Source organism: Mesoplodon densirostris, chromosome 14 (genome assembly GCF_025265405.1).
Source record: "Mesoplodon densirostris isolate mMesDen1 chromosome 14, mMesDen1 primary haplotype, whole genome shotgun sequence".
NCBI lineage: Eukaryota > Metazoa > Chordata > Mammalia > Artiodactyla > Ziphiidae > Mesoplodon > Mesoplodon densirostris.
Window position 1 is genome coordinate 29,868,355 of NC_082674.1, and position 254,146 is coordinate 30,122,500.

The following is a 254,146-nucleotide window of genomic DNA, read 5'->3' on the forward strand; positions in this document are numbered from 1 at the left end:
TATTAGAATAAGCATTACTTACATTTTTTTCCAGCCATGTATCAATGTACCGTCAAAGTACATTGATAATTATTACATTTTTCTTTTATTTTGTGACTTTTACTGTTAGTAACAGAAACACTATAAAATACAACTTTAGGGACTTCCCTGGTGGTCCAGTAGGTAAGGCTCCACGCTCACAATACAGGGGGCCCGGGTTTGATCCCTGGTCGGAGAACTAGATCCCGCATGCATGCTGCATCTAAGAGCTTGCATGCTGCAATTAAGAAGCCCACATGCCTTAACTAAGACCCGGCGCAGCCCAAGTAAATAAATAAATAATAATTAAAATAAATAAATAAAATACAATTTTATTTCCAACCACACCGCTACTAAAATTTTTAAAGTCACTTCACACAAATAAAATTTAGTACATTTCCTATATGATACTATAGGGAATTACAAAACATGGCTATTTATAAATATATAAGATTGGATGTTAATGTGTCCTAATTGCCTACTTACTGTGACATCATAGTCATGGCACATTCAATAGGGGTCATCAATTTTCTAATCACATCTTCAGTTAGGAGTTCAGGACAATGTGCAACAAAACTCCTCATTGCTAGAGAAAAATTTTAAAAAGACATATTTGAAACAGCTTTTGTGAGGATGAACAAGTTTATAAAATTATATAAAGGTACCTAAAATTTTTAATTATTACAAAATATAAAGTTCTAAAACAAGGTCAAACCAAAAGAAGAACCAATTGCAACTTTAGAGAAAACTCATTAGAAAAGGCTAGAAGAGTGGACAGCAAAAATGGAGGGAGGGAAGATGTCTGTGAGTGAGATTTCTGTGAGTGAGAATTCAGAAGTCTATGACCCCACATGAATTCAGATAACTACAAAAAAAGCTGTTTCAGAACAGAACCAACAGTGGACATAATGGCCCAGTGAGAGGACATAGCTTTATTGGCTCTTTAGCAGTAGAGCTAAGACTAAAACAGCTCTTAGATGTGTGGGAACAAAACTAACACTTTGCCCTGTGGTGCTTATGGTTAAGTGTACATCTGTCTCCCACAGTTTGAAAAAAGAAGGACTTTTCACCCTCAGATAAAGCAAAAAAGGACAGGGTCACTCTGTGTAATTCTAGTTTTCAAATAAAACAAAACTTGAGCCTTTCCTGTAAGTTGCTGACTCCCAAACAAAAACAACTTTCCTACTTTTTAAAATGCTGGTATCAAAAAGACGTATCAACTTTTGCAGACTTGATGGGAGAAAACAGCTATCTGTCCATTAAGAAAAGACTAACTGTAAACTCAGTAACCTTGGTAATCTTGTTTCTTTTTCCTTTAAGTAGGCACTGGGCTTTTTTACTTGGTGACCCAGTGCTTCTTCAGGTGGAAGAATGCAATAACTGGGAATTAAGATGCCTGGCTTGTTCCAGCTCCTAATTGATCATGAACTCTAACCTCCTTTTCAGAATCTCAGCTTCATTTTTATTACAAATTTAGTAAACTGGTATAGATTACTTATAAAGTTTCTTTCTAAATCCAAAAGTGTACAGATTCATCATTATATATTAAAATAAAAAATTGAAGTAATGATTTTCCTTCACTTCACAAATATTTTAGTAAGAAAATAATATTCTGAAAGTGCAGTCCTTTCAGTTCTTACCACATAAAGCTCCAGCACGACCTTCCAATGTTACCTGCCAGGTAAAAGAATCGCCTCGGGCCTTCTCAGCCTCCAATTCCTTCAATGAACGAGGGAAAACATTTCGCCACAATAACAACATCTTGGGCAGATGGTAACGAACAACAGACGGTCCTGACAGAGAAAATGAGAACACAAAACCGTACACATATATAGCATTACAAACAAAAGTCAAAGAAAAGAGCCCCAAACAAGCTTTAACAATATCTATCATTTCACTGTATCTTTGTCTCTAATATTAACATTTTCAAAATGTTTCTTATTCAGTAAGTAAAATACATATTAAAGCATAATAAAATTCCCCTAAAAACTATCGATATTTTTAGCATCCAACATAAAACAAATCCACAAAAAGTCATCTAAAAGAAATTACCCAAATATATTCAGAATGATGGATTACATTCTATCAATGATAAAACGTATCTGGGACATATTTCATGATACCTTTTCTATAAATATTATATATGTATATAAACATGTACACCCACTCCCAAACACATACATATATTTACTACTCCATTTTAAGGGCAATTTATATGGTTAATTTAGTTCTATGGAGTAGTATATTTAGAACTAGGCACCTATATTTCCATTGCTAAGGAATTCATTTAACATACCACACAACATAAATTTCTAGAAAAAAAAGTTACCACTTTTTATTTTCTTTAGAAAATGAGGTCAAGGTTTAATTTCCAAAAGGTAGATGCATCAAGCAGTGAGTAACTTTGTAGCACACACACGCATACTTTTTATAGTAGAAGCCAAACATGTGGAGTAAAAAGTGGACACACCTTATCACAATGATAAAACATATTTCTGTTCTATGTACAGTGCTAAACTTTGCCTGCGCCTCAGATTTGTCATAGCACTTAGGAAAGTGAAGTGCATAAAGATAACCCCAAGAAAGCAACACCAATGGGAGATGCCGTTTAAGTGTGACTTTATCACTCTGCTAAAATCATGTCACTGGTCTTTACTTTGGGTATGGAATATGCCCCATACTCTCATCTCTTTTCATTAATACTAGGCTAATCATTTAGACCATGGCTATCCTGATGGCAAAGGGGAAACTTTGCTAACACCTTTCTCACTAAATGTACATAAACAGAAATTACCAAAAAGAGAAATCTAATACCAAATGATGAGAAAAACATCATTACCATTTTTTAACTTCATTCAAAGTCTAGAATGTGAAGTTGAATACTTCTAAATTAAAATTTCTTTACAGTCTACTGACAGTTATAGAATAAGACAAAATCCTACTCAAATATTAATTGTACCTAAAGTCATAAGTGCTCCAAGTAAGAGCCATCCAGCTTGGGTGCGCTGTAAAGATAGCCTGCTATTTTGGGCAGCAGTTCGTAAGAGATCTTCAGCAATACTAACTACCATCTGCAAGAGAAGTTTAGAATTGGATTTTAACAAAATCAGCTAAGAAAATACACAGCTAGTATACTTCATTAAGAAAGAAGTTATCCTTTTTTGTTGTTGCTGTTAACATGTTTTTAAAGAGGCAACATCAATACCTAATCAATCCTGATTGCTCTGCTGACTTTGAGAAGACCCATTACAACACAGTGGTTAAGAGTGAGTTCTAGAGCCAGAATGCCTGAGTCCATATCCCAGCTTTGTCATCTCCTAGCTTTCTGACTTAGGATAACTCAATCTCTCTGCCTCAGTTCCCTCACTGCTAAAATAGGAATAACAGGAGTGCCAACCTCACTCTTATGAGGATTAATAAATTAATACAGCAAAGTACTCAGAACAGCGCTGGTCCATGTAATCACACAGTGAATGCTATTATTAGTAGTACTGTTATCCTACGTTTAAAGATTTGTTGAACTCTTATTATACATCTGCCATTAAGCTAATCTTATGGTGCTTATAGTCTTAGAGAGAGAAGACATAGGAAAAATGGGAAGTAACAAGCAGCACATAATCAAATGATAAAATAACAGTACAGATGTAGTGGTCAGCAAAGAGAAAGGCTATCATAGTAACTCTGAAGATAATTCATGGAAGAGACAGAACTTGAATTGGGCCTCTAAAGCAGCTAAGTTTGGTGCAGGTGACCAAGACGAGGGACGAAATTCTAATGTAAGAGATTAGCAAGAGCAAAGACATGGAGGCTGAAAAAAGCACGGAAGGAAAGCAAGATGACTAGTCTGACTAGAGCAGTGAGAAACTACAATGAAAGGGCAGAATAAAGGCAAATTATGAAGGTACCAGTTTAGCAGACAAAGGTGATTATATTTTATTCTCTGATCCCTGGGTAGCTCCTAAGGGTCTCTGAGCAAACATAAAATACGAAAGTGGGGTGGAAGAGATGGGAGAAAAAGATTCCAAGAAGGATAATCAGTGAGGAGGCAAGCACATGACAAAGGGAGATGGAAGCCCAGATTTGAGCAGCAGCTATGGAACTCAGAGAAATGAATGGACATGGGCCTGGTAACCCAGGAAAAAAAAAAAAACAACAGAAAAACAAAAAACAAAAGATCTAGCCCCAATATAAAGTTGCAAATAATATTTATATAAACACTTAATATTCCTAAGAAGAAAATCTTGATAGTAGTATAAGGTATAGGAGAAAGGGAAAAAAAAGTAACTGATTCATGAAAACCATTCAATTTTTATTAAGTATTACCAAAATGCTAACTATAGCAATAGCACATTCTCTTGACATTTTGAATATAGCAATGTGAATTTTTATTTCTAAAACCCCAAAGAAAAGCTCTGATTTCTAAAGAATTACTATAAGGGCTTTTTTTCCCTCTCTCTAAAATAAATTATAAAATGATACTATACCTGGAAAAAACTATTATTCCCGTATCAGGATTAAACATCAAGTTTTAATTAGGGTCTTTCGACTCCATGTTAGCAGAATACTGTATCATTTATTATCACAGTAAAACTGTTTTTGTTTCATCACCCAGTTCAACATCAATCACAGAAGGTGCTCCAATAAAGACTAAAGTCCATGTGACAGCACTTATAATCTTAGGATCTTTGTCATACCTTTCCCTTGGCATGAGGAATGCCCAAAGGACACTGATGAACTCCACCTAACAAAGCAGCCATTGCAAAACTGTATCCACTAACAGCTTCTGGTGAAGTTTTCAGGTTGTTGAGTCGTTCTGCACACCTGTCTAGAAATGGTGCCAGCTGGAAAGGCAGTGCCACAGCCACACAGCGCAGACACCACGCAGCAGCAAGTCGAGCTGCCATGCTTGGGTGAAGAAGCACTGAAGTCACCGTCTCCAAAAGGCCTAAAAAATACTCAAAAAATTACTCTTAATGAAGTCACACAATTTCATGAGTTAAAAGAACTATGTGTAACACAATAATTAAAATCGTAATTGTTATGGTTTTACACAGATACATTTAGAACTGTGCCAAAAAACACATATATCAACCCATAAACAGGAAAGTACTTTAAGGAACATTTTCTACAAAGAACATAGTACCATTACATCCAATAAAATATAAATGTTGGCGTAAAGTACTCAATAAAGTTTAGAAACAAAAACTACCATGACTGTTTTTGATTTGTCTCCCCAAACTTTATTTCAATATTTAATTCAAGATTCACTATTACAGTGAATCCTAAATAAAACCCAACGTTGAACAAATGATCTAAACTGCTAATTACCATGATAAGCAACCAATCAGAAGTTAAATATCAATCACACCTATGACTTCTAAAAATATTGAAAAAAATATTCCAGCATCTGAGTGAATATCATACCTATAGATGCTTCCTGAATAAGAGGGGATGCAGTGGCATTTAGGCTCTGCACCAGGCTCCCAAGCTCCTGCAAGGCGCAAACCATCACATGCTGGCTTGCTGCAATGTCTGCTGCTCCAGATTTGTTTTCACCACTAGTGTCATTCACTACCGCTTCTGGAAACACAAAATTATGCATGAATGTGGGTGAATTAATTTGTGATATAATTTTTTGATCTACACAATTTATGCTTTTAAATTATACCAGCTGATACCTGACTGTTAAGAACTCTGTTTGTATGCTGAACATCTCTAACAGTTAGGGAAATACAAATCAAAACCACAATGATAAAAAGTCAATATAAAGAATTTAGCACAATGCTACCCCCGATATACATTCAGTAAACATTAGCAGCTATTATTCTTACTTTATTATTATCACTGCTATTTTAAGAGCTGTAGTGTGCTGGCAGCATCACTGTCAAATTACTGACCAGAAAGCAGCTCTATAAGGAAAGTGACTTTAGAATTTCTTACTGGGATGTTCCTCAAAATTTCCATTAACTTGCTGGTCCCTGGCCCCACCTTTTAGCTTCCAATAGAATTGAAACATATTTAATCATGAAACAAATAAAAATTCCTTGTCAAATTACTAATTGAGAATATATTCTGGTCCATAAATTCCAGATACATAGCGCTATGTTTAATTCTGCTTTTACCATTTCAAAAATCGAATGGCTTAATGGCTTAAAAATCTGTGACCTTAAGATTAATAACCCTTAAATGACAGTAAAACTTTCTTATTTACATTCATTATGAATTACCAGGCTATAAATTGTAGAATAATAGGATATAATAGATTAATACACTCTGGATTAAAATTAAATGGCTCTTTTCTTCTTAGACATTTCTGGACTTGGAAATGCACAAACTCTCTCTTTTAGGTACTAAGCTCTAAGCTCCCTGAACAGGTGCTATCTACGTGTGGCTCGCTGTTTTACTCCCAATGTTTGGCACAGTGTCTTTGACACTCAAACATTTCTTCAAGGAATAAATGTACAAATATTTATAAAGTTGTGAACCTAGGACAGGTTATTATTTTAACATACCTAAAGAATGATACCTCATTAATTTAAACACCCTTTAATTCACAATTCCTAACTTTCAGTTAGTCCCATGCATTTAAAATATGGTTTGCCTAGTAAGCTATTACAAACAACAAAAACTATAAACTATTTGTGGATTTATTTTTATTAATTTTATAAGATGTTCAATATATTCTCTAAATATAAAGTGCTGGATATTTTCTATGCATTAAATTCTTATTTCTAAAGACCGCTGTTAAGCAATATAATTTTCTTGATTAAAGTTAATGTATATTCCCAAGAGTGATAAAAGTAAATTATCTTACAGTATTTATATTTTACTTTGCATTAGTTCCTTACTTGTATTATTATAAGCTCCAGGAAGGCAGGAACTTTATCTTACTCACTGTTCAAAACCTGAATTACTGCTTTGCAATCTCAAATACTCAATCACTACTTGTTAAACAGAAAAATTTATGAAATTGACACTTCCTAGAAAAGGATTTCTTTTAATTATGAATTACTGAGGTTTCACAGTATATCCTATAGTGGGCTAAAAACCACCTGTAACTGTTTCTCTCTAAATTTTCACATTAAGCCTATTAACGGAGGGGAAAACAACATGTATTTATAAAACAATAGGTTCCAAGAAGAAAAACCACAATAGATTATTCCTCAAAGATTCCTCAATGTGCTGCAGCATACCAGGAGAGTTATAAAATCGGTAGATACTAGATATAAAACAGAAAGCCTAACCTTACAAACACACTATCCAAATACTGAAAAACTCCACTTCACTGTAATTATATGTTGTTTGAATATCAAATAAGAGTACACAATAAAAATGACTATTAAAACACAGTCCAGAAAGATATATGAACTAATCAGATTTATTAGTATTCATTAAGAGTAACAGTAAAGAACTAAATGACTAAAGTAATCAACAATACAGATCATGACATTAATTCTTACCTACTGGGACTTCCCTGGTGGTGCAGTGGTTAAGAATCCGCCTGCCAATGCAGGGGACACGGGTTCTAGCCCTGGTCCGGGAAGATCCCACATGCTGCAAAGCAACTAAGCCCGTGTGCCACAACTACTGAGCCTGCTCTCTAGAGCCCGCAAGCCACAACTACTGAGCCTGTGGGCCACAACTACTGAATCCGTGTGCCACAACTACTGAAGCCCGCACACCTAGAGCCCGTGCCCCAAAAGAGAAGCACCACGATGAGAAGCCTGTGCACTGCAACAAAGAGTAGCCCCTGCTCGCCACAACTAGAGAAAAGCCTGTGCACAGCAATGAAGACCCAATACAGCCAAAAGTAAATAAATAAGTAAATTTATTAAAAAAAAAATTCTTACCTACTGCTTTCATTTGCTTTCCAATCGCTTGGCATATTTCTTTGGCAGCTGCAATCTGGGCTTTTTCACCTAGCAAACTGCCCACAGTAGCTCTTAGGATAAAGGAGACACACCGTCTGGAGTACACAGCCTCTACATGTGTTTGCGTTGCCCGAGGATGGGAAACCAGATCAAGTACATGAGACAAGAATGTGGCAAAGCTACGCTCTAACCACTGACCACCCAATGTTGTTACAAAAACAACATATGCCTGTAAATAGATCAAGATGCTTTAGATAAATTTATATAAATGAAATGAAGTTACAGATAAAGCAACTACGTAAATAACTGATGACAGCATGAAAAATAAATTATCTTTGAGATTAAAATTGAGAAAATTTAAAACTTGAGACCTTTTTAGTACTTCTAGCATGGGAATTACTGGTTGAAGTATCTTTGACTAAAAACAGCTCTCAGGATAATAACTTCAAGAAGAACACAAAGAGAGTATGGTGCAGGAGGGAAGGAAAGGTGAATTCACCCTGGTGATGAAGGTGATTACGTTATAGTAATAAAACCCTAATATGCTAAATAAACGCTGACCTAGAGCTACAAAACATTTGCTTACGACTGTAAGATACAAATGGTTTACTTCCATTTTATGCTTGTTTCTGGAGTAAGGTATAATTGGATGATTTTGACTAAGATCACAAAAAAGCATTTCATCCTATTAGGTGTTAATTATTATTAGGTTATTAACCATAACATCTTATTTGGTATTAATTATTATTTTGAAACTATAATTTCAAGTCAGGTTTAACTGCATAATTGCACTGGTGATTAATCAATGATGATAAATCCAAACTACTAACCAATATTTTTACCTACAAGAGTTGTTGGAAAACATTAAAATCTAAATGCCTCAAGCTACTTGAATACAATTTCAATTAAAACTCAATTACTTTACTTCTGATTTTCCGCGAAGTAAAATTTGGAAAAATTTTGTTAAAGATAGACAGATAGATATAGCAGACATAGGCTTCTTTACACATCAAATACCTACCTTTCCATATAAGATGCAATTTAGATTTGAATGTAATTCATTCATTTAGTAAAAGAAATGTTTTGAAAGACATTTTAAAAATTATTTTAGACAGTATTAAAAATCTCTGTACGTGCTGTTACTTAGTAAGAGTCTTCCATGAAATTTCACACGTGATACCAAGAGAATTCTTTTATACATATATATTACAAACCTGTGTAACTCCAACTCTCACTTCACGATTAACAGACCCTCCAACTTTTAACATTTCTCCACCACTCTTTAAGAAACCTGACCCTCCACGTAGAAATCCTGTGGCCATGAGTTCTAAGACTTCATCAAATGTTGCTCGCTTCACATTCTGGCGCATTACTTTCAGGAAGAAAAATATATTTATAAGCAAATATATTTTGCTATTAGTTAAATAATATTTTCTAATAATCTAGCTTTAAAATTCAAGTAATTGTTTTTAAGGATACTTAAACTATTACAAAGGAGATAGGGTCATTTATTTTCTTATGATCTTAAAATTTACAATATATTTGTAAAATTCAATTCAATTTTGAAGCAAAAAAATGCTAAAAAAAGGAGCTAGAAATTAAAACAATTCAATATATCTATGTCAAAATAGTCTAGCAATTATGTTAGCCTTGGTATGTGTAACACAACAAAAACAACACACATTCACAGCAGATACTGCTAACTGACTGCAGCCCTCACTCCCAGTTGAGATGGACACCATACTTCTTTTTTTTTTTTTTTGGCCACAGCACGTGGCTCGTGGGATCTTAGTTCCCCGACCAGGGATCTAACCTGAGCCCACGGCGGTGAAAGCGCCGAGTCCTAACCACTGGACCGCCAGGGAATTCCCAATTCCCAAGACCACGCTTTCTATACAACAATTACCAATGGATTGAAACGTCACTGGACTGCAACCGACTTGCCATCCTTAGTAAAGAGCTTCCTATTTTATAAAGTCCTTTCATACATAGTAGCAAACATAATCCTCACAAAAATTCTGTAGGAGAGGCATAAAGCTCACAATTAACTATGCAGGCTTTGGAATTTGAATGCCTGGGTTTTAATTTCACTTAATAGAACACTTACTACACCACAAATGACACAACCTCTCTAAGCCTAAATTTTCTTGTTTATAAAATGAGAATAACAACAGTACTTAGGATTCCTAGGGCTTTTGAGAGGATTAAATAAAACAACTCTGTTATATGCTTAATTCAGTGCCTTATACATAGTTAGCACTTAATAATTGTTACCTATCATCATCATCATTATCTAATTCAGACACTGAAGTAATCATGATTAAAGATGAAGAGATCAAAGCTCAAAGGGTTTCACAGCAAATAAACATAAGAGCTAGGACTTGAATCTGTAAGATCTGATTCTCTTTCTACAATACAGAAATGGAATAGGGGTAGGGACAACAGCAGAGCTGGATTCACTCAGCATCTACTCAGAACTGTCCCTGAAGCATCTCTATGGAACTGTGAGGCACAGTAGAAGTCACTGGGAAAATCAATGCTGTCTCTGATTCTGCTTATAATAATGGTCAAGAAAAGAAGAAAAATAATACTATGCTATGAATGGGGATCTACTCATCAGGGACTGAAAGTAGGAAGGCATGTAAAGTGCCAGATTCCAGTCCCTTGAACATGATACAAAACCATTTCATAAATCTTATTTGCTTATATGTCCAACATACTTGATGCATGTAATGCTGCACAGTATCATCATAAAAAATGTCTTGACTGGGACTTCCCTGGTGGTCCAGTGGTTAAGACTCTGTGCTTCCACGGCAGGGGGCGTGGGTCCGATCCCTGGTTGGGGAAGTTCCGCATGCCCCACGGTATGGCAAACAAAAAAAAAAAAAAAAGAAAAAAAGTCCTGACTATATCAAGGAAAATGCCATTTGGGTACTTCTATTTTATGAAAAAGTAGACAAAGATACTAATTTAAAGCCTTTAAAGTGACTTGCCTAGAAGTAATAAGTCATTTAGAAGGAAGCATTCCATATACCTTCAAATACCTGTTACAGTCTAGATCGGGGGCTGGCAAACAATGATACCTGTTGCTTGTTTTGGCATCAATGCTGTAGCCATGACTGTTCCTAAGAGTTTAGACACTGCCACCCGTACCCCATAGTTTGAATTTTCCAAAGCCTTAAAGCAGAGAGTGGCTATATTTTCCAGTTCAGCAGTCCACATGAACACAGCTTCATTCTGTAGTTCTAGGAGACACTGGAATTAAAAAAAAAAAAAAAAGTAAATTAGAACTTCCACTTCCAGAGATGGATAAACAAGAACCAGATTTACTCTCTCTCCTGAAGTAACTAAAAAATTGGACAAAATACATGAAACAAGTTTCAAAGACACTGGACATCAGGCACTGAAGGATGCTAATCCTTAAGAGATGGAAAATGCAAGTTGAACCCTACATTTGTCCCAGCTTACTGCCTTGAGAGAGTTTCCAGCAGTTAGGAGGAAACTGTAACCCTAAACTCCTGTATTAGAAAGAAGAAAGGTCTCTGGAGAGTTCCCTGGTGGCCTAGTGGTTAGGATTCTGGGCATTCACTGCCGTGGCCTGGGTTCAATCCCTGGTCGGGGGAACTGAGATCTCGCAAGCCGTATGGCGTGGCCAGAAAAAAAAAAAAAAAGAAGAAATGTCTCAAATCAACAACCTCAGCTTCTACCTTAAGAAACTAGATGACATAGAGCAAATTCAACACAAAGTAAGCAGGAAAAAAAGGAAGTAATATAGATAAGAGAGGAAATCAGTGAACCAGCAAACTGAAAAACAGAAATGAAGCCAAAAGCTGCTTCTTTGAGACAACCAATACATTTTGATAGAAATTTAGCCAGACAGATGAAGACAAAGAGAGAGAAGACACAAACTACCAAAATTAGGAATGAGAGAAGTCACATCACTACAGATTCAATACATATTAAAAGGACAATATATTTGACAACTTACATGAAACAGACAAGTCACTCAAGAAGAAACAGATAACCTAAATAGCCCAATACCTATTTTAAAAATTGAATGTGTAGTTTAAAATCTTCCCCCAAAGAAAACTGGAGACCCAGAGAGATGTACTGTTGAATTCAACCAAATGTTTAAGTAAGAAATACCAATCCTATAGAAACTCTTCTAGAAAATTGAGAAGGGTACACTTCCCAAATCATCCTATAAGGCCAACATTACCCTGATATTGAAATCTGATAGACACTACAAGAGAAGAAAACTACATGCCAATATCCCTCATGAACACAATGCAAAAATTATACACAAAATTTTAGCAACTCTAATCCAACAATATATAAAATGGATACTATATCACGACCACGTAGGGTTTATCCTAGGAATGAAAGATTGGTCAAAATTCTAAAACTAATCAATGTAATTCATTACATTAGTAAGCTGAAAAAGAAAAGTCATACAATTCATCTCAATAGAGGCTGAAAAAACATTTAACAGAATATACGTAAAACTTGGGAAAACTGAACAAGATCAGTGGATTGTGTCAATGTCAATATTGTATTATACTGCTTGTAATACTGTACTATGCTTTTACAAGATATTACCATTGGGGGGAACTGGGTAAAAGTTTATAAAGATCTCTGTATATTATTTCTCACAAATACAGGAAAACCTACAATTATCCTAAAATAAAAAGCTTAATTTGGGGCTTCCCTGGTGGCGCAGTGGTTGAGAGTCCGCCTGCCGATGCAGGGGACACAGGTTCGTGCCCCGGTCCAGGAGGATCCCACATGCCGCGGAGCTGCTGGGCCCGTGAGCCATGGCCGCTGAGCCTACACGTCCGGAGCCTGTGCTCCGCAATGGGAGAGGCCGCAACGGTGAGAGGCCCGCGTACCGCAAAAAAAAAAAAAAAAAAAATGCTTAATTAGACAGGAATTCCCTGGCTGTCCAGTGGTTAGGACTCAGCGCTTTCATTGCCAGGGGCCTGGGTTCAATCCCTGGTTGGGGAACTAAGATCCCACAAACCGCAGAAAGCAGCCAAAAAAAACCCCCCAAAAAACCTAAAACACTTAATTAGAAAATAGCAACAACAGAAACGACACAAGAAATCAAATTTGACAAAATCCATTCTTGATAAAAACTTCTTGGAAGGCTAGAAATATAAGGGCACTTCCTCAACTTGATAAAGATCATCAAGGAAAACTGACAGTTAACATCATACTTAATGGTGAAGGACTGGATGTTTTCCCCTTAAGGATCAGGAACAAGACAAGGATGTCACCTCTCATGTTTTCTATTCAACATTGCATTGAGGGATCTAACCAGCCAGTGCAGCAAGAAAGAAAAATAAATAAAAAGCATCGAGATTGGAAAAGAAGTAAAACTGTCTATATTCACAGACAACATGATTGTCCACATGATAGGATCTATTAAAAAAGCAAGAGCTTCCCTGGTGGTGCAGTGGTTGAGAGTCCGCCTGCCGATGCAGGGGACACAGGTTCGTGTCCCAGTCCGGGAAGATCCCACATGCCGCGGAGCGGCTGGGCCCGTGAGCCATGGCCACTGAGCCTGCGCCTCCAGAGCCTGTGCCCCGCGACGGGAGAGGCCACAACAGTGAGAGGCCCGTGTACCGCAAAAAAAAAAAAATCTGATAGAACTAGTAAGGCAGTTTAAGAAGGTTGGTGGACACAAGACCAGTGTACAAAAATCAGTTGTATTTCTGTATGTTAGTAATGAACAATTAGAAATTGAAAAAAAAGCTTTTAATCAATACTATTTAAAATAGCATAGAAAATGAAATACTTATGGATAAATCTGACAAAAGAGGTGCAAGATCTGTGCATTTGAAAACCACAAAATGTTGCTAAGAGTAATCAAAGAAGACCTAAATGAATGAGAGGTAGAGATATCGCATTCATGAGTTGGACTTAATAATGTTAAGCTGGCAACTATCCCCAAACTGATCTATAGATTCAATGCAACCTGAATAAAAATCTCAGCATGTTATTTTTGTAGAAATGGACAAGTTAAAATTTATATGGAAATGCAAAGGACCTAGAATAGCCAAAACTATTTTGAAAAAAAAAGAGTTGGAGGGCTAACACTACCTGATTTTAAGACATTATAAAGGTACAGTAATCAAGAAAGTGTTATTGACATCAAGATAGACAAATAGATCAATGAAACAGAATAGAGATTTCAAAACTAGATCCACATTTATAAGGACAACTGATTTTCAACAAAGGTGCAAAGGCAATTTAGTGAAGAAAAGAGTCTTTTCAACATGGTGCTAGAACAAGTGAATATCCATGTGCAAAAAACAAAACAAAAAATCTTTGATTCATACCTCACACTATATACAAAAATTAACTCAAAATGGAACATACATCCAAGTGTAAAACTATAAAACTAGGAAACATAGGAGAAAGTTTGGGCTAGGAAAAGCTTTCTTAGATACAATACAAAAAGCACAATTAATATAAGAAAAACGGATAAATTGGACTTTGACAAAATTCAAAACTTCTCTTCTTAGAAAGGCACTATTTAGGGAATGAAAAGACAGACCACAGAGTAGGAGAAAATATGTGCAAATCACGTATCTGATATAGAAATAAAGAACCTACAAAGTAGACTCAAAACTCTATATGTGCCACATCTTCTTTATCCATTCATCTGGGGTTTTTTGTTTTTTGTTTTTTTTTAAATTTATTTTTTATATATATATTTTTGGCTGTGTTGGGTCTTTGTTGCTGTGCGTGGGCTCTCTCCAGCTGCGGCGAGCGGGGCCACTCTTCGTTGCTGTGTGTGGGCTTCTCATTATGGTGGTTTCTCTCATTGCGGAGCACGGGCTCTAGGTGCACAGGCTTCAGTAGTTGTGGCTCACGGGCTTAACTGCTCCACGGCATGTGGGATCCTCCCAGACCAGGGCTCGAACCCATGTCCCCCGCACTGGCAGGCGGATTCTTAACCACTGCACCACCAGGGAAGCCCCCATTCATCTGCTGATGGACACTTAGGTTGCTTCCATGTCCTGGCTATTGTAAATAGAGGTGCAATGAACATTTTGGTATATGACTCTTTTTGAATTATCGTTTTCTCAGGGTATATGCCCAGTAATGGGATTGCTGGGTCATATGGTAGTTTTATTTTTAGTTTTTTAAGGAACCTCCATACTGTTCTCCATAGTGGCTGTATCAATTTACATTCCCACCAACAGTGCAAGAGGGTTCCCTTTTCTCCACACCCTCTCCAGCATTTATTGTTTGTAGATTTTTTGATGATGGCCATTCTGACTGTGGCACATATATACAATGGAATATTACTCAGCCATAAAAAGAAACGAAATTGAGTTATTTGTAGTGAGGTGGATGGACCTAGAGTCTGTCATACAGAGTGAAGTAAGTCAGAAGGAGAAAAATAATACTATATGCTAACACATATATATGGAATCTAAATAATAAAAAAAAAGGTCATGAAGAACCTAGGGGCAAGACGGGAATAAAGACGCAGACCTACTAGAGAATGGACTTGAGGATATGGGGAGGGGGAAGGGTAAGCTGGGACAAAGTGAGAGAGTGGCATGGACATATATACACTACCAAACATAAAATAGATAGCTAGTGGGAAGCAGCCGCATAGCACAGGGAGATCAGCTCGGTGCTTTGTGACCACCTAGAGGGGTGGGATAGGGAGGGTGGGAGGGAGGGAGACGCAAGAGGAAAGAGATATGGCTACGTATGTATATGTATAACTGATTCACTTTGTTATAAAGCAGAAACTAACATACCATTGTAAAGCAATTACACTCTAATAAAGATGTAAAAAAAAACCTCTATAATAAGAAAACAAGTAACTCAATAAAACAATGCACAAAAATTTTGAATGGACTCTTCATCAAAGAAGATATGGATGGTAAATAAGCACCTAAAAATATGATCATTAGTCTGGAAATGCGAATTAAAGCCACAATGAGATACCTATACATATCTATAAGAATGGCTAAAATTAAAAAGACTGGCAATACCAAATGTTGGTGAGCCATGGAGAATGAGGAAATCTCATAGTACTTTGGAAAACAGCGGCAATTTCTCCAAAAATTAAATGTAAATCTAAAATATGATCCAGCCATTCCACTCCTAGGTATTTACCCAAGTGAAAGGAAAGCATGTGTCGATAACAAAAACTAGTACACAGATGTTCACAGCTGCTTTTTTTGTAATATCCAAAACTGGAAGCAACACAAATGTCCATAATAGGCGACGGAATCCACCAATTGTGGCATAGCCATACAACGAAATACTACTCAGCAATAAAAAGGAATGAACTATTGATACATGTAACAACACTGAGAAATCTCAAAATAATTATGCCATTGTGAAAGAGGCCAGGCAAAAAGAAAAAAAAAAGCACATACCACCTGATTCCATTTTATATATAATTCTAGAAAATGAAATGAAACTAATCCATGGGAACCAAAATCATGCCATCTTATTTTGAAACTTTCAAAGAAAAAAAAATCACTGACTGTTTCAGAGCAAGCAGGATAAGGAGCAACATTATAAACAGCCGAGTACTAACCTTGGCAACTGCACATCGAACAGCCATTGACCTGTCAGTTAAGAGAGACCTCGCATTCTTATAAATATCACGATGACAGGAAGCTGCTGCACCACCCAGTCCATTTAGAACTTTCTGTAGACTCATTAAGATTTCACTTCGCCCTTGAGACTAGATAAGAACATAAAGCAAATTCTACGTTTAAATAAGAACATACCAAAAGACAAAAGTTCTCTGGGCCTAATGGTCTTACCTCTAAACGTAAATAGTAAGTAATGAAAAATAAAGTATTTTAGAACGTACCTGAAAGGTAAAAATAATTATTAACTTCAACAAAATAATTATTTGAGAAATTAGGTTACAATAAGTAAACATATTCTTATGTTTCCATGATCTATTGAAGTGCAAATAATGAGAACATGACAAATTCAAAAGCTTCAATATAATACCTCAAGGATCCAAGCTTTCAGAATGTGAAAAGTAAAGAGTACTTAAGAATATAAACCATCTAAAAGAGGAAGAAAACATCCAACACATTTTAAAAACTTCTCACAGATATATTCTAAACTATCAACTTCTTGAGACTAGTTTGAACTCTAGTTTTTATACTCTTATTGTGCTTGATTCATATTTCTGATAGTATACTTATTCAAACATAGATTTCTTTCACTAGACTGTAAACTCTTTGAGGTCGGGGAGTAGATCTTATTCATCTTTATATGCCTAATGCCTGAGAATATGTCCTCAATTCTTGCTTAATAAATTAATAGACAAAGAGTTCCCAGAAGAGGTGTTGTCCAAGAAATCTTTAGCTTTCCTAGACAAAGAATTAGACTATGAGACCAGTGCTTGGTCTATTCTTAGTTAACCCCAAATGAACAAGGAATTTTCAGAAGTAACACCAAACTGACGTGACAAAACAGAACTATTTTTACTTCATATTAGTTGCTGTGGATTGAATACTGTCCTGCCAAAAGATGAGTTCAAGTCTTATGCCCTGTTACCTGTGAACATGACTTTATTTGAAAATAAGGTCTTTGCAGATGAAATCAAGTAAAGATGAGGTCATACTATATTAGGGTGGACCCTAATCCTTATAATAGAAGAATTTGGTATCCTTATAATAGACCGGTATCCTTATAATAGAAGAATTTGGACACAAAACACAGATGCATAGGGAGTACACCATATGACAATGGAGACAGAAATTGGAGAGATACATCTGCAAACCAAGGAATACCACCAAAGCCAAGGATGGTCAGCAACAACCAGAAGCTAAGAAGCCTTGGAAGGACTATTCCCAAGAGCTATCAGAGGAAGCACGGCCCTGCTGATACCTTGATTTCAGACTTCTAGCTTCCAGAATTGTGAGACAATAAATTTCTGTTATTTTAAGCCACCCAGTCTGTGGTAATTTATTATGGCAGCCATAGGAAACTAATACATTAGCTATGGCACAAAAAATAATATGGCAGTACAAAAATATCCCTAGGGCTAAATAATACATAAACCCATTCTTTGTCAAGGTAAAGCATTCTTTCCCTTCTCCCTGAAATATGAGGTAATGTACATTAAAACAAGGGGCAAGTAATATTTTTTGCAAATAATAATTTTAAATTACCCTCTTGCTAAGCAATATAAGTACTACACTGACAGAAAAAAGGCAACATATATTTTTAACTAACATCTAACTCCCACCACAAGCAAAACATGTAAATAATATTTGTTGTAAAACTTACCTCCGCACTTTTCAGGGATTTCAAAAGATTATTTACTGTTTCTGGAAATGCACTGCCTAACATTCTCCCCATTTTTTCATAAAATGCTCCAACACAAGCCACTGCAGCCCTGTAAGAAGTGACATTTTCACCAGTCACTGTTCAGATTAATAATTTTATAATATTTTACTTATTTTCAGAAATCAATTTGTATTTGTGCAGGACACTTTTGGCCACAAATCCTTAATTTTCAACTTTCAAGAACACCTTGTTGATTCTTGGCTATCCTCAAAAAGTCTACAAATAATAAATGCTGGAGATGGTGTGGAGAAAAGGGAACCGTCCTACACTGTTGGTGGGAATGTAAACTGGTATAGCCACTATGGAAAACAGTATGGAGGTTCCTTAAAAAACTAAAAATATAGCTACCATATGATCCAGCAATCCCACTCCTGGGCATATATCCTGAAAAGATGAAAACTATAACTCGAAAAGACAGAGGCACCCAATGTTCGTAGCAGCACTATTTATAATGGCCAAGACATGGAAACAACCTAAGTGCCCAGCAACAGATGACTGGTTTAAGAAGATGTGGTGTAAATATACAATGGAATACTACTCATCCATAAAAAAGAATGCAATATTGCCATTTGCAATAACATGGATGAACCTGTCAGAGAATATCATACTAAGTGAAGTAAGTCAGACAAAGATAAATATTATATGATATTACTTTTATATGGAATCTAAAAAATAATACAAACGAACCCAATAGACAAAACAGAAACAGACTCACAGACACAGAAAACAAACTTATGGTTACCAAAGGGAGAAAAGGGGGGAGGGATAAATTAGAAGTATGGGATTAGCAGATACAAACTGCTATACATAAAATAGATAAGCAACAAGGATTTACTGTACAGCACAGGGAACTATATTCAATACCTTGTAATAACCTATAATGGAAGATAATCTGAAAACTATATATACATATAAAACTGACTCACTTTGCTGTATACCTGAAACTAACACAATATCATTAATCAACTATATTTCAATTAAAAATTTTTTTTTTTTTTTGCGGTACGCGGGCCTCTCACTGTTGTGGCCTCTCCCGTTGCGGAGCACAGGCTCCGGACGCGCAGGCTCAGCCGCCATGGCTCACGGGCCCAGCCGCTCCGCGGCATGTGGGATCTTCCTGGACCGGGGCACGAACCCTTGTCCCCTGCATCGGCAGGCGGACTCTCAACCACTGCGCCACCAGGGAAGCCCAATTAAAAAAATTTTTAAAAGAATACCTTGTTTATTCTGTATAATTGTAATAGATACTATGGATAATCAAATTGCATTTTTGTTAGGAAAATAAGAGAATAAACATGTATTTACATAACAAATCATACCCATCCTTTGGAAAGAAACCCAACCTTTCCTTTTGAGGACTTTCCAAATTATGTCCATCCACAATGATCCCTCTCTTCTCTCATTATACGTAAAATGTCAACCACTCATTCTGACAAAATTATATCGTTTCCTGTGTTGCAACTTGACCATTTTATATGTCTATATCTTATCCTGCCCTGCCAATGGAAATGTAAAGTCCAGAAACAGAGAAGGTTATACATTTTTGTATTGCTCACAGTGTCTGCCTCTTAATATATAAATAATAATAAGCAATTACTTGTAAAATTTAATCTAAATGGGTTTAACAGAACACCTGACTACATAGAAGAAGAAATGTATGTAACAGCAGCCCATCTCTTCCCATGGTAGGGAAATCACCCTACCATCACTCATGTAAACAGTAAATAAGTGAATAGCTCTGAGCTTAGCTTAGAGGCAGGAGCTGGGGATAAAGGTGTATCCTCTGGAGTCTGGCAGATCTGTACCTAAATCCTAGAACCTGTCACACAATAGCTATGTGTCCTGAGCAAGTTACTCTGAGGCTGAGAGAGATTAAATATAGTTTATTATCGTACAAGCAATTAACAGTAGAATCAGGGAATCGACCTGCACTTCTCTGACTCCAAATCCCATGCTTTTTTCAATACTCTATAGGCTGATAACAAAGCTAAAAATGACTGAGGTCACATGCCAGAACATATTAGTGGATTCCTAAATAGAACCCATGAATCCACTGGAAATATGTATGAATAATACATAATATGTAATAAAGTCTACTTAGCCAGAACTATAAAATTACGTGTGGATTTGCCAAGTGGAAGAGAACTAAATCACAAAACTATTAACATAGCTTCAGACTCCAAAATAAACTGGAAAACACTAATACACTCTAATCTCTTCTAAAACTTTTGAGAGCTACATCTATCCCAAACAATACAAAACTTAATCACAACATATCTGTGAAGTTGAAAACAGACCTAAAAATCAATGTCTGGGTTCAGAATAATTTCTTCATTTCCCCTAAGCTATTATACTGGCCCTGGCTCCTTGAATGTTGGTGTTCTAAAGTTGTATCCTTGCTATCTTCTCTTCTCACACAGTATTATAATACTCTTCCTAGGTAACTTTATCCATACTAAAGGGTTCAGCCTACTCTAAAATCTTCATTCTCTACTCACCAAAATGACCTTCTCAGCTCAGGTCTCTGAAATCCAGACCAGGATTTCCAACTGCTTACTACACACTGTCACTTGGATATTCCCACTTGGACTCCAGATTCAGCATGCCCAGAATTGGACTCATCATTTTCCCCTCAACTTACTCCCCCCACTATTTTGTATCTTTCTGTAAGCACTGTAAATAAGCTATAAATAAGCCACTTGTTTCCAATTATCAGTTTCCTTTGTCTAGAAAATAGGTTAGCAAACCACATCCTGCAGACCAAATGTGGCCCATCATCCAGCCTGCCACCTGTTGTCGTAAAGTTTTATTGGTACACAGATGTACTCATTTATTTACATACCATCTATGGCAGAGTTGAGTAGTTGCAACAGAGATGATACCCCACAAAGCCAAAACTATTTACTATCTGGCCCTTTCCATAAAATTTGCCAGTCCATGACCTGTCACATCCATCTTCCCCTTTTCCCATCTTAACCCCTTACTTGACTCATTTCCATATTTCCTTCCCGGATGGTTGATCTTCTTTGGCTGATGCTTCTTGGAGAAGGCTTTGTTGACACTGCTCTCCCATCACACCACAGCTAAGTTTACTCAGGTGTTACTTTCCCACCCACAACACTCCTCACTGTACTATAATAACTCCTGATTTTCTTATTTGACTTTTTCACAGGATGCATCCCTACACCATTATCCTCAAGACTTGCTCTGAAAATGTCTGCCCTTGACCCAGACCACAGGTATGGGCTTGAAATTGGGTCAAGCCCTTAATTTAGGAGTCAGCAAACTTGCAGGCAAAATGGTCTCTGTCTCAGGTACTCAGTTCTGCCATTTACGCGTGAAAGCAGCCACCGCCTAAATGAAGGAGCATGTCTGTATTCTAATAAACTTTATTTACAAAATAGGTGGCAAGCTGGATTTGGCCTTTGGGCTATAGTTTGCCCATTCCTGCCTCAATCTCATCACCTAGAAAATCTTTACTTTTCTTTCCATCCCAGCCAAGAATATTATCTCCTCCCAAAATTACCAAAAACCCCTGTGCAAATTGCTGACATCATACCAATTCTCTGTAGTTTGCTAAAAGTCCCAGGGGCAATGGAGCATATGTTGAAATAGAACCCCTTTCCCAGACCTACTCAGAGCTTTTACTGTCAGCAGCATGTCTCAGGTTCCATCTACACAGGGGTCTTTATGATCAGCAGGCCCTTATTAAGATAAATTACTCTGAAAAAACAAGTTTCAAGGGTCAATCTCAAAGTAAGTACTTACAATTTTGTTGGTAAGTAGGCTGCAGTGTCATCTTTATTTCTGATAATGTCATTACATTTATCAAGTGTTTGAAAAACAGTGAAAGTATCTCCAATGCTATAAAGGGCTGCAAGATTTTTAGCTAACAATTTTCGCGTAGGTGGTCCAGGTGAACTACTTATTAATCCAGTTAATTGTTCAACAAGTTTTTTCTGTTTTTCCTTTACATCAGTCTGTTATAAAAAAAATAAAGAACATCATCAGTTTTTTTCTTATATATAATTTTGTTACCTTTTAGTGAAAATTTAAAAATACTTAACAGTTAAGGCACTCTAATAATTAAAATCTATATTACATTAGGCATAAAACCATAAATAAGAATTTTCAAGATAAGGAAGAGTTCAGTAAAAAAATGAACCATTCTTTCCTAGATTAAATATTCTCCTCATTCTCCTCCAATTCCACAAAGTTAGCTGCCAATAAAAGTGACTACTCTATATCCAAAAAGTTTCCATGCTGACTTACTAAAAAATAAAACCAACAGTCAGTCAAAGGATGTAAAATATTGGGTGTATGGACAATTGACATCTTAGAACTCAGCTAGGGTCCCCTGTAAAAGCAAAGTCAGTAGTTCATAAAGTTATAGGTCAGTAAAGGAAACCAAAAGAAACTCTGAAGAGCTCTAGGCAACAGAAGAAATATTCAGATCTACGTAATCAATGCTGAGAATTCATCCATCCATTAATGAAATACTTACTGTGCACTTATGTGCCATGCACTATTCTAGGTACTGGGGTGCAAATGCAAGAGTGATTACAATAGACAGTCTCTGCCCTCATGAAGTTTACATTCTAGTGGGGAGAAACAGAGTTTACCAAATACACAAATGAATACTGTGAGTTCTTCCTGTTTTATACAGATTAGTAAGAAAAAGGCATCTCTGAGAAGAAGTGAAGATGTGAGTTATGCAGATATCTGGGAGAAGAACATTCCAGGCAGGGAACAAGTACAAAGGCCTTGAGGTGGGAGCATACTCAGCATGCTTGAGGACAGCAAGAAGCCAGTGTGGCCGGAGCAAAATAAGACAGAGGAAGTAGCAGGAGATGAAGTCAGAATGACAGAAGGGGGCAGGTCATGCAATGCCTCATACACCATTGTAAGAACTTTGTATTTTATTCCCAGTGAGTCTGAGGCAGAGGAGGGACACGATTAAATGCTTTAACAGGGTCTTTCTGACTATTGAGCTGAGGATACTCTACAAGGTACATGGCTGGAAGCACGGTGAGCACTTAAGAAGTTGTGGCAATAATCCGACAAGAAATGAGGGTGGTAACAATGGAAATAATGCGAAGTAACTGAATTCTGGATATATTTAGGGGAGAGAACCAATATGATTTGCTGATAAATATGATGTGGAGTTTGAGAAAAAGAAGGAAGTGAAGAATGGCTCTAAGATTTATGACCTGAGCAACCAGAAGGATTATACGGTCATTTCCTGAGATAGAAAGCACTGGGGAAAGGACAGGTTTGAGACAGTGAAATCAAGAACTTAGTTTTAAATATGTTAACTTTGAGATGCTACTTAGATATTCAAGAGAAAGAGGTGGAGTAGCTAGTTGGATAACTGGGAATCATTACTACATAGATGGCAGTAAAAATCATGAGATTAGATGATATCACTGAAGGAGTAAGATGTGTTTTTTTTTAAAATAAAAATAAAAAAAGAGTGCCCAGGACTGAGAAAGAGCCAGCAAAAGAGAATGAGGAGTAACTAGTGAAGCAGGAGTAGAATTAAAAGCAAATAGTGTCTTGGGAACCACAAATAGGAAAAACTTCACACCAACTGTGCAGCAACAGTAATGATAACAATTTATGTTTTAATTTGGGTGAAGGGCGTACAGGTGTTCATATTATTATGCTTCATAATTTGGATATACTTTTTATATACTCTTTTGTATATTTCAATTTCACAACAAAAAAAGATATTTTGTGCCTAAGATAGAGGATTAGATATGTGCTTTAAGATAGAGGATCAGATATGTCAAAAGCTGCTGACGGCTCCATTAAAACAGAATACTGACTGTTGGTTTGGGCAATACAAGATCTGTTTCAGTGTAATGGAGGCAACAAATATCCAGCTGGAGTGGGTTTAAGAGAAAACAGAAACTTCTAGTTAAAGACTGGAAATGAATCCATGCATTAACTCTGTCTCTCCAGAAACTAAAAGTATACTAAAGGGCAACCAAAAAAAAAAAAAGCACCAATATAAAAGGGCAAAGAAAACAGAAAAAGAATCAATGCAAAATATAGAAGCCAGGTATCCCCAATATGGAAAGAAGAGCCCCAACTTCCAACAGAGGACCCCTGAAAAGCTCATGTTTGTTCGTTGTTGCTCTTGTTTTGAGGCCCCAAATGCTTACGGAGGAGACAGTAAAGTTTTGCCTAGAAATGGAAGGAATGGTTGAGAATCTACTTAAGAAGCTGTAAGACTCCCGCATCTCTCTCCTCCATCCTGAACTTAGTGAGCTCGGGCACAGCTGTGGGCTGGGAAAACTGCACTGAAAACAGGGGGATTAAGTAAAAGTTTAGACACTGAATGTTGAAGTCCCCAGCCTTCTCCCCCAAATCCTAGAACCTAGGCAGCTAGTCATATACCCTAGGACACTAGAGTAAAAAAGTCTCTTATAGGGAATGACTAGCTCAGAAAAACCTAAAGAGGTTCCTCAAAGAATTGGACTAGTCTATGGCGAAGCACACTTCACCCTGACCAGAAAACTTTTACTACTCACTCTAAAATTTGAGCAGACAGCCAAATTTTCCTCAGATGTTTGAGGAAAGCACCTAATTTTAAAGACAGCATCTAATTTTTTTTTGCGGTACGCGGGCCTCACACTGCTGTGGCCTCTCCCGTTGCGGAGCACAGGCTCCGGACGCGCAGGCTCAGCGGCCATGGCTCACAGGCCCAGCCGCTCCGCGGCACGTGGGATCCTCCCGGACCGGGGCACGAACCCGCGTCCCCTGCATCGGCAGGCGGACTCTCAACCACTGCGCCACCAGGGAAGCCCCCAAGCATCTAATTTTAAAGACAGAAAATAAACACACAAATAATGAAAAGTAACTTGGGTGAAAAGATTGTGAAGGAAGAAGGAAAAAGAAAGAAAAGCCTATTATTAACTCTTCAGACAGACAAGTGAAGGTATTGGAATTGCTACACAGCACTGAGGGACCACTTGATGTTGTAGATAATGAATTTAAAGTGACAGCAGTCGGGGCTTCCCTGGTGGCACAGTGGTGAAGAATCTGCCTGCCAATGCAGGGGACACAGGTTCAAGCCCTGGTCCGGGAAGATCCCACATGCCACGGAGCAACCAAGCCCGTGCACCACAACTACTGAGCCTGTGCTCTAGAGCCCGCGAGCCACAACTACTGAGCCCGAGTGCCACAACTACTGAGCCTGAGCTCTAAAGCTCGCATGTCACAACTACTGAAGCCCGTGCACCTAGAGCCTGTGCTCTGCAACAAGAAAAGAAGTGACAGCAATCATATAATCATGTTTTTCTCCACTCACATTCAGATGTCCAGGTAGAAACATGAAGTCTCTATCCAGGCAATAAGCTGGATTTAAACGAGGTTTGGGCTTTGCCACAGGATAGAAAAGGACAGACAAATTCTAACTACAGTACAGTGTAATATTGTCAAGTTCCACAAATGACCCACAACCTCCAAAACATAATGTGTTTGCTTACAAATCAGGTACACATAATAGTCTTTATATATGTTAACCCAGCTAGAAAAAAAGTAATACCATACCTTGTTGGCAGCAACCACGACTTTATCAAGAAATCGCAACCATTCAAAGATAAAAACTGGTCTCTTCGCTTCAGTGATTTGAGCCAAAGCTTCTTCATTCAGCAATAAACTGTGGGCTAACTCCATTACTGAAGTTTTAATTTCACACCTTAAATAAACAATTTTAAAATACTTGTAAGAACTTGTTAATATTAAAAGTTAAACAACAAATGTAATCACTAAGAAATGAAAAATAAGGCTTTACTTCTCATTTCATTTGGAGGAAACTTACATAACTTCCTTGAGGCAAAACCTGAGAACCTAATTTTAAAGGATAAGGGTGCAAACAAAAACAAAGGAAAGTCATGCTTGGTGAGGAAGAATGAATAATGGGTTCAAAGGAAAATTAAAATAAATATTGCAAATAAGGCATTATTCCAGAAGGAAAATGCCTAGCAAAATACGTCATTAACCCATTCCATAAACGGGAAAACCGAAGCACCGAAATCAAACACCAGCGGAGCCTGACAACCCATCCTCCTTTTTCCTCTTCGACTGCTCGGTGCACAGCGCCCTTCCGCTTCCCCTGCTGCACCTGCCCCAGGAGGAGATCAAAACGTCCCAGCAGACAGATCCCACACTGGAAGGCTCCGAGAGTCTTCCTACGGGGGTGAGGTGGCGGCGGGAGGTCAGGTCCCCGCGGTCGAAGCTTCAGCGACAACGCCGGGCGGTCCAGGAACGCAGCTGGCAGAGGCCGCGCGCGCTGCAGGTCCGGGTAAACCCGGCTATTTGGAGGAAAGCAGCGCAGCGCCGGGCCCGAGGCCGACTCAGGCCTCGACCGGGTCACCCGGGCTGTCAACCCCAGGAGGCGGCGACTCGGAACCAAGTCCGGCGCCTGAAAAGGGCAAATGTTCATTACGAACTCGAATTCCGTCCCCAGACCTCTGACAACCTAGTGGGGGCCTTGGGGTGTGTGTGTGTGTGTGTGCGTGTGTGTGTTTGTGTGTGCGTGTGTGTGTCGACGTGCGCGCTACGGCGGCGGACGGGTCGGCCTCACCTCCTAGTCCGGCACGGGTAGACGAGCTGAGCTCCGCGGCTAGAAGCAGCAGCCAAAGGACTCGGATGCCCCGCCTCCCGCACTTCTGCCAGCCGGAAGCGCGAGGAGAGCGCGTGCGCGGAAGGCTGATCCTGCGCAAGCGCACTTAACCACGTCCGCCTGGCCCCGCCTGCCTCCTGTTTCCAATTGACACTGGCCGCGGAAACTCAGGTGGGAGCGAAGGCCCAGAGGTCCTGCGCAGGTTGGTGAGCGTCTGCGCAGCGCTAGCTTCCGCGAGCTGGCCTGGGGAGAGTAGAGCTGCCAGGTAAGGAGATGTGGGCGCCTGGTGGAATGATGAAGGGCGGTGATCTGTGCACTGGCTGTGACTACCCATCACACCATCACCAATGTTCCCACCCGTGAGTGGTCGCGTCTGTGGCACGCTTGCACCTGGGAGGGGCGCGACAGGGAAGGGATCAGCGGCCCCTGAGAGGAGTGTTTGGGTCTGACACGCTTCTTGTCACCTTTCTACTGCACATCCAACTACTTAGTCCGTCTCTCCACTTGGATGTGTAATGGGACTCTCAGTACATGTGAGGCAGCACTCTTATTGCCACCTCCCTGCCCACTATCTGCCAAAAAACAAAACAAAAACAAAACCTGATGCTACAGTCTAACCGCTCTCAAAAACTGGTAACTCCATTCTTCCAGGTATTCAGACCAAAAGCCTTGAAGTAATCCTTGACATCCATCTTTCCCACACCACCGCCAATCCAGCAGCAAATCCCGTTACCTCTATCTTCAGAATATACCCAGAATCTGATCATTTCTCACCACTTACACTGCTGTCACTGTGATCCAAGCCACCGTCATTCTGCTAGGATTATCGCCTTGTGAAGTTTATCCTTATCCTTATGGGAACAGATGATGCTAAAGTATAGAGTACCCATAAAAAGGGGGTTTAAAAAACCTGTAACCCCTCTGCATAGCACTTTAGAGCTAAGTAGCTCCCTTAAAAATAATCGAATCCTATTTGCAGTAGAAAGAGCTCTGAGACGTAGATTTTTTGTGGTGTTGAGCAAGTCATTTAGCCATACTGAGTCTTAATTAAAGCAGGACTAACTGTCCGTACCTTACAGAGTTGTTAATGGTAATTAAATGGGACAAAAATGTTTGATACACTCGGTAGGTGCTAGATCATTATGTATAAAAATACTATTATTACAAATGAAGAATCTGAGGTTTAGAGACAGTGGGTGAATTACCACAAGTGCTGGATATAATCTTACATACTTTTAACTTATTGTATTATAATAAAAGGAAAATTAGGCAAAACTAAGCTGTAATGTTTAAGGATGCATGTGTGGATGATGAAACCATAAGGAAAAGGAAGTGACTGGAAGGGGTGCGATAGGGTAGGGGACAGGGAGGGCTTCTGGGGGGCTGACAGGGTTCTATCTGCTGATATGGGTGATGATTTCTATTATCTTTTGCTGTAGAACAAATTATTCTAAAGTTTAGCAGCTTGAAATAACTATAATCATTTATTATCTCAGTTTCTGTGGGTCAGGAGTTTGTTAGTGGTTTAACTTAGCTTGGAATTTAAGAAATTGTAATGGGGACTTCCCCTGGTGGTCCAGTGGTTATGACTCCGTGCTTCCAGTGCAGGGGGCGTGGGTTCGATCCCTGCTCGGGGAACTAAGCTCCCACATGCCGCACCACGTGGCCAAAAAATAATAAATAATCAAAAAATAAAAATTAAAAAAAGAAGTTGTAAGGAAGATGCCAGCCCACAGTGAGCATCTGAAGGCTTGACTGGGGCTGGAGGATCCATTTCCAAGGTGACTCACTCATGTCACTCCCAGGTTTGTGCTGGTTGTCAACAGGAGGCCTCTGTTCTTCCTGTGTGGACTTCTCCATAGATCTGCTTAAATATCCTTACTATATAACAGCTGATTTCCTTCAGAGGGAGTGATCTAACTAACTTCAGAGTTAGAGTGATCTAAGAGCTGTAGTGTCTTTTATGACCAAGAAGTCACACTCCACCATTTCTACAATATTCTGTTGGTTACATAAGTCAACCCATTCATTGTGGAAGGATGTTGAAAACCAAGAGGTAAAAATCACTGGGGGCCATCTTGGAGGCTACCACATGGTTACAAGAGTGTCTGCCTCGGGCCTCCCTGGTGGCGCAAGTGGTTGAGAGTCCGCCTGCCGATGCAGGGGATACGGGTTCGTGCCCCGGTCTGGGAGGATCCCATATGCCGCGGAGCGGCTGGGCCCGTGAGCCATGGCCGCTGAGCCTGCGCGTCCGGAGCCTGTGCTCCGCAACGGGGGAGGCCACAACAGTGAGAGGCCCGCATACCGCAAAAAAAAAAAAAAAAAAAAAGAGTGTCTGCCTCATAAAAATGCGCTAAGCTACACGTTTATTTTATGCAGTTTTCTGTATTGATAGATTTACAAGAAGATTTAAAAAAAATAAGACATGGCGACACAGGAAGAAAGTATTCCGTTACTACAAAATAAGAAATATAATTAAAGACCCTTCTTATCCTCATCATAGCTAAACACTGAGGATTTATGATGTTTGGGACACAGTGGTAGGCAGTGGGTATACAGGGGACTTATCTTTATGGTTTACAGCCTAGTTGGGAAGATATATATTAAAAATATAAAAACCACTACAGTAATACTGTTTTCATCCAGTGTAATTGTCCAGACTCTTGGTTATAGTTGACAGAACCCCTGTTCAAACAAGGTTAAATAATGAGGAAACTTATCAGCCTATGTAGCTGGGAAGAATGGTAGGTCATAGCATTAAAGAAAGAGCTGCAGGAATCAGGGCCTTGGAACTAGGGTTGGAGACTCATTGCCTTTAGGCCTGTCTCTATCTGCCTTCTTTCTGCAGAACAGGATCTCTTCGAATGGCCAAGAAGATGGCCATCCACAGCCCAGCTTCACATACTTCCAGTTTAGAAACCCCAACAAAGAGAGCTTCTTTTCCCTGCGATCCATATATTCGTATCATTAGGGAAAGAGATGCTTACTTGCCCTGTTTAGGTCATCCCCTCGCCTTTGCTAGGACATAAGATACTATAACTGGCCATCTTGTGCCCAAGAGAGTATATGGTACTAAGATTGCCACCCTCTACTAGAACCACAAGGAGGGCAGAGGGCCGGGTTTCCAAAGGGAAGGATGGTGAGCAGGCCAAAACAGCATATGTGCACTGCAACAGGTGACTCCGCTTTTGTATCCAGCAACTGGACCAGCAGCATTGACAGCACCTGGGCGCCTGTTAGACATGCAGGACCTCAAGCTCCAGCTCAGAATCAGACTCTGCATTTAAAGAAGATCCCAGGGCAATGCATATACACAGTAAAGTTTGATGTGTACTTTATAATTACATGATCTTAACTACTTTGGATAGAAACTGTCCTCAAAAGTGTTTCCACATAAGTGAAGTGTTAACTTTATCAAGTTACAAATGAACAGCGTGAACATAAAGTGCTGTGGAGAGAGGCCTGAAGTGGTCAGGACGGGCTTTTGTGAAGGAGGATAGCCTAGGCCTAGGAGGAGGGAACTGTCTGGTGTGTTCAGAGGGCAATGAGAGAGACCGTGTGGTGTGACTAATGAGTCCTAGAGGAGAGTCAGAGGTCAGATTAGGAAGGATCTCTCTGGCTACCATGTGAAAATGGTGGTTCCTCCCCTGCCCACAGGGTAACGTTTACGGAAGGGTTTGAAACTGGCAAGTAACATGGCCTGACTTATGTTTTTAAAAAACCACTCTGGAGAGGTTCTAGAGGATGGGTTGGAGGAGGAGAGGCCAAAGGCAATGAGACCAATTAGGAAGCAGTTGTAATAGTTCAGGTGAGAAAAAAATGCCTGAACGAAAGCAGTGGTCACGACTATAGGAAAAAATGCCTATGGGGGATAATACGGAGGAAGAGTTGACAGGTTTATCAGAGGTCAGGAAGGGGGAGATGGTGGTGACGTTAATTTGGAAATACAGGGATGAAGGAGGTCTTGGGAGGGGGAAGAGAATGAGTTGTTTGGATCGTTGAGTTTGAGAGCTCCACCCAGAAGGGTGTCAGAAGGACACTTGAATATGGAGTAGTCTCTAGAGAAAGGTCACGGCTGGGGATGCATACAGGTTGATTTCCATTTTGGTAAACTGAAAATTAGTAATCGTTACTTTATCCTATTTGATTTGTAGATGGTTTTGCCATATGAAGCGGAACATGGCAGAAGAAGAGGACTATATGTCTGATTCCTTCATTAATGTCCAGTAAGTAAATGTGCACACCCCATGAAATGATATGTGTAAGACATTAGTGGAGATTTTTCAGCAATGCCATTGATTTTATATATTTTTATTTTTTATAAATCTATTTATTTTATTTATTTATTTTTGGCTGCGTTGGGTCTTCGCTGCTGCGCAGCCCCCTTCCAGCTACAGTAAGGAGGGGCCACTACTCGCCGCAGTTTGTGGGCCTCTCATTGCCGTGGCCTCTCCCGTTTCGGAGCACGGGCTCCAGGTGAGCGGGGTTCAGTAGTTGTGGCATGCAAGCTCCAGAGCGTAGGCCCAGCAGCTGTGGTGCACAGGCCCAGTTGTTCCGTGGCATGTGGGATCCTACCGGACCAGGGCTCAAACCCATGTCCCCTGCATTGGCAGGCGGACTCCCAACCACTGCGCCACCAGGGAAGCCCTAAGCAATGCCACTGATTTTAAAGGTGAGGTTGGAAGTTAGTCTTATTGCTTCATGGAAATACTTCCTACATGTCTATAGTACAAAGATACTAGAAATCTCTTCTTCCTTTTTAATGCTATGTGTTTTTTTCCTGCCCTTGATTCTTTTAATTCCCCTCTTCCAAGGATATTTACTGTTTTACTTCATTTCATCTCATCGCCTCTTAATACCTGCTGTCCAGCTTTGCTTTTTATTATAGCCAACCTCTTAGAAAAATGAGTCTGAACCTACTAATTTCTTCAACTCTGTACTTTTAGTTTCTTACAATATGGTACCAGCCTTCATCATTTTAACTAACACAGCCATTCTCAAAGGACATTGGTTATGTTCTAACAGTGGTGACAACAAAGATGCTCCTAGAGGTAGCACTGAAATATTAAGTAGTGTCAAGTGAGTAACTGGCACAGCTATGAGAAACTTTCATGTACTGGTCCAAAATAACCTTTTCCCTCATTCTTCAGAGAAGATGTCAGACCAGGCTTGCCAATGCTGAGGCAAATCCGAGAAGCCCGTCGAAAAGAAGAAAAGCAACAGGAAGCTAATTTGAAAAGTAAGCAGAAGAGTTTAAAAGAAGAAGAACAAGAGAGACGTGACATTGGATTGAAGAACGCACTAGGCTGTGAAAACAAAGGGTTTGCTTTGCTCCAGAAGATGGGATATAAAAGTGGTCAGGCGCTCGGCAAAAGTGGTGAGTCACAGCCAGAAATAAACAGCTGTAATTTATTGATGAGTATCAGTGATGACTCTTGAATCTCTGTCCCTCTACACAGAAATTGAAACAACTTAAGCTTCCTAGGCTCTTATGTTGCTGGCAAGCTTATGGAGAACTTCGATCCTCCCACATCCACTTTAGACATGTGCCATCAAGAGCTGCTTATCTGCCCAGCTCAGCCTCAAAGGCGCTAACAAGTGGGATGGACGAGGCTTACAATGGAGGCAGCAGCTAAGAATGGTGACAAGAGAAGGGTTAAGAAGTACAGTGGCCCAGAGGACAGTGAAGCAACATCGGAGATGATGGCAGGACTCTGCCCTGCTTGCTCTGTACCTGTGGCAGCTGCCTGAGTGACCAGTCAGCTGGAGAAGCCCAGTTCTCACCTCTCTTTTAGGAATGAGATTGCTTATTAAGAGATAGAGGCCATATACGTATAGTAGCTTCCGTAAGCTGTTTTTCTCCTCTCCTCTCCTTTATTGTCATTGCTTTGACCTTCACCTCGCAAGGCTTTGCTCTCTCTTGTGGCTCCCACCCTCCTGGATATATATAAGTGTTTTCACTTCTTAAAATCCTTCTGATGTTCAGTTTCAGTTCTGTGTATCATTGAAACTGAAGGGGATAAGTATAGAACATTATAAAGTTGCATACTGCACCTACCTGTAGTTTGAGGAAGAATTTCTAAAGTAGTTTGTGTTTTGTTCTCTTTTTTTCTTTTTAGGAGACGGTATTGTTGAACCAATTCCTCTCAATGTCAAAACAGGTATGTAATTATTTTTGAGGCTATTTACCAGTAATAACAACTTACATTTAAATTTAGCACATATATTTGCTTAATAAATACCTTTTTATGGTGGTACTATTACAGTTCTTATCATAAGACACCCTCAGTAAAATGTTTCTTAGTTAAACTTCTAGACCTTTTAAACTAAAAATAAAAGTTTTAGTCAGTATAAAATAAAATTTTAATCATAAAAATACAGGGGAAAAAGTGTTGTAATCATTAAAAACACAAAGCTATTTTTGTCCACTGAGTGTCTTAAAAGTATCCTGAGATAGATGTATCCATTAAATGTTTTTCTTAATACTTTGGACAAATTAAAGAGAAAAAAATATATACTTTATTTGTTCATCATATTTATATGTAAGTATGACAGTTGATACTGTTTTCCCAATTTGAAAAAATGTGTATAGTATTACCATCTTATTAGATCAGATCAATGATCTTTGTAAAAATCAAATTATGTGTTTGGGTTAAAAAAAAATCTCTAGTGTTTTCTCCCATCCTTATCAAATTATTTTGAGTGATTGTACTCAAATTAGTATTGCATTTAATCTGTAAGTATTTAGGGAATTCCCTGGCAGTCCAACGGTTAGGACTTGGCACTTTCACTGCCTAGGGCTCGGGTTCAGTCTCTGATTGGGGAACTAGGATCCCACAAGCTACAAGGTGTGGCCAGAAAAAGAAATTTTAAGTTGTCATGTTTTGAAATATAAAGCCAGTACATTTCTCATCAGTGTGTCCTGTTTGAGCAGGAAAAAGTGGCATTGGTCATGAGGCATTACTAAAACGGAAAGCAGAGGAAAAATTGGAAAGCTACAGAAGAAAGATTCACATGAAAAAAGAAGTTGAAGAAAGAGCTGCAGAACAGTTTCGGTATTTTAGCTGTTTATAGTTTCACCTTTTCTTTATTGTGGTATGTTTTCTGGTACTTGGACATATAAAATGGATAAAGAGAGCACAGACCTCTAGTGTACTATTTTTTTCTTTGAATCAGAATGCGACTTAAAAATAAGCAAGATGAAATGAAGCTAGAAGGAGATCTTAGAAGAAGCCAGAGAGCCTGTCAACAATTGGATACTCAGAAGGTAAGCCTTTTTACCTGCTTTCAGTTTGGTAAAGTGTTTTGGCACCCAGTGTGATTTGCTGTGTATTTTTATTGTTAAAAAGAGAGAGAGAAAGAGAGAACTCCAAGCCTGGTGTACCTACCCACTAAAGCTTTCATTTAAGATGCACTATTGATCTATGATAACTGATACTCATAATAATGACTTGTTTACTGCAGGAACCTGAGTAGTCTGAATTATCCTCTAAGGGTAAAATACCATTTTTACACTTAACTGTTCTCCACTTATTTGAATATTGATTACTCAGGACTATTATGTGTGGAAATTCTGTTCACCAGGATGTTTGGTTAACCAGAATAGCCTATTTTCAGTCCATATCCAATACCATATGTGTCTCTAACTAGTAAAATCATGGTAGACTACTATGTATTTCAGATTTGAATGGTTCTTAAAATTCAGTTTTTGATTGGATTTAATTTCTTTTTTATTTTGATGGTTCAATTACCATCAAAATAAAATAACTTCATTTAAAGTCTCAAAAATGGGGGGCTTCGGACTTCCCTGGTGGTGCAGTAGTTAAGAATCCGCCTGCCAATGCAGGGGACACAGGTTCGAGCCCTGGTCCGGGAAGATCCCACATGCCGCAGAGCAACTAAGCCCGTGCGCCACAACTACTGAGCCTGTGCTCTAGAGCCCGTGAGCCACAACCACTGAGCCTGTGTGCTACAACTACCGAAGCCCGCGCACTCTAGGGCCCGTGCTCCACAACAAAGAGAAGCTACCACAATGAGAAGCCCACGCACCACAATGAAGAGTAGCCCTGCTCACCGCAACTAGAGAAAGCCCACCTGCAGCAACAAAGACCCAACACAGCCATAAATAAATAAATAGATAGATAGATAGATAGATAAAAGTGGGGGGCTTCCCTGGTGGCACAGTGGTTAAGAATCCACCTGCCAATGCAGGGGACATGGGTTCGAGCCCTGGTCTGGGAAGACCCACATGCCGCAGAGCAACTAAGCCTGTGCGCTGCAACTACTGAGCCTGCGCTCTGCAGCCTGCAAGCCACAATTACTGAGCCCACATGCCACAACTACTGAAGCCCGTGTGCCTAGAGTCCGTGCTCCTCAACAAGAGAAGCCACTGCAATGAGAAGCCCGCGCACCACAGTGAAGAGTAGCCCCGCTCGCCGCAACTAGAGAAAGCCCGCCCGCAGCAACGAAGACCCAACGCAGCCAAAAATAAATTTATTTATTTATTTATTTTAAAAATAAATAAATAAAATAAAGTCTCAAAAATGGGGACTTCCCTGGTGGTGCAATGATTAAGAATCTGCCTGCCATTGCAGGGGACATGGGTTCAATCCCTGGTCCAGGAAGATTCCACATGCTGTGGAGCAACTAAGCCCGTGCGCCACAATTACTAAGCCTGTGCTCTAGAGCCCGCAAGCCACAACTACTGAAGCCCGCGTGCCTAGAGCCCGTGCTCCTCAACAAGAGAAGCCACTGCAGTGAGAAGCCTTCGCACTGCAATGAAGAGAGCCCCCGCTCACCGCAACTAGAGAAAGCCCACTCGCAGCAACGAAGACCCAATGCAGCCAAAAAAATAAATAAAATAAAATTTAAAAAAAAGAATAAAAAAGTTTCCTTCAATTAAAAAAAAAGTCTCAAAAATGTTTGTAAAATTTCCTTCATATGTAAATAGATTGCTGGAAGTGATCTCTCTTTTCTCTATTTCCATAGCACATTGTTTTGAATATGTGTCGTGATACTTAAGATTTCCTCGCTGATATGTATCATTTTATACCCATTAAGCTACTTATACCCATAGCTTCTTTTCCCTACTAGATTGTCAGCAACTGGGAGGCAGTATTCTAACTGGGTTTTGCATCCCCATAGTTCATAGTACTTTACTCTTAAAGCAGCACTCAGTGAATATTTAATTGAGAGAATGAATTCATGTTGACAGGAACATACTTGTGACAGAATTATGTTTAGCTATGTTTAATTGGGAATAATTCTACATTTTCAGAATATTCAGTTTCCCAGGGAGGCATGGTACTGGTTGAGGCTTGAAGAGGAAACTGAAGAAGAGGAAGAGGAAGAAAAAGAACAAGATGAAGATGAATATGAGAGTGAAGACTTAAGTGTATGTGTTGGCACCAGTTCTGTAAGCCGGCTGTCTCAGCCTTGACACGATTAACATTTTGAACTGGGCAGTTGTTTGTTGTCGGGCCGGGGCGTGGGGGGGGGCGTTCTGTGCATTGTGAGATATCTGGGAGCATCTGTGGCCTCCACCCACCAGATGTCCATTGCACTTCCCCCTTGTGAGAACGGAAAATGTCTTCAGACGTTACTACATTTTCCCCAGAGGGGAAAAAATCACCCCTTGAGAACCACTGCGTTACAGGTTTATTTCATGAACCCCAAAGCAAAACTTAATATAATTTTCCCCTTTAGCTTCAGTCTACCCTCTCAGTTTTAGTTTGGATGACGGATTAGCTGCAAGTGTAACTTATGTTAATTTCTACCTTGTTTCCTGCTGAACTCCTGGAAGTGATTCTGAGTACCTCCCTCCCCCACCCACAAACAAAACAAAGCAAAAAAACACAATTCAAAGGAAGTAGAGGGCTTCCCTGGTGGCGCAGTGGTTGAGAGTCCGCCTGCCGATGCAGGGGACACGGGTTCGTGCCCCGATCCCGGAAGATCCCACATGCCGCGGAGCGGCTGGGCCCGCGAGCCATGGCCGCGGAGCCTGTGTGTCCGGAGCCTGTGCTCCGCAACGGGAGAGGCCACAGCAGTGAGAGGCCCGCGTACAACAACAACAACAACAACAAAAAAAAGATTTAAAAAAAAAGGAAGTAGAGATTATTCAAGAAAAGAAAACACATTTCTATGGTTACTTTGTATAAAAGAGTATGTAGGAGATGTTCACAATTTGAAAACCATGTGTTCCACTTAACTGGGAGACCATCAATGAGAACTTTAGTGGTAGAGAGAGAGTTTCACCCAGATTTGTTGAAAGTAGAAGGGGTCTTTAAAGGATGCTGATTCTAATAGAGCCAGCCAAGATCTATTGTTGAAATGTTAACAAGGGGTCTCTGTTGTGTCTGACAGATGTGAAAATAGGGTAACTGGTAAACTGGGACATGTTCTAATATATTCTGCCCTTGACACCTCTCCTAACTGGTTGAGTGTGTAGTAGAAGATTTAGGGCCTTAGGGTAATTCAGCATGATCTAAGAGACCTGAAAACCAAGGTTCTGTTCAATGTGAACTATTAATATGCTTGTATCCTATATCTAGGTACTGGAAAAATTACAAATATTGACTAGTTATTTAAGAGAAGAACATCTGTATTGTATTTGGTGTGGAACAGCCTATGAAGGTAAGAAGATACTTCATACTTTTTAAAAATATTGAATACAAACACTCTTTGATTTTAGCTTTGAATTTTTATGAAAGTCACATTTCCCATAGACAATGGAAATTTTTTTATTCTATCCAAATGGCCATGTTGGATGAATGCTTTAAAGAAATAGTGGACAGAGAAATAATTGAGGGTTGATTAAAGGTGCTTTTAACTTTTCAGAAACTGAATGTGCAGAAGGGAATTTTTCAGTCTTCTATTTCAAAAGAAATAGTGTTTTTAATCACTTGAGGATGTTGAATTTTTTTCATGCTTTATTTTTCATGACTCTTCAGCTACCTGAAAAATATAGTAAATTTTTAGAACTAATTTTTTTGTATTTAGGTAGAATACTATCCCTGAACCATAAAAATCAGAATGTTGAAATCCACTCCATTGTTTTTTCATTGTAAGGAAAGAAATGGTTTAAAATGTGTCAGATGTCTTAACAGATACAAGTGCTTTCTCTTCTAACACACTTGCCCAAGTCAGCTTTGCTAACTTGAATTTAAGGACTTTGTACATGAGAGGTGAAGAATTTTGGGTTATTGTTGTATCTTTTCCTGGTTTGTTTAGCAGAGTAAGAAGCAAACACAGCTACAAAATACATGTCATGCTGAAATAATTTTCTAGACTAGTATACTATGCAATTTGTATTAATTGTTCCTTTTCCTCACATAAATTACAGATAAAGAAGACCTGTCTTCAAATTGCCCGGGACCAACTTCTGCAGATCATGACTAAGATTATTCTCAATAAAGTAGAAGCTTGGCAAATGTTACTGTTTCCTAAAGATAGACAGTTGAGCAGTTAGAATTTCCAAATTTTTGATACCAGTAAAGAAAGAGAGCCTTTATATGTTTCATGGTTTTTGTATGTTAGAAGTACTTTGTACTTTATAATTGTTCACTGGCTTCAAAAACATAATGGACGGGCCTCCCTGGTGGCACAGTGGTTGAGAGTCCACCTGCCGATGCAGGGGATACGGGTTCGTGCCCCGGTCTGGGAGGATCCCATATGCCGCGGAGCGGCTGGGCCCGTGAGCCATGGCCGCTGAGCCTGCGCGTCCGGAGCCTGTGCTCCGCAACGGGAGAGGCCACAACAGTGAGAGGCCCGCGTACAGCAAAAAAAAAAAAAAAAAAAAAAAAAAAACATAATGGAAAGCCATTTCAGAGCACAAGTATTATAGACATGGGCAGTTATAATTTATGACTCTTTTGTGACGTTTATGGGATTTAAGGACACCAACTCTCTTATTCCCTTCTTCACTTTGGAGCAAATTGAGAAATAAGACATGGGAGTTAGAGATCAAAATATCAGCTTTATTATCAATGAAATAAAGAGCTAGTTGACTTGTTCTCCAGTCACGCTCCCTGCGAGATCTCCCTGGTTAGAGAACTGCCGACCTCGCCTCCGGAGGGACAGAGCCCACCTTTGCATTAGGAGACCATTAGCTTTCAAGGTGAGAGAACCATCCCCTCAGGGGTGGGGCCATACATGCTCAGTTCCTTTTCCCAAAATCACTCATCAGATGAGACACCTCTCTGTTGAGACGGAATGAATGCAGGTTCACAGAGCTTGTTCCCACACTTCTCTCTTCCACGGAGCAAGAAGAAGTTCCCTTCATGCAAGCATGAGAAGGAGGGGAAAAGTATTCTCCTCAATAAGAGTCATGTCAGGCAAGGTTCCATCAATAGTACTTAATTCTAATCAGTTTTAGAAACAAAGTAGCTATGATATTCCGTAAAATCGTGAGTTTTCATAGCAATGTGTATATCCATTATAAGTGAACAATTGCCCATTTTGGCTAAAGAAACAATAATTAGGGGTAACCTTAAATATCAGGTGATCCAACTTCTTAATCCCTTTGACAACATTCCTAGCAGGTGGTAATCCAACCTCTGCCTTTATTCCTCCAGCCACAGAGAGCTCACTGCCTTAAAATGGACCATTGCATTGCTGGGTAGCTCTAAGTCATTTTTAAAGTTATTTTTCTGTCTTAAGCTGGATTCTGCTTCCCTATAATTTAACCAGATATAGCTAAAGATATACCATGTGGCACACCTCTAGAGAGCTCCATCTAAGTTTGGGCATCAAAATCATTAACTTTTTTAAAGTTCACAAGCTCAGGTGCCACCCTTAGTGACCTGATTCAGCTAGTCTAGGATAGTTTCTGGATATCTATTTATTTTAAAGTTCTAAGAATGTGTCTGATTTTCACCTGTGGATGAGAACTAGTGCTCTAGGTTAAACTAGAGCATGACTGTTCTTTGGATCAAGTTGTGACCTCATCTGTACAGTTTTACAGCTCACCTTTCAGTAGCATTGAGCAAGACATCAGTCTCTTCTTTTTATTATAAACGGCATACCTGACAACATAGCAGAAGCTAACCTACACTTGCCCAAATTAAGATAATCAATAGTACGAGTTGTATTAGCCTCCGACCTAATGTGACCTAGTTCACTTGTTCTCAAGTCTAACTTGGGGAGCTTTAAAAAAAAAATGATATTACAAAGGTCCCACCTCCAGAGATTCTGATGTAATTGGTCACTGTGGCCTGTGTATCACTACCCTTGATTCTAAAATGCAGCAGAGGGACTTCCTCATGGCGCAGTGGATAAGACTCCACGCTCCCAATACGGGGGCCCAGGGTTAGAGCCCTGGACAGGGAACTAGATAACACAGACATGCCGCAACTGAGAGTTCACATGCCACAACTAAGGAGCCTGCCTGCCTCAACTAAGATCCCATGCAATCAAATAAATAAATAAATAAAAATAAAATGCAGCAGAGCTTGAAAACATAGTTAACTTCTGGGCCTCAGTTCTTCATCTAGAAACTGAATTATGATTTTTATGAATATAAATACATATATAAAATATTGGAGCTTATATAGTTGGATAAAACTGTTTGATAGTTACTTTTTTCATTAAAAAAATCGTAACATTGTATTAACAGATAAAACAAAGTATATCTTCTTCTTGGAATTATAGTCACATCCTTTCCTGTCATTTCAGCCAACAAACCAACATTCATTTGGACAGACCCAACGCCATGTGGATAATTTCAGACAGAATGGAGTTAGGAACTGGCTTCCTTTTCTCCTCTTACTGACTGTAGGGCAACCTGCCCAGTGGCCTAGAGTATTTTGAATATGTCTGTGAACAAATATGCTGTGAATGTAGGAATAACTTTGATGGAACCCATAAGTCCACCAGAGTTGTGGTCTGCATTTCCAGGCCAGAGGCCAGAAGTTTACTTGTTGTCATTTACTTTTGTTTATATTGTACTATGTTTATTTTCAGAGTCCTATCTAGAATTTCTAAAATGTTTCATTTTCCTACTTATAAACCCAAAATACTGGAGCTTTTAAAATTCAAAATAAATAGACTTTAATATACTGAATTGGTTTACCATACCCACCTTTACTTTAAGTGTTATTTATCAACATTTAATTGTTGAAATTTTACAGTGAACATTATTATTTAGTATTAGATACATTTTGCAGGATCAAGTATATGAAATTCTTAACACTTTTATTCCCTACTAATTCAAAAGCACTTATAGAGTTCCTGCTTAAATGCAGGGTAATACACTTGCTGCCTTGGGGCAAATCAAAATGAGAGAGCCTGTCTCTGCTTTCCAGAAATTTACAAGGAGGGAAACACCCATGCAGGAATAACTGAGCTCCAAAGCAAACTGGTAGGTACAATACTGAAGAACTAAATAACTGATGTATTAGGGAGAAGTTTTATTCCAAGTGGGAGATGGTAGAACACTATGGTAGCAGCACTGAATTTGGGCTTTGAACATAGCTTTGATACGCAGTTATGAGGAAGGAGTTACAATATGACCCAGCATTTCCACTCTTAAGTTATACCCAAGAGAAATGGAACTGTGTCCAGATAAAACTCATACACCAATATTCATTGCAACATTATTCATACTAGCCAGAAAGTAGAAACCCAAATGTCCATGAGCTGATGAATAGGTGAATAAAATGTGATATATCCATATAATTGAATATCATTTGGCAATAAAAGGGAAAGGAATTTCCATCCATGCTATACCACAGAAGAAAACATACTAAGTGAAAAAGACCACATACTGTATGATTCCATTTAAACAAAATGTCCAGAATAGGCAAGTCTATGGAGATAGAAAGTAGATTAGTGGTTGCCGAGAGTTGGAGGAAGATGAGGAATGGCTGCTAATGGGTACAGGGTTTCTTTTGGGGGTGACAAAAATGTTTTAAAATTGATTGTGGTGATGGTTGCACAACTCTGAATATACTAAACACCATTGGATCAAATCAAGTTTCTAGATCTAACTAGACACCATGGGGATACCATCAGCCAAATCCTAAGTGAAGGAAATTCTGTAGGATATATGACCTATTCCTTCCTCAAATAAATGGCAAGAGGAAAGAAATTAAAAACGAGGTGAATGTTATAGAGTAAAAGAGACACACCAACTAAATTAAATGTTGGATCCTGATTTAAACAATCTACAGAAAGACATTTTTGAGATAGGAAAACTCAATACAGGCTGATTATTACATGATAGTTAAGAAAATCTTACTCATTTTGTTGAGTGACAATGATATCGTGGTTTGGTTAAAATTTAAAAGATCTAATCTGTTAGAAAGACATCTTTAAGTATTTACAAGTGAAATGATACAATGCCTGAAATTTAAAATCCTCCAGCAAAAGACATTTTTTAATTTTTTATTTTATTTTATTTTTGTGGTACGCGGGCCTCTCACTGTTGTGGCCTCTCCCGTTGCGGAGCACAGGCTCCGGACGCGCAGGCTCAGCAGCCATGGCTCACGGGCCCAGCCGCTCCACGGCATGTGGGATCTTCCCAGACCGGGGCACGAACCCGTGTCCCCTGCATCGGCAGGCGGACTCTCAACCACTGCGCCACCAGGGAAGCCAAAAGACATTTTTTAAAAGGAAGGGGTAAATGAAACAGGAAAGACAGAATATTGATAGCTGTTGAAGCTGGATAATGAGTACATAGAATTCCATTATTCTAATCTCTGTTTTTGTGTATGTTTTACCATAAAAACGTATTAAAATATGAATAATATTGAAATTATTCCATATTCATAATGAAAAAGTGAGCATGCCAAGAACCGCAAGCTATGCTGAACACTCAAGTGGGAAATAGATGCTATGAGTGTCTCTCTCAGGTAGGTACACTGGATGATGGAGTCTGGGAAAAGCTTGCTTTTAAGACTTCTAAACATTTCATACATAGGTGTGCATGTATGTATACATGGTGTATACACGTGTATGTACACGCAAGTCTGACTTCATCGACACGCAACCTGTGTGGTTGCGTAAGGCCCCATGTTAATTTTTTTTTTTTTTTTTTTTTTTTTTTTCTGTACGCGGGCCTCTCACTGTTGTGGCCGCTCCCGTTGCGGAGCACAGGCTCCGGACGCGCAGGCTCAGCGGCCATGGCTCACGGGCCCAGCTGCTCCGTGGCATGTGGGATCTTCCCGGACCGGGGCACGAGCCCGCGTCCCCTGCATTGGCAGGCGGACTCTCAACCACTGCGCCACCAGGGAAGCCCCCATGTTAATTTTTGAACAAGGGCCTCACATTTTCATTTTGCATTGGGTCCCACAAATTATATAGCTGGCCATACACACAAACACACACACTTATAAATGTGTATGTGTATTTATACTAAATATACCTAACACAAATAACATACATGCTCTGAGTAAGTTACATATATATATGTACTTATGTTAAATACGTGCACATTTAATAAAAAATATATGTGTGCTTAGTAATAAAAATTTCCTGTAAGTTCTTTTTCTAGGGAAGCAGCTAGGTCACAATAGCTCTTCAAAATCTCTGCATGGGGCTTCCCTGGTGGCGCAGTGGTTGAGAGTCTGCCTGCAGATGCAGGGGACACAGGTTTGTGCCCCGGTCCAGGAGGATCCCACATGCTGTGGAGCGGCTGGGTTCGTGAGCCATGGCCGCTGAGCCTGTGCGTCCGGAGCCTGTACTCTGCAACGTGAGAGGCCACAACAGTGAGAGGCCCGTGTCCCGCAAAAAAAAAAAAAAAAAAAATCTCTGCATGTATGTATGTTTTAATTAGCAAATAAGGTCCCTGGCCTTTGCCCCTCTCCTCCTCTGATAAGAGGGTACTTTTTTTTTTTTAACTTATTTAATTTTGGCCGCGTTGGGTCTTTGTTGCTGTGTGCAAGCTTTCTCTAGTTGCAGCGAGCAGGGGATACTCTTCATAGCGGTGTGCAGGCTTCTCATTGTGGTGGCTTCTCTTGTTGAGGAGCTTGGGCTCTAGGCACGTGGGCTTCAGTAGTTATGGCACACGGGCTCAGTAGTTGTGGCTCACAGGCTCTAAAGCACAGGCTCAGTAGTTGTGGTGCATGGGCTTACTTGCTCCACAGCATGTGGGATCTTCCCGGACCAGGGCTTGAACCCGTGTCCCCTTCATTGGCAGGCAGATTCTTAACCACTGCGCCACCAGGGAAGCCTGAGGATACTTTTTATTTACTATAGTTTTGAGGCTGAGAAAACATATACTCAAATAAATAAAAGCATCAAGGGATGCTTTATTTACTTCATAGTAGTAGAAATATTAAAGTGAGAGAAGGATATATAAAAGTATTCAATCACTATGTTGTACACTTGAAACTAATACAATATTGCAAATCAACTATACTTAAATTTAAAAAATGAAAGAAGGTAAAAATAAGGCCACATTCACACTAATTTGTCACATTCATTGGTTTTTCTTTTGAGTTTAGCCTTATTCATCAAATCCAGATAATATTAGTTTCTTAAAAAAGATTTCTCTCCACCCAGAAAAATTTCAAACCTACAGAAAAGCTCCAAGAATAATACAAGAAACACTTCTATATTGTCCACCTAGATTTATCAATTTTTCAATTGTTAACATTTTGCCACATTTCCTCTCTTTCTATATATATATGTACTATATATATTATCTTTCTGTATACATATGTATTATCATTGATTTTTGCTGAACATTTGGAAGTTGCATATGTCATGCCACTTCACCCCTAAATATTTCTGCATGCATTGCCTAGGAATAAGACATTTTCTGGCATGACCATAATATCATTATCACACCTAAGAAAATTATCAATTATTCTATAACATCATTTAATATGCAGTCTATATTCAAATGTTCTCAACTACCTGAAAAATGTCTTATAGCTATTTTCTGGGTTTTTCTTTCTTTCTTTTATTAATATCCAGTATACAATCAAGATTCAAGCATTGCATTTGGTCATTGCATTTGGTCATTATATGTCTCTAGTCTCTTTGTGTTTAGAAGAATTCCCCTACTTTTTTTTTTTTCATGATACTGACTTTCTGAGAAATCCAAGTTAATTACCTCATCGAATGACTTCTTTCAGGATTTATCTAATCATTTCCTCATGATTAAATTCCAGTTAAACACTTTGGGCAAGAAAACTAAATAGGTGATAGTGTATAATTCTTATATCACATCAGGAGGGTCATGATGTTAGGTTCTTCCACTTTCGGTGATGCTAAATTTAATTACTTTATTATTGTGGTGATAAGATCTTTCCATTTTAAAGATATATTTTCCCCTTTGTAATATCATCTGTCGGACTATATTTAAATCCTTTTGAGGCTCCTGTTTCCCAACGCCTTTTCAACCAATAATTTTAGTATCCATTGATGACCCTTGCCTTAATCAAATACTGCATGGGAGTTGAAGACCATATTAAATGCTTTTAGTAACACTTTTTAGAAATTGCTATAAGCCTTCACAAAAATATTATTACTATGATTTTTCTGCTAAGCCTAAATTTGGCTCATTTTTAAAATTGTAAAATTATATGACAATTCTAGAACGGCAGTTGGATGCTATAAAGCTTAAAGTAACCCTCAGCTTCTTCCAAGATACAGCTCATATTATTTTCCGGCCTTCCCTACAGCAATTCAGGGAAACAAACTAGTATACCCAATGTTCCTCAAATCTATCTTTTCCAGAACGCATGCCATGCCCCTTGCCCATACTGCCCAAATGTTCTCCTCTCTATTCATCTAAATCCTTCACCTACTTGGAAGTCTCACTGGAGTGTCACTTCTAAGCCCTGTGCCATGGTTCCTCAGCACAGAGTGATCTCACCCCTCCAGACTGATTGTTTTCTATGCTCAGCTACTGTCTTACAGCATAGTTATCATCTCTTTAAAGTGTCTGTTATAATAGGTACAAAATGTATTTAAGAGAAATAGAATAATTATGCAGTAGACACTAGTGGACTCAACAGCCAGTGTAAGAAAAGAAAGTTAACTGTTACTTCGGAAGTCCATTTCTCCAATCACATCACTCCCATCCCTCCTCAGAGACAATCACTATCAGAATCTAATAATAGTTCTCAATCCTTTCCTTCCCTTTATTGTTTTACCACATTTGCTTGAACACCTAAGCACACATTTCACTTAGCATGTTCTTGAACTTTATACAGTATTTTCTGCAATCTGCTTTGTTTGCTTAATATTATGTTCCTGACAGATGTGGCACGTTAGTGCATTTAGCTGTAATTCCTTCATTTTCACTATAAGACACTATATAGTATTCCAGTGTGTGAATACAATTTATGTATCCATTCTTCTTCTGGTGCACATTAGCGCTGTTTCCTGTTCCTTTGACTATAATAAATGGCATTTCTATGAACATTCCTGTGCACATGTATGTAGCAATGGAATTGATGGCTTTTCAGGAATGGCAATATACATTTAACTTTGCTAGATGATACCAAATTGCTTTCCAAAGTGATTATACTTATCTTTTCATGGTTACCATATTTCTCCAGCTGGATTGTTAGCTATTTTGGACAGAGATAGATCTTATATCTCTCTGGCCTAGAAACAGCAGGCATTTAATAAATAGTCATTCATTAATTGATTAACTAATTGGTATTAAAAAGAAAATTTGAGGCATTTTCCCTCCATCTTCATAATAAGGAGATGAGCAAGGGGAAGGCAAATGTAAGAATGTTTTTGAAGTAAGAAAAAATGCAAACCTTTCTGCAAATGTGGCAAAAAATTAAGGGAGAAAGGAAAATAGAAGATAAATACCATTAATATACCCAAGCAGACTTTAGACAGTTATAGGAAAATGGAGTATCAGAAGAAGGATACTTTTTAAGTATCTAACATGTATTTCGTTCCTTTTTCTCTGCAATATTATTCCACTCCTTCAAAGTCTTCAGTATTTCCAATGTGTTAGGTCGTTTCTTGGGATCATTTGAGAGTAATTTCTGGAGAAGATTTTTCTGTAATGATAGTAAGAGTCAATACTAGGAAATAAAACATTGCAATAAATAAAATTCCGATTATTTTTAAGTGCTTACTTCTTTGTTGTCAAATACACCTGAGAAGATGCCATCCCTTAGATTTTCAAAAAGCTAAAAATTAAACATATATATTCATTAGTAAATTATTCACTTTGGAGAAAAAACAAACTTAGGAAGCACTAAAGCTGGGGATACTCTAAATCTGGGATATTTCTAGATCTTTGGAAAATCTCTTTAGCCAAGAAGCAAGCAGGAATCCTCTCCTCCACCCACCCCATGTTATAACCATCCTGAACATTACAGCATGTTGAAGTGTTAAGAGCGTCATATGAATTATCACCCTTCATCCTTTTTGGAACCCTATGCAATAGGTATTTTCATTATCCCTGTTTTACAGAGAAGAAGGCTGTCGAATCCAGGTGAGTCCCTTTTACTGAGCTTCAGACTAGGATATCCAGTTGCATGCAGTCTTCAGTGGCTCCCTGCTGCCTCCACAAGAAAGTCCATATTCTTGCCTTAATTTAGCCCCAATATATCTTTCCAGTACCATCAACCACTACTTCCTTGACTTATATACTCCAATAAAAATGACACCGGCCAGCTATTCCCAAACACACTTTTCACATTCCTGTCTCCACATGGCCTTCTTTCCAATCTGGACTATTAGAAGTCAACCAGTCCTTCAGAGCTCAATTTAAATGTCTCCATGAAACCTAAATTCCTACAGCTGGCAAGACCTCCCTCCTAGTTGTTTCCATTAGACTTCATGCCTTCTCCTAAAACATTTACAGCATTGTCTTATGTTACCTTTCCTCCTAGAATATAAGCTCCCTGAGAACAAGGCTTATTTATTTTCATAACCCTTGGAGCACGTAGCACAGGGTCTTATGCAAAGCAGGCAATCAAAACAATTTTACAGAGTGACTCAATTAGGAAGAAACAGCTACAGTTTTATGAGATGTACACACCTTCCAAAGAAGACCAAAGTCTTTGATCTTTAACAAAAAGTACTGGTTGCCCAAACATGAAAGGGATAAAAATTCATATTTCATTTGCAGTCAGCACTAATATGCTCCAGCCCATCCTCATGTGAAGGCAATAACTGTCTGCAAAAGCACTTTGGACATGACGGCCAATAATATTTGTTGCTTAATTCTTTCTGTGAGATTATTTACCTTCACTGTTTCTGTCAAAGTGGAACATATGTGAAGAAGTTCTGCAAGAATTAGCCCCAAAGCAAAGATGTCCACTTCATTTCCATAGTCTTCCACAGAAGAAATCTGAAGAAGCAAAAGTATATTTACAATTGTGACTCATCTGATATAAACATCCAAGCCTTCTAAAGCCAAAAAAGTTATCTGACCAAAATGTATCACACAACAATGTATGTTTATTAGCAAGATGTGTGGAGTCTGACTGCCCAGGTTCAAATCTCTGTCACTAAATAGTTGAATCACCATCAATGTGGGAATAATCTCAACCATAAAATGGAGATAACAATAGTTTTAACCTCGTAGCTTAACTGCAGGGTTAGACGAGACGAGCAGGTGAAGCGTTTAAAATCGTGCCCAGTAAATCAGCTGTATGCAAATGTTCATAGCAGATTTATTCATAATATTCCACAACTGGTAGCAATCCAAATGTCTATCAACAGAAGAATGGATGAACAAATTGTGGTATATTCATACAACAGAATAGTATTCAGCCACAAAAAAGAATCTGCTGATATAAGCAACAACTAAAGGTTCTCCAACAGACATTACTTTCAGTGAAATAATCAAATACAAAAGAGTACATACTGGGGCTTCCCTGGTGGCACAGTGGTTGAGAGTCCGCCTGCCGATGCAGGGGACATGGGTTCGTGCCCCGGTCCGGGAAGATCCCACATGCCGCAAAGCGGCTGGGCCCATGAGCCATGGCCACTGAGCCTGCGCGTCCAGAGCCTGTGCTCCGCAACGGGAGAGGCCACAACAGTGAGAGGCCCGCGAACCACAAAAAAAAAAAAAAAAAAAAAAAAAAAAGTACATACTATATGATTCCGTTCTTATGAAGCTCAAGAACAGGGAAGACTAATCTATGGTGATAGAAGTCAGAGCACTGGTTGCCTCTGGGCAGTGGAGAGGAGTGACTGACTGGAAAGGGGTCTAAGGGAATACTCTAGGGTGAGGAAAATGTTCTACATTTTCATAGGCTTGTAGGTTTCACAGGTCTATGCCTTTGTCAAAACTAAAAAAAAATGTGCATTTAATATCTGTGCATTTTATGGTGTATAAATTATTCCTCAATAAAATGTGACAATATAGGATGCAGGAGGTATTTAAGAGAGTGGGAGTTAAAAGGGAGCTGTTATTCCCCTACTGTCTTCTACCTTCACACTTTGCAAAAAACTTATGTTTTTATGCTGAATAGTCCCCAAAGGAAGAGGTGTGTTCCTTCTTCATTCTAGACTCTCAAACCATCAGATGGCTCAGTGTATTTTTTCTTAGATGACAAAATAGTAGGGGTATTTTGAAAGATATATTACCTTTCAGTAAAAAATCATCTTTAAAGGGCATTTATATAAAAAAAAAAAAGATAGGACAAACAACCCCAAAAGATGAAAATAGACAGTAAGCAATCAACCAAAAAAACAAACAAAACAAAACAAAACAAACCCACCTACTAGAGTAATAAGTCTATATATAAGCCAAACATTCATGAATTGATAGCTGTACAACCATATTCATAGCAGCAATACAGTGATACTCAAAGTAGCTAAAAGGTAGAAGCAACCCTAATATCCATCGATGCGACAGATTAACATAGTGTGGTATGTCCATACAATGGAATACTATTCAGCCTTAAAAAGGAAGGAAATTCTGACATACGCTACAACATAGATGAATCTTGAGGATATTATGCCGAGTGAAATAACTCAGAAAAGGACCAACACTGTGTGATTCCACTTATAAGAGGTCCTTAGAGTATCCAGATTCATAGAGAAAGTAGAATGGTGGCTGCCTGGGGCTGGGGAAGAGGGGAATGGAGAGCTATTCAATGGGTCCAGAGTTTCAGTTTGGCAAGGTGAAAAGTTCTGTGGATGGATGGTAGTAATGGTAGCACAACAGTGTGAATGTACTTAATGCCACTGAATTGGACACTTAAAACTGGTAAAGATGGTAAATTTTATGTTATGTGTATTTTACCACAATTAAAAATAAATATATTTTAAAAATCAACAGCCTCATTAATAACCAATAAGATACAAGGAATCCCATTTTAATAGCAAGACACGATACCTATCCAGGGAAAAGCTTTAAAAATATGAGCAATCTTCACAAAGAAAAAACAAATTTTCATTGAATATTTTCATTGAAGAATAGAAAAGTGGCCTTGAGGTAGAATATATTATTGCTCCCAATTGTGCACTGGCCTCCCAGAGAGAGCATGACATTTCCCCACCATGTGTTTGTCTTGAGCTGGCCAATTTGCTCTGGGCAATGACTTTTAGTGATGTATGCCACTGAGGAGCAGAATCTTAGAAGCCATCACAAGGTTCTGACACTGCTTTCTGCAGTGAGGACAGCAATACCCAGATAGGGTTCTTCCTTCAGCCTGGGTTCTAGAATGAAGGAGACACGTGGGGCAAAACTGGGCCAAGACTGCAGCCATCACACCACGTGAGCAAGAAATAAACCTCTGGTGTTGTGTATGCCACTAGGAAATCAGTGTCATTTGTTACCATAGCATAGCCTGGCAAAAGCTGACTGAGGAGAATTTGAATAATGGGAGAAATATACCAATTTCTTACAGACTTCTTGGAGAAGAAGTCTCAAATATATAAAGATGTCAATTCCCCTCAATTGAATCCTTAAATATAATGCAATTGCTATCAAAACATCAACACCAGTTGTGGAACATGACAAACTGGTTCTACAGTTTATTTGGAATAGTAAATGTGAACACTAAGAACATTTTTTTCTTCCAGTTTCATTGAGATATAATTGACCTACAGGACTGTATAAGCTTAAGGTAGAACATTTTTTAATTGAAGAATAATGTCCTGATATCTATCAGGACATTATATAATGTTATAATAATTTTATAATGCTAAAATATAAAATATTTTTTAATGCTATAATAATCAAACAGGATGATATTAAAGAGGAAAAACATTAAATAAATCAACTGGACAGAATAGAGTCCGGAAACAGATCCATAAGTGTGTGGGAATTTCATGTATGATAAAACAGCATATTTATATTGTGTTAAATATATATATAAAATTTACCGTTTTAACCATTTCCATTTGTACAATTTAGTGGCATTGCCTTCACAATGTTGCATAATCATCACCACTATCTATCTCCAGAAATTTTTTCATCATCCCAAACAGAAAATGTACCCATTAAACAACAACTTCCCATTCCTCTCTCCCCTCAGCCCCTAGTAACCTCTGTTCTACTTCTTGTCTCTACAAATTTTCCTTAAAAGAATATTTTAGATCATTAACAATTTGATACATGGTGATGGGGCAGTTTCATACCCACATGGGGAAAATCAAGTTATACTCCTTCATATATATACAAAAATTAATTCAGCTAAGGTGTCAATAAAAACACGAAATATTTTTATAATCTTGTGGTAGGAAGGACCTCCAAATTAAAAACGATTAACCTAGAAGCCATAAAGAAAGTATTGAGGGACTTCCCTGGTGGCACAGTGGTTAAGAATCCGCCTGCCAATGCAGGGGACACAGGTTTGATCCCTGGTCCAGGAAGATCCCACATGCCATGGAGCAATGAAGCCCGTGCGCCACAACTACTGAGCCTGAGCTCTAGAGCCCGCGAGCCACAACTACTGAGCCCGTGTATCACAACTACTGAATCCCACGTGCCTAGAGCCCATGCTCCGCAACGAGAAGCCACCGCAATGAGAAGCCCACGCACCACAATGAAGAGCAGCCCCCGCTCGCCGCAACTAGAGAAAGCCCGCGCGCAGCAACGAAGACCCAACGCAGCCAAAAAAAAAAAAAAAAAAAAAGATCAAGCTACACCTCATTCATCTCAGTGACCAAAACTGCAGTCTGATAATTCCATAGTCTGACTGAGAGTGTGAGGGAGGAGGCAGCATTCTCGTACACATTAGTAGGAGAACATACTAGTCACCTGTTTTGAATGACAATTTCACAGCATGTATCAAGTTTTTTTGAATTTTTGTATTTTATCTATTTTTTATACAGAAGGTTCTTATTAGTTATCTATTTTATACATATTACTATATACACGTCAATCCCAATCTCCCAGTTCATCCCACCCCCGCCACTTTCCCCCCTTGGTGTCCATACGTTTGTTCTCTACATCGGTGTCTCTATTTCTGCCCTGCAAACTGGTTCATCTGTACCATTTTTCCAGGTTCCACATATATGCGTTAATAGTATGTATCAACTTAGAACTGCACCTGTCATTCTAGTCAACAATTTCACTTCAAAGAATCTATCATGGATTATTATCAAAATATTTGTTTTTAGACTCAAAGATAAGGAGGAAGACACATAACAAGTCTATAAATGTAAAAAGTTGGAAACAACCTAAATAAATGCCCATCAATAAGGCAATAGTTAAATGAGTGCCGCTACATCTATACTTTGGCATACAATACACTTGTTAAAAATAATGTGTCAAATCTATTTGTACAGCTATGGAAAGATTATGATACACTGTTGAGTAAAAGAAAATTAAGTCACAAAGTAACATTATAGTATCTTGTAAAATGTATTTATGTATGTTTTTGTGTAAAAAGTCTCTGTAAATATATATTTGTATCTGTATATTTTTTATAATGATCTAAAAGGATAAACCACAAACTCTAGTGAGAAGAGTAGAAAGGAAGGGTAAGGAGAGTTTTCCATTTTTATTCTATTTACTTCTGTACTGTTTTAATTTTATGAGAGGTGCCTATTATTATTATAGTTAAAAAAATGAAAGAGATAAAAATATATATCAACAGAAAGGAAGGGGAACTCACCTGTTCTGGGCTCATGTATCGCTTAGTTCCCTGTTTACTTGTCCGCGCTTCATCATTTTTCAGGTATGTTACAAGTCCAAAGTCTCCAATCTTTATTTTGTTCATACCTACTAAAAATATATTACTTGGCTACAGAAAAAAAATTGTAACATGTAAGTACCAATTTGACAGACTTTTATCACACATCCAAATCATATTTAGTAACAGCTATTTTTATATTTACTTATAAGGCATTTACTCTTACATAGGTAAGCCCAAAACAGGAAATTTATTATTATCAGTCTTTAAAATGCTAGCTGAGGAAGTAAGGACTTTTTGGCTGAGAGCAGAGAAGGCTTGGGGCATAGCTGCCTTCAAATATCTGAAGATAAGTGGAAGGTGGATTCACTCTGCCTGGTCCCAGGGGACAGATCCAGGACTAGAGGATGAAAACAACCACAAGATTTGCCTTAATATATCCTGATATACTAATCGTGTGGTCCAAAGAATGGGAGTTAGAAAGTTCCCTATCCTACAAAGTATTCAAGACACTGCTGGACGCCCTCTTGGTGGAAACGTTGTAAATATGAGTCCAGAATTTGATGGGGATTGAAGTAGACACCCTTAAGATCCTTTCTAATTTTGAGATTCTCAGAATGAGTTCATTCCCAATAATGCTGCAGAATATCATATGCAGAATTTCCCCTGGGGGCTTCCATTACGTCTATTTCTCTAGGCGTCTGACAACTTCTTCACAAACATAGCCCATCTTTTTTTTTTTTTTAAATATCTTTGAATTGATACAGCCACTATGGAGAACAGTATGCAGGTTCCCCCTCTATCTTTGAAGGCATATCAAGTTAACTGGAAGCTAATGACTAGCACTGAAATATTCTTTTTCCACGTAATTCTTTAAGCAGAATGAAAAAAAAAAAAAAAGGAATGGAAGAACCGAATGACAATCCACAGCTTTGTAGAAGGTATTGACCAATATTCTAAAGACCATGAAAACATGAAGGTTGTTGATGAGGAAATTAATATTTTGCCATTTTTGAGAAAGCTACTTTCAATGCAATGTTGGGCTATCCACACACACACACAGACTCAAGGAGACAACACTTAGGAGAGGGCCTAGTAAAGAAACTGAAAGAGAAGAGACCATAAGCCCAAGCAGGTTGAAAGAGCAGCTTCCAAGAACCAGCCTGAAAAGGCCCATGCAGAAATCAGCAGTTAGATTAGAACAATTAATGGTTAGATTGGAACCTACCACCAGTAACACGGACGGAAACCTGTAGACGTGTGGGGATGTAGAGAGAAAATGTGCCTCTGCTGTATTCAAGTTACAGTGTAGGAAGATGTTGGGTTTGCAAGTACAACTGCTGGTCCCACACAAGGCTACAGCCTGGCTCTGAGAAATAGGAGGTTGCATTTACGAAACTGTCTAAATATATAAGCTGGATGGGACTGTCTAGTAAAAATATTAGATTGCTTGTTTATAGTTCATTAAAAAGAAAAAAAAATGATGCCACATTTTGTCTAATCAATTACGGTATGACTAGGCAAAATGTTGGATGGTAGAACATAAAAAAGGGTGCGAAAAGAAAAAAGGGTGCCAACTGGGAATTCCCTGGTGTTCAGTGGTTAGGGCTCTGAGCTTCCACTGCAGGAGGCCCAGTTTAGATCCCTTGTTGGGGAACTAAGATCCCACAAGCCGCAAGGTGTGGCAAAAAAAAAAAAAAAAAAAAGGAGCAAACTTTATCCAGGAGGTACAGGAATAAGGGCTGAGGCTGACCGAGGGGCCTGGGCCGATTTGGGGACTGAACTCCTCAGGCCGTAAGCCCTCACTCCAGAAACCTCTGTGTCCATCACCAGCATTTTTGGTCTGGTTCTTAAGGTAAATGCTGGTTGACTTTATAGAATAGGGGCTTTATTGGGTACAGACCGTTCTCTGGCAAAGCCACCAGTAGCAGGTATTTTGCAAAGCATCACAAAATAAGTTACACGCCTTTGTTTATATCTTCTCTCAGATATGAGAAAACAGTAACTGTAGCAGTGAAGCTAGGAAGTTGAAGAAGATGAAAGAAGGCTCAGTAGTATTAAAATTTGACCTTTGAGCACCTGCTGACATAGAGCAAACATTCTCTGCAGACACAAGAAAAGGTCACCCCCCGACACGGAGCACAAGCAGTGCGGAATACAGGAGGGAACTGGCAGACCAGGTGGTGGGAGAAGGGAGCACCCATCAGAATTTCACTAACTCATCCTGACAAGGGTCTGGGAGGTAACACCCAAACTGCTGAGTAGAGGAAATGACTGTGTAAGTAGATAATTTATTTGCAAATGATTATATAAATAGATAATTATGTTTAATTTCTTATTTAACTCTATGATTTATTTCGAAGTGTAGGTATAGCCATTCTAAATGTATCCTTTTGAACAGAGTCATTATATCATTCCAACTTCAAAGAACACCTTCAGATACTGTTCAAAAAAGATACTGGAACCAGGTAGACTCCTACATGAAGGTATCAGACATCCAGCCCCTGGGCAGACCAAGGATGCAATACCTCTTAAGGGCCATCTTTTTCTACCTAGGCCAAACAAACAACTATGTACATGGTTGCTTATTTTTCTCAAGGCACTTTTTGCTTTGTTTCTCATTCCTGGCTGTTTGAGACAGGTGGGGTAAGCAAAGAGCCAAGGTCCACATAGACAAGGTGCTTCTGCCTGATCCAGAGTGACTGGGAAAGGCTCATAAAGGAATTGGGACCAAAGGGGACAGGCAGAGAGTGTCCAATGCAAGAACAGGAGCAAAGATTCGGTGACAGGATTCAGCATGGCCCGTTTGTGATAAGCGTAGGCCAATCACAGGGAGTAGAGTATGGAGGAGAGGCTGAAAGCTCTTCTGTCTCTCTTCTTTCATTTTTGAGAAGGAAATGGGAAAACTGCTCAACTAGACCATAAAAGAAGCTAGGAAGCCAGAAGAAAATGAAAATACAAAGATATGCTACATGCTCCAAGGTTTGGATTACTGCAGTTTTCCAATCATGGGGCACAGATGTCTAACCAAATGCCAAGAAAATTCTAGACTCTGGACCTAGTGGCTGTGACTGCCCTCAAGAGTAATGACTGAAAGGTTAAGAGAACCATGTTCCCAAAGCCAGTTACCAGAGTCCCTTCTGCCTCTCAGACAAGCCTGAGAAGCAGCAGAGGCAGGGACAGAGCAGCCAGCTGGCTGTGCCAGTCACAATAATTATTTGCACCAATGTTCGGTATACTAAAGCTCTTAGTGTTTACAACTGGGGTGTGACTATCAGCCAGGATGACAAATAGAACCAGAAGTGAATGTGCTTCTTCCTGTGGAGCTCAGTGTCTCCATAAGTTTACAGCCCTGGAGACCTTCTGCGTGGTTCTATAGATTGGTATTTGGGGCAAGTGCTAGATCCATTCTAACTTTAGAGAATCAGAGATGTTATCTCCTCATGACTGTCAATCGATTCTAAAACTAAGGAAGATAGACTTTTAAATTAATAAATTATGTTTATCATTTCCTAACAAAGTACTTTTTCCACTTACCTTAAGGTCTCTATGAATTAACTGTTTTGAATGTATGTAATGCACTCCTTTTGTTATTTGTTCAAAGAATACCAAAGACAAACATTTGTCTTGTTCCTTGCCTCTTCTACTGTCAATCCATTGCTCCAATGTCCCTTTATCACAGTATTCCATTTGGATGAAAAGGCACCTAGTCTTTGATCTGGGTATAAAATTCACAGTATGTTAGAAGTAGCAATAAAATAAATTTATAAAAAAATACACTTAAAATTCCATTTAAAAAATTGCACCTTCTTAAAAATGCCAAAATATGTCTCAAAACAGAAAACTAAATATAACAAATTTGAATCAAAACATAATAACCCAGTCTTTATTTAAATCATAAATTCCCAGATATCCAAAGCTTTGTTTAGCTAAGTTATAAAGTAGCAGCCTGCCCATTCTTTGATGCTGAAGGTCCTTGATTATCTTTGCTAATAGATAGGAATAGAAGCATAAATACAATGGAATTGCAGAAAACCAAATTTCATTAATATATACAGTAATTTTGAAACATTTTAATTCACCATTGCTCTACTGAGCATCTATTTTGTGAAAGGCACAGAACAGGCATCTAAAGATAAGAAAGTGAGTTAGACACTATCCTTGCTGTCATGAGGATTATAGTTTAATAGGACAGAGATAAAGGAAAAACAAACCTAAAATAATAGTACATGGGTAAGAATTCTAAGAAAAGTGCCAACAAATTGCTATGAGGTGTAGCAGGGAGGACTGATTTTGCTAACGATGGTTTTTTGTTTTGGTTTGGTTTTTGGGTTTTTTTCTGAACTAAGTTGGCCTCAATACTAATTTAAATTCTTTGAGCATATGTTGGCTAGAAAATAGAAAAAGGTAGCCAGGGATTTGCTGAAAGCTGAAGGCTGTATGCTGATGGTACTTCTGAAACCGATGATAAGGTTCTCAATTACATGGTGTGGAGATGGTGAATGAACAGGCCCACAGTGGCCTCAGGATTGTACTGAAAGGACTGTCTCCAAGAAACACTGGGTGACTTTCCAAGGGAGGCGCCAGCTCTTTAAAACCCTTCAGTCCCTTTGCAGTGGCTTATTTGAGACAAAACGTCAGTAATGCAAGGTTTGAGGGGAGGGTGCCCCCATCACAGCTCAGGGTCTTGGAATTATTTTCACTGCCCACCACCTGACCATAAGTGGTATAACTGCATTCAGAAGAGGCCCCTTGACTGCACCCTGCCAACCAGGTGAGAGGGACAGAAGAGGGCTGGCAGTGGAGGAAGGAGGGGAGCCTCCAAATGCAGCATCTACAGCAAGTTCAAACCTTCTTCACAAGACTCCGTTTATGGCCTGGACTGAAGTCAGGGCACGTGAGCAAGCCTGTACCTTAAACAACAGAGTCAGGAAAGCTAAACCTGAGATTTCAAAAATCACAGAGGACAATTAAAAAAAGGTTTTTTAAAGCAAGTTTGGAGCAAGAAAAAGACTATTCACTGTCTCCTTACTTGTAGAATGGAGGCATAACAGTGTCTCAGTGTTTCTGGCTGTGACTATTAAATGTAATAATTAATGGCCTTACCCAGTGGCCCACACATAGTAAATGACTGTTTCCTCCATCCCATTATGACTATGGGAATTTCCTTTGAGTTACCTTGAAGAATTTATGCTTTGCTCAGGATCGTAATCAAGCCCGGCCCAACAACCGTGGTAGTGAACAATATTTGCATGATCAAGCACTGCCAAAGCTTTCACTTCACGCTCTACCTTCCTAGTTAAAAGAAACAGGGAACACAAAAGCGTCAGTATCCATCCCTGATAACAACAAAACACGTCGAGCACCAGGAGACAACTACCTATATTCCCTTATTAAACAGTCGCCATGGTTCCCACACTGAGTTTTAGAATGGAAGCCAGCGGTGCTCAAAAGGAAAGAGCGAACACACAGAAAAAACACAGCTGTTCTCACTCTCAACATAAGAGAAAAAACAGTGACTTAATTATTCTAAACATCACAGTTTAAAAGTCATACGTAGTAGTCTGTGAACTGCCAGTGATGGAATTTTTTTTTTCTGGGGGGGAGCTAAAAAAAATCATCCACTATGTTTTATTTAGACTTGTGTTAAAATCACTTTGGATTTCATAAGCAAACCCCATTTGGGCAGCAGTGGTAGGTAACACAAGCAGCGTGAAGAACCTAATTCAGAATTTTCAGTGTGTGGCAAAAGTACACAAAGGGGGTGATCTATGCAGAGAGACTGAAATTTCATTGCACAATGTGGAAGCTTTACAGGGATGTGTAGTCAAGAGCTATGGCAATTTTATGCCAAATGGAATAAATAAACTTGAGATTTCAAGGATGAGAAAATAAGCAAACATTTTATAATTTCTTTTTTTAATTTGAAAAGTTCTATAGGATGTAAAATTTATAAAAATAAAGAAAAAAATTACTCATATGTCAACACAATTCTAACATAATCATTTATTATTTTAGATTATTTCTTATAGTCTTTCTTCATATACATGTTTACATATTTGTAATTATAGGGTATATTTTTATACTATTTTTTCCATATAAGGTATTAGCTTTAAAATTTTCCTGATTATTATACAATCTGTATAACCATCACGTATAAAGTTTTTAATGTAAGATTTCAAAAGTATAAAAAAGTAGAGCAAATAGTAGAATGAGCCCCTACCTGGCCATCACTGTTTCATCAGATAAAACAGTTATTAACTCCTGGCTAATCTTGTTTCATTTATACTCTTACCTACTTCCTCATCTTCCCCCTGGATTATTCTAAAGCAACTTCCAGCATCATACTATTTCATGTATAATATTTACAGTATATAACCCTCACTGCAAAATAGCCATTGATCAGGGGAGAGAACAAAACATACTTAATCATTTCTTCATTGCTGAACATTTTGTTTGCTCTAAATTCTCACTGCTATAAATGACATTGTGATTGTGATTTTTATCTTCTTGAATAGGTTTTCCCATAATCTGGGTAATATCCTTGGAATACGTTCCCAGATAGGAAATACATGGGTCAAAGCATATAAACATTTTTATGGCTCTAAATTAATATCTCCAAGTGTATTTTTCACTGTGTTTTACCAATTTATGAAGCCACTAGAAATGTCCATGACGTTGCACCCTTATCATAATTAAGTATTACCATTAAAAAAGATGTTAGGGGAGAGAAGGAACACCGTATTTCATTTCTGTTAAGCAAAACGATGAAGAAGGAAAAAGCCTTGTTTTGATGCCGAGTACGTATGAAGATATTTCAACTGCAAGGCATTGTGCATGGGACAGAAAGTAGGTTGGTTTAACTGGATGAAGAGCACCTGGGACACCATGCCTGCTTCTCCTTTGCTCATGTCATTTTCCTTCACCCATATCCCTTTTCCATCTCCTTCTCTAGTCCTTGTGGGATCAGTCTGGCCAAGTTACAAATAGTTAACAACTGCCAGAAAACAACAAGACTGGTGAACATGTGATTTAAGACCTGCTTCCTCTGTGTTTTCCTTCCTGAAGGAGTCCTGCTATCCAGTAATTGGAGTGGGGTGGGGCTTGGGAAGGGCACAGATAATACGTAAGACAAACATGGGAAGCACTGGTATATAGTGGGAACACCTCAGATTGGTATTCCAGAGGATGAGCTCTAAATCTCCACCCTGTTACCACAGGAGATACTGTCCAATATGGTCATCATGAATTCCTTCTCTCCACATACTTGCATCCACTCCTTAGATTAAGAGGGAGCCAATTTGCCCTCCCCGCGAGCTGCTCTTAGTGACTTTGTTTAACCAATATAATGTGGAACTTCCAAGACTGCTCCCTCCTGGGATGAGTTGCTCTGGGACAGTCCTTCTTAGAACCCAACAGCTAAGTTGTGAAAAGCCAAGACCACATAAAGGGGCCATGTGGAGGCGCTCTGGTTAACAAGTGCCAGCGGAACTTGTAGCCACAACCAGCATCACTGCTAGCCATGTGAGAGAGCCATCTCCGACGTCCAGCCTTGTCGAACTTTCAGATGACTCCTGACCGCAAATGCATGAAGAATGGCCCAGATGAGCACAGTCAACTCATAGGACCACTAGAGACAGTAATAACTAGGTGTTTTTAAGCCACTACACTTTGGAGTGGTGGATTATGCAATGATAGACAACGAGCACCCACTAGCTTTTACGTTTGTCAAATCAGTTCATATCTTTGGATCTCAGTCCCCTCATCTGTAAGATAAGGAGATGAAACTAGAAAATCTCGAAGGTCATCTTAAGCTAAATGATTTTATAACTTTAGTTTTCATCAAGACAGACTCAAAAGGATGATCAGTGGTATATCCATTTTTTAATTGAAGTAACCACGGTTAAGTGAGATCATTTCAGAGTAAGCCAAGTTCCTCATGGTAGAATGACATTTTTAAGGAGGACAAAAAAAAAAAAAAAAAAAAAGCTAGTGCAGAAGAGAGATACATAAAAAAGAACAGTTGCAGGTTCAAAACACCTTCCCATTCAGAAAAGTAAAATATTACTACTTACTCGTTATTATATTTAACACATTTAATAACATAAGTCTTCTCATCAATTCTGTGTTTGGCTTTGAAAACTTGGCCAAATCCACCTGCGTCAATTAGTGTTACTTCTGTAAAATCTCTGATAAACCTTGAAAGATGAACGTTACTGTTATTCTGAGGTTCAGGGTTCGCTGCTCCCCACTCCCACCCTCCCACTTTCCCTTAACAGCACTGGTGAAATGGACTGTCTAATAGGCAGGACTCTCCTAAATAAGAAGGATCGACCTCACAGAAATTCTTGAATTGCGAAGGATAGGTCTTCCCTCTTCCCATCCCAACATAACAGATCACCCCTGAGAGTCAGTCACCTTCTGGTTAAACAAAAGCCATGGTAAAGAATCTTATCCCAAGTATAAAACTTTAGAAAACAGTGCCACACTGTGTTCCCCGGCTACCACCAAGCTGTTACAGGAGAAATGAGCACATGCTCTGAGCCTGCCTACGTTGGCAATTCCTTGGGTTTCCCCTCTCCCTCATGCCTAACATTCCATCATTAACCCTGCCAATTCCCCTTCTAAGACACATCTGCTGGTGTCTGCCCACCTTTCCCCATCAGTCCAAACTTCCATCAGACTCCCGCAGAACTTTGTTCACTGGACACTCCACTTCCTCTCCTTCCTCCACTCCAATCCGTGATCCACAAAGCCACCAGTGTGATAAACACTAAGTCTGATCACGTCTGTTTATTGCCTAAACCCTCCCATAGCCTGCCCCTGCATTCAGCAAAGCCCAGAAAGCCCTTACATGGGCTACAAGGGACCACCTGTTTGGCCCTGCCTCCCTCTCCAGCTGGTCTCCTGGCCCCGGGCCCTTGCTCACTACCCTCCCAGCACACAGCCTTGTCTCCGCTCCTCTGATGTTCACATCACCTTTCCCACCTTCACCTTCCCACATGCTCTTCTGCAGAAGCTCAGGGCCTCCCCACAAATATGACCCCAGAGAAAGCCTTGCCTCACCCCTCACTCTACTTCCAAGGGTTCTGCTTTCATTTCTAACCATGTCACGGCTTTTCCTTCAGACCTCTGACCACGGTTTGTAATTACAGACTTTTTCATGTAATCATCATCCCCTCAAAACTCCAGGAGGGCAGGAGCTGTTTCTATTTGTTCCTGCTATAAATCCAATGTCCAGCACAGTGCCAGGTATATATTAGGTACTTACTAAGTATTTGGTGATTCTTTATTATTTTTTAAGCTCGTATTCAATGTCCCCCTGTTGCAAATAGGCCTCCTTTGTTTTAGATACTTTATTTAAGCCCAAACACATGATCTACCACAAAAGCAACCCCTTTTCAAAGTGAAATCTGCTATGGAGCTGGAAAATGGAAAACAGATCCAAGTGGATCTATTCTGATTCCTGCAGGAGTACTTTTGTTGAAAAAAAAAATCACTGGTTTATAGAAATATGTTTTCAATACTAAAACCTTCCATAGATGTCAGAGAAATCCACCTGAGAATCACACAGATCTACACTTACCACATTCCATTTGAATTCATCTAAATTGTGTTCCTCCAAGAGACAATGATCCTTTGTGGGCCTGATTGTGCTAAAACAATTAAACAGTTCAGGTAGAAATATAATTTAACCTGCCTGATGTTCAACAGTCCCTTAAGAAACTTTTGTCAGAGGAGGAAATGTATCCTTAAACAAATTCTTTTTCACAGTTTTCCCTCTTACCTGGAGTCCACTGTATACCTGTTTTCTTCCCCCTTCACAGGAGAGTCAAATGTAGGTGCCAAAGATCTAAAAGTTAAGAGAAGCCCGTAAACTCAAAACTGAAATCAAATGTAACTTGTTTATATTAGTAGGTTTCATGTCATGCACTAGGCTTTTTATATATATATATATATTTTTTTTTTCCGGTACGCGGGCCTCTCACTGTTGTGGCCTCTCCCATTGTGGAGCACAGGCTCCGGACGCGCAGGCTCAGCAGCCATGGCTCACGGGCCCAGCCGCTCTGCGGCATGTGGGATCCTCCCGGACCCGGGAACGAACCCGTGTTCCCTGCATCGGCAGGCGGACTCTCAACCACTGCGCCAGCAGGGAAGCCCCGGCTTTTTATATTTTGAGTCAACTATTAGAATAATGAGGTAGCAAATACTAACCTTTTTCTTTAGAAACAATATGGTTCTCTGTCCTCTATTTTTCGCTCCTTTCTTGGTTCCTCCTTTGGCCTTAACACATTCATGGCCAGCATGCTGCTGGCCTCTCTCTTTCTCCCTCTAGACTCAAAACCTCAGCAAATATATCTCTTTGAACTCTCATCCTGGTTGTGCTTCCTTTGACCCTTATTCCTTGCTGGTGGTAAGCCTCCTACAACTGGAAGTTCAAATACCACCTAAAACTAAACAAATACAAATTGCTATCTCTCCCCTAAGCCGTCAAGTCTTCAACTCCCTTAACATCATCAGTGCCATGACTCTTGTCAGCATCTCATCCACAAGGAACAACCTTTGTATCCTTTTTCCTTTGCATCTTCTTCACCCAGTTCTGTAACCAGTTCCCTCAAGTCATGTCTACTCTTCCTTTACAGTCTGTCTCACAAACGCTCCTCCTCCCTCCTCCCTGACACTAGAACCACGACTGACAGCCTGAGCATCTCACACACAGACCTCTCCCATCTTCATTCAAATACCCGCATCAGGCATCATCTCTCTGCAAACATCACCTGCCGTTTGGAATGTACTGGTGCCTTATAATGGCTCCTGCTGCCATCTCACTCTCACTGCTGACTGTACTGACATCCTTGCTTTTCTTTTTGGTTCAAGAAACCAAGTCACCATAAGTTACATAACATTTGGTCTTTTTTTTTCTTCCCCAAGTTATGATACCATTTCTACTCTACCTGCTTATCTGCAAAATAATGCACTTCTCTTTTGTGTGTGTGTGTATGTGTGTGTGTGTGTGCGTGTGCGTGTGTGTTTTGGCCGTGCCACACAGCTGTGGGATCTTAGTTCCCCCACCAGAGATTGAACCTAGGCTCCCACAGTGAACGTACAGAGTCTTAACCACTGGACCACCAGGGAATTCCCATTATGCACTTCTCGTGAAAACATCTCTCCAAACCCACTTCCTCTGTCAGCCTCATCCAAAATAATGCCCTTAACCAATTACTTGACCAATAGCCCCATAGGCCTTTATGTCTACAGTGTAGTGTGTGCATATGTTCAAAGATTTCTCTACGTATTTAAAAGTATTGTTTGTAGATTTCAAGATTTCAGTGAGCCTTAATTATGCTTTCTACTCTGAAACTCCACTCAAATAAGGGCACATAATACTCTACAAATACTGAAGACTTAATAAATAAGGCTAATAAACTAAGTCTGAAATAAAACTACATTTCAAAACATGATCAATGCATAATGATACTCACCTCTTCACATTTCTGGGATTATTTCTGGAACTGTTCTATAACAAAAGAAAATGGAGAATATCAACAGTTTTGGATGATTAAATTAAGTATCTTGCTTTTTCTTGCCATCCTTTCTCCTGTATGTCTAGATGGTTCTTTGATCACATTTCTTTGTCCTTAGATTAACAACCTCATCAATTTGTATGCTCTCACTAAGCCCTGCTTTCACTGCACTTGGCTATATCAAAGTTCTCACCGATTTTAGCAACCAGACAGATATGGCAGGAAGATCAAAAAAGACAAATTGCAGGACATGTTCTGCAGAAGCACTGATTCTCCAGGTATAGAACATGGCCTCCTAGGTGATCCTCTGGCCAGCAGATCTTAGCAAGAAGGTGTGCATCACAATCACTCACAGTGCTAGTAAAGACACAAGTGTGGCCCAGGGATCTAGTTTAAAATATTTTCATTTTTAGGACAAATTAATAATTTAATTTTAACATTTAGCCAAAAAAGGAGTCTTTGATATATCTCTCAAAAATTAATATCATATAGCTCTTCTTCACTCATATTCACTTTCATTCTGTTAGGTTTTGTGGGTTTTTACCAATTTTAATATGCTGACACAGACTGCGAATACCCAACTAAGATTTCTTGAGCTCATATCACCTGCCAGCCTCAGTTTTGCACAGTGACTACATTATGATAAATTCAGACATTCTGTTCATGGACAATACTGTTTCCAATATCTTCTATTACAAACAATTTTGCAAAGAACACGCTTATACATGTTTCTATGTGCACACGTACCCATGTTTCTCTAGAAGACGTACCTAGGAACAGAACTGTTTGGTGGTACAGCTGGCACACCCTCAAGTCTACCACATATTGCCAAATTGCTCTCTAAGAGGGCGGTACCAATTTATACATCCACCAGCAGCATATAATAGTTATAACAGCAACAGAGCTGTGCTAACACTTAGTATAGCCAGACTCAAATGGATGGGTTTAAAATGGTATCTAACTGTTGTTTTGATTTGCATTTTCCTGATTATTATGAAATAAAGCACCTTTTCATACTTTGTCTGTTGCCCATTTGGGTATTGCTTCTCTGAACTGTCTGTTCAGCTCTTTTGTACATTTTTTTACTGAGTTGCTTGTCTTTTTCTTATTGATTTGCTTGTAGTTCTTTATAAATAGGATAACTTTGATAAACACTAATCAGCACCACAAAAACTATCTGATTTTTTTTTTTGTTTTTTTGTTTTTTTGTTTTTTTTGCGTTATGTGGGCCTCTCCCGTTGCGGAGCACAGGCTCCAGACGCGCAGGCTCAGCGGCCATGGCTCACGGGCCCAGCCGCTCCACGGCATGTGGGATCTTCCCAGACCGGGGCACGAACCCGTGTCCCCTGCATTGGCAGGCAGACTCTTAACCATTGCGCCACCAGGGAAGCCCCAAACTATCTGATTTTTAAGTTTAGTTTTTAAGTTTAGTTCTAGTTTTTTAAAACAGAAGCAGAACTCTATTCATAAAACTTTTAAGTACTATCCAATTGATAGAAGAGCTGAAGCCCGATCATAGAAAATATATGAAAATACAAAGGTGAGTAGGGGGAGAAAGATGGGAGTGAAGAATAGAAGAATTTTGCATGTGAAGAATGGGAGTTAAAGAAAGGAGAGAGTGAAAAGGCTGCAAAATATTTTGATTTAGTAAGAACACATGAGAAAAAAATTGAAAAATTATGGTTGGGTACTGGAGGTCATTTTTTTTTTTTTTTTTCTTTTTGCGGTATGTGGGCCTCTCACTGTTGTGGCCTCTCCCGTTGCGGAGCACAGGCTCCGGACGCGCAGGCCCAGCGGCCATGGCTCACGGGCCCAGCCGCTCCGCGGCATATGGGATCCTCCCAGACCGGGGCACGAACCCGTATCCCCTGCATCGGCAGGCGGACTCTCAACCACTGCGCCACCAGGGAGGCCCTGGAGGTCATTTTTAGATGGGGAAACACAAAGGAAAATAAGATTAACTAGGAAGCATAGAGATTAATACTATACCCCTGGAGATTGGAAAGACTTGTCTAATGTGTCACTGTTATCATTGCTTTCTGCTTCATTTGTTGAGAAGTCATTTTCAGATGGTGACTCAGAAGCACTAGAAGAAAAGGGGACAACTATTAGTTTATGAATTTTGCCTATTTTTTGTTGATCAGTAATTGCTTTTTCTAAATTCTCCTTAAACATTAAACATTTTCATAAAAATTTGCTCTTTCAGGCCACAATTTGAATCTGTTAAATAACACAACCGTTTCTCCACACTTACAATGTGCTTGTTGCTGAAGAGTTGCTTTGGACATCACCACACGCAGTATTGAAACAACCAGAGGATGCGTCAGCTTTCTGGAAGATTTAAGTGCAACTAAATTACTTCTCCATAGTGACTCAGTCTCTGGGAACCAACTACCACATTTATTTCCCCACATTTACCAAACTCACAGCCATAAAGAATTATGGGGTTAATACATTTTTTATGGATGTTTGACCTGGATTTAAAAAAACAACCTTGAGTTGTCAACAGAACCGTGATCCCTCTGGGGCCTCATGGTCCCATGGTTCATGGCTCATTTTCGGGACACAAAATGGAGGAATCCTTTTGCTATGTGATTGGCTGTCTTGGCATCATCTAAACATCATCTAACCTCAAATCAACTTCAGAGAGAATTTTAAAATATAAAAATTAAATCCAAAGGCAGTACATACCATTAAATTTTCTGACTGTATCTTTTCATAAGCCAGTTTAGCAGCCAATTGTTTTGCCTCCTGTTTAGTGGAACCTTTACCAATACCATATTCATTCTCTCCAACTTTGCATTTATAATGAAATCTAGGAGAAATGATAAACAGTATTAAGCCAAATACCAAAAAACAGTAAATCTAACTCATGATTCAGAAAAAAAAAACACACATTAACAAAGGCCTAATATAACACTAATTTAATAGGTGGCTTCATAGTTCATTTCTTCTTTAATTTAAACCTTCAATGAGATGGCTGACCAGTTTGCCAGAATAACCAGGATTGGCTAACATCTCAGCTTGCATTTTCCAGGCAACTTCTAACTCTTTGTTGCTTCATTGAAAGATCTGGCATTAAGGTACCAAGTGGTGATTTTTTTTTTTTAATTCCCCAAAAGTCAAAAGACATGGAGGCAGAGAAGGAAGACAGATCCAATGAATTTTTCAGAGATGTTCAACTGGAAAGAAAAAGCCAGTAGAGGAAGTGGGGCTTCTACAGGAGAAATAATAAGGTTAGAGTGTTTTTGTAGGAGACGGGCAAAGCATCCCTAACTTCAGCTCTAACTTTAGCATTTTCTGCCCCCTGCTCATGTGCACAAAAACCTAAGAAAATCCTCACAGTGCAAAAGCCCCATGCTGAAGTCACCCCCTCCCCATATGAGCTGTAAGGATGCTTGTGGTTAGGCAAGGATCCTTGGACAATTATGTAAGAACTATATTTAAGGTGGCAAAGCAATGGACATGGCAATTTATATCATGGAGTTACCATGCAGCACTACAGAATTATTCCAGTATGATTTGTCACAGAGGGAAACACACCCTGCCAGGGTGAGTCTTCCCCACTAGGCTCTGAAGGGAAAGTTAGGGAGCTGGGCTGAGTGACTGGATCATTTCTAGGGCTCCTATTTTTCTCCAGCACTCCCTAAATAGAATTCTCTCTTTCAGCGATCAAATGTTAAAGCCCTTAATTCAAAGAAACCAAACAAGTGAGCTACGGGAAAATAAAACAGCCTCTTAATTTATTGAGATTGACTCACAGAATTCACTTTTGAATATTTCACTCCAATGAATCCTATCACATTTTTCTCTTCCTGGTTCTGGCCTAAAATCCATCAGGGTGAAAAGTAAAACATCCATAGCTGAGTCAACTCCGAGGACAGTATCCTAAAGTGGTTGTTTGGACTATTTGCCATTTAGATATTTTTTCCTTCTCCCTCATTTAACTGGTGGGTTGTAGCTGAGAAACAATCTCCGTCATGCTCATTTGCTTTCTGCTTTTCCCAGTTCAAATCAATTCTTCTTCCTCACGTCCAAAGTCTTAGCTCACTGGTGACGTTCTCAATATCTCTGACTGACGCTCTCATCTGTCCCCCTCAACACATCCCTCAAATCCTGGTCTCCGCACAGTCCAGGGTGAAAGCCCGTTCCTTCTAATACATGGTATTTGTTTAGAGAGTGACACCACTAAATCAAATCTGAAGGGCGAACACCTGGACAAACAGCTCTACTCTGACAAGGGTGGAAAGAGAGTCATTCCACACGTGTGGCAGAGATGTTTTCACACAGCGACTGCCACCGTGACCTCAGGGATGGGAAGATTTTCACAACCCTGCAGCAGGGGCACCCCACCCTCTCTTAGGCTTCCTGCAGACTAAACCATCCAGATATACCTCAGAAATAAAGGATTCCTCAGATTTGATCAATTATGGGATATGGGTCCCAAGTCTTCAGCAATTAAGCATTTCAACATTTTAATTACAAAGATGTCCCATTGCTTGTAAGTCACATAAAACCTTTTCTGCAGAACGTACCAAAAAGGACAGATATTTCCAGAAAATTAGACATGAAAATAAGCCTGCTCTGTTGCTTAGATACAATGAAACAGAAGGAAAAGCACGACATCTCACTTTTCGGGCCCACCGTCCCTCGATTCACATGCTTCATAAAATACAGATAGGTTTTTCTTCTGGGCAATCCTATTAAGACGGCCTATGTAATTCTCAATGGGTGGCACTTCTGAAGGACTTCCTGTCTGCAGTGATGAAGGACTAGCGGCCTAAAAGAAAGAAATGTTTTGTTTAATACAGATGATCATCAAAATTTATTTTGTCTAATAAAATTACTACTTTTGTCTAATAAAATTACTAAATGAATAATTTGAAAGACAACTTCAAGTTTATGGATTTCCCTACTATAAAACTTTAATAAAAGTATAAGTATATATCTTCCTCTGCCAGAAAAAACCCACAAGGATAAATTTTAACAGGAGAAAAGAAATCAGCCATTTTCCTTTTTATAGTTTCATAAAGAAAAACAAAATAGTCAATTTTCTTGTTTATCTGGTAAAACTCTATAACATTTTCTGGTTTGCTGTGCCCTTTGTAAATCTCAAAGAACAAGACAACAAATACCAAAGTAAAGCTATATCCTGGATCACAACTTCATAGGAAACATGAACACAATAGCATTACTCCTTCCATTGTTATCTGTCCCTTTTAAAATTCTTAATTTGACAAAATCTTGTCCAAAGTTTTTCTACTTTGTTAACTTTGTCAAAGAACTTTTGGTTTTACTTATCTTCTTTATTATTTCTTTGGGTTTTTTCACATTAATTTCTGCCCTTATTGTTATCACTGTCTTTCTTATGCTTTTTTTGTGGGGAAAGGTATTCTACTGTTCCTTTTCTAACTTCTTGACTTGGTTTTCTGGCTCTTTAACAATTTATGAGTTTGTGGGTTTTGCCTGATTTATTTTTCTCAGTTTTGATTAGAAGGGTGACATCTTTAAGTTAGATTTTTTTTTTAATTAAAAAAAAATTTTTTTTTCTTTTCTTTTTGGCTGCAGCACATGGCATGAGGGATGGTAGTTCTCAGACCAGGGATTGAGCCTGTGCCCCCTGCTGTGGAAGCATGGAGTCTTAACCACTGGACCGCCAGGGAAGTCCCTTCAAGTAAGATTTTTCAAGAAAATATCTTGAATACTAAAATTTTTCAAGATTTTCAAAATCTGAGAATGATCCACTTTTGTCCCACATGTAAAATGACTTCTTGTCTCATTTTACAGCTACTGCTCCAATGTCTCTTAGTTTTTAATGGTGCTGTGAACAGCATGATATGTTTTTTTCATTTTTACATTTTTTTTTTTTTTTTTGCTGTACGTGGGCCTCTCACTGTTGTGGCCTCTCCCGTTGCGGAGCACAGGCTCCGGACGCGCAGGCTCAGCAGCCATGGCTCACGGGCCCAGCCATTCCACAGCATGTGGGATCTTCCCGGACCGGGGCATGAACCCGTGTCCCCTGCATCGGCAGGTGGACTCTCAACCACTGCGCCACCAGGGAAGCCCTCATTTTTACATTTTATATAATTTTTTCTGCCTAGATGCTCATAGGTTTCTTTCTTCATCCCTGGAGCTCAGTACTTTCACAAGGGCTGATGTTGTTCTTGGTGGTTCTGTATTTTTCTGTATTTGTTTAGTTGCTGGGTTGTTTTAATCTGCAGCCAGGTCTTTCTTTATTTCAGAAATGTTTTCTACTGAAGTCTCTTCAGATAGCTTTTTCTGTACTAGTTACTCTGTTCTCATCTTCAGGGATACTAATTATACGTATGTTGGTTTTTCATCATCCGCCCTCCATATAGATCATTCTCCTCATGGTCACTTCTATCTCTGTCCTTTTTCGCTGCATTCCCTCAATTAGGTGGAGGAGCTCCTTCCAGAACCTGTTAGCTCATTTCTCACTGTTTCCTTAGAGTATGTCACTGCTGCTGGCACTCTAAATAGTATTGTCCCGTTTTGCCCACTCTTCCCTAGGTGTACCTCTCATTCAGGGTTCTACAGAAATGGGGCCAGGAAAAAGACTGAACTAAACTTTGAAAGCAAAAGAAGTTGTAAATTGCTTTATTCTGCATGTGAGTATTTTCTCACAGAGAAAAATACCATAAATATTTCTGAGTTCCCTTTCACTAGGAAAAAAAAGGTAATTACTCACCTTCTGTTCTTTACTAATTATTTCAAAAGCTAATTTGGCGGCAGCATTTTTGGCTTCCTTCTTTGATCTACCTTCAGCCTTTGGAAATTCTCTGCCATCTATTATAACTTGATAGGTAAACCTAATTACAAAGAAAAATTCACAAAATATTATAAAATTCACACACTATCTAACAACAAGTGTTCTGATCACCACTGCTTCCTATGACCACCTTTGAAAATTTTAACCTATGTTCCACACAGAATTCAAGCAGTCACCCCAAACAGCATAAGAGCATATCATCTTGAAGCATGGAAAGGCTTAAACCCTCTTTTTTCTCTGGAGTCCTCTGAAGTTACCACTTTACATCAAGAAGACAGTACTCTCTGGCAACGTTGCTCTCAAGCTAAAGAATTGACTTCAAAATTGTGCCAGAGCTGGCATTCTCCCAGTTTATATTTTCTAGGGATATACCCTTTTTTATAGCAACTTACGTTAAGTTATGTGGAGGTCCTGTCTTAGACAGTTCACGATACTTAAGTACTGCACTGTTCTTTTGTTGGTACTGATTAAGTTCTTCTATATAGAAACATGGTGAACGACCACTGGCCATTTTTTCCTACAGTAACCTACAATAAAAGAGAGGTTTCAAAGAGGTGATACACTCAGAACATAGTTAATCTAATTATCCCAGTCTAGTTTAAGAGACAAAACAGGATAAGATGACTCTCCTTTATACAACTCATCTCAGTCCCACCTAAGCCCAGAGAAAACGTGTCACAAAATCTTTCTTTCTCTCTCAAGGACTACACCATCAAGCTAATTTCTCCAAGATTTTCTACTTTCAAAACTCAACGGGCCAAAAAAAGGCTGGAGGTCCTTCTCTGTAACTTTTCTTTCTGCTTCCACTGAGTGTCCAGTGCAAGTCTGTCCACCTGCTTGAGAAGTTAAAAGCCTGCAGGAGTAGAATTATAATTATTTATGTTGAGAAGAAAAAGGTTGAGAGTATATACAAAGTTTATGAAATCATGAAAGATTTAGCTGTATGGACATTTATTCTCCTATGAAATCCCCAAAAATCCCCCCTTTGAAATTGTCAGAAGTCAGTTTTAGGACAATTTACTCAGCAGGCAAATTATGCCCCTGTTTATGGTTCTCACTGGACCAAGATAGTAGCAATGATTTAGGTTACAAACAAAATCTAAAGAATATAGAATCTAAATATAAGAGCCAAAGCTATAAAACTTTAGAAGGAAACATAAGGGTGAATCTTCACAACCTTAGATTTGGCAATGGAATCTTAGATATGACAGCAAAAGCACAGCAACAAAAGAATACATAGATAAATTGGGCCTAAACAAAATTAAAAATGTTAATATATCAGAGGCTACTATGAAGAAAATGAAAAGACAATCTACAGAAAGGGATTTTTATAAATAATATAATTGATAAAGACCTAGGATCCAGAATATATAAAGAACTTTTACAGCTCAACAACAAAGAGTTAAAAAATTAAAAATAGGCAAAGGACTTGAACAGACATTTCTCCAAAGAAGATATACAAATGGCCAGATAAACAAATGGCCAAGAAGCACATGAAAAGATGTTCAATATCATTACTTATTAGACAAATGCAAATCAAAACCACAACTAGATACTACTTCACACCCACTAGGCTGGTAATAATAATAATAATAATACAGAAAATAAATGTGTTGGTGAGGGTATAGAGAAATTGGAAACCTCATACATTGCTGACGGGAATGTAAAGTAGTGCAGCCTCTATGGAAAGGAATTTGGTGGTTCCTCAAAAAGTTAAACTTAGAATTACCATATGACCCATCAATTTCACCCCTTTGGTGTATACCCAAACAATTGAAAAACAGGTTTTGAAATACTTATGCAGGCATATTCATAGCAGCACTATTCACAATAGCCCAGAAGTGGAAACAAATCAAATATCTATCAACTGATGAAGGGTAAACAAAGTGCTCTATATCCACACATGGGATCTTATTCAGCCATAAAAAGAATAAAGTATTGAAACATGCTACAACAGAGCTACATGTCAAAAACATGCTAAATGAAAGAAGTCAGACATAAAAGGTCACATAGTGTATGATTCCATTTATGTGGAACATCCAGAATAGGTAAATCCATAGGCAGAAAGCGGACCCTGTTGACCTCTCGTTTCTTATTAGAAAGCTCTTTTGATTTTCCTTCTTTCATGGTCACTCTTTCTAACACTCCTTAATCTTCACAGCCTTTAAATGCTGGAGTTTCCCCAAGGCTTGGTCCAAAGACGCTATTCTCTTCACTCTATACTTTCTCCTCAAGGTAATTTCTCTCATGCCCATGATTTCAAAGATCATCTATTTGTCATTAACTCTAAAGTTTATACATAATTTATGAACCTCTTTCTGTGTTTCAGATCTCTCCATCCAACCTCTCCACTTGGACAACTTGAATGACTTTTAAACTCAAAAGATCCAAAATTGCATTTTTAATCTTCCCTCAAGCTGGTTTGGAGTTTCCTTTCTCAGAAAATGCCTCCACTGTGCATCCATGTCTGAAAGCCATGAACCTGGGAGGCACCCTTGACATGTCCTTTCCCTACCTTCTGATCTATACCTAAGTCCTGTCCTCCAAATCCTTCTACTTCTCAATGACATCTATAGCCACCATCCTGGTTCAAGCCATCACCATCTCACTCCTGGACTGCTACAAGAACGTCAGAACCAATTCCTCACAGCCACTGCAATACCTTCTCTACACTGCAGCCATCATGATTTCTTTAAGCTTTTTTTTCATTGTTGTAAAATATACATAACATGAAGTTTACCCTTTTTACCATTTTTAAGTGCACAATTCATGGGCAAAAAGCATTTTCACAATGTTGTAAGGCCACCATCGCCATCCATCTCCGAAACTCTCTACATCTCCCCAAACAGAAAGTCTATACCCATTAAACAATAAACATTTCCCTTCCCCCTCAGCCCCTGGTAATCACCATTCTATTTTCTATGCCTATGAATTTGCCTATTCTAGGTACCTCATATAAGTGGCATCATACAAAATTTGTCCTTCTGTGTCTGGTTATTTCACTTAGCTAATGTCTTCAAGGTTCATTCATGTTGTAGCACGTATCAGAATTTCCTTCCTTTTTAAGGCTGAATAATATTCCACTGTATGAATATCCCACATTTTGTTTATCCAGTCATCTATTGATGAACACTTGAGTTATTCCAACCTTTTGGCTATTGTGTGTAATACTGATATGAACATTGTTGTACAAATATCTGTTCAAATCCCTACTTTCAAATCTTTTGAGTATATACCTAGAAGTGCAATTGCTGAATCAGATGGTAATTCTATGTTTAACTTTATGAGGAATTGCCTAATTATTTTCCACAGTGGCTGCACCATTTTGTATTTCCACCAGAAGTGCACAAGGGTTCCAATTTCTCCACATCCTCACCAACAGCTGTTATTTTCCATTTTTAAAAGAGTCATATCATAATCTTTTTAAAACATCAATTCAATCATGCAGCCCCCACAAACCACCAAAACTGTTCTTGTCAAGGTTACCGATGGCTTCTCCATCTCTAAAATTAGTAGCCAGTAGTCAATTCTCAGCCCGTCTACTTGACACATAACCAGCATGTGACATGGCTGCTCATTCCTTTCTCCCTCCTTATCCCTTTGCTTGGACACCCAAGACACCACCCTCTCCTGGTTTCTCTCCTTCCTCACAAGCTATTCCTTCTCTGTCTCCTTTCCTTGTTCCTCTTCATCATCCTTTCTTTTAAATATTGTAGTGTCTCAGGGTCCAGGTCTCAGATCTCTCTGATCTACTTACACTCATTCCCCTGATGATCCCCTTGAGGCTTGTGGCTTTAAATTCCACCTACACAGAGATAGTTCTCAAAAGAATGCCTCCCCCACTGACTCTTTCGGGCTCCCAACTGCTTCTGTCCAATACGCTCCCTCCTGAAGTGCTCTGGAGTCTACCCGTTATGCTGCTTTGCCTGGTTAACTCCTGCTTCCTATAGATCTCAGCTCAAATGTTACTTCCCAGACACCCTAGAAGAGGTCCTGGTTTGATGCTCTATCATAGCCCTTGTCTCCTTTATTACAATTGCTAATTTAACCCACTGTCTTCCAAAAGAGACCATGAGCTATAAGAGGGGACAGGCTTATAATGGGTGCTTAATAGTGAATAAATGAATACCGAAATATCTGCAGATCTCCCTTACCTCCATGACTTGTAACATGCTTTTCTCTCTGTTTGGAACGCAATAGCTGCATCCTCTATCTACCAGGAAATTCCCACTCATCTGTGAGGATCAATACATCCTTCTTTGATGCTGAGAGAGCAGCTAGTACCCCTCCACGGGTCTGCCACCCACCTTGCCCAGCTCCCATCATAGTCGTGACTGCTTTTTTTTTTTTTTTTTTTTTTTTTTTTGCGGTACGCAGGCCTCTCACTGCCGTGGCCTCTCCCATTGAGGAGCACAGGCTCCGGACACGCAGGCCCAGTGGCCATGGCTCACGGGCCCAGCCACTCCGCAGCATGTGGGATCCTCCCGGACAAGGGCACGAACCCATGTCCCCTGCATCGGCAGGAGGACTCTCAACCACTGTGCCACCAGGGAAGCCCGTGACTGCTTTTTAAACCAGTTAGTGAGCTCTCTGGGGAGCTAGTTCTATGTCTTACTCATCTTTGTATAACTGACACCCCGTGACAAGTGGTAAATGATGAACACTTGGACAGTATATAGGTAAATGACAGAATGATTCATTAAAATTAAGTACTCCACTTTAAACCTCCTCACCGTCTCCCTTTTCTTCATCTGCTCTTTTCTTTGCATCCTTTCTTCGTTCATTCGGTAAATGCTTAGTAAGTGTTAGGCACTGTTCTGATGCTGGGTATACAGATGTGTACAAGACAAATCAAGCCCCTACCTGCATTCCACCGAAGAAAGAAAGAAGATGACCAAGTCCAGAAACAAATAACAGGAGGGGATAACAGGTGGCTGGAAGTGCTACAATGAAATGAAATAGGGCTATGAGATAGAAGGGTGTTAATAGGTGGGGGCAGAGAAACGGGGGAGCTGGTTTTGATACAGTGGTCAGGGAAGACCCCTCTTAGGAGGCAATATTTAAATCAAGCCTGGGTGATGAGAAAGTCCACCGTACTTAGATATGGGGGAAGAGCATCTCAGGCAGAGGAAGCCTGGAGGCAGGCAAAAAGGTCAAGGAGATTGCTGCACAGGGAAACGGTGGGAAATGAGTCTGAGAGGTAGGCAGGTGCCACAGCACATAGACCTTGAAGGCCAAGGTCAGGATTGTGGAAGTTATTCTAATTGCAGTGGGAAGCTATTGGAGGGTTCTCAGCAGAGGGGTGATGTGGTTGGATTTATGTTTTTAATGATTACTCTAATGTTATGTAAAGAACAGAGTATGAGGGGTGGGTGTAGAAAAGATGAGTGGAGCATAAGTAGAAGTCAGGAGACCAAGTTGGGGCTGCCACAGTGGTTCGGGTGAGCAATGCTGGTGGCTGGAAGGGCTTAGATATGAGCAAAGGTGTTGTCTTCACATCACAGCTTAGTGTTGTGGAGAGGGCTATGCTTTAAAGCCACATAGATCTGGGCGAGGCACCTCTTTGAACCTTTGATTCATGACCCGAAAACAGAAATGAAAACACCTGATTCACAGGTTGTTGTGAGGAGTAAATCAGACAAAAAGCATCCAGCAGGGTCTCCCACACCACTGGCCCTCAATAAACAATGCTTCTGGTCTACAATTCCAAAATCCAAAAGCACTGAAAACTGAGGTTTACTTTGTTTTCATTTGTTTTGTTTTTGGTGGGTGTGTAGCCCCCCATCTAGACCTGAACTGACATGAGCTATTTAGAGTCTTAATTGTACTCTGTTGTCGATTTATATATTTCACTGCAGAAATATGTTTTATGATAGAGTGTTGCCCCCAAACCCTACAGAGAACATTACAAATAGATAGGATTTATACTGCCTTGCCTTTCTAAAATCCAATAATCTCTGAGTACCACAACATACCTGGCCCAAGGGTTTCAGATAAGGATCTGTAGCGGTACCGTTATCTTCAGGAACCAAAGTGTCATTTAGTTTAGTCACGAGTATGAGACCATACATCCGACTGAAGGAGGTCATAGATCTCAGAACAGTAGTTATGGAAGAGTCCTTAGCAATTATTTAACCTGAAGTCCTATCAAAATACCCTAAATCCTCAACACTTTTAACTTTAAGTAACTGCTGATCTTCAGAATGACAAGCCAGTTTGAATTTAAGTGAAATACATGTGTAAACAAATAAGGTGTTAAATTGGCATTTTTGAAAAAGTACTTATAAGTTTGGAAAAAAAGAAACAGGTGTCTCTTTTCAACTGTTTTTAATAAATCTTATTTTAATACTATGTTACCATCTTCCTAAAAGAAATCTCCATCATAATCACTAATAAATATTATGTGTCCATCTTTCTCATGCCCAGAAGTTACTTTGGCTGTGCCTTGATACCCTTAGGGCAGACTGTAAGCCCCTGTGGACCTAGCCCCCTCAAAGGGCCTGTGCAAAGCTTGGCAAACAACGTGCATTCAACTAATAACTGATGAACTGAATGAATAAACTATAGATCCAGTGTTAAGGATCTTCAGGTTCAAATAAACAAACAGAAGAACAAGAGCATAAACTGCCCAAGATTCTAAGTTCCTAAGTGACAGCAGGGAGTCTGTCTTTTAGCTTTCTGGCAAGGCATTTTTAGTACTAAAGAAATCACAGACAAAGCGAGAGAGGCATGGACATATATACACTACCAAACGTAAGGTAGATAGCTAGTGGGAAGCAGCCGCATAGCACAGGGAGATCAGCTCGGTGCTTTGTGACCGCCTGGAGGGGTGGGATAGGGAGGGTGGGAGGGAGGGAGGCACAAAAGGGAAGCGATATGGGAACATATGTATATGTATAACTGATTCACTTTGTTATAAAGCAGAAACTAACACACCATTGTAAAGCAATTATACTCCAATAAAGATGTAAAAAAAAAAAATCACAGGCAATAGGAAGTCTCATATTCTGTAATTCAAAAGAGAATTTATGAATCAAAAACAAAGATTTAATGAATACCTATTACATACTGGGTTATACTGGAGAACAAAACCCTACTCTTGTGAACTTACTAGTGGAGGAAAATGGACAAACCCATAAAAAATGTCACAAGGTGATAAGTACTACGTTGAAAACGAAAGCAGAGTAGGGGGGACAGCAAGGGAAGAGTGGGGTTTCTTACATGCAGGTTGTTCAGGGAAGGCTGCTCTGATACAGTGACATTGTATCTGGGGGAAGAGCTTTCCAGGAAAAAACAGGCAGTGCAAAGGCCCAGAGGCAGCGACAGTGCTTGGCTCTGCCCCAAGAACAGCCATGAGGCCTGTGTGGTCAGAACGCAGGGAGCAGGTGGCCTTGTCTGTAGGCCAATAACCTTTTATAGGATTCTGATGAAGCTACTGGGGAGAGGGTTTGGGGGGTGTCCTGTTCTGCCTTAAAGGGCCTCGGGCGTCTACGGTGTTGAGAAGAAGTGGGGGGTGCGGGGGACAGAGTTGGGGCGGGGTCTAAAGATGGGCAATTGGGGAACAATTGTAACGACCCAGGCAAGAGATTTTTGGCTGGGGATTTTTTTAGCCAATGTTTTGGGCAATTCAGGACTCCGTATTTCCCATCTATCTGTCAAGCCATAGGGCTTTTCCGTTTTCCACTAGTTGCTCCCGTCCCGGACCAGGGCTAGTAGTCACTTGCTCGGTTAAGAATTGTTCGCGGGAAGAAAATGACTTTCAGCGCCCACCGCGCCCAGCGCGCTGCACGCTCCTTTCCCCGGATCCAGCAAGGGCTCCGCACCTCTGCTGAGGGCCTCGGACAGCGTTATCGAGGCGGCGGCCCAGGGGTCAGGGGCATCTTACCAGAGTCCAGTCCCGGGCTGGGGATGCGGGCTGCTCGCGCCTCGGTGGCTGCCGGCTGCCCCTCGCCGCTCACCCGCGCCGCTGCTGTCCGCAGAATCTTGGCGGGCTCTGGGTAGGTCGCTCTCGGTTTCGTTTTCCCCGCAGACTCCGCCTTCCTTCCTCTCCATCTTCCTCCCGCCCTCCCGCACGGGTCCGTACGGGTCCGTACGGGTCCGCACACGTCCTCACGGGTCCGCACACGTCCTCACGGGTCCGCACACGTCCGCACAGGCTCAGCGATAGCGGGAAACTGGCGCCTCCACCCCGAGTCCGCGTTGGGGGTACCGCGGGGAGGACCGGGCACGTCCAAGACCCTGCAGCCCCACCCCGGCTTCTGGGGCTGTTCTCGGCCCCCTTGCGGGCAGGGTACTCCGGGAGGGGCAGGACATCGAGGTCTCCGAGGCCCGCGACGTGGCAGGCGCTCTGTGATCAACGCTCCAGTTTCCTCTTCAACACAAATATTTGGGATGGGGTTGGGGGGCTGGATATCATCAGCTCCATTTTATTAATGGAAGAAAACTGAGTAAATTAACTCTCCCAGTGCAAAGCCAGGATTCCTTTTCCCACAACCACCATTCCTTTGCCCTCCTCCTTCTCCTCACGTTAACCAGGCTGGGGATGAAGAGGCCTGGGGGCATAATTTCCCTTTCTATCTGTTTCCACCCATCCATCCATTCATTCAACAGGTACTTGCCAGCTGCTGTATCAAGTACCAGCCAATCCAGCAGTTAGGAGAGCTACCTGCTGCCTTCGGGACCTCCTGGAGTTTACCACCAAAGTCCTTACCAGTAGTCCCAGATTTATAAGAAGTCCTACTCACCTAAGGGACTATGACACACTCCCAGAGTAATACTGGCACCTTGACACAGTGACTGAGGAGTGCTGAAGAGTTAACCTCACAACAATACTTCAAGGTAGGTACCATTTAACAGATGAGAAAACTGAGGCCTGAGGCACAGAGAAGTAACAGCTGGTGAGCAGGGGAGCTAGAATTAGAACCAGGATCCTGTACCTCAACATCCTAGTGAGGGTGAGGGAGAGAGGCAGTTCCAAGATGGACTTCATGTACACATTACGTATTGACCATTGGCTCCAGGCATCCTTTCCCACGTCTCTTCTGCACACACACCCCCCACCCCCGTATTGCAGGTTATCAATGGCTAAACACTATATTTTCCTTGATTGAAGTTCCCCAAATATGAAGCACCGGTGGGAGGTTTAGAAGGCAGATAGGAGGCAGAGACATCTTTCTGTGGCCCTTTGAGATGACAAGAAATCTCCAACTGTAGTGGCCATTTGCAGGAGTCCATTTTCCAGCTTCGTGGGTGTGGGGTGGTTGTTTCAGAGGCAATGGCAGTAGCAATGACATGTTTTCTGACTTTTTGAAGCCCCTGAACTGTCCAAAAGAGCTTAAAGAAAGAAAGCTCTGACAAGCTCAAGCATGGTCAGAGGACACAAGCTTTTATGACTGCCTCAGAAGATCCTCTTACTTCATGTAGTCTCAGGGCTGATGGAGCAGAAATTAGCTACAGAGTCCAGTGCTGCAGGTAGCCGAATTTCTATATAACTTTAATTTGCAGCCTCACCAGGTCTCTTCTAGGAACATTGAGGCTATTGACTGGGAAAGAATGAGGACCTGGGAATTTGGGTGGATTTGAATGAGTCCATTGCCCTCCCAAATTCTGCTGAGTCACCACAGTCCTTCCATCCTTGTTGGATAAGTCTGGTACAGCCAAGCTTGAAGAGCCTGAATTAGTCACCTTGCAAGGATGTGCTGAAATTTCCAAACACCCCATTCCTCCCTCTTGTCTTCATTCCTAGAACTAGAATCAGATGCTAGAATGCCGCAAGAGGATACAGACAAGATCTGATCCAGAGGATATAGTTTACATAATGAAAGAATTATAAGATTTCGCTAATTTTTATCAGCAGAAACCCAAGAAAAGTGCATGGATATGCTTCTAAAGGTGACATGAAAAACGGAACATAGTTTAGATGATGTACTCAGTGTGCTGGCTCCAGCAGCTGGGAATGGTTCTAAGAGTTTGTTTAGTTGGCTTACTATAAGCTGGGCTCAGTGGTGGCCCACATTAAATGAAATTGTGATGCCAAGTAATACAGATGAAGAAATCAAAAATACTTAAGGAGTCAGGAATATTAGAGTAGATTAATCATATGCAACCTATTCCTTCACTTTCTAACCATGCCCCCCAAGAATATCCAAAGGACCCTCCTTCACCAGGCATTCAGAAATATAGTTTCATCTTTGAAAAGCTCTGTATTGGCTGCCCACTGTGCCTGGGGAATGTCAATGGGAGATGTTGCCATTGAAAAACTACCTGATTTCAATGGGGATTATGGCTCCCAGAGTGGCAACGTCCATGTGGCAACACTTAACTCCACCCGCCCCTCCAAAACAAAGGGCAGCAGGGTCAGAGCAGTAGTCAGAAAGGTTTGCTCACCAGAGATCTTTAGTGGTGGTAAACTGGTCCTGGAGTTTCTAGTACTGAAATAGATGGCAGCCCACAGGTGTATTACATGAGCAGATATGTGAGACCCCCATGGCACTCACTCCCACTCTATCAACCCACATCCCTGATCTCATGGGGAGTTCCTTGTGAACAGGTGACTTAGAAAGAAAAATTCAGTTGAAGCACAATACACTGGCATTAATTGGAAGTAGACTGATATATTCCGACAGCTCTTCAGGGAGGTAGCCCTAAAAGATACTGGGAAAAAGGAAAATCTTCCCAGTGGGTGGAACTTTGAGCAGGTGGAACTATATTTAGTTGCCACTTGGAAGGAGAAAAAGCTAGTGGCCTGGACAGTACCAGTAGTTAGCAATTTACCTGGATATTCAGAGATTTGGAAAGAGCAAGATCAGAGGGTTGATGATAAGGAGGTCTGGGGAAAAGGATGCGGGTGATCACTTGGAATGGACAAAGAGTATGAGTGTAATGGGTCCCCTTGTGAATATTCATCAAAGGTACCCCCTGCTGAGGAGACTTGAGAAGCAGGTGTGCAAGAAAACTTCTGTAGATGTCAGTCGGGCTTTTCCCCAGCTAGCCCAGCGCTTGCTTGTTCAACACAAATGAAGAGCCTTCAGCAGTAGGCATGGATGATATGTGTGACTTCATCAACATGGAGTTCTTGTCAAGGTTGATCTGGCTGCTGAGCACCCAGCCTTCCAACAGCAAAGACCAACACTGAGCTCCCAGCGCAAGTACCCAGTACACCGAAGGAGACCAGCCTGCCACTTGGTGGCGGATGGGTTACATGGAGCCCTTCCATCATGGAGTGGCGAGGGATTTGCGCTCTGTGGAGTAAGCATTTATTCCAGGTATGGGATTGCTTTTTCTTCCTCCAGTGCTTCTGCCAGCACCATTATTGTTGGCCTTTCCAAATACCTTGTTTACCATAATGATATCTGTCAGTAAGGAGCCCATTTTTTTTCACATCTTTATTGGAGTATAATTGCTTGACAATGGTGTGTTAGTTTCTGCTGTATAACAAAGTGAATCAGCTATACATATACATTTATCCCCATTTCTCCTCTTTCTTGCGTCTCCCTCCCACCCTCCCTATCCCACCCCTCTGGGTGGACACAAAGCACCGAGCTGATCTCCATGTGCTATGCGGCTGCTTCCCACTAGCTATCTCTTTTACATTTAGAGGTGTATATATGTCCATGCCACTCTCTCACTTCATCCCGGCTACCTTTCCCCCTCCCCGTGTCCTTGAGTCCATTCTCTACATCTGCGTCTTTATTCCTGTCCTGCCCCTAGGTTCTTCAGAACCTTTTTTTTTTTTTTTTAGATTCCATATATATGTGTTAGCATACAGTATTTGTTTTTCTCTTTCTGACTTACTTCACTCTGTGTGACAGACTCTAGGTCCATCCACGTCATTACAAAAACTCAATTTCGTTTCTTTTTATGGCTGAATAATACTCCATTGTATATACGTGCCACATCTTCATCTGTTGATGGACACTTAGGTTGCTTCCATGTCCTGGCTATTGTAAATAGTGCTGCATTGAACATTGTGGTACATGACTCTTTTTGAATTATGGTTTCCTCAAGGTATATGCCCAGTAGTGGGATTGCTGGGTCATATGGCAGTTCTATTTTTAGTTTTTTAAGGAACCTCAATACTGTTCTCCATAGTGGCTGTATCAATTTACATTCCCACCAAGAGTGCAAGAGGGTTCCCTTTTCTCCATACCCTCTCGAGCATTTATTGTTTGTAGATTTTTTGATGATGGCCATTCTGATTGGTGTGAGGTGATACCTCATTGTAGTTTTGACTTGCATTTCTCTAATGATGAGTGGTGTTGAGCATCCTTTCATGTGTTTGTTGGCAACCTGTATATCTTCTTTGGAGAAATGTCTATTTAGGTCTTCTGCCCATTTTTGGATTGGGTTGTTTGTTTTTTTGGTATTGAACTGCATGAGCTGCTTCTATATTTTGGAGATTAATCCTTTGCCAGTTGCTTCGTTTGCATATATTATCTCCCATTCTGAGGGTTGTCTTTCAGTCTTGTTTATGGTTTCCTTTGCAGTGCAAAAGCTTTAAGTTTCATTAGGTCCCATTTGTTTATTCTTGTCTTTATTCCCCTTTCTCTAGGAGGTGGGTCAAAAAGGATCTTGCTGTGATTTATGTCATAGAGTGTTCTGCCTGTGTTTTCCTCTAAGAGTTTGATAGTGTCTGGTCTTACATTTAGGTCTTTAATCCATTTTGAGTTTATTTTTGTCTATGGTGTTAGGAAGTGTTCTAATTTCATTCTTTTACATGTACCTGTCCAGTTTTCCCAGCACCACTTATTGAAGAGGCTGTCTTTTCTCCATTGTATATTCTTGCCTCCTTTATCAAAGATAAGGGGACCCTATGTACGTGGCTTTATCTCTGGGCTTTCTATCCTGTTCCATTGATCTATTTTTCTGTTTTTGTGCCACTACCATACTGTTTTGATTACTGTAGCTTTGTAATATAGTCTGAAATCCAGGAGCCTGATTCCTCCAGCTCCATTTATCTTTCTCAAGATTGCTTTGGGTGGGGTCTTTTGTATTTCCATACAAATTGTGCAATTTTTTGTTCTAGTTCTGTGAAAAATACTATTGCTAGTTTGATAGGAATTGCACTGAATCTGTAGATTGCTTTGGATACTTTAGTCATTTTCACAATGCTGATTCTTCCAATCCAAGAACATGGTATATCTCTCCACCTGTTTGTATCATCTTTAATTTCTTTCATCAGGGTCTTATAGTTTTCTGCATACAGGTCTTTTGTCTCCTTAGGTAGGTTTATTCCTAGGTATTTTATTCTTTTTGTTGCAGTGGTAAATGGGAGTGTTTCCTTAATTTCTCTTTCAGATTTTTCATCATTAGTGTATAGGAATGCAAGAGATTTCTGTGCATTAAGTTTGTATCCTGCTACTTTATCAAATTCATTGATTAGCTCTAGTAGTTTTCTGGTAGCATCTTTAGGATTCTGTATGTATGGTTGCTGTGATTGCTGTGGCTAAAACTTCTAAAACTATGTTGAATAATAGTGGTGAGAGTGGGCAACCTTTTCTTGTTTCTGATCGTAGTGGAAATGGTTTCAGTTTTTCACCATTGAGAATGATGTTGGCCGTGGGTTTGTCATATATGGCCTTTATTATGTTGAGGTAGGTTCCCTCTATGCCTACTTTCTGGGGGGTTTTATCATAAATGGGTGTTGAATTTTGTCAAAAGCTTTTTCTGCACCTATTGAGATGATCATATGGTTTTTCTCCTTCAATTTGTTAATGTGGTGTGTCACATTGATTTGCGTATATTGAAGAATCCTTGCATTCCTGGGATAAACCCCACTTGATCATGGTGTATGATCCTTTTAATGTTCTGTTGGATTCTGTTTGCTAGTATTTTGTTGAGGAGTTTTGCATCTATGTTCATCAGTGATATTGGCCTATAGTTTTCTTTTTTTGTGGCATCTTTGTCTGGTTTTGGTATCACGGTGGTGGTGGCCTCGTAGAATGAGTTCGGGAGTGTTCCTCCCTCTGCTATATTTTGGAAGAGTTTGAGAAGGATGGGTGTTAGCTTTTCTCTAAATGTTTGATAGAATTCTCCTATGAAGCCATCTGGTCCTGGGCTTTTGTTTGTTGGCAGATTTTTAATCACAGTTTCAATTTCAATGCTTGTGATTGGTCAGTTTATATTTTCTATTTCTTCCTGGTCCAGTCTCGGAAGATTGTGCTTTTCTAACAATTTGTCTGTTTCTTCCGGTTGTCCATTTTATTGGCATAGAGTTGCTTGTAGTAATCTCTCATGATCCTTTGTATTTCTGCAGTGTCAGTTGTTACTTCTCCCTTTTCATTTCTAATTCTATTGATTTGAGTCTTGTCCCTTTTTATCTTGATGTTTCTGGCTAATGGTTTACCAATTCTGTTTTATCTTCTCAAAGAACCATCTTTTAGTTTTACTGATCTTTACTATCATTTCCTTCATTTATTTTTCATTTATTTCTGATCTGATCTTTATGATTTCTTTCCCTCTACGAACTTTGGGGTTTTTTGTTCTTCCTTCTCTAATTGCTTTAGGTGTAAGATTAGGTTGTTTGAGAGTTTTCTTGTTTCTTGAGATAGGATTTTATTTCTACAAACTTCCTTCTTAGAACTGCTTTTGCTGCATGCCATAGGCTTTGGGTTGTCGTGTTTTCATTGTCATTTGTTTCTAGGTATTTTTTGATTTCCTCTTTGATTTCTTCATTGATCTCTTGGTTATTTAGTAGCGTATTGTTTAGCCTCCATGTGTTTTTATTTTTTACAGTTTTTTTCCTGTAATTGATATCTAGTCTCATAGTGTTGTGGTCAGAAAAGATGCTTGATACGATTTCAGTTTTCTTAAATTTACCAAGGCTTGATTTGTTACCCAAGATATGATCTGTCCTGGAGAATGTTCCATGAGCACTTGAGAAGAAAGTGTATTCTGTTGTTTTTGGATGAAATGTCCTATAAATATCAATTAAGTCCATCTTGTTTAGTGTATCCTTTAAAGCTTGTGTTTCCTTATTTATTTTCATTTTGGATGATCTGTCCACTGGTGAAAGTGGGGTGTTTAAGTCCCCTACTATTACTGTGTCACTGTTGATTTCCCTTTTTATGGTTGTTAGCATTTGCCTTATATATTGAGGTGCTCCTATGTTGGGTGCATAAATATTTACAATTGTTATATCTTCTTCGATTGATCCCTTGATCGTTATATAGTGTCTCTGTCTCTTGTAATAGTCTTTATTTTAAAGTCTATTTTGTCTGAGAATTGTTACTCCAGCTTTCTTTTGATTTCCATTTGCATGGAATATCTTTTTCCATCCCCTCACTTTCAGTCTGTATGTGTCCCTAGGTCTGAAGTGGGTCTCTTGTAGATAGCATGTATATGGGTCTTGTTTTTGTATCCATTCAGCCAGTCTTTGTCTTTTGGTTGGAGCATTTACTCCATTTACATTTAAGGTAGTTATCAATATGTATGTTCCTATTACCATTTTCTTAATTGTTTTGGGTTTGTTATTGTAAGTCTTTTCCTTCTCTTGTGTTTCCTGCCTAGAGAAGTTCCTTTAGCATTTGTTGTAAAGCTGGTTTGATGGTGCTGAATTCTCTTAACTTTTGCTTGTCTGTAAAGGTTTTAATTTCTCTGTTGAATCTGAATGAAATTCTTGATGGGTAGTGTAACCTTGGTTGTAGGTTTTTCCCTTTCATCACTTTAAATATGTCCTGCAGCTCCCTTCTGGCTTGCAGAGTTTCTGCTGAAAGATCAGCTGTTAACCTTATGGGGATTCCCTTGTATGTTAATTGTTGCTTTTCCTTTGCTGCTTTTAATATTTTTTCTTTGTATTTAATTTTTGATAGTTTGATTAATATGTGTCTTGGCGTGTTTCTCCTTGAATTTATCCTGTATAGGACTCTCTGAGCTTCCTGGACTTGATTTACTATTTCCTTACACATATTAGGGAAGTTTTCAACTATAATGTCTTCAAATATTTTCTCAGTTTTCTCTTCTTCTTCTGGGACCCCTATAATTTTGATGATGGAGCATTTAATGTTGTCCCAGAGGTCTCTGAGACTGTCCTCAATTGTTTTCATTCTTTTTTCTTTATCCTGCTCTGCAGTAATTATGTCCAATATTTTATCTTCCAGGTCACTTATCTGTTCTTCTACCTCAGTTATTCTGCTATTGATTCCCTCTAGAGAATTTTTAATTTAATTTATTGTGTTTTCATCTTTGTTTGTTTACTCTTTAGTTCTTCTAGTTCTTTGTTAAACGTTTCTTATATTTTCTCATTCTATTTCCAAGATTTTGGATCATCTTTACTATCATTACTCTGAATTCTTTTTCAAGTAGACTGCCTATTTCCTCTTCATTTGTTTGTCTGGTGGGTTTTTACCTTGCTTCTTCATCTGCTGTGTATTTCTCTGTCTTCTCATTTTGTGTAACTTACTGTGTTTAGGGTCTCCTTTTCGCAGGCTGCAGGTTCGTAGTTCCCATTGTTTTTGGTGTCTGCTCCCAGTGGGTAAGGTTGGTTCAGTGGGTTGTGTAGGCATCCTGGTGGAGCGGACTGGTGCCTGTGTTCTGGTGGATGAGGCTGGATCTTGTCTTTCTGGTGGGCAGGACCGTGTCTAGTGGTGTGTTTTGGGGTGTCTGGGAACTTACTATGATTTTAAGCAGCCTCTCTGCTAATGGGTGGGGTTGTGTTCCTCTCTTGCTAGTTGTTTGGCATTGGGTGTCCAGCACTGTAGCTTGCTGGTCGTTGAGTGGCGCTGGGTCTTAGCATTGAGATGGAGATCTCTGGGGGAGCTTTCGCCATTTGATATTACATGGGGCCAGTAGATCTCTAGTGACCAATGTCCTGATCTCGGCTCTCCCACCTCAGAGGCTCAGGCCGACACCTGGCCAGAGCACCAAGACCCTGTCAGCCACATGACTCAGAAGAAAAGGGAGAAAAAAAAAGGAAAGAAATAAATTAAAAATAAATTTTAAAAAATAAAATAAAATAATTAAAATGGAAAAATTATTAAAAGTAAAAAAAATTAAAAAGCAATTTAAAAAAAGAAAGAGAGAAAGAAAGAAGAGAGCAACCAAACCAAAAAATAAATCCACTGATGATAACAAGTGCTAAAAACTATACTAAAACAAAACAAAACAAAACAAAACAAAAGGACAGTCAGAACTCTAGGACAAATGGCAAAAGCAAAGCTATACAGACAAAAATCACACAAAGAAGTATACATATACACACTCACAAAAAGAGGAAAAGGAAAAAAAATATATACAAGGAAGACAGCAACCAAATCAATAAACAAACCTACCAATGATAATAAGCTCTAAATACTAAACTAAAATAAACATAAAACCAGAAACAAATTAGATGCAGAAAGCAAACCCCAAGTCTACAGTTGCTCCAAAAGTCCACCACTTCAATTTTGGGATGATATGTTGTCTATTCAGGTATTCCAGAGATACAGGGTACATGAAGTTGACTGTGAGATTTAATCCACTGCTCCTGAGGCTGCTGGGAGAGATTTCTCTTTCTCTTCTTTGTTCGCACAGCTCCTGGGGTTCCACCTCTGCGTGTAGGTCGCCTGAGGACGTCTGTTCTGTGTCCAGACAGGATGGAGTTAAAGGAGCCGCTGATTGAGGGGCTGTGTCTCACTCAGGCCAGGGTGGGGGAGGGGTACAGAATGCGGGGTGAGCCTGCGGAGGCAGAGGTCAGCATAACATTGCAACAGCCTGAGGCGCGCCACGTGTTTTCCCGGGGAAGTTGTCCCTGGATCACGGGACCCTGGCAGTGGCGGGCTTTACAGGCTCCCGGGAGGGAGGTGTGGATAGTGACCTGTGCTTGCACACAGGCTTCTTGGTGGCGGCAGCAGCAGCTTTAGAATTTCATGCCCGTCTCTGGTGTCCGTGCTGATAGCCGTGGCTCATGCCCGTCTCTGGAGCTCATTTAGGCAGTGCTCTGGATCCCCTCTCCTCGCGCACCCCAAAACAATGGTCTCTTGCCTCTTAGCCAGGTCCAGACTTTTTCCCGGACTCCTTCCCGGCCAGCTGTGGCGCACTAGCCCCCTTCAGGCTGTGTTCACACAGCCAACCCCAGTCTTCTCCCTGGGATCTGACCTCTGAAGCCGTAGCCTCAGCTCCCAGCCCCCGCCCGCCCCAGTGGGTGAGCAGACAAGCCTCTCAGGCTGGTGAGTGCTGGTCAGCACCGATCCTCTGTGTAGGAATCTCTCCGCTTTGCCCTCTGCACCCCTGTTGCTGCACTCTCCTCCGTGGCTCTAAAGCTTCCCCCCTGCCCACCCCCCGTCTCCATCAGTGAAGGGGCTTCCTTGGAAACTTTTCCTCCTTTACAGCTCCCTCCCAGAGGTGCAGGTCCTGTCCCTATTCTTTTGTCTCTGTTTTTCCTTTTTTCTTTTGCCCTACCCAGGTATGTGGGGAGTTTCTTGCCTTTTGGGAAGTCTGAGGTCTTCTGCCAGCGTTCAGTAGGTGTTCTGTAGGAGTTGTTCCACATGTAGATGTATTTTTGATGTATTTGTGGGGAGGAAGGTGATCTCCACGCCTTACTCCTCCGCCATGTTGAAGGCACCCCTATATCTTTTTTTTAAACCAACAAAACTCCATGCATTTAAATATCCTAACAGAACCTGAAAATGCAGTCACTTAAATATCTGAGAAATATTTTATGAGAGAAATTCTTGTCAGTATAAGAACTCTGTGTTTGATTCTTTTTTTTGTAATGTACTTCTACTGATAATTTAAAAAATGAAGCTACCTGTTGAATCTGCCAGGGTGATGGCTTTTATCTTAAAATCAGACCTTTAGTATGTGTTATGTGAGTGGGGAGAGCTAAGGCTTTGTTTATTTCCATGCTTGTAGGAGTCATTCACTGCTCGGTCACATTATTTCAAGCAATGAAATGATATTTAGACATTTATAGCCAATTGTTCTGTGAAAAGTTAGTAGAGATCCCAACTCAAGCAAGAGGGCAAAGAATGACTTAAAATTTTTTTATTTTAATCAATGATATGGGTCCAAGTGATGATTAGTAGTCATAATACTTGATTTATATCAAATTACACTTTTCAGTTTTGGAAGTGCTTTTACATTCATTCACAGCAATCCTCTCAGGTAGATATTGTAATGCCCATTTTAGAGATTAACAAGAGGCTTTGAGGTTTTAAGTGCTTTGTGCAAAAATCACACAGATGGTAATTTTCTGATTAAGTGATAGAGTGCCATTTCCACTAAACTGCATGGCGAAAAGTCACTTAAAGACATGAGAGAAATCTTAGAGTTCCTAAAAAGATTAGAAACATATCCAGGGGGAAAATGGATTAATTGTAATAAAACTAGATAAATGTATGATAAACGTAGATATGTTCATGAACATATGTGATATAGCCAAGCTGTAAGCAACGTAAAGACAAGATATAGATATATCTTAAGAAAAAATATATATAGTTTAGGAAAATTTTCTGTAAAGTGAATTACTGTTAAATGAAGGTTATCTTCTCACTCGTTTCATTTTAAAATAAAAGGCACATTGCATAGAAAAGTATCTTTGTGTATGGTGAAGTAACAATTAAAATGCAAAAAGTACTTTTAACAATACCCAAAGAGAAAAATAAACATTTCTGATAAATTATAGGTATCAAAAGACTTCAAAACCCAAAATACTACACTGAGTTAAAACATTTTCCAGAAACACTGGAGCTAGAATCATGTCTCACTCACCTTGTAGAACAATTTAATGCTAATTTAGATGGTTCTAGAAGACTTCCTTAGTTTGAAAGATCATCTGGATCTTTTTACTAAAGCTGGGAATTACCTTAACAGGAAGTGCAACTTTTTATTTCATATTAGAGCTAAAATTTATAATGCAAGTACCTGAATACAGAAGCAGTGCTTCGTTTTATCTTCACACTGAAGTACATGGTGAAACAGGAAGAAACATGGGCATGGAACAGGAACACCAGGTTTCCCATGAGGTGAAAGAGTGGTTCCGAGAGTATTGGGTGCTTAAACTCAGAGTCAAGTCTTGGCATATCAAAATCTTAATAAAGATTTGTCAAATTAATAAAATTAGAAATGAAAAAGGAGAAGTTACAACTGACACCACAGAGCTACAAAGGATCATAGGAGACTACTACAAGCAGCTATATGCCAATAAAATGGACGACCTGGAAGAAATGGAAAAATTCTTAGAAAGGTACAAACTTCCAAGACTGAAACAGGAAGAAATAGAAAATGTGAACAGACTGATCACAAGTAATGAAATTGAAACTGTGATTAAAAATCTTCCAACAAAAGTCCAGGACCAGATGGCTTCACAGGTGAATTCTGTCAAACATTTAGAGACGAGCTAACACCTGTCTTTCTCAAACTCTCCCAAAATATTGCAGAGGAAGGAACACTCCCAAGCTCATTCTACAAGGCCACCATCACTCTGATACCCAAACCAGACAAAGATATCCCAGAAAAAGAAAATTACAGGCCAGTATTACTGATGAACATAGATGCAGAAATCCTCAACAAAGTACTGGCAGACAGAATCCACCAACATATTAAAAGGATCATACAGCACGCTCAAGTGGGATTTATCCCAGCGATGCAAGGAGTCTTCAATATATGCAAATCAATCAATGTGATACACCATATTAACAAATTGAAGAATAAAAACCATATGATCATCTTAATAGATGCAGAAAAAGCTTTTGACAAACTTTAACATCCATTTACGATAAAAACTCTCCAGAAAGTGGGCATAGAGGGAAGCTACCTCAACATAATAAAGGCCATATATGACAAATCCACAGCAAACATCATTCTCAATGGTGAAAAACTGAAACCATTTCCTGTAAGACCAGGAACAAGACAAGGATGTCCACTCTTGCCACTATTGTTCAATATAGTTTTGGAAGTCCTAGCCATGACAATCAGAGAAGAAAAAGAAATGAAAGGAATCCAAATTGGGAAAGAAGTAAAACTATCACTGTTTGCAGATGACATGATACTATACATAGAAAATCCTAAAGATGCTACCAAAAAACTACTAGATCTCATCAATGAATCTGGTAAAGTTGCAGGATAAAAAATTAATGCACAGAAATCTCTTGCATTCCTATACACCAACAATGAAAGATCAGAAAGAGAAATTAAGGAAACAATCTCATTTACCATCACAACAAAAAGAATAAAATACCTAGGAATAAACCTACCTAAGGAGGCAAAAGACCTGTACTCAGAACACTGTAAGATACTGATGAAAGAAATCAAAGATGACACAGATAGAGAGACATACCATGTTCTTGGATTGGAAGAATCAATATTGTGAAAATGACTATACTACCCAAAACAATCTACAGATTCAGTGCAATTGCTATCAAATTGCCAGTGTCATTTTTTACAGAATTAGAACAAAAAATTTCACAATTTGTATGGAAACACAAAAGACCCCGAATAGCCAAAGCAATCTTGAGGAAGAAAAACGGAGCTGGAGGAATCAGGCTCCCTGACTTCAGACTATACTACAAAGCTACATTAATCAAGACAATATGGTAGTGGCACCAAAACAGAAATATAGGTCAATGGAACAGGATAGAAAGCCCAGAGATAAACCCACGCACATATGGTCAACTAATCTATGACAAAGGAGGCAAGGATATACAATGGAGAAAAGACAGTCTCTTCAATAAGTGATGCTGGGAAAACCAGACAGCTACATGTAAAAGAATAAAATTAGAACACTCCCTAACACCATACACAAAAATAAACTCAATGAATTAAAGACCTAAATGTAAGGCCAGACACTATATAACTCTTAGAGGAAAATACAGGCAGAACACTCTTTGACATGAATTGCAGCAAGATCTTTTTTGATCCACCTCATAGAGTAATGAAAATTATAACAAAAATAAACAAATAGGATATAATTAAACTTAAAAGCTTTTGCACAGCAAGGGAAACAATAAAGAAAACAAAAAGACAACCCTAAGAATGGGAGAAAATATTTGCAAACGAAGCAATCGACAAGGGATTAATCTCCAAAATATACAAACAGCTCATGCAGGTCAATATCAAAAAAACAAAGAACCCAATCAAAAAATGGGCAGAAGATCTAAATAGACATTTTTATAAAGAAGACATATAGATGACCAAAAAGCACATGAAAAAATGCTCAACATCACTAATTATTAGAGAGATGCAAATCAAAACTGCAATGAGGTATCACCTCACACCAGTCAGAATGGCCATCATCAAAAAATCTACAAACAGGGCCTCCCTGGTGGCGCAGTGGTTGAGAGTCCGCCTGCCGATGCAGGGGATACGGGTTCGTGCCCCGGTCTGGGAGGATCCCATATGCCGCGGAGCGGCTGGGCCCGTGAGCCATGGCCGCTGGGCCTGCGCGTCCGGAGCCTGTGCTCCGCAACGGGAGAGGCCACAACAGTGAGAGGCCCGCATACCGCAAAAAAAAAAAAAAAAAAAAAAAAAATCTACAAACAGTAAATGCTGGAGAGGGTGTGGAGAAAAGGGAACCCTCATATACTGTTGGTGGAAAACCATAATTCAAAATGATACATGCACCCCAGTGTTCATTGCAGCACTCTTTACAGTAGCCAGGACATGGAAGCAACCTAAATGTCCATCAATGGAAGAATGGATGAAGAAGATGTGATACATATATAGAATGGAATATTACTCAACCATAAAAAGAACAAAATAATGCCATTTGCAGCAACATGGATGGACCTAGAGATTGTTATACTGAGTGAAGTAAGTCAGACACAGAAAGATAAATATCATATGATATAGCTTAATTGTGGAATCTAAAAAACAGGGTATAAATGAACTTATTTACAAAACAGAGTTAGAGTCACGGATGTAGAAAACAAACTTATGGTTATTAGGGGATAAGGGCAGGGAGAGGGATAAATTGGGAGATTGGGACTGACATATACACACTACTATATATAATATAGATAACTAATAAGTGTTAGCACAGGGAACTCTACTCAATACTCTGTAATGCTTATATGGGAAAAGAATAAAAAAAAAAAGAATGGATATATGTACATGTATAACTGATTCACTTTGCTGTACACCTGAAACTAATACAACATTTTAAATCAACTATACTCCAATAAAAATTGAAAAAAAATCTTAATCACGAATAAATTCTTCCTAGTGTCAGTAAGCAATATCCCGGGAGGTTCCCTACTTACAAAAGGTTTGTGTTACAAAGGTTTGTTTGGGAATTAAAATGGTGAAACAATCATATAAACAACGTAAAAATGTATAAGCCAGCATTCCCAACCCTATTTCAATCATAAGAGAAGCCTATTTATCTCTGATAGGTAACAGCACAGGCGAATAAAATAATAGTGATTATATTGGTAAGGTGAGTAATAACAGGTAAGATAACCTGTGATCCACAGTGTAATACTTTTTTTTTTTTTTTTTTTTTTGCGGTATGCGGGCCTCTCACTCTTGTGGCCTCTCCCATTGCGGAGCACAGGCTCCGGACGTGCAGGCCCAGCGGCCATGGCTCACGGGCCCAGCTGTTCCGCTGCATGTGGGATCTTCCCAGGCTGGCGCATGAACCCATGTCCCCTGCATCGGCAGGCAGACTCTCACCCACTGCGCCACCAGGGAAGCCCTGTAAAACATTTTTAAAAGAGAAATTGGAAAGCTGCATAAATATTAGCACCATTTTTAAAGGTGATGGTAAACACGCTCTTTAGAGAAGTTACCCAGTGGCCTGAGTAGCAGAAATCAATGAGGCTTTTCATTGGCCTGTCCGTTTCTTACCTAGGAAAACACTTCTTAAAACTCCTGTCCACTCATCCTGAGCTGGTCCTGACTGAGCCCACTCCTGCTGGGCTTATGACTCTCCAGGCCCTGATGCCTCCTGGGGTTGCAGCCAACCAGATACAGGAGTCAGCATTTACCTCCCCACCCCACTCCCAAGTCCCTGAACACCTCATTTACAATATATTTTTCTGTTACTTCGGCCCAATCCATGGAGATGAGTTTCCTTCCACTTAGGATCCAACTTTTAAGTTTGTATTTGTTATCATGGCAAGTGTCTCCATCTCTTTCCAGATACTGTTTCCTAACCCCCTAAGGACTTTATTTTTAATACATAACAGTTCTTCTGTCTGCCTGTTGGGAGTCTTGGTGGTGAGCACTTCTGAAAGTTCTGCTGAGACTGTAGTTCCCCCTTGGATACAGTCTTCCCTTCCCAAATGTGTTTCTGGTATGTCTAAGTGTGGAGTGGGGATGGTCCTCCTCTCACCTGTTCTGTCCAGGCACTAAAATCCTGAGGCAGACCCTCCCTCCCGCTCTTGTCTTCCCTGGCAGGGAGCACAACATCCTGTCTCACACCCAGGCTCTAGTTAGTTTCATTGATAAGGTGAATAAGGACATGCAGTAAGGCAAGTAATAACAGCTAGGATGACCTGTTATACCCTTCACACACACACTCTAATAGTTTAATCATTTGTAAAATGGTGATAAGGTTATTTTGCAATGAAATGAGATAATTCCTGAAAAGTGCTGGGGTTATATGATAAGCACATAATAAATTGCAATAATTATTAGTGTTGTGTTTTCTTTTACTTTTTTTTTTCCTTTTTTTTGAGGTTTATTCTTTTATTTGTTACAGGAGTGGGTTTTGGGAAGTTTTTTTTGACACTTTTATTATTTAATACTGAGTCTGTTGAACATGACTTTTTTAAAATTTATTTTTTATTGAAGTATAGTTGAAGATGTTGTATTTTCTGAGCTCAAAACTAAAAAAATTCCCCAAATGAAAACAATCTTTCTATGATAATTTGCTATAAGTTTAAAGGTTCTTTTGTACCAACCTGATATTTTTCTGGGTTCCCATATTCAAGAACTGGGACTTCTGGATATTCATACTTTATTTTTTTAGAATCAGCAAAGATTAATTCACTAATGATGTGGAGAACCTATAAGAAACCTATAGGTTTGGAACCTATAAGAAAAACCAGAGAATCAAAGCTCATTAAGGGGGCTTCCCTGTTGGTGCAGTGGTTAAGAATCCACCTGCCAATGCAGGGGACATGGGTTCAAGCCCTGTTCTGGGAATATCCCACATGCCGCGAAGCAACTAAGCCCAGGCACCACAACTACTGAGCCTGCACTCTAGACCCCGCGAGCCATGACTACCGAGCCTGTGTGCCACAACTACTGAAGCCCGCACATCTAGAGCCTGTGCTCCGCAACAAAAGAAGCCACTGCAATGAGAAGCCTGCACACCGCAACGAAGAGTATCCCGTGTTCGCTGCAACTACAGAAATACCACGCGCAGCAACGAAGACCCAACGAAGCCAAAAATAAATAAATAATATATATATATATATATAAAAATAGAACATTCAAAACACATTAAGGAGTCTTGATATAACAAAGGCATGTTACTTTAACATACATATCATAAAAATTAAAATCTACAGCAATTCCCTGATATGTACAATTGATTCTTCTGCGTTCAGAATAACCCGGGCTGTGGAAAGAAGCAGAGTTTTATGGAAAATAGCATTTACTTATATTGGTATAAAAATCAAATTATCTTATTTCTCAATTTTCTCCTTTAACAAGAGGCAGTGCTTCTTTTCAAATCTAGACTATTTTCCTTACAGAACAATGTTATACTATAGAAATGATTGTTCATTGTATGTCACATATTTTACCTTAAATTAATGAATATTTTCTACAGGAGCATATAATTTTGATTTTTATAAAAACCCAGCATCAATTAAGAAAAAGAAAATATGAAATGGAGTTGGCTTAAACAGAGATGAAATAGTAGTTTAAAACTATCAAAAGTAGACTGTGTAAAATAGAGTAATTTAGTTTCTTAACATCTTATCCTCCACTGTTGAAGGACCATTGTAAAACTGGTTTGAGAAACTGGAAGATTGGTGTTTGATCCTGAAAAATAAACCACTACATGGAGGGCATAGAAGTCTATAGATGTGGGCATGCTTGTCTTCAGTCAAATATCAAGATTTGGCGGTACGCGGGCCTCTCACGTTGCGGAGCACAGGCTCCGGACGCGCAGGCTCAGCGGCCATGGCTCACGGGCCCAGCCGCTCCGCGGCACGTGGGATCCTCCCGGACCGGGGCACAAACCCGTGTCCCCTGCATCAGCAGGCGGACTCTCAACCACTGCGCCACCAGGGAAGCCCCCAAGATGAAAATCTTGACTACTCTCAGTGCTCCATGGCAACTGGACTTCCCACATCCCTGCTTTTGTTTGCTAACCCCACCATGCAGCTCCTTCTGTACTCCCCACCCATCATGTTCTTTTCACACAGACCTCCTCCCTCAGACACTGGGGTTTCTAAATCTAGCAGTTCTAGTCATGGATTTTACAAGCTCTGTTCTGACCCATCTTGGCCATCCTCCTCTCCAATTTATGGCTTCATGCAGAGATGAACTGCCCTCCTCCCACCTTCTCCTTGCACTTTCCCCACCTACTCACTATGAAAAAGTGCCCTTGTAGAAAAGGATTTGTTAGTTACCACGCTTTGGATAAGATGCTAGCACTATGTCATCGCTTCTGGCTTCAGAGGTTTCCAAGGCTTGGAAAGCCTCTGAGGTGCACATGATGATTGGGTAAGGAGACCCCTGATAGGTGAAAAACAGGTGTGACAGTGCAGTTTCTTTTGATTTTTCCAAAGCTTCATCAATGTAGTCAATAAATTTGGAATTAGCAGTCATGCTGGCTCCCTGCTAAAGAACCTGCTCTTTGATTGTCCAGGGACAGTGGTAGCTTTTAGTGGGGTTTTTCAGGAGGCGGAATAAAGGGCTCCTCCCATTCACATGAGAGAGAAATAACTTAATTCTCATCCACCCCCACCCCCAGCTTTCTGCATACCCACCTCTGACGAAAGGCACACTGCAGGTGCAAAACAGGCTGAGGATCAGGGAATATTACCCCAAGGGTTGATTATATTACCATTATAGGCAACCCTCCCAAGGAAAGTAAGAGTAGAATCTCTTAATAGACGATAATAGATACTAAATATCTAACACATAGAACACATAGTTATTTAATTGAATCAGGTATAAAATATTCCTATTAGCAAAAAGCAATTTATGGATGAAACCTCTCTCCTTGGTTGATAGCTTTGAACATACATCCTCCATGGTGTGATGCAGGGGTGGAAAATTTTTCCTTTCTTCTAGGTTTTTTGGATCGTCTAATAATGAAATTGATATAAGATAGATCAACAGGAGAAAAAAAACAAAATTACGTACTTAATGGGGGTTCCATTATAATATGCAGACTCAAAAGGCCATCATGTAATTGAAGCTTGTATAACATCCTGAGTTTAGGAATGGGTAGGGGTTTGGGGATACAAAGGGGAGGAAAGCCACTCACACAAGGTAGAGGAGATGTTTGGAGAACTAGGGTTGCCCTGTTTTGCAGATAAGTTTTTTAGGTAAAAATATATCCCTGGTAATATGTCTCTTCCTGTACAGCCCTTCTTTCCAATGTAAACTTAGGTAATTGAGGGGGCAAGTAAAGAGCTTTTCCTGAATCTGCTGGATTTTTTAATTGCCTTTGGCTCAAAATAATCCTCATGCCAAAGTGGCATGTTTTGGGGTGGCAAAACCTGGTCTCCTTCAGTAGTGACAAGGAAGTGATGGAATTGCTTGGTAATTTAGTGGGGTGGAAAAGAGGCAGTCCTAGGCACCAGTCTCCGATCTGTCATTTCCTGCCTCAATAGACTTAGAAGTCTGCAGACCCGAGTGTGAATCTCGGCTCTACCACTTACTAGTTGTGTTTTTTTTTGTTAGTTTGTTTTATTGAAGTAGAGTTGATGTACAATGTTGTGTTAGTTTCAGGTATACAGCAAAGTGATTCAGGTTTTTTTCAGATTCTTTTCCATTATAGGTTATTACAAGATACTGAATATAGTTCCCTGTACTATACAGGGTCCTTGTCATTTATCTATTTGGCATATAGTACTGTTTATCGATTTTATATATAGTAGAGTGTATCTGTTAATCCCAAACTCCTAATTTATCCGTCTCTCCCCCCTTTTACCTTTGGTAACCGCAAATTTGTTTTTTTATGTCTGTGAATCTCTTTCTGTTTTGTAAATAAGTTCATTTGTATCATTTTTTTAGATTCCACATATAAGTGATATCATATGATATTTGTCTGTCTCTCTTACTTAGTATGGTAATCTTTAGGTCCATCCATGTTGCTGCAAATGGCAATATCTCATTCTCTTTTATGTCTGAGTAGTATTCCATTGTATATATACCACATCTTCTTTATCCATTCACCTACTGATAGACACTTAGTTTGCTTCCATGTCTTGGCATTGTAAATAGTGCTGCTATGAACATTGAGGTGCGTGCATCTTTTCAAATTAGAGTTTTCATCTTTTCCAGATATGATGTGATGCTTGCAAGACAGACTAGCTAATTCAGAGGAAAACGGCACTTCAGGGGATGGTAGATACAGGAAGTGGTGAGTCACCCTCCCTACATATAACAAACCTCCTGAACTGTGTGTGAAAGAATACAATTATCTATCTTGATGCAGCCACTGGATTTTTTGCAGTCTCCTTGTAACAGCAATTTAGCCTGTATCCTATCTAGTACACTTTCAGGGTCAAAATGTACTCTCTTTGGCTTCTTCTTAAAGTCGAGTTTCCATAAACATCTACTGAGCTTTTTTTCTTCTTTCTCCCATTCTCTTCTCCTCATCATTCTTCTTACTTTTCCTCTATTTTTTTTCACTAACGCTATGAACATAGTTTTTTGAAAACTGTATTTACCTTTCTCTGAAGTAACGCTAACACTGACAAACCCCTAGTTGTGCGTAGTTACCTAGCTGCCACAGTCATTCATATATCATTTAAAATAATACCCAGCATTATTGATCACTTGTATGTAGCAGACATCCTGCCAAGCCTGTAACATTACATGGATGACTTAATGTAGCTTCACAATAGCCCTGTGAAATCGGTGTTACTATTGTTACCATTTTCCAAAGGGGTTAATTGGAGTTTTACCGAGGCAGAGTCAGCCATTTGAGGAGCTGGGGTTGGAATGCAGGCAGTGCAGCCGAGTCACCTGGCAAAAGATAATTACAGCAAGATCCCTCTTAGAGCCCCCAGTGTAGTTGTCAGTATTACTGCATTCTTCGTGCTTCTTTACCTGCTGTGAGAAAGAAGGCCATGAGACTTTTCACTGAAAAAGAAAACACCTTACCTTCTGAGGAGACAGATTTTTATGACAAGTCATAAAATTCCCTGGATTCTAAAACATTTTAATTAATAACAGCATTTTGGGACAAACACTATATTAAATGTATCCATCGATTGTGAGATGCATTCCAATTTCAGAAATGTAAACATACGGAAGCACGTGCATCATAGAACTGAGGAAATTTTACCTGTCAACATAAAGTGTCTTAGTGAGGCAGGTGGTGGATGTGGGAGAGGAAATTTTAATCTCCATTTTACCGAAGGGAAAGAACTGATCCAAGGGGATTCCTAGTTAAGAATGGGTATCTAGGGCCTCCCTGGTGGCGCAAGTGGTTGAGAGTCCGCCTGCCGATGCAGGGGATACGGGTTCGTGCCCCGGTCTGGGAGGATCCCATATGCCGCGGAGCGGCTGGGCCCGTGAGCCATGGCCGCTGAGCCTGCGCGTCCGGAGCCTGCGCGTCCGGAGCCTGTGCTCCGCAATGGGGGAGGCCACAACAGTGAGAGGCCCGCATACCGCAAAAAAAAAAAAAAAAAAAAAAGAATGGGTATCTAGGTTTCATTATATTTGTGATTATTTTTTTAAGGTTTGTAAAATTAAAATATTTGAGTGTCTTGCTGTTTTTCTACTTCCATACAGCACTCTCCCTTGAAGGTCTTATTACATTACATTGTAATAGGATGTTATTCAGTGTAGGTGGGAAGGTTGTGTATTTCAGAATCTCCCTCCCCAAAAAAGAAAAGGTGTAAGACTGGACCCCCTGCCAAGCTGCTTAGTGGGATTGTCCCTTATATTGTAAAGAGTCTGTTTCCCTGGGGAAGGTAGAATTTAAGACATTAATTCAAACAGTGACATTAAAGAGAAACATGGCTGGATCCTGTTCTGACACTAATGCCTGTAATTATAGGAGGATTGGGGGCTGTCTGGAATTGGTAATGTGAGCTCTGATTCTTGTTAGTCTCCCTAGGTTCACAGCAACCTGTCAACCTTACAATTCTGAGTACTTGACTCTTAATTGTCTGGCATGCATGATTGCAAAATAACCCAGGTTGGATCATGCATTTGCACTGGTGAGCCTTTGACTGCAGGTGGGCCTGATGTTCTGCAAAATCCCAGCTTCCCGTTTGGCTCCTGGATCCACCCAGGCCTGAGGTAAGTGGTGGTGGACCTCTCAGATGGTGCTGCCCTGGCTTGGCTCTTGCCTCTGGCGGCAGCAGCCTAGGAAGCTTATTATATTATATTTTATTTATTTATTTTATTTTTGGCTGCGTTGGGTCTTCGTTGCGGTGCGCGGGCTTCTCATTGCGGTGGCTTCTCATTGCGGTGGCTTCTCTTATGGAGCACGGGCTCTAGAGTGCAGGCTCAGTAGATGTGGCACCCGGGCCCAGTTGCTCCGCGGCATGTGGGATCTTCCTGGACCAGGGCTCAAACCCGTGTCCCCTCCATTGGCAGGTGGATTCTTAACCACTGCACCACCAGGGAAGTTCCATGGGAGGCTTCTTTAAAGCTCCTTTACACAGAGGGAGAAGGAGAGGGAGAGAGAGGTGTGTGTGTGGAGAGAGAGCACAAGCACAGGTGAGTTTTAAAAAGTCTAAGGTGATTGAAATCAAGGCTGATTAGTAAAGCAGGGATTATGTAGCAGAGGGCTCCTGCGTGCCGATTGGCCCAAGGCTGGTTTTTAGGGGCAGGTAAACTGGCCCTTCCTGTGCCATCTTCCTCTCTATGTAGTGGGGTGCCCCTTGAGATTAAGTTGTGTTTTGGGGTTTTTTTTCCTCTTCTTTAGCAAGAGAAGTGCTACTTCTCAGTGCAGTTCAGGATTGAAATTTAGCTTGGAATCCAGTATGTAGGGAAAGGGGTATAACCTCTGTATGTGGGGACTTTACTAAAAACTGGTTCCCCTCATCAGAAGTTGACCATGAGGAAGTCAGGAATGGAGTCCATGAAAAGTGGATGCTGGAAACATTCAGGATCCAGAACGGTTTATCTGGTAACACTTTGGTCTCCTAGACTGAGGGTGATGGAGAACCACACCACTCCAGAGGCCGGCAGCCGGCAGAGCCGGGGTCCTGCTCCCACCGCCCCTGCTTCGGGGACAGTGCCCCAGAGGCCACAGCTTTCCACTGCTCTGTGTCCTGGACCATCTGAAGGGAAGGCTAGGCCAACCCCAAGTTCCTGGGCCCCTCTTGTCCAGTAGGTGCCCTGTAGCAACCAGCAGCAATGGGTTATCTAGAGTAAAATTTCCTAGGTACTTGGTTTTTATTTTTTTGTTTGTTTGTTTTTAATTGAAGTATTTATTTACAATGTTGTGTTAGTTTCAGGTGTGCAGCAAAGTGATTCAGTTATATGTACACATATATCTATTTTTTTTCAGATTCTTTTCCCTTATAGGTTATTACAAAATATTGAGTCTAGTTCCCTGTGCTATACAGTAGGTCCTTGTTGGTTATCTATTTTATATATAGTAGTGTGTATATGTTAATTCCAAACTCCTAATTTATTCTTGTTAACGTGGAGATCCCTGCTGCCCTTGCATTTGCGACCATTACAGCAGACTGGAACTTTAGCCAGCTTCTGTGCCTCAGGCATGATGCAGCAAGGAGGGCTTTTTCCTGCCCACTTGCATCCCTCTGCTAGAGTTAGCAAATCAGGACCACAGTGGGAATGTGGACCCTTTGGGATGGGTGCTGGAGACTTGGAGGAGGATGGCCGGGACTTCTGAATGGGAGAGCTTGAGTATTTGTATTCTGGGGTTAGGGCTGGGGCAGGTTAGTTACCTTCTCACCCGGATTATGTAGAGGCACAGCCCTTATACCTGCTACTTGTGAGTCCCTGCACTTGACGCTTGTGAGAATCAGTGCCACTTTGGGAACCTGCCACCAGAGTCTTTCCCACCTCCCCCAACATCCTCTGCCTTCTACTCCAATTCAGTGATCGAATCAGCTTGGTAAGAGTCTCCACTAGAGTCTAATCTAGTTGTCAATTAACAACCTCCATTAATTAGTTTATATACATTCCCCAGTGGAAGTGATTGAGTTTCTGTGCAATTATTTTAGTCTTTGTTATCAAGCTTTTTGATTTTCTTTCATTTTTCTGTCTGAACCATTCCAGTTACCTTCCTAATTTGTTTTGTCATCCTGGTTCCTTTAACACTGAGGCTCTAATATTTCAAACCAACATAGCCTGGCAGCTCAAGGCATTGAGTAGTGCCTTAAGTGATATATACCAATATCTGTGTATCTCTATGTTAAACAAGTTGCTGGAAGTCATAGAGGTTGCTCTTAAAATGAGAAATATTTATTGTGGATGAGTCTTTGAATGGGAATGAATCTCTAAAGATTGTGCATGTCCTGGTTGGAGGGGAAAGCGAACCTCAACAGAGCAGGTAATGCCTGCGGGGTGGAGGTCTGAAAAGTTTTGAGAAAAATAGGTTACGACAGCAAAAACAATAACAGACAAAATAAAAAGCATCTTAGTACTAAAAGAGATCTTAGGAAAGCTTGAGAGAAAGTCAGACACAAAATGCTAATAAAATGGAGGTTCAAGCGAGAGACAGTTTCTATAGAGCAGATAGAAGAGATCAAAAGATTGTACAAAGCCCAGACGTTAAGAGGATACCAGTAGCGGGAGGGATGGTTTGGGGCTCTGGATCTGCGTAGCCCTGGGTGACTTTGACTAATAATGACATGCTTTAAGCTAATATAACTTACGCACCCATATTTCTCACATGTATCTATCACATTTATGGTTGTTCAGTTGTGCCAATGAACCATATCAGGTGACTGTGGGGCTGACCACACACTGGGTCTCTTCTTGGTGGGTGTCAGACCAAAAGACACAATCAAGCCAAAGATCGGGAGAAGGAAGGACTTATTACTTGCAGTGAGGAGAACACCGGGGACCTTTCCCAAAGCAGTGTCTCCCTGAACAGCAAGACTGGGAAGTTTTAAGCTAAGGGAGTACATGCATATTCATGAAGGGGTTTGGGTGGTATATGCATATTCATGAAGGGGCTTGAACAGAGAATTCAGCATAGAATTGGGGCACAGGTTGAGAGAATCCAAACTTTAGCTGATTGAAGTCACAAGCGTCAGAAAAGGTCAACTCATCTTCTTTAGGTTCCAGTTGATCTGGTGGTTGAGTGGGTTTTGAATTCTGCAAAACAGCTCAAGAAGGTGCTTCAGGCTAACCTTTACCATTGAAACAGAACTGGGAGTCTTTACAACCTGATTTATTATCTTGCTATTGTTCCTTCTCTTGCCCCATAAGAGTTCTTTTGTTCCCTTAAGATTATTAATTACTGAGACCTATTCAAGGGCAAGCATTGTGTCCAGGCTTGGATCACAAAATGGCTTAGGCCAAAAATGGCTTCTCTTATGTCAAGAAAGCCATGCCTGCTTCTCTTTCTCCAGGGATCCCATACCCTATCTGCTCACAGGGGTTGGGTAAGAAAATTGAGGCAATCACAGAAAGCTCCTCAGGGGCATTTCTTTTACCTGGCATTAACAAAGCTCCAACTATCCACCTTCATGGATCCCTCAAATCAGAACAAGACCCTAATCACTGTGTACTCTTCATTAGTTATTTGTGGATATATTTTACCCCCAATTAGACTATAACTTCAGTGAAGGTAGATCTGTGTCTAACTGTTTCAGGTATTTCAGGCTTTGTCATGCACATGTGTACAGTCAGCATTCAAGATGGCTGCTCTCTTGCTCTCTACATCCCCTGCTTGACCAGTCCCTGCTTCACTCACATGACTATCCAATCCTCTTAGTTATAGAGCTTAATTAGTAACTGCCTACTTGCTTGTGCCCGGCCCCAGCTGCTGGTTTCCCTGATGGGCCAACCTGATGTCAGTTCCACCTGTAAGTGGTAGCCTCCTTCACCCCCTCCCTTCCAAAGTAGCGAAGATTGCTGCCATGTTCTGTCCACTCTCTGCCACACACGGTGGGGTGTTGTTCCAGGACCTTGCTTCAGATGTGTAGGATCTGCTGTCCGTAATCTATTGATGTCTCCGTTGCTGTCTCCAGACTGTTTCTTCGGTTTCCAGGCTGGCAACTACAAAGCTTGCAGGCCTGTGGGGTGTAGCCCAACCACATGGAACCTTCATAGACCTTTATATTCCTTTTCTCCTCCTCCTCCCCTTTCCCCTTTTCATTCCCCGCTTTTCCTCCTCTTATTTAGTAGGCAGTACAGGCAGTGACTCTCAAATTTTGATTTACGAACGAATTGTTTAGGGATCTGGCTAAAATGTAGACTGACTCAGTACGTCTGCAGTTCTAACAAGCTCCCAAGTGATGCCAATGTTGCTGATGCCACTTTGGGTTGAAGGGTGTAGAAAAATGATTGAGTACAGGCTTTCCAGTCAGTGCCCTGGGTTCAAATCCAAGTTCTGGCTCTCACTAGCTGTTTAATTGTGGGCAGGGTTAAACTCTCACCTCCTCTGTAAAATGAGATACTCATAGCACCTATCATGACACAAAGTTGTTGGGAGGATTAAATAAAACAATGTAAGCAGCCTGCAGTCAGGGTAGGCTTTTAGTAAGAGAACAGTAACGGGTGATTACGGTGTGGGGCGGGGCGGGCCCAACCCGGGAGGGGCGGGGCTCTGCCAGCCCTGGAGCATGCGCAGCCCGGCGAGTACGCGCCTCAGGTAAGGCACGCGTGCGGGTCTCTCTCGCTCAGTTGCCTCCCTTGGCAGGTCTTCAGAGCGGGGAGCAGAGCAGGCTTTTGGGGGGACCTCGGCAGAGTTCTGGGGCTATACGAAGAACACTCGGTGTCACTGTATCCGTCCGCCGGAGGGGCGCCGGCCCGGCCCGAATGTTTCCGGGTCGCTCAATGACCTTGGCGCGGCACCCGGGCAGTGCTGCTTGCGTTGCGCGTGTGTCGGTGCCTGGCTGGGAGCCCGGGTGGCGGGGAGAAGCCGGGTGTGTGGGGGTACCGGGGGAGCTGGGGAGCTGGCTGGAGCCGGGGCACCGGAGATGCGGAGGCCGCGCGGGGCTTAGGAGCGCGGGTAGTCGGCCCGAGGCCACTCTCGGAGGCGTCGGTGGTTGCTTGGCGCTTGACCGTGGGAACCTGGAAAAAGTGCCCTTGTTAATTGAACCCGGGTCGTAGCAGGGAGACCTTGTCCCACATCTGGAGTGTGAGGAAAGACCTTGCTGTTTGAAAGCCTGGAGAGGCTGAGCCGCGTCGATCTCCAGCTTTGGTGCATAGACGAGGGGTTTTCGGACGCAACATTGCACATTTGTCTTAAGCTTGTGCACCCTAAGTCAGCTTCTCAGCCCAGTGTGATGTAACCTCATGACACACAGCCCTGCTTTTCTTCGAGCCCATCAGAGGACTGCTTTATTTTAAACTTCACCTGAGTTCCATCTTTCTCCAAAATCTTGTCTAGTCTTACTCCGCCTCTGCCCGTTAGTAACCTAACTGTCGTGGATGGCTATGCGTTTGGTGGTCTTTATCAAATGGGTTTTATCAGTCATTATAACCTTTTCTGAAGTTGAGGGACTTGGAATGTAAAATGTATGTATATCCGTTTTTAAGAAAGGTAAATGCTTTACTATACAGTTATTTGGACTTTGTTTTTTGAACCCTTAGCCTCTCTCCCTGCCAACAAAACAAAACAAAATTCTACTTGGAGTCCTTGCACTGTGGATCTGGCTGCAGGCAGGCTTTGTTTTGTTTTGTGTTTCACCCTTTGAACACTAAAGATAACCCCAGGAGAGCTCCCTGTACTGATCATGGCTTATTTCCTGTCAGTTGTGTACAGCATAGTAGTAGACAAAGCAAAACAAGTCTCCCACTCCCTCACTGCCTCTTGGTTATGTGTAAGTTCTTTTTTAACTCCGTCCACTTCACTTCTCTTAGGTAAGAATAATAAAGTTTGAATCTTTTAGTCCCCAGGGTGATCACATTATCAAAATGAGAGAAGGGAATCTGGGGGCTGGGTCGGGGGGAGGGACACCTGGTTACAATATTAGTAGGATAGTCCTACCAAAGTAAGGTATTTAATTACGCCCATCCTCAGACATTGCAAAAAGGAGTTAAAATTGAATGGAATGAGTGGGAGAGCTGGGGCTGTAGAGTATTAGAGAGGAGGTGCCACCTCACACGGAGAACGGAAGAGTGTTACAGAGCATACACAGGACAGTGTTGAAATCCTGAGTTTAAAAACCACTGGTTCGGGCTTCCCTGGTGGCGCAGTGGTTGGGAGTCTGCCTGCCAATGCAGGGGACACGGGTTCGAGCCCTGGTCTGGGAGGATCCCACATGCCGCGGAGCAACTGGGCCCGTGAGCCACAATTACTGAGCCTGCGCGTCTGGAGCCTGTGCTCCTCAACAAGAGGGGCCAGAATAGTGAGAGGCCCGCGCACCGCAATGAAGAGTGGCCCCCGCTTGCCACAACTAGAGAAGGCCCTTGCACAGAAACGAGGACCCAACACAGCCATAAATAAATTAATTAAATAAATTAAAAAAAAAAAAAAGGTACAGAGATATCTTACATTCTCTTTAAAAAAAAAAAAAAAAAAAAACCACTGGTTCTCCTATCCTTCCTGACTTTGAGGCACAGTAAAAACTTGGGTTTAGCTGCTTCCCTGGTGGTCTAGTGGTTGAGACTCCGCACTTCCACTACAGGGGGCACGGGTTCAATCCCTGGTTGGGGAACTAAGATCCCCATATACCACTGGGCACAGCCAAAAGAAAAAAAAAAAAAAAAAACTTGGGTTTACATTTCATATATTCAGTAAGTCATATATGCTATTTTCTTCACTTGTTATATAGCACTTTCCTTGTTGGCTTTTGCTTTAGTGAAAGAGAATAAAGACTTAAGCCCTTCCTTCTGACTGGCTTTTATTTTAATTATAGGAAGAGAATCAAGATTTGAAGTCTAGTTTTGCCACTTACTGGGTGATGGTGGTCAGTGTTCCCCTCATGTGGTCCAGAGGCCTCTCGTATAAAAGTCACTTGGAGTTGCCTGCAAAAGGGCAGATTACTGGGCACCAACCCTAGAGTTGCTGAATCAGAACCTGGGGATTGGGGAATTGCTCTCTGAGGCCCAAGAATGTGCATTTCTAACAAGCCCTTTGGGTGACGTAATTAGTTTGAAAAAACTTAGAATAGCAGCTCCTCAGGAACAAGAACCAGTTTATTGCTCAACTTTATATAAAATGCCCAGAACTGTGGCACATAGTTCAGTATGTTGTATAAATAAATGAAAACTTCTAGCTATAAAACATGTACAACGACTTGCAGAATAACCTTACTTTTGTAGGGTACTTCATAAAGAACTTCACATATTGTGCCCATTAGATCATATCTTACTTAATTCCTAGTTCAGCTAAAAAAAGTTTTACCCTAACTCCCACCATTCTATATTCTTAGGCAATTTAAAAATCTCAGTTCCATAAACTGTTAGTTCCTTTCACAATGCCTTCCACTTTGTCTCCGCGCTGTGCTTTCTCCAGTCATGTCTTTGGTTCACTTGTGCCCCTTAGGCATGGAGGCTGAAAACTAGGAAAGTGAGACATGTCTAATACAACTAAGGATATGGTAACTTTAGGTTTTTTTTTTAAATTAATTAATTTATTTATGGCTGTGTTGGGTCCTCGTTTCTGTGCGAGGGCTTTCTCTAGTTGCGGCAAGTGGGGGCCGCTCACTATCGCGGCCTCTCCCGTTGCGGAGCACAGGCTCTAGACGCGCAGGCTCAGTAATTGTGGCTCACGGGGCCAGCCGCTCCGCGGCACGCGGGATCCTCCCAGACCAGGGCTCGAACCCATGTCCCCTGCATCAGCAGGCAGACTCCCAACCACTGCACCACCAGGGAAGCCCAACTTTAGGGTTTTATTCCTATATAATCATTCAAAGTATGGGAATGAATTGCAGTTATTTTTATAGAAGTGGTACTAAGTTTATATATGCTTATTCAGGTTTACATTTATTTGTTATTGTTAACTTAGGATGGCCCGTACTATGGATCCACTGGCAAAGAAGATCTTTAAAGGAGTTTTAGTAGCTGAACTTGTGGGCGTTTTTGGAGCATATTTTTTGTTTAAAAAGATGAACACAAGCCAAGGTAATCATAATTCAGAAATTAGTAGGGGGATGTACAGTTTGCTAATGCATTTTAGGTTCAATGGCTTCTTTAGAGAAACTGCCTTTTCAGATTCAGTGTATTGATATTAGCCATTTTATGGGCACAAGGGGAAGAAGCTAGGTGTTAATTATTATAGAATAAATGACTCTTCTCCCTAAAAAAAAAAAAATGTTTGTAGACTAGGGAAAATGTTTCATACTTCCATGGATTTTACTAATGGGGGGCATAGAGCAGTGTCCTGGTCTGGCTTAGTTTGGGAGCACAGATGGAAAAAATCCAGCCTGCCCATTACACCTCATTGTTTGGTAAGACTGAAAAAGCAAGAGGTAGCATAGCTGAATTGTCAAGTAACCAGTTTCTCAAGCTAGGAGAGTGTTTCCTCTGCATCAATACTAGCCACTAAAAGCCTTTCCCATGCCACTGGCCATCACCAAAAGTGCTTTGTCATTTTGTGGGGGAAATTTTATATTAGCGCCCTCAACTTTTAAAATCAGGAGGTGCTACTTTCTCTTTCCCTAAAGCAGGGAATAGTAGTCCTGGGGTGGTGGCCATCTTTGAAACTTGTCATTTGCCTTCTTAAAGGATGGAAGAGTATAAAAGAAAACATCCAAATGGTATTTAAAAGCAAAGTAAAGTTTAAGATCACTTCAAAAATTGGGTGAAGTCTTATGTATAATTCTCTAACAAGGTAAAATGGCATCCATAAAAACAATTTATAAAATTACACAAGGGAATTTCACATTAACACTGAAAATTTGCTTTTAAATACCGTTTCAAAATAAATTACATCATATATATAGGCCAAGTTTTAAAAACTCCAAAATAACTAGGGAAGGCTACATATAAGGTTTAAGTGCAATTTACACCCTATTTAAAAAGATAGTTCCTGGATTACCAAGGACTTTAACACAAATTTCAAATTTATAGGATTCCTATCTTATAGACCCTAAAGCTAGCACTAAAGTATGGCTCCATGTGTTAAAACAATGAATTTCTAATCATGCCTAATTTTAAGACTTTTCTTTAGATTTCAGGCAAACAATGAGCAAGAAATTCCCATTCATCTTGGAAGGTATGTTTTTCCTTAAGTGAAATTAAGAGTACAAAACTTCTTCAGGTAACCTTTATAAATTGTTTCTTTATGACCAATTAAGGGCTAAATGACTTTTTAATTTTGTGATGCCAGTTTCTGAAAATACTGTTCATTTCTATTTTCACTCCTGAGAACACAGTGGAGAAAATTCTCATCCCAGTTAGCCAATGGGTTAATCCAGCTAATGGGCCGGATTCTTAATTCTTCCAGTGGGTTAAGAATGTAGACTTTGGGGCTTCCCTGGTGGCGCAGTGGTTGAGAGTCCGCCTGCCGATGCAGGGGACACGGGTTCGTGCCCCGGTTCAGGAAGATCCCACATGCCGCGGAGCGGCTAGGCCCGTGAGTCATGGCTGCTGAGCCTGCGCGTCCGGAGCCTGTGCTCCGCAATGGGAGAGGCCACAACAGTGAGAGGCCTGTGTACCGCAAAAAAAAAAAAAGAATGTAGACTTTGGAATGAGACATATCTGAGTGTGATGGAATCAAATCCACAGCTTAAAACTTAAAACCAATCTCTGTTTTGCGGAACTTCTTGGAGCTTTTTCTTTCTCCGTCAAGTAGAGATAATAATGCCCATCTCGATCAGCTCGGTGCTTTGTGAACGCCTGGAGGGGTGGGATGGGGAGGGTGGGAGGGAGGGAGACTACAGAGGGAGGAGATATGGGAACATGTGTATATGTATGGCTGATTCGCTTTGTTATGAAGCAGAGACTAGCACACCATTGTGTGGCAATTATACTCCAATAAATATGTTAAAAAAAAATAATGCCCATCTCATGAATTGTTGTTAAGGATTAAACAAGATCACATTATGTAATTACTTCACACAGTATCTGGTATAAAGTAATGCTTAGTAAATAGTGTTCATTACAATGATTAGCAGAGATGCTAGAGCTTATATACAACACATGTATCCTATTGTCTTTTTCATTTTACCATGTAGAAATAAGGGGAAAAAAGCTTGACTTTTTTCAATATAGTTTAATTTTAACACTTTTACATGATTTCATAAATGACAGCTATTTCTATTTATAGTTTATTACAAATCCATTGAACACTCTGGAATGTATGGCATCAGAGAGCAAGATCAAGAAAAATGGCTGAACAGCAAAAATTAGGAGTAAGTAGAACTTTAACTTGTAATTTACTTAGAAAACACTCATTTTCTTTGCTTTTTAATTTTTTGAGTGGTTTTTGGCCTCTTTCTAAAATTTTTCTTCCTCTTGATGATGCTTTTCACATCTCTGTTGTGTAACCATTCATCGCGTTCAGCCTCCCACCTAAGCTGTTTGAGACCTTTGAGGAGGGAGAAAAAAGATAAGCACATTGTAGACCCTTGGAGGCCCCACCGAACATCCTAACAGGAACTTCCAGTCTGCCATGACCTACAGTCATTTCCCATCCACTACGCAAACCCCTCCTTGGTTGTTGCTTTCCTTCCATATTTATCATCAAAGATTTACTGTTTACAGCAAAGGAACAAATGCTCTAAAGATTTTATTTCCCCTGAACACTTACTGGTGAAAGAAGAGCAGCCAGTAACTATCAATATCAGAAATAATTAAAATGCCTATAAAGTATTTATAAAGTTACTTAGCAAATTCATACTATATAAAAATAGCCTGCCTCCATAAAAAAAAAAAAAGTAACTTTTGTAGGCTGTATTTTTTTTTCTGTAGTATAAATACTTTTTAATCCCATGTGCTCTGCAGACAGAGGTGAAAAAGCCATTCTTTTCAGGTTGTAAGGAACCATATTTATCCCTTCTTACTATAAAAAGGTCCTCCAGGGCTTCCCTGGTGGCGCAGTGGTTGAGAGTCCGCCTGCCAATGCAGGGGACATGGGTTCGTGCCCCAGTCTGGGAAGATCCCACATGCCGCGGAGCGGCTGGGCCCGTGAACCATGGCTGCTGAGCCTGTGCGTCCGGAGCCTGTGCTCCACAACAGTGAGAGGCCCACGTACCGCAAAAAAAAAAAAAAAAAAAAAAAAAAAGGTCCTCCAAAAATATTCAGATTTTCAGAAATTCTAAGTTAAAGCCTAAGTTAGTTAACCTAATTCGAAGTTAAATAAAAATTCAAGTTACTTACTTGCATTATCTTTGTTAGCCATGGCATTCATGCCAATGTTATCAAACTTGGATCCCATATTTTCATCCAACAGGTGGCCAAACTTTAAAAGAAAAAAAGAGGGGGGGATGCATGTATTAGGAAACTTAAAAAACAATGTATCAATAGAATAGCCAACTGCTTAAAGCAGTACATTAGCATTACCTCTTCAGCAGTTACAAATAGGTTGGAGTCACTGAAATTTCTTTTCTTTTTCTTTCTTGGTCCTTAAAAAAAAGTATAAGTCTAGATTATTAAATTGTAAATCCAATGATTTTGGATAAATATAATCTTCAACATAGTTTTGTTAAAAATATATATATATTTGGGTTAAAACACACAATTACAATTATCTTCTAGTATCATTAGGTAGCTGGCATTTAAAGACAGAAAAATAACTTAAAAGTTAGTATAAAGGTTTTTTTTTAAGTTAATATCCTAATAGGACCGTTCAGATGACAACAGTGTCGTCTTGTCTTTCAGATTTGACCATCGATCAAAGTTTGCCCTATTTCGTAGTATAAGGCAAGATTAAAAGTCCAAAGTTGACATGGATGGATTTTAGACTATTTAAGATTGTGTAAACTCTAATTAAGTCAGAGGTTTTGTTCTTTGGACTGTGAAGAAATTGATGGCAGGTTTGTTTATTATGTGATAAATGGAGTTTTGTTTACTACTCAAAATAAACCTGTTCTTTAAAAAAAACTCCCCTATAATTCTAAACATATAAACCTTTCAAAATAGATAAGATAGTAAAATATCTATTTTTAATATTTATTACATTTTTTCTTTTCCATTATAGTTTATTACAAGACATTGAATGTAGTACCCTGTGCCATACAGTAGGGCCTTGTTTATCCAATTTATCCCCCTCTCCTTTGCCCTTTGGTACCACAAGTTTTTCTTCTATGCCTGTGAGTCTGTTTCTGTTTTCTAAATAAGTTCATTAATGTTTATTACATTTTAACTCACACTAAAACTATATTAACTAAAAATATTGCTTTTATCCATTTTCACTTTACCTGAAACAATACTTAAAACTCTACATCCATGTCTCTACTAGAGCCACTTTGGAATAAAATTCGTCATAAAACATTTATCGTGCTTTCTACATGTTTATCAAAAACTTAATATTGTCACCTGATATAGTACTTTTTTCCTTTTATTAGCACCATAGAAATTACACTAAAAGATATAATCTGTTATCATATACTTTAAAAATTCCTGTTTAATATATTTTTGAGGTTATAATCATTTTGTCATGGCAGCAAAATGGCAGATCTCATTAAAAAAGGAAAATGAAGTTAATAAAGAGCATGGGTTTTTAGATGGGTCAAGTGGGAAGGATAAGAGTTGATAGAGAAAAGGAAAAAGGCAACAGGTGTCTATGGAAAATCCATGGCTTACATATTATTGAATGGTTTAAACATGAATGAAATGATGATCTAGAGCTATTTAAATGAGAGGAGTGAATTTGGGAAGAAAAAATAATTGAAGGTGGATTTGAGAAACAACATTTTTCATATATTAAAAATATGTTTAAGACTTCTTATCCATTAGAAAAGTTAATTTCCCAAAATGATAATGAACAATAGCTTTTGCATGCTCATTGCTTAGGTTTAAAAGAGACTCAATACATTTTCTTACCTTGAAATGACCCAGCAAAGTCAAAATCATCTGCACCTTTTCTCTTGCTTTTCTTACTATTGACTTTGAAGCTGACATCATCATCAAGTTCTGTTACCAAAAAAACCCCCGCTGTTATTAAGCAATTTAAGAAAACAGTAGAACTGCTATAGGGCTATGATGATTAATACTGATTAACTTTTAAAAACTACAAATTACCAACATTTTAAAAAGGCAATATAACAGCTCGACAGGTATAGCACAGATAGCCTCATTGCTGATTAAATAAAAGCCCAAAACAGAAACTCAACTGCTGATAAAACAACAACAAAAAAACCCTTCAGTTTCAAATGAGAGGAGAAAAAAGGTCCTCTTTAAATTTGTCTGATCTGAGTATTAACCTGAATACAGGGTAATATTAAAAAACCTTCAACAGAAAAACTAGCCTATGCTGAGGAAGAAAGCTCCAGTTTGTTTGTCTTATATTTTTAAAAGTTTACCTGGAATGCCCTCATTTTCATCATCTAACACATCCATAAATGTTCCTCCATCTTCCTCAATTTTACTGAATTCTTCATTCATACTTCCTAAGGAAACTTCATCATCATCCAAATTACCAAGGTCCTCATCTTCTGAATCTTCATCTTCTAAGTCATCCTTAGCTCCTTTTACTTTCTTCTTCATGTTGCTGAAGAAAAACAAAAACTTGAAATGTAAAAGAGGACTTTGTTTTCTCAAGTTATGTTTTGGTGACCAGCAGGGCATTAGGCTGTTAACAGAAGTCAAAGGAGAGTTACAGACGGCTCAGAGCCTTTATTTAATATACTAACAGGCATTATAAAGGTCCAAAATGAAAGTACTGTGTCCACTTCCCAAACTTCCTTTAATACCTAATACCTTTCTCCTATACAACACATAGTCCTGTGCTCCACTGTTCCGAGGGACAATAATTTGAGAAATGCTGGGAAGTTAAAGAAAAAAAATTGAAGAAAAGTATTTTACCTAGCAAAGTCAAGGTCATCCTTTCCAGAGGTGAAACAATTATCATCTTCAAACGTGTCTGCCAGAGAACAATATACAAATTGTGAGATGTAGCAAGGAATAACAAAGTTGACATGTTTTATATTTGAATCAATCAACACATCATGATTTGGCTGTTCATGATAAGTAAACAGCAAAATGATATACATTTGACACTGCTGGTGTTTTATTAATCTAAACAATATGCTGACCTTAATTAAATCCCTAAACTAAATGTGTTCCAGTTAATTTTAGCTTCTTTCTACAGTTATTTTATGGAAAGAGGGAAAATATCAAATAAAACAATATTTAGCAATTGCAGACCTTTTTACTCCATTAGAACTATTTATGTGCTTATTTTTAGTAGGTGTAATATGATATGCAACATGTGAGCTCAATGTAAGCTTATCTAATTTCCCATTTTATTTTCAGTCTAAATTCCAATAAAATTTTTCTAACTGGATTATAAAGGTAAACAAATTACCAATCATCTTTTCAAATTCCTCATCATCCACATCTTCTATACTTTCTTCATCTTCATTCCGTTTTTGTTTCACTTTAGCAACTTTTTTATAATACCTAAAATAAAATGCATGTTATATATTTGATAATTTTATCATAGGGTCCATTTTACTATAATCAAAGCACCTATGGCCAGTGTCACAAACAAGTGTAAAAGCTGTTAACTCAGGTGGATATAAATCACTAAAATCTGTATTTATTATAGAAAAAATACTTTTGAATTCAAAACAGTTGAAAACTTTTGAAATGTGAAGTATAGTAAATTTCAATGATTTAGGCTTGGTTCTTCATAAAAACACCTTAACTCATCTTAATTAAATGGCACAGTAAAAGGTTGTTTTAGCATTAGCACGATTGCAATGATACAAGTATTTGAATATTAGAAACTGTGGCTCTAAATGACCTGTAATCACAATATTTTATCAGTTAGACCGTTTCTTCTATCAGGGTACAGTGAAACTTAGCATTTTGCAGATGGGATCATAGCCTCAAAATTCTTTACACAAAAAATTTTTAAAAAAAGCAAACCAGGGGCTTCCCTGGTGGCGCAGTGGTTGAGAGTCCACCTGCCGATGCAGGGGACACGGGTTCGTGCCCCGGTCCAGGATGATCCCACATGCTGTGGAGCGGCTGGGCCCGTGAGCCATGGCCGCTGAGCCTGCGCGTCAGGAGCCTGTGCTCCGCAGCGGGAGAGGCCACAACAGTGAGAGGCCCGCGTACCGCAAAAAAAAGGTTCCTTTACTATTACAAGGTATTAGTTTTAATAGTAGTAGGTTTAGGACTTATCTCCATAGTAGTGCAGTGAATTTTGCTAATTCTATGCAGAGCCATGTTTTGGACAAATAACTCACGAGTTACAGATTTAAGCCTGTAAGAAAATTACTAGAGTAAAAAAGTTTTTTCAAAGTCAAGGTTTTTAAAACAAAATTTATGCTAAATTATTAAAAACAAAACCCTCAAATTTACTTGTTTTAGTTTCATTTAGATATCTTAACATTAGCAAAATGACATTTCTAAACTCCCCTCACAAAAATGGATTGACGTATCGTTCGCCCTTTTCAAGATAGGCCTATGTTAACAAAGCGTTTATGGAATCTAAAAATTTTAAATTTAACAGTTCTCCAAATGAAACAGATTAAATATATTACCTGTAGAAAAACACTTCATCCACTGGTATTTGACTTTCTTCTTTTGCAAGGAACTCCTTACTGTTAACTAGGAAAACAAGTTAAGAATTTTATTTAAGTAATTCTTTTTATGTTATTCAAGCTCTTAAGACAAAATACAGAATACCTATAATTCTTTAGAATCTTAAAGATTCTAAAGTCTCATAATGTGAGGAAGTTGGACAGAAGGCATATTATAAATTTATTTATTTATTGGCTGTGTTGGGTCTTCATTGCTACGCACGGGCTTTCTCTAGATACGATGAGCAGGGGCTACTCTTCGTTACGGCACGTGGGCTTCTCATTGCGGTGGCTTCACTTGTTGCGGAGCACAGGCTCTAGGCACACAGGCTCAGTAGTTGTGGTGCATAGACTTAGTTGCTCTGCGGCATGTGGGATCTTCCCAGACCAGGGCTTGAACCCGTGTCCCCTGCACTGGCAGGCAGATAATCTTAACTACTGCGCCACCAGGGAAGTCCCTGAACAGAAGGCATCTTATAGTGCGAAGGACAACCTCTGGAAAAGTCTGTCTGGAGGAAACCCAACATTTGAAACTTCATCGGCTACGATAGTTTGTAGCCATCAGTGCATCACAGTGAAAGAACAGGGTTCTCTTGTCCTCCAATTGCATCCAGGATCCAAATTTCAAGAGAAACAAAGACTCAGAAGAGTTCTCTTAATAATCACTTTAAACTCATCATTTTTCACCTTGGAAAAATGACAACAATGCCTGCCATTCTGGGAATAGGAAGCAAACACAGAAGTATCCACAATTTAACTTAATACTGAGAAAAACTAAGAAACAAGAATAAGGAACTACAATATATTAGTGTTTCCTCATCAGAATAAAAATTTCAGGCTCATCTTGGCTGAAAGAGTATTTGGCTTCTGATTCCAACTCTAACTTTGGGCAAGTCCTTTTATGTCTCTGGACCTCTGTGATATAAGTCAATTAGAAATTAAATGATTTATAAGTTGTAACTGAACCCTAGACTGTGGGGAAAAAAAGGAGCTGGGATCTAGTATGTAAAGAAATACCTGCTGTGAATACAAAAGCAGAATTAGATCCACAAGATGGGTACTAAATACCTGTTGAAATAAGTTTAAAATGAGGCTCTGTGACAAAATCTGTTGTGGGTATTTCCGCCAAGCCCATTAGAGAGCTTAAAACGGTCTGAGCTGTAAAAGGTAATTATATATGGGGGGTGGCGGGGGTAGTGTCACTGATAAAGCTATAGCTTTACCTATAGATGATACAAGAATGGAAAATGCTGGGCTTCCCTGGTGGCACAGTGGTTGAGAGTCCGCCTGCCGATGCGGGGGACACGGGTTTGTGCCCCGGTCCGGGAGGATCCCACATGCCGTGAAGCGGCTGGGCCCGTGACCCATGTCCACTGAGCCTGCACATCCGGAGCCTGTGCTCCAGGGTGGGAGAGGCCACAGCAGTGAGAGGCCCGTGTGCCGCAAAAAAAAAAAAAGAATGGCAAATGCTAATTGTTGAAGATGGGTGATGGTTATGGGTGGGGTGGGGAGGGTCCATCATATCACTTGTGTATATATGCTTTGGATATATTTGAAATTTTCTGGGAAAAAAAAAGGCCCAATCTCAGTAAACTTGAAAATGCATACCAATCTTGGCAACAAAGATGGATAATATCTCTGGTGCTTATGTTTTATTCTGATAAAGTAGAGCAAAGAATAACACAATTTATATCTTACTGACTTGTACTGTTGTCAGGTTCAACCGTCCAGGCTTTATACTTACCAGCAAGACTACGAATATCCTTCATAAAATGTTTTCTTTTTGGCTGCATCACAACACTGTCTGTGTTTTCTGAAATGTAAAATCAAGACAGTGTAATGTAAAACCTAGTTATATATGCTCATGTTGTTTATTGAATATTAACAGGGAAAACAAAAAAATTCATCAAATAGAAGCGTACCTTTGCCTTTATGTGGCTTTGGATTTCGGTATACAAATCGATCCAAGAATCTCATTAGTGTGAAATCCTGTAGTGGATCCCCTGAATACTCAACATAATTTCCCTGAAAGGTAGGGGGAGGGAATTAAGAAATTATATATATATACATCCAGAGAAAAAACAAGAAGAAAAGCATAAACATCTATTACATTGCTTTGAAGGCACAAATATGCAACAAAAGACCCTTCAAATATCCCTCTCATGCATGTTATTCTTTTCTTGAAGAAATTAAACACACACTCATACATATTCTACAATGCACTGCTGATTTTATGAATAGTCAAATAGTATTATGTAGGTTATCTAACCATTAACCAGGAACCAAACCCCGACTGGCAAACACGACAAAAGGGAAAGGGGAGGGCAATCTTTCTTCAGGAGCAAAGCCAGGATGTAGTAAATAACTCTTGTGGTTTTGTAATATCCTGTATTTCCATTCATCTCAGAGTGGGAAGAATTATCTGCTGCTCTGTATCAAACAAGTCATTGCTCCTTTACAACAGCAGAAAAATGTACACGATTCTATCTAGTAAACACTGACTAATTATTATCTAAAACTGAATTACTTATTTTCTTTAATTTCTTGTCTTCTGAATATTTGAGACTTACCTGAAGGATAGTCTTTGCAAAAAGGGCCACAGAGGGATGAAAATGCTCAGAAAGCTAAAAAGAAAAATGTGAAATAAGGTCAACTCCTACCACAGTTGCAGATTATTTAAGAAAATCCAAAAAACTGAAACTTAAGCCGATACATCAGAAGAGTGATTCAAAATTTTGGTCTCAGGAACACTTTATATACTTAAAAATCAAGGACCTCAAGAGCTTCCGTAATTTAAGTGGGATATGTCTATTGATATTTACCTTATTAGAAATTACAACAGAAAAATTTTAAACACTTATAGTTCATTTAAAATTAACAATAGGGCTTCCCTGGTGGTGCAGTGGTTAAGAATCCGCCTGCCAACCTAGGGGACAGAGGTTCGAGCCCTGATCCAAGAAGATCCCACATGCCGTGGAACAACTAAGCCCGTGAGCTGCAACTACTGCGCCTGCGCTCTACAGCCCACGAGCCACAACTACTGAGCCAGCGTGCTGCAACCACTGAAGCCCGTGCACCTAGAGCCTGTGCTCCACAAGAGAAGCCACCACAATGAGAAGCCTGTGCACCTCAACGAAGAGTAGCCCCTGCTCGCTGCAACTAGAGAAAGCCCATGCACAGCAACAAAGACCCAACACAGCCAAAAATAAATATTAAAAATAAAAAAAAACAATAAACCTATTACATATTAATATAAATAAATAATGTTTAATGAAAAATAACTTTTTCAGAACAAATATTAGTGATAAAAGTAGCATTATTTTACAGTTTTACAAATCTATTTAATGTCTGGTTTAACATGACAGTGGATTCTCATATCTGCTTCTGTATTCCATGTTATTTTAGTTGAAGTATATGAAGAAAATCTGGCTTCACACAGATATATAGTTGGAAAAAAGAGGATTAACCAATAGTCTTTCACATAATTGTGGGGTTTTTTTCTTTGATACTATATCAAAATTGAAGATTAGTTGCAGTGTGGAATGTGAAACCCTATCAATCAGCTTTTGGTACTTGCTACTTAAAATTAACTGGTCTACAGTGAATGGATCTTTTATCCATGCTTGACTTCATAACACTGTGTATTAGTTATATGGAAAATACTGACTTTGTGAGTTATGCAATTCTTCCAAATGCTGGTCACATTTCATTCAATATCACAAAAATCACATTGTTAGTATCACCACTCCTTTCAGTCAGAAAAGGTATTGAGAAACTGTTAAGCTCAAGATGGTGGTTACAGGAGTTCTAAAATTTTAACCTTTGCTTAAAAGCTTGAACTTTGGGCTTCCCTGGTGGCGCAGTGGTTGAGAGTCCGCCTGCCGATGCAGGGGACACGGGTTCGTGCCCCAGTCCGGGGAAATCCCACATGCCATGGAGCGACTGGGCCCGTGAGCCATGGCCGCTGAGCCTGCACGTCCGGAGCCTGTGCTCCGCAACGGGAGAGGCCACAACAGTGAGAGGCCCGCGTACCACAAAAAAAAAAAAAAAGCTTGAACTTTATCATTGACAACACATACTGTCAGCTGTTTTGATTGAAGTAACAGGTTCACGTCATTCATTTTCAAGAAAATATCTCCCAAATACCCAAGTCTGAGTGACCAGCCTGTCAGCCAGACAGCTAGCTGCGTTTCCAACAACTACACAGGCACTTTTCCTTGAGACATGAGACAACCCTCATACTTAGGTCTGCAGCAGAGTGTGTTATGTGTTCTTGTTATATATACACATAGAACATTAAGAAGACATGTATGTACTTTGGAGTCAAGATAATAAAATCAACATTTTTTCCTGCCTCATCATTCTTATGTGATACTGGCTTTTTTCCCCTCTCTCCAAGTATATGGCAATGAAGAATGTAATGCCCATGAGTGCAGCTTGGTACTACTGTCTGTATTTGTTTTAAGGCACCAGCAGTTTTATCCATTTCTTTAATACCATCAGCGCCACTGTCAATAGTGACAAAGGCAAATAATGTCCTGGTATCACTATGAAAGTAGTTGTGACCTTGCAGACTCGCTACAAGGTGTCAGGGACCCACAGGAGTCTGCATGGGTAGACACTTGCTTTAGCAAAAATATCATAGAAAGCTTATTAGAAATATGAGTTCCTCTCACATATTTAAAAAGTAACTTTGCTTGCAAAAAGTTCTATTATCACAAAACCTTTCAGAGATATCTAATGCATAAAGCAAAATTTATCCATTTTACAGAGCCATTATATGCAATAGTGTGCTTACAAAAAGCAAAATTTACTTATAGCCATGTATAACATCCTTCTTTTGCATGCACAATATTTAAGATTTTCTACATGTGAATATAGAAATGTGTAAATTTAATGTTTTTCAGAGGCAACAGAAATATTGGTTATAAGGCATTACAGCCAGGTAACATACTTCAAATTGCTTTCTTCTGCCAATTAATGTCTAAATAACTAAACTCCTATATTTATCACTTACAAGAAAAATGGAAACTTCAAGGTGTTAAATCCATGGGGGCAAATATATAGCACAGTTGAATTAAGAGACAATTTGAAATTATTTTACCTTTTTGAGTTCCCAAAGACTTGTATTTTCAGCTCCACAGAACAAAGGGTTTCTACTGAATGGATCATATGTGTTTAACTGTTTGCCACCTGAGAACAAAAATATAGTGTTTATCAAATGCTCTATTCCTAGCCCAAGAGGTCACTACACCCACCGGGATCAATGCTGTCACTGACAATTATTAAGTATCAGCATTTTTAGTTAGCCAGGCATCCTACCTAGAATAAAAACTCCAAGCCACCAGAATTTATCTTGGTACCTAAGCTAGCATTTGTTATTGAGTAAACCAGGCAGCATATTTATCCCAACTACTAAAAGCTCCCCTTCAAAATTTATCCTCTTTTCAAATAGGTACCCATTTCTCGGTCAATTAGGTCATAAGTGTTAAGATGACAAATGACCTGAAGATGAAACAGGTCTAAATTCTTTTGGAGCTTTAGAGTACACTGAATGTTTGTCATTAAATTATGCCCAGAAGTAAGTCTCACTTGGAACAGGTTTTATATTATCTTCTTCATGTTTTTAGCAACTCTGGATTAGAAAATTTAAAACAAGGAAACTTTAGAACACACAAGGAACTGTCTACTTCACAATGCACATGCTTGTCATCCTTCTAAAGGATTATTCCCAGTTTAGCCTTCAGGGCAACTGATGGATTCTTTTAAAAACTTCCTGGTGGGTACCATATTTCTCTTTTATACTTCACAAGCAAACTACAGTTCAGAGAGATGAAATAATTTGAACAAGAGTCCCACAACAAGTTTGAAGAAATGGGTCTGGCACCTTTCTTGATCCCCAAGGCTAGTGTGCTTTTCTTTATAGCCTCAAATGAAAAGCCTGCATTTCTAAGATTTCTTTTGGCTCTAATAGTCTATTAATAGACTTAATTCAGTTTGTGTGTATGGAAAACATAGTTTCTATATCAAGAATGTTTTCAATCCTAAAACATTACTTTAAGGAAATACAGAGGGTAAACATGATGCTTGAACAAAGTAACCACATGTTCCACACTATTCACAATATGTAACCAAATACCTTTGTTTGTATATCAAACTTTGTGTACACACGTGTTGTTTTCATATATGTTCCATGCAGGGGGCCTTTACATGTACAGATAAAGATCAAGAAACTAAAACTCATTCAAAAGTATAAACTTATTACACTTACAGCTGAAGGAAAAGAGATCTACTGTGCATCTAACATGGCCACAGTTTTCTCACTAAATCTTCACAGCTCCAAAACGTATCTGCTTTAATTTCTAAGATTTAAGTTATTTTAAAAGATGTATTTATTATCTGTAGTACTGTTCATAAGTCAGTGATTCATTATATTAAAAATTTACTTCTAGGATCCTAATTATATCTGTTATGAGAGCTCCCATCTAAAATAAAGCAATATTGAGGACTTCTAAAATGGTATAATATTAATTTCTATTAAGATTAAAGGGGAATCCAGTTCCTCAGTTTAAAAATTCAAGAAAATAATTTAAAGATTTAAGACACTCACCTTTCAAATTATCAAAGTGCACCCAAGAAGCAGACTCTAACTTTTTGGTTTCCACATGACTTTCAGACACAGTTTCTTCCATCTCAACTTTTTTCATGGTATCTGTATCTGTTTCTTTATCTGCATCAGTGAATTTTTCTGTTTCTTCATCATCTCCTATGTCAATAAAATTTTCTTCCTCATCAGACTCCTAAAAAAAAATGGTTTAATGAATCTGGGTTAATCAACGGGAAGAGTACTCAATTACGTGAAGTAGTTTTAAAGATTTGTTTATTGCAATTCTGATGAAATGTGAAAGTTCCATCAATGGAACTTAGAGTGAGAGTAGGCCACATTCTTATTCCTAAATGTAACAGAGTTAAGTTTTGAGCCAAGAATCCCTGAGACTTTGAAAGCATTCAGCCCTCAAATGAATTTTTGAGTTGTTGTAAATAACCCTACGAGGTAGGTGCTATTATGTCCATTTCACAACTGAGGAGATAGGCTTAAGTGATCTATTAGCTCTGTAACTATCTCATATAATCACATTTTAGGGTAGTTTGTTACGTGTAAAGGGGTGAAGCAACATGCCCACCTAGTAAACTGTACACCTCGGACTAAAATCCAGGTCAGTCTAATTCCAGGACTCACACTCTGCTCCAGAGAACTAAGTAAGTTATTGTCACTGAAGGAAAGAAGAAAAATACCAAATATATTGCAGAACCCACTCGATTTAAAGAGCAATTGTAAAATATACCGGAGGATCATCTAGTTGACTTCTTAAACCTGGTTTTGCTTTAAGGATCTCAGACACGAGATATAAAGCTCCACATATGAATGGCGGCATCTGTTCACATGTAACTTGAAGTAACCTCTTCACAAAAGCCTTCACCCTCCGCAACACGATGTCAGCTTTCAGAGACTTGTAGACAAGGTTAAGAAACATGGCTTGCTTAGAACACAACATTAACCCCGGATCCAGCATCTTCCTGCAAAAGAGAAACGAGATTGCGTTTATTCATAAAACATCCCCATACCCAGCAACTACTAGAGGCAACTACTAACCTCATCTTAGTCAGGAATAACCTTGCTGCTTATTTTAGAACAAGAGACCATTTCTGCCCTAAGATGTAAGATGGAAGTCAATGACCAGAATAGAAAGAGTGATGAGTACCAGGGGGAAGAAAAGCCACAGGAGCACGACTTTCTTTTTAGTGTGTGGCTTCTTTTCTCTTTTCCAAGTGGTTTTCTATTCTCTAGACCAACAGGGCACAGCCCTAACAGTATAATTTTTCATATAGATAAAGAACTGCCCATGGAAGGCTAATCCAAAACCAAACAGTGAAAACTGACCTATGAAAGCAGTCAACTAGACCAGGGTTCTTATCCTTGCATCACTACCTACTAGCTGGGTGACCAGAGGCTGCCTCCACATGGCTCTAGTGAAGACTGTACATGTATAGTAGAAAACTGAATTGTGAGAATCTCTTGTTCAATGTACTACCTGTGTAAATCCTTCCTATACACTGTTCTGTGCCCAGAATGCTATTCTCCAACTGTCTGCACATCCATAGGTTCCTCCATTATTCTCTATCTCAGTCCCACGTTTATCTTCTTTATAGTTTAACACCTTTTGTTTCCTTTCTCTATTTTTCCCCCAAAGTCCAACAGAACAGGGACTGTGCCTGTGTTATTCACTGTTGTAACCCCAGTGCCTGGCACTTAATAAGCACTCAATATCTGTTGAATGAGTAAGTGGTTCATTCCATGGCAAGTGCTTGTTCACTATCTCTCGTGACTGAGGATTGCTCACTCTCACTCTAGGAGCACAATCCAATTTTGGACAACTCATTTTTGCCAGAAAACATCTTCTTTATCCACAGCTGAAATCTGCTCCTGTGTAATTTCCAACCATCAATTTTACTACTGCCTTCTGAAGCAGCATGAGCAACAAGAGCAAAAATAAACAAGTGGGACTACATAAAACTAAAAGCCTTCCGCACAAGGGAAACCATCAACAAAATGAAAAGGCAACATATGGAATGGAAGAAAATATTTGCAAACCATGTATCTGATAAATGGTTAATATAAATATATTAGGAACCTCATACAATAGCAAAAAACTCCCAAATAATCCAATTTAAAAATGGGCAAAGGACCTGAATAGACGTTTTTCCAAAGAAGACACACAAATGGCCAAAAGGTATGTGAAAAGGCTCTCAACACTACTAATCATCAGGGAAATGGAAATCAAAATCATGAACAGATATCAACTCACACCTGTTAGGATGGCTATTATAAAAAAGACAGGAGTTAACAAACACTGACAAGGATGTGGAAAAAATGGAACCCTTGTACACTGTTCGTAGGAATATAAATTGCTACAGCCATTATGGAAAACAGTATGGCAGCTCCTCAACAAATTAAAAATAAAACTATCATATGACCCAGCAATGCCACTTCAGGGCATATATCCAAAGGAAATGAAATCAATATCTCAAAGAGCTATCTGCACTCCCACATTCACTGCATTATTCACAATAGCCAAAGTATGGAAACAACCTATGTGTGTGTCAACAGATGAATGAATCATGAAGATGTGGTATATACACACAATGGATTATTATTCAGCCACAAGAAAGAAGGAAGCCCTTTTTGTGACACGTATGAACCTGGAGGACATTATGCATAGTAAAAAAAGAGAGACAACTACTCTAATGTCATGTATATGTAGAATCTTAAAAAAAAAATTCATGGAAACAGGGAACAGATTGGTAGCAGGTGGGGGAATGGGGAGATGTTGGTCAAAGGGTGTAAGCGTTCAGTTGCATGGTGAATAGTTAATAATAGTTAATAATACTGTAGAGTACTTGAAATTTGCTGAGAATACATCTTAGGCATTCTCAACCCCTCCCCCCAGTAGTAACTATGTATGTGAGGTGATCGATGTGTTAATTAACTTGATTATGGTAATCATCACAATGGATACATGTATCAAATCTTCATGTTGTATGCTTTAAATATATACAATTTTATAGGTTAATAAACTGGTTAAAAAACTCACAACAAAATAATCTAATTATATTTTTACACGACAGCCTTTCAAATACTTGACCATTTACTATAGCTATTATTTGTCCTTCTCTCCCCCAAAGTCTCTCTTCTGCAGGCTGCTGAGATATTATCTCATATGACACTTTTTAAATTCTCTCTTTATCCTGTTTGCTGAATCCCAGAGATGCTCCAAATGGTCTGGACCCCCAGACATTAGGACACCCAGAATTAATGCAATCCTCCAGATAACCACTCCAAAAGTGGAATCAATCCTTTTGTTCTAAGCACTTTAATTTTTGTCTACTAACTCCAGAAATGAAAATATTTAACCTTGTGAGGCATTTTCATATTGCTCACATATCTAGTTTTCCCCATTTGTCAGTTCCACAATTCTAGTACCTATTGGTGATATTCTGAGAAAGTCTATGTTATTCATATAATCTTTGCTACTCCACTTTCTCTCTTCTCATTTGAATTTTCAACATTGCCATCCATTTTGGCACTCATTTTAAATCATAAGTTCCATTATGCATCAAAAGAAAAACTTGAGAATTTAGATGGTTCTTGTCTCCACCATTTGACCCAGAATATGTTCCTGGAGTTTTTGATAAATCACGTTTTTGTAAACCAAATCGCTTCTTCATTTCTTTTATCCCTCAACTAATATCAGGGAATTTTTATTTAAAGGATTTTTAATAAAACGAAGAGAAAATAAATACTTTAAAAAGGCTTAAAAGCCCTTTGAGGGAATCCATCTGTGAGAGCTCTTGACAAACAGTAATTTAAAGAGTTTAGGAATGTACTCCTCAGAGATACTAGACTGTTGTGTTAAACTCTGAGATGTTAAACGGATATTAGAAATATATGTTTTCCAATAGATTCCACACAGTTTCTAAAAATTAGAAATTCTTATGACCCTCAAAAGTTACCAAAAAACCTAACCCTAAAATCTCTACATTTTCAGCCTTGGAAGTCTTTCCAAACTAAAAAAAGTTTTTAAGTATTTATTACTTTATTTTTATTTTTATTTATTTATTTTTTTTGCAGTACGCGGGGCTCTCACTGTTGTGGCCTCTGCCGTTGCAGAGCACAGGCTCCAGATGCGCAGGCTCAGCGGCCATGGCTCATGGGCCTAGCCGCTCCACAGCATGTGGGATCTTCCCGGACCAGGGCACGAACCCGTGTCCCCTGCATCGGCAGGCGGACTCTCAACCACTGCACCACCAGGGAAGCCCTACCAGTATGGTTTTAACGAGGATTAAGTAATTTGTCCAAAGTTACACAGCAAGCTAATGGCTGGTATTCAAATCCAGGTCATGTAGCTTAGGTCCAAGATATTAACCACTATGTTACGTTTCTCACAAGATATATGTATGTAAAATTAGAAAAACGAATTAGAAGGAAATACGTAGCTTGTTGGTGTACTTCAACAGTTCCCAAGTGTACAAACTGTTCAAAATATCAGCCCTCAGTGGGTGCACTGCAGGACAGTTGCAAAATTCAGTAAATCTAGTACCAAAGTCTTAATCCCAATATTAAAAAAAAAATTCCAAAACTGCAACCCCCAACCCTCCTATCTAAAAACATTCTTGTTTACCATTTGTCCTCCCCAATTTGAACGAAAGTGCCTCTAGAGGTGCCAATTTTGTTCACTGTGCTATATCCTGAGTTCTGGAATAGTGCCCAGCACATAGTTGACACTCAAAAAATTCTTGTTGAATGAATGACTAAATGGCTGTGTGAAGGACAGGAGGAAAGAAATACAGGACCGAGGATGGGGACTTCTCAAAATAAAAAATAATAAATGACGTATTCAAAACATGTAATACAGATGCCCAACAGGGAACCAAAGATTAAATGACTCAAAGTTGGTGAATACCAAGTTGCTGAGAGGGGCCAAAAATCCTACTTTCTAAGTCTTTCTATTGCCCCACAGAGGGGCACTGCGTTATATTAGACCACATTACTTCTCATTCACACACTGGAATAGTAGGTACTTACCGATATAATGCTGCATAATATCGATCTGATATCGTCTGCTGAGAATTCATTACTTGGAAGAGCAACATTAAGGCCTGCACACTGGTATTAAAATTCACAATATGCAGCACTTTGAACAGCGTGTCAACCTGCTCCCTCACTTTGTCATCACCAGTCTGGGCATAGGGATATGCCCTATTCACTCCTGTTAAAAGGGCACTGAGCATTTTTGACTCAATATCTTTTTTCTTGATGCAAGTCCGAAAAAAACAAAAATAAAGAGTTATTAGTTTGTTAGCTAATTCGCTTTCTTCGTGGGAGAGGGCCATTTGATTTAAAAAGCAAATTGCATAATACTGGGCTTTGGAGCTGATATTTGAGCGGAAAAGCAGTCTTTCTACTTCACTACACACAACTCCTTTCATATTGGGATGTTTACAAAGCAATGTCTCCAACAGATGGGAGGCTTTGGTGGCTATTCTGTTCTGAGGATCTCCCAGTTTATTTACCACCTGCACAAGAAAGGCCTTTTCTTCCTCAGGTTTGTTACAAAGAAGCTCATGAGCCACTACAAGGGCTCGAATTTTGGTGGTTACTAATGTATCATGACTTAAAGTTTCTAAGACTTGCACAAATTCAGCCACTAAGTGTTTCAGCTGGTGTTCAAAATACCATAAGATGAGTCTTCTATCTCTTGAGTCCTTGTTGCCACTGGACAACTGTTCTAGTTTGTTGAAAGGATGCTGGCTGAAAATCCGTAGCTTTCGGCTGTCTGGCAAAAGGTCTGTAATGAGTAACTCTTTGAAAGTATCCAAAGCCATGAGGCACTGCTGTTTGCTGCCTTTCTTTTTAACAAGGTTCAGGAGAGTTTCTACAAACTGGAGTGTGTGAATAGCATCCTCCTGAATAAGAAGAATCATGGCTGCCATTCTGTCACCTAGCGTCCCTGATGACACAATTGCCTTCATCCAGGTAGAAGAGGCTCCCTTTTGATTATTTGTCTTATTTTTGAATAAGTTGATTTCATGTTCATACAACTTCTGAGCCAAGGTTTTGTACTTAGACACAACATCCCGAGGCTGGGGTCCCAAAGAGTATTCATTGCTATACTCCAGATCATACCATTTGCCTCCAGACTTAAGTAACAATGTCCGTCTCTCAAAAAATTCAAAGATATCCTGTTGCTTATCTCTCTTTGCTTTTGTTGTGGCACTGCTGTTCTCATCAGAATGTTGTTCTGGCCTCTTCTTATTTTTCACCTTACTTTCACTTTCTGCTGTACTTTGCTTTTTATTATCTACTTTAGATACTCTTGCTTCTTTTTTGCTGGCTTCTTGTTTTTTAGCTGGTTGATCTTCTTCAATTAAGAAAGCTTTTGCATACTTGGCCAAACTAAGATTCTGAATAAATGCTTCCAATTCACCCTGCTGAAGATCATCAATTGCTCCTTTTTTGCCTCCATCCACCACTTCCTCATTCTCATCCAAAGCAGTCAGCATAAGGTAATCTTGCTGCATAAAAATATAAGTTAAAAATAAATTACAAATCCAACAGTTTAGTTAAAACCTCAAAAGTTAATTTGATATCTATATCCTTGAAATCAATTATCCATGAAATTGAGTTATCACAGTATTGCCTAGGTTCCCATCTACACCCAAAGTACTTATTTGATAGATCAAAGACTTAAATGTGAAAAATAAAACCATAAATAGGAGAAAGCACAGCATAATTAAAAAAATAATTCCAGGGGCTTCCCTGGTGGTCCAGTGGTTAAGACTTTGCCTTCCAATGCAGGGGGTGTGGGTTCAATCTGCTGGCTGGGGAGCTAAGATCTCACATGCCTTGTGGCCAAAAAAACCGCAAAACATAAAACAGAAGCAATATTGTGACAAATTCGATAAAGACTTTAAAAATGGTCCGCATCAAAAATAACTTTAAAAAATAAAAATAAAAAAAATTTTTAATTAAAAAAAATAATTCCAGAGTAGGGAAAAATCTTTCCAAATTTGACATAAAACTCAGGGTCCAGGGCTTCCCTGGTGGCGCAGTGGTTGGGAGTCCGCCTGCCGATGCAGGGGACATGGGTTCGTGCCCCGGTCCGGGGGGATCCCGCATGCCGCGGAGCGGCTGGGCCCGTGAGCCATGGCCGCTGAGCCTGCGCGTCCGGAGCCTGTGCTCCGCAACGGGAGAGGCCACGGCAGTGAGAGGCCCGCGTACCGCAAAAAAAAAAAAAAAACTCAGGGTCCATAAAGAAAAGAATGGATATATTTATCATTCTCTTACACACAAAACATATACAAAAATTGAAAGGCAAATAATAAGCTGGAAAAAACAACTGGCAACTCATATCAAAGTAATTTGGCTTAATATGTAATATAAAAGTTCCTATACATCAGTTAAGGAAGTGACAAACCAACAGAAAGATGTGCAAAGGATATAAACAAACGGTTCATAGAAAAAAAAGTGGTTCTTTAAAAATGTGAAAAGATGCTCAACCTCACTGACATTTAAAGAAGTCCAAATTAGAACCACAATGATACATCTATTTTTTAATCTGCCAGAGAAGCAAAGATAAAATTAAGACAGGTGGTGTTGGGGAAAGGGTGGAGGAAAAGGCACTTTCCTAAATGGTTGATGGAAGTGTAAACTGGCACAACTTCTATGGAGAGCAATTTGTCAACTTCAGTCAAAATACAAGACACATCCTTTGACCCAGCAGTTCCACTTCTATAAATTTAGGTTATGCATACACTTACAAATGTGGAAAAAGTTATATATATGTTCAAGGTTTTTACTGAAGCATTATTTAAAATAGCAAAAGACTGACAACTTAAATATCCACAATAAATGGCTAGTTAGATAAATTAAGAAAATGATGTTATGGGCATAAAACCAAAGACAGAACTTTATACTGATGTGCAGGGATCTCTAATAAAACAGTAAGAAAAAAAAGATTTAAAATATTATATAGTATGGTACCTTTTGTGTAAAAAATAACAAACATAGGGGTGTGTGTGTGTGTGTGTGTGTGTGTCTGTCTGGAAGATATAGAAGACACAAAAATAATTGCTTCCTGGAAGGGAAACTGCATGGCTGGAGATAAAAGTGGGAAAGACGACTTTTCATCCTGTACCCCCCTCTAAACAAAACAAAACAAAGCAAAAACCAAAACAAACCTTTTCGTAACATGTGCATATATTATGTACTCAAAAATTAAATACAACCCAAGTACAGAGCAAACTGAATCTGCCCCGGTAAGTTGCATTTCTCCTGCCTCTAATTGCTCATCCTCCCCCTCCCCCTCTCCATGTTGCCCAGAAAGTCTAGTCTGAAAACAAAACATTTAATAAAAAGCAAAGCTCTGTCACATATTTGCTACAAATCTTCTAAGGTTTCCCATGAAATTCAGAACATAAGCCCATCCTCTTACCTCTCTGACCTCATTTTTTTTTTAAACATCGTTATTGGAGTATAACTGCTTTACAATGTTGTGTTAGTTTCTGCTGTATGACAAAGTGAATCAGCTATACGTACACATATATCCCCATATCTCCTCCCACTTGCGTCTCCCTCCCATCCTCCCTATCCCACCCCTCTACGTGGTCACAAAGCACCGAGCTATGCAGCTGCTTCCCACTAGCTATCTATTTTACATTTGGTAGTGTACATATGTCAATGCTACTCTCTTACTTCGTCCCAGCTTACCCTTCCCCCTCCCCGTGTCCTCAAGTCCATTCTCTACGTCTGCGTCTTTATTCCTGTCCTGCACCTAGGTTCATCAGAACCTTTTTTTTTTTAGATTCCATATATATGTGTTAGCATATGGTATTTTTATCCTTCTGACTTACTTCACTATGTATGACAGACTCTAGGTCCAACCACATCATTACAAATAACTCAATTTCTTTTTTTCATGGCTGAGTAACATTCCATTGTATATATATGCCACATCTTCTTTATCCATTTATTTGTCGATGGACACTTAGGTTGCTTCCATGTCTGACCTCATTTCTTACTGCTCTCCTCTCACATCACTTGCACTATTTTTATTGTTCCTGGAACAACAAAACCAAAAGGGCTCACTCCCTTCTTTCCTTCAATTTTCTGCTCGAAAACTCGGGTGGATCCCCCGATCACCTCGTTTAAAACTGTAACGCTTCTTCCATTTATTATCCCCCTTCCCCGTTTTAATTTTCTCCACTCAGCGTCTGATATACAATGTATTCCGAAGTTTGGTTACTGTTTCTTTGCCTTAATTAGGATGTAAATTCCAAGAGCGCAGAGAGCTTCTCGGGCGTAAACTGAGCGTGTGGGTGTACTTTGTGAGAATAGAAGTTAAATTCCAATACCAGTGGGGCTCCAAACACTGATACCACGAGGTCAGGACCAAAAAAAAAAGTCAGTCCTCTCCGACCTGATGGAGTGCCAGTTATACTACGTCAATAAAATGAGACGACGCCTACATCCTAAGAAAAGACACGGCATAAAAACGTTCAATTCTAAAGGACTTTTCTCTTGCAAAGAGCAATGGGAAATAAGAAGTGCAGGAAGCGCACCGAGTACATTTCGAAACTGGGATCTGGGTCCACGACGCCCTCCCACTCTGCAGCTCGGGGGCTGCCTCGCCACTTGCTCGCGCCACTCGCGGGACCACTCCACGCGCCTGTGTCTCCCTTCTCCTGGAGTCCAAGGCCATTACCTTGGTGCCTCCAAGGCGTAACACCTCCTGCAGGGAGAACCCATCGTCGGCTTCATCGTTAGCATCCTCGTCGTCCTCGTCCGGATCTTCCACCGCTTCCTCCGGGAGCCAGGGCCGCTTGGCGTGGAACTCCAAAGGTTTCTTAACGGCCGCCATGGTAAGCAAAGCTCACGCGCACGGCCCAAAGCTTCCTTCCGCTTGGCCGGGTGACGTACTTCCTGCAGGGGGCGTGTCCTCCCCCGGAAATTGGAGCACTCCCCCTCTACGGGCGGCTCGCAGCTGCGTGTGGAGTCCGGGATGAGCGTCTTGGCTGCGGCAGGCGCTGGGCGGCTGTGCGCTGGGCGGCTGTTCGCCGTGCGCGCGGGTAAGCAATTGCGGTGCCCGAGCCCCCGTTGCCGCGGAAACCGCCCGGGGCGCCTTCTCCAGTTGAGGGGGTTGCGGGGCACTCTGGGCTGCAGCCTGGAGTCCAGCGTCAGACACGAAACGGCTGTGTGGTCGTGGGCCAAGCGCGTGCCTGCTGCGCCCTTTGGGCGTGCTGAGGGCCCGAGACCGCTTTCCTGGCTTTGGCCGAGGTGAAGGGTTGACGAAGCCGCTTTGAAATCACTCCGGCGGCTGTGCAGATGCCAATACTAAGGTTTCTAATGAATGCCGTTTCATGTGTGTTTTCTACAGTCCTTCCTTGTCTTTGGAGAGGAAAGTACTTCAGCTCCGGGAATGAGCCGGCAGAAAACAACCCGGTGACCCCTATGCTGCGGCATCTTATGTACAAAATCAAGTCTACTGGTCCCATCACCGTGGCCGAGTACATGAAGGAGGTCTTGACCAATCCAGCCAAGGTATGGGTCGGGGAGCCCGGGGACCAGGCCCGCTCTAGCTGCGCTGCGAGGTTTGAATCAGGCGGATATGCTCAGAGAGGACCCCGAAGGTCCTCAGCCCTGGCAGTTGCCTTCCAGGGGAAGAGCCACGCTCTAAGACCTGGGGACAGATAAATGAATCTGTCAGTTGGGCAGGGCTGGGTCAAGTCAGCGGCAGTGGCTTTAAAGAGAGGACAAGTTACAAAGATGTTCAGGGGACGATGTAACCGATTGGATTTATGAGATGAAGGAAGGATGACTTCCCTACCTGGGTTTATGGTAGATACTGGAGTCATTTTTCAGGAAGAAGTGAATTCAGGAGGAGGTAGAGGTAGGAACGAGTTCAGTCTGAACTCTTTGAAGTGTTTGTGGGACTCAGGTGGAAATGTCCAATAGGCAACAGGAAATACGAATTTAGTGCCTGGAAAGCTGTGTTGGCATGGCATCAGCAGGCACTGGAAGCGTATTCCATTGAGAATGGAACGTCTGGGCGTTTACGTTCTAGCATTAGGCATTGTCACAGGTTTTTGACCTTCATTTCCTTGTCTGCTCTACAAAGTCACTTGGTGAAAGCCTGTGGTCCTTTTATTTTAGAATGTTTCACCTTTTGTTGGGTTGAAATATGAGATCTGTGGAATCCTGGGGTTCGTTTGGCCTTTTGCTGTTGGATATAGTAGAGTGACTCAGGGTCCAGAGGTTTAGTAATGGAAGAGATCCTTTAGTGCCTGTATGCAGTGTTACAGCGTACCAAAAGTTCAGATAAGGAGAAGCTTTAAAACAAACATCTCTGGGTTAGAGTTGAGATCCACTCATCATTTATCCATTTATTGAGGCGCCATATATGCCAAACACTGTCTCAGGCTCTGGGAATACTGCAGTGGACAGTGGAGCCTGGCGCTTATGTTCTAGTGAGATAATGAACCATAAACAAGGAAACAAATAATTAAACAAGATCATTGTGGATTGTTGTAAGTGCTTCTGAGGGAGGAAAAAACAAACAAACAAACAAAACTGGGTTAATAGGGATTGAAAGCAAATACTGTGCTGGGAATAGGGATTGTAGAAGTTCCTTAGGTAGGTGGTCGGGGAAAGCCAGTATATTTGAGCTGAGGCTTGAAGGATGGGGATGGGCCAGCCAGGCAAAAGTCTGGGAGAAGTGGGTTCCCAGCAGAGGATCCAGAAACACAAGGTTTTTAAGCTGGGAAATGCTTTGGTACACAGAGAAGAGAAGGGCACCAGTGTGGCTGCAGGGCAGTGACTGGCGGGTGGGAGGGTTTGATGGGGAGGAAAGTAGTATGAGATGAGTTTGGAGAGGAGCCAGTTCATGCAGTGCTTTCATGAAATTTAGATTTTTGTGTTAGTGCAATGGGAAACCTTTAGGAGGTGCATTCATTTACATTGTGTTGGCAGTGACATCAGGTGGAGATAGTAAGTGAGCCGTTGGCCATCAGAGTCTGGAGTTCGTGAGAAAGATTGGGCATGCATATATAAATTTGGTCATCATCAGTATATAGATGACGTTAAAATAAAAAGGAACCAGCGAGAGTATACTTAGAGAAGAGAAGGTTATTCAGGAGTAAGCCTTGAGGTAACTCAAATTTAAAGTAGAGGTTCTTAACCTAGGGATCCTTGAATAGAAATCAGGGGGTTTGTAGACGTGGATGGGAATAAAAATTACACTTTTATTTTCATTAACCTCTAACTGAAGTTTAGTGTTTCTCTGATTATGAACATAGGCAACAACCAGTACCATGAGCAGTACTCTGTGATTTTAGCGTCGATGGAAATCACTGACACTGTCATATCACAGCAGAGTGGTCATGATATCTCAAAATACTATTGTACTTCTCTGTACTTCAAAACTTCATTATTTATTAGAACCTCAGCTCAATTTTGCTTTTTAATACACTTATAAAGGTGTATATATATTACTATATCACAAATTTATTTTTAAAATATTTGATAAGTATTTTTCTTTTTTTATAAATTTATTTATTTACTTATTTATTTTTGGCTGTGTTGGGTCTTAGTTGCTGCGCGCGGGCTTTCTCTAGTTGCGGCGAGCGGGGGCCACTCTGTTGCAGTGTGCGGGCTTCTCATTGCGGTGGCTTCTCTTGTTGCGGAGCACGGTCTCTAGGCGCGCGGGCTTCAGTAGTTGTGGCTCGTGGGCACTAGAGCACAGGCTCAGTAGTTGTGGCGCACGGGCTTAGTTGCTCCGCGGCATGTGGGATCTTCCCGAACCAGGGCTCGAACCTGTGTCCCCTGTGTTGACAGGAAGATTCTTAACCACAGCACCACCAGGGAAGCCTGATAAGTATTTTTCAATTGATTTCATATTTAGTCCTGTGTGTTTTAAGTCCTGTGCATTTAAAAACATTCTGTGAAGGGTCTGTAGTGTTTATTAGACTGCCAGAGTGGTTTGCCTCTCTCTCTCTCTCACACACACACACACACACACACACACACACACACACACCCCACCCCTGAAATACTTCCTTACGAAGGGAAAAAGAAAGGCTAGAGGGGAGATGCTGTATGAAGTGAAAAATATTTTTTTAAAGATGGAAGTGACTTAATTAAGTTTCTAATGCTGAGGGGGAAAAGTTGAAGCTGTAAGAGAAAGCTGTGATAGAAAGATCCTGGCCCATGAGGGTTATGTGAGGAATGGTGATTGAGCCAGAGCACAGGGTTAAGTTTGGAAAAGAGCAGAAGCTGTAGGCTTTTCATCCTTTGAGTCCCAAGGAAAGAATGGGAACAGTGGAGGCTGGATGGGGTCAGGAACCTGAGGAAGTCTATTTAATAACATTCTTTAATTCCTGTGTGGGCCAGAGCCCAGGTCACCTGCTGAGAGTAAGCTGGTTTAAGAAGGGGCTTGAAGGGCACAGGGAAATTTTAAACAATTCTTGAGTGTTTCTTGAAGGCTAGACACTATGCTAAAACTTGGTATATGAAGGTAAATAAGACATAGTCCCATCCCCCAGAGCAGATTCAGTCTTACTGAGTAGAAGATTGCCAGGGAGAGATGGGAAAGGAGAACATTTGCGATGGCAAGGATGTATGGCCAGGCAGGGCAAATTAAAAACAAAACAAAACAAAAACAAACAGAAAATCAACTTTTTATTGAGATAGAACATTCACATAGAAAAATGAAAAATCACATTTATACAGCTTGATGAATTTTGACAAAGTGAACACTCCCATGTCACCAGCACCCAGGTCAAGAAGCAGCCTCAAGAGCAGGCAGGGCTGATTTGAAACACAGTGGGAGAGGTTGGGCGAGGGGCTTGCGGGGCAGCCAGGGTCTTCGTGTGGAGGCAGGACAGGGAGGGCAGCTGTGCAGTGTGAAGAGGGGCCCTGCTTGGCTTCTGCCTTTGTAGTCAAGGAGTGATTGTTTTTCTACGAGTTCTGCAAAATGACTGTTACTTTGTAAAATTTAGGTAAAGACGCTGTTTATTTTGCTTATTTAGAAGAGAACTTTCTTATGAAATAACTTGTTTATCTCATTGTATACATTATGTGAGATTTTGGAGGGGTGTTTTAGAAAGCTTATTTGAAAATTAATTTGTTTTCTCCATTTTTTCTTTTTACGTAGGGCTATTATGTGAACCGTGACATGCTAGGAGAAAAAGGAGATTTCATTACTTCACCTGAAATAAGTCAGATCTTTGGGGAGGTAATATCCAACGTAAACTCTAGAAGAAACTAATTATCAAACATTTGAGAGTAGATCAAGTAGTAGTATTCTACAGTAGTGTTTTACAGCTTTGTTTGTGGTGATTCATCAAGTTTTAATTTTTTAGTGGTTTATATACTGAAGGAATAGAGAGTAATAGAGGTATCGAGAACATTTGAAAGGTTTATACTTTACTGTAGAAAAGGATATGTAGAGATACAAAGGACAGAAGGAAAGAAAAAGAAAAGAAATGGAAGAAAAGGTGTTGGAAAAGAGGAGAATCAGATGAAAAAATGAGAATGGAAAAACGAAGAGAGACAACAGGCAAGGTGAATAAGAAGGTTGAGAGTTCTCTCAAGAAGGAAGAGAGAAAAGATAAAAAATACTGAGGAGTTAGTGGAATCAAAATGCACTCTATAGCCTATACCCCTTATTTAGCTGTGTTTACAGAAGTCTCCTTAAGAACTTTGAATTCTTTTCAGGAATTCTAGTTCATTTATTTCCATATGTAACCTTTGATCAATTTAGAAAGAGAAAATAGTATACAAAAGGAAGAAAAATCTAGGCATTAAAGAATATTAATTATGACTTAAAGCCATGTAATTATTGAAATTACATGGATATGAAGAAATGGCAGAATCATATTTCATATGTCTGTTTGCTTTTAAATATTAGTACCTTTCGGTAAGTGATATCCTCTTATCTGTGTCATGGGACCTTTTATAGTAGAGGCTGCCTTTTAACTAGGTGTTTTCTTCTGTTATTAAGCTTCCTAAGTGGTGTCTGTTGTACTGTAGTCCCAGTGAAGTTCCTGTGTGCGTATACATGTATTAACATGTTAAATAACGTGTATGGTTGTTAGGAAACACTTTGCCTTCCGGCGTAAAGTCTATTTACATAGAGTTTTATATTGTGGTATACTTTAATGCTTTATAATGCTTGAGTGTAGTTCTTTCCTGTCACAGCTCCTAGGGATATGGTTCATCAGTGAATGGATAGCCACTGGAAAAAATGCAGCTTTCCAACTGGTGGAACTGGGCCCAGGCAGGGGTACCCTCTTGGGAGATATTTTGAGGGTAAGTAAGAAAAGAGTGTCTTAAAGTCGCATGTACCTGACTCTTGTTACTTTTGACTGAGTTCGAAAACTTTGTTGATTTCCTTGGTTTTCAGTCTTATCTCCTTAATCTCATATTTCTCAGCTAAAATGTAATGTCAAAATAATATAATGAATCATTACTTGTTATCTGTTTCTAATCTTAAAAAATGGGGGTGAGGGGAGAATGTAAAAGCTAAAAGTATAAAACTTTTAGAAGATATGGGAGAATATATTCATCTTCTGAGTAGGGAGTTTTTTACATTATATAAAAAGCAGAAGCCATAAAGGAAAAGATTAATAATTTCAAATACATTAAAATTAAGAACTTTTTTCTTTAAAGAAACTAGGAACGTTTTGTTCTTCAAAGACACCATAAAGTGACAAGACAAAACACAAAGTGGGAGGAGTTATTTGTAACACATGCAACTAACAAAGAACTGGTAGTTAGAATACATAAAGAACTTTTTTTTATATAGAATTATTATTATTTTTTATATTTTGGCTGCATTGGGTCTTCTGTTGCTGTTCACGCTTTCTCTAGTTGCAGCGAGCTGGGGCTACCCTTCGTTGTGGTGCAAAGGCTTCTCATTGCGGTGGCTTCTCTTGTTGCGGAGCACGGGCTCTAGGCTCGCAGGCTCAGTAGTTGTGGCAAACGGGCTTAGTTGCTCTGTGGCATGTGGGATTTTCCTGGACTAGGGCTCGAACCTGTGTCCCCTGCATTGGCATGTGGATTCTTAACCACTGCGCCACCAGGGAAGCCCCGAAGATCTCCTTTAAATCCGTAAGAAGGTGACAGATAACCCAGAAAAGTCAGCCAAAGATGTGAACAGGCCTGTCATAAAAGAGGAAATCCATGTGGCTAATGAAAACAAAAAGATGCTCAAACTCATTGGTAGTCAGGGAAATGAAAATTAAAATCACAGTGAGTAACCACTGTACCCTCAAAATTAGAAAGTCTGACAACACCAAGGTTGTTAGACCTTGGTTGGTGAGGATGGGGAGCAAGGGCAACTCTCATGTACTGCTTGTAAGTATATTTTGGTACAACCCCTATGAATAGCTACTGGGCATTATCTACTAACATCAAAGTTACTTACATTGTATGTTCCAAAATAAATTGTGAGTTTATTTTGTGTGTACCTGACAAATCAGTGTAAAAAAATGCATATTCAATTTAAAGAAATTTAAATTTCTTGGGCTTCCCTGGTGGCGCAATGGTTGAGAGTCCGCCTGCTGATGCAGGGGACACGGGTTCGTGCCCCGGTCCGGGAAGATCCCACATGCCGCAGAGTGGCTGGGCCCGTGAGCCATGGCCGCTGAGCCTGCGCTTCCAGAGCCTGTGCTCCGCAACAGGAGAGGCCACAACAGTGAGAGGCCCGCGTACCGCAAAAAAAAAAAAAAGAGAGAAATTTAAATTTCTTGATGCTATATGATTTCTGCTTGAAATTAAGAATTGAAGGATTTTTTTTTCCAAAGAAAATTTACAAATATCTGACAAATAAGAATCCTTATTATATTGTATGTTTTTGGTGGTGGGGGTAACCCACTGATTTATGTTTCCAGACTCTATTTTGTATCTTTTTAAATTGTCAAAGTCATTTGAATATAAAATATTTAATAAGATTCTCTAACAATATTTTGTTTCAAGAACTTTAAAAATTAAGCCCAAAGCTCTTTTTTTTTCTTAAAAAATTTTTTTAAAATTGAAGTATAGTTGATTTACAGAGTTTCAGGTGTACAGCAAAGTGACTATATATATATTTTCAGATTATTTTCCATTATAGGTTATTATAAGATATTGAATATAGTTCCTTGAGCTATACAGTAGGTCCTTGTTGTTTATTTTATATATGGCAGTGTTTATTTGTTAATCCCAAATTCCTAATCCCTTTCCCCTATAATCCATTCTTTATGCTTGTCTTTTGGAAAGAAAATGCTTGGCTTTATCATTCCCCTGCATAAACATCTTTGGCAGCTACTCTCATCAGTACAAGATGTTCACAACCAGACTTGTTTCTGTGCTCTACCTTGAACTCCGTGCTCCAAACTATATGCACCAAACTATACCCACAGCTCTTAAAATGTCTAAAGGATGCCTCCCTAGATCAAGTCCTGAGAACTCTTAAAAAGCCAAAGAATTTAAAGGAATGTAAAGAAAATAGCCAAAGGTGTAATTACAGACTTTTAATTTTTGATTATATTTCTGAAGGATTTTTCTCTTGGGGAGAAGTTTTTCCATGTATAGTTTCATCTCAAAACTAAATTTGGGGGGCCTCCCTGGTGGCGCAGTGGTTGAGAGTCCGCCTGCCGATGCAGGGGATACGGGTTCGTGCCCCGGTCTGGGAGGATCCCATATGCCGCGGAGCGGCTGGGCCCGTGAGCCATGGCCGCTGGGCCTGCGCATCCGGAGCCTGTGCTCTGCAACGGGAGAGGCCACAACAGTGAGAGGCCCACATAACGCAAAAAGGGAAAAAAAAAAAAAAAAAAAAAAAAAAAAAAAAAAAAAAAAAAAAACTAAATTTGGAAAAGTCGTCTTGTCCTAATCAGTCTGTACCTGCATATTCAGGTCTCAAAAGTAGGAGGCAAATCACCACTGAGTATTAAATTCAAATGAAAAAAATATTGATGTACTTTATGCAATTGGCATTGAATTTTTAGCATTAAAATATTGATAAAACATTAGTATATTCCTTTTTTTTCCTCATGTTTACAGTAGCAAAAAAATGTGTGTGGCTAAGAAGAAATTGAAAATGGGAAAGAATCTCAGAGTTAAACTGTCAAGTAATTAGTGCCATTCAAATCTGATTTCTTGTGGATACAGTCTGATCATCTCAGGGGTGAGACTATTTTGTAGGCATAGCAGTTTTTTCTTTTTCTTCTTTTCTTTCTTTATTTTTTTCAAGCTGTTGCCACAGCCTCCTGCTGCCCAAGGTTTGCTGGCCTAATCACTTGAGATACAGCAGTTTGACTTTCGCATCACTTTCTAGGGCCCTACTTGCTGTATCAGTGGCTAGTCGATGATCTTCTTTGGGATACTGTCTTCATAGCAGCTTTTTATTATTTTTTTTTTAATTTTATTTATTTATTTATTTATTTTTGGCTGTGTTGGGTCTTCGTTTCTGTGCGAGGGCTTTCTCTAGTTGCGGCAAGTGGGGGCCACTTTTCATCGCGGTGCTCGGGCTTCTCACTATCGCGGCCTCTCTTGTTGCGAAGCACAGGCTCCAGACGCGCAGGCTCAGTAGTTGTGGCTCATGGGCCTAGTTGCTGTGTGGCATGTGGGATCTTCCCAGACCAGGGCTCGAACCCGTGTCCCCTGCATTGGCAGGCAAATTCTCAATCACTGCACCACCAGGGAAGCCCCCATAGCAGCTTTTTAAAATCAAGCCTAGCTCTTTACCCATAAACTTGCTGTGTGGCCCCAGGTGTGATGTGTATAATAATTTTCAGGTCTTATAAGTAATAAATCTGTTTTTTCAAAGTTAAAAAAAATCAAGGCTATATACATTTTATTTCTTTGGTCTTTTTTTAGACTCCCTAATCTGAATCATTGTTTTTATTGGATGCTAAAGCTTTTATTTTCATTTGGTAGTCATAATTCTAATTTTTATCAGTAGGAAACCAAATTGTACTGTGTACTGTGTACTGTTCGTTTCTTATATGGACTATGTTTAATAACTCCAGTAGGTTATGATTCTCATAGATTGCTGGAGAGTGACTTGTGTGAGGTTCTCTGAAGCCAATTATTACTTCTGCTGTGACATGAGCAAATTATTGAGGTAAACGGTTAGAAAACCTAAAATCTACTCAACAAGATTTTGCCAATTTCTTCTTCTTTTTATATTTAGGTGTTTAGTCAGCTTGCATCTGTGCTGAAAAACTGTGACATTTCAATACATCTGGTAGAGGTGAGCCAAAAATTAAGTGAGATTCAAGCATTAACTTTGACTGAAGAGAAGGTCCTATTAGAGCGAAATGCTGGATCCCCCGTATATATGAAAGGTGTCACTAAGTCTGGAATTCCAATTTCCTGGTACCGAGATCTGCAAGATGTTCCAAAAGGTAATTATTTTACATTGATTAATGAAAGAATTTTGATCACAACCCCTCACAGTAGTGATAGGTGACCACAACCTTGTAAAGCAATGTAGTAGATTGAGTTAGGGCTGCCAAGTCCCTTACCTATAGAGAACAGCATTGTGTTAGAAAATAACTTCATGTGGTGTTGCAAAAACCAAAGCAAACCAAAACCAAAACATGGATCTCGGTTGTCCTTTTTATTTTTTCCCTCCCCCTCAGATAGTACTGATGATGAAGTAGTCCAAGGCAGTGGGGCCTGAAGGAAGCAGTGTTAGTAGATGAGTTTACTTTAATTATCTCATCTTTTGATCATCCTTACTTGCCTAAAGGCAAGCAAGGGGTGGTAGGAGAATCCCTTCACTCCTCAAGAATGTTATATTGATGAGCCCCAGTTCAAACCTAAAGTGGTGGTCTGACCTTGGCCACGGCACCACAGCCATTCCTGGCCTTAAGCGTCTTGGATGACTTTAGGAAATTCAAATCCTCTTCCAGCTCACAAATTTGAGTTCTGATTTCTTTTGGGCCTGGTGATGAATAAAACATTAAACTGATAACTGGGATATTTCAGCTGTCTGACCCTCTGTAGAAAATGGGAATAGTAATAATTGTTCCTGTGTTCTGCACAGTAGGTTTGCCATGAAGAGGTGGGTGATTCTGTGGAAGTTATAATTATGGAAGTATCACAAGTTCCATTACGAAGAACTATGCATTTTCTTTTTGTTAATGTTCAAAACAACCAATTGATTGCCTTGAAAATGCTGAAATGTTAATGTTTTTCTTCTGTTTTTAAATAGAGTACAGCTTTTATCTTGCACATGAATTTTTCGATGTTCTTCCTGTGCATAAGTTTCAGGTATTGATGGGAAAGAAGTCACATTTATAATTGACTAACAAAGGGCCTTATGTTGTAAGAATAAACATTTATGGTGTTTAATTATTACTTGTTGAAGTTAGCTATATCTGGAAGTTTGATGAATATAAATAATTGAAAGGCAAAAGTGAAATATTAAGAATTATTAATTCTTAGGATATTAAGGATTCTTAATTCTTCTGGGATAAAGATGTATGAGAATGTAAGACAGTAAATGACTATAGTGCAATGAAGGATTATTTTTTAGAAACTTTTTAAATTCCAAAAATTAAAAATTTTCTTCATTCTTTCTGTGAGGAGATTTAAGATTTGGTGGTAATGCACATGTACTGGTAACTTGTAGGGCTAAGAGTATATATTATTATGTAGTAATTTGTTGGCAGAAGCTTCTAATTAGTCCTCCTAAGTCTGTTTTCCATTTTGGGGGCACTTTCCATGTTGCTTATTTCCTCCTGCATTTCTTATCTAAACAGCATTAATAGTTTGCATCTGTCATTCTACATGCATTAAAGTAATGCCTTTACATAATTTAAGTGGTAACGTGCTCTGTAAATGTTAGTTATCTATCTTATATATGATAAGAGGAGAAAAGTTATTTTGGTAGAGGCAGTTTTGAGAACTTGCAAAAATTTGTTTTTATGTGTTATTTTGTGTTTAGAAAACACCACACGGATGGCGAGAAGTACTTATTGACATTGATCCACAGGTTTCTGATAAACTGAGATTTGTTTTGGCGCCTGGTGCCACCCCAGCAGAAGCCTTCATACAAGTAGGAATAATTTTTTTTTCTTAGTTTATTGCCAACCAAATCTTCAGTTTTATTTTCTGAGTTAGTATTTTAGAGTTCCTTGTAACATGAAATGTGCTTTTTATTAATAGTGAAAACGCACAGGATTTAAGAGTCAGGAGACTGGGTTCAAATCATTTCTTAGCTGTGTGACCTTAATGTAATAAGAAAGTAAGTGCTTACTCAGCAAGTCCCTGACTGTCTCTGTTTACCTCAGTTCTCTATCAAATGGTGACAATATTGTCTGCTTGACAGGAAGTTATGTATCTGTGAAAACAATGTACAGTGTAAAGTAACAATAACAACATTTATTGAATATTTTGTATGTATTACTCTTTTTTTTTTCTAGTTTATTTGTGGCTGCACTGGGTCTTCCTTGCTGTGTGCCGGCTTTCTCTAGTTGCAGCGAGCGGGGGCTCCTCTTTGTTGCGGTGCGCAGGCTTCTCATTGCGGTGGCTTCTCTTGTTGCAGAGCACAGGCTCTAGGCGCCTGGGCTTCAGTAGTTGTGGCACACAGGCTCAGTAGTTGTGGCTCGTGGGCTCTAGAGTGCAGGCTCAGTAGTTGTGGCTCGTGGGCTCTAGAGCACAGGCTCAGTAGTTGTGGCGCACAGGCTTAGTTGCTCCGCGGCATGTGGGATCTTCGCGGACCCGGGCTCGAACCCGTGTCCTCTGCATTGGCAGGTGGATTCTTAACCACTGCACCACCAGGGAAGCCCCTATTACTCTATTTTCTCATTTAATTCTCAAAACTATTATTAGGTAAGTTTTATTGTCACTTTCTGGGCTACTGTTAGAGCATGTCTTTTTTCTCATGCTTCCACCCAAATTAAAATTTGATTACCCCTTCTTTCTATTGTCCTCAAGGAATAATTGCAAGAGCCTATGTGTCTTCGGTTTGAGTTTAAACGTTCAAAAAACCTGTATTTCTCAGGAATGTTTGAGCTTTAGATTGCCTGTTTTATTCCTTTTCGAGCTCAGAAAAAGATGATTTCTACTTTCTGGACCATAACTAAGAATTTCTGCCTTAGAAGTTATCGATTTTAAAAGCAGAAGAGCTTTTAAATGTAAACCTATGAATTAAGTTTTCATTGCAAAGCATAAGTTTAAAATATCAGCCTAAGTGCTTGTGAGCATTTCTACTTTTTCATACTGTGGCTAATTTTACCTGAGTGAGAAACAAATTCATAAAGCTACTGAGAGCTAACCCGAGAGTTGATTGTTTTTAGATCTTCATTTGAACAGTGTACACTTATGAGAAAGGGAGTGATGATTTCCCTCTCATTTGGATGGAGCAAGTGGTAATGGAATCTCGTCTTAAAGAGCAGTCTAGGATATTAAGAATGTCAGCATGGAACGCTGAGTTGTGTCACCTTATGCCTGAAGCAGCTGACCCCATGGTTTATATAGTCAAACCACAGTAATTTATTTAATAGCACTGGAGGCTTAGTGGTTTATTATTTCATTTAATTCTCACAATAAGCCTAGTATATGAAATAGACTGTGAAAGGTTAAGTAACTTGTCTCTAGTAAGCAGTAGATGAGGTGAGACTCAAGGGCTGAGTCTGCCTGACTCTGTACCTCTTAGACCTGTTTCATTATAGGCAGAGACATCAGAGCAGGTCAGTACTTCACTTGTAATAGGTGTTAGGAGGGAGCAAAAGTTAATGTACATTTGCACAATGAGGAAAAAAATGTTTTCATTATCACAGGAATTAGTGAAATTTCATATCTGCTAGTCCAGTTGGCAAGAATTACTATTTATTGTCAATACACGTTTTAAGCTAGTATGTACTTCTTGAGGACCCTTAGTTAATAGTTGAACATCTTGGGAAATTAGGGCTTCAGGTACATTGACACTAGTTTATAAGCTGGTATTGCTAGACATAGGGCATATCGTTGGGATACCTTTTCCCGCAAAAGAAGGCAGATATACTTGCTTTAATAGGGTCTGTTTTGTTATATTGGATTTATATCATTTGTTCTACTAGCACAACTTTTTAGTGTCTCTTATGTGTCAGACACTGTTCTAGGCAGACAAAAATTCCTTTTCCATGCTTTCAACCCAGTGGAATATATTTATATGAATTATGATACAGAAGTAAAATCACCATAAATAAAATGATAATGTTCTTAGCCATCTGGAGGGTTGAGAGGGCATATGCCTTTTTATAAAAGGCATTAAAATTAAAATATCTTTGTAAACTGAATGGACAACATCAGAGAACCAAGGAGTTCTGTATAATAGAAAGGATGTCATGTGAAAAGTTGAGTGTAGACAATATATTCATATTGAGAAGGAATTTATTTTTTTTATTTAAAAAAAAATTTTTTTTGGCTGTACTTCATGCGGGACTTTAGTTCCCTGACCAGGGACCGAACACGCGCCCCCTGCAGTGGAAGCATGGTGTTCCAACCACTGGCCCACCAGGGAAGCCCTGAGAAGGAATTTATTTTGATTGTAACTAAGAAATGCTCATTGTAGAAAAACCCTAAGGACACAGGTCTTTTGAATGATGTATTTTGATTCAACTGTTCCCTTACTAGTGTGATGAAACAAGGGATCACGTGGAAGTGTGTCCTGATGCTGGCGTTATTATTCAGGAACTTTCTCAACGCATTTCACTAACTGGAGGTGCTGCCCTGATTGCTGATTATGGTCATGATGGAAATAAAACAGATACCTTCAGAGTATGTATAATTCAGTCACATGATTTATCAGAATTTAACTGGTACAATTTACTTACAGTTGTCATTTGTTAGGTTTGAAGCTCATTGAAGATCTTTATCTTATTTTGGTTTCTACAGTGCACAGTGCTTAGCACTGTTGTACTACATTATTTTATAATTAATCCATGTTATTATAATTACCCTTAACCCTGTATCTTACTGTCCACTTCTCCTTTGACAGGGTCTGGATTGTCTGCATTATTCCTTAAGTTGCAGAACCTAGGTTTGCATAGATCCTAGTAAGCATCTGAATAATTCAAATTGAAAGATTTTCTTAAAAGTTCTTAAAATTTTCCCCTCCTTCATTTAAAAAAACATTGTTACTTTTTATAGATTTGATCTAGCTAGTGTAATCAGACATTTTCTGTCATATTTTCAACACGTTTTTTCCTTTCCAGATGTATTGTTTTATCCTTCCTAAACATCCTTTCTTATGCTCTTGGAACAGGGGTCCCCAACCCCTGGGCCTCAGACCATTAGTGGTCCTTGGCCTGTTAGGGACCAGGCCGCACAGTAGGAGGTGCATGGCAGGCCAGTGAGCGAAGCCTCATCTGCTGCTCCCCGTCGCTCCCATTACCACATGAACCATCCCCAAAATTGTTTTCCACGAAAGCGGTCCCTGGTGCCAAAAAGGTTGGGGACTGCTGTCTTGGAATATGATCAATTCTGTTCAATATACTTTAATTAAAGTATACTGAAATACATTTAACTAGATGTTATTAAGTCATTTTCTAGATTGGTGTTTCTCAATTTCTAACTTTATTCTTTTTTTTTTTTTGTGGTACGCGGGCCTCTCACCGCTGTGGCCTCTCCTGTTGCGGAGCACAGGCGGATGCGTAGGCCCAGCGGCCATGGCTCACGGGCCCAGCTGCTCTGCGGCATGTGGGATCTTCCCGGACCGGGGCACAAACCCGTGTCCCCTGCATTGGCAGGCGGACTCTCAACCACTGTGCCACCAGGGAAGCACTAACTTTATTCTTTTAAAGAAAAACCTGGAGAGGTTTTTTTTCTTTAAGCAGTGATTCTCTAGGCTTATCTCCAGGATTCTGATTTGCTAGGCCTGGGTAGAGTCCAGTAACAGGTTCTCAGGTGATTTTTTTTTTTTAATAATTTTTATTGGAGTATAGTTGCTTTGCTCTCAGGTGATTCTGATGCATATAGTTGATGGATACACTTTGTAAAACACCATCTAGGTTCTGGTAACCTGAATTCATCTGGAGAATTCTCTTATACTTCATCACCATGGGCATTAATGAAAATTTTAAACAACTGTCAAAGGCAGCATCTTCAGGCACTATAACATAGCACTTTTTTTTTTTGCGGTACGCGGGCCTCTCACTGTTGTGGCCTCTCCCGTCGCGGAGCACAGGCTCCGGACACGCAGGCCTGGCGGCCATGGCTCACGGGCCCAGCCGCTCCGCGGCATGCGGGATCCTCCCGTACCGGGGCACGAACCCGTGTCCCCTTCATCGGCAGGCGGACTCTCAACCACTGCGCCACCAGGGAAGCCCTATAACATAGCACTTTATAGTGGGTTTTCCACATAGCATCTCATTTGAAGAAAGGGTGCTATTTGGTAAGAGTTTGTAAACCACTGATTTAGGCTATATTTTCCTTTTTAACAGTTGTTATGAAAAATGTACTAAAATGATAGCATTTCTTTAATCTTGATAATGATAACCATAAAAGTACAAAAACTCATCATTTAAAAAATTATGTTCAAGGGGTTTTGTGGCCACAGGCTTCATGATGTCTTAATTGCCCCGGGAACAGCAGACCTCACAGCTGACGTGGACTTCAGTTACTTGTGCAGAATGTCCCAGGGGAAAGTAGCTTCTCTGGGTCCAATAAAACAGCAAACATTTTTAAGAAATATGGGCATTGATGTCCGGCTGAAGGTAATGATTTATGTTATTTCACTGTTATTAAATATTTTAATTTCATACTATTTCAATAAATATTTTAAGTTCACTTGGCCTTAATGCTCTTGTCATTAGTCAGATCCTTGGTGTTCTAAGTCTTTTCAGTAGTATAGGGTTCAGTGTAACCGGACAGCCTGGGGGTGGAGCAGCCTGGTAAGTTCCATGCATCTCTCTTGAGGTAAAATGAAGACTTCCAAATAATATTCACGTTTGTTAAGAAAACTTGACTGCCTGTATGAGTATGAATTTTACAACTGTTTTGAAGACATCTTAACCCTTCAGTGTAGATCAAACCACCTGGGAATATTTGCTAAACATACAAATCCATAGGTTTGGGTCACAGCAACCTGTGTCTTTAATAAACACCATGATTCTAAGGTAGATGATCAGATATTACATTTTAAGCACTGTTTTATTGAATAGCTAATAGTCATTAGTATTGCTGCAAATGACTAGGAATCCTTTCTCCTGGTTATTTTCACTAAGAAATCTTTTTCTTTTCAGGTTCTTTTAGATAAATCAGATGAGCCATCACTGAGGCGGCAGTTACTTCAGGGCTATGATATGTTAATGAATCCTACGAAGATGGGAGAAAGATTTAACTTTTTTGCCTTGATACCTCATCAGAGACTTCATAGTAGAAATCATCAGATGAATGCATGTCAGTCAAAACCCTCTCCATCACCTGTAGCTGGGTTTGCTGAACTTGCTTGGCAGTGATATTTCAGTTTGGACTTTTTACTCCCAAGTTGGCCTAAGAAACTAGAATAAAGGGAACACGTTTTATATATCACAGGTAAAATAAGTATTAAAGTATTTTATCTCTTCACAGCCAATAAAAATAGCCCATACAGTACAACTGAAAATTGATCTTTTAAGATTGTGTTTGATTCTTGGTACAAATGTGTGTTCTCAATTTAATGAAACTTATTATTGGGTTTCCTCTAATTAATAAAGCTAGTTGCTGTATTTTTATTTTAAAATGTAAACATGAATCCTGATTGGTTTTATAACTGGAAACAACTGGCCATTCACAGGGGACTGATTAAATAGAACTATCCATATATTTTTATTTATTTATTTATTTATTTTTGCTGTGTTGGGTCTTCTTTTCTGTGCGAGGGCTTTCCCTAGCTGTGGCAAGCGGGGGCCACTCTTCATCGCGGTGCGCAGGCCTCTCACCATCGCGGCCTCTCTTGCTGCGGAGCACAGGCTCCAGACACGCAGGCTCAGCAGTTGTGGCTCACGGGCCCAGCCGCGCCGCGGCATGTGGGATCCTCCCAGACCACGGCTCGAACCCGCGTCCCCTGCATTAGCAGACAGACTCTCAACCACTGCGCCACCAGGGAAGCCCCTATCCATATATTTTTAAAATGAGGTAGAGTAGTATGTTCTGACATAGATTGCTAAGATTTAGTAAGTGAAAAAGTAGGGTGCAAAATGTTTTGTAGTTATGATTCCATTTTTGGTGGAGAAAAGCTACATTTAAAGAAATGCTTAGAAGTAATTTCACAGCAATTAAAACACTAAATGCAGACTGGTTGTTTTCTGTTCAGTGATATTTACTTGTATATAAAAAGTAAGGAAAGGATGCCCAATAATCACTAGTTATTAAAGGGACTGTCTTCTCCATTGTATATTCTTTCCTCCTTTGTCGTAGATTAATTGACCATAGGTGCGTGAGTTTATTTCTGGGCTCTCTGTTCTGTTCCATTGATCTGTTTTTGTGCCAATATGCTGTTTTGATAACTGTAGTTTTGTGGTAAAGTCTGAAGTCAGGGAGCATGATACCATCAGCGTTGTTATTTTTTCTCAAGATTGCTTTGGGAATTTGGGTCTTTTGTGGTTCCATATAAATTTTAGGATTATTTGTTCTAGTTGTGTGAAAAATGTCATGGGTATTCTGATGGGGATTGCATTAAATCTGTAGATTGCTTTTGGGTAGTATTGACATTTTAACAATATTAATTCTTCCAACCCAAGAACATAGGATATATTTCCGTTTCTTTGTATCATTTTCAGATTCCTTCCTCAGTGTTTTACAGTTGTCAGAGTATAGGTCTTCCACCTTCTTGGTTGTTTATTCCTAGATATTTTATTCTTTTTGATGCTGATTTTAAATGGGATTGTTTTCTGGCTTTCTCTTTCTGATAGTTCATTATTAGTGTATAGAAAAGCAACAGATTTCTGTGTATTAATCTTGTATCCTGCAACTTTACTGAATTCATTTGTTCTAACAGTTTTTTGGTGGAGACTTTAGGGTTTTCTATGTACAGTATCATGTCATCTGCAAATAGAGACAATTTTATTTTTTCCCTTCCAATTTGGATTTTAGAGGGAAGATTTTCAGCTTTTCCCTATTGAGTGTGGTTAAGTGGCCTTTATTATGTTGAGATATGTTCCCTCTATATCAACTTTGTTGAGAGTTTTTATCATGAACGACTTGAATTTTGTCAGATGCCTCTTGTCTCCTTTGAGATGATCATGTGATTTTTATCCTTCTGTTAATGTAGTGGGTCACACTGATTGATTTGCAAATATTGAACTATCCTTGTGTCCCTGGAATACATCCCACTTGATCATGGTGTGTGATCCTTTTAATATATTGTTGGATTCAGTTTGTTATGAGGATTTTTTGCATCTATATTCATCAGAGATACTGGACTGTAATTTTCTTCTTTTGTAGAGTTCTTATCTGGTTTTGGTACTAGGGTAGGTAATGGTGGTCTTGTAGAATGAATTTGGGAGCATTCCGTTCTCTTAAGTTTTTGGAATAGTTTGAGAAGGATAGGTATTAGCTTTTCTTAGTATGTTTAGAATTCCCCTGTGAAGCCTGAACTTTGGTTTGCTGGGAGGTTTTTTATTAATTACAAATTCCATTTCACTACTAATGACTGGTCTGAACTGTTCAGATTGTCTGTTTCTTAACTCAGTCTTGGCAGGTTGTATGTTTCTAGAAATTTTTCCATTTCTTCTAGGTTGTCTACTTTGTTGGCATATAATTGTTTGTAGTATTCTCTTACGATTTTTTTTTTGTATCTCAGTAGTACAGTTGTTGTTTCTCCTCTTTCTTATTTTTATTTGGGTCCCCTCTTTTTTCTCCTTGATGAGCCTGGCTAAAGGTTTATCAGTTTTGCAAAAAGGTGTATCAATTTTGTTTATCTTTTCAAAAAACCAGCTCTTGGTTTCATTGATGTTTTCTGTTGTTTTTTGGTCTATTTTATTTCCTCTCATAATTATTGTTTCCTTCCATCTACTAACTTTGGGCTTTGTTTGTTCTTCTTTTTCTAATTCCTTTAGACAGTAAGTTAGGTTATTTGAAATTTTTCTTCTTTTTTGAGGTAGGCCTTATATTGCTATGAACTTCAATAATCACTATTAAATTTCCCAATCTGGTTTGAGGGGTGGGAAAAGACTTTTATTTGTCCTCCTTTTTGGTATTTGAATTTTCTACCATATGCTTCTGTGAATTTTATAATTAAAATTAGATTAAAAAATTTTTTAAAGTCACAGTAAAACCAATAAACCTAACAGGTACTTAAAATATGACTTAGAGTAAATCCAGACTGCTTAGGAGGAGTAATTTTCTAAATTGAGTTAATAATTCTCTCTTATTTTCAGATAATTGTCAAGATTTAGTTCCGTAAGTTCTCATTTTTTGGTTCAAAAAACTTTTATTAGTAGCAGACATATGGACTTTCTGAAGAACTGTTATATTAGCAACACAAATTTGTGAAATTAAAGAAAAAAAATACTAGCTATATGTCTTGAATTTATAGCTTAACTATATTGGAAATTCATTGGCAGAGTGATGAATGGTTGTTTCTTATTGCTTCTTTGGCTTCACTGAGAACAGGACTAGCATTCTCTATCTATCTCACGCTAAATTAAAGGAAGATGGAGGCCTTATTTTTCAGATGCTGCTCAACTTTGGGCCATTCCTAGCCACCCTTAAAGACTTGGTTGGAGAATTTTTAGAAGATGAAAATGCCCATAGTTGGCCCTTCCCAATTATTTAATAGTTTTTATGATTAAGGGGAAAGAGGCAATGCTTCTTGAAACCTATACATGTACTTTGGTATTAGGTATTTAACTTAAGTCTTTTGGCAGTTGCAGTAGTGGAATATTTGATGGTAGTTTCTGAAAAACCTAAAATTATTCCAAACTTTCATTCCAAGAAATGAGACCTTGAGGTTACTACCTCAAATTTTGTATAAAATTGTAATAATGAGTTGTTTTTTATTTTAGTCAGATTTAAAAAAAAAATCTGTGTTCTTAAATATAGCATTAGTTTCATTTACAAATACTATTTCCAAAACAGTTCTATTACCAAAGCCTGGGAAAAAAACACAACCAAATAAAATATTCTTTGGATACCTCTACTAGAGATAGGCTTAGGTTTTCACATGGAAAAGTATGGTGATATGGAAATACATTTTATTATCAAGCTTCTTTGAGGATATTTACAAAAAGTGGGATGTAATAAAAAATAAAAATGTACTAAACAGTGTCATTATAGACTACTTTGTACATTATCAAATGTTTCTAACAATTATTTCTTATACAAACACAATGACTTCAAGACAAAAAAAGGTTATGCAGGTTATACAGTAACTGGAGAAATTACTCAACTCCAAATTATCTGACAGTGCCTTTACAATTTTTTTTTTAGAAAACTCCTTAGGCATTCAACAAAAACAAAGAGTGCAATTAATTTCATGGCTTGTAAAGTTTGATTATATAAGTATAGCAAACAAACGTCATTCCAGTTAATTATCATTTTACGCAGTAAAACCACAATAGGGTGCCTAGTGACTCAGAATTACTTCATTTTAGCACACTGATATAAACTCTTACTTTAGAGAAATTTGGGGAAGTTATCCTCTATCACAGGGAAAATACACTTCCCAGAGGTTTTGCAAAATTAATTTGGTTTAATTTTTTAAACTCCTATCTGACAATGAGATACTGAGACATTGTGGAGTGTCTCCTGGAGATATTTAGGGGTAGGCAGTATAGTAAAATGGCTAGGAGGGGTAAGAAGGACTCTGGAGCCACATTGCCTGGGTTCAAACCCACATCCTAACTGTGACCGTCAGCAGCTAGTTACTTAATTTCCCTGTGCCTCAGTTTCCTTATCTGTGAGACAGACTTCATGTGCACTTACCTCATGGCTGTTGTGAGGGTAAAACATGTAAAGAGCACAGAAAACAGGAGCACTGTGTGTTTCCTTCCATTCTCTCAAGGATATTTTTAGTCCTAGATAAGGCAGTAGCTTCAGGATCTCTAAGGGCCCTCTCAGTCTTAGTCTGTTCACAAGAAGAACATTCTTTTCCTTTGCTACCTCAAATTCTGTGGGCAGTGATAGTTAACACATTTATAACGTTTAGCTTATCAACAACTGATCTTCACAACAACACTGTGAGGAAGGTACAGGCAAGAATTATAATCTTTATTCTATAGATTGAGGAACTCAAGGCTCAGACAAAGATTGTCACCTGCCGAGGCCAACATAGGTAATTAAAGAACGGAGCCAGATTTTTTGTCCACGTCTTTTGCTCTTTTTGGAGGGGAAAAAAAGTTTACAATGATTACTGAGGAATCAAAAAACAAAAAGTCCCTAGATGTTTTATAAGTGAATGGTCCCAGCAGATCTTTAACTTTTTTGAGGGAAGACTGTTAGTAACTTTTAAAAAGCTATGAAAAAGTCTGACCTCTTAAATATGATATCTGGGTAGAAAAAAAATGTCTTTGGCTGGCTGCTGAAGCAGCAGTGTTAAAAAAAAACACAACACATTTCATTCTTTCATTTGCTCAGCTGATAAAATAGCCATACTCTTATAAACTGTTTCATGCTCCACCCCATCCACTCCTTCAAACTGCTTAAAATATAATTGGTTTTAAAACATTCTAGATATCTGTAAAGCCTTCCAATAAGCTAAGGGAAGAACAAAAGGATACTGTTATTCTTTCCTGTAGCATTAACTGACTCTGCACTGGCCTACTTTTAGCATATATTTAATTTCCTTCCTCAAATTATTCAACCCTATGTAAAGATAAATTGTGTAATTAGAGTTCAGATCTATACCTATTAAATGTTGGAATCCAATTGTGGCATCACAACGGCGTCAGTGGGAATGTGAATATTTAGCAGCAGAGTTGAGCTGTAAGAAGACATACATAACAACTCAGCACTGAGACCAGCAGTTCCTACTCCTGGTTTTGTACATCAGTTGTCCCGAATGACCTTAGGGGCTGTTGCAACATATCAAAACTTACAAAAGGTGACAACTTAATTTTCATGTTCCAAAGAGCATATTCAGAATTTCAACTCCAAAAGGGTTAGGGATCACTGTTTTGGAGTCTTGACTGACCTAAAAAAGAAAGGTAAAACAGTCCAGCACTCCCTTTCCAGGAGTCTAGGAAAAACCCCTCAATGCCTCTATGGTCGGTTAAACAAATGTTTAAAGTCTATAGGAAATGGCATGCTGGTAGCCTCTCAGTTACCGCATAAATGCACATCTGTTTAGTAGTCAACCTTGTAACTCTTGTATGATTTAGTGAAGCTATGCAATAACTGGACTCTAGCTTGCCTTTTTCTCCTTTTAAAAAAATAATGTTAAGAATAGGAAAGGGAAGATAAATTAAGTGCCACTATTGTACTAAAATGAACGATTAGGAAAAATACAAAAACCAGTTATTGCTTATGCTATAAAAATTTATGAAAAGCTTTATCTTGGGTTCCATTATGTGTTTTTATTACTCAGTTTCCCCTCTTGTACCTACTCAATATGAACTACAGTATTGGTGTCACTGATTCCTTATCATATTTCCTCATGTCTTTGCATCCTTTCAGATGACAACCTACAAAGAACAAGTTATGCAGCAAAATACCAGTCCATAACATGAAATCCTTATTGAAGTTAGCTCAATAATAATTAAGGATCCTCTTCCATGTCATCTGGATTGGGAGCCATAATGAAGTGCTTTGGGTATACAAGGTTGTGTGTATATGCATGTATTTCCCAGCGGGCATCGTCACTTTCGTGTGTAATGTAACGTTCACCAATGCGAGTTTCAAATTCTCTAAGGTCAAGCCAAGTCTGATAGTCCTAGGGAAAAACAAAGATTATGAACCATAAAAGAAACAATACTGTCAACTTTTTTTTGCTCAGCACCCTAGTCATAAAATTGACAACCCCTACCTCCTAAATATTTGCTATACAATAAGTTCATTTGTAATATTTTAAGTTAGCAATGTTAAAGATAAATACATTTTCAAATTTAGAGTCTCTCATGAAGGAAGGAACTAGTTTCTAAAATTAAAAAAGAAAACGTTGCCTCAGGCTTCTGAGGTGGCTAATAATAACCACTAAAATATTTTGTTGGAGAGGCCTACACCTTACTTTTCAAAATAGGGGAAAGTGCTTAGAATCTGTTATCAGGATAATTTAATAACTGCTGAGACTAAATATGATTATATTTGTTTTGAAGTTATTTCTACCCCTCATTCCCTTTAAAATAGTTCTGAAGCTTCTCTCTTTACTCTGAAGTTTGGGGGTATCTTTTGACAAATCTATGCAACAGCTTTTGGGGGGAATTAAGCCAAACATTTTAAATGGCATCTCTGATCTCTTCAATGCAAATATAAACCTTTTAGTGGACATTTTAAAAATAAAATATATTTGACAACGTAATGTGTCAAGCTCACCTTACAAAAAGGTGAAATGAATACTACAAGGCCCTAAGACATGTAGAATCTATTGCTTTTAAGAGTGGTTTCATTAAGACAATCACCATGAACTGCTCAAATGAGAATCGCTGAAGAGAGATACATTTTTTTTTTTGCCAAGAGAGAGAACTTTTTTTTTTTTTTTACCTGCAGCCAGGGATGACTAAGAGATTTGTCCACACTGTAACGTTTTCTCATCTTCACTTGAAGTAGGTTGTTTATCAAATCAATTGCTAAGGGAAAAGACAAAATTAGATACATGAATTTGAGCGTATGGAGCATCCCAAACCTGTGACTCTGCCTGGAAAGCAGTTCAATCCATAGAAATACAAGGTTGAGGATTTTTGCTTCTCAAGGACATGGCCTTTAAGCTAACATGCTGGTGATCCATAAATATTTACTGAATTCACAGTGTATCTGGTTTATTAATATTAAGGAGACAGTATAGAGTACAGGTTAAAAGTACAGACTGGAGCCAGCCTGCTTGAGCTGGCATTGTTACTACGTGTGACATAGGGTGAGTTACTAAAGTAATACTGTGCCTCGGTCAACTGTAAAATGAGGTGGTTGAGAAGATAAAATAAATTTAATACACACGAAGGGCTTAGAATGGTGCTCAGCATATAAATGCTGAGTATTAACTATTATTTTTAAGATGAATAAAACAGACTCTTATTATAGGCTGGGTTTCTTTGTTTCTTTTTTCCCTCCCCAGTGATGCCATGTTTTCTAATCTCGGGCTTGGTCTGGAAAAGTAGCCGAAGCCATTGCCTTGCTTCTACAGATGTGGTTACAGTGAGGTGATAACTTATTACCCAAAGTTCATACTTAACAAGTTTTAGCAAATAAGTTCATGGTATTTTGGTGTATGTGATGAGATCTTGGCATACATATTTTATCCAATTATTTGGAGAAATGGGCCAACTGCAAAACCAAAGCAACCAGGTAACTATACACTGACAACATCCCTATGTAACAATACAGTTGTTAGTAAGGCATGGATCCAGGGATGAGACAAATGAACGACTTATACTATACTATTTCTAGTTCTAAATACCACCAAACTAGCAACGATTTTCCATATTTTTGTTTTTGCCCTAATCAAGTTATTTTTTTCCCATAAGTATTTTAATTATTAATTTCTCTGTATTCTAAATACTTCAAACTTTTATCCATTGTTCCTTAAATGGCGGTCCACTATGTGCATCAGAATCATTCAGTGTATTTATTCCTGGGCATCAATCCAGCTGGTGAGTCTGAATCTCTGGGATAGAGCCAGCAGGGTCTTCTTTTTAATAAATTCACCAAGTGATTCTGATTAAGAGGTCTGCAGACCACACTGTCCAAGGAGCTCGAAGATGACTTTGGCAACATCCCCAAACCCTCATATGTACTTCTTCAGTTAGCTCTGTTCATTACCAAGTAAGCCTACTATTTATATGTTGTTCCTCAAACTTTTCCCAGTTTAATGGGCTGTTAATCCCTATGATTAGGTCTGGCACTTTTGGAAAAACAAAAAAAAAGGCCCCCCTGTTCCAAAGGTTGGCTAAGTTCCCCAGTAGTGGTTCTATCAAATGCTATGGGAATGTTAAATAATGTTTTAAGTGGTATATAAAGAACCTAAGTTACAGGTCTCCATTCAAGGAGATCAGAATCTAGTTCTGAAGATAAGTGGTCGTGAAAAGATAAATACGCCCAACTAGTAGCCTACGTAGATCTTACACAGTTTGGAGGAGGGGTTCAGGGAAGACTTCTCAGATGAGCCACAAGTTAAGGGATCTCTGAAGAACTGGAAGGATTTTGACTGCAAGGAGGAGAGACGGGTAGGCAGGGTAAAAACCTAAGCAAAATACAGCGAATAGTTGAAAGTAGCTTGCGTAGGGCAGTAATGGCGGATGAGGCTAGAAGGCAAACTTGGGCCATATCCCAGAGACCTACAGGTGCAGCCTGGTTAGAGGGAGGCTGAGATAAATGTCCGGGAGCAGCGTAAGATGAAAGTAGTGTTTCCTGAAGAAGGATTTGGCAGTGGTGACTGAGGACAGTTAAGCTACTTGAGTAGTTTCAAAATGAGGCAGTTGGGGCCTGGATTAGTGCCCTGCCTGCGAACTATAAGGAAGATAAGTAAGATAACGTAAAAGGAAGCGTGCTCAAACAGTTGGTAAACAGTTGAATTTGGAAGGTGAAGGGGAAATATTAAAAAGAGAAGTCAGAAGAGACAGGGTGATTTGGGATCACAAATATTTTGACTAAAAGACACAGACCTAAAACTTATTTTTTTTTACCTTCACCAGAAATTTCTCTCCATGGATTTGGTGGGTACATAAATGCAGCATTTTGGATTTGGTCATTTATATCTTCATCTTCATTAAAAGGAAACGTGCCGCTGAGGCTCACATAGACAATAACTCCCACTGACCACATATCTAGAGAACGGTTGTAGCCTTTGCTCCTGAGAACTTCAGGGGCCAAGTATGCAGGAGTTCCTACCACAGATCTCCTGAACGACTTTTCACCAATGATGCGTGCAAAACCAAAGTCACACAGCTTCACCTGGAAATTAAAGGATGATGTTAATTTTATATTATTGACATATGTATCTATCTATATATACATACCTGTCCCTAAATATGATACTGTATCATTTCAACACATTTGCCAACTGTATTATGAATGTCAAAAAATTATAGATAAGGAAATTGTAAAATACCCTTTTCCCAAAATTTAGATACATTTATAACCCTGTGATCCATTACTAACAGTATGAAGAGCTTTGCTAATGCTCCTTTCAAAAAACCACTTTTGAATTCTAGCTTCCAGAATGCCAAATACCAGACTGGTGTTGTAAGTGCTCAGCGTTTTTGATGAAATGGAGGGTGCTGATCTTTTATATCATTTGGCTTTCAGGAGATCACTTTCTATTACCTGTAAGCAGGAAATACATGTTTCACTTTTAAATGCTCAGTGGCCTCACAGTGCCTGGATAGAGGTACTCAAATGTTTGCTGAATGAAAAATAAGTTATGATACTTAAAAACTTACCCTTTATTTTGCTTAATCCTAGAATCTCTCTTCCCAAGGACACTATATATTGGCAAGTAAATGAAATTGAGGTGTATTAAGGATAACTATTAATGTGGCCAGTAGAAGAGTCATATTAGAGATTGTTTGAAAGAGAAAGAGTGTTTTCTATGACTATGGAACAAAATATTGCTAGTTAGATGTTTAGATTTGAAACAAGTTATATCTGGGGGTAGCTGCAGTCACTACCATGCCCCTTTGGGAAGAGAGTTCTGGAAATGTAATGAGATTGGCAGAGCTCAGAATACTTATCTTGCTGCCCATCTTCTACGAGGTTCAAATTTTGGTGATTAATGATACATCCATGCTGAACAAGCAAATGCCAAGTACTGTCCGGGGGAAATGCCCTGATTCACAAAATGTCTTCACTAAAAACTTCAAGATAAATTGAGAGGCCTCTACAAACCAGTGGTACAAACAGTGAGTGGAAAGCAAAGACGGACCTTCATACATGTTTTTATGATATTTGTTCTGTGTCATTACTGAATTCAACTACTTCCTCTGAATATTTGAAGAACAGGATTATTGACCATGAAGAAATAACTTTTTTCATTAAATGCCATATTTCAGCTAACATTTTGATAAAGTAAAGATGACTTGGCAGTTTGGCAACTGAATAAAGAAGAGGGGCCATGGCTAGCACTTGACCAAAAAAAAGAGTATCAAGTAAGTGACATTATTTTCCCTTTGTTCCTAATGGAGGTCAGAAAGCTGGAGTTTTAGCCTTAGCTGTAGGGGTGTACATCCTTTGTCCAGACTCTCTTGAAGATCAAATGAAATAATACATGGAAGCACTTTAAAATATTGCACCAATGCTTACGGAACCTTTTTGACCTCACAAAGGTAGAGGATTACTTTTATTCACATAGGCATTACAAAAGGAATATGATTACTTCCTTAAGAGTTGAATAATTTTTTTAAATACATCTTTTTCTTGAAAGAGAATCTGAGTTGTATTTACCAAGTGAAATAGTCATCTGTTGTCCTTATTCTAGCCACTTGTCTGTGTTTTAAATGTACATAAACAATAATTTGGCAACAGATTATTCTAGCTGATGACAATCATGAGAAATATTCATAGGTACCACCAATATATATTCCTCAGGACAAATGTTTCAAACTTTGGGTTAATAACCATTTTTAGGATATGAAATAAATTTGGATCAAGATCAACACTTTTTAATGAAATGAAATTTAGCCAAGTAAAAAATGAATGCATCACACGCAAGAGAGACACACACATACATATCATAATACATATGTGAGCACTGGCAGTGATGGGAAATGTAAGTCTTCCATAGGTTTTGCTGAAAATGTTTGAAATAATAGTACTCTAAAGAGGAAGAAGTGTTGGCTGCCTGCCTCAACCAAAATCTAGTCTTCTCATTTCAGGATCATCCCTCAGTTTGTTTTATTTCATGGGGAATTTGTCCTGAGCACCAAGCACCAACCAAGGCTGACTCTCCCTACTTCATTCCCAACCCACAGGGAGGGGTGAATTATGCAAAAAGTGCAAAAAAGTTATTCCTTGAGAACTGGTCTAAAAAGTCATTAAGTCTAAAAAGTCTTCATGAAAATAAGCAATATAATTAGTAAAATCTGAATTCAGACTACTCGGGTATAAATCCTCAATAGCAGTTATAAGGTGGAAACTTTTTCTGTAAGATGGTTATGTACTGAATCTACAGCACTGCCTTTCATTACATGGGTACTTCATAATGTTGTCAGACAGATACTTAAAACTGTACTTAAAAAAGGTCCTGGAGAATATCTCACCTGAGGAAATGGCTCTGCTGATGCGAGTAGCACATTTTCTGGCTTTAAATCACAGTGCACAATATTCTTAAAATGTAGATTCCTTAATGCAACAAGTATCTGTTATTGAAGAAAACAGAATTTTTTTCTATTTCTGGAAAAATCACAGCTAAACACTAACTGGACCCCTTGAGTGGTATAATAATTTAAAAAGTCCACTACAGTTCATCAAGATTTAACTAAAAGTGTTATTTTGTTTTTCAAAGTTAATAATTCCCACAATGTTACAATATGTAAAAGCACTACCATTTCTTGTCATTTTTATTATTTTCTAGTTTCAAAAAAAGTTAAAATACCTGCGTGACCATGAATTTAGTTATTCGTTCTGGAAGTCGACTTTTCTCACTGGATAGAATCATTTCCAACATATCTCCATGCAGCTTTTCCATTACTACAAAAACTCGTTCTGGGGTTTCAAACATACATTCCAGGTTTACAATCCCAGGATGGTGCAAATTCTGAAGAGTTGCAGGATATTTATGTGACCAACTTGAGTAAAAGTTTTACTGTGCAAATATTAATATCTAACAATGTGCTGCAATTAATTGTTTGGAATAACGGCACAGAAAGCAAAAAAATAGCTTAGAAAAATAAATAATAGCAAACAAAATAAAAAGGATCATAGATTTTGATTTTCCAAGTTCTGTACTGGAGAGTGGATGCACTGAAGGGAAAGAATGTCCTCCCAGTTTTTCCAGTATAAATGCCCTTGTCCGTTACTACTTCTTTTCCTTCCTTCTCATCTTTTTAATCTTCTGATAGTACTCTAATTTTATGCTGTCCATGAATAGGCACCAACTGCCAATCAAAGTTTGGCCAATTACACAGAGCTTTGGTTCTTTGGGGCTGTTTGTGAGGGTCTTAGCTCAAACAGGTGGTTTTGTCTTTAAGGTAGTTATTTATCTAAGTCTTGATCTCGTTGCATTATACCTTGATCTGGTCTTCCCTCTTTTAGGCTCAGCATTTCTTTACTACCATCACCCCTTTTTCTTAAGCACTACTAGGTTAACAGGGTTGGAGAAATACAAAGCTGAATGTGATACTGTATCTGCTAATAAAAAAGCAATCTATCTTAACTGATATTAAAAAAAGAAACAAAACTTCTTCAAAAGCAATTTGAGAAGTCAGCCATACACAAAAACCATTCAATGGTTCTTTATTTCTGGATATAAATCTAAATTCCTCTGTGTGGATTTTAATATCTTCAGTAGTCTGGTTTCATTCTTCTTATTCAGTCTTAAATATGCTCTTAAATATTGGCCCAAGTGATTAAACTTTTTAATACTTATTAACAGAAATATATTTTTCTTATGCTTTTTTTCCTTACTATGGGTATCTAAGTATGCCAAGAGGGCAAACTTTTTTTCAGCCTGTGTGAAGTTGGGCTCCATCTCTAAAATGTGTTTTGAATACACCATCATGTCTCAGTTCGCACTGTAATGCCTCCAGTTTAGCTCACATTACCTCTCTTCCAGACTACTGCAGTAGTTGCCACTGCACTCTATGCAGCACTGCTTATCCCATGGTACTGTATCACGTGTATATGTATCTTACTCTGTAGCCTAGTGAGTTCTCTGAGAGCAGAGACTGTGTCTTAGTCACTTTTAGCTCAACTTCTGAATCATGGTTGGTGTTTTAAAAATGTTTAGAAAGTGAATAGCAAATGCAAGATAAATACTGTTTACTAATCAGCTTAAAACAAGTTAATGACATGGTGTTCCAGGTAGCAAAATGAAAAGTGACATAATCTTATAGTAGATACATGAATGTGAAATACCCCACAGTGGTGGGGCATGATAATGGCAGTAAGCAGAAGATTCAGAACATCATAACTTTGACCGATTTAGAGTTGGAAGTGTGGTTGGCTGTCCCCTATATTGCAGTTGACTACCTCTTAAGTTTCTTTTTTCCCCCCACCATCCTTGGAAACGCATGCACACACAAAAATAGAAGTATGCTGTAACATAAATTCTTTTAACCACTTCTTCTATTTGTTTAAATGTCCTATTTCCTCTAGAGTCTGTTTTGGTAAATTATACTTTCATAGAGAATCATTTTCTCCAGGTTTTCAAGTTTATCTAACAGAGTTGCACAAGATAGTATCTTAAGATTCCCTAAAATTTTTTCAGTATTTGTGATCGTCTCTCCAAAATGTTGTTATATCTTCTTATACTTTGATTCGGTTGGACACCTATTTTATTGTTATCCACCCCCCCCCCCGCCCGATAATCAGTTTTTGGATTATACTAAATTTATTAATTTCCTTTTTTATCTTTGTTAATTCCTTCTGTTTTCCTCAGGTTGACTGTTCATCCTTCAACTTCTTGAGTTAGACTCTTAATTCATTTATGTTCATTCTTTCTTGGTTAAATATTTGAGGTTACCAAGATTTCTGTGAGCAATAGTCCAAAAGCTCTGATATACAGTATTTCCACAATTATTTTCTAAATACTCCAATCTTGATTTTGCTCTCTGATTCAAGAATTAAGACTCAAAAAAATTTTTTTTCAGGTGGTGGGAGTTTTTGTTTTCTGATTTCGTAATTTATTTCTAGCTTTAGTGCATTAAGACCAAAAAGTACTGTTTATTCTACTGTTTTTTTGAATTAATAGGGTACTTATTTGTTTTTAGGGTACAGTGTTCAACATAAACTGCTTAGATCTACCTTATACTGTTTAGGCCTCCTATGTTCTTACTTAGCTTTGTCTATTTCATCTGTCATGGACTACTAATGTGCTTGTCTGTTCCTCCCTGTATGGTCTCTAGTTTTCCTTTATAGATGTTGTTGATGCCATTTGGTTTAGTGTGATTTGCACTCTTCCACTGTTAGAGTGCCCTACTTCAATTCACTTCGTGTGTTTTCTCTTGAATTAAATCTTATTAGATCATGACTCCCTTGGCTTTCTTCTATTTGAGAGGAACTAAAGAGAGGCTGTCACGATTGTAGAGCTCAGAAAGAGCCAGCAAAACCAAGGGAAACTAACTTATTTATTGTGGTGCCTCTTCCTACATTTGCCTGGTCCATTTCCATTGTTTTTGGAAAAACTTCCACCTATTTTGTAGGGCTGAACTCTTTTCTATTTTTGTTAAAGAGAGAGTATGCTTTTCTGTTTGTCATTTTTCTTGTAGCTTTTGGGTGATTTCCAAGAAGAGAAGGGGAAAATACTGAATTTATACTACAACGGTCAAACTAGAAATTTTGCTCTTAAGTTTCTGAGAATGTTTTCCCCTTTACATAGGGAGCCATGAGAGCGCCTCACCTTTTCTCCCACTACTCTACTACCCTCTTCAGGCAATAGCAAAAGGACATTTGACATTACTACAGCCCTGTGAAATGAAAGTGAAAAATCCCACAGGCAACAATTATTTAATTCTGAAATATTTTCCTTCTGAAAATAACCAGAGGGCTATAATAATAAAGTGTTTACATTGTGTATTATCTGGAAATTCCTAAATTTAGTTATTAAGATTTGCAGTTGATAACATGTGGGAAAAAAGCTTCAGTATTTAGTACAGAGCTGTGTTTGTGATCAAAGTAACAAGGAGAACCTTTACGTGGAATCTAAAATACGACACGAACATATCTATGAAATAGAAACAGACTCACAGACATAGAGAACAGACTTGTGGTTGCCAAGGTGGAGGGCGGGTGGGGGAAGGATGGATTGGGAGCTTGGGATTAGCAGATGCAAACTAATATATATATGATGGATAAAAAACAAGGTCCTACTGTATAGCATAGGGAACTATATTCAATATCTTGTGATAAACCCTAATGGAAAAGAATATGAAGAATATATATATGTATAACTGAGTCACTTTGCTGTAGAGCAGAAATTAACACAACATTGTAAATCAACTATACTTCAATAAAAATTTTTTTAAATGACAAGGAAAAATCAATCCTTATGAATAAATCCTTAATATTTATTTTTTTGCATATTGATTGGATATTGAGAAAGAGTCCAAAATTAGATATGAAAAAAGATCTCTAACAGTGTATTCAAACCCTAATGCAGAGTCTGAATGCTGTTAATATACTATTTTAAAGGTAGTTTTATAGGAGGAGGCAGCCTTGAAGAGACCACAGGTAGCTTGTAGACCACAATCTTTTATCACTCCTCTGAAAAAAAGTGAGGCAAATGTTACTAACAGTGACCAATAATGTAATAAATGTAAAATTAATTACATGTTTATAAGTTTCTTACCTTCTTCTCCAAGGAAGCACAAGTTCAATAGGCTGTGTCTTCTTGAACTTCACCCACAAGCAAATGGGGCTCTGACAGCATTAACTATTATATCACCATGATTTCTTAAATACTACGCAAAAGCTACACAATGAATTAATAAATATTTGCATATTATATGATATTCAGAAAAATAAAGCTAAATTTTACTCTTCTAGATGTCCAAAAGAGATAAAAATGCTAAATAAAAATTAAAACACACAGTAATTTATTTTATGGGATTTAAGTCATTGCCAATATATCTTTAAAAATATACCTTAATGGACTAAACTATTATAATGAAATGTGGTGGTAGAAGTATCAAAGTATTTTGAGCTCATGGAGTGATGAATTAAGAATGAAATTTGAGTTTTTTTAGTTTAAGATTTTCCTTAGGAAAATGTGTTCTAAACAAACTACTACCATAATGGCAGTCCTTGTAACTCCTAGATTATTGTAACCTAATTTTGCCTTAAAAAAAAAAAACTTAGGGAGTTAATTCAGATGCTCACCAGCCTCTCACTGAGCCAAAAGGTCATAAAATGAGAACAAAGAAAAATGAGAAGAAAACAAAAACCAAAATCTTATCAGCACACTAAATAGACTTGGATTTAAAAACTCATAAATCAAAAATTAAAACCAATACAAAGCAACTTTTTGGGGTTTTTTTTACCTGTAAAATAGCCACTTCATTACGGAGCTGACTCTCCTGTTTTGTGGGGAATCTCATCTTATCAATTACTTTAATAGCCACATCCCTTCCAGTCTTTCTGTGTTTTCCTATTTTTAAAAAAAGTACAGAAAAGAAAGAAGACACAAATTGACATCCCACATTCAGTACAAAAGCTTTATCAGGAAGTTATCCACAAACTGAAATTGATATGTATGTATTTTTGTATTTCTTTTTTTCAGCTCATTTTGTTCTTTCTCCATCACTAACCTTTAATTTTAAGAAATAAATTATATTTTCCCTTAGAGTAATTGCCCCTAATAAAGGCTGTTTTATTATTTGAAACAGCAGGAAATATGAATGAACCTGTTTGCTGAAAAATAATCCACTTTATTAAAGAAATGATAGTTAATTAACTATGTGACTTAGTCTTTAGAAATTCTGTCAAGATAGAAACATCATACCAGTTAATTAATTTTATTCTAGGTTCACTGGATCAGCACAGAGTGACTTAACTATACAGCCTTCAGGCAGAAAGGCCAACTAGTCTCAGTAAAGAATGAAAGGGTTTAACATTACTTTCCTTTTATACCTTGTATCATAGCTTATAAAGTACTTTTACATATATTAGGTTTAATGAATATTAAAAATCCTATGAACTATGCAGGTCAGGTTTTATTAGCTCCATTAAACTGATGAAGATACTAAGGCACAGTGAGGTTAAATGACTTTGCCAGTGGAAGTCACAGAGCTGGATAAGATTCCATGTCTTAACCCACAGCCAGCATCGTCCTCAATGGTGAAAAACTGAAACCATTTCCACTAAGATCAGGAACAAGACAAGGTTGCCCACTCTCACCACTCTTATTCAACATAGTTTTGGAAGTTTTAGCCACAGCAATCAGAGAAGAAAAGGAAATAAAAGGAATCCAAATGGGAAAAGAAGAAGTAAAGCTGTCACTGTTTGCAGATGACATGATACTATACATACAGAATCCTAAAGATGCTACCAGAAAACTACTAGAGCTAATCAATGAATTTGGTAAAGTTGCAGGATACAAAATTAATGCACAGAAATCTCTGGCATTCCTATATACTAATGATGAAAAATCTGAAAGTGAAATCAAGGAAACACTCCCATTTACCATTGCAACAAAAAGAATAAAATATCTAGGAATAAACCTACCTAAGGAGACAAAAGACCTGTATGCAGAAAATTATAAGACACTGATGAAAGAAATTAAAGATGATACAAATAGATGGAGAGATGTACCATGTTCTTGGATTGGAAGAATCAACATTGTGAAAATGACTCTACTACCCAAAGCAATCTACAGATTCAATGCAATACCTATCAAACTACCAATGGCATTTTTCACAGAACTAGAACAAAAAATTTCACAATTTGTATGGAAACACAAAAGACCCCGAATAGCCAAAGCAATCTTGAGAACGAAAAATGGAGCTGGAGGAATCAGGCTCCCTGACTTCAGACTATACTACAAAGCTACAGTAATCAAGACAGTATGGTACTGGCACAAAAACAGAAAGATAGATCAATGGAACAGGATAGAAAGCCCAGAGATAAACCCACGGACATATGGTCACCTTATCTTTGATAAAGGAGGCAGGAATGTACAGTGGAGAAAGGACAGTCTCTTCAATAAGTGGTGCTGGGAAAACTGGACAGGGACATGTAAAAGTATGAGATTAGATCACTCCCTAACACCATACACAAAAATTAGCTCAAAATGGATTAAAGACCTAAATGTAAGGCCAGACACTATCAAACTCCTAGAGGAAAACATAGGCAGAACACTCTATGACATAAATCACAGCAAGATCCTTTTTGACCCATCTCCTAGAGAAATGGAAATAAAGACAAAAATAAACACATGGGACCTAATGAAACTTCAAAGCTTTTGCACAGCAAAGGAAACCATAAACAAGACCAAAAGACAACCCTCAGAATGGGAGAAAATATTTGCAAATGAAGCAACTGACAAAGGATTAATCTCCAAAATTTATAAGCAGCTCATGCAGCTCAATAGCAAAAAAACAAACAACCCAATCCAAAAATGGGCAGAAGACCTAAATAGACATTTCTCCACAGAAGATATACAGACAGCCAACAAACACATGAAAGGATGCTCAACATCTTTACTCATTAGAGAAATGCAAATCAAAACTACAATGAGATATCATCTCACACCAGTCAGAATGGCCATCATCAAAAAATCTAGAAACAATAAATGCTGGAGAGGGTGTGGAAAAAAGGGAACACTCTTGCACTGCTGGTGGGAATGTGAATTGGTACAGCCACTATGGAGAACAGTATGGAGGTTCCTTAAAAAACTACAAATAGAACTACCATATGACCCAGCAATCCCACTACTGGGCATATACCCTGAGAAAACCATAATTCAAAAAGAGTCATGTACCAAAATGTTCATAGCAGCCCTATTTACAATAGCCCGGAGATGGAAACAACCTAAGTGTCCATCATCGGATGAATGGATAAAGAAGATGTGGCACATATATACAATGGAATATTACTCAGCCATAAAAAGAAATGAAATTGAGCTATTTGTAATGAGGTGGATGGACCTAGAGTCTGTCATACAGAGTGAAGTAAGTCAGAAAGAGAAAGACAAATACTGTATGCTGACACATATATATGGAATTTAAGAAAAAAATGTCATCAAGAACATAGGGGTAAGACAGGAATAAAGACACAGACCTACTAGAGCATGGACTTGAGGATATGGGGAGGGGGAAGGGTAAGCTGTGACAAAGTGAAAGAGCGGCATGGACATATATACACTACCAAACGTAAGGTAAATAGCTAGTGGGAAGCAGCCGCATAGCACAGGGAGATCAGCTCGGTTCTTTGTGACCGCCTGGAGGGGTGGGATAGGGAGGGTGGGAGGGAGACGCAAAAGGGAGGGGATATGGGAACATATGTATATGTATAACTGATTAAATTTGTAAAATAAAAAAAAAAATAAAAAAAAAATAAAAAAAAAAAAAAAAAAGATTCCATGTCTTCAGACCTGATACCATTCATGCCAACAGTAGACAAATGGTGCCATTTGTGTGGGAAAACCAGTGGGGCATATACTTCAATAAACAAACTTTCATAGTCCAACATAAACTTCAAACCATTTATTTTTCCCAAACATCTTTATGTGTAAGCTACAAGAAAAGATAAAGACTATTGTGAATTTTCTTATTCTTTCTGTTACTTTTTAAAGTTCTTAGTTTAAATTAAGGAATTAATACTCAGTTATAGTGAAAAGGGCTTAGCTAAATGTATGTAGGTTAACCTTTGAGAAAAACACCACTTGAGGAAACTGTGACAAGATGTTAACAGCTGGCAGATGTTTTTAAATTTCATAATTTTTCTATGTTATCTACAATATGCAAAAGGCTGTATTTGCTTACCTCCATAGACGATACCAAATTGGCCTGAACCAAGCACCTCATCTGCAAAGATCTGGTAAACGGTACTGATGTCCTATTTAGGAAAAAGTAAGCAGTGTTATTACCTCTATGAAATAATGTCTACATCTCTGACTCTTTTCATTCAAATACTTAAATACATTTTAGTTTTTATGATTGATGGAACTAATTTTCACAAAATATTTTATGAAATATAGGCTTTCTATGTCCTAAAAAAGCCCAACTTTAATACTATGACTCTTACTGCACAACTATAATGTATTCTGTAAGAAGACCACTGGGAGAAAAATGCTTTGAATTAAAAAATATATTTATTGGGCTTCCCTGGTGGCGCAGTGGTTGAGAATCCACCTGCCAATGCAGGGGACACGGGTTCAAGCCCTGGACCGGGAAGATCTCACATACCGTGGAGCAGCTAAGCCCATATGCCACAACTACTGAGCCTGTGCTCTAGAGCCTGCAAGCCACAACTACTGAGCCCACGAGCCACGACTACTGAAGCCCGTGTGCCTAGAGCCTGTGCTCTGCAACAAGAGAAGCCACCGCAACGAGAAGCCTGCACACTGCAACAAAGAGTAGTCCCTGCTCGCCACAACTAGAGAAAGCGGCACACAGCAATGAAGAACCAAAGCAGCCCCCGCACCAAAAAATATATATATATATATTTATTAAGTAGTGATCTATAAAAAGTAAATTAACATAAAAAATAAAGAACAAAGTTTTATCTACTTTACCATTAAAGAGATTTGCTATCTTTGATTTGAAAGAAAAACTCAAAGGTTCATATGATTGAGATCAGACTAATTTTTTAAGACTGATGAAAAGAGTATGTGTAGCTCAAATCCACTCCTCCATCTCCTCCCCTCCGCCCCTCCCTTTCGTCTTCCTTTTTCTTCGCTAGTGGTTGTCGCTGTCAGAGAGCTCCTGGAAGGCGCTCGGCAACCCTCCTGACAGATCTTCAGTCAAGGTCTGTCTTTTGTTTGGGTATGTGCTACAGTCTCCATGAAGCCAGGGACTACACCTGTCTTGTTCGGTGTTAATTCCCAGACAGTGCGGGTCTCACTGCAGTCATGTGACTGGATAAACCAAGTCTCCTAGGCCTCATTCCCTCATTGGTAAAGTGGATATAATAACATCTATCTCACTGGATTTTTAAGTGAATTAAATGAGAATATATACAAAGTGTCAAATCCAGTGCCTGGCATATAAAAATCAGTAATTCTGGGCTTCCCTGGTGGCGCAGTGGTTGAGAGTCCGCCTGCCGATGCAGGGGACACGGGTACGTGCCCCGGTCCGGGAAGATCCCACATGCCGCGGAGCGGCTGGGCCCGTGAGCCATGGCTGCTAAGCCTGCGCGTCCGGAGCCTGTGCTCCGCAATGGGAGAGGGCACGGTGGTGAGAGGCCCGCGTACCGCCAAAAAAAAAAAAAAAAAAAAAAAATCAGTAGTTCCACAAATCCGAATTTCTGTTTAAATTAGGTAATCGTAAGTAAGCTGAATTATCTGGGACTGGTCTTCTTATCTGTAAAAATAAAATGAGAAAACATCTTTCTCTCCCCAATAATCTGCTACCTATTCTACCTACCACTAGGACAAGAGACACACAGATTAAATCTCACTGAAACCCTCTATCTCCCACAGCACTACTGGATATCAGTCTTCCCTGCGATCTTAGAAAATCCAACAACATTTACATGTTATAGAACAATAACAGCTGGATGCCTCAGTTAAAGAATAAGAGATTTTATCAGAGAAATTTACATAGAGCTAACGAACAGTATTCTGACTTCTTTTTCTAGCCTTTTTCCTTTCTAATGCAAGGGTTGGCACACTACGGCTTGTGAGCCAAATCCAGCCTGCTGCCTCTTTGTACAGCCCCTGAACTAAGGACAGAGTTTTAATTTTTAAATGGTTAAAAAACATCAAAATAATAATGTCTTGTGAAACATGAAATTATATGAAATTCAAATATATGTGACCACAAATAAAGTTTTACTGGAAAACAGCCATGCTTATTCCTTTAAGTATTGCCTACGGCTTTCTCACGACAATGGCCAAGTTGAGTTCATAACTGTATATGGTCTGCAAAGCCTAAAATATTTACTTCTATCCCTTTATAGAAAGTATGCTGATCCCTACTGTAATCCCCCACATGTACCTACATACACCACCTGAAGTGCGTCTTGACTCTTCCTTAAAATCCTGCATTTCCTGCTTCTCTGTACTTGCATGAAATGTTCCCCCATCCATATCCTCTCAGCACTTGTGTCAAAACTCTTTTCCATCCTTTTAGGCATATTTCAAGTTGTACTTCCTTTGGGAAGCTTTCCCGGCTCTGACCCAGAAAGAAGTAGCCTCTCCCTTCTCTTTGAACTAGTCTATCACTTTGTGATATTCTAATGTCACTTATAAAAAGTTAACTTTATTTTCATAATTTAAAAGGAAACTTCCTCAGTTTCCTTCATAAAGCACAACTCCTCAGGGAAGTTATCACCCACAGAGTCTAGCCTAGTGTCTTTAGGCAAACTGCGCAACACTTTGGGCTATAAACTTATTTTCCTAATAAGATTTTCACATTTTATTTTCCTTAATCACCCAATTTGCATATTTTAGCTGTAATTTCACTTACCACATTCTCCTGGATCTGACAATTAGATACAGAGATACTGGTAGACAAATCTTCTGTAAAATATAAGAATGATGTATGAAAAAAAAACTGTTAGTCCATAACTTAGTAATATTAATAGTTACTGATATGTGAATGCTCACAATATATTAAATTTTTAAAACTAGCTAACATACACTTAATATAATTACATTCATTAAAACAAAATTTATCCATATACAATACTAATCCATCAACAGGAAACTGGTTAAATAAAATATGATATGTCCATACAAAAGAATACTATCTAAACATTTAAGGATGTACGGCTATAAGAACTGAGTCAGAAAGCTATTTATGACATTATTAAGTTAAAAAGGTGAGTTGCAGTGTAGTGACATTTGAATCGAAAACAAACAAAATATGATTACTTCTGGTGAGTGAGGGGGGGGGTTGAGGAACAAAGATTTAATCTTTATACACTTTTAGACTGCTTGCATTTTAAAAAATGCATAAAAAGTATGTATTACTGTCATAATAAAAAATAAAAAATTATATAACTCTATATACTGACGTTGAAATATATCTGATATATATTAAATAGTTGATGAAACCAAGTTGTAAAAAGATCACACATCTTTTACGACAAAAATGTATAATACATTTTTGTGTGAAAATAAAATTATAACAATGTAGTATAGACTCCCCTCCCCACAAGCTATCCCCAAATCAAGACATATAAACCAAATTATTAATAATGGTTTTCTGAGGGGGGAGATACATGATTGGGAATAGGGGCATGTGTCACGTGTATAGGGAGGAATTTCTCATATTACATATTTCTATAAAGTTTAAATGTATTACTTTGGTAAACAAAGGAAGAAACTGACAAGAAAAAGGAAAAAGGGAAATTTGGAAAGTAAGCAAGAGACTAGTTGTCAAAAATCTAGAATCTCAGTGACAACTCAAAGATGAAATTTCCTTCATAATCCCAAATATAAAAATGTAAAACTTCATTAAGAAGGAAATATAAGCAACTATACATCAAAAATAAGTAAGATGACTGTGGAAAAACTCCATTTAAAAATATTAGGCCAATTTTAAAATATTTTTTAAAAATCCAAAAATTAAATATTAATGAAACAGACATAAAAGGCACATCATCAACTAAATTAATGAGCCCAGAAGTCTGCTTTTCAGTAGTTCCAGTTTCCTAGTTTAAGTCAATATTTTATTTTCTTTCAAAGGCCTCCACTGTCTACCTTCACCCAGTTTTAATTTCTGTTGCTTCCCAGGAGAACTCTACTCCAGACACATTGTTACAAGGACACCGGCAGCAGCAACACAGTAATAGTTTCACTAATGGGTCAGGAATGGTGCGAAGTGCATCATATGCATTTATTATCATTTCCCTTTCAGATTAGAGAACAGAAGAGGCCACGATCATGAAGCTGGTAAAGCAGCAGAACTGGGCTTTCATTCTCCAGAGTTCTCACTCTTAGTCCTTCCGCAACCTGTTTTTTAGGGACTCTTAACCCAAGGGAAGAGGTCCATGGATGGGCTTGAGAAGGTCTCTAAATCCAATTATATATAAAATTTGTGTGTTATGTGCCCACATTATTTTCTGGGGGAAAAGGTCCATGGTTTTAATTAGAATATCAGACAGTTCTAAGATCCCCTCAAATTTAAGAAGCACTGTGAATATCCATTTATTCACCCTTTAGGAATCAATATTCAACACCAAACATTTTCATGGTCATTACCCTCATCCCTTTGATCACACTTGTCTCCTCAACACCAGTGACACTTCCCCTCCACCCCTCCCAGGTTAGCTCTGCCTGTCCTAACTTACTTGAGATCCAAGGTCAAGGTTCAAATCAGGCTCCGCTATCATGAAGTCTCTGCTTACTCTTCCTATCCATATCTGAGTTCCTCGAGAAATGCACTACTCATTGTTGCACTCTACTGCTTTATGCTACCATCTAACACTTATATACGTTATGTCCTATTTCCCTTAGTAGCTTTAAAATTTTCTGTGTTTCTTTTGTATTCTAGCTCAGGGCCTAGCATAATGCCGAGAACAGGTGTACCAAGTAGCATAGCTGAAATGAAATAAAGAACATTTAGAAACTGGTTGAGGGAACTCCCTGGAGGTCCAGTGGTTAAGACTCAGCGCTTTCACTGCCGGGGCCTGGGTTCAATCCCTGGTTGGGGAACTAAGATCCCACAAGCTGTGCAGCGTGGCCAAAAAAGAAGAAAAAAAGAAAATGGTTGATACCTCTTTCAATTTAAATATTATTTGTCTAATGAATAAATGATGTTTCCTCATAAACGAAATAATGCCAATGGAGGGGAAAGTGACATTTTACTATGGCTTTCTGATTAAGTGTTCACTTGAACCTTTATCAAATTTAGGTTTTACTTTATAAATTTTGTTGGTGCAAAGGACATGTGTTTCAATATTTTTTTAATGTTTCTGAATGTTTTAGTTCAGTTAAAAGAAATACAGCCATTTCTGACTTCACAGATTTCCTGAGTATGTGAACTGTAACACTTTATAGCCTGAAAATCCCATCATGAAGCAAAATACTAATACTAGTAGTTTACTCAACACCTTATGGTTCTCTTTCAATGTTGACAACCCTATAAAGTAGGTACTATTACAGAGAAGGAAAGTACTTGCTAAGATCACATAACAGGTTGGCAAAACCAGAATTTAAATGTAGTGACACTGACTCTGGAACCTAGCTCTGGGGATTGTACCATAACCAACATAATTTTATAAAGGAATTAACTAATGGTATTGGTTACTAAAAATGAAGCTTAAAATGAGCATTAAAAATAAATACAGAAACACAACTACACCCACAAAATGCTTAAGAACCAAAGGGGGAAAAAAGCCATCAACAAGCTTATTGCTTACTGTGATCTTTCCCTTGCCCTGGAGAAGTACAAACACTTGCTTGAGGGGTAACAGGCATGAGAGCTTGGCGAATTGCTTTTTCCCAGCTCTGTGCTACGTCAAGTCCCACTCCAGTGGCAGCAAGAACAGGATTGTGAGAGCTGTCCCCACTGTTCTCGCCAACAAAGTATACCACAGTATCAGTGATGATTTCAAAACAGTGTGGGTTGCTGCCTTGTGAAATGTTCGTGAAATCTTGTGGGGAAGATATGCGAAGAATCTCTGAAAGTGGAATTTCCTGAAGCAAAAATTAAGCATTATAAAATATGAATACATCTTTTTTAAATTTTCAAATACACTAAACAATCAAAGATATGTGTTTCTAATGAATACCATTAAGACAAACACAAGTACGTGACACGTGGAACATACAGTCAAGTCTTAATGATGGTATCTGCTTTGAATGATCTGCATGTCCATCAATGCCAGAGGCAGAGCATGGGGTGTAATAATCAAGCTAGTGATTCAGGCCTGTAGCAGATCATTAGAATGAAAGGAAGGAAAGGATTTAGGAGGGCAATTGCCACTATACCCAACACTTGTCATTTCCCAGTTTTCATTGAATCAACTCAACAGCTACTACTCTACTGGCTGCTATCTGCAAGATACAGCCCCAAAGGAGTACGAAACAGAAATAACAGCAGCAAAAGAAGAAAGTCAGTGCTAAGTTATTCAAGCACTCTATTCTGGTTCTGTCCATAACTGTAACAATCATTTATGTTTAGTCCCCTTCCTAAAGCAAAAACCTTATTTTAAAAAACCTAACCAGCTCAAAGCAATTCATTAGTTTCTATACTTTTTCTTACTGATAACAACTATTACACTGACAATTTTGTTTGGTGTCAGTCTGTGACACGGCAAAATGTGAAGCAAGTCAAGCAAAGAGGACTATACAAAGGAAAAGAAGAGCCAAAAGAAGCATCTAAGAACTGGGGTCTAAGGTAAAATGGAAGATGGGAGAAACGCCGAATACCACATTTGCCTCTTCTGGACCGGCAATGATCATGGGACCTTCTTAACAGTCTAATCTAAATCATAGTATAGTCATCCCTCAGTATGCAAGGGGGATTGGTGCCAGGACTCCCCGTGGGTACCAAAATCCACAGATGCTCAAGTCCATTGTATAAAATGGTTAGGCATCCACAGATATGGAGGACCATTTGGTACCCAGAAGAAAAGCAGCAGCATCCTGACAGGACAAAAACAAACACGCAACAAAAACAACCTTTGGTAGCAGGGCTGTTATGGGGGGTGAAATGGAGGGGTAGAGGACAGTTGCTTCAACAAGGAACTTAACAGTGACTTCTATAAACTACATTAGGCACAGTTGTAATAGGTATAAGCCAATATAACAATTAATAAATATTTGGAAATATAGCTGGAAAACATACAGTATTTTAATGTACATATTTTTTTAAAGATGTGAAATCTTTACCTTATAATACTTGGATCCCGATTCGTTTTGAAACAATGTTAGACATTTGCTGTCCAGTCTCCAATAATGCCTCTTTCTCTATAAAGAGCATAAAACTGTGAGGTTCAAAAGTAATGATTCCTCCAAAGCGCCTGAACTTTCCTTTCCCTTTCATTTCTATCCATAAGTTTGTACTTTTGAATAGGTTTAAAATTCGTGAGGTTCAAAATTCGGAAAATTAAAAGAATATATAGTGAAAAGTATAGTTCCATCATCACTCCTATCTCACTCCCACCCTTACTCCAGGCAAGCAATGTTATTAGGTTTTGGGGATTCCTTTGCAAGAATCTTATGCATGCATACACAAACACATATGTATTGCACACACACAGATATGTAATTTACCTATAGGCTAAATTTCTAAAGGTTGGCTTACTGGGTCAAAAGATACATGCACATGTCATTTTACTTGACAGTGTTAAATTATCTGGCACAAGATTTGATCGAATTTACAGTCTCATCAGCAACATGCCTAACTTGCTCAAACCTTCACTAATGCAGCATGTTACTAGACTTTTTGATCTTTTGCTACACTGATAAATAAGAATTGGTATTTTGGTAAAATTTTAAATTGTATTTTTTATTAAAAATGAGATCAAGATCTTACATTTAAAAGTCATTTGTATTTCCTTGTCTGTGAATGTTCATATTCATTGCCCATTTTTCTATTGTATTCTGGTCTTTTTTTCCACTTGTTTAGAATATGAGTTGAAAATACTTTTTCCAGTTTGTCATTTGTCTTTGCTTTTGTTCTTTGCCATGCAGAATTTTATTTTTAAGTGTGTCTTTAAATCATTTTTTAAAATTAATACTTTACTTTTTTGGAGCAGTTTAAGGTTCACAGCAAATTAAGGGGAAGATACAGAGATTTCCGATATACTCTCTTGTCCCCACGCATGTGTAACCCTCCCCATCATGAACACCCCTCATCAGAGTGGCACATTTGTTACAACTGATAAACCTACACTGACACATCATAATCACAAAAGTCCAGTTTATATTATGGTTCACTCTTGGTATTGCACATTCTATGGGTTTGGACAAATGCATAATGACATGTATCTATCATCATGGTATCATATAGAGTATTCTCACTGCCCTAAAAATTCTGTGTTATGCCTATTCATACTTACAAGTCTCCACCCCTAACTGTGATCTTTTTACTGCCTCCATAGTTTTGCCTTTTCTAGAATGAATATCATATGGTTGGAATCATACAGTATGTAATCTTTTTACATTGGCTTCTTTCACTTAGTAATATACATTAAAGATTCCTCCATGTCTTTTCATGGCTTGATAGCTCATTGCTTTTTAGTGCTAAATAATATTGCATTGTTTGGATGTACCACAGTTTATTTATCCACTTACCTACTGAAGGACATTTATTACTTCCAGGTTTTGGGCAATTATTAATAAAGCTACTATAAATATTCACATGCGGGTTTCTGTATGAACGTAAGTTTTTATCTCCTTTGGGTAAACAGCAAAGAGTACAACATATGGATCACATGGTAAAAGCATTTTAGTTTTGTAAGAAACTGCCAAACTGTCTTCAAAAGTTGGCAATACCATTTTGTGTTCCTACTAGCAGTCAAAGAAAGTTCCCGTTGCTCTAATCTTGCCAGCATTTAGTGTTCTCAGTGTTTAGGTTTTTGGCTATTCTAACAGGTGTGTAGTATGTCACTGTTTTAATTTGCATTTAATTGGCCTGATGACATGATGTGGAACATCTTTTCATATTCTTATTTGCCATCTAAGTATCTTCTATGGTGAGGTACGTGTTAAGGTCTTCGGCACACTTTTTAAGCAGGTTATTTGTTTTCTTACTGTTGAATTTTAAGAGTTTTTTGTATATTTTGGAGAACAGTCTTTTATCAGATGTCTCTTTTGCAAATATTTCCTTCAAGTCTGTGGCTTGTCTTCTCAACCTTTTAACATTGTCTTTTGCCAAGCAGAAGTTTTTAATTGTAATGAATCCAGTGTTATCAATTATTTTTCATAGATTGTGCATTTGGTGTTATACCACCAGACCCGCTTTGAATCTCTACTACTCTACCAGTTTATAAAAATAGTACATTAAATATCCTACCTTTGAAATATTCTTTACAAATGTAATGATAGTTCCAGTACTATGATGTCTTAATATATATCTCATTCTCATTTTGATTTTAAAAATGCACAAAATAAAGCACATAACAAAGTTTCACTACCATAATAAAATGCCTGTGATTACTGACCAGGGTGTCCCTGCTGGTGTAATGGACCATCCACCCTTCCTTCACCATCGTGCTGCTCTTCCTCTTTGTGTGCTTGATGGATTGTACGACCCTCATTAGCGGAATATTATTGCTTGTTGATGGACTAAAAAATATTTTAAATTTATGACAAATATTTACAACTTCAACTTAAAAAATCATAAATACTGTAAGCTCATCAAGCCCTTTTAAAGATAATTAAGCTAAAATTCTTCAAAATATCTTAGGAAGACAAACAATGGCTTAAGAAGAAGAAAATCAATTAATCCTGTTATGATGATACATAGTTAATTTATAAAAGACTAAGATAATACTGTAAGTCATCATTATTTGTCATCACATTTTTTTGGAGGGTCACAAAACATAAGAAAACAATGAGGGACTTCTCTGATGGCGCAGTGGTTAAGAATCCGCCTGCCCATGCAGGGGACATGGGTTCAATCCCTGGTCCGGGAAGATCCCACATGCCGCGGAGCACCTAAGCCCATGCGCTACAATTACTGAGCCTGCGCTCTAGAGCCTGCAAGCCACAACTACTGAGCCCATGCACCACAACTACTGAAGCCCGCAAGCCTAGAGCCCATGCTCCGCAACAAGAGAAGCCACCGCAGTGAGAAGCCTGCATACCGCAATGAAGAGTAGCCCCGGCTCGCCGCAACTAGAGGAAGCCTGCACACAGCAACGAAGACCCAACACAGCCAAAAATAAATAAATTTATTAAAAAAAGAAAAGAAAAGAAAAGAAAACAATGAATAGAGCAGAAAGAATCCTCCCCATTTGGAAAATCTGGAGCCTGGGAGAGGGTCTCATTTGGGATTGCTGTTAGAAATCTTCCTACCCTAGGCAGCATGATAGATTTTATCACAAAGTAGTATATCCTATAGGCTGTATCTATAAAAAACTGAATTTCTATAAACATAGGAAGATATTTAAGTCTTATAATCTGGTGGCATTTTTACAAAGTGCTAACAGTCAGATTAATTGTAATATGAAAACTGTCCCCAAATTCGTCACCATCATCTTTGTGCAACATTCTCAGATATAGATTCTTACTGGTGTTTCCAACATCAGGTAATCTGCCTGTGTGAAGAAATTGGTTGCTTCAACTGATGGTTCAATTTTGGCACTTTGTGGTGGATGCTCTACAGCTAGATATTATATCTAGACTATATTTAAATAAAGCATTTTCCTCTTTAAGAAAACAGGATTCTCATACCTGCCCATCCTGAGTGGATAGCAAGAGTAATATAATTTATTTCAGAAAAATACTGCGGTACATGTAAAAGTATTAGGTAAAATTTAACTGATTTTAAATTACATTTTAGGTCCCACTTAAAGAGATGTGGCTTGTTCTTTCTTAACAGAGCTCCTAGACTGACCCTGCATTTGGAAGTAGCTTGCAATCCTTACACACATGTTACCTGATTGTTTTAACAGCTTCTTCATCTCTTTCCACATCAAGATCAGACGGATCCAGGAAGAACATTTTATCTTCTGGGGGAGATGGTTCCTCTGTGTCATCCAAGCCCCGACTACCATCACTGTTCATGTCACTACTGTCAATATCCATTGGTATATCTGTATCTGTTCCCAGAGTAGAAGGTTCTGTCAAAGTTTTAAATGAATTCAGAATTTTATATAAATGGAATATCAATACACCTAAACAGAGACAGTGTATTAAATGTGAAAAAAAGTTTTTAAATTCTTAAATGAAAATATAGAAAAATATTTTTATGATTCAGGATAAAGAAATATTTCTTAGGACAATATAAAATGTACAAACCATAAGGCAGAAAATTAATTTGATTGCACTACAATTTTAAATTTTGACATGCCGAAAGATACTAGAAGCAAAGTAAAAGATTAGCTAACACTATTACACATCTAGTCAATTGATTTTCTGCAAGGGTCTAAGACAATACAATGAAGAAAGAATAAATAGTCTGTTCAATATATGGTGCTAGGACAACTGGACATCTACATGCAAAAAAAATGAAATTGGAATTCTTGCTTAAACCAATTACAAAAATTAACTTAAAGTGGATCACAGACCTAAATGTAAGAGCTTAATCTATAAAACTCTTAGAAGAAAACACAGGAGTAAATTTTGTGACCTTGAGTTAGGCAAAGCCTTCTTAGATATACCACCAAAAACCTAAATGACAAAAGAAAAAAATAAATAAATTGGACTTCATCAAAATTAAAAACCTCTCTGCTGAAAATGATACCTCAAGAAAGTGAAAAGATAGCACACAGTGTGGGAGAAAGCATTTTCAAATCATATATCAAATAAGGGACTTGTATCCAGAATACTTAAAGAACTCTTACAACTCAATAATAAAAAGATAAGTAACCTAGTTAAATGAGTAAAGGACGAGAATAGATATTTCTCCAAAGCAGATGTAAAAATGACCAGTAAGTATATAAAAATATATGCAATATCTGGGAAATGTAAATCAAAACAACGAGACATCACTCCATACTCACTAGGATGGCAATAATCAAAATGACAGACAGTAACAAGTGGTAGCAAGGATACATAGAAATTAGAATCCTCATACACTGCTGGTGGGAATGTAAAATGGTACAGCTGCTTTGGAAAACAGTTTGGCAGTCTTCAAAATGTTATACACAGGGTTACCACATGACTCAACAATTCCACTACTGGCTATCTACCCAAGTGAAAGGAAAACATACGTACTCATCAGTACTCAAATGTTCATAGAAGCATTGTTCATAATAGCTCCAAAGGAGATACAACTCAAAGGACCATCGACTGACTGGTGAATGGATAAATAAAGTGTAGTCTATTCATGCAGAGGAATATTATTCATCAATAAAAAAAGAATGAAGTATTGATACATGTTACATGGATGAACCTTGAAAACATTATGCTAAATGAAAGAAACCAGTCACAAAAGACTACACATTGTATGATTCTATTTATATGAAATGTCTAGAATAGACAAACCTATAGAGATAAAAGCTGATTTAGGGTTGCCAGGGTTAATGGGGAAAAGTGGATGGGAAGTGACTACTAATAGGTATGGAGTTCTTTTCAGGATGATGAAAATGTTCTAAAATTAGACTGTAGTGATGGCTGCATAACTATGAATAAACTAAATGTGTGAACTGTAAGGTATACAAATCATATCTCAATAAAGCTGACAAAGAATTAGTAGAATATATAGCATATGAACACGTAATTTATAGGGGAAAAACCCAAAATTAACCAGTAAACATCTGAAAGATGCTCAAACTCGTTAATATAAAGACAAACGCACATTAAAATAAATAAAATAGTATTTCATATCCATTTGTCAAAAGGTAGAGAAGTACAAAAATACATGAACTAGATAAATCTAGAAAAGACTTTAATCATTGAAAAACTGCATCAATTCCGAGCAACTGAAATGAGAAAACCAATCATGCTCTGTCAATGGTGTTAAATAGTAACCACAGAAAACATGCCATAAGAGAAAATGTTAAATTCTTAAGGAGTTTGATTTCCACTCCTTATGCTTTTCTTCCTACAGAACTACTTACATTCAATTTTTAGTAGTCATGTAAATGTTACGGAAAAATTATGCTGAAAGTTTAGAGTCATTACTCCTTCCTTCCAAAAAAGGTAATCACTTTCAGTGATATAATCTTGAAAAGAGAAAACAAACAAACGAAACAAAAACAAAAAAAACGGTAAAAAGCAAAAATGTTTTGCTAATGATTATTTGATGGAGAAAGAGAAAGTGAGACAGTACATTAAGTTCTAAAAGACTATGGACTAAGAAACCAGACCATATGGGTTCAAATCCCAATTCTACCACTTATTGGTTGTATTTCTTGGGCAAGTTATTTAATTTAATGTTTTTGTGTCTAAGTTTACTCATCTGTAAGTCCTTATCTCAAAAGGTTGTTCTTAGGTTTAAATGTCAATATATGTAAAGAGTTTAGAACAGTGCCTGGCATACAGTAAGCAGTCAATAAATACTAGAAATATGAAATAGTTCTAAGAACAACAGCAGGGTTATAAAATAAGTATTAAAGTTAAAAGAGGATATGCAGCACCACTGGCCACATTAGACTACAGAGTGGTTAAAGGTAGGTGGTTAAAGGCAAGACGGAAAGGTATAATTAAAAGTATACCATTACTGATCTCCGTATTTTGCTTGATTATTAAATCAGAAAAAAGTCAAAGTTACAAAACAAAGTAAGCAAAATAAAATATGCAAATATAACCTTATACAAAGATAATACACAAAAGAATTGTGATCTTTTCTGGAAATTAAGAAAAGGACTTTTACCTCCATTGAAAGTAACCTCTCCAAGGCAGTCTCTTGGTACTTTTGATGCACATCGTTTATGGCAGTTGAATTTACAATCTAAAATAAAATATTCACCTTATTAATTTATATAAAAATGTCAGGCACTATCAGAGTATGGTTAAAGACTTTCTTTACGCACACACAGAATATTATTAATAATGATGATGAAATAAAGATTTCCTCTACTAAGAACTCAGGCTTTGGATTAAAGGTCTGGTTTCAAATTCTGACACCACCTCTTAAACAGTTGTTTAATCCCTCAGGGCTCAGTTTCTGTATCTGTAAAATGAATACTACTTGTATTTATTCATAGTAAATACTAAGAATACTATTTATTTATTCATAGTAAAATATACTACTTGTATAACACTTCGCCAAAATGTTGCTGCAGCTCCATGTTTCCTTCCCTTACCTCACATTCTTCTTTCCACATACCCCTTAAGAGTTTCTCAGGCTGATTAAATTCCTTTCCAACATATGTCAGGCACTTACTGTCAATTCCTAATTATTAGGACCTGGTGCATATGCAGAAAAGGGATTGCTATTCTACAACCATTTATTAGGAATTAGTAAGGGCTTTCCCATACAACCCTGTAAGGAAGGCCTGAGCTTCTCATGCACAAGGTCTCTTACCTGCATTACAAAATGGCTCTGTTCAGCCTGCAAGAACCTCAGAGCTGACTGCATTGCAGATCAGCGTCAGATCCCAACTGTACCATACTACTGTGTAACTCAGTGGTCCCCGACTGTGGCCATCAGACCAGCAGTAGCAGCATCATTTGAGAACTTGTTAGAAACACATGTTCTTGGGCCTTACCCCTAACATCTGTAACTCTGGGAGTGGGACTGAGAAATGTGTGCTTTAATGACTTCTTTAGTTAATACTAAAATTGAGACCCACTGCTATATAACTACTGTCTAACACAACCTTCGAAATACTTCTACCAACAATAAATGGGTAAAAATAATTTCAAGTCCTGCTTTAGAATAATTCTGTAACCCCTGTGATTCAAGAAAATTCTGGGAATCATGCCAATAGCACAGGGTAAAGGTCATTACAAGAAAAAGCTCCATGAAATTAATATTTTGGTGGAGGATAAAACTTGCATTATATAGTAATGTCTTTAAAAATAAGAGACCCTAAGAAATTCATATATGATATTAATATTAATATCTTGCATACATCTTAAATAATTAGTTTTTTATCTCATGAGGTTTGCAAATTCTGAAAATAACAAGGTTTCCCTTTCCCTTTGAAATGCAGAGTCAAATCTGTGGCCCACCTGCAGCCAAGTATGTAGGTTAATGACAGGCATTTATACTTCTCTATATTCCTACCCATGTTTTTATTAATTAGTTTATGCTTTTATTCTATATATGCTTATATAAGCTGCCTTGAAATTTTAACATAACAAAGTAGAAAATAAACAGATGAATAAATGAACTGCTGTTCTTAGAATTGTGTTTTCTTTTTTTTTTTTTTTTTTTCGAATTGTGTTTTCTTAAACGTTCCAGCATAACTGTTTTATCTTAACTATTTTTTTTCTTAGCTTGACAAGTGAATGAAAATGACTATTTTACTTTTTAAGTATCTTAATTCATATTACAAAAATACAAGGATCCATAAATTAAATTATGATTTTTTCATAGATAACTAAAATACTTAAAGAGAAATATAACCTGATACTTTCTGAACCAATATAAGCATAAAACATTATTCTTTTAGAGCTCTAAGAAGTTAAACTAATAACCCAGTGGTAGAGTTCATTGATTTTATTTCAAAATTCATTAATCTACATATTTATTTTAGTTCCTTTATAAAATACTGTATTTTTTTGCATGTGGTTTTAGAATGTTTCTGTTCTGCTCAGCAGAACGGTGTTATTTACTACCTTTACTAAAATTATCTGCTGGCTAGAATTTGTATATCTGTTCTTAATGTTCTTTCCCAAAACATTCCTTAGTGGCTGCTTGCCAATCCACTTTAGTGTTGATATTTTAAAGTATTAATTTATATATTAACTCATATTCAAAAGTAAGCTGTTGAAATAAAATTTCAAAATTTAATTAAGCCTGCCTGATGGTTATTAAATATTGGCAACAAATGTACAACCTATTCTCTATTTGATATTATCCTATGTAGCCATATATTGCCAAGAAAAGTTTTCTTATATATTTAAGTTAAATTTACATATAATTATTTGATTCAACATTGTAAACAGGATTTATTGTTGCAAAGATCTCAACTCTAATGTTTTACCTAGATAAAACTAGGTAGTTCAATTCCACAAATAGTTCTATATAAAAAGTATAGTATCAAGAACTACTAAAATAATCACATGAAAAATAAGTACATAAGATTATAGACAGATTACTTATATCTTATCCTAGCTCAATGCCTTAAAACATATTTAAACTCTATTTTGGTTTCACATAGTTGTGTAGCACTGTTGAGAAGAAGATATGAGACAAAAAGATAAAAGCATCTTTAAAAAGCATTAAAACATTATGTAACTAGAGAAAAAAATTATTCCATTATTCTATTAAAAACCTAGTTCATTAAGAGATGTTTTTGGAATACTATGATAGTGTTCTGGGTTAGTATCCAAATACAGGTGGTCCCCATTACAATTCCACTGGCTTCTACTATAGTCCGACTATTTCAGTGTGATCACTGTCTGGAATGACAATTTTTGTACAGCTCCTTAGCTACGTAATTAGAACAAACAAAACAAAACAACAAAACACCTGTAATATGTTGGTGTGCGTGTGTGTGTATGAATATTTAATGGCAAGAGGAGGGCATTATTTTATATTTTGGGTAGTGTATGGCTCTGAAATTAGAAAGACTTAAGGTCAAATATTAGCTTATCTGCTTACTAACTGTTCCATATTGGCAAGTGATAAGCAGCCACACCTCAGATCCAAATTCTAGTTTCTGTTTATACTCTAATTTTTCTTTAGCACAGCTCCTGGTACAGAATACACATATTGCAGATACTAGTCGTTGCACGCAGGTGCATGCATATTATCTTTCTTAAGTTAACTATGAGCCCAATTTACAGGTATTTGCTTAATGCTTCTGAAATGAAAAATATTTTAAACCTGTATTTGCTAACAAAAACAAGTATAAATTTTGCTTAAGAAAAACATCCAATCCTACCTTTACACTGCATTCCTTGGCGAAAGAGGCCTTTCAGTAACCGCTTGCAGTACTGACATATTGTGGGACGGGTATAAGAGTGAACAGCAAATGTGTGTGGAACTTTTACCCTGCACATGACCATCTTTTCCATCCAAATCGGGCGACCACTCCAAGAAGGAATTCTCTTACTGGGTTCCTGGTGAACATGTGACTAAAACATAAGTAATTTCTATAAGTGTAAGTCGATATTAAAAACAAAGTATTAAGATCAGGGCTTGACCACAAGTCATTTATTTCAAACATTAAAGCCAAAAACCTAAAAATGCGCATCTCAGCAGTTTCCTCTGGAAGCTTAGCTTACCAACCCTTGAATGAGAAAAGTGAAGAATTTTTTTGCTATTACTTATGCTAGAAAAAAAAAGGATATTTTCATCCTCACATACATATATTCACTGATTAACTATTATTTCCAGGCACATATGACATTTTACAAATAAAAAACAGAACTTAAAATGAATTTATAACATGTTCAAATACCTTCAAAAACCTTACCAAGAAATTAATCACAGGAAAATTAAGTAAATTCAGAAAATGTTAGTGCTGCTCACACTGAGTTAACTGAATACAACGTCTGAAAACATTCTGAAACAAGCCTTAGTTTTTTCTAATTTATTTTAACAAATACTAAAACAAGCATGTGAAAATCTAAGTTTAATTAATGATGATGATACAAACAATGGCGGATAAAAACTAAAACAACTTTACCCTTAGTAATTATGCTTTAGGAAGTTCCTTAATATTTTAAGTATTTTCCAATTATTTGGGTTTTTTCTCTTAGGTGAGCAAAAAGGAAAGTTAAAGGTGGTGTTGGTTAAAATTTTTGTGTAATCTGAGGGATAAATGGATTATTTAACTATGAACCTTTCTATGTATACAAAGGAAATAATCAATTTAAATTATAGGTCAGATGAATATGGTTCATCATATTAATTCAACATTCACTGATTGTAACTGGCCAGGCTCTATATCAGAAATATGAAAATGAATACAGTCTATATTCTCAAGAACAAAATCCAAACACCTAACTACCACCTAGATGTATTACAGATTTTGTTGTAGCTGCTTGCATCTTCACTGCCAGAACTTCCATCCAGAACTGGTCATGTCTGTAACTCAGAGAAGCTGACTCATGGTACATTGATATGTTCAACCACTAGAAGCAAAAGAAGCCAGAAAAGTTAAACAAGAGATAGAGAAGTATACAGGAGAAATGAGGGGAGGAGAAAATAAAAGGCTTTTTTGAAAAAAGTAGGAAGCAGGAAAAAGAAAAGGACTGACCACTGGAGGAGAGCACTGTAAAAGTAACACAGATACAGCCTCTGACGGATAGCGTTTCACTAAAGTGTAGCCAGAAATGTTCTAAAGAAGATTATGAAGCAGTTTAAGAAAAGTACAAAAAGATGGGACTTCCCTGGTGGCACAGTGGTTGAGAATCCGCCTGCCAACACAGGGGACACGGGTTCAAGCCCTGGTCCGGGAAGATCCCACATGCCGTGGAGCAACTAAGCCCGTGTGCCACAACGACTGAGCCTGCGCTCTAGAGCCCACAAGCCACAACTACTGAAGCCTGTGCGCCTAGAGCCCGTGCTCCGCAACAAGAGAAGCCACCGCAATGAGAAGCCCGAGACCTGCAATGAAGAGTAGCCCCTGCTCGCTGCAACTAGAGAAAGGCCGCACACAGCAATGAAGACCCAACACAGCCAAAAATAAATAAAAGAAAGAAAGAAAGAAAAAGAAAAGTACAAAAAGAATGTTAAAACACGAACCAAACTTACATACTTCAGCTAAGGTGTCCTGCTCTAGTGTGGCCCACCCCTCCTCCATTTACACACCGCCTTCAGCAAAAGGAGCACCACAGTGATTCTGCAGAGCTGATAAAGCAGCCAGTGGGAACTAGAAACAGATGCTTTAAGCTTTTGCTCATCCCTGGCCCCCTAGTCTAGTGGTGACTCAACACTGTGCTTCTCTAGCTTCTGGTTCTACCACTTAGTTTGTCTCAAGTTTAAAACATATAACATGGAAAGGCTGATTTAGCCAGGTTTGCCTTTTGTCAGGTCCTGCTGGGATTGGGGTATCAGGGACATGGTACAGAGCATGTTTATAAGGAACTACTCAGGGGACTGTGGTTGTAGGAGCCACCCAATTTTTCATGTCTAGTACAAGTAGTAGTTATTTATGTTATTATCCCTATTTTACATATGAAAAAACAGGCTCAAAGGGATTACTACTACTAAAGCATTAGTATTAAAATCGAAACTTAGACCTGGATCTTCTACATAGCAGTCCAGTGATTCTTTTTTTAATAAATTTATTTATTTTTTTAGTTTTGGCTGTGTTGGGTCTTCGTTGCTGCGTGTGGGCTTTCTCTAGTTGCGGTGAGCAGGGGCTACTCTTCGTTGCAGTGCACAGGCTTCTCATTGCGGTGTCTTCTCTCGTTGTGGAGCACGGGCTCTAGGCGCACGGGCTTCAGTAGTGCGGCACGTAGACTCAGTAGTTGTGGGTCACAGGCTCTAGAGCACAGGCTCAGTAGTTGTGGTGCACGGGCTTAGTTGCTCCACAGCATGTGGGATCTTCCTGGACCAGGAATCGAACCCATGTCCCCTGCATTGGCAGGTGGATTCTCAACCACTGCGCCACCAGGGAAGCCCAGTCCAGTGATTCTTAACCTTTTCCCAATCCCAGCATACCTGGGCATATACTGCAATCTTAACCAGTAACAGTGGTTTACCGTCTATTTAGTGAGGAAGGCAGGAAAGGTACAGCAGACTTAACCAGAATTTGGAGGACAGAGAATGTTGGTAGAATTACCTAGAGCACTTGGTTAAAATGTGAGCACTCAGATGAGAGTAACTAGAATTGAGTGAAAGTTCTTTTCTTACTTTGTTTTAATGTCTCTCTTTACAAATTACTGCTTAGCTTAAATTCTTATTTCTTTCTTATTAATGTATAGCCAGAAATCTTCTAAAAGTAATTATTTCCACAGTGGGGGCTTAAACTAATTTTGGCTGAAGTATTGCTCACAAAAACTTCATAACAATATTGCCAACTCTCAATCATATAAAACAATAAAGGCAATAAAAGCATTTAAAGGGGGCAATTCCCCAATTATATATATTTGAGTTTGGAACATTATTTAATGAAAGAAATATCTCTACTTTTCTCTTTTTTTTTTTTTTTTTTTTTTCTTTTTGCGGTACGCGGGCCTCTCACTGTTGTGGCCTCTCCCGTTGCGGAGCACAGGCTCCGGATGCGCAGGCCCAGCGGCCATGGCTCACGGGCCCAGCCGCTCCGCGGCACATGGGATCCTCCCAGACCGGGGCACGAACCCGCATCCCCTGCATCGGCAGGCGGACTCTTAACCACTGCGCCACCAGGGAGGCCCTCTACTTTTACGTGTACACTTAGGCCCAGGAGTTTCTTTCTACTTTCTGTCCTATCCCCTCAGGAATTTTCCCAAATGGGGAACTCCCTGGTGTCCAGTGGTTAGGACTCTGCGCTTTCACTGCTGAGGGCGTGGGTTTGATCCCTGGTGGAGAACTAAGATACCACAAGCTGTGCGGCACGGCCAAAAAAAAAAAAAACCTTCCCAAATGCACTGCAATGAACATTAATCTCTCTCATCTCCAAACAGCCATCACTCAATTCTGGTTTCTCTAATCTCAGGGGTTCCATTTTAACCAAATTCAATGAACAGTCTATCTTCTGCCTCTCCATCTCTTTACTTGATTCCCTTTAGACTGACTTCAGAAACTAACAGAAGCTGCCTTCTTACGTGTAAACGATGACAACCCCAGAGTCGGATTCAAAGGCTTCTATTCCAACTGGCCTTTTCTTATCTAGTAGTCAATGAAGTTTAATATCTTGACTCCTTAGAAACTTTTCCTCGTGCCTTACGTACGAAATCAGGATAACAGCTATACCTTCCAGGACAGGGGTGAGGTTTACACAGAAAAGCTAAGTGAAGCAGCCAGCGTGAAGACTGGCACCTGAGAAGTGATGAGGCTCTTACTGTGCAGCCACTTAGAGTTAGTTCTTCTCTAAACTTGGTTCAGATTCAGGTTCAGATTGCTCCCATCTCTGCACTGCTATCTCCTTCATTCCTTTAGAGTATACTCTTTTACCACTCTTTCTTCCCTCTGATTTTCCTCCATGAGCTCTCAGCTCTTCCCTTACTGTACCTTATTCATAATTTTGAGACTGCATGCTTGGACTGACAAATGTAACCTTGAGACATTCCTCTCTACAATTTCTACTTGTTCTAAAATACTCTGCACTATCTAACCAATTCAAACAAGTCACTCTACTTCTCATATTTCCCTAAAGAAGTTTCATCTTTGGGATAAAATATAAATGAATGAATAATACATTATTCATCTGCTCTGTCCTGCCATTTCCTAATCTCGCGATACTCAGTGGGTATGGCTGACACACCAGTATCATTTGTGGGGTTCTCAAAACAACGTGCATTCATCCTACAGTTCCCAATCTTAGCTAAGTTTCCTGTGCAGTTTGTGTACAAAATGTATTAACTTTTCTATTACCAATCTTCCCCCAGGCTTTTGTATGTTTGTAATAACTCTTTGCTCTCACCTCCTAATGCTACAACATTCTTCTTCTACTTTAAAAATCTCATAGTAGGGCTACGCAATATGGAAATATGGGATTTTTGTGAAAGAATTTCAGCTTTTACTCCAGTGCCTCGGTTTAGCAAAATCTTGTGACGAGGGTGTCAAGACAACAGCCCAAAGACTTGATTTTGCCATTAATATACAGAAGACCAAAGGGGTTATAGAAATAACTAAATGTTAAGACTGTAATCTATAGATGGAAGTCATTTTAAGTAGTACCAAATGAATAGGTGGTTATTTCTTTCTTCCCTGATCTACTACATTTACCCTTGAGGGGTACAAGATATGAGGAAAAGTCATTGATTTACAAATAGTCAGATCTGGGTTGAATTCTAATACTGCTTACTGATTTGCTCTGTGACTTCAGTCGAGTCACTTGACTGTTCTGAGTCCCAGCGGTCTCATGGTATAGAGATCTACTAATATACCTCACTGGAATATTAAGGATCAGTGATCAGTGGTATCACTCAAACACTCATTCATTTATGAGTGAGTACCCACTAAAGTACAAGGTATGGTGCTGGGCATGATGGGGCAAACAAAGACATGAGTATTGTCCTCTCTAAATAGATAATAAACTCCAAACACTATGATATTAAGGTAGAATGCTATACACACCATTAGGGAGATTTAAAAAGTGCTATGTCATTCAGAAAAGTAACTTCTAGGTAAAGGGGAATCAGGTAAGGTAGCTGCTGAGCTAGGTCTGGAAAAAAGCATGTAGGATAGATACCAAGAAGAGCAAATGTAGCGGGGAAAGGGTGTGTTCAGGGAATGATGAATAGTACAGACTGTCGGAAACATAGAATATATAAAGGTGTCCTAGTGGGAAGTGATCTAATCAGAGTTGTTGTATATTAAGCTGTAGTGAAGTGTGGAGACCAGGAGTCGGGATACTGGTTAGGAGGTTGATCTTGTGGTCCAAGTGATAAGGTTATCACAAAGTATACAAAATGCAATTCATGACTATTGGTAAGCCCTGTCTACAGTAATACATTTTAAGTTTCTTAAGTGTAGGAATGTTACTATTTTTTAGCATATAACTTATGTTTTAAGATGATGTTATGTATCTTGCAGAAACATAAGGAGTAAGTAGTAAAATGCCCTCTATTACCTTAGAATACATACCTCTTCAGTGGGAAGGGCTACATATTCAGTCTGCAGGGGTCTTGGAACTGAGAGGCCAGGTCCTGGCAGGGATACATTTGACAGACGTCTCTTTCTTACACCACTACAGTTATTCGGAATCTTGAAGGCACATCGTTTATGGTAATTTAATCCACAGCCTAAATATATTTTAAAAGGTTAAAAAAAATTTTTAAACTTTACTATATAAGTGTGTACATAAAAAAATAGGTGCTTCTTTTATTTATTTTCTCTGGCAGCAATAGTTATCCCAATGAAGAACCCAGAAGACAAGCTAAGAAGAATAGGAAACGTGTAGAAAGGTTATTTAGAAAGCTTAAGTTGGCTAAAGCAGTGGTTTCTTCAAGTGTGCTCCCCAAGGCAGCACCTGAGAATTTGTTAGAAATCTAAATTACTGGGCTCCACCACAGACCCACTGAATCAAAAACTTTGGGGATGGGGCCTAGCAAAGTATGTTTCAACAAGTCCTCAAGGTGATTCTGATACACGATAAAGTTTGAGAACCTCTGGCTTAAAGAACTTCAGCAAACTGTGGACTGTGTACCAAATTCCTCCTATGACGTGAAAATTATATTAAATTCAAATTCCAGTGTTCATAAATAAGTTTATTGGAACACAGCATGCTCATTTGTTTACAACCTGTCTATGGCTATTTTCATGCTATCAATACAACAGCAAAGTTAAGTCATTGTAAAGAGACCACATGGCCAGCAAAATTTAAAATATGTACTCTCTGGCCCTTTACAGAAAAAGTTTATTGACTAATCAGAAATGTGCACCTGCATCCCACCCCCTGGTAATTCTAATACAGGATAACCATACCTCTCCAATTCTAAACCTTGGGTACTACCTAGTCACTACCAATGATCTTGTTTTTTCATTGATGATTACTGAACGCAAATATGAAATCCTATTTCAAATGAAACAAAAATTTAGAACACATACCTTCACATTTCAGTCCCTGACGTACCAATCCCCAGAGCATCTCACCACAGTAATCACAAAAAGTAGGAGCTTTGTAAGAATGTACATAGAGAGTATGTGGACGAATCTGAAAGTCTTCTACTGTGGCCAAAGCTTTTAAAAAAGAAAAATATTCAAATAAACCCTGTACTTGTAATTGTGATGAGATTAAGAACATTGACCATATTCATTTCTCAAAGTACACAGAATCTTTTTTTTCTGAAAGTTTCATCTGACCATAAAAATAAATTATTTTCAGCAGCTAATATTGTGGTTTTCAAACTCTATTTTAGGAACTTCACCAACTTCAAATAATTTGAGCTCCAAAAGTAGGTCTATAGGTAGGTATTTTGACCTCCAAAAGCATTTTCTTGGAGTGATAACATTGCAAATAATTGTCAAGATTTATTTTAGCTAGTTAAAAACTATTTAACTTATAATGTACTGGGAAATAGAACACTAAAGTTAAAAAAAAAATTGCGGAACTTAACATTAAGTTATAGCAATGTTTCTGTGGGAAACACACTCAGTTCTAATTTAGGATCCCAGGATACACTCTGTCTGTTCTCCAGAGTCCTAGTGGTTAGGATAAAGAGACTCTTCTCCCCTTTGTGGGCAAGTCAACAGCAGCAGACGCAACCACCATCAGACATCCTCTCAACACCACCTGCAAGTCATTAGTGGATTATCCCTGTGGCCTGATGTAGGGTCCAGGGCAAGAGAGGAATAGATGTGAGCATGACCTCCAGGGAGGACTGGGAGTGAAGCCCCTCTGGAGTGAAAAGAAAGACAAGGATTGCAATGTGTATAGAATTTGGGGTTGTGGTAGAGAAGATGAATGGGAAGGATAAGAGACTAATAAGGAAAGGTGATGGTCAGAGAGGATCTCAAGAACAGGCTGCAAATATGAATTTGGGAAGAGGAAAAAAAATGGTGGCAGGACTCTGGACTCTTGACTGGCTTTTCTTCCTTTCTTTCTCTTCCATTTCTTTCCTCTCCTCCCTCCCCTTCTCTCTTCCTCCCTCTTTCCTTTGCTGCCAAACAAGAAGTTTTGCAGGCCTACTATATACATTCTTTGTTCCTTTACACTTCTCACTAACAATCCTGCCCATTTGTTGGATGAGATAATAGCAGGAGCTAAAGAACAATGGATGGCAAGAATGGGTGAGAGAGGAAAGGAAAAAATAAGAAAATGTCCACAGAGAACAAAAGGAGAAGGAGCATTATTTAAGTCATGGAATCAAACAGTATTGCAGTTTCCTCTTCCACATCTTCATTATTTCTCCTTTTTTTCTCATTTTCTTTTCTGAACCCTAATTCTCTTCTATGCTCTTCACAGAAATGGGGAAAGGGACCAGAATTTCAGTGTAATTGTTTTATTTCTTTGACTCAAAAGATGAACATATTCCTCTTCTGGTTCAATTGATAATTCCCTTAGCTTAGTAACACTCAACTAAGTAATTCAGGGCTTATTTTCCTACTTTCTCATCTGTGATATAACCTTCCTGAAAGTAAAAATCACATAGTAACCATTATTATAGATGAAAGAAGTAAGCAACTGTAGTACAAAGTATAATTGAACACAGCATTTAGTTAAATGCAAAAAATAAGGCTCGTTGAAAAGAAAGGCAACAAAATAGACTATTTACTTACCTGAAAGAACAACTTCTACTAGGTCTCCTTCATGTATTTCATCTGCTGAGGTAATCAGCTGCAAAATATTTTCTGAGTTCATGTCATGGCGAAAGAGAAGAATTTTGTCATACATGCCAAAGAATCCACACTCTGGAAACTGCAGGAAAATAGTCCTACATCAGTATACCTACAGCTTTCTATTTTTATAAGTAAATGTCTCAACCTTATAAAATAATTTTAAATGTAGTTTTTAGCCTAACACTATTTGCTAACAATTCTATTAATATCCAAAAAGATCAACCATGTGCTCAAGCATCCTGGTTAATTCTCAAGTTCAAAAATATAAAAGTAAGCAATATAAATAATCGTTGATTATCTTAAAACCTGTGTCTCTTAGAAGTACAGAATTTCTTTATTCAGTTACTGATGGAGAATACAATCTTGAACTTAGTGCTTCTCTTACAAAGCCTAAAAGGTAAGCAGTCTTTCCTGTCTTCTACAACTGAGCTTCCCATACGGTTAGCTACCAGCCACATGCAGTTATTTAAATTTAATTAAAGTTAAATAAAATTAAAAGTTTAGTTCCTCAGTCACTCTAGCCACATTCCATGTGCTCAATCACCACCTTAGCTACTGGCTACCATTTTGGACAGTGGAGATATAGAACACTTCCATCATCACAGTAAATTCTATTGAATAGTGCTGGTAGAAGATCAATAATTCCCAAACTACAGTCACAGGAGTACCAATGCCTACATTTCTGCCAAATGGACCTATAGTTCCTAGCATTTATCTAATATTTTCTTTAATATACTCACTGTAATTACAAATACATGATTCTTTATGGTAGCTTTCTTTTCAAAAAATCTTTGCCCAGAGCAGGAGGACTTACAGATCTGTTGACATATGCTCTTTGTGTAAATATTTCAAGGCTTCTACATTTTGTGACTACATTACTGAGACGCTTTGGGGAGTAGTATACCAAGGACTGAAATATGAAGGTGTGAGTCTAAAATGTTTTATAGTTAATAAAGTTGTTTAAGAGACAACTTTAAGTACTTGCCTTACAAAATAACTTTAATTTTTAAAACAATTTTTAAAAAGACCATTTTCTAAACTATCAGTACCTTGCGAAATGCTGCTCCAGACAGTTCTAATTTCTTTAGTTGATTTCAAAACTGTATACTCTCACTGATTTATTTTGACTCTTCACAGAATATCCTTTAATGAACTATACAGTATGTCACTGTCCTGCACTGAATGGCCTGATATATATCTGTCACACTAAACTGTAAACGCATTTTTGCAGGGATGTTGCTGAGTATGGTTCACCTACTTCATATAGTAGCCCTTCTTTGTGAGGACCCATAAAAGAAATTTCTCTGGTTGGTTTTATAATATCAACAATTCGATCATGTAAATAATCATGGTTTCTTGTTTACTTTGCCCACTGCAAAAGGCCAAGCCTAATTTGTAGCCTAATTCTAACATCAGTCTAGGATCTTATGGCATATGTTTTAGGTGCAGATACCAACCTAGCTTCATCTTATTTTGTGACCTTAATTTTCCCATTAAAAATTCTTACATGTATCTCTAAAAAAGTCTCAATTTGGGGGGAAAAAGTCAAATTTTTAAGAATTGAAAATAATGACTTAATTAGAAATTTTAAAGTTTATTTGCATTTTTAAAAACCTACTGAGTAAATAATGAAGAACTGCAGAAATATTTAGAATTTTTATAATGCTCATTCTCTTTTCAATTATTTGAGTTACCAATATTTATAAAACCTCATAATATGCTTTAAACATATCTCTAACAGCTTAAAAATTTTCCATTAAAAAGAGTAAAAATATAGAATCAAAAATTATTTTCATTAAATTTTAATTTAAAATTGAAATATTATTAAATTTGATTTAGTTATTATTAAATTAGAAAACATCTAATGGGGAATAAAACATCCTCATAACTTAGCTGCAATAATTCTTAAGGATTAATAAAAAGGATTTCACATTCCATCCTTATAAAATCTCTAACAAAATATTTGTATGAATAAAACTCATTTAAAAAATTCACTTTTTAAAAAATTCACGTCCTCTAAGTGTAAGGCCCTATGGTTTGTAAAGGTAAGACAGTCAGTCTTTGCCTTCCAGGGGCTTACAATCTAGTAGAAAGAGAAATAAAACAAATATATAACATGATAAGAGAAATGCCAAGAATAAAAAATAAAATTCTAGAAGAGGGAATAAAAACTTTAACTGGGAATGTAGACAATCACTTCAACAGTGATATTTGAGCAGAATCATAAAAAGAGAAGCAAGGTTTCCATGGGCAGAAAGTGAAAGTGAAAGGGTCATCACTGAGAAAGTACAAGGTAAATGAGAGAAGGTAAGTCAGTGGACCCCTACGATTGGAGAATGAAGGGGGTGGGTAGAAAGAAGGCAAAAAAGTACACAGGAGCCCAACAGGGACCATACAAACAGAGAAGTTTGGAATCAACAGAGCTGGGTTCAAGCTTTGCAACCTACCAACTACAGCACCTTACATAAACTGCTTAACCTCTCAACGATCAACAGGAATATTAACTTTAAATGGTTCTTATCAAAATTAAATTACTTGATGTTTATAAAAAACTCAGCACTATGATCAATAAACACTAGTGGTTTATATTATTCTATATCCAAAGGGGGAGAGACAAGGGGTTCCAGAGCAAGGCAGTAACATGATCAAATCTGTATTTTAAAGGGATAATGCTGACAGCACTGTGTAGCAGGAACTGGAACAAGAAGAGACAGAGCAAGCTCCTAAATAGAAGGCAGAAGCTATCGGTCAGCAAAGAGGTATCAGGGTCTGGATTTTACAGTAAGAAGATGGAAAGCAAGACAACAAGGAACACTTCCCTCTAGAAACTACCTCTGGTAAATTATATGGATCACTTATACTGTTTTGACCAAACTAAAAGTCCCCATAACTAAATAACTAAATAAACACATCAGTGAGAGAGGAAAAATATTAAAATAAAAAATTTATGTCTTAGAAAAAAAATATATAAAATAATCTTGATAAACACATGACCCAATGAAGTCATATTAGCATTATTAAGAGACTAAAGAGCAAACAAAAAGAATTATAGGGAGTATTAAGAATATTTATTTAAAATAAGCATTTGTGTACCAAGCTGGAAAGTCTTCAGTGATGATAAGGAATAAAGTAACTTTCTAGCAAATGTTTACACACAATATTCATCTATATAATTGGGAAATTACAGAATTCCAAGGGGGAGGAAATGTAATAACTAGCCTGTGAAAAAGAGATTTCTGCTATTCATAATTATGATCTACAGGTGTGTTTAGCAGGATATTTAGGAATTCTCTGAAAACAAGGGTCCCCACAAAATGAAGTAAAAGAAAATGTGGCCTGAAGAAAAGCTGGAGAGAATATTAAATATTGTCACTGAACATCAGGAAACACTGTGGCCAACCTTTAAAAATATTATGAATCTTGAGGCATGAGTATATTAAACATTTAAAAAGAAGAAAACAAGGAAATAAAACATAAACACACATTTTAAAAAAACCTAAACAATTGTACTGAGCAAAAAACCCACAAAAAACCGAAAAATAAAAGCCTGTTAATAATTATTTGAATATATAGGGATTGACTGTTCATGATTTTTAAAAATTCACAAATTGGTTTTCAAGCAAGAGAACCATTTCCTAAGACAATGTCTCACCTTTGGTCACACACGGGAATCATCTATGGAGCTTAAAATCACATCTGGTATTTCCACCCTAAGCATCTTTACCATAGACATCTTTGCAGCAAGCATTTTTTGGCCATAAGGCAATTTTGCCATCAAAGATAAAATAACTGGTTGACAGTTTGGTTTCAAAGTTCATTAGCATTTCTTTCTTTTTTTTTTTTTAACACCTTTACTGGAGTATAATTGCTTTACAATGGTGTGTTAGTTTCTGCTTTATAACAAAGTGAATCAGTTATACATATACATATGTTCCCATATCTCTTCCCTCTTGCATCTCCTTCCCTCCCACCCTCCCTATCCCACCCCTCTAGGTGGTCACAACGCACCGAGCTGATCTCCCTGTGCTATGCGGCTGCTTCCCACTAGCTATCTATTTTACGTTTGGTAGTGTATATATGTCCATGCCACTCGCTCACTTTGTCACAGCTTACCTTCCCCCTCCCCATATCCTCAAGTCCATTCTCTAGTAGGTCTGTGTCGTTCTTCCCGTCTTGACCCTAGGTTCTTCATGACCTTTTTTTCCCCCTTTAGATTCCATATATGTGTTAGCATATGGTATTTGTTTTTCTCTTTCTGACTTACTTCACTCTGTATGACAGACTAGCATTTCTTCTAGTTAGCAACATTATTGATTGCCTTATTGAGCTGACGAATGAGGATGATTTGCCCCAAGAGTTGGTTTCTTATTTTAAAATACACTACACATTGGAGGAGAAAGAGGCCGAGGGCCTTAAAGGTGCAGAGTTGATCCCACATTTCTCATACAATTTTGCAATGTCTACCAACAGACATGTGATACAAACAACAACGTAGAAGGCTTTCACAACACAATACAAAGCTCAGTTACAAATATGCATCCTAGTATTTGGAAACTGATACCTCTCTTAATGAAGGAAGAAATTTTAATGAAAAAGTGCAATGCTGAACGAGAAGAGGAATGAATAAGCAAAAAACTGTGTACGGTAGAACAATGTGTGCACTAGGAGTGCTGACCCCTATGCAATCAAAAATCCATGTATAACTTGACAGGTGGCCTCTGTTCTGCAGTTCTGCACCCAGATTCAACTGACCACAATCATGTAGTACTGTAGACTTGAATGTTTGTGACAAAAATGACTGCAGCAAAGATATCTACAGCAAAGATGCTTAGGGAAAGTATCTAGAATGCTTAAAACAAAAGATGCTAAGGCTCTCTTCCCAGGTTTATGGTTAAGCTCTGGGGAACAGGACATGGACATCTGAATTTTAAATTTACTTTTATATTATTCAGTGTATTTATTATATATACTCTTTTAAAAAATAGACTTTTAATAGTTTGAGTTATAGAAGAATTGAGACAATAGTACAGTGAGTTTCCATATACTCCACACCCAACTTCCCTTATTATTAACATTCTCACTATGGTACATTTGTTATACTTAATGAACTAATATTGATACATTATCATTAACTGAAGTCCTTAGTTTTTACCCAATGTCTTTTTCTTGTCCCAGGATCCCATTTAGGATACCACATTTCCTTTAATCGTCGTATCTTCTTAGGCCCCTTTTGGCCGTGACAGTTTCTCTGACTTTGCAGCGTTTTGAGGACCCTGACTGTTTTGAGGAGTACTACTATTTAGGTGTTTCATCAGATGCCTCATTATCGGAATTTTTCACATGTTTTTCTCATTATTAGACTGGAGTTACGGGTTTGGGGGAAGAAGACCTCAGAGGTAAGGTGCCATTCTCAACATATCATCATATCAAGCGTACCTACCGTCAACATCATTTATAACCATTGATGTAGACCTTGATGATCTGGCTGAGGTCATGTTTGTCAGGTTTCTCCACTGGAAAGCTATGTCCCCCTCCCATCAATACCATACTCTTTAGAAGTAAGTCACTATGCACATCCCACACTTAAGAAATGACAATTTATGTTCCCTGTCCTTCAAGGCAGAGTATCTATATAAATTATTTGGAATTCTTCTGTATAGGAGATTTTTCTATTTCTTACCATTTATTTATTCATCCAAATGTAGTTTATATATATATATATGGACTCATGGATAATTATTTTATACTTTGGGATATAATATATACTCTTAGAATATAATTTTATTTATTTTTTAGTATGCAATTTATTCACATGGTTCAAAATTTTAAAAGTACAAGAGTAGAGGGACTTCCCTGGTGCCACATGATTAAGAACCCGCCTGCTAAAGCAGGGGACAAGGGTTTAATCCCTGGTCCGGGAAGATCCCACATGCCACAGAGCAACTAAGCCCGCGCGCCACAACTACTGAGCCTGCGCTCTAGAGCCCGCAAGCCACAACTACTGAAGCCCACGCACCTAGAGACCGTGCTCTCTAACAGGAGAAGCCACAGCAATGAGAAGCCCACGTACTGCAACAAAGAGTAGCCCCCGCTCGCCGCCAACTAGAGGAAGCCCTCATGCAGCAACAAAGACTCAACACAGCCAAAAATAAATAAATAAATTTATTTTTTTCAAAAAGGTACAAGAGTAGAGTTCAAAATCTATGCCCTAGTTGCCCAGTGATCTCTGCCATAGTCAACAATATTGCCAGTTTTCTCAGTATCCTTCTGAACTTATTTTATACCTAGATAGTAGACATGGACATATCTTTTCCTCATTTTACATAAATGGTGGCATACTATAAACAGTGTTGTGTCTTGTTTTCTTTTCCACTTAGCAATATATTTTAGAGATCATTCCATAACAATATACAGAGAATGTTTTTATTCTTTTTTTTTTTTTAACAGCTGCATGGTTTTATTTTACCAGTTCCCTACTGATGGGATATGGGTTAAGGAGTAAAACTAAAGCCAAACAATCTTGAGTTCAAATCCTGATCCATTTCACTTACTAACTACACAACCTTGGCTTATTTTTTTTTTTTTTTTTTTTTTTTTTGCGGTATGCGGGCCTCTCACTGTTGTGGCCTCCCCCGTTGCGGAGCACAGGCTCCGGACGCGCAGGCTCAGCGGCCATGGCTCACGGGCCCAGCCGCTCCGCGGCATATGGGATCCTCCCAGACCGGGGCACGAACCCGTATCCCCTGCATCGGCAGGCGGACTCTCAACCACCTGCGCCACCAGGGAGGCCCAACCTTGGCTTATTTAACTTCAGTTTCTCCATTTGTAAAATAGTACCTACTTTGTAAGGTTGTCATGAAAATTAAATAAGTGAATATATGTAAACAGCTTAGAACTCCTGATATGTTCTGAGTGCCACATGAATTGAAGCTACTATTTTGAATCTTGTTATTACAAACAATACCCACTGTATAATCTTATATACACATTTTTTTCCATCTTTTGGGTATATGAGTAGGATATTTCCTAGAAGCAGATTTGCTAGGTTAAAGAACATGCACATTTGACATTTTTAGACATTGCCCAAATGCTCTTTACAGAGGATATACCAATTTATACCTCCAAAAGTAATATATTAAGAATCCATTTTTTTGTTTGTTTCTCTTTGTGGTTGTTCACTGTTCTTTGTCTCAAGGCATTTTTTTAATTTCCTCTTTGATTTCATCGTTGACCCATTGGTTTTTTAGTAGCATGTTGTTTAGTCTACATGTAATCGTTGAAATGGAGACTAAACAACATGCTACTAAAAAACCAATGGATCAACGATGAAATCAAAGAGGAAATAAAAAAAAATACTTCAAGAAAAACAACAATGGGCTTCCCTGGTGGCGCAGTGGTTGAGAGTCTGCCTGCCGATGCAGGGGACACGGGTTCGTGCCCCGGTCTGGGAAGATCCCACATGCTGCAGAGTGGCTGGGCCCGTGAGCCATGGCCACTGAGCCTGTGTGTCCGGAGCCTGTGCTCTGCAACGGGAGAGGCCACAACAGTGAGAGGCCCACGTACCGCAAAAAAAAAAAAAAAAAAAAAAAACAACAATGAAAACACAACCATATAATATCTATGGGATGCAGCAAAAGCAGAGGGAAGTTCATACCGATACAGGCCTTCCTCAAAGAACAAGAAAAATCCCAATTAACAACCTAGTCTTCCACCTAAAAGAACTAGAAAAAGAAGAACAAAGAAAACCTAAGGTCAGCAGAAGGAAGTAATAAAGATCAGAGGGGCAATAAATAAATAGAGGTTAAAACAAAACAATACAGCAATCAATAAAACGAAGAGCTAGTTTTTTGAAAGGATAACAAAACTGACAAACCTCTGGCCAAGCTCACCAAGAAGAGAGGACCCAAATAAGCAAAATAAGAAATGAAAGAGGAGAAATAACAACCAATACCACAGAAATACAAACTACCATAAGAAAATATTATGGACACTTATATGCCAGAAAAATGGACAACCTATAAGTAATGGACAAGTTTCTAGAATCATACAGCCTGCCAAAACTGAATCAAGAAGAAACATAATTTGAACAAACTGATCACTAGAAGTGAAATGGAATCTATAATTTTAAAAACTCCCTGCAAACAAAAGTCCAGAACCAGATGGCTTCACCAGGGAATTCTACTAAACATACAAAGAAGTTATACCGATCCTTCTCAAACTCTTCCAAAAGACTGAAGACGTGGGAACACTCCCAAAGTCATTCTATGAAGCCATCATCACCCTGATACCAAAACCAGACAAAGACACTACCAAAAAAGAAAATTACAGGCCAATATCTTTGATGAACATAGATGCAAAAATCCTCAACAAAATATTAGCAAACGGAATCCAACAACACAGAAAAAGGATCATACACCATGATCAAGCTGGATTCATTCCAGGGTCACAAGGATGCTTCAAATCTATCAATGTGATACAGCACATCACCAAAGAAGAGACAAAAACCACATGATCATCTCAATAAATGCAGAAAAAGCATCTGATAAAATTCCACATACATTTATGACAAAAACTCTTGCCAAAGTGGGTATAGAGGGAACATATTTCAACAAAATACAAGCCATTTTTGACAAACTCACAGCCAACGTAATACTAAATGATGAAAAGCTGACAGCCTTCTCACTAAAACCTGGAACAAGACAAGGATACCCACTCTCACCACTTCTATTCAACACAGCACTGGAAGTCCTAGCCACAGCAATCAGACAAGAAAAATAAAAGGTACCCAAATCAGAAGGGAAGAGGTAAAACTGTCATTATATGGAGATGACATGATACTTTATATAGAACACCCTAAAGACTCCACACAAAAACTAGTAGAACTGATATGTAAATGCAGCAAGGTAGCAGGATACAAGATTAATATACAGAAATCTGTTATATTTCTTTACACTAACAATGAGGTATCAGAACGCGAAAACAAAACCCCGTTTCAAATTGCATCAAAAAAAAAAAAAAGGCCAGCCATCAAAGCAAAAAAAAAAAACCAAAACCTGCATCAAAACAAACAAACAAACAAAAAACAAAAAACCACCTAGGAATAACCCTAACCAAGGAGGTGAAAGACTTATCTGCTGAGAACTTAAAACTATATGAAACTGAAGTTGATTCAGGGAAATGGAAAAATATCCCATGCTCTTAGATTGGAAGAATTAATATAGTTAAAATGTCCATAATACCCAAAGCAATCTACAGATTTAATGCAACCCCTATCAAATAACCCATGACATTTTTCACAGAACTAGAACAAATAATCTTAAAATTTATATGGAACCGCAAAAGACCCAGAATTGCCAAAGTAATCCTGAGGAGAAAGAACAAAGTTGGAGACATAATCCTTCCAGATTTCAGGCAATAGGACAAAGCTACAGTAATCAAAACAGGATGGTATTGGCACAAAAACAAACACATGAATCAGTGGAACAGAATAGAGAGCCCAGAAATAAACCTATGATCAATTAATCTTTGACAAAGGAGGCAAGAATATACAACGGAGAAGATGACAGCGTCTACAGCAAGTGGTGCTGGGAAAACTGGACAGCGGCATGTAAATCAATACAGTTAGAGCACTCCCTCACACCACACACAAAAATAAACTCAAAACGGCTTAAAGACTTAAATATAAGACATTACACCATAAAAATCCTAGAAGACAGGCAAAACATTCTCTGACATAAATTGTAACGTTTTCTTAAGTCATCTACCAAAGCAATAGAAATAAAAACAAAAAATAGGACCTAATCAAACTTAAAAGCTTTTGCATAGCAAAGGAAACCATCAACAAAACAACAGACCACCTATGAAATGGGAGAAAGTATTTGCAAACGAAGGGACGGACAAGGGCTTAATGTACAAAATATACAAACAGCTCAAACAACTCAATATCAAAAAAACAAACAACCCAATCAAGAAATGGGGAGAAGGGCTTCCCTGGTGGCGCAGTGGTTGAGAGTCTGCCTGCCAACGCAGGGGACACGGGTTCAAGCCCTTGTCTGGGAGGATCCCACATGCCGCGGAGCAACTGGGCCCGTGGGCCACAACTACTGAACCTGTGTGTCTGGAGCCTATGCGCTGCAACAAGAGAGGCCGTGATAGTGAGAGGCCCACGCACCGCGATGAAGAGTGGCCCCCGCTCGCCGCAACTAGAGAAAGCCCTTGCCCAGAAATGAAGACCCAAAACAGCCAAAAATAAATAAATTAAAAAAAAAAAAAAAAGAAATGAGAAGACCTAAATAGACATTTCTTCAAAGCAGACATATAGATGCCCAACAGGTACATGAAAAGATGCTCAACATTGCTAATTATTAGAGCAATGCAAATCAAAACTACAGTGCGGTATCACCTCACACTGGTCAGAATGGCCATCATCAAAAAGTCTACAAATAATAATGCTAGAGAGGGTGTGGAGAAAAGGAACTCTCCTACATTGCTGGTGGGAATGTAAATTGGTGCAGCCACTACGGAGGTTCCTATAAAACTAAAAACAGAGTTACTATATGATCCAGCAACCCCACTCCTGGGCATGTATGTGGAAAAAACAAAGCTCTAATTCAAAAAGATACATGCAGCCCAATGTTCACAGCAGCACTATTTACAACAGCCAAACCTACTGTATAGCACAGGGAACTCTACTCAATATTCTGTAATAACTTATATGAGAAAGAATCTGGAAAAGAATGAATATATATATAGATGTATAACTGAATCACTTTGCTGTACACCTGAAACACAACACTGTAAATCAACTATACTCCAATAAAATTAAAAAAAAAAAAAAGCCAAGACATGGAAGCTACCTAAGTGTCTATCAACAGATGAATGGATAAAGAAGATGTGGTTGGTAGATAGATAGACAGACAGAATGGAATATTAGTCAGCCATAAAAAGGAATGAAATAATACCATTTGCAGCAACATGGATGGACTAACCAAAGAAAGTCAGACAGAGAAAGACAATATATAATCACTTATACGTGGAATCTAAAAAATAATACAAATGAACTTATTTACAAAACAGAAAGACTCACAGACACAGAAAACAAACTTACCGTTCGTTATCAAAGGGGAACGGGGGAGGGATAAATTGGGAGTATGGGATTAACAGATGCACACTACCATATATAAAATAGATGAACAATAGGGATTTACTGTATAGCACAGGGAACTATATTCAATACCTTATAATAAACTACAATGAAAAGAATTTTAAAAAAGAAATATAGATACATACATGTATATGTATAACCAAATCACTATGCTGTATACCTGAAACTAACACAACATTATAAATCAACTATACTAAAAAAAAAGGGGGGGGCTTCCCTGGTGGCACAGTGGTTGAGAGTCCGCCTGCCAATGCAGGGGACATGGGTTTGTGCCCCGGTCTGGGAAGATCCCGCATGCCATGGAGCGGCTAGGCACGTGAGCCATGGCCACTGAGCCTGTGCGTCCAGAGCCTGTGCTCCGCAACGGCAGAGGCCACAACAGTGAGAGGCCCGAGTACCACCCCTCAAAAAAAAAAAAAAAAGTCTGTTTCTTCTACATACTGTTTTACAGTATTGTACTAGTCAGGTCAGGCTGCATAACAAAATACCATAGCTGAGCAGCTTAAAACAGAAATTTATTTTCTTATATTGCTGGAGGCTGGAGTTGAACATCAGGGTACCAGTATGGTCAAATTCTAGTTGAGAGCCCTCTTCCTGGCTTGCAGACAGCAGTCTTCTCACTGTGTGCTCAGATGACCTTTCCTCGGAGTATGCTCATGGAGGGGGAGAGAGATCTCTTTCTCTCTTCCTCTCTTCCTATAAAGCCACCAATCCTACTGGATTAGGACCTCATCCTTACGATCTCATTTAACCTTAACTACCTCCTAAAAGTCCTATTTCCAAATATAGTCACACTGAGGGTTAAGGTTTCAAAATATGAATTGAGAAGGAAGAGGAGCACAGTTCAGTCCACGGCAAGTATATTATCGAACTTGTTGACTTTAGGTAAAAAATGTATTTCAGTATAGTTTTAATAAGAAGTGAAGTTGAGCATTTTTCACATGCTTAAGAGACAGCTATATTTTCTGTAAATTGGCTATTCATATTTGCCTGTTTCATGGACTGATGATCTTTAAAACACCAAATCCAACCATTCCTCAGAATGTTTCTCTTTGTGTGGGAGATCCTTAATAAGGCCTGAACAACATATCAAAAAACACAAACAGGGCTTCCCTGGTGGCGCAGTGGTTGAGAGTCCGCCTGCCGATGCAGGGGACACGGGTTCGTGCCCCGGTCTGGGAGGATCCCACATGCCGCGGAGCGGCTTGGCCCGTGAGCCATGGCCGTTGAGCCTGCGTGTCCGGAGCCTGTGCTCCGCAACGGGAGAGGCCACAGCAGTGAGAGGCCCACATACCGCCAAAAAAAAAACAAAAAACAAAAAAAAACCACAAACAAAATCCCTGTATATTTAGCCGTATATATGTTGAATTTCTCAAAATGATCTGATGCCAGTAAAATACCCTATACAGAAAAAGAGAGCTTTTTCAAGATAATGGCTTGTTTTCCTAAGCCAGCCTCCAGCACAATAAAGAACAAAGGAGAACTTTTTTTCCCCTTTCAGTTGTATAATTTTTTAAGAGGAAGAAATATGCTACCAAACTAACGAAAATCAATTCTTGATTACATTGTGAATTTCTATTTTCAATGGGCTCCTTTCTATTAATCATTCCAGAATACAAGTCTTACCTAATAAAATGGTATAATGCTTTCTAAGTACCCTTTTCTCATGAGAAGGGAAAAAAAGCTGCTTGTAATAGGGACCAAGATTAGAAAAGCAGCAGAGGTGGTAACAAGCTTAGTAACTCTCAGCAATTGTCACTGGCTATTTATTTAGCTTATTCCTCTAGGGCAGTAGTTCTCAATTGGGGTGATTTTGCCCTCCAGAAGATACGTGGCTACGTCTTGAGACACTTCCGGTTGTTACAACTTGTGGTACTGATATCTGGTAGGTACAGGCCAGGGATGCTACTAAACATACTACAATGAACACTACACAGAACAAAGAATTCTCTGGCCCAAAATGTCGACAGTGCTGAAGTTGAGAAGCACTGCTCTGGGGAAAAAAGGGGTCAAGAATATAGAGGGACTGGAAAATGTGGAAGTAAGGTGATAACCTTCTGAAAACTAGACATGCCTATATTTCCTTCCCTAGCCTATTTCAGCCTTGATTAAAAGAAGAGGAAATGAAAGAAACAGTAAAAGAGCTAGCAGGGCAGAAGCAAAAGAGGCCTTTAGTTTGGCCTCTTTCCAAATCCCCCCCCCCATCACTGTGCCAATGACTTCTCTTGACTGTGCAAAATGAAGTCTGTTCCCAGTCCATGTGGGAAAGTAACAGAACTTCATAAGTTATCAAATGCTCACCCCTTCCTTATGCGCTCACTTTGCCCACTTTAGACTCGTCTGTCTTTGCTTTTGCATTAAAGATGGTTTCAAGTATAAAAAACAGATCATCTTATCTTTCTATGACCATTTTGTGGAAGTTACTTTTTATGGTATTAACTTATACTTATCCTAAGTAAAAAGTTCTAATACTTGCAAATAAAATTCCTTCAAGCAACACTATATTTTGAGTTATTTAATGTGAACAGTTTAAAGTTCACGCCATTAAAATTCTGTCAATAAAATATGTTAGATGAGGTAGGAAGTTTCCAACTTTTTAATTCTACTTGGTCAAATACAATTTTTACATATTAACAAAACAGCTTCAGAATTTAACATTATCTGACATATCATTTATCATTATACACTTTTAAAAAAGGAATATGAGTTTTATTCTAAATGCAATGGAAAACCATTGGACTTTTTTTTTTTAATTTATTTTTGGCTGCTTTGGATCTTCGTTGCTGCACTCAGCCTTTCTCTAGTTGTGGCCAGCGGGGGCTACTCTTTGTTGCAGTGTGCGGGCTTCTCATTGCGGTGGCTTCTCTTGTTGCGGAGCACAGGTTCTAGGTGCATGGGATTCAGTAGTTGTGGCACGCAGGCTCAGTAGTTGTGGCTCATGGGCTTAGTTGCTCCAAGGCATGTGGGATCTTCCTGGACCAGGAATCGAACCCTTGTCCCCTGCATTGGCAGGCGGATTCTTAACCACTGTGCCACCAGGGAAGTCCCACCACTGGAGTTTTACTGTACATTTAATTTACTTTAAAAAGCATTTTTAACTGAAGTATAATGAGTAAAGTACACTAATGTTAATTAGAAGACAGATAACTCTACATCCCCTACCCCATGTAAGCACCACGCAGATCAAGATATAGAACATTTCCAGCAGCACAGGTTTTTTTTTATGTTCACTTAATTTGAAAGGTTGAATACTAAAGTCATTTGATGCCAAGTAAATCTTCACAGTAAGTCTTTCTAATAATAAACCAGATCATAGTAAATAACCTCCAAGAAGGCAAGGGCAATCTCTTTTCAATGTTCCCTACTGAATGCCCAGCACCTAGAACTTAGTATCTAACAGGAACTTACTGAAAAAAGTTGTTGCCTACTGAGCAAAGGTAAACTAATTTAACACTAAAGTATTTCTCAGAAACAAATATAAGTATTACTTTAACATCACTTTTTAGTAAAGTATTTAATTGAAGAGAAGAATTTCAAGGACTCTGTTTCTATACACAGATAGAAGGCACTAAAGTCTAGATGAGCCAATGAGAAAATTATTCAATGTGGACTCTGAATCTCATCACTAATCTCCAACAGGATTTTCTGAATATGGCATTCCAGGGGAATTGCTTCATTTAATACCATTTTCTTTGACACAATCCAAAACATTCATTTTATTTTTTCTTTGTTTTTCAGTTAGTTCTGATTATCTTTAAGTCAAACTTCTTGGAACTTTCTATTCTAGTCAAGGTCTTAACCTGAATACCCAGTAGAATCAAAAAAAAAAAAAAAAATCCTTCTTCCAGTTTGAGGCTCCAGATTAGTTAATGGTTGCCTGACGCTGTTTTGCCAAGACAAAAAAATGTAGGGATAGGGTAAAGAGTAGTATGTCACCTAGTGACTGCAACACAGCTGTAGTGGAAAGAACGGGGGGAAAAAAAGAGAATGACAACTGGTTTCTAGAACACAAAAAATACAGCTGGGGCTTTCACTCTATTTTGGCAGGACCTGAAAATTACACCATGTCTGCAGAGACAATGTATTCAGTCAAAGAATAGACCAAAATCCTCCTAAATTAGGATACATAAAGAGCCTTCAGGTCTAGTGTCATGTAAATGGTCAAAACTAAAAACAAATGTTTTAAATCAGTTAAAAGCAAACAGTCAGCTTTAGTTAGAATCATTTCAATTTCAGTAAACATCATTATAGCTTAAAATGAATTGCTGTCTGCCAATTTCCTCTCCTACTCCAATTACATCTACTAACTTCATTCAGCAAAGACAATAGCAGTAGCATTATAGTGGTATTTCTAAGCCTCTTGGCAATGTGAAAGCAAGGTAAGAAGCTAACATTCATTGAGTGTAAAAGTTGCCATGCATCAAGCATTATGCAAAGCACTTGACAGAGGCTATCTCATTTAATTTCCTCAAAATTCCTAAAACAAGTAACCCCACTCCTCTATTAAGTGAATATTTCAACTCTATTTTTAAGTTTGTTATATGCTAAGTACTAAAATCAAAGGGCAAGAGTAAAGCAAAGTTACTGTCACGTGTATAGCATGATGCTATACATGCTTTGGTATTTACTAAAAATTTAAGAACACTACAGGATCAATGATCTTTCCAGATTTCAAGAGATTTTAAAACCATGAATATAACTATTTTGAAGGTATTAATTATGTGCCAGACGATGTATTAAGGGCTTTATATTTTAACATTGAGGTAGGTATTATGACCCTTGAGTTACTAATCAGGATTAGAAGTCAAATGACAGAAGAAAGAATCTATTAAAAAAAAAAAGAAAGGATCTATAATCACAAAAAATAAGAAAGTTACAGAATCAAAATCTTAACCTGCATCTGTCTGATTTGAAAACACTGTTACCTCTCTCTTGGATTACTATTATCTTTTTAAAATACATACCAATAACAAAGAATAACAGAACAGATTTAAATTAAATGCTAATGTAATTTTGACACTGGGAATCCATGCATGAACACTCTCTTCTTAGATGGGCAAGGCATGCTCCCTCAGTTTTGATTTGCTCGTTGTAATCTGACTCTCTGGTAGTGGCCTCCTAGCAGAGATCTGATCAGCCAATTTCTGCTTGGCTCAATCCCACTTCTACCTACTGCTCCGAGTGTCTGCCTTCTTGTTCTCCTGAATGCCAGTTCTACCAGTTCTTTGGATTTCATCAGTATAAAAAACACTCCCTTCAGCTTATAAACTCCTAGAAGGCAGAGATCCCGTGTGTTGTTAAGTTTGCTTTATAAACCAATATGAAGATACAGAAATCTAATATACACAGGTTAAAAACTTCCTTCCATTGTTTAACTATATCCATACTCATAATGGAAACTGTGTAATATTCTTAAAACAAACACACCCAAGCCAAACTGGAAATCTTATTTTAAAGCTCTCAAGCTACAATTCACATCTAGAAGACAATGATTATCACTAATTTACTAAGACCCTACAATATTACTAACAGAAGTTTTCGATTTCTCCAAACTCATAAATTCTATTTCTATATAGTTTAACTCAGGGTTTTTCAACTTCAGCACTACTGGCATTTTGGACCAGATAATTCTTTGCTGGGATGGGGAGTGGGCCGGGCAGGTGGGCTCACCCATGCACTGTAGCAGCCTCCCTGCCCTCTATCCACTAGATGCCAGTAGCACTTCCTCTCCCGCTAGCTGAGACAACAAAAACAAAACGTCTCCAGCCACTGCCCAGTGTTCCCTGGCGAGGGGTGGGGCGTGGGGGGTGGGGTGGGGTGGGACGGTGGTGTCAACCCAGTTGAGACCTACTGTTTTAATTTAATCTTATATGTTAAAATTAGATACTGGGGCTGTAGTATTTGCCAATAAAATTGTCCTAATCTACATTCTGACAAGGAATAAGGATGAAGGTCACTGGTATTCTCCGAGTGAATAAGTTAGAGAATTTCAGAGTCTTCTAGAAGAACCTGGCCTTTTGCACAATTCCAGAAAGAGCTCTAGAAACTAAATATCTGACCATCTAAACTAGTGGGAGCAGGCTGGGCAAAACTAAGGCGCTGATACATGACACAGGATGGAAAAGAATACTGGTGCTTATCCGCTCATTCCTTTTTCTTTGTGGCTCTAACTATACGTTATTTCATCAAAGGAAGTAATGAGCACCACAGATTAATTGCAGTATCATGTTTCTAGCAGTAAAAGCAGGTAGAATGTGTCTTTTAACAAATGTCTACTGAGTATAAGGCAGTTGGAGGGATAGAAGGAGGAGTAAAACAGAACCAACCTCAATGTAACATAAATGTTGGAAGCATTTCAAATTTTCAAAAAAAGGAAGCTAACTTTTTGGCTTAAGCTAAAGACAACAACAACAACAAAAGAAACTCCACCCACTCCACCCTCAGGATGTGTCATGAAACTGGACTGAATTCAAAGAGTGACCACTTTTGGTCACATCCAAGTTTTGTTTTGTTTTGTTTTTTGCGGTACGCGGGCCTCTCACTGTTGTGGCCTCTCCCGTTGCGGAGCACAGGCTCCGGACACGCAGGCTCAGCGGCCATGGCTCACGGGCCCAGCCACTCCGCGGCATGTGGGATCTTCCCGGACCAGGGCACGAACCCGTGTCCCCTGCATCAGCAGGCGGACTCTCAACCACTGTGCCACCAGGGAAGTCCCACATCCAAGTTTAAAGCAAAGTTCAACAATCAATGATTTGCTGGTTACAGAGATATATTCTTTGGGCGGGGGGAAATCTCAGTGTATATGTTTTATATTATCTGTGTTAGTTAGAAATTGATACAGTTTTTAACTTTTATAAGCCTGGAATCATTGATTGTTCTCTATTTCTATGAGGTTTTACCATACCCTGACCTATAATGGAAATACCAATCACACTTTTCCCCTAATTGAGCACATAATACCTAATGTTTATTTATTACTACTACTTTGAACATTTTCCCACAAGCTTGTTTACTAATTTAATATCTTTGTGAAATATATTTTTTATCAATTGACCAAATATTTAGAGACCAGTGTTTTTCTTACAAATATATGAGCTCTTTACAGAATAGATATTAACCTTATATAATACTTGTTGTAGTATTTCCCCCATCTTATTTCTGTTTTTATTATCTTACATATGTAAATATTATACTTGGAATATTCAAATCTGGAAACTGTTCTTTTCCCTTTCGTTTCCTTTTATTGTTTTGAAAGTAAAATACCCACTCTCTATTCTAAGTTTGACAAATATTCAATTCTACTTTATTCTAATTTTCCTTTGATTTGAATGCTCATATGTAACCTTTAAATCCTCTGAAATTTATCTTGGTGTCAGGTATTAAGTGGAGGTCTATGTTTATGGCCCTTCAACTGCTTAATGAGTTTTCTAAACACAAATTTCTGAAAAATGATTCCTCTTTTTTTCTCATGCCTCCCTTGGCATGTACCTAAAATGTACCATGGATCTATTACTGTTTTTAGCAGTATTTGGTTTCAGTTATTGTAGTTTTTCTCTTCCCTTTCTCTCTTATTTTTCAGATTTTTAACTTAATGCTTTTGACTACTTTTTCTCCCAGATAAACTTTAGAAAAACATTGTCAGAGTAAAAAGAATCCCAATAACAGTCTGAATGGAAAAAATAATTTAAATTGGGGAGTAAAAATTATATACTATCAGTCTTCCTTTTCGGGAACATGATACTACATTTATTTCACAAAGCCTTTTTCTTAAATACTTCAGAAAAATTTTTAATTTTATTTGTAGTTGTATTCATTTATTTCTTAAGATAATTATCAATAAATACTTTTAATCACTTTTTCCCTAATGGAAATATTTATGTACTCTTGGTTAGTGTTCATGTCCCTCTTGTGATATCAAAAGATCTTACATAGTTTCAATGAACGTCCTCTCCCTATACCTTTATAGTTGCTCTATAGGCTCTTTCTGGCAGTTCAGTCCTTGGGAATATTCATACAGTAAGGAATATCCCAATTCCATGATATTAGATGTAATAGCCTAAGGGTATAGAAATACAGAAAAAGCATGTTTGCTCACTTACTGCTCAACAATAGTAATGAACTAGTTAAATCAGTTGAACTCAAAATTATATGACTCTGAAATCACATCTGTAATCACATTAATCTAAAGAAACTAATCCCCTGAGGAATATATTACAATATTGAAGACAAAAGTCACAGGTTTTCAGGAACTAAGACTGCACATGCAACTCACACATACAGACCAAGAACAGAAGATTAAATAAACCACAGAAGTGATATATCATTAACCTCCAATTTTCTGCATCAATAAAAAGAAGCATTAGTAGAGCTAATATGAAATTGTAAAGAATTTACCCATACAGATCAAGAAAGGAATCAATTGTCTTATACACAGTAGAAAATAGATTATGACACAAATGTATATTCCATAAAGCAGAAAACCAAAAGTTAACATAAACTTAACTGGTAGTAGCTTTCAGCTATTTCTGGATCACCACTAGTTTCTTATAAGCTCTCAAAAGGGAAAGGATCCCAAAGTACAGTGTGGTTAAAGTTTTGTTTGTTTGCTTGTTTGTTTAGTTTAGAAGCCACGAAGATCAGACTAATAAATAATATTATTGTTAAGCTAACACTTACTGTGTGATTACTATGTGCTAGGTGCTGGACTAAGCGTTTTATAAATATATCATTTAATGTACACATACACACACACACAAAACCATGAAATTAGTACTATTTTTAACCTCATTTTCCAGATAAGAAACCAAGGTTACACAACTAGTAAGTGGTAAAGACAAACCCAAATTTTACTGACCCGCAAACTCATGTTTTTAACTACCATACTATACTGCTTCATATGCATTATTTTCTTTACTTATTCAATTATGAAACATCTTAAAAGCTTTTGCACAGCAAAGGAAACCATAAACAAAACAAAAAGACAACCCTCAAATTGGGAGAAAATATTTGCAAATGAAACAACAGACATTTATTAATTTCCAAAATATACAAACAGCTCATGGAGTTCAATATCAAAAACCAAACAATCCAGTTAAAAAATGGGCGGAAGACCTAAATAGACATTTCACCAAAGAAGACATACAGATGGCCAAGAGGCACATGAAAAGATGTTCAACATCACTAATTATTAGAGAAATGCAAATCAAAACTACAATGAAGTATCACCTCATGCCGGTCAGAATGGCCATTATCAAAAAATCTAGAAACAATAAATGCTGGAAAGGGTGTGGTGAAAAGGGAACCCTCCTGCACTGTTGGTGGGAATGTAAATTGATACAGCCACTATGGAGAACAGTATGGAGGTTTCTTAAAAAACTAAAAATAGAACTACCATATGACCCATTAATCCCACTACTGGGCATATGCCCTGAGAAAACCATAATTCAAAAAGAGTCATGTACCACAGTGTTCACTGCAGCTCTATTTACAATAGCCCGGACATGGAAGCAACCTAAATGTCCATCAACAGATGAATGGATAAAGAAGATGCGGCACATATACACAATGGAATATTACTCAGCCATAAAAAGAAACGAAATTGAGTTATCTGTAGTGAGATGGATGGACCTAGAGTCTGTCATACAGAGTGAAATAAATAAGAAAGAGAAAAACAAATACTGCATGCTAATGCATATATATGGAACCTAAAAAAAAAATGGTACTGATGAACCTAGTTGCAGGGCAGGAATAAAGAGGTAGACATCAAAAATGGACTTGAGGACATGGGGTGGGAAGGGGAAGCTGGGGCGAAGTGACAGTTGCATCGACATACATGCACTACCGAATGTAAAACAGGTGGCTGGTGGGAAGCAGCAGCAGAGCACAGGGAGATCGGCTCAGTGCTTTGCGATGACCTAGAGGGGTGGGATAGGGAGGGTGGGAGGGAGGCTCAAGAGGGGGGGGATATAGGGACACGTATATGCATATGGCTGATTCGCTTTGTTGTGCAACAGAAACTAACACAGTATTGTGAAGCAATTATACTCCAATAAAGATAAAAAAAAAGAAACATCTGTTGAGCACCTGCTATGGATATGATGCCTGACCTTGTAGAGCTCACAGTTTTACGGTGGATACTTTCGAGTAAAAGGACAATTACAATCAATATGATGAAAGTTAAAATACAGATTGTACAGGATTACCAGCACCTAACCCAGACTGAGGAGGTCAGGAAAAGACTTCCTGGAGGTTTAAGCAGAGGATGTGGCAGGGGAAGGGTGTTCCAAGGAAAAGAACAGCAGGCACAAAGGCCTAGTAATAAGACAGAATATGGCACGGTTGGAGCTTAGGAAGGAATCTGGACTAGAGATATGCCTTTGGGAATCATAAGCATATTTTCCTAAGTATTCTTGCAATAATACCTTACAAAAATAATCACATATTTCTGTCACTTGTTCACTGCCAGCAACCCCAAATGTTTGTCTAGTTAATTGCAGGGGAGTGAGGAGAACAGAAATCACCATGAATTCTTGAATAACTAGGTCTAGCTCTTATAAAATTTAGAACACTACTAGGAATCAGAAGCATAAAGCTTTATTCATTTGACTGTGAAATGAATAAAAATAGATAGTTTCTGCTCTCTCATTGACTACTGAGGATGCTAATGTATCTTGTATTCATGCTACAAGCTATCCAAGTAGTGGTGGGGCATTTTACTAGCAACTGGAATTTAGCTCCCTAGGTGAAGGACTACAGTTGGTGATAATGAAAGCAAAAAGTAGGGTTTAAACCAGGCTGTCATAACTCCCCAACAAGATGACAGTTCTTCCTTTGAGTCATTTACCATTTCTGTTGCTTTATTTCAGGACTTATCATGATCTACCTTACATTACAGTAATTTGACATTCGCTCATCATCTCTTTTTTCTAGAGCATAAATCATTAGAGGCAGGGAATTTATCTTTTATCTTGATAGGCTCCATAATATCCAGCACTGTGATTGAACAGAATAACTATACCACAAACATTTGTTTAGTTGCATGAAGTCATAACACATAATGGCACCTAGGAAAGGTGCCATTTAGCTCTCTGCAATCTGCCAAATAGAAGAAATGATATCACTAGCATTTTTTAATATAAAATTTTGAACTGTCATATTAACCTATAATCGGATATAGACCTTGTTGAATTTTTGAATTATAAGATGTCTTAAAAATATATTATTGCATGTGGGAAACAATGATAGCAAGCTCATACAACAAAATATGCAATTTAAATATGTGGAAAAAATATCTTCAGATTATCACTTATCTGGTCATTTATGCTTGTTGATTTCCATTAAAGTAGAGGTTCTTGACTTTGGCTGCTCATTAGAACCATAGTGCTTATACAAACTCTCCACCCCCAGAGAGCATGACTTCACTGGCCTGGGAAAGGGTCTGTTAGGCTCCCTGGTTATTCTCACGTGCAGCCAGAGTTGAAAACCACTGTTACAAAGTAAGTCACATTTAAGTTGCACTTAAGCTTGCAACCACATACATGGACCTTGTAAACATTTAAGAATCTTGATCCTTTACAACATGTGACCTTGTGGTAAAAGATTTTAGAAAATTTAGCCATTTTTGCATAAATATGACAAACTTTGAAAATGCTGATCCTAATTTAAAAAAAAAAATAAAAGCTGGTCATTAGGAAAGGCTCACTGAAGGGTAATCAGGAAATTTTCCTGTGTACTGTTTAAAAGTAGATATAAGTAGACTGGATAAGATTTTGTAGGAAAAAAGATGCAAACACTGAGGTAAAGTCTGCATTTGTCAAAGTATGTGTATTAGCTTGTTCATTTGATTGTAACCAACTGACCAACTTATCAAAAATTATTGAATCATGCAAAACTTTGACAAGGAGCTTGGTTCACACTCCAACCTATTTTGAACAGTAGGCTGGGGGGACTTCCCTGGTGGTCCAGTGGTTAACACTCCATGCTCTCAATGCAGGAGGGCCCGGGTTTGATCCCTAGTCGAGGAACTAACATCCCACACACTGCAATTAAGCCTGCGCTTCAACTACTGAGCCCATGTGCTCTAGAGCCTGTGCCACAACTAGAGAAGCCCGTGCGCTGCAACAAAGACCCAGCACAGCCAAAAATAAATAAATAAATAACATTTAAAAAATAAACTAACTTAAACAAAAAACAGTAGGCTGGGATTGAAAACGGTTTTAAAAATGCAATATTAGCTCAGGTGTGGTCACAGCACAACTTGGAGGCAATTCAAATATAGCTTTCCTATTGCACTGCATATTTCAAATGAAAGTCTGGATTAGATAGAAAGAAGATGAGGAAGAAAGTAAACAAGAGCATGTTTAGGAAAATTTTTAAATGGTGGTAGAAACGACACAGATAAAGACTAAAAGAAGCTTCAAGGAATACAAAAAGTCTCAAAAGTTGAAGAAACTATAATCTCAAGACCAAGCTTAACCCCCAGCAACAAAACAGAAAGAAAACTATAATAAGGCATGTGATTTTCAAATTGCTGAAAACCAAGAAAAGAAAAATCTAAATGAAGACAGAGAAAGGACATATTGCATACAATTCAGATCTAACACAAAGTAATGAAGAGTACTGAAAATGTTAAATAAGTGGATAAATGTAAAAGATCATTTTCTTCAGCTTTAACTTTCTAAAAACATAATTTACTGTTAAAAGCAAGAAGAATAACAATGTGTTAAGTGATCTGTAACCAAGGTCAATCCTCATTATTTGCAGATTCTGTATCTGTGAATGTGCCTACTTGCTAAAATTTATTTGTAACACAAAAACCAATATTCTCTGTGCTTTTTCAGTCATTTGCAGACATGCAGAGAAGGTGAAAAATCTGTCACTCTGTGCATGTTCCCAGCTGAAACTGAACAAGGTGATGCTCTGCCTCTCATAGTATAAAATGCATGTCTTTTTCACAGTCTATTTAGTGCCACGTGTTCTCAATCTGGGGGCTTTTTTTGTGGTGATTTCTCTGCTTAAAATGGCCCCCAAGCATAGTGCTGATGTGCTGTCTAGTGTTCCTAAGTGCGAGAAGGCTATGATGTGCCTTATGGAGACAATATGTGTTAGATAAGCTTCATTCAGGCATGAGTTACAGTGCTTCTGGCCATGAGATCAATGTTAATGAATCAACAATATATATTAAATAAGGTATTTTTAAGCAGAAACACACATAAAACAAGATTATGTATTTACTGATTGACAAAAATGTGCCCTGATGCTCTCAGGAACCTAACCCTTTATTTCCCCTAAGAGCAAGGGTTCAGTATTCACTAATTCGATGTCAGAGGTCAGTTTACAGAACATAAATATCACAAATAATAAGAATCGACTACATGCAGAAATAAAGTGTATGACAACAGTAGTACAAATGACAACAGAAAGAAAACAGAAATATACTATTCCAAGTAATACTATATTACCTACAGAGTGGTATGATATCGTTTAAAGATGGTCTATGATAAGATAAAGATACATACTACATAAACTAGAGCAAGGGTTGGCAAATATTTTCTGTAAAAGGCCAGAGAGTAGTATTTTAGGTTTGGTGACCCATACAGTCTCTGTCACAGCTACTTAACTCTGCTGTTGTTGCATGAAAGCAGCCATAGGCATGATATAAATGAATAAGCATGCTGTGTTCCAATAAAACTCTATTCACAGAAAAAGATGATGCGGTGGATTTGGCCCATAGATGTAGTTTTCTGCCCCTGCACTAGAGCAATTGCTGAAAGAAATTTTTAAGAGCATAATAAACCAATAGTGGAGACAAAATGGAATCATGTAACACAATTCAAAAGAAGGCAGAAAAAAAGGGAGAAAATGACTCAAGACCTGAAGGGAGAAAACAGAAAACAATATTTTTAAACGCATCTATATTAAAACTTGTGTTAAATATAAAGGGTCTAAACACTTAAAAAGCAGAAGTTGACAGATTAAATTTAAAAAGCATGACCCAATGACATGCACTCTACAAAAAACCCTCATTACATATGAAGATACAAGAGAGGTTATAAGCAAAAACATGTAAAAAGAAACCACAATGAAAAAACTAATTAGAAAAACGAAAAGCAGAAATGGTTATATTAATACCAAAGTTGACTTCAGAATAAGATATATAACCAGAGATAAAGAAGAAAAATTATATTTAAAAAGGGATCAATATATCAAAGGCTGTAAAAATCTCAAATGTGCTTGCAAATAACAGAGCTTGAAAAAACATGAAGCAAAAATTGATTAAAACTGAAAGGAGAAACAGACAAATCTAAAATTATAGTGGAGAGATTCCTATACTCCTTTATTAGTAAATGACAGAACAAATAAAAAGAGATTCAGAAAACACTATCAACCAATTGACCTAATGGATATTTATAGAAAACTCCACTATACAAAAGCAGAATACACATTTTTAAAAATTACAAATATAACACACAGAATGTATTGAAGGACAAAGTCCTATATTATAAAACAAATCTCAGTAAATATACAGGTTGAAATTATACAAAGTATATTCCTGAGCCAAAACTGAAATAAAGTTAGAAATCACTATAACAGGAAAATATCTGAAAAATTTCAAATTTCTTCCAAATTAAACAATCGATGGATCAAGGAAGAAATCACAAGAGAAATCAGGAAATGAAGTGAATTGAATGAAAATAAAAATACAACATATCACTGTGGTATGCAGCTAAAGTGGTGGTTAGAGGGAAACTTACAGCACTAGACTTATAGCACTTATATTAATGGAAAAAAAGACTCAAATAAATGACCTAAGCTTCTACCTTAAAAAAATAAAAAGATAAAGCAAGTTAAACCCAAAAGAGGTAGAAAAAAGGGGAGAAAAAAGACAACAAAAGAGAAAAATCAATAAAACCAAGAACTACTTCACTGAAAATAAAGTTGATAAAAACCTCTAGCCAGAAAGAACAAGGGAGTGCGGAGGGGAAGAAATGCAGAAATTATCAATATTAGGAATGAAAATGACACCATCACTAGGGATCCTACAGACTTTAAAGGATGATAAGAGAAAATAATGCACAATTTTTGCCAATTGATTTGATAACTTGAAGTGAAAATTTTCCTTTAAAAACACAAATTACCAAGGTTCACTCACAAAGAAGTAGACAACTTGAATAGCTCTATGTCCATTAAAGAATAGGAACTGGGTTTAAAACCTCCTCATGAAGAAAATTCCAGGCACAAATGGCTTCATTGGTGAATCCTAGCAAACATTTCAGGAAGTAATATCAATTTTACACAAATTTCTTCAAAAAACAGAAGAGGGAGGGAAATAATTCCAAACTCATTTTGTGAGGCCAATATTACCTGGATACCAAGCCACACAAAGATAATAGAAGAAAAAACTGCAGGCCAATATTCCTCATGATCTTACATGAAAAAATTCTTAAGAAAATATAGGTAAATTGAATCAAGCAGAGTATAAAAAGAATAATATATGATGACAAAGAGAGTCTGTCCCAGGAATGCAAGGTTGGTTCAACATTTCAAAGTTAAGTCAACATAACTCATCATATTAACAGACTAAAAGAGAAAAATACATATATGCAGAATAAGTATTTAATAAAATACACAATCGTTCAAGATAAAAAGTTTCAGCCAACTCAGAACAGACAGGAACTTCCTCAACCTGTTGAAAAACATCTAAAAAACTTTACATGATACTTAATGGTGGCAGACTGAATGCTTTTCCTTTTAAGACTGGGAACAAGGCACAGATGCCCACTCTTAGCACTTCTATTCAACATTGTACTAGAGGTTGTAGCCTCAGTACAAAACAAGAAAAAGAAATGAAGTATTGGAAGGCGAGATATAAAGCTATATTTACAAAAGACAAGATCATCTATGTAGAGAATCCTAAAGAAACTTTAAAAGTTACTAGAACTAGTAAGTGAATTTAGCAAGGTTGTAGGACACAGTGTCGATGTACAAAAATCAATTGTATTTCTATACACTAAAATGAAAAACCAGAAATTAGAAAATTTAACAATGTTCACTGCAGCACTGTTTACAATAGCCAGGACATGGAAGCAACCTAAGTGTCCATCGACAGATGAATGGATAAAGATGTGGCACATAGGGGCTTCCCTGGTGGCGCAGTGGTTGAGAGTCCACCTGCTGATGCAGGGGGCACGGGTTCGTGCCCCAGTCCGGGAGGATCCCACGTGCCGCGGAGCGGCTGGGCCTGTGAGCCATGGCCGCTGAGCCTGCGCATCCGGAGCCTGTGCTCCGCAACGGGAGAGGCCACAGCGGTGAGAGGCCCGCGTACCGCAAAAAAAAAAAAAGATGTGGCACATATATACAATGGAATATTACTCAGCCATAAAAAGAAATGAAGTTGAGTTATTTGTAGTGAGGTGGATGGACCTAGAGTCTGTCATAGAGTGAAGTAAGTCAGAAAGAGAAAAACAAATACCGTATGCTAACACATATATATGCAATCTAAAAAAAAAATGGTTCTGATGAACCTAGGGGCAGGAAAGGAATAAAGACACAGATGTAGAGAATGGACTTGAGGAAATGGGGAGGGGGAAGGGTAAGCTGGGATGAAGTAAGACAGTAGCACTGATATACATACACTACCAAATGTAAAATAGATAGATAGTGGGAAGCAGCTACTTGGCACAGGGTCAGCTGGGTGCTCTGCGACTACCTAGAGGGTGGGATAAGGAGGGTGGGAGGGAGACGCAAGAGGGAGGGGATATGGGGATATATGTATGCATATAGCTGATTCACCCTGTTATACAGCAGAAACTAACACAACACTGTAAAGCAATTATACTCCAATAAAGATGTTAAAAAAGTTAGAAAATTTAAAAAACCCATTTAAAACTGCATCAAAAACATGAAACAGATAAAAAATGATATACACAATTCTGGTAGGCTTTTATGTATAAATCACCAAGCTGATTTTAACATTTATGTGGAAATGCAAAGGACGCAGACTGGGATAAATAGTTTCGAAAAAAAGAACAAAGTTGGAGGATTTATGCCCTGACATCGTGTCTTTATAAAACTAAAGAATTCAAGACAATGTGGAATTAGTTTAAGGATACAGACACATAAGTCGATAAAACAAAACAGTGTTCAGAAATGGCCCAAGATATATGTGGTCAACTGATTTACAACCAAGGTACTAAAGTAATTGAGTAAGGGAAGAATAGTCTTTTCAACAAATGGTCCTGGAGAAATCTGATGTCCTATAAAAAGAAATGAAGTTTGATTCTTATCTTACCATATACAAAATTATTTTGAAATGGACTGTTGAATTGTGCCCCTCAAAAAGATGTTCAAGACTTCCCTGGTGGCGCAGTGGTTAAAACTCCGCCTGCCAATGCAGGGGACACAGGTTTGAGCCCTGGTCCGGTAAGATCCCACATGCCATGGAGCGACTAAGCCAGTGCACCACAACTACTGAGCCTGCGCTCTAGAGCCCATGAGCCATAACTACTGAGCCCGCGAGCCACAATTACTGAGCCCACGTGCCAAAACTACTGAAGCCCACGCACCTAGAGCCCATGCTCCACAACAAGAGAAGCCACCGCAATGAGAAGCCCGCGCACTGCAACGGAGAGTAGCCCCTGCTCACCGCAACTAGAGAAAGCCCACGCGCATCAATGAAGACCTGATGTAGCCAAAAACAAACAAACAAACAAATAAATAAATAAACAAAATTTTAAAAAAAGAGGTAGTAGTAGAAGGAAGGAAATAACAAAGATCACAGTGGAAATAAATGAAATAGAGACTAAAAAGACAACAGAAAAGATCAATGAAACTAAGAGCTGGTTTTTAAAAAAGATAAACAAAATCGACAAGCCTTTATACAGACTTAACAAGAAAAAGAGAGAAGACTCATATGAACAAAATTACAAATGAAAGAGAAGACATTACAACTGATACACATAAATACAAAGGATCATAAGAGGCTACTATGAACAATTACACACCAACAAACTGGACACTTAGAGGAAGTAGATAAATTCCTAGAAACATGCAACCTACCAATCCTGAATCATGAAGGAATAGAAAACCTGAATAGATCAATTAATAGTAAGGAGGCTGAATCAGTAATCAGAAACCTCTCAACAAACAAAAGCTCAGAACCAGAGGGCTTTACTGGTAAATTCTACCAAATATTTAAATAAGAATACCAATCCTTCTTAAATTCTTCCAAAAAACAGAAGTGGAAGGAACACGTCCAAACTCATTTTACAAGACCCACGTTACCCTGATAATAAAGCCAGACGAGGACACTACAAGAAAAGAAAATTACAGCCTAATATCCCTGATGAACATATACATCAATATCCTCAACAAAATGTTAGCCAACTGAATTCATTAAAAGGATCGTACACATCAAGTGGCATTTATTCCAGGGATGAAAGGCTGTTTCAACGCACACAAATCAATAAATGTGATACACTACATCAACAATATGAAGGATAAAAATCGTAATGATCTCAATAGTTGCAGAAAGAGCATTTAACCAAATTCAACATCCATTCATGACAAAAACTCTCAACAAAGTGAGTGGAGAAGGGACGTACTTCAAAATAATAAAGACCATACATTAACAAGCCCACAGCTAACATCATACTCAATGGTGAAAAGCTGAAAACTTTTCCTTTAAGATCAGGAACAAGACAGGATGTCCACTCTCACCATCTTTATTCAACATAGTACTGGAAGTCCTAGTCAGAGCAGTTAGACAAGAGAAAGACATAAAAGACATACAAATCAGAAAGGAAGAAGCAAAACTGTATATTTGCAGAAGACATAACACTATATATAGAAAAGCTTAAAGACTCCACCAAAAAAACTGTTAAAATTATTTAAAAATTCAGTAGCTACAGGATACAAAGTCAATATACAAAAATCAATTGCATTTCTATATACTAATAACATACTACTGGAAAGAGAAATTAGAAGCAATCTCAGGACTTCCCTGGTGGTCCAGTGGCAAAGAATCTGCCTTCCAATGCAGGGGATGCAGGTTCCATCCCTGGTCGGGGAACTAAGAGCCCACACGCAACTAAGCCTGTGCACCACAACTACTGAGCTCATGTGCCTCAACGAGAGAGCCTGCATGCCGCAAACTACTGAGCCCATGTGCCCTGGAGCCCGTGAACCACAACTAGAGAGAGAAAAAGCCACACCCCACAACTATAGAGAAGCCCGCACACCACAACTAGAGAAAAGTCTGTGCACCACAACTAGAGAGAGAAAAACCCACACGCCACAACTAGAGAGAAGCCCGCATGCCACAACTAGAGAGAAGTCTGCGCACCACCACTAGAGAGAGAAAAACCCGCATGCCACAAGTAGAGAGAAGCTTGCATGCCACAACTAGAGAGAAGCCCCCACACAGCAACGAAAGATCCCACATGCCTCAACAAAGATCCCACGTGTCTCAACTAAGACCTGACGCAGTCAGAAAAATAAAAGAAACAAACTCATGTGCAGGTGTATCAAAAAGAATAAAATACCTACAAATAAATTTAACCAAGGAGGTGAAAGACCTATACACTGAGAACTGTAAGACAATGATGAAAGAAATTGTAGAAGACACAACTAAATAGAAAGATATTCTATGTTCACAAACTGAAAGAATATTAAGATGTCCATACTACCCAAAATGATCTACTGATTCAATGCAATTCCTATCAAAATTCCAATGGTATTTTTCACAAAAATAGAAAAAACAATCTTAAAATGTGTATGGAACCACAGAAGACCCCAAATAGCCAGAACAGTCTTAAGAAGAACAAAGCTGAAACAATGCCTCTGATTTCAAACTACACTTCAAAGTCACAGTAATCAAACCAATATGGTATTGGCATAAAAATGGACACATTAAATCAATGAAACAGAACAGAGCCCAGAAATAAACCCATGCATACATATTTATTTACAACAAAGGAGCCAAGAATATACAACAGGAAAGGACAGTCTCTAAAATAAATGGTGCTGGGAAAACTGAAGAGCCACATGCAGAAGATTGAAACTGAAGCCCAGTCTTACAATGTACACAAAAATCAGCTGAAAATGGACTACTGACTTGAACATAAGATCTGAAACCATAAAACTCCTAGAACAAAACATAAGAGGGTAAGCTCCTTGACATCGAACCCAGCAATGATTTTTTGGATTTGACATGAACAGCAAAGGCAACAAAAGCAAAAATAAACAAGTATGACTAAAGCAAACTAAAAGCTTCTCTATAGTAAAGGAAACCATTAAAAAAGGAAACCTATGGAATTGGAGAAAATATCTTCAAATCTTATATCTGATAAAGTGTTAATATCCAAAATATATAAAGAACTCATATAACTCAATATCAAAAGAAAACAACACAAAACAACAACAACAAAAAAACCACCTATCAATTAGATTAAAAAATGGGCAGAGGAGGGCTTCCCTGGTAGTGCAGTGGTTAAGAATCTGCTTGCTAATGCAGGGGACATGGGTTTGAGCCCTGGTCTGGGAAAATCCCACATGCCGCAGAGCAACTAAGTCCGTGTGCCACAACTACTAAGCCCACGTGCTACAACTACTGAAGCCTACACACCTAGAGCCCATGGTCTGCAACAAGAGAAGCCACCACAATGAGAAGCCCGCACACTGCAACAGAGTAGCCCCCACTCACCGCAACCAGAGAAAAGCCCACGCGCAGCAACGAAAACCCAATGCAGCCAAAAATAAAATAAATTTATTTTTTTAAAAAGTGGGCAGAGGAACTTAATGAACATTTTTCCAAAAAAGACATACAAATGGCCAACGGGTATATGAAAAAGTTTGCCATCAATAATCATCAGGGAAATGCAAATCAAAACCACAATGAGGGCCTCCCTGGTGGCGCAGTGGTTGAGAGTCCGCCTGCCGATGCAGGGGACGCGGGTTCGTGCCCCGGTCTGGGAGGATCCCACGTGCCGCGGAGCGGCTGGGCCCGTGAGCCATGGCCGTTGGGCCTGCGCGTCCGGAGCCTGTGCTCCGCAAGGGGAGAGGCCACAACAGTGAGAGGCCCACGTACTGCAAAAAAAAAAAAAAAAAAAAAAAAAAACCCACAATGAGGTATCACATCACACCCGTTAGAATGGCTACTGTCAAAAGGATAATAACATATGTTGACAAGGATGTGGAGAAATGGGAACCCTGGTGCACTGTTAATGGGAATGTAAATTGGTGCAGGCACTATGGAACAGCATGGCGGTTCCTCAAAAAATTAAAAATGGAACCACCATGTGATCCAGCAATTCCACTTCTGGGTATACAGTCAAAGGATATGAAATCACTATCTTGAATGAAATCTGCACCCTCATGTTATTGCATCATTATTTACAACAGCCAAGATGTGGAAACAACCTATGTGTCCATCGACAGATGGATAAAGAAAATGTGATACACACACACACACACACACACACACACACACACACACACACATTATTCAATCTTTTTTTTTTATTAGTTTCTGCTTTATAACAAAGTGAATCAGTCATACATATACATCTGTTCCCACATCCCTTCCCTCATGCATCTCCCTCCCTCCCACCCTCCCCATCCCACCCCTCCAGGGGGTCACAAAGCACCGAGCTGATCTCCCTGTGCTCTGCGGCTGCTTCCCACTATCTATCTACCTTACGTTTGGTAGTGTATATATGTCCATGCCTCTCTTTCGCTTTGTCACAGCTTACCCTTCCCCCTCCCCATATCCTCAAGTCCATTCTCAAGTAGGTCTGTGTCTTTATTCCCGTTTTACCCCTAGGTTCTTCATGACATTTTTTTTTTAATTCCGTATATATGTGTTAGCATACGGTATTTGTCTTTCTCTATTCAATCTTAAAAGGAAGGAAATCCTATCATTTGCAACAACATGGATGGACCTTGAGGGCATTATGCTAAGTAAGATAAGTCAAGCAGAGAAAAATAAATATTGTATGATTTCACTTATATGTGGAATCTGGAAAAACCAGAGCTGGTGATTACTAGAGACAAAGGGTAGAAGGTGGGGAAATGGGTGAAAGTGGTCAAAGGGTACTAACTTCTAGTTATAAAATAAGTAAGTTTAGGCAATGTGATGTACAGCATGGTGACTACAGTTAACAATACTTTATATCTGAAAGTTGTTAAGAGAACAGATCTTACAAGTTCTCATCAAAAGAAAAAAAAAGACTTACAGGGCTTCCCTGGTGGCGCAGTGGTTGAGAGTCCGCCTGCCGATGCAGGGGATACGGGTTCGTGCCCCGGTCTGGGAAGATCCCACATGCCGCGGAGCGGCTGGGCCCGTGAGCCATGGCCGCTGGGCCTGTGCGTCCGGAGCCTGTGCTCCGCAATGGGGGAGGCCACAACAGTGAGAGGCCCGCGTACAGAAAAAAAAAAAAAAAAAGACTTACATTAACTATGTGAGATGCACCAAAACTTGTTGCAAGTATTAAGCAGAAAGGGTGGGCGAAGCTCCTGACATACAGTAGGTACTCAATAAACGTTGTCAATTATAATCTTCCTCCTTTCCCCTCCCATATCTTTGCTCATCCTGATTTTTTTGCCTTGGTATGTACTCCTTACCTCCCATATCACTGAAATCTTACTCATTCTTTAAGTATCAGATGAAATGTTACATTTCATATGAAGTCTTTCATATCTTTTATCAACCTGAGAAGAGCACTTTTTATTTTAACTTTACTTTCTACTTCTCATATTTTATTCTGGTAAATGTTTCCCTTACCAGGCTATAAGTTTTTTGAGGGAAGGGACAACATTTGGTTAATCTACTTCTTAAAATTTCACCAGTGCTCTATCTTTAAAAGGTTCAATAAATGTATTTACTAAGAACAGAAATAAGAAAAGCAGGTGTGCCCATCAGAGTCCTGGGAGTTAACCTGGAGCTATGCATGTGTAGGTAATGGAAGTAAGTGATTAGCAAGCAAGAATCTAAGAGAGAATGCAAAAAGAAAAGAACTTCTGACATGGTTTTTCCACCTCCCAGGTGAGTTAGGGATCCATGAAACCTCTCTATCAAACCCCAGAATCTGAGGTGGTTCCCTTAAGATTTCTTTCCAGTTAGGACCTGAGTAGATCATTCCTTGAAATTCATTTCTCCTTTATCTGTCTCTAGAGTGAAGACTTAAATTTAGGTTAAATGATTCAGAATTTCACAGCTGGAATTACACACTAGAAATCATCCCAACTCGGGCTTCCCTGGTGGCACAGTGGTTAAGAATCCGCCTGCCAATGCAGGGGACACGGGTTCGAGCCCTGGTCCAGGAAGATCCCACATGCCATGGAGCAACTAAGCCCATGCGCCACAAGTACTGAGCCTGTGCTCTAGAGCCTGTGAGCCACAACTACTGAGCCTGCGTGCTGCAACTACTGAAGCCTGTGCTCTGCAACGAAGAGTAGCCCCCGCTCGCCGCAACTAGAGAAAGCCCGCGTGCAGTGACAAAGACCCAACACAGCCAAAAATAAAAATAAAATAAAATAAATAATTAAAAAAAAAAGAAATCATCCCAACTCAATCATTTGATAGATGTGGAAATGTAATCCAGAGAAGTCAAATCACACAAAGTTATGCAGTTAATAAACAACAAAGCTGGGAACTCCCTGGCGGTCCAGTGGTTAGGACTCTGTGCTCTCACTGTTGAGGGCCTGGGTTCAATCCCTGGTTGGCGAACTAAGATCCCGCAAGCCGTATGGGACGGCCAAAAACAAACAAAAACCAATACAGCTGACCTAGTTACAAGCTCAATACTCTTTTTCACTACACTTAAACAACAGTTAGAATTCCAACACATGTCAAAAGGAGTGTGTAATACGATTATGTCACATACATGTTTTATATTTTTGCCAAACACATCCCCATATCACTACAATATTGATTCAAATTCAGTTCACCATGATATTCATTTTATGCTGGCTATCTCCATAATCAACAATTCTATTTTATATTTGCATAAAGTTCACCCTGAATTATCTTTTCTTGAGCCATATCTTATTTATTTCCTTGGCTTCACTAGAATTTTTCATAGATTATGATTTTTAATCTAGCTTCCCAAGAACTTGACCCATCTGACCCACTTCTCACATCTATATTAATGAGGAAGTAACATTAGTTCTAAAATGATCCTGTAGAAAATCAGTATGCCTCTGTATAAATATAAGAACTAAGTCAAATTTCCAAAGGTTGAAAACTGAATATAGACTCTACCAAAACATTAGTTATGATTTTCTATGGGCTCAAAAAAAGAGAGACAATAAAGTTACAAATTGTATTTAAGTTAAAATCTTACCATTAAATTAAAACCCTAGTTGCAAAAATATTTATTAAAACATCTGTTACCATCTGATGAAAGGGAAATTAAAAGCAAAGATACTTAAAGACACAAAGATGGTTCTACAGATCTACAAAAGAATACCTAAAATTACTTTAGGCCACATTTAAATAGATAAGTCACTGTTAACACACAGGAGACAAGGGTCATTTTCACAAACCACATAACATTTTTTTGACTGTTAATTACTTCTACATCAGAAGATAATGACAAACCATGTAAAGCATAAGGAACCGAAACAAAAACAGTAAGATGAGGAGCATTATCCAAACACATTAATCTTACTGATAGGATTTTTAAAACATAAAGTATACTAAGTTGTTTGAAACATAGGCTTGGTCCGTTAAAAAGAAAACGTAACCAATTCATACTACTTATATACAGTTTTATGATAAAACACAGAACATACCAGCTCATGCATCAAATCAAGATTATTAAAGAAATTTAGCTAAGATTCCTAAAAAATGGTATGGTACAGGGCAGGGGCTGAGTAGATTGGAAGCAAAATAAAATCACCCTCAATTTAAAAATTTTCTTCTATTCTGATATATATTACAGCTCATTTACCTAATTTCTAAGCGACAGAGAGAGTGTGGTCCTCTGGCAGTTTAGGTGAAGTCAGGATCTAAAGGGGACAAAGAGGGTATAAAAGGGCAGCATACAGGGGACCTAGGAAGAACAAGGTATGGACCTGGACTCGGCAGCGGCTGTGTCTCATCCTTTTGGTAAGCCCCCTTGATGCCTTGTGCCTTCTACCTCCTGACTGTTTTCCCTGAAAACAAGTGAGACTGCTTAAGTCCTATTGACTTTACACTGATTTTCCTGCTCTTAAAGAGATGAATTGAATAAGCAGTATTTTTAAAGCCTGGATATAGGCTCCAGCTGTTAGACTCTGAAATTTCAGACTTTAGGCTTTTAGTCTATTAGGACTCTCTCCCAATGCTCAGAATTAGGATATAAACAACTGATTGATCCACATGTGTTAACTCACTGTTGCATGTATAATTTATAGAAAAGCAGTAGAAACAACATTACTTAGAAAAACTACTGACATAAATAGCATGCACAGTACCTTTTGATAAACAATGGAGCACACAAGATCCTTGACAGCAGATAAAGATAGTTCCTGGGCTTCGATGGTAATACTCTCCCGTGTAAGGCCAATTTGCAGTAGAAATGAGATTGTATGCACTGAGCCTCTGGAGTTGGTGAGTGACGGTGCACTGAAGCTTCCATTAGAGAGTCGCGCAGAGAGTCCTGTTTTAGGACTTGAACACGGAGAAGGAGCTGGAAGCACAGCAGGAAGAGTTGCAGGTATTACAGACTTCTGGGATGATGGAGGAGAATTGTTTGCAGACATCTGCCTTTCTTTAATCTTTTAAAACAGTTGTCAATTCTTTTCAATGGTTATGAAGAGGCCTTAAAATCACAGTGGTAAAAAAATGACTGTACTTTCAGATTTAGTTGAAAGCTTCTTTATTTCCTCTTTTAAGCCACTCATGCTGATGATGGCAAGTTCTACAACTGTGAGTTGAATATACAAAAGGTCCCACTTCCCTTAATATCAGTCCCATCAAAGAAGAGTCTTGTCTTTAGGACCACAACCGGGGTTTTGGAAAGGATTTAACATCACTGAATTATCCTCATCAGAAGAGAGTTGACATTGTTTATTCACTAAACATCTTCATCTATTTTCTTTTAAGTCTATTCTTGTCTCTCTCTTTTAATTTCAGAAAATACATAATGAATAAAAGTTGCTTTTCTGTCAAAATAAAATCCTCCTAGTTTAAAAAATAAAAAGTGTTTAGGATTAGTCTATTCAGTACTTATCCTTTGGTTCCTTGATCTAATGGGACACTTTCTCAAATGTCCACACCTTAAATCACCTTCTCAAATGTCCTCATTTTCATTTTGGAGGAGCAAATTTTTCCAGGATTAAGCACAAAGGTTTTTTAAAATAGTACAGGCATATTCCACTTGGTGAATGGGCCCATGGAGAAAAGTTGATGCTTTCTGAAATGTAGGCAGCCTGGAAGAAATTTTTTAGAAACTTTTAATATTTTATACTCACTTAACATTATTTTAAAAATGCAAGAATCCTTGGGACTTCCCTGGTGGCCCAGTGGTTAAGAATCTGCCTGCCAATGCAGGGGACATGGGTTTGAGCCCTGGTCCAGGAAGATCCCACATGCCGCGGAGCAACTAAGCCCGTGCGCCACAACTACTGAGCCTGCGCTCTAGAGCCCGTGAGCCACAACTACTGAGCCCACGTGTCACAACTACTGAAGCCCGTGCGCCTCAACTACTGAAGTCCGCGCACCTAGAGCCCGCGCTCCACAAAAAGAGAAGCCACTGCAATGAGAAGCCCACACACTGCAATGAAGAACAGCCCCTGCTCACCACAACTAGAGAAAGCTTGGGTCCAGCAATGAAGACCCAACACAGCCAAAATAAATAAAATTAATTAATTAATTAAAAAAAAAGAATCCTTGTGCTTTTTTAAAATAAGTTTTGCTTTTATGTTTATAATTCACCAATAAATCCTAATGGGTAGCCTTTTTTTTTTGGTCTAGTTATCAGAGCCCATAATTTCAGGGAGAGCCTCCCGCTAAAAACAAAAAAGCAAAAAACAAAACCCTGCTATTCCTCACTAATACCTAAAACTTGAAGGTCAAACACTTTTATTCCACAAATACACAACTGAGTTATGACAAAAACAGAAAAACAGAAGGGACAAAAAAGAAAAGTAAAACTGACATTGTCATAGAAATAAAGTACCACTTGGCCATACAAAAGATGTATAGGGCTTCCCTGGTGGCACAGTGGTTGAGAATCTGCCTGCTAATGCAGGGGACACAGGTTCGAGCCCTGGTCTGGGAAGATCCCACATGCCGCAGAGCAACTGGGCCCGTGAGCCACAACTACTGAGCCTGCGCTTCTGGAGCCTGTGCTCCGCAAGAAGAGAGGCCATGATAGTGAGAGGCCCGTGCACTGCGATGAAGAGTGGCCCCTGCTTGCCACAACTAGAGGAAGCCCACGCACAGAAATGAAGACCCAACACAGCAAAAATAAATTAATTAAAAAAAAGATGTATAATACTGCCCTAACATAGACAAGAGTATTCTTTTTTATATTAAAAGTTTAAATCTAAGCAGATTTCTTTCAGAAAACTAAGGAAGCATATACTAAACACAGTTATATGACACACAAAGAAGTGTAAAAGACATACTTAAGACAGGAACATAGGAAAAAGCAATCTTGTCATAAAAAAATTCTAAAAGTGAAAAAGAGAACACTAAGCACAGTTACATATGTATCACAGTTTTATGTAAGGACAGTTCAAAAACTAAAAGTACGACCCCATGGCTAAGTGAAATGGCTCACAAGAGATGGATCTTTCAATTTAAATTCCATCCATATACTTGTAAACAAGTCTAATGATAAAAAAGAGTGAAGCATCCAATGTGGTTGCAGAATGACTCTGGAAAGTAGTTAATGGGGCTAAACAAATGAGGAAGAACATAACAGAAGAGCAAAAACATAGAGATATAGTATTAGGAATGAGCAAGTTCAAGAAAAAGTATGGCTTAGAAAAAAACTGCTTAAAGATAACAAAGCTTTTAGAACTACATTCAGATAAGTAATTTTAACCCATTTTATATTGTACAGCACTTAACATCTTGTAAATGTTTTATACACTTTATCTCATGATATCTCTTTGGAATTTGACAAGGCAAATATTATTTATTATTTTTGCAGATGAGTTTACAGAAGCAAAAGCAGATAAAGTAACTTGCCCAGCATCACATGGTCATTAAGAGGTGGAGTGGGAATCAGGACCCAAGTTCCGTACTTTCCTACCAAGTGCTGTCTCCACCATCACATACCATTTCTGAAAGAACAAGGAACTGAGAGAATCACTGCTCAGAGAGGATGTTGTTAAGGTTGAGAGCACGCTGAGAAGGCACAATTGCTCAACTTGTCTTTTGCTTACCTTCTCTGAGTTTTTAAACTAAAGTTGTAGAAGAGCATTGAGAACTGAAACCTGAGCCTCGTGAATAGGAGGGACTAACACATCTTTATGGGAGTGCAAGTCTTCGGGTTCAGATGCAATGCACTCCATATTGCTAAAGCAATTAGTCAGTGCAATCACAAAGCTGACTCCTATCATCTTGGAGAAAGAGCTCAGAAAGAGAGAAACAGTCATGGCCTGGAGATGGGTCAGACTGCTTCAAGTTTTGTGGGCTGGAGGAGTGGGGAAGTGATTTCAGAAACTGCAGACATATAAATTAATATTAAGCCTTAGTCAAATCTGAGACTAGATTATGAAAGCAAATGGTTTTCCAATACTTAGAATATAATGATCACTAGAACTCAGCATGAATTCAAACAGAATGCCAAATCAGCTACATTTACACCTTTTTAAAAAGGGGTTATTGGCCTTTTTAGATGGAGGAAATAATAACTCACAGTAATTGAGCTCTATCTGCCAGACACCGTTCTAAGCACTCCATATGTGTTTCCTCACTTAATCCTCACAACAACCCATCTTATAGCTGAGAAAACTGGCTTAACGTTCTTGCCCGAGATCACACAATTAGCAAAGCCAGAAAAAAAATTAGTGTATTCTGGCCAAAACAATTTTCAACATGATATTCCATGCTATTTTTGTAAATATGTTGTTTGAGTATGAGATAGTGTAGTTGGTTAAGTTGGCTGCTCTGTATCAACTTAGAGAAGCCTTCAGGGGAGTGCATTGGAACGCTGCCCTTGGCCCTATATTGTTTTTGATTATTTATAAGATAATAAAGACATGGAAGACATGCTTATAAAATCCTCAGATTGTACAATCTGGGAGAAATAAACTAAAATTCAAGTGAACTATAACAATGATGAGAGTAAAGCTTTACATTTAGTTCAAAAAGTTAAATGTGCAATATAGAAATGGAGAAATGCTGACTTAGAACCTGTTCATTAGAGGAGTTATCAACCCAAGAGTTTAATAATGGCTGCTAATATAATGGGTGACTAAAAGAACTAACGTAAACATAAACCCCCAGGACACTGAGAACACATCAGCATCAATCAGTATACCGGTTGCCAGTCAGCTTACATTACCACTGTATTCATTTTTACAGTCCACACTTTTAAGAGCTATATTGATGTAAAAAAATAATAAAGAGTATATATCTAGATAAAGCTGAAAACAATGTCATGTGACAAATTATGCTTAACACAACCAAGCAGAATAATGGTCTTCAAATATTTGAAAAGGTGTTAAGAGAATAATTGGTTCTTCTCCTCATTTTTATATGGATGATTGATTTATTTACTGCTATTGATAACAATGTATTCATTTATGAAGTGTTATCCCTACTCACACCACACACCCAGGGAGTTGTGTTACTGGGTGGACACAGTGCAAACATAAGATTAGGAAATTAACAGAGAATAATTGGTTTTATTCAGTATCATTGTAGAGGGTATAGGGTAGAGGTAAAATGAAGATAACAGCTATGAGGACTGCGCTACTGCATGTACAATATCTACAGTGGTACCTGGCTTATCCTAAGTGCTAAGTTTTAGCAATTTTCACAGTAATTAGGTGAAAGAATTAACAATTAAGCTCCTACTTCATACTAAACACTGCAATTGAGATATCATACTTCATTAAATCCTTGCTATGACACTAGGAAATTTGTTTAACTGCTTTACAGAAAAGGAACCAGAGTTTCAGAATTGTTGCTTACCCACGACTACACAGCTAATAAGTGATGGAACTGGGATTCACACCAAAGTTTCCCTGACTCCAAAGCCCATGTTCTTTATACTACTTCACTTCACCAACAACAACCTAACAACCTACAACAGGTTTTCTCATGAGGTAATGAGGTCCTTAAAATATCTGACTTGAGCAGTTTCAAAAAGCTGAACAACTGTCATAAAAAGGTGAGTCAAATATCTATGAATAATACTGTATGCAGGTTAAATACTTCAAAATACAAGACACTGCTGTGTTCAAGAATAATAATTTATTTGTGACGGATATCTTCCCACTAAATTTCCATTTTATAATACCTGCTAATATTAGCCAAATAACAGTAACTGTCTTATGATTACAATCAACATCAGAACGATCAATAACTACTAATAAACTATATGTTATACTTTTGCATAAAAATATTTTTTAGTTTCAGCATGAACACAAATAGAAGAAACTAAGTGAGCTGTCATATTAGCTTCTGCCCACTCATCCCATCTGTTTTCCCTCTCCTTGTTTTGCTTTATGGAACCTTGATTTGATCTGTAAGATGCAACAAGATGTAGGGTGCAAAATATTAAGACTAAATATCAAAAAAAAAAATCTAACAACTCTAATTTTGTCTTTATGCTTCAATCAGAAATCTGAGACAATAGTACATCATACTAATTCATAAATTAATTAGATATGTTTGTTGCTAATAGCTATGAGTTGGCAAGCATTTCTAATATGTTTATTTGCAACATCTCAAATATTCTTTGGGGGAATTATCTATCACATATTTCATTCAAATGAAACTGTCATTATTGTTGAATGGAATCAAAAGATGGCATATTAAAGCAATCTTGAGCCCAACCTGCCCTATTATTACAGACAAGGTAAAAATAAAGGCTCTGGAGGTTAGGTGACTTAACGGAGGGTTACTGCACGGTAACATCACAAGTTGATCTACCCTTTCTCTCCCTCTCCCTCAACTCCCCCTGTGTATACATTATCTCATTTCTTAGCAAAGCCTCTAATTATAAGAAGCTCTAACAGCAGCATTTTCATTCAACAAATATTTATTGAGTGCCTATTATCTGCTAGACTGTTATGAGAGACTCGGGTTGTACAGCAGTGACCAAAACAGACATGGCTATTGCTCTCTCCAGAGCTTATAGTGTGATATGGGACACACACATTAAACAAATATTCACATTAATAGGAAGGCAATTACAAATCATGAAAAGTGATATGACAGAGTATACTGAGAGGAACTAATTTCAACTGAGGCTCGCAGGCAAGGCACCTTTAAGGAAGCTAAAACCAAAGGATAAGTAGGAGTCAGGGAAGCAGAGAGAGAAGCAAAGAGGATTCCGGAAGACAAAACAAATCCAGCTAGTAAATACTTCAAAATGAAGCTCATCATTTAGTATAGCCAGTGTCCTTTTTGTACTCAGTAAAGGTAAAAGTAAAGAGGTAAAACACTTTTCCTATTCAGAACAGCATAATATTTACCATGACTCCCTACCAGTAACAGGTTTTCCTGGTTCGATTAAGTTGTGTGCTAGGAATGCTAATGAATGCAGGGTCTTTTTTTCTCCTGTTGATATGTACTGTATTCTTTTAGTATGTACAAAAAGCATATGGCCTTTTTCAATGCAATACTGACCAGAGTCCTGAAGTCAGTATCCATGTTCTACCTTGATACAGGCCTGACTTTGCTTAATAATCCTGGTGTTGCTTTTATATTGTATGAAAAAATCCAAGTAACTTTGTTGATGGTTTTTAAAATCATAGTTTCTAGCAATCCCCACATCTACTTATATATTTTCAAAAATGTAACTATTACCTTAGATTAATATAAATAATTTTCCTCCTAAAAGCTCAGTATTCAACAAAATTGTTGCTGGTAAAACTCAGCTCATCTAGACCAGAGGTATTTGAATCTCAGTCTTTTCCAATGTCAGAGAGAATAGAGAGAGAGCACACCAAGTCTGCTCTCTGCTCAGGCACTGAAAAGTTTATCCAGTAACAAGATTACGGACTGCCAGTCTGGTGATGCTGTACAAATTTACGTTTGGCTTGATGTATCTTCATGACCTCTCTCTGCACCAGTGGTATCTGAGAAATCTGACTCATAGCCAATGAGCAATTTCTTACATACAGCCACTATAAACTAATCACACAAGTGGAGAAAAACTTCTTCTATACTGAAATTAAAATTAAAACATCTCCTAAGTACATTATCTCAAGTTTTTTCATTAATGAGACAACTGCTCCAAAAAGGCTCACATACACGTTCAATTTGAATTACATAATCAGAGACTCAAAGTACTATCTGCACAGATTATGAATCATAAGCATGATTATTAATAAATCAAATTAAAAACTGTACTAGCTAATAATTTCCCAATATCAAGTTCTGTAAAATCAGTTTCTTTTTAAAGTGAGCAATTAACTCTAATATGGTAATATTTTCATCAACTTTAGAATGTCTTTTAAAAGTGAGAACAAAATGTCCCTTAAGAAACATGCATTTAAATGACCATTCTTTTTTTTCTGTATAAGATTTTTCCAATTCTTATATAATTTAAAAAATTTAATATCCAAAAACTTGATTTATTAAGCTCTTTTTGGGGGGGGGCATGGCAGTTTTTAGATTAAAAGCAATCCACGGGCCTCCCTGGTGGCGCAGTGGTTGAGAGTCCGCCTGCCGATGCAGGGGATACGGGTTCGTGCCCCGGTCTGGGAGGATCCCATATGCCGCGGAGCGGCTGGGCCCGTGAGCCATGGCCGCTGGGCCTGCGCATCCGGAGCCTGCGCTCCGCAACGGGAGGGGCCACAGCAGTGAGAGGCCCGCATACCGCAAAAAAAAAAAAAAAAAAAAAAAAAGCAATCCACTAAGAGAGAAATTTCTATTTTAAAGACGTCACCTCATGAAACTGAAAGCTTAAAAAATTTATATATTTAAAAGACTCACTATGATCTGAGATGCTTAAAACATTCATTTCAAGATAATAAACCAGTCAACATTCTTGAATCTGAGTCATCCTAAAAAGTTAAAAGCTATATACCAAATTATAGAACTGAGGATGGAAAACTGGCTTGTCAAATGTTCAAGTTCCTCTGATCAGGCCGACCACATCTACATTACCTACCGAAGCAAAACCTAACATGAAGGCTTCTGTGACACGTTTTAAATACTTTCAATAAAACTTGTAACTTCTTTTTTGGCTGAATGTCCATGCCTGCTCTGAATCCAGATCCTAACACGGAAGGAGGAAAGGGTTCCTTTATTAAGTAAAACTGGCCTAGATCTCGGTCGGGGAACTTTATGGATGCTTTCAGCCACAAATCCAGAGGTGTCCTCACAGCCTTAACTTTACTAAGTAAGCTTGATCTAAAGAAAATCATAGCCGCTAAAACTTTAGTAACTGCAGCGTTAAGTACAAAGGAGAAACTATATAAGAGTAACACGCTAACGTTTTCTAGGGTACAAATTACGGTATTTTAAAAGTTTTCGTTTCATTTGCCTCTACAGCTCATTAAGGCTGTGTCGAACAAAGTAGCAGTTCAGGGTGTAACTTATCCTTCCTAATCAAAGATGACACCGATAGTCTTATTTCCTGTGGGGATGGGTGTGGTTGAAGAGACAGTTACGTCCAAGCCATCAATCTGTGTATGGAAAAGTCTGCAGCCTCACACACGCTGTCGCTCGATTTATACTCGTGCCTGCACACGGCAAGGCCTATGCTTCTGACTGCGATGACTTCAAATAAAATATCCAACAGGCAATTGAATAGTATGGAGTTATTTTTACTGCTCAAAGACGCAGTCGCGCTCCTCAGTGTTTCGTCTTAAGAAAACCCTCCCGGGGATGAGACCGACTCGGAGCTACGCCGCAACTTGCAAAACTAAAGAGTCAGGAAATTGGGGTGGGGGCTTACGTTCTCTAAGCGCCGTCGACTCACTCTTTGCGACGCGTACAAGGTAAAGTAGTGAAAAGAAAAGGGAAAGGCTCATCCAAAATTCGGCAGCGTGAGTGCCGCCGATCTGGCGTTGGGAGGACCCGGTCAGAGACTGGGTACGAGAGGCCGGGCGCGGTGGTCGCCGGCGGAGCGCGACTCCAAGTTGGCGTCGGCGCCCACGCCGGAACTTGGCCCCATCTGGCTGCAGCGCCGGCGCCCCCGCTCACAGCGGCGCCCACCGCCCGCTCCTCCCGCCGCGCGCTCTACCAATTTCCCGCCCAACCCCGGCGGCCGCCGCCCAGCCCGCGCGGGATCCGAGTCCCTCCGCCACCGCCACCGCCGCCGCCGCGTGCGGGCGGGTGGGGGAGGGGAGGCTGCAGCCGCCGCCGCCGCCTCACCCGACGTGCCGGGAGAACAAAGCGGCAGCCGCTGCGGCGCTAACTTTTTCAGTGTCTGTTCCGCTCTTCCCGAGGCGACTACTTACAGAGGCGGGCTCCGCCGGTCGTGAGAAACTCCGCGCTCGCCAGCGTCTGGGTCCCGGACCAGGCGCCAGCGAGGCTTCACGTGCCTCGCAGGATCCCGCCCGCCACAGGCGCCCCTTCCTCTGTCCCTCTCTCCGCCCCGTCCCGTCCTGAGGCCCGAGGGCGGGGGGGCAGGGGCGCGCGAGGGGCGGGGGCGCGCGGTCGGCGCGGGGCCTGCCGGGAGCTGTAGTCTCCTCGCGAGCTCGAAGCGGTGGTAGCAGCGCGGGGAAGTTGCTCGCTGTCTTGACACCGCGCGCGGGCGACAGGAGCTCCTGGTGCTCTCAGGCTAGCTCTGCACCCTCCGAGGTCCTGGCGTCCCCATGAGCACTGGGGAGCGGGGCGCGACCGTGCACTTATTCCAGTTACGCACTGTACTTGATACCCATTATTGCTACTGAACTGCCTTTTTCTCTTCTGTCGCCCGCTCTGATGTAGGCGATGATGGCAAGGGGGCAAGAGGTGACAAGTTGGACACGGGACTTGTAAGGGGTCTATAGTAGAAAGCAGTTTTCACCCTGAGGTATCGTCTCACTTCTCCACCTGTTTCACTCCCGAGTGTTTGCCCTCCAGCTGGCCGTTTGGCACAGGGGCCCCGGGCGTTCCACACCCAGGCGGATACGTCCGGAGCCCTTCACCTAAAGCGGAGCAAATGGAAGTCTCTGCTTTCAATGTGTTGTGTGTATCCTACTTGTCCATCTTTAAATTCGACTGTGTCCCCTACCATAAGAGTGAAGTGCAGCCAAGAATCACCGAACCTAGGTTTCCAAGTGACATTGTCAAGGGTGACAATGCCGGGTGAAGGGGGACGCGGGTGAGATGAGATCTAGAGGGAAAATACACTAGGTGTTAAATTATACATATTTTATGTGAGAGAAAAGCGTGAGCAGCTGACACCCATTGTCCCAGAAAAGACCCAGGTCTCCGTATGTCCAAATTTCATCCCCAGTATATCTCAAGTAAATTATATTGAAACAAGCAGATGGGTTGCAGGCAATAATCCATCCATCCCTATGCAGAGGTCGAGGGCAGTTTTTGAGAACAGAGGGAAAAGAAAGCTAAGTGGGTCCCTACTTTTTATACCAAGTCATAAATCTTACTGGATGTCCCTGGATTTAAACTTAAGTGGGAATTTTAGAATAATTTATATTAAAGACAGGGCACGTAAAATTCTGTATAACTCTGATCTACTCCGAAGCTATATTTTTAAAAGATGTTTCTGAAACATTATTTTAAATTAGAAGATACCAATTGTCTCACATTCAGTAATATCTAATTCAGTCTAATTATATTTTGTAGTCTTATTCTGCTATTCTTTTACTTTAAAATTGAAAGTAAATTCACTCAAGTTTCTTTAAAAAAAAAAAGCAAAAACGAAAAATGCTCTTACCTAACTTTGCTTTTTTCTTCCTTCCACTTCACAACTGACATTTTAGTCCAAACCCAAATATCCTCTCTCAGCAAGATTCCCAGGATCTCATTGGAGCAGTTTACAGCCAGTCCCATCTCACTAGTGACTCCCATTTTCACTCATGGTCCTTAAAGAGACAGAAGTTACTCTTTCTAGAAGTAACTTTTCTAAATGAAGCAAGCTGCTGTTTTACAGAGGTGCAAGGATTTGTGTATATGAGAATATATATATGTGTATATACATATACATATATATTATATATACATATAAACATATATACATTTACATTATATATACACATACATATGGTCATTTCATTTCCACTTTTCCACTTCTCTTTTTAAAAATGAAATCAGCTCCTTTCAAATCACTGAAAGGTGAATCTTTCAATAATACATTTAAGTGTAAGACTGTCTTTGTCCCTGTAATTTTTTTGCTTGACATGAACTACAGTTTCCCCAGGACATTCCATTCCTATGCCAAGAGCACTGAAGGGTAAAGATTAGGTTTAATACGTGCATGTGAGATTTTTATCCTTGAGAGAAAATAAAATCAGAATGACCAAGATGGAAAAGATTTTTCTTCTTGGTGCTTTTTGAAAACTAGGAGCTCAGTGTTCCTCTTCTGTGACTGTAGTTGCAAATCTTGCCCTAGAGTTACTGCCCCGCCCCTTGTACTTAATGGTTAACAACACAACCATTCACACGTGTTATTTAATAGAAGCAAAGAAAGTCAACACTGTTGTGACCTAAGGTAGCAGAGTTACTTAAGTCAGAATCCTAAATGCAGAAAAACATGATTTGTTAAGGCCCCACTGGAAGAAATAGTCATTATTTCAAGGTGGTTTTAATTTATAGAACATGATTACTGGAAAATTATTTTGGTTTTGTGTCTTTCTTCATGACCTTGAAAGATAGGTGAAAAATTCAGAAAGCATCTGGGTATCAATATAGTGTTAGTAAAATAGTTATTGGAAAAAATGCTTCAGGATCTATTTCTTTTTCAGCAGAGATATACTTGATATATTCTTCAAAATGTCCTTCCTCAGTTTCCGCTGCCACTACCCTGGTCCAGACCCTCCATACCTGGATTGCTGCAAGAGATTTTCGTTGGTCTTCTAGACTAGGATGAACTATTACACCCTTGGAACTCTCTTCTCTGATTTGCAGGCTGTCAATAATTGTTCTGTGCTCTGGTAGCCCTTGATGGATAATTCTCGTGTCACTTATCACATTTGATTGTGGATTGAGTATATAGCAGATCCCCCTGTGCTCCCCTTAACTGCCCTTCCCCTTACTGAACTTGTAGAAGCCCGTAGTCTTCTGCTTGGATATAACCCCTACAGATAATATCTATATCTAATATTCATTATATTATATGAACACCAGCTCTGGGCCAGGCACATTCATCCATTTTTTTATAGCTTACTCTGTTTATTCCATATAACACCTCCCTTTTCTTTTTTGTTTTTTCTTTTTGCGGTATGTGGGCCTCACTGTTGTGAGCTCTCCCATTGCGGAGCTCCAGACGCGCAGGCTCAGCGGCCATGGCTCATGGGCCCAGCCGCTCCACGGCATGTGGGATCTTCCCGGACCGGGGCACGAACCCGTGTCCCCTGCATCTGCAGGCGGACTTTCAACCACTGCGCCACCAGGGAAACCCCCTCTCCCTTTTCTTTATTTGCACTTATATGTAGCTTTATATACTTTACTATTTGATTATATATTATTTTATCAATATATGCAAATATATTTGGATATTTATATATACAGATATATTTATAACATAGTGTATAATCAAAGAGAGGTGTGGTGAGGATGGTTGGACTAAAAGGAGAATTAGAAAACTCTGGTAACTAAAAGGAGTGGTTACCGCCTATGTTCTACCTAGGATTTCATATGGTGTCCTTAAAGTTTAATATCAGTTAATTTGCAATAAAAAAACAATTACCTTGCTCATCCACAATAATTCCTGTTTATCTTTGTGGTTGCAGAGAAAGAGGTTTCCCAAGAAAGAGGAGGTAATGTACAAATGTGCTTCTGGATTTCATTCTAATTGAGTATTAATTAAAAACCTCTGCTTGAAATACTGTAAACTGGTTATAATATATTTAAAAAGCCAATTGAGAAAGAGAATAAAGGTGCTACAGACCTGGGTAGGGAGCCGGTATTAAAATTAATTTTTGTACCATCACTGAGCAGAGCAGCAGAGTTAGGGAAGTGGGCCCCCCTCACGCACAGTCTGGAGGAACCAGCTGGAAGGAATGGGTTGGAGTAGGACTTTGAAGACGGAATCCAACCTAGGCTCTGCCAATTAGCAACTGCATGTTACTTAATCTCACTAAGAATCGGTTTCTCTACATAAGAAATAAGGGGAGATAATTACTCACCCTATAGGGTTGTTGTGAGAATTAAATGAAAAAAAAATGCATCGAATGCACTACACCTGTAATGGGCATTAAAGGTAGTCTGCATGAGGATGCATTGTGAGGTTACCTTTTATCAAGCTGTGTGACCATGGGCAAGTTAACCTCTATGTGCTTCAGTCTCATCGACTGTTAACTTGGTTTATAGTAGTCCTTCCCCTATGAGTTGTATAAAGACTAAATGAGCTAACACGTGGAAAACATTTTTAAAAACTCACATGGTAGGGCTTCCCTGGTGGCGCAGTGGTTGAGAGTCTGCCTGCCGATGCAGGGGACACGGGTTCGTGCCCCGGTCCGGGAAGATCCCACATGCCGCAGAGCGGCTGGGCCCGTGAGCCATGGCCGCTAAGCCTGCGTGTCCGGAGACTGTGCTCCGCAACAGGAGAAGCCAAACAAAACAAAACAAAAAACACCTCACATGGTGAAAGCTCAGTAAATGTTAGCTATTATTATTCATGTTGAAAAGTTAGAGTTCTTACATCGCCACATCTCCTCCTGTTGTGGCAGAACAGAGAAAGAAAAGTTGCTGAGCTTAAGTGTATGGAGGGAAATTTAAAATAATAACAAAGAGTTTAAAAGGAACAGGAATCCCTATGGCTATACAATGAATTCCTTTTCACTTCATCAAAGGAAGATCCTCAACTGACCAGAAACCATCACTGCAACATTTTCTACACTAGTAGTTTCATGTGTTCCAGTGCAGGATAAAATCACTGAACAGTTTTATGTTTGGTGGTGTTACTTTTAATATAGTTAGACTATAATGACCTGAACGTTTTACTATAAATTGTACTCTGATCATGACATCTCAAATTTCAAAATCTCAAGTCTTTCCAGAAAAAATTATGACTATATAACCCTAGACTTTACATTGTATCATAGTCACTTAAATGATGATGATGGAGTGTTTAGCTGAAAGCTGATTGTTGTTAATTTAGTTTGTCTTTTTTTCCTAGATTCTCCTTGAAACATTACAGTCCTTGATGTATTGATTTAATAAACATTTTTGAAAGGCTACTATGTGCAAGACAACTGATAGGATCTATAGATGAAACAACTCCTGTTCTCAAGAATCTAAAGTTTATTAAGTGAGATATGTGAAAATCTATTAAACAGAGAAGAGAGTAAAATAAGTAAGTAGGAGGCGAAATAAGCAGGAAATGTCAGAGAAATACAAGGCATAACCCCTGACCTGGCGAAGCCTAAATGCATACAAAAAGAGGATTTTAGCTGGGCTTTGAAGAAAGAATAGGATTTGGAAATATGGGGGAGAGAAATGGGAGAAAAAAGAAAATTCTAAGTAGAAGCCACAGTTGAAAAGGCACATATGTGTGAAAACATGGGCCACATTTGTGGATCAAATAGTTCAGTTAAGCTGAGCCATGGGATTTTCTTTTTCTCACACGTTTTTTAAAAAAATGAGATATGATTCACAAACTATAAGTTCACTTTTAAAATGTGTACGGTCTACTGGTTTTAGTGTATTCACAAAGTTACACAACATCACAGTACTTAATTTCAGAATATTTTCTTCACCCCAAAAAGAAACCTCATACTTGTTAGCAGTCCCTCTCCAGTTCAGACGTGGTGGGTCCACCCACCCAGCTCCCAGTGGAGTCACGTTGCTTGCTGTTGGAAGCCCCTGGGTGGGCAAGCACAGGATGGTGAGTGGGGTGGGGGTGGGATACCGGCAGGGCACCTGCTGCATCTGCTGCACGTGGCTTTAGTCTCTGTCTTACAAATCTGTATCTCTAGCCTCGATCTCTTTCTGCAATCCCTGGAATGTTCCACAGAGAGACCACAAATTCAAAGTGTCCCTAAATGAACTCACCTTTCCTTGAACCCTCTTCCTATTTCCACTCTTAGTGCTTTGTACTAACATCTGTTTGCTTATCCAAGACAGAAACTTCCTAACTCCTTTTCCCTGTTCTCCAAGTCCAGTTGGTGACCAAGTCCCATCAATTTCATATCATCACATCCCTGTGTTTTATGCCCTTTCTTCTTTTCCATGACTGCTGTCTCAGTTCAGGCCTTCATTAGCTCTCACCTGATCTACTGAAATGACTGTCTAAGAGATTTCCCTCCTTGAGTCTTCTCTTCTTTAATCCACTATCCACTCTGCCATCAGGGTGGTAGTTCTAAACTGCAGAATTGATCATATGATTTCCTGAGCCTAAAATTCTTCAGTAGCTAACCAATGTCTTTATTGTGCAGACTTTTTTTTTTTTTTTTTGTGGTACGCGGGCCTCTCACTGCTGTGGCCTCTCCCGCTGCAGAGCACAGGCTCCGGACGCGCAGGCTCAGCAGCCATGGCCCACGGGCCCAGCCGCCCCGCGGCATGCGGGATCTTCCCAGACCAGGGCACGAACCCGTGTCCCCTGCACCGGCAGGCGGCCACTCAACCACTGCGCCACCAGGGAAGCCCCTGTGCAGACTTTTTAACATGGCATGTAATGTCCCTCCTCCTGCTTTCTCTTAATGCTACTCCTCATTCCTCACATACCTAGCAACTTAAGCAGTGGTGGACTGCTGGCGGTTCCCCAATGTGTTTTTGCTCAAGTGATACCTGTCTCCCCCTTTTCTACCTCATAAGCAATTCCAAGACTCATTCAGTTCAGTCTCTCCTCTATGTCACCTTTCCTGTCTACTTCAGTCAGATGGGAATAGCCATTCCTTTCTTTGTGCTCTAAACTTGTCCCTTTCGTATTTATTTATTTTTTATGGAAATATAGTTGATTTATAATGTTGTGTTAGTTACTGCTGTACAGCAAAGTGATTCAGTTATACACACATACACATACACACACACATATATATAGAGAGAGATTTTTTCTGTGTTCTTTTCCATTATGGTTTATCATAGGATATTGAATATAGTTCCCTCTGCTATACAGTAGCCTTGCTGTTTATCCATTCTATATATAAAAGCTTACACCTGCTCACCCCAACCTCCCACTCCATCCCTCCCCAACACCCTCCCTCTTGGCAACCACTGGTCTGTTCTCTATGTCCATTATTCCAAACACATTCCTTTCATAGCTCCTGTGATACTTTATGGCACAACTCTCTTACTAAACTGTAAGCTCCTTGAGAGCAGGGGCCATACCTAATTTCCTGTGTCCCTTGCAGAGTGCCTTGCACAGTCTTAGTGCTCCACAGACATGGTTGAATACTAGACATCCGGGAGTCACTGCATAGGGCGCAGAATGCAAATATGAGAAGGGATGAAATTACCCTGCAGGAAGACCAGAGACAGGAATTACATTTACTGAGGTCCTATGATGCTGAAGGAGGCATGATTCTAGGCTTAATTCTGTCCTTTTCACTAATCATATGAGGACTGAAGAAGGTCCATCCTATTTGGCAATAATAAGTTTATAATTTGTTGACTCTGGTGAGAGAAGTGCTGGGAGAAAACTGAGGGCTAAAGCCAAACTGCAATGAATTTAGGAGACAAACAGAAGATAAAAAGAGGACATAGAGAGTACACTGGCAGTTCTCAGATTTCAAGGACCAATAAATTTACAAAAAAAACAGACTGAGTTGCCAACTTCTTGTTTTACCAACAGAGAACATTAAAAGAAAGCAAGACCTCAAAATCACTAATCCTTAGGGAAATGGAAATCAAAACTACAATAAGATACTGCCTCATACCCATCAGGATGACTACTGTCAAAAAACAGAAAATAACAAGTATTGGCAAGGATGTGGAGAGATTGGAATGCTTATGCACTGTTGCTGGGAATGCAAAATGGTGCAGCTGCTATGAAAAACAGTATAGCAGTTCCTCAAAAAATTAAAAATGGAATTACCATGTGATCCAGCAATTCCACTTCTGGGTATATATCCAAAAGAACTGAAAGCAGGGTCTCAAGGAAACTGCTGACAAAATGAAAGGACAACCTACTGAATGAGAGAAAATATTTGCAACTGATGTGATAACTAAGGGGTTAATATCCAAACTATATAAGCAGCTCATACAACTCAATATTTTTTAAAAAATGATTAAAAAATGGGCAGAAGACTTGAATAGACATTTTTCCAAAGAACACATACAGATGGCCAAAAAGCACATGAAAAGATGCTCAACATTGCTAATCATCAGAGAAATGCAAATCAAAACCACAATGAGATATCACCTCACACCTGTCAGAATGGCTATCATCAAAAGGTCTGTAAATAACAAATGTTGGTGATGATGTGGAGAAAAGGGAACCCTCATACACTGTTGGTGGGAATGTAAATTGGTGCAGCCACTATGGAGAACAGTATGGAGGTTTCTCAAAAAAAACCCTAAAAATAGAACTACCATATGATCCAGCAATTACACTCCTGGATAAAACAAAAATATGAATCTGAAAAGATACATGCACCCCAATGTTCATAGCAGCATTATTTACAGTTGCCAATATATGGAAGCAACCTAAGCATCCATCAAGAGATGAATGGATAAAGAAGGTGTGGTATATATATATATACAATAGAATGTTACTTAGCCATAAAAAGAATGAAATTTTGCTATTTGCAGCAACATGGATGGACCTGGAGGGTATTATGCTTAGTGAAATAAGTCAGACAGAGAAAGACAAACACTGTGTGTTATCACTTGTATGTGGAACCAAAATATAAAACAAATGAATGAATATAACAAACCAGAAACTACTATGTATAAAATAAGCAAGCTACAAGGATATGTTGTACAGCATGGGGAACATAGCCAATACTTTCTAATAACTTTAAAAGGAGCATAATCTATTAAAATATTGAATCACTATGTTGTACATCTGAAACTAATCTAATATTGTAAATCAACTATACTTCAATTTTTTTAAAAAAGGCAAGGTCTCAAAGAGACCCATGTTCATAGCAGCAAAAGCCACCCGTGAATGAATGGATAAGTAAAATGTGGTATATACATACAACTGAATATTATTCAATCTTTAAAATGAAGGAAATTCTGATACATGCTGCAACATGAACCTTGAAGACATCATGCTAAGTGAAATAAGCCAGTCACAAAAAGATAAATACATCCAAGGCAATATATGATAATTTGTTGAGTATTTACATATGTGCTAAGCATTTTATACTCAATATCTTATTTAATGTAAACAACATTACCAAGAGTTTAAATAGTAGGCATTGTAAACTCTACCCATAATTCTCCCTTATGAACACCAAATAAATAGATTACTCCCCCCCAAAAAAAGACAAATACTGTATGATTCCATTTACATGCGATACTTAGAGTAGTCAAGTAGTCAGATTCATAGAGACGGAGGTAGATTGGTGGTTGCCAAGAGCTGGAGGGAGGAGGGAATGGGAATTACTGTTTAATGGGTCCAGAGTTTCAGTTTTCCTAGTTGAAAAGGGTTCTGGAGATAGATGAGCTGGTAGTTGCACAACATTGTGAATATACTTAAAGCCACTGAACTGTAATCTTAAAATGGTTAAGATGGTCAATTTTATGTTATGTGTATTTTGCCACAACTAAACAACAACAGAGCATGACAGTAAAAAACAAACTCAGGAAGCTACACCAATTATTATGTTAATTAAGAATATGTAGCATCAAATATGAAGAAAGAGTATAAGAATAAATAAATAAAGCTTTTGATTAAATGCAATTACTTTATTAATAAAACATTTTTTCCCTTAATTTTCTCATTTTGTAACAGACTGAATAAGCATAGTCATGCACAGGCATTAATATGGAACTGACATTTGAGAACTAATGCTGTTAATTATATTAAAAATGGCAGTGAAGGGAAAGGGGGCAATAATGAAAGAAGGTAGCAGGGTCAAGGGAAGATCATCGCCGGCCGTTATTGGTTAAGCTGTACTATTAGGTACTATGATGAGTCACATATTTCGTCATATTTCTGGCAGGCTCTACTTTGAATAATCATAAGGTATTTGTTTTCAGACATTCAATATTTTATTGAGAACGTAGTATGCGGCCAGGTACTTGATCTTGTAAGGATTATATTATCAAAGTCTTTTACACATAAAAGCATATGCTACAGGTGTGTGTGTGTGTGTGTGTATGTGTGTGTACTATAAAATAGTAGTGTTAAGTAATGCTGCATAACTTAATAAAGATGAACATGAAATACCAGCACACAGAGATGTATGTAATCAAGCTATTATCTAGCTACTATATCATGCTTCCTTCATATTTTCAGTCTCTAAAAATCCTGAATAATAATTTTTACTGTATCCTGTATATATATATGGCATGGTCCTGAATGCCATGTATTTCCTGTCTGAGCCATTAGCTTGTTTTCTGATTGGTGTTCAATTCCTCTATTCTGAGAGTAGAATTGAAAGGAGGGGACAATTTTGGGGTGTGGGAGGGAGGGACTGGGAGTTTGGGATCAGCAGATGCAAACTATCATATACAGGATGGATAAACAACAAGGTCCTACTGCATAGCACAGGGAGCTATACTAAATATCCTGTAATAAACCACAATGGATGTTTGCAGATGACATGATACTATACATAGAGAATCCTAAAGATGCTACCAGAAAACTACTAGAGCTAATCAATGAATTTGGTAAAGTAGCAGGATACAAAATTAATGCACAGAAATCTCTGGCATTCCTGTACACTAATGATGAAAAATCTGAAAATGAAATCAAGAAAACACTCCCATTTACCACTGCAACAAAAAGAATAAAATATCTAGGAATAAACCTACCTAAGGAGACAAAAGACCTGTATGCAGAAAATTATAAGACACTGATTAAAAAATTAAAGATGATACAAATAGATGGAGAGATATACCATGCTCCTGGATTGGAAGAATCAATATTGTGAAAATGACTCTACTACCCAAAGCAATCTACAGATTCAATGCAATCCCTATCAAACTACCACTGGCATTTTTCACAGAACTAGAACAAAAAATTTCAAAATTTGTTTGGAGAAACAAAAGACCCCGAATAGCCAAAGCAATCTTGAGAACGAAAAACGGAGCTGGAGGAATCAGGCTCCCTGACTTCAGACTATACTACAAAGCTACAGTAATCAAGACAGTGTGGTACTGGCACAAAAACAGAAAGATAGATCAATGGAACAGGATAGAAAGCCCAGAGATAAACCCACGCACATATGGTCAACTTATCTTTGATAAAGGAGGCAGGAATGTACAGTGGAGAAAGGACAGTCTCTTCAATAAGTGGTGCTGGGAAAACTGGACAGGGACATGTAAAAGTATGAGATTAGATCATTCCCTAACACCATACACAAAAATAAGCTCAAAATGTATTAAAGACCTAAATGTAAGGCCAGAAACTATCAAACTCTTAGAGGAAAACATAGGCAGAACACTCTATGACATAAATCACAGCAAGATCCTTTTTGACCCACCTCCTAGAGAAATGGAAATAAAGACAAAAATAAACACATGGGACCTAATGAAACTTCAAAGCTTTTGCACAGCAAAGGAAACCATAAACAAGACCAAAAGAGAACCCTCAGAATGGGAGAAAATATTTGCAAATGAAGCAACTGACAAAGGATTAATCTCCAAAATTTATAAACAGCTCATGCAGCTCAATAGCAAAAAAACAAACAACCCAATCCAAAAATGGGCAGAAGACTTAAATAGGCATTTCTCCAAAGAAGATATACAGACTGCCAACAAACACAGGAAAGAATGCTCAACATCATTAATCATTAGAGAAATGCAAATCAAAACTACAATGAGATATCATCTCACACCAGTCAGAATGGCCATCATCAAGAAATCTAGAAACAATAACTGCTGGAGAGGGTGTGGAGAAAAGGGAACACTCTTGCACTGCTGGTGGGAATGTGAATTGGTACAGCCGCTATGGAGAACAGTATGGAGGTTCCTTAAAAACTAAAAATAGAACTACCATATGATCCAGCAATCCCACTACTAGGCATATACCCTGAGAAAACCATAATTCAAAAAGAAACATGTACCAAAATGTTCATTGCAGCTCTATTCACAATAGCCCAGAGCTGGAAACAACCTAAGTGTCCATCATCGGATGAATGGATAAAGAAGATGTGGCACATATATACAATGGAATATTACTCAGCCATAAAAAGAAACGAAACTGAGCTATTTGTAATGAGGTGGATAGACCTAGAGTCTGTCATACAGAGTGAAGTAAGTCAGAAAGAGAAAGACAAATACCGTATGCTAACACATATATATGGAATTTAAAAAGGAATGTCATGAAGAACCTAGGGGTAAAACGGGAATAAAGACACAGACCTACTTGAGAATGGACTTGAGGATATGGGGAGGGGGAAGGGTAAGCTGTGACAAAGCAAAAGAGAGGCATAGACATATATACACTACCAAACGTAAGGTAGATAGATAGTGGGAAGCAGCCGCATAGCACAGGGAGATCAGCTCAGTGCTTTGTGACCGCCTGGAGGGGTGGGATGGGGAGGATGGGAGGGAGGGAGATGCATGAGGGAAGGGATGTGGGAACAGATGTATATGTATGACTGATTCACTTTGTTATAAAGCAGAAACTAATTTTTTAAAAAAAAATCAAATAAATAAATAAATAAATAAATAAAGCTAAAAAAAAAAAAAAACCACAATGGAAAAGAATACAAAAAATAATCTCTCTATATATGCATAACTGAATCACTTTGCTGTACAGTAGAAATTAACATGACATTGTAAATCAGCTTAACTTTAATAAATTATAAAAAGAAGAAAGAAGGGGACCATTTTGACTCAGAGGAGAATGCAGATGCACAGTTCTCTTACAGCCACTTCCTTTGCTTATGAAATTTCCTCCCAGCATCTTTCTCAGATTACAACTTTGCTTCTTCCTAGTTTGTAATTTATATTTTACCCTGGACTATTAGAAGGATTTTCTGTGAGGACTAAAAAAATATATCATGAA

General features: G+C 38.7%; 7 protein-coding genes across 20 annotated transcripts in view; 3 read left to right on the forward strand and 4 right to left on the reverse strand.

Annotated features, from left to right (window-relative positions):
- HEATR5B (HEAT repeat containing 5B) overlaps nt 1-26,915 on the reverse strand; it is a 90,391-nt gene extending 63,476 nt beyond the window's left edge. For 4 of the 5 annotated variants that reach the window (XM_060117880.1, XM_060117882.1, XM_060117884.1 and 1 more), the window contains exons 1-13: nt 26,833-26,904; nt 25,797-25,944; nt 22,008-22,219; nt 18,180-18,288; nt 16,462-16,611; nt 10,973-11,144; nt 9,104-9,261; nt 7,869-8,118; nt 5,443-5,598; nt 4,713-4,963; nt 2,978-3,089; nt 1,659-1,811; nt 505-604 (exon numbers count right to left, since the gene is read on the reverse strand). In XM_060117880.1, coding sequence (XP_059973863.1) covers nt 505-604; nt 1,659-1,811; nt 2,978-3,089; nt 4,713-4,963; nt 5,443-5,598; nt 7,869-8,118; nt 9,104-9,261; nt 10,973-11,144; nt 16,462-16,611; nt 18,180-18,288; nt 22,008-22,219; nt 25,797-25,922 — 1,949 coding nt within the window. In that variant the 5' untranslated portion in view covers nt 25,923-25,944; nt 26,833-26,904. Of the gene's footprint in view, nt 1-504; nt 605-1,658; nt 1,812-2,977; nt 3,090-4,712; nt 4,964-5,442; nt 5,599-7,868; nt 8,119-9,103; nt 9,262-10,972; nt 11,145-16,461; nt 16,612-18,179; nt 18,289-22,007; nt 22,220-25,796; nt 25,945-26,832 lie in introns of all 5 variants that reach the window. The other variant, XM_060117881.1, reaches the window with a different exon arrangement.
- Nucleotides 26,389-38,378, forward strand: GPATCH11 (G-patch domain containing 11). Its single transcript, XM_060117885.1, has 9 exons — nt 26,389-27,136; nt 31,026-31,097; nt 32,022-32,248; nt 32,991-33,032; nt 33,806-33,926; nt 34,048-34,138; nt 36,149-36,265; nt 37,422-37,503; nt 38,213-38,378. The coding sequence occupies exons 2-9, from the start codon at nt 31,039-31,041 to the stop codon at nt 38,266-38,268; spliced, it is 795 nt and encodes a 264-aa protein (XP_059973868.1). The 5' UTR covers nt 26,389-27,136; nt 31,026-31,038; the 3' UTR covers nt 38,269-38,378.
- Nucleotides 38,379-43,580: 5,202 nt separating this feature from the next.
- On the reverse strand, nt 43,581-79,432 carry EIF2AK2 (eukaryotic translation initiation factor 2 alpha kinase 2). Of its 2 annotated transcripts, XM_060117707.1 has the most exons (17): nt 79,087-79,432; nt 71,594-71,728; nt 71,121-71,241; nt 69,043-69,191; nt 67,103-67,226; nt 66,666-66,742; nt 66,401-66,497; nt 64,370-64,404; nt 62,674-62,739; nt 60,962-61,084; nt 58,065-58,181; nt 56,424-56,604; nt 52,869-52,997; nt 48,038-48,142; nt 46,920-46,973; nt 46,708-46,841; nt 43,581-44,058 (listed from the first exon to the last, which is right to left on the reverse strand). In XM_060117707.1, exons 2-16 carry the CDS (start codon nt 71,710-71,712, stop codon nt 46,719-46,721), a joined length of 1,620 nt encoding a protein of 539 aa, XP_059973690.1. In that variant the 5' UTR covers nt 71,713-71,728; nt 79,087-79,432; the 3' UTR covers nt 43,581-44,058; nt 46,708-46,718. The 2 variants fall into 2 exon arrangements, with proteins under 2 accessions (XP_059973690.1, XP_059973689.1); XM_060117706.1 differs by lacking the exon at nt 43,581-44,058 and having other exon boundaries at nt 44,087-46,841.
- A 26,582-nt stretch (nt 79,433-106,014) lies between these two features.
- Nucleotides 106,015-126,662, forward strand: CEBPZOS (CEBPZ opposite strand). Of its 6 annotated transcripts, XM_060117071.1 has the most exons (6): nt 106,015-106,059; nt 109,363-109,478; nt 110,527-110,571; nt 111,625-111,709; nt 118,767-118,807; nt 119,607-119,923. In XM_060117071.1, exons 1-4 carry the CDS (start codon nt 106,031-106,033, stop codon nt 111,705-111,707), a joined length of 273 nt encoding a protein of 90 aa, XP_059973054.1. In that variant the 5' UTR covers nt 106,015-106,030; the 3' UTR covers nt 111,708-111,709; nt 118,767-118,807; nt 119,607-119,923. The 6 variants fall into 6 exon arrangements, with proteins under 6 accessions (XP_059973054.1, XP_059973052.1, XP_059973055.1 ...); XM_060117069.1 differs by lacking the exons at nt 118,767-118,807; nt 119,607-119,923 and adding an exon at nt 125,522-126,662; XM_060117072.1 differs by lacking the exons at nt 118,767-118,807; nt 119,607-119,923 and adding an exon at nt 119,934-120,372.
- CEBPZ (CCAAT enhancer binding protein zeta) lies at nt 111,570-133,567 on the reverse strand. The gene is made up of 16 exons (XM_060117067.1): nt 133,372-133,567; nt 128,694-130,183; nt 124,396-124,627; nt 123,660-123,849; nt 122,154-122,242; nt 119,620-119,673; nt 118,972-119,074; nt 118,794-118,862; nt 117,011-117,077; nt 115,825-115,919; nt 115,323-115,380; nt 114,821-115,008; nt 114,342-114,431; nt 112,860-112,921; nt 112,677-112,758; nt 111,570-111,885 (listed from the first exon to the last, which is right to left on the reverse strand). The coding sequence occupies exons 1-16, from the start codon at nt 133,525-133,527 to the stop codon at nt 111,749-111,751; spliced, it is 3,162 nt and encodes a 1,053-aa protein (XP_059973050.1). The 5' UTR covers nt 133,528-133,567; the 3' UTR covers nt 111,570-111,748.
- A 58-nt stretch (nt 133,568-133,625) lies between these two features.
- NDUFAF7 (NADH:ubiquinone oxidoreductase complex assembly factor 7) lies at nt 133,626-150,426 on the forward strand. Of its 2 annotated transcripts, XM_060117117.1 has the most exons (10): nt 133,626-133,735; nt 134,044-134,207; nt 137,818-137,898; nt 138,864-138,974; nt 142,840-143,053; nt 143,866-143,924; nt 144,601-144,711; nt 147,273-147,416; nt 149,180-149,353; nt 149,882-150,424. In XM_060117117.1, the coding sequence occupies exons 1-10, from the start codon at nt 133,669-133,671 to the stop codon at nt 150,095-150,097; spliced, it is 1,341 nt and encodes a 446-aa protein (XP_059973100.1). In that variant the 5' UTR covers nt 133,626-133,668; the 3' UTR covers nt 150,098-150,424. The 2 variants fall into 2 exon arrangements, with proteins under 2 accessions (XP_059973100.1, XP_059973101.1); XM_060117118.1 differs by lacking the exon at nt 137,818-137,898 and having other exon boundaries at nt 149,882-150,426.
- A 5,681-nt stretch (nt 150,427-156,107) lies between these two features.
- Nucleotides 156,108-241,540, reverse strand: PRKD3 (protein kinase D3). 3 transcript variants are annotated; one of them, XM_060118006.1, is made up of 19 exons: nt 241,374-241,459; nt 232,251-233,207; nt 195,572-195,710; nt 193,901-194,032; nt 192,938-193,095; nt 187,140-187,332; nt 183,956-184,033; nt 181,076-181,259; nt 179,637-179,760; nt 177,361-177,438; nt 175,887-176,163; nt 172,988-173,040; nt 170,342-170,414; nt 166,901-167,007; nt 162,298-162,459; nt 161,963-162,061; nt 159,392-159,659; nt 157,257-157,342; nt 156,108-156,489 (listed from the first exon to the last, which is right to left on the reverse strand). In XM_060118006.1, exons 2-19 carry the CDS (start codon nt 232,536-232,538, stop codon nt 156,316-156,318), a joined length of 2,673 nt encoding a protein of 890 aa, XP_059973989.1. In that variant the 5' UTR covers nt 232,539-233,207; nt 241,374-241,459; the 3' UTR covers nt 156,108-156,315. The 3 variants fall into 3 exon arrangements, with proteins under 3 accessions (XP_059973989.1, XP_059973990.1, XP_059973991.1); XM_060118007.1 differs by having other exon boundaries at nt 232,251-232,465; nt 241,374-241,447; XM_060118008.1 differs by lacking the exon at nt 232,251-233,207 and having other exon boundaries at nt 241,374-241,540.
- Nucleotides 241,541-254,146: the final 12,606 nt, after the last annotated feature.

What these genes read in the sequence shown, in the direction of transcription:
- GPATCH11 (XM_060117885.1), top strand. Translation starts at nt 31,039, where the DNA reads ATGAAGCGGAACATGGCAGAAGAAGAGGACTATATGTCTGATTCCTTC. An exon ending in AGAGCTGCAGAACAGTTTCG is followed by an intron (nt 33,927 to 34,047) that starts GTATTTTAGCTG and finishes TCTTTGAATCAG; the next exon opens with AATGCGACTTAAAAATAAGC. An exon ending in ATGAGAGTGAAGACTTAAGT is followed by an intron (nt 36,266 to 37,421) that starts GTATGTGTTGGC and finishes TCCTATATCTAG; the next exon opens with GTACTGGAAAAATTACAAAT.
- EIF2AK2 (XM_060117707.1), bottom strand. Translation starts at nt 71,712, where the DNA reads ATGGCCAGTGGTCGTTCACCATGTTTCTATATAGAAGAACTTAATCAG. An exon ending in TCTTCAGCAACAAGCACATT is followed by an intron (nt 66,498 to 66,665) that starts GTAAGTGTGGAG and finishes CTTTTCTTCTAG; the next exon opens with TGCTTCTGAGTCACCATCTG. An exon ending in GATACATGAGCCCAGAACAG is followed by an intron (nt 48,143 to 52,868) that starts GTGAGTTCCCCT and finishes TTGCTTCTTCAG; the next exon opens with ATTTCTTCTGTGGAAGACTA.
- CEBPZOS (XM_060117069.1), top strand. Translation starts at nt 106,031, where the DNA reads ATGCGCAGCCCGGCGAGTACGCGCCTCAG. An exon ending in CCGGCGAGTACGCGCCTCAG is followed by an intron (nt 106,060 to 109,362) that starts GTAAGGCACGCG and finishes TTGTTAACTTAG; the next exon opens with GATGGCCCGTACTATGGATC. An exon ending in ATTCCCATTCATCTTGGAAG is followed by an intron (nt 110,572 to 111,624) that starts GTATGTTTTTCC and finishes TTCTATTTATAG; the next exon opens with TTTATTACAAATCCATTGAA.
- CEBPZ (XM_060117067.1), bottom strand. Translation starts at nt 133,527, where the DNA reads ATGGCGGCCGTTAAGAAACCTTTGGAGTTCCACGCCAAGCGGCCCTGG. An exon ending in GTCTTTGGGAACTCAAAAAG is followed by an intron (nt 119,674 to 122,153) that starts GTAAAATAATTT and finishes TTTTCTTTTTAG; the next exon opens with CTTTCTGAGCATTTTCATCC. An exon ending in TGAAAATGAGGGCATTCCAG is followed by an intron (nt 114,432 to 114,820) that starts GTAAACTTTTAA and finishes TTTTGGTAACAG; the next exon opens with AACTTGATGATGATGTCAGC.
- NDUFAF7 (XM_060117117.1), top strand. Translation starts at nt 133,669, where the DNA reads ATGAGCGTCTTGGCTGCGGCAGGCGCTGGGCGGCTGTGCGCTGGGCGG. An exon ending in ATAAAACAGATACCTTCAGA is followed by an intron (nt 147,417 to 149,179) that starts GTATGTATAATT and finishes ATTATGTTCAAG; the next exon opens with GGGTTTTGTGGCCACAGGCT. An exon ending in GCATTGATGTCCGGCTGAAG is followed by an intron (nt 149,354 to 149,881) that starts GTAATGATTTAT and finishes TTTTCTTTTCAG; the next exon opens with GTTCTTTTAGATAAATCAGA.
- PRKD3 (XM_060118006.1), bottom strand. Translation starts at nt 232,538, where the DNA reads ATGTCTGCAAACAATTCTCCTCCATCATCCCAGAAGTCTGTAATACCT. An exon ending in ACACCAGCAGGGACACCCTG is followed by an intron (nt 177,439 to 179,636) that starts GTCAGTAATCAC and finishes TGCTCTTTATAG; the next exon opens with AGAAAGAGGCATTATTGGAG. An exon ending in ATTTGGTATCGTCTATGGAG is followed by an intron (nt 167,008 to 170,341) that starts GTAAGCAAATAC and finishes TTTTAAAAATAG; the next exon opens with GAAAACACAGAAAGACTGGA.